This window comes from Sorex araneus, chromosome 1, assembly GCF_027595985.1.
Source record: "Sorex araneus isolate mSorAra2 chromosome 1, mSorAra2.pri, whole genome shotgun sequence".
In the NCBI taxonomy this organism is placed as follows: Eukaryota; Metazoa; Chordata; class Mammalia; order Eulipotyphla; family Soricidae; genus Sorex; species Sorex araneus.
In genome coordinates this window covers 53444849-53733206 of record NC_073302.1, presented here as the reverse complement: position 1 = coordinate 53733206, position 288358 = coordinate 53444849, and the positions used below count along the sequence as shown (strand labels likewise).

The following is a 288358-nucleotide window of genomic DNA, read 5'->3' as shown; positions in this document are numbered from 1 at the left end:
CTATCCCTGGCATCCCATATGGTCCCCCAAGCACCGCCCGGAGTAATTCCTGAGTGCAAAGCCAGGAATTACCTGAGCATCGCTGGGTGTGACCCAAAAAGCAAAATAAATAAATAAATAAATAAAAATAAAACTATGGAAAAAAGTAGGGGAAAAGTTGCATCATGCACAAGTTTTCAAAGCAATTTACAGAGAAACTCCTGTGTTAGAGGAGAAAGTGGGGAAGAATCATTGATATTGCCAAAATTTTGTGCTAAGCCAAGAGAATCTGTATTGTCTGGTGATTCATATCAAACTGATGATTCACCTGCCCAGTCTGAGTCTGACAGCGTCAAGTCAGACACAGAGAATTCAGTTTCAAAAGAGGTTGTAAGCGCCCAAGAATTGAGAAAAGTTAATGAAAAATTAGATAAATTAATTAGACAAATAAAGTACCTTGAGATGCACCACCCTTCTGAAAAGAGGATAATGCCTGCTGTACAGGGTATCACTGATCCTGACCCTTTGGCAGTTCCTTCCCCTCGTCTATATAAGAATAGAGAAGAGGAATTCTGTGTTGCCATTTTAAGCTTACTCCTGAGTTGCATTCTCTGATGCAAAAATATGAAGCTCCTTTATATAAAGCAAAATTGAGTCAACAACCTGATCAGTTTATGGTTTTTCCAGTCGTTTGTAATCCTGATGTACAAAGAAAAAGACAGGCAGGGGAATATGAACCTGTTCCTTTTAAGTTTCTTTCCTCATTTAAGCAAGCTGTGACCACCTATGGTGTAACTTCTAACTATGTGCTACCCATCTAGAAAATTTTGCAGAAGCTAATAATGTAATCCCGCTTGGTCGACAAACTCTTGCAAAGGCAGTGTTAGAAAATTCTCAATATGTACAATTTAAATCTTGGTGGAGAGAAGAGGCTGAGAAATTTGCTAGAATTAAAACACCAAAACAAGTTGATATCACTGTGAACCAGATTTTAGGCACTGGCAAGTGGGCTTTAGCGGAAGAACAAGTCCGTTTAGAGGCAAACATTTTAGAAGCTGTTAATAAGACCTGTCTAAAGGTATGGCGTTATCTTGAGACCTCTGTAAAATGTACTATGTCATTCACAAAAATCTTTCAGGAAGTAAATGAACTTTACACAGATTTTATTGCCAGACTCCAAGACTCTCTTGAAAAGGCTATACCTGATGAAGGCCTTCGTGAAATGCTTATGCTAACTTTAGCGGTGGGAAATGCTACAGCAGACTGCCAAAAGGCAATTCAAACTGCTAAGCTAATGGGAAAAAACTCTCTGGATGATTTTATTAAAGTATGTAGGGAAGTGGGAACACCAACCCATCAGGCGCAAATAATAGCCGCTGCTTTTAAAAGAGTAAACCAGATAAAATGTTATGGCTGTGGAACTTTGGGACATCTCAAACGAAATTGTACAAGTATTAGCTCTAGGATGAGAAAAGAACCAGGCGTCTGTAGAAAATGTAGGAAGGGGAAGCACTGGGCCAATGAATGCCATTACAAAAGAGAAAAAATTAGAAAAGATAATGAGCCATTGGGAAACGGGAGTCAGGGCTCGACCCAGGGTCCCTTCAACAATACGGGAAATCTTCAACAAAGTCTAAAATTAAGTTAAAGAGTTCATCATCCCCTGCCATGATAACAATCAATAAACCAAAAAGCATTAGCAAGAAACTGTCCTATACTGACCTTGTAAGAGCAACGGAGGGAAGTGTAGCCGCTGATATTTCAGTCTTACAGGATTTGTTTCTGACTCCTAATAAAATTTATAAAATTCCAACTAATTTTTATGGCCCCCTTCCAAAAGGAACAGCAGGATTGATCTTAGGGAGAAGTAGTATGACTCTGCGAGGTGTTAATGTAAAAGTGTGACTCATTGACAGTGATTTTGTGAATGAAATCTCAATTATAGTCACTGTTCAAGTGGATATTAGAATATTAAAAGGGGAACGTATTGTTCAACTGCTTTTGCTTCCGTGTATACTAGGAAAAAAATACAGGCATGAAAAGAAAGGGTGATTTTGGAAGCACTAATGCAGAAATATTTTGGGCAAAAAAGATTACTGATGATAAGCCTACTTTAGTTATGACCTTTGAGGATGGAACAAAACTGGAGGGTGTGTTAGATTCAGGTGCTGATGTTACTGCTGTTGCCTCCCATCATTAGCCTATGGTTTGGCAAAAGCGTTGTGTGGACTTTACTTTTTCTGGTATGGGTGTGGTCACTGATGTTCAACAGAGTGTGCAACCTCTTTGTTGTAGTGATCCTGATGGAGACACGGCAGTCATCCAGCCATATATTGCTCTAATAGCTATCACCCTGTGGGGACAAGATTTGTTGCAAAAACCTGGTGTGAAATATATTAAAGAAAAAGAGATGTCTCAGGAATCGCCTTTTCAATTTGAACCGAAACTCGAACAGCACTCTGGGAAAAGGTTCAGCCTGTTTGGGTTGCGCAGTGGCCCTTAACAAAAGAAAAACTTAAGCCTTTAAATGAATTAGTTACAGAACAGTTTGAATTGGGACATACTAATTTCAGCTCTAGTCCCTGGAATTCACCAGTATTTGTTATCAAGAAAAAGACTGGTAAATGGTGACTGTTAAGTGATCTAAGAAAAGTTAATGACTGTATGGAACCAATGGGCCCTTTGCAAATGGGCCTACCTCATTTGGCCATTATTCCAAAACAATTGAATATTATTATAATTGATCTAAAGAATTGTTTCTATACAATCCCTTTGAGAGAAGAGAGTAGAGAAGAATTTGCCCTTACTGTGCCTTCCTGGACCCTCTGCGCATAAAGACTTTGATTCCAGAGACCTAACACATTCGGGCATCCAGCGCAGTTTCTAATAGCAATGCAATGGGACTGCGAGCTGGGCTGCAACTCTGTGCTGCCCGGGGGTGAATTTTTCCTCCCCACCCTGTCTTCCTGCACAGAAAACAGCGGCAGCAGCGGCACCCACATGGCAGGTGCCATCTTCTAAGAATCCTAACTCAGAGGTATTCGATTTTACACTTGGGGCTCCTAGAGACTCATGGGAAGTGGGTGTAACCGGCACGCCCTCGGCCCAGATAAATTCGGAGCTGCTGAGAGTGAAGCGGACCCTCTGTGCCTAAAGACTTTGATTCCAGAGACCTAATACATTCGGGCATCCAGCGCAGCTTCTAATAGCAATGCACTGGGACTACTGTGCCTTCCTTAAATAGTGAGACACCTGCTAAAAGATATCACTGGACTGTTTTGCCTTAAGGGATGATGAATAGTCCCACGATGTGTGAATATTTTGTTAATCAACCATTGGATATAATTAGGGCACAGTACCCTGAAGTCAAAATTATTCACTACATGGATGATATTATCACTGCTCCACCTCATATAAATTTGCAAAAGGTTTATGAAGCTGTAACTTATGAACTAGAGTCATGGGGTTTAAAAATTGCACAGGACAAAATTCAACGTCAGGTTCCTTGGGAATTTTTGGGACAAATAATATGGGAGAGTAGAATTACACCTCAAAAGGTCCAAATTTGGAGAGATAAATTAAGAACTTTAAATGACTTTTCAAAAACTATTAGGAAATATAAATTGGCTACGGCCTTCTTTGGGTATTCCAACCTATGCGCTACAAAATTTGTTTCAAACATTGGAAGGTGATCCCTCTTTAAATAGTCCAAGGCAACTTAGCCCGGCAGCTGAAAAAGAATTAGAAATAATTGAGGAAATTGTTAATAAGGCTCAGCTGGATAGAATTGACTCTTCAGAAAGCTTAAATCTGATAGTGTTGCGTACTTCACATTCTCCTACTGGGATTTTGGTACAAGGAACTAATATCGTGGAATGGAGTTTTTACGTAAGAAGTCTAGCAAAACATTGGTTACTTAGGTAAATAAAATATCTCAAGTAATTTTCAAAGGAAGAAGAAGAACTAGACAATTAATAGGGAGCGATCCTACTGAAATTATTGACTAGTGAGCAAATTCAAGAGCTATGGGAAATTGATGAGATTGGTAAATTGCTTGCACTAATTATCTGGGCAAAATTCGTAACAACTTTCCAAAGCAAAAGATATTTCAATTTCTTTTTTTTGGGGGGGGGGTCACACCCGGCAATGCACAGGGGTTACTCCTGGCTTGTGCATTCAGGAATTACTCCTGGCGGTACTCAGGGGACCATATGGGATGCTGGGAATCGAACCCAGGTTGGCTGCGTGCAAGGCAAACACCCTGCCCGCTGTGCTACTGCTCCAGCCCCAATATTTCAATTTCTTAAATTTACTAATTGGATTTGGCCTAACATTATAAAGGCTGAACCTATTGAGTCCGCTGTTACATTCTTCACAGATGCTAGTACAGAAGGCTGCTTATACTGATATGAAAAATGACAAGGTTTTACAAACTTTATAAATCAGTTCAGAAAAATTAGTTCTAATAGAATTCAAAATGATAAAACTAATCACAGACATAAGCTCCTTTACAGGGACCCAGTCTCTGGGAGTTGGATGCCAGGCCAGGTGGAAAGGTGGGGACGAGGTTTTGCTTTTATTTCAGCAAGCAGAAATCACTTTTGGTGTCCTACAAAAAGACTAAAGCTTCTCAGTGAATAATGGATAGCAAATGAAAAAACTGCAGTATGGATTCCTTTTTCATGGATTGTTGCTGGCTTTGTAAAAACAGAAGCGCTTCTTTTCTTTTTGGATCCAATTCTACAAGCAGGAGACAGGTTAATTGGACTGAGAAACAGGGGATAATCCCAATTGGCTGATAGGGAAATTTTTACCCTGGGACTGCCCTTCCTTTCTTTGTCCATCAGTTTTTCTTCCCTGGTTCTTGGAGGGTTAGATTGATCGATCAGGTATGTATGAATGCACATGCATGTGATTTTGTTGTCTTTCTGTATGTCTGTCTGTGTTAAGTGTTTAAATATTGAAGTCAGAAATGGCAATCAATGATATCAATGAAATCAGAAGTGGCAATCCTACTCCAAAAAAATTTTTTTAAAAGTTTGAGTGTTTTTTGGAGCTTATTAAGAGGTGTAAAATTAGAGCATGAAACCAAGGTGAAAACTATTAAAGACTGATATAAAAGGTTCATGATTTAAAATATCTAAAGTATAAGAACTATTAAATGAGCTGTTAAAAGAGAATTGAAATAATTGTTTATAAAAATTGAAATAATTGTTTATAAAAGTGGGTTCAGGGGGCTGGAGCGATAGCACAGCGGGTAGGGCATTTGCCTTGCATGCAGCTGACCCAAGTTCGATTCCCAGAATCCCATATGGTCCCCTGAGCACTGCCAGGGGTGATTCCTGAGTGCAGAGTCAGGAGCAAACCCTGTGCATTGCCAGGTGTGACCCAAAAAGCAAAAAAAAAAAAAAAAAAAAAAAAAGTAGGTTCAAAAGGTACCGGTTTAGTTCAAAACATGTTTTAAGATATAAGTTTTATTATATAAGATTGGATGATATTCTATGCATATTTTATAGGAACATCTATGAAGTTTGAGAAAGAGGAAGTTTCTAATTTTACTTGTGGATGCTGGTGATTCTTTGTCCATGAGAGAAGAATCTGATATTGGAAAGTGCTTCGGCAGTTACTGATTGTGGAAAAACCTGGACTGTGAAGTTCATCCAGAAATGGAATGAAAGTGTTGTTTTTGTTTAGAGACTAACTGGTCTTCGTTGACAAATGTCTCTGAACCAGGACTGGAACTGAAATATTACTTAATGTGTGTAAACTCTGAATATGTAAACTCTGTGTTATAAAATAAAAAACAATTTCTGTACAATAAGGTTAGAATTTTCTTAAGATTTTCTTGAGGTATTACTGGAAAGATTTGTGAAAATGTTTGTATTGTTTATTACTGGTCATTTTAAACAAAAAAGGGGGAAATGTTGGTGTACAACATCCCATAATCTCAGGCCTAGCTAGGCTTGGCTGTAAACATCGTTTATCTGTTACTGTTACTTTAACTGACTATACTTCTGGGTGTGTAAGTGACTTTGATACTGTTTCTGTTGACTAAGTTAATTTGTATATTCTGCCTATGTGGCTGAATATCATTGGTTAAAACATCAACCTAGTTAATAAAAGGGGCCTGAACAGGCTGCTCTCCCCAGACCACAACACAAAATCCTCCCAAGACAGTTATGTGATCCTCCCAAAAAATATATATTTCTTTCGCCAGTATGTCTTAAATGCCTGGGACTGTCAAGTTAAACCTTACTGCAACATTGTTGCAAAAGGAAGGAAGGAAGGAAGGAAGGAAGGAAGGAAGGAAGGAAGGAAGGAAGGAAGGAAGGAAGGAAGGAAGGAAGGAAGGAAGGAAGGAAGGAAGGGAAGAAGGGAGGGAGGGAGGGAGGGAGGGAGGGAGGGAGGGAGAAGGAAGGGAGGGAGGGAGGGAGGGAGGGAGACTCACAAAGTAAAGACAGAAGGTCCCAAGCATGGGATATCCCAGGAGGAGGGAAGTATACAAATACTGAAATATTATATAAAGAAAGCAAGCCAGAGAGGAAGATAAACTCTATAAGATCCAGTCACATGTAGCATCTAAAAACATGGAACTCGGGCCGGAGTGATAGCACAGCGGGTAGGGCGTTTGCCTTGCACGTGGCCGACCCGGTTTCAATCCCCGGCATCCCATATGGTCCCCCAAGCATGCCAGGAGTAATTCCTGACTGCAAAGCCAGGAGTAACCCCTGAGCATCGCTGGGTGTGACCCAAAAAAAGCAAAAAATAAAAATAAATAAATAAAAATAAAAACATGGAACTCATAAATATTAAGAACAGACCTTTGGCTGCCAGAGGTGGCAGTCAAATGTGTGGGAAACAGGTGAATGTGGGGATGGAAAGATAGCTCAAAGGTGCATACTATGAATATGGATGGCCTGGTCCAATCTTTGGCACCACATTGTCCTCTGAGAACCACTGAAACCCCCAAGCAACCAACACCAATGATATACCCCCAAAACAACCACAACAAAAAGGTGAACCTGGTTAAGAGATACATATTTCCCATTAGAAGCCAAGTAAGTTCTGGGCATGTAATATACAGTATGGTGGCCCTACTATCAACATTATTTTGTATATTTGTAAGCTGGTAAGAAAATAGAATTTGTCATCGCAAGGCAAGGGAGAGGATTCAAAGGGCAAGAGCATATCCAAGCAGGATCCAGGATTCCATCCTGGTACCGTGGTCTCTTTCTCCACAACACCCCACCTCCCCTCTCCACCCTCCAACACACACCTCAGCACATGCTGAACAGTGAAGTAATGAATGTTAATTGTAATCATTTCACGATATTAACATACATAAAATCATGTTTCAAGCTCAAACATCAGTTTTATATTACATGCACAATGTTATATGTGCATCTTAACAAGACCAGGGGAAACCCATCACTAGGGGAAAGGGCAAATGGCTCTAAGGACTGGATGGTGCATAAGCAATGGATTCCTAAGGGGGAGAAAGATCAGTTGTACTGGCGTAGGAAATGTACACTGGAAAGGGGGCAGATGTTGGAACATTGTATGAATGAAACCCAATCATGAACAATTTTGTAACTATGTATCTCACTGTAATTCAATTTAAAAAAAGAGAAAGAGGGGCTGGAGCAATAGCACAGTGGCTAGGGCGTTTGCCTTGCATGCAGCCAACCCAGGTTCGATTCCCAGCATCCCATATAGTCCCCCAAGCACAGCCAGGAGTAATTCCTGAGTGCATGAGCCAGGAGTAACCCCTGTGCATCGCCAGATGTGACCCAAAAACCAAAAAAAAAAAAAAGAAAGAGAAAGAATCTTTATATTAACAGGGAGTGGGGGAGGGGAAGAAAGATAAACTGAAAATGTACTAAAAAAATAATTAAAGAAATAAAATGTACTAGAAATAAGACCAGACAAACAGTACTAAGGTTAAGGCACTAGCCTTCCATAAGCACTGTGTTGGAGACAATGGTTTGAACTCCACCTCTCTCCTGAACACTACTGGCAACTCTTCTCCACCCCCTCCCAAATGCAAGCACTCAATATAAACTCTAAGAGCAGAAAATGTTCAAGTTGAGGCTGTAGGCATTTGTCTTGCACCCCACTGGTCTGAGTTTGATTCCCAGAGACCCATATGGGACCCAAGCTCCACCAGGAGCAATCCCTGAGCACTGCCAGGTGTGGCCCAAAAACAAAAAGTTCAACTTCTCTAAAATATAGCAGAAAACCTGCTATTTATATATGTTAATTAAATCAGCCTGATCAAATTGCAACCCATTAGAAAACCTTTTCAGTGTCTAAAAAAAAACCGACGTGTGTGAAGATCAAAATAGAAGATCAAAACAAAATTCATATTTGAAAAGGAGAAATGGCAATGGCAAGGAGATCATTCAGAGGGTTGGAAGCTGTGGGGTTAAATTCTCCTCACCCCACCCACATACACACGTATGCCTGCAATACTGTCTGTGTAACCAGCCTCTGCAGTGTTCTACTGACAGGTTTGAGTACTGAACAGAAAACAGCTCCACAGGGCTGGGCCAAATACTGCCTGAAATAGTCCTGGAGAAGAAAATTAGTGACTCATATATTGTGGAATATTATTCAGCTTTGAAAAAAAGGAGGACCCCCCAGGGACAGTACAGGGCTTAGGGTAAAAGGATTACATCCCCAACACCTCATATGGTCCCCAAAGCCCTCCAAGAATAAGCTCTGAGCATCGCCAGGTGTAGCTCCAAAACAAAACATAAAATAAAATGTAAGAGAGACCTGGCCATTTGTAATGCATTAATAAATCTGGAAGATATTAGGTCTAGGGAAATAAGTCGGTCAGAGAGGAAACAGTTTTCACCGTCTCAGTTGTGCATGGAATCTAAAAACGTTAGATACATAGAAACAATAGAACAATGACTACCAGGAATGAGAAGGGCAGGTCAGATGGTACAAAGCTGCAGTATGGATAAACCTGGAAATTGAATCCACAGCGTGATGAAAACAGGCACTAACACTGTAATTGAATCCTGGACATTTACAAATAAATTTTAGGTTCACTCTATACACACGGACACGCACACAAAGTTAACTATGATGATAACAAGTTTGACTTTAATAATCAATTTCCTATGTATATTTCAATCGAATTACACTGTACTGCATTTTGCCAGCTAATCGCTACCTGACTTTAAAAAAACACTACTCAATCCCTCTAGGCTTTTATTTAATTACTCTCTGAAAATAAGGGCATTTTAATGAGGGCTGAGCTAACGCCTGGATTCCATCGGATGGTTTTTCTCGAGCTGTGAAGCTCGGCTTAAATGCTCTAAGTTTTGAGAGCGCGGGTCAAGTGGGGGGGTTGTTTCGAGCCTGGGAAACCCAGTAACCGGGAACTGACTACCCCCCTCCCGGGAAGCACGGGCACTCCACTGAACTTCCAGCCTCCTCGCCGGCCTGCAGCGTGTGCACTTGGCCTGCCCTTGTTCTGCTGAGGACGTGGACTTGGAATGAATCGCTCTCACCGCCAGCTAACGGGATGTGCTGCGCGTTTTTTTGCCCGCGAGATGGCAGCCTTCTCCCCGCCCGCCACACTCCCTCCTACGCCTCTCGACCTTCAGCGGCAGCTTAAACCCAAGCAACCGCACAGAGGAGTCCGCGACGTCCACCCTCAGCCACGGCTTGCGCTCCGCTCTCCGGAGCCGGCGCCGGTTGTCCAGGCCGAGGCGGCCCCGGGAAGACGCGCGCTGGGCCTCTCGCGAGATCGCCGCCGGAAGTGGGCGTCTGCGCGGACGCACGCCCGCGACTTATCTTTCTCCGGAAGGCGAGCGCTTCTCCGGAGCGGCGGCGGCGCTCGGATCTGGGGCACCCTCCGCGCGGCGAGGACGGGCTCTCCCCTGGCGGCCTTTTTTTTCTAGCGCCAGCCTCGGGCTCGCCGTCTCGCCGCCTCCCCCGGCGGCGGTCCAGCCCGCGGAGCCTCCACCGGCCCCGGCGCCCCGTCGGCCCCTCCCGGCGCTGCTGTTAGGCCGCGCCCTCGCAGGCCCAGTCCGCGGCGGCTCCGGCCGGTGATGCCCAATACAGCCATGAAGAAAAAGGTGCTGCTGATGGGGAAGAGCGGCTCGGGGAAGACCAGCATGCGGTCGATTATTTTTGCGAATTACATCGCCCGCGACACCCGGCGCCTGGGGGCCACCATTGACGTGGAGCATTCCCACGTTCGGTTCCTGGGCAACCTGGTGCTGAACCTGTGGGACTGTGGCGGCCAGGACACCTTCATGGAGAATTACTTCACCAGCCAGCGGGACAACATCTTCCGCAACGTGGAGGTTCTGATCTACGTGTTCGACGTGGAGAGCCGCGAGCTGGAGAAGGACATGCATTACTACCAGTCGTGTCTGGAGGCCATCCTCCAGAACTCGCCGGACGCCAAGATCTTCTGCCTGGTGCACAAGATGGATCTGGTCCAGGAGGACCAGCGCGACCTGATTTTCAAGGAGCGCGAGGAAGACCTGAGGCGACTCTCCCGGCCCCTGGAGTGCGCCTGTTTCCGAACCTCCATCTGGGACGAGACGCTTTACAAAGCCTGGTCCAGCATCGTCTACCAGCTCATCCCCAACGTGCAGCAGCTGGAGATGAACCTGCGGAACTTCGCGCAGATCATCGAGGCCGACGAAGTGCTGCTGTTCGAGAGGGCCACGTTCTTGGTCATCTCCCACTACCAGTGCAAAGAGCAGCGCGACGTGCACCGGTTTGAGAAGATCAGCAACATCATCAAGCAGTTCAAGCTGAGCTGCAGCAAGTTGGCCGCGTCCTTCCAGAGCATGGAGGTCCGGAATTCCAACTTCGCCGCTTTCATCGACATCTTCACGTCGAACACATACGTGATGGTGGTCATGTCCGATCCCTCCATCCCGTCGGCAGCTACACTGATCAACATTCGCAATGCGAGGAAACACTTTGAGAAGCTGGAGAGAGTGGATGGTCCCAAGCACAGCCTCCTTATGCGCTGAGTGTTGCCAAATGCTTATTGAAAATGCCTTTCCCCTCCCCAGTCCCCCATCCCTTTTTTTTTGTTTTTTTAGAGCGAAGTATTCATTATGTTGTGTGCTTAAATGTGGGCTTTCAAATGTGTGCTATCTTACTACCTTGATCTCTTTTCTTCCCTACTCCCTAGTCTTTAAAGTTGGGCGCTACTCAGCCATCCAGTAGAGCTTCAAGAGGGCCTTTCTGAAAAGTTGGTAGTGTTAACACTAAAGTAGGTGGTGTGTGTATGTGTGCGTGTGTGTTGATGACCTGATGTATATATACTAGATATACGCATCAAAGCCTTTACAATATCTTACTGTATTCCTTACAAGACTGCAAAGATGGAATGTTACTATTTTATCAGCAAGGTATTAAAATGCATTTATAAATTCTCTTTGGCTTCAATCATGAGTAGTCACTGTTAGCGATTATGAGCATGGTCTTCAAAACAACGTGAAGGTGGTGTAATTATGTAGATCTAAAGGTTCTGACTGCCCACAAGTATTGCTTTACCAGGTAAATTTGATTTCAGTCTTAGCCTGCCCTAATACCCACTTCCCTTTTCCTGGTGTTTCAGAGCAACTCTGAGTGAAAAGAAGTATGGGCTGTGAGGCTAGACCACCTGAACTGTTTACATACTAGCTCTGTGAACTAGGCAGGGGACTTCATTTCACTGTGCTTGTTGCCTTTATAGAATAGTAGCAGTCAGTATTTGGTAGGATTGATAGTTAAAATATGGGGAGCATTTAGAATGATGTGCCACATATAAATTGTGTGCCAAATTACTAATCTTTCTTCCCCAACCCCAAATTACTATAAATAAACCTAGCTTAATAGTTGAGTTCTTACTAAATGCCAGGTACTTTTAAGTACTCGATGTGTATATTTTCTGGCGGGATGGGGGATTTGGGTCATACCTGGCAATGCTTAGGGGTTACTCCTGGCTCTGCATTCAGGAATTGCTCCTGGCAGTGCTCAGGGGACCATAAGGAATGCTGGGGATCAAACCTGGGTCAGGCGCATGAACTATTACCCCACCGAACTATCCTTCTGGCCCCTTGATGTACACTATCTTAATCCACATAACCTATGAAGTAGATTACCTCTAATAGAAGGGAAAGCTGGTTTATAGCGAATGTAAGCAATATATTAGATAGGTCTTAGCCCTGTCTCCCAATCATTACAACCTACTACTTTCCCTGTTGACAAATTAATCATAAAAATCTTATTTTTACATATAGGTTATGCCTTCCTATAATTTCAGTTTTACTGACTGAGGAAACTGAAAGTCAGGAAGTCTTCTCTTGAAAGAATAATTTATTCACTTTAGGCAGTCACTTTTCCATCTGCATCTGAAAATGAGAAAATATTTTATCAAATTCTTAACATTGTTTACTTTCGTGGCAGGATTCCAAGATTTCTTACTTGGATTATTACTTATTTATTTGCTTGCTTGCTTGCTTGCTTTTTGGGTCACAACCGGCGATGCAAAGGGGTTACTCCTTGCTCTGCACTCAGGAATCACCCCTGGCAATGCTCTGGGGACCATATGGGATGCTGGGAATCAAACCCGGCTTGGCCACATGCAAGGCAAACGCCCTACCCGCTGTGCTATTGCTTCAGCCCCACCATAACTTCTTTTTTAAATGAAACTAAGTTACTAGCCACATCTTAGATCTGACTCCTCACCTTTAATGAAAATTTGTGAGGCATTAATATGATAGCACTTTAGCATTTCCAAAGCTTGTAGTAAACTCTTTGTTTACTACAAACTTACCTATCACCCTTTTTAGCTGTAGATATTAGAGCCCTATTTTAGAAAGTTGAAAAGCTATTCAGATGTTAAGCTCATTAGGGCCCTTGGTAATATGTTTGAAGATGTCTGATGGAAAAACCAGTAATATTAATGTAGCACTGTAGCATTTGTCCCATTGTTTATCAATTTGCTCAAGCGGGCACCAGTAACGTCTCCATTGTGAGATTTGTTACTGTTTTTGGCATAACGAATACACCACGGGGAGCTTGCCAGGCTCTGCCCTGCGGACGGGATACTCTTGGTAGCTCGCCAGCTCTTGAGAGGGACAGAGGAATCGAACTCAGTTGGCCACATGCAAGGCAAATGCCTTACCCGCTGTGCTATCACTCCAGTCCAATATTAATGTAGTTTTAAAAATATATATTTTAAGGGACCAGAAGAGATAGTTCAGCAGGTAAGGCACTTACCCAGGTTCAAGCCCCGGCACCCTGTCTGAACCCCCTACCTGCACCAGGGGTAAGCAGGTGCTGAACATCACTCACTATGGCCCAAAATTCAAAAAAAAATTTTTTTGTGGGGGGGTCACACCTGGCGATGCACAGGATTTACTCCTGGCTCGGCACTCAGGAATTACTCCTGGCAGTGTTCAGGGGACCATATGTGATGCTGGGATTTCGAACCTGGGTTGGCTGCATGCAAGGCAGACGCCCTACCCACTGTGCTATCGCTCCAGCCCCCCCAAAAAAAATTTGAAATAACGTTTTACAACTAAAATAGCCAAAATCCAACTGATTGAGCCTCTCAAATTTTACTAAGTTACTGGTACCTTTATGTGATCATTTTATGGTTTATGGTTTATAAGGTTATAAGTTGATATAGGAAACTCCAGAGCCAGATAATATAATACTGAATGTTTATGTATAACAGTAATAGTATGTAGAACATAGTCACAAATAGTCCCATAGAGGACTCATGGGTATTTTAAATTTATGTGGTGGTCTTGACATTCAGTGCAAAAGAAGATGGAGAAACTGGCTACAATGAAATGTGAAAGATAATTCTGTAGCACTGATGTTCCCAAACTTACTGGCCTGGCCTATCACCTTTTTCAGAAAAGAAATCATTTAGCTTCCCTGCCACCATTACCGCCTCCCCCACAACCCCAATCCACCTTCTTCAAGCAAAGAACACAGCAATTGAACCCAATCCTACTATCATCCCCCCTCCCTTGCCTGGAAGGTTGGGGTGGGGGGCCAATGGGGTCCACTTTGGGAAACACTGCTTTTGTAATGCTTTAAAGGTTATTAGCATACCTTTGAGTATTTTTGAGTATTTTCTCCTCATGAGGAGAAAATAGTTTCCCTTTATAGAAGTCTCAAGACTTCCTTCTTTTCACTTAGATAAGATTTAAGAGCCTTTGGGCCTGGCTGCGGAGCGAGCATGATGGAAGAGCCCAAAAGAGCGCCCTTGGACTCCAAGCAGCCCACTGAACTAATTCCAGCACGGGATCGGAGACCCCATGGCGGGCTGCGAGAGTGGAAACCGGGCATTCCCCAATTCTTTTAACCTCTCTCTCTCAACCCCTTCCTCCCGAGCACAGCACAGGGTCCGCGGCTTTCTGAGCGCAAAATGGAGACGCCGAGCCTCTCTCTAGGTTTCTCCATCTTATGAGCACCATAAAAGGGTAAAAGTTTGTAGTGATGTTATTTCTGGTTGTACTTTCCCTGGACTTTATACAGAAACCCAAAACCGCGCGGCCGCGGCAGACCTAATGTCATCTTAGCATCAGCAATATGTAATGGTTCCTTTTCAACGGGTCGGACTTTTGTGGGAGATCCTAACAAGAATAGTAAGTCTGTTGCTGAAATATTGAAGGCAATCAAAGGGGTAGCCATCTCTCTAGACTGAACTAAGCTATATCCCCACGCCGGCTCAGAAGAAATATCCTTCTTTCTCGGAAAGGCGGCGTGGCGTCAACCATAGTGTGATGTCCATTAAGCAAACAGACCTGGTGGTGTGGGAATGGGATATAAGGGGAAAAATTATGTACATGGAACAGCGGGACGCTGGTGGAATATCGAGCCAGAGCCGATACCAGCACAATACCTTTGGTTCCAGAAACTGCTTGCAGACACTCTACTAGACTATCAACTAAGCCAGAGCCCCACGCCGGCTGATGACGGGAAATAACCATCCTTTTCGGTTTTTCCCTTTGTCAGGCAGCGTGGCGATTACTAAACAGGCGTGAACTCGGTGGCGCGGGGCAAGGAGGGAAAAAGAAAAGTTATGTAACAAACAGCGGGATTTAATATCTCTATATTCTTAGCAATGGAGAACTATCAAATGCTTCCTTGGCAATAGGACTGTCTTTTTCTTTTGGGGGGGAAACCCCAGCAACGGTAGTGAGTTGTGTGTTGAAACATGGAATGTTATCAAGATAAAGCGTAAACGAAGTGAAACTTATCACTTACAAGGGTGGGGACTGGGGAGGTGGGAGGGGGCGGCAGGTATACTGGGGGGGTTGGTGATGGAATATGGGCACTGGTGAAGGGAAGGGCGTTTGAGTATTGTATAACTGACATAATCCTGAGAACTATGTAACCCTCCACATGGTGATTCAATAAAATTTTTAAAAAAAAAAGGTAAGATTTAAGAGCACAGGTAAGAAATATGGTAAAGCTAGTATTCTCCTTAGAGACTGGGCTACATCTCAACCTATGATGTGTACTCTCCAGAGAGAGACCTATGTTTAGTTTTTTTCTTTTTGGCTCACACCCGTCTATGCTCAAGGGTTACTCCTGGCTCCGCACTCAGGAACTACCCCTGGCGGTGCTCAGGAGACATATGGGATACTGGGAATCGAACCCGGGTCGGTCACGTGCAAGGCAAACGCCCTAGCCCTACCCGCTGTGCTATCACTCCAGCCCCTAATTTGTTTTGGAGCCACACCCAGCAGTGCTCAGGGCATACTCCTGGCTCTATGCTGAGGGCTATCACTCCTGGTGCTAAAGTATGGAGAGGGATTTGCAAGGCTAGGAATTAAACCCACATCTGTTGCATGCAAGTCAAGTGCCTTATACTATCTCTGACTCATATTCTCTAGGCAAATTTCTCAATAGAAAATGACTAAGTTCTCCCAGTGTTAACCTCAAGGATTTATTCCATTTGATATTTTTCATGTTAAGCAGCATATGCTTATGCTCTTTACTGGATGCCAAATTTGTCCTGATTTTGAGGTTTCAAGTTGGCCTAGATATCAGTTTGCACACATTTTCCTACTACCAATTAAAAAAAGATATATTCTGTGTAATTTAATCACATTGGCAAATAAAAATTACAATACTTCAATATTTGCTAAAGATGATCAATATGGGGCCAAAGCTATAGTACAGAGATAGGTATTTGCCCTAGGGCCATGCACATGGCCAACCTGGGTGGGATCGCCATCACCCCACATGTCCCTCTGAGCCTCCCAGGAGTGATCCCTGAGAACCACTGGGTGGAGCCCAAAAGCAAAACCAAAAAAAAGATCAATCAGGAGGTCAGAATGATAGTACAGCAGGTAGGGTGTTTGCCTTGCATGTGGTAGACTCAGGTTCAATTCCTCGCATCCCATATGGTCCCCTAAGCACTGCCAGGAATGATCCCTGAGTGCAGAGTGAGGAGTAAGCCCTGAGAACTGTTGGGTATATTCCAAAACCAAAGACTTCAAGGCGTGAGATTTGGTCTGAGCCCTAAAGGACAACTATAGTTGTGATAAACTTGGAGGTGAACATAATAGCAATCTTAAAATTGTGATTTAAGGTTGCTAACAAGCCATGCTCACCAAAGCAGTTGGGAAATCAGTGTAAGAGAAACAAGTCTAAAGGAACCTTTAGTGCTCAGGCCTTATTCCAGACTCTGTGTTCAGGTCAAACTAGGGTTGGCAAGGCAAGCACCTTGCTGTACTGTCTCTCTGACCCAGTAACAGAACTTTAAATTAGTGACAAATCCTTTAAGCTTCCAGCAGTTTTGAGGAGATAAGGCATAAAGAAAAGGCCAAAGGTTATAAATAATCAGACAGTTAGAAGATGGTGGTAGATTCATTTTTTAAACTACTGGCTACACAGAAAACCATCATAGGTATAACTATCACTGATACGACTCACTTAAAAACTTATTTTGCAAGTCCCTGAGACATTTTGTTCTTGAGTCTCAACAAGGGCCTCCCCCAATTCTTAAATGTGAGCTGAGACTCATCACCAGATAATTCACACCTCAGTAAAGTAGTACATTCGCAATGTAAACAGCATCTTAAAGGACTAAAGGAACTATAAGGCTAAATGTAAATCTACAGCACCAAACAGTAGTTTTTATTCTTTTTTTTTTTTAATGACTTATGGTTTACCAGGGAACTCTACTTAGAATTCCTATTCCTAGGATTGGAGACATAGTATAGGAGATTAAGATGTCCACCTTGCATGCAGGTGACTGTTAAATCCCCAGTACATCTGGTCCCTAGAAACTGCCAAAGCTCACTCCTGAGTACCACTAGATGTGCCTCCTGCCCCACCCAAAATGCTAATTCTTAACTTCTACTTTAGACCTGCAGAATATGCATTTTGAAGATCAATTGGAGTATGGTTCAACTGGTAGAACATATATATATATGCCTTGCATATGCAAGGCCCTGGGTTTAATCCCTGACACATTGTGCCCTGAACACCTGCAGTGGTTCCCACAACAATAAAAAAAGAAAAAGATGTGTTGCTGGAGATAATATAACTAGTAGGGTGCTTGCCTTGTACACTGTCAACCTGAGTTTAGTCTCTGTTCCAAAATGGTCTCCTGCGCACCACCAGGAGTGGTCCTAAGTACAGAACTAGGAGTGCAGCTAAGCACCACTGAGTGTGGCCTAAAAGCAACCCCCCCACAAAGAATGCAAAAACCAGATTTATTCCATGATTGTTTAAGCCACCTAAACCCCTTGTGTCAAAAAATACATAATAATCACTGTCTTCATTATAAGAAATATGTATTAATTCTAGCAATAGCCTTAATATTTATAAAGTGCTAATAGAATATCTCTACTCTGTTCTCACATGCTAACTTTAGAATTAATCTCTACCTGCACACTCATGTGGTAATTATAGATTACTAATCCTTAGTTTTCTTAAGCAAACTAGGGAAATAGCTTCTCAGCAGATCTGCAGAGTCCCCAATAGGAATAAATAAATCAATTCACCTTGGATTTTTTTCATTCTTTTCTACTGCAGATCTGTGCTTTTATTCTCTTACAAAAACACAACTTCAAGCTGGGGTTGAACATAACAGCCCAAAATGAAGAAAGATAAGTCTACCCCTTTTCTTGCCAATCTATCAAGGAGGACAAGACTTCGATGGTTAAGTGTTGTGGCTAGGTCGAGGGATGGGCTTAGTAGTATTGCTCACGTCTTCAGTGAAGTCCTGAACAAAATAACGGAGCCCCAGCAACACTCTCACTCCAAGTTGGGGCTAGACAGGGGCTAACTGTAGGTTCCATCACCCAATATGTGCTCAACTCCTGATGTTTCCATAAAGTGGGTGCTTTGGAATGATAAGCCCTTACCCAGCCAGGAGGCAGAATACAGAATGAGGACACAACGGAAAGAGAACTCACCTCTGCTTTCCACTTGGGACCCACATATCAATAGTCGAGCCACTCCTTCAATCCTATCGTGTATGTTCTGGTCCTTTCGCTTCTAAGAGGTTTTGTGGTGTATTAAGGAAAACGGTCAAATCCCACTAACCTCTGTGACCCTGAACATGTTATTAAACCCTTATGTTCCATTTTTTCAAGTTACTTTGAGGCTACTCTATAGGTAAATTTAGTTTATAGGTAAAAGCTGGTGAATTTATTTGTTTTGGTTTGGGGGCCAAAACTAGTTACTCCTAGCTCTGCACTCACATATCACTCCTGGAAGGAGTTGGGGGACCACATGGGGTGCTGGGGATGGAGCCCAGGTCAGCCATGTGAAAGGCAAGCGTCCTTCCCACTGTACTGTTACTCCAGCACCCAATCCCAAACCCCACTGATGGTTTCTGAAGAAAGTAGCAATAAAAATTGTAAATCCCTTTCCCAAAAATGGCACGCCCTCCAAAACAAAAACTAAAACAATAAACAGACTAATTTTTTTATTTTTCCATTAAAATATAAAATAAGGGTTAAATTCTCAGTCTAAATTAGACAATATAAATTTGTTATACAACCCACTAAATGGATTTAAACTATGACAGTGTTTCTTAAAAATATCTAGCCATCTTTTTTCTCTTCCAAATTCATCAGCTCACTTTTTACATATCATTTACATATCACTCTTTCAAACATCATCTCTCAATTACCTTACTTGAATTAAGCTTGTTTAGAGCTTTCCCAAACTTTGTCATCTTAACTATACATCCTAAAGTACTACTTTTCTCATTTGTTCCTATGAGGATGTTCCATAAAGAAACAATTTGTACATGTCCCTAAAATGAAAGATCAGTATATTTAATGACTAAGTTAACCTCTTAAAAGTACATCAAAAATATTGATGTTAACAAATGATAATGAACTACTATTCACCACTTCCTAATGCTTAAAAGATTGTATTCAAAGACTCAAATGGCTTCAAGTAACTCATTATCTTCTTTCCAAATACTTCTCATTTCAACACCATATACATATGAAGAGAAAATGCAACCTACTTTCCTTACCTAAAAACATTAAGAGGCTAAAAGGCATTATTTTGGATTTTTCAGACCTTGAGACAATTATATTTCCAATATACATTTAAATTATAAATTAGTTTATCCTGTGACATCGCTTCAATTCAAGTGCACCAGTTATATTAATTAGTTTTATTTCTTCTTATCAAGTCCGATGAGAATTGTCTGCATCAAGGCTTTTGTTCCGGATATCTTCTGCAAAATTTTTAGCAAGAAAAAGATAAACATTACAAAGGAAAGAATTAAATAGGATAGATTCTAGGTAATAGCAAATTTCATTTTCTGAAGAATTTAATCCAAATACTTAGCACTGTCGTCCCGTCCCATTGTTCATTTATTTGCTCAAGTGCGCACCAGTAATATCTTACCTCTGATAAATTACTTTTTTTTTTTTTTTTGCTTTTATGGGTCACACTCGGCGATGCACAGGGTTTACTCCTGGTTCTGCACTCAGGAATTACCGATGGTGGTGCTCAGGGGACCATATGGGATGCTGGAAATTGAACCCTGGTTGGCCTCATGCAAGCCAAACGCCCTACCCGCTGTGCTATTGCTCCAGCCCCTAAATTACTTTTTCTTAATGAGAAGCATTTCCTTCAGAAAATATCAAGATTTCCCTCTCAGAACACTTTTCAATATGCAAATCTTTAATTATCATAGACAAATGCGTGATATATAACAGATTTGTGTCACCAGATCTATATTTTCTCTAATATCTATGCTTCAAGAAATCTTTCTTGACAATTCATGATAAAATTTTTCAGAACATGTACAAAACTAAAAAGAATCACAGGGGATAGAAAGAGTGTACACCAGGCCTTACACTCAGGTGGCCCAGGTTCAATTCCAAGAACAATGTGTTATCCCCTGAGCACAGCCAGAGTAATCCCTGAGCACAGAAACAGGAGAAAGCCCTGAGCACAGCTGGGTGTGCCCCTCCCACGCCCCATCCCCCAAATTACAATTAACTATATATCCATCATACAACTTTTTTTATTGTTTGCTTTGTCTTTTGCCTTTGGGTCATGCCTGGTGATGCTGAGGGGTTACTCCTGGCTCTGCACTCAAGAAATTACTCTTGGCGGTGCTTGGAGAACCATATAAAATGGGTGCCCAAGGATCAAACCTGGGCTGGCGGCATGCAAGGGAAGTACCCTACCCACTGTACTCTCTGACCCCATTCATCACACAACTTTAATAATCATTATTAATTACTATCAACTGAGCACTGTTTCCTAAAAATATTGCTTTTAGATTCTAACCATGGTGCCTCAGAATGTGACCTTATTTGGAAACAGAGTCACAGCAGATATAGACATTAGGATAAGGTCATTAGGAAGTAGTCTGACTCTTTATTATACAAGATTTTATAAACAATAGACAGGAGAATGTGAATTCTCTGCCATATAAAAACAATGGCAAAGATTACAAAGTGATGCCACAGGTGTTTACCATTAGGACTGATAAGAATCTTTCTCTTTTGACATTACAGGGACTATAGCCCATGTCACCACTTCCGATTCTGGCCTCCAAAACTGATCTCAGAGATAATTTATTTTGAGCAAGAGTGGTAGTATAGTGGGCAAGGTACTTGCCAAGATCACATCCAACCAGTATTCAATCTCAGGCACCCCATACGGTCCCCTGAGGGGGCTAGGAGTGATCCCTGAGTGCAGAGCTAGGTGTGGCCCCAAAACAAAACAAACCAAAAAAATTGAAATAATCTAAGTCACCTAATCAATTTGTAGTGCTGTTATGTCAACCCTGGAAATTGAATACACTTAATCTATCTTATTTTTGACACTCCCCAAATTTATTTCAAGATAGATCCCATACACTATTAAAAGAATGGTATTTAAAATATTTTTCAGCTTGCTCAAGACTGTGTTCTCCCTGGGTGCTGAAAGTAGAGTATGGACTGAACATGATGACCACTTAGTACCCATATTGCAAACCATAACACCCAAAAGGAGAGAGAGAGTAAAAGAGAATGTGCCTGCCAAAAAGGCAAGGGGGTGGCGGGAGGGGTACTGCGAACATTGGTGATGGAGAATGGGCACTCGTGGAGGAAGGGATACTTGATCATTATGTGACTAGAATGTAACCACAAGTTTGTAAGTCTGTACCTTACAGTGATTCATTGGCACTGTCATCCCATTGTTCCTCCATTTGCTAGAGCCGGCACCAGTAATGTCTCCATTGTGAGACTTGTTACTGTTTTTGGCCTACCTAATATGCCACCGGTAGCTTGCCAGGCTCTGCCATGCGGGTGGGATACTCTCGGTAGCTTGCTGGGCTCTCTGAGAAGGATGGAGGAATGGAACCCAGGTCGGCCGCGTACAAGGCAAACGCCCTACCCGCTGTGCTATTGCTCCGCCCAATACAGTGATTCATTAAAAATAAAAAATTGCAAAAATTAAAAAAAAAAAAGACTTCTCCTACGAACACATACTCCGCTTGCTTGCGCCTTTGCTTGCTTCTTTCTACTCTGGAGAAGCCCGTATTCTTTCTCAAACACTTCCTTTCTTTCCCCTCACATCTTTCTAAATAAATTTCAATACAAACTTTCTTGCCTCACCAAAAATAAGTAAAATGTTTCTCAGTCTTTAGAACCATCTTTCATGATTTTAGCAAAGATTTAGACAAGATTCACTTTCAATATTCTGGGTTGTTTTTGTCTTTGGTTTTTGTTTTGTGTGTGTGGTTTTGGGATCATACCCAATGGCGCTCAGGACTTACTGGCTTTGCACCTAGGGATCACTCCTGGTAGAGTATAGGGAACTATATGGGATGCTGGTGGAGGTGGAACCAGGTTGGCCGCATGCAAGGCAAATACCTTACCCACTGTACTATTGCTCCAGCCCCACATTTTCAGTGTTCTATATTACAAAAAGGGACAGGTTTCAATTTGCAGTTTTGTTTTCTTCCCTGTTCATATCATTATAAACTATATACACATCACAAAACGCTCACTAGTCATCTATCCTTCTCATTCTAGCTGAAGCAATAAGTCTATTTTGTCATCTTAACAACAAAGATCATATAACATTTGTTGCATATTACTTTAGAGAGAAATAAGAGAAAACTACAATAGGTCAATATTCACAAGTCTAGTTCATTCTTACCTTCTAAATTAGACAATTCACCAAGACTACATGGAATTGTAGACCTCCATCTTTGTTCCACTGGAGAAAACTTAATTAGTGGTGAAAGGGACTGTTTTCTTTCACCAAGAGACATACGTAAAGAAGGTTTTGTATAGGCAATATGCAAATCTTTAGAATCCAAAATATTAAGTGTATCTCCTGTTTGTATGTTTGGAGGAGTAGAACTCAATTCTAATTTGTGTCTTTCAGCTGTTTCCCGATTAGAAAGGTCAGTTTCTTCCCTTTTCTTGGACAGAGACTTCTTTAGAGCCTCATATCTACTACATATAGCCCGAAAACGTGAGTCAGATTCCAGAGTAGTTTGTCTTTCACCCACAGCATCTTCTGGGAAAACGTTGCTGGGCATAGGACTATTTGGGTCCAATTTAAAACTGGCCTCTGTAGTACTGGAGCTATTAAGACTTAAGTGACCCATTTCCTCTGGAAGAGTCTCATGTAATATGCCAAAATCAGTATCTCTTAAACTAGAACTAAATCCACTTGATATTTGAAAAGAGTTCCATAACATAGTTTGATGTGTGGAAGGTTCTTGATAAGCTTGCGTGCAGTCCAATATTTTAACATGAGCCTCTTCACTGCTACCCGTCAGATCTATTTCACTGCCTATAGCAGGGGAGAATGGCTGACTTTGGCTAGTTTCTGAAAGTTTGTTCTGTGAAACTGTACATTTCAAATCTTGCTTGCCCATTTTTTTCTTGGTTAGCAAATCTGAAGCATCTGGTATTGCTGACCGACTTATGTCACTGGTCACACTCTTGAGGCAATCTGAAACAACGTTCTCTTCAAGGAAATGAGACTGGCTAGTGTTTGAGACAGAGGTCGTTGAGAGAAAACTCGCCATACTAAATTCTCTTGGGTTATGTAACACTGGTGAGGATTCTGGCAATACTTCTCCATGTTGTTTAGTATCCTCTTGAACTGATTCTGTATTTTCATTATTCCCCATCTCAACAGCCTTTCTCCAGGAGCTCCTAATTTCACTTACTAATTAAGAAAGGAAAAATACAATTACTAATATTCCCAAACAGTGAATGTAATTAAATCTTTTGTTACTAATGCTGGCATTACTTGTTACATATTTATTACATAGGATGTGGTACATAAATCAACTACTTAGATGGCAAGGCTCTACTACACAGCAAAGTCCAACACCAACTGACTCCACCTCCAACTAATCACACATATGAACACAACAAATACAAAAGCTGTTCTTGAAATAAGCATATACTTCCACACAGCACACACAAATCACTATTAAAAGAATTAATTTTTTTGTCGGGGAAAGGGGGGAAAGGAGATGGAGAGAGGAAGGGAAAGAGGGAGAGGAAACGCCTATTGGCCGTTGAAACAGCTCAATGGGCTGAGTGTGTATTTTGCATGCAGGAGCCCCATATTCAATCCCTGGCACCACAAAGTCCCAAGAGCACTAATGGGAGTGACTCCCAAGCAAAAAAACAAACAAAAAGTTTCTTATTCATCTATACCAGGGTCTAGCTGTAAAGGTGCCATGGAGTCATTATTTTAGACTTTGCAGTCCATCCAGTCTGTTGCAACTACTCAATTCTGCCGTTGTAGCATAAAAACAGCCTTTAAAGAATCTGTTGGAAAATGACTGAGCTTGTGTTTATTAAAATTTACTTTATAAGAACACATAGGATATCAGATAGGAGCAGGCGTCCTCTCTTTCCGCCTCCACCAGATGAATCCTGGCAGCCCCAAACCTCCAGAACCCAATCGCCGCCACCCTCACAGCCGATCTTCACAGGCTCGTCCTGGCCGCCCCCCCACCCCACCCCCCCCCGCCATGCAAGAGAATAAATCCGATGAAAAACCCAGGTATGCAGGACCAGTGACTGAAAATGCCAGGCCTCAAGGGGTCAGGACTGGGGTGTCCCTTCCCATCTCCCAGCCCAACCAGGGTCCTGCCAGGGTCCTGCCTATCACACCCACAAACTGCCTCCAGGTGCCATTTAAGCACTTTAACAGCCATGATCCAGAGACTCACAAACAAATCTCGGAACCAAGCAGCTCACAGCAGGGATGCCTCCAGACCCCAGCTATCTTCATATCTAATACTAGTTTTGTTTTTTTCCTTTTTGTTGAATCACTGTGAGACAGATCCTTACAGATATCTTATACTATTCATAACAAGCAGTACAAACAAATGATCTTGCATCCGCCTGTGGGGCAGGCTTAAGTGGTGGTGGGACACTTCGAGATAATGGTGGTGGGAAGGTGTAATGATGGTGGGACTGGTGTTGAAATGTTAAATATAATAAATTATTGTGAACAACTTTATGAAAATAAAATCTAAAAATTAAAAGAAAAAAAGCACATAGGTTGGAACAGCTTTGCTTGCAGATTGCAGGTCACTAATCTTCTCTGGGTAAGATCCAAACTGAATTAAGCCAACAAATAAATATGTCATTTCTAGCAGCAAAATACTAATTACATTTAATCATTCAACCAGAATGATGTGTCTACATAAGGAGGAAAGTATCAGAACTTTAGTAACACATATTACAGGTCGTAAGAAAAAAGTAAAGGGGAGAAGGCTTAGAGTGATAGCACATCGGGTAGGCTATTTGCCTTGCATGCAGCTGACCTGGGTTCAATTCCCAGCATCCCATATGGTCGCCCGAGCACCACCAAGAGTGATTCCTGAATGCAGAGCCAGGAGTGTTCCCTGAGCATAGCCGGGTGTGACCCCCAAAAAAAAGGAAAAAAAAAAAAGTAAAGGGGAGCCTGGGAGCTACCCTATACTTTTGCACTAGTCTGGGAGGGGTATAAGAAGATGCTATATAAACAAAATTTTGACTAAAAATTGGGAGAAAATAGTCTCTATATGCTGCTATAAATATTGGTCATAGGTCTGATGTGAAGAGAGCAAATTTTTCTAAAAAATAATCAGCTCAAAATTTTTTTTTCTTTTGCTTTTTGGGTCATACCCAGCGATGCTCAGGGGTTACTCCTGGCTCTGCACTCAGGAATTACTCCTGGCGGTGCTCAGGGGACCATATGACATGCTGCGAATCGAACCCAGCAAGGCAAACGCCCTATCTGCTGTGCTATTACTCCAGCCCCCCTCAGCTCAAATATCTTCTATGAAAAAAATCCAAACAATAAAAACAAAATTGCAAGGCATCATGGCAAAATAATACTGCCACATAAGTGAGTGTGCAAATTAAAGGCTTCAATGAAAGTCCCTTATACCAGCACAAGTGAAGAGCCACTGAGACCAAGTTGTAAGACACAAAGTTTAGGGTTTTGTTCTGTTGCCACAGAAATATATTTTTATTACGGTAACAATAAAAAGTATAGTTTATATTGTAAACACTTCTATGTTTTAGGTCACCTCACCACACCTAAAACCAAGGTACCTCTTCACCACACTACTATACAACTTTCTGACCTCTCCCCTCTGTGATGTCAGAGCCCAAGGATTTGTTTAGAAAAGAGTTTGAAATGAGTTCCTTGAAGACTTTTCAGACCACGATTCTGACTGCAATCAAACTTAGCAAAGAAAATAAGGCTAGAATGCATTAACTTACTCAAGTTTTCTGGTGTTCGGGGTATTTGTTTCCTTGTTAAGAATGGGTTAGAAACTAGAGAACCAATTAGTTCCTCTAATTTCATTTCTTTTCCTTCAGAGGATTGTGGTGAATCAGATAAAACTGCCCTGGCAACCTAAAAGAGAAAAGTATAAACAAAAAAACAATTTTTTTAGAATTGGACTTGATAAGAACAGTAGATACTTCTGAATCAACAGTCCTTCCCATAGCAGATGACACCAAAATAGGTTCAGTGAGACAGCTCCTAGACATTCTACGTAGACTACCAGGCATTATACTGGTGAAACCAAATATAAAATGGTTTCCTCCCAAATGGATAATTATTATAAAGAAGAGAAAACATGAGGATCTTTATATTTGGTAAGATTTTGAAGGTGGTTTTGACAGCTTACCAACCGAACATACTATCAACCACATCTGTAAACCTGACAACTCTATATTCAATATAGTAACTAGTTGTTTTTTTTTTAATTTAGGCAACATTATTCAGAACATTATGTTAATATTAATATTGATTACATTAATATTACACAATGTTGCAGTGTTGTTATACTATACCAATGTCACTACCTCTCTAAAAAAAAAATGACTTGTTTTAAAGGTTTAACTATTATATAAAAAGCATAGCCAGCAGTGCTTTTGCCTTGTACATGGCCAATTTATATAAATATAAATATAAATGTAAATATAGTTTACATTGTAAATAAATACTTCTATGTTTTAGGTCACCTCACCACACCTACAACCAAGGTACCTCTTCACCACACTACTATACAACTTTCAGATCTCTTCTCTCTGTGGTGTCAGAGCCCAAGGATTTGTTTAGAAAAGAGTTTGAAAATGAGTTCCTTGAAGACTGATTTCAGACTATGGTTCTGACTGTAGTCAGGCTTAACAAAGGTTCAATTCCTGGCACCTCATATGGTCCCCAAAGCTCTTCAGGAGTGATCCCTGAGTGCATATTCAAGGGTTAGCCATGCAACAGCTAGGTGTGGCCCCAAAACCAAAAAAGAAAGGAAAAATAAAATTGGTCCATATTAACACAAGTTTAATAGAAACAAAAAAAAAATGAAAAATTAAATCTCTGCCCCCTAGAAAGTAAACTTTCTACAACTAACTGATGTTAACCATGTCTCAAAACCATCTTGAAACTCACACTAAATATCAGAGAAAACAAAGAGAATTTCACTTTATTTTCAGAGTTTTATGAGATTTTTCTGTTTTGTTTTGTTTTAGATGGAGGGAGGGGGAGAGCCACGTTACTCTTGGCTTTGTGCTCAGTGATCACTCCTGCCAGTGTTCCAGAGGCCATTGGTAGCACCATTCCCATTTGGGCCTGGCAGAACAGCTCCCACAAAAAAAGATGTGCCAAGGATGGAATGACAATGGGTAGGGCATTTACCTTGCATGCAGCTGACCAGGATTCTATCCCCGGTATCCTATATGGTCTCCTGAACACTGCCAGGAGTGACTCCTGAGTGCAGAGCCAGATGTAGCCCCTGAGCATCGCTGGGTATGGTTCAAAAATAAAACAAAACTATAAAAGGGTATGGCATCAACAAGGTAGCAATGAGAGAATATACTATCCACACTCATGGTGCATCAAGAGACTAGATTTCAAGGGGCACCTCAGGCAAAGAGATCTGGTAATTTGCTGCAAAGTAAATGGATACTCTAGATATGTACAGTGACATCAGGTCCAACACACCTGCATGGGCAAAAGGAATAAGGAATATCCTATACTATATCAGCAAACATAAAGAGGATGAGTATTCACCACACACGCTTTATATGTGGTTTATATGTGTGCCTATCACCATTTTCAAAAATGTATAGTCAATGTAGGTGGCAACTAACCACTGTCTTCAAATTAGAATTTCACTGTAGCCGAGGCTTAATTTTTTAAGATTTTTTGGTATATTTCACCTCCAAAATGAATTACACTGTCAAAATTATAAAAAATAACTAATAATTTACTATACTACACTAATAATCTAAACACCAGTAAGGATATGAAATAGATATTTCAGCATAGTTATATAATCTTTTCTAACCTCTTCTACCAGATGATCTTGCTCTTTTTGGAATGGATCACTATTTTTAGCTGGCACAGACCCTCCAAAAGCACTACTCTCTGTAGTCTTTGCAGTATTTGATGATACAGAGTTTTCCTCTTCAAATTCTGGTGTTTTCTTGGAAATGGCTTCATGCTTCTCTCTAGGAATGCTTATTTTCATGTCCTAAAGAAAACAGAAGTGGGATATTATGTATACATATGACTATTAACAAATGTTTTGTTTGGCTATTAACATTAATGCTATATATGGCTACTAATACTAAATGTCCTGGTTATTTAGTATTTAGCTACTAATATTAAAAGTTCTTCAGTTTTCAGAAACCTATAAAAAGGATGTTAACATTATTATAGAAAATGCAATAGTAATAATTCCATAATAATAAAAGCAATAGCAAACCTATAAAAAATGGCATATAAGATACAAGTATTGAGAAATGCAAAAATAGGAATTAGACTATCAACAAAAATAATAACACATACTAGTAAGAGGGAATATACAAAAAATGCTTTAAAACATACCTTTCCAAGTAATGTAATGTTCTTTCTATCTGCCAATGAAGCTGGCTGCAAAAGAGAAGCAGAACTAAAACGAAAAAAGATAAACTCAAATATAAGTAAAAACTAATTCTGTCTGAATAGTCTTTAAAGAACTGTCTGCCCCGTATCTGTCCGTTACGATTTCACTCAATTCGTCCCGGTCATCAAAAGGCAGTTTGTTTTGGGGAGGTATGGTGACAATCAGAGCACTACTTCAGCCCAATTTGTGTATCAGCCTCCCAATTCACATTTTCTTTATACGTTATATATTTTAAGCTGCAATAATTTTTACAAGGACAAGAACTTAGTAAACACTCAAAACCTTGAAATAGAATTGCATATTAAATTGTCCTCAAGCTTCAAATTACAGAAATTCATTGTAGCAGACACTTAATCTTTTTTGTGTATTTCACCTCCAAAATCAATTTCTTTTATGCTGAATCTTGTGCACTACAGCAAAACAAAATATATAATTTCAATTGATAAGAAAGAAATAAAATAAAACATTATAACAAGAGAAAGAAATGAAGGTCCGGAGATTACTCAAAGAGCTGGAGTGCCTAATTTTCATGTGGGAGGCCTAGTTTTGACTTCTGGTACCACATGGTGCTCAGGACACCAAGCTAAGAGTAACCCCTGAAACTTCGAGGTGTGGCCCAGCTCCCCCATCCCTGAATAAAATACAAAAATATGAAATTCAATTTCTACAACTAAGGGTGATCAGCTGCCATCCATGCTAGAATATACTGTCATAACCTTTAAAATGTAAAGAGAAAAACTAAAAGGCAAAGGTCTGGAAAACCACGTCACCACAAGATATGTGGAGCCCTCCCTTCTAGAAATCATTGCAAAGAAAGGTAACCAATCACTGAATTCCACTTTCAAATAAGGTGAAGGGCTGGAGCAATAGGACAGTGGGTAGGGCACTTGCATGCATGTGTCTGACCCGAGTTCGATGCCCAGCACCAAATATTGGCACCCCCACACAGCACTGCCAGGAGAGATCCCTGACCACTGATGGGTATGGCCCAAAAACCAAAACCAAAGACAAATGAAGAGTCCCTAGATTTCTAGGTTATGTCAACAGCTACATATTATGTCAACAGCTACATTCTAGGTTTCAACAGAATTCATGAATCTATCATGGCAAAGCTTCTTGGCTAGTGTTAAATGGTTTTGCCAAAATTTTACAATCCTCATAAATGGGAAGAGAGGAAGGGAGGGAAGGAGGAAGTAAAGGAGGGGGAGAAACAACCTGCTTTCCAACTAAAGCTGTGTGATTTCTTTTAAAAAAAAAACCCTTTTTAATTTAGTGGGTTTCTTTCGCTCATATATCCCTAAATAAAATTATTTCACTTCAAAAAGAAAAAAAAAATTTCAATATGTCAGAAATGTTGACTCTCTTTAAAATGTGGATTTACAAGTAGAAAAACAGTTCAATAGACGAAAACGATGGGGAGGGAAAGAAGAAAATTATGGAATATTCCATAGCAGAAAGACTTAGAAAATGGCTGAAAATGAGATTATAATAAACAAGGCAGAGAGGAATCAATAGAAAAGTCAAATTCAGGGAGATGGGGGCAATAATACAGCAGGTGTTTTCCATACATCCCAGGTATGATCCACTGAGTCGCACCAGGAGTGAATCCTGAGCATAAAGCCAGGAGTAACCCCTGAGAATTATTGAGGGTGGGGGGAAAAAAAAAGGTGGTATTATCTGAGACTGGGCCCTTTATTCTAGGCCCAGGCCACGTGACCCCACTTTCCCTATTTCACAGGCTTGACCATTATGCCATAAAGTTCTCTCTGAACCCTGAGTCAGCCATAAAGAAGAGAGACGGTAAGACACTTGTGTTCATTGTGGATGTCAAGGCGAACAGCACCAGGCTGTAAAGACACTCTAGACATCGATGTGGCCAAGATCAACAAGATCAACACCCTGATTAGACTGATAAAGAGAACACATATCTTTGGCTGGCTCCTGACTTCGATGCCTTGCATATTGCCAACTAAATTTGGATCATCTAAATAATCAGCTGACTAATCCTAAATGTAATTTGTTCACCTTAACAATAACAACAACAGAACCCCAGAAAAGTCAAATATTTTTTACCTGTTGGCTAGATCACATACAGTTCCCAGTATACGACTGGTTATTGTGCAAGCTTTTTCTTGATTTTGTTGCATAGGTGTATCTAAGGGAACAGAAAATTATTCTTCAATTATGTTTGTTCCTTCAACATTAAAAATCTCTTGAAATCCTATAAAAACTTCTAAACAAAAAAACATCAAAAATCAAAAAAAGAATGCTAATAGAAAAAGATAATTATTCAACTGTTGAATGCAAAATGGTGATCTAGAATTTCTAAAATCTTCCTAATCATGATTTCAATTGTACTCGGGACAACCAGTCTGAAAATGTTATGTATGGTAAGGTACTCTGAGAGACAGAGACCCACAATTACATAACTTTTATTACATTATGACAATTGTTCAATTTTATTATTAGTTATTATTGTTCATCTAACTATGCTTAATTTGTACATAAAACTTTATCATAAGTTTACTGCCATATGTAATTTCAGGTATCCACTGGTGGTCTTAGAATATATCCCCTAGAGAAAAGGGATAACTACTATACATGGGTTTGATTTTTTAAAAAGTTGGGGGTGGAGGTGGGTGGACTTAAAGCTCATACTTTAAGTCCAAGTATCAAAAAGAGTGACAATCTATGATTTTCCATCATTGTACATACAGTGCATTATGTTTTAAGCCACAGATCATGTAATTACTCATAATTAACAAGATCAAAAGTTACAGTACTTGTATGTAACAGCTCAGCATCAATAGTATTAGTTAATCAACATTTATGCATGAACAAACCATTGAATGCTTATGTGCCTCTATCATACTTATAATGAAAGAAATAAAAGATGGAGACTCTACCTTCAAGGAGGCAAAAAAGGCACCACGGCCAAGGCCAAGGAAAGTAAGAATGAAGGAAGAGAAGAGGGATAAAGGACTAAGCGAATGAATGGATAAGATAACAAATGAAGGCCTAAGCGAATACACGCAAGTCAGGTAGGGTGAGAGCTGACACCCTATGAAAGCAGTTGAGGAAAGCATGATAGACAAAGTTAATAAAAACCATGGCCAGATTAGATTTCATATCTCATAGGCTCTTTTCTTTGAATATGTTAGCTCTTAATGACTTTTGCAAACTCCAAATTTGTTCAAATGTTACTGTTTAAGCCAATGTGCAAACTATAAGAAGTTTTCCTTGGATCACAATAGAATACCCTAAGCTTCTTGATACTGCTTTAAGACACATACTGATTAAGATACCATTATTAATATTTCTAAAATATTCCAAAGAGGCCAGAGCAGGTACAAGAGGTAGAGTGCTTGACTTGTATAAAGCCAACCCACATTTGATCCCTGGCACCCAGTATGGTTCCTGAGCAGCATCAGGAGTGATCTCTGAGTGCAGAGTCAGAAATAAGCCATTTTGTAAAGAGGGCTTTAGAACTCAAACCCCCACATGACTCCTTCAGGACTGGAAGAAGCCTAACAAAAAAAACAAAAAAATATGAGATCAAGATCAAATATTTTAGTTTTGTGTATATTCTGTTTTCTGGATCACACCTAGCTGTGCTCAGGGTTTACTACTGGCTGACTCAAGAATCACTCCTGGAAGTGCATGTGGTGCTGATGACCAAAGCTAAGTCAGCGTGCAAGGCAAGCGCCCAACCTGCTATACTGCCTCTTCAGCCCTAGGCCAAACCTTAATAAAAAGCAGCAACCACAAAAGTCAGTAAGCAGCAGGGACTTGCTGTGCCTGCCTTGCAAGCGGATGGTGATGAGTTCAACTCCCTGGTATTCCACATATGCCAAGAGCTGTGCTGGCAGTTCTACAGGCTGCAACCCCCAGGATGACAACCAATTCCAACTGCACTGCAGCCCGGCATGTGTAAGCACTGCAAGAAGGGGTGAGCACCAGTGACTACCACATCAGAGAAACATAAGCACCACAATCAGGAAGCGCAATCTCTTATGTGTAAGCGCATAACCTGTGTGCCTCAACTAAAAGTAGAAGCCAGGAGGAAGCACGTCTACAAGCACAATTTAAGGAAACCCTGGCAAGCACTACAACCTGACACAGAACTCCTGGTGAGCATCATAGCCAGGCATCTGTGCAACAGTCATCACAACCACCCCAACAACAAAGGGAAGGGGGAGAGGGAGAGGGAAAAAAATATAAAATCATTAGCAGAAAGGAAGAGTCACAATGAAAGGTAACAAAATGAGAAAGAAGTCAGTGACAAAAAAATGAAGTAGATTAAAAATACACTCATGTGGGGCTGGAGCGATAGCACAGCGGGTAGGGCGTTTGCCTTGCACGCGGCCGACCCGGGTTCGAATCCCAGCATCCCATATGGTCCCCTGAGCACCGCCAGGGGTGATTCCTGAGTGCATGAGCCAGGAGTGACCCCTGTGCATCGCCGGGTGTGACCCAAAAAGCAAAAAAAAAAAATAAATAAAATAAAAAAAAATACACTCATGAAAGTGGAATACTATATAGACAAGTCCAAAAGATAAGAGATAATTAGTGATTCACTGAGAAATAAATGGCAAATACCAAGGATACAGTCCAGATTTACAAAGAGAATATATATATATGCATATATATATGTACACACACATATAATGAATGCAAAAAGTTATGAAGTAGATGAAGAACATAATTAAAGGTCCCAATAATCAACTTACAGAGGATATAATCAGGTAAAAGGAATACTGTCAGTGAATACATTTCCAAAACTGAAGAAAACCTTCACATTACATAATTAAAAGTCTCAAACAGGCTAAATAAAAGCAGACCTAGGAGCCACACATATAGTATGAGGGTAGAGAGCTTACAATACACACAGATTACCAAAATTCTATCCCTAACACCACATGTGTATCCCCAACCACTGTCAGGAAAGATCCCTGAGCATTGCTAGGTGTTGTCCTTCACCCATGCAGCCAAAAGGAAAAAAAAAAAAAAACCAAAAAAGACCTAGCTAGACACATGTCAATAAACTTACACAATACAAAAATAATTCTTCTTTTTTTTGGGGGGGCCACACCTAGGGGTGCTCAGTGATTACTCCTGACTCTATGCTCAGATTACTCCTGGTGGGCTTGGGATATCACATGGGATGCTGCGGATCAAAACCAGGTCGGCTACATGCAAGGCAAACACCCTACCTACTATACTTTCGCTCTGGCCCCAATACAAAAACAAAATCTTAAAATCAAAGAAAGATTAAAAAAAAATTACCTATAGGGGACTCGAGCCTTGTGCAGGGATCTTGCCCCTGAACTCAACTGGCCCAGGTTCAATCCACAGTAACCTATATGGTTCACCAAGCCCTCCAGGAATGATCCCTAAGCACAGAGCCAGGAGTAAACCATGAGCACAGTGGTATAGCCCAAAAATAAAGACAAAACATCTTTCAAAATACTTACAGAACTAGAGAGACTGCTTAAAGGCTGAGTGGAGGAGACCTGGGCTCAATCCCAAGTACCTCATGGTCCTCCAAGCACAACGGGGAGCAATCCCCCAGCACAGCACTGGGAAAAGCCCTCATCAGCACTTGGGTATGGTCCATAAACGAAAACGAAAACTGCCTAAAAATGGAAGGGCACTAGACCAACAGCAAAAAATCTCAAAACAAACATAAGACAAGAACCAGTAAAATCATATCATTAATGTTTTGTGTTCAATCCCTGGCATCACAAAAAACAATAATAATACTACTACTAGCAGAAAAGAAATAAGAAAGCCTGTAAAGAAACAATTATAGTAAAACTGATGAAAGGGAAGTATAAAGGAGAAAAAAATAACAAACCTGGAAGTAAAGCAGGATACTGAGTAAGAATACTCCGTGCATAAACTTCTTCAGAGGCAGGATCAAATGAAAGGGGAGACATAGGTGGTAAAAGATCCACAACCTAAAAACAGAATTATAATTATGAACTATGCACATCTACTCACTAACAGTAATAGAAGTTAATCTATGAGTAGGTGGCTTTAAATTTTTTCCCTAATAAAGATAGAACTCCCAAACATAATTTATCCTATGATTACATACAGACCAACCCTGTATGGGTACATGTATACGTAAAGCCATGCATACAGGCCAGCCCTGGTTCAGTCCTGGGCACTGCGTTATCCACCAAGCCCTGGAGTCCCCAGGTAATCCCCAGCACCACAGGGCCCAAGCAGCACATCCTCAGGCCCTTGCACAAAACTGCACTGTTGGCTGCGAATTACCAGGACAGGCCTCTAGGCTTCCTGAGTACTACTTGGAAGTCCAAAAGAAAATTATTTCTAAACAAAAATAAAATGAAAAGTACTATTATTAGGCACAAGGAAACTACTGTCCTCCATCTATTCCTTAAATAATAGTTACCCCAGGGCAAGAGATACAGTACAGCAGGTGAGGCACTTGCCTTGCACGTGGTCAAGGTGGGTTTAATCCCCAGCACCCCATATGATCCCCAGAGCGCGAGAGTGATTCCTGAGCAGTCAGAAGCCCTGAGCACAGCCAGGAATGGCCCAAGAGCCATTAAATAAAAGCAACCTCATATTAAAACAAATGTTTCATTTTCTTAGTATAATTTTTTGAATCTTAAAAATATGAATAGCAGCATTCTAATTAATATTTTAATATGTAAGAAAATCACAAAACTCTGACATATAGTCTCAGGTGCAAAGATAAAAAATTTACACACACATAGCATTTCTAGGTTATTTTAGCTATGATAAATAAAAATACTACCTTACACTAAATAAGTCTACAAAAAAAAGTTAACTTACTGGAATGAAACCTCTACTTACGGGAGTAGAACCTTTAATTAGACTGAAAGGAGACAGACCAAGAATTTCTTTCCACTTTTTATGCCATTCTCCTTGCTTTTCAACAATCGAATGTCTTATAGTTGTAAGATCTTCCTTCATTTTATGCCTGTGATAGCACAAAGTATAACATCATTCAAAACACAAATATACACAAAGTAGTATGAATAAATTTAAACATTAAAGAAGAAAAGGGGAAAAAATCTAACTCAAAGTTCAATAAATATATTATATGTAAATACAATAAAGTCTCACAATAAATATTCAAAACTAAAAATACCTTCCTTCTTTTATTAACCAGAGAGCAATCACATTTCTCTTTTTCCACTTAACTTTAAAATACAAGGGGCAGAGATTATACAAGTGGTAAGACGCTTGCCTTGCATGCAGCTGAGACCAGGACAACCTCAAGGACTGCATATGGTTTTCCAGCACAGCCAGGAGTGACCCTTCAGCACAGAGATAGGAATAGGCTAAGCACTGCCAGGTTCTGGCTCAAAATACAAAAGGAAACAAACAACAAACCTAACTATTTCCTGGTTCTATACTTGCATCAAGATTCTACTTCTCTGTCCATACCTTAAGGTAACCCAAACTTCCCTGTCACATTGCTCAAATAAAGAACTTTTCTGAAGTCTAGTATTTAAAAGTACACTCCAAAGCCAGAAAAATAGTAAGGCTAGTAATGTGATTGCATTGCTAGTGGCCAAAAGGGTTCAGTTCCTGGCATCACATATGGTCCCGGAGACCATCAGGAGTAATCCCTGAGCTCAGAGTCAGGAATAAGCCTTGAGTACAGCTGGGTGTGGCCAAAAACAAACAAATTAAAAAGTCATGGGGCTGGAGCGATAGCACAGCAGGTAGGGTGTTTGCCTTGCACTCGGCTGACCCGACCCGGGTTCTAATCCCAGCATCCCATATGGTCCCCTGAGCAAGGCCAGGAGTAATTCCTGAGTGAAAAGCCAGGAGTAACCCCTGTGCATCGCCGGGTGTGACCCAAAAACAAAAGCAAAAAAAAGTCACATAAAAAAACAAAAAGTTGACCCCAGAGAAAAAGCTAGAGGAATTTACAAATTATTTCATGAAAAATTAATCACTTAGGACAAAAAAGTTTGGTTTTTTTTTTGCTTTTTGGGTCACACCCAGCAATGCTCAGGGGTTACTCCTGGCTGTGTACTCAGGAATCACTCCTGGTGGTGCTTGGGAGACCATATGGGTTGCCAGGGCTTGAACCCAGGTCAGCCGCGTGCAAGGCAAATGCCCTACCCGCTGTACTATCACTCCAACCCCCAAAAAAGTTTCAAGACAAAGAAAACTACATTTCCACTTTGGATATCCCTCTTGGAGTTGAAGACTTAATCTTTCTTGCTTTTTTTTCCCCCCCCTTGGACACACCAAGTGGTGAACAGGGTTTATTCCAACTCTGTACTCAGGAATCACTCCTTACAGTGCTCAGGAGGACCACCTTAGGATGGCAGGGATCAAACCAGGGTCAGCCGCAAGCAAGGCAAGCACCCTTCAACCTGCTGTACTATCACTGCAGTCCCTGATGACAGAAGGTTTTTAAGTAGCAATAACATTTTCAAACTTGTGGGCCAGAAGGAACCCCTCAGCATCACTGGGTGTGCCTACCCCCCTTCCAGCTCCCCACCCCAAAACATTCTCACACTTGTTTGACAAAGAATTACTAACCATGGAAGAGACTGTTAAGAAACTATCAAAATCACTCTACTAACAGCCCAATAAAATATCAGATTTTTGAGAAGTACCTTGTTCGCTTCAGATCTGATAATCTTTCTCTTTGAAACTTGGTCTCTTTTTCAAGGAAATGAAGGTCTATTTTCAGTCTTGCTTGGTCAGTCTGATAGCATTCATGTTTCATTACTTTCAGGACTTCATTTAACAACTGAATAACTGTCAAGAAGTTCAATTTTCCCGACTCATAGACATTTCCTATGTGCAACTAAAGATTCAGAGGGGAAAAAAGTGAACCACAGATTCCAAAGATAAAAAACCATTACATAAATATTTATTATTACACAAAAACTTTACCTTAGAGATTAGGAAAAAATAACTAATGTCTAGCCCAAAATAAATGTAGATTTTGGAATTACAAGGAAGAATTAACATGCCAAGTTACAATTTTATACTATATAGTATACATACATTAGAATAGGCTTAAATTCTGAGTTTACTCAGAAAAAGTGTAAACAACTGAAGGGGCTTGGGCTGAAGTAGAGAACAGAAATTCCCAGTTGGGAGTTTATTGTATAGAAGGATGAAGACATGTTATTGGCTGAGCTTGTATGGGGCCAGAGAGATAGTATAGTAAAGCATGTTTGCTGTGCACACAGCTGACTTGGGTTTCATCTCTGGCATCCCACAAGGTCCCCCAGCACTGCTAAAAGTTCATTCCTGAGCAAAGAGCCATGGGTAACTTCTGAGTATCACCATGTGTCGCCTCAAACAAAACAAGAAAAATTTTGTAATACAGGGCCTGAGAGATAGTCTAAGAGGTAAAGAAAGTGGTTTGACTGCCAGCATTGTACAGTTCCCCAAGGGTCACCAGGAACAACTCCTTAACAGAGTTAGGAGTAGCCCCTAAGCACACTGGGTATGGCACAATAATAAATAAAATATGATCAGGTTGAAGGGACAGAAACCTTTCAAAGGAACATTTTCAACTATGTTGTTGCTGCTCCCCAAACTAATTTTTAAGTACTAGAGTGTCTTCTAAGAAACTCCTACTCGACACACTGTACTTCACACTTATACATGATACTGAAAACTAGTAAAATTTGATAGCTATAAGCATACCCTCAATTGCTTTTTTTTTTTTTTTTGCTTTTTGGGTCACACCCTGCGATGCACAGGGGTTACTTCTGGCTCTGCACTCAGGAATTACTCCTAGCGGTGCTCAGGGGACCATATAGGATGCTGGGAATCGAACCTGGGTCGGCCACGTGCAAGGCAAACACCCTACCCGCTGTGCTATCGCTCCAGCCCCTCAATTGCTTCTTTATGAAATAATATTTATAAATGTTCAGGTCCAGAGCATGGTACAGCGGATAGTGTGTTTGTCTTGCATGCAGCGGACAGGGTTCAATCCCCAGCATACCTTATGGTTCCCCAAGCACCACCAGGAGTGATTCCTGAGTACAGAGCCAGGAGTAACCCCTGATCATTGCCAGGTGTGACTTCCCCAAACAACATAAAGCAAAGAAAAACAAAACAAAATTATTCTCAGGGACTTGAGAGATAGCTCAATGGGTTAGTGTGTTTTGCCTGCAGGAAGCCTGAATTTGATCCTTGGCACCACATGGTTCCCTGAACACACTCAGGAGGGACCCTGGAACCCCAGGCCAGGAATAACCTCCTGAACACTACTGAATGTTGCACAATACAGATATGTGCACATAGCTATATACTAACAAATACACACACACAAACACACACACACACACATTCCTCCTGATATAAGATTTACTACATATACTTACAAAAATTCTGAGGAATATAGAAAAACAGTAAAAGATAAAATAATTTTTTTAAAATATCAATGCTTACCTGACTCATTTGTTTCTCAATGTTGTCAATTAAGAGGTTTGGAACATTAATAGTAACATTAGATCCATCTAACACATAATGGTTAACAAGACTAAGGACTGAACTAACAATTTCTCTCTCTTTATCCAAAAGCTCAAGTGTTTCAGTCACCGAAGCCCACAAAGATCGAACCTTTGAAAACAGAGAAAAAGGAATATGTTAAAGTCTGTACGTAATCTGAAAGCATATTAAAGAAATACAAATATAAATATATGCTCACTCTAAAGAACATATAAAATATTCCTGGAATGACCACTGAGAAAAAAACGATTATAATAGTCTAAAATTACTGATATTATTTCCAAAAGGCTGTAATACTAATTTCTCAGGTTTGTAGTCCACTACAATTTTCGTTTGTTGGTTTTATTTTTGGCTTTGGACCACACCCAGTGGTACTAAGAGCATACTCTGGCTCTGTGCTGAGGGATGACTCGAGAAGTGCCTGGAGGACTACAGGAATCAAACTGACAGCAGACATGTGCAAGGCAAGTACCTTAACCCCTGGAGTATCTCTCTGGCCCCAGATAGACCACTATAATTTTAAAAACAAACCAAAAAAACTTCATACTACCAAGAAGAAATCAGCATCTTCTATATTCTGCATGTTATAAATCTAATAAAGGTTTTCAGGGGAAAATAATGATTTTCAGAAAGAAATAAAAAAGCACTGTATGACAACTGTGTTTCAATGTTTCAGAAAAATTAAAATGTTAAAAAGCATATATATTTAATTAGTATGGTAGATAGGGTGCCTGCCTTGTACGCGGCTGACCCAAGATTGATCTCTGGCACCCCATATGGTGCTGAGCCCCACCAGAAGTGATCCCTGAGTACAGAGTGAGAAGTAACCCCTGAGCACTGCCAGATATGGATAAATAAATTAACAATAACAAATCAAAGTAAAAACTCTTAGCCTCATACTACACTATGTCCATTAAAGTTCACTAACCTAGTGAAGAGAGAGCTCAATGAAAAAGTAAGAGCAGCACCAGGAATAACTCCTAAGCACAAATTTAAGGAGTAAACCCCAACCACTGCCAGGTGAGGCCCATAAAAAATTAACAACCAAAAATACATATATATAAACACACATACACAAACACACACACACACACACATATACACACACATACAACTGGGGCCAGAGAGCTAACTCAAAGGGCTGAAGAGCATGTCTAGCATGCATAGGGTCCTGGTTTTTGGGTTTTATTTTATTTTGGGAGCAAGCTCCACATCCAGGAATACTCAGGGGTTACTCCTGGCACCCTCAGGGACCACACAGGATGCCAGGGATAGAAGCCGAGTCAGCTGCATGCAAGGCAAGTGTCCTATCTGCTGTACCTATTGTTCCAAGTCCAGGGCCCTGGTATTAACTCCAGTACCATATGGCCTGCTAAGCATCACCAGATAAGAGTCCTCATGCTCCTCCCATATAAATTTTATGTGTAAAAAAGCTGATTTCTATACATGATAATAAAACACTGGAATTAACCTAATCTACCTAAAGAGAGTATACTGTGCTACATTTATAAATACAACAATGAGAATGAACATACTACAACCATACAACAGAATATGTAAAGCAGCTTGAATCAAAAGTCAGACTCAACAGAAAGAGAGAGACAGACATAGAAAGATTGCACTCATCTATGGTATATAGAATAACAGAGTGGGAGACTAACACCCAAGAACTGTAGAAATAAGTACCAGGAGGTTGACTCCATGGCTTCGAGGCTGGCCTCACGTTCCGGGGAAAGGTCAACTCAGAGAAGCGATCACCAACTACATTGTAGTCGAAGGCCATGTGGGGGAAGGGAGTTGCGGGCTGAATGAGGGCTAGAGACTGAGCACAGCGGCCACTCAACACCTTTATTGCAAACCACAACAGCTAATTAGAGAGAGAAAACAGAAGGGAATGCCTTGCCACAGTGGCAGGGTGGGGTGGGGGAGAGATGGGATTGGGGAGGGTGGGAGGGACACTGGGTTTACGGGTGGTGGAGAATGGGCACTGGTGAAGGGATGGGTTCCCAAACTTTGTATGAGGGAAGTATAAGCACAAAAGTGTATAAATCTGTAACTGTACCCTCACGGTGATTCTCTAATTAAAAATAAATAAATTTAAAAAAAAAAAAAAAGTCAGACTCAAAAGAGTATGTTCTATATATATTCCCATTTATATAATTATAGCTCAAGAACACACTAATTAACCTTTAGTGTAAGAACTGAGGACTGAGGCCCAAGTGTTAGCTTAACAAGTAGAATACATTCTCTGTATAAAAGGCTCAGGTTCAATCCCCAGCACACTGTTCCCCCCAGGTACTGCCAGGTGTCAGCCCTTAGTACACAGAAGTAGCCCCTAGCACCACCAGATGTAGCCTCTAAACAAACAAAAACAACAAAAAGAACTGAAGATAATGTTTACTCTGGGAAATGGCTGTGAATGAAAGATTTCTGAAATGCTGATCACTCTATTCCTTAAGGTGAATGGAGGTTACATGGCTATGTTCAAGAAATTCTCTTGGGATTTTTGTACTTTTTTTTTTTTGACGAATGTGCTATTATTCCTCAACAGTATAAAAGAGGGAGAGAGGAGGGAAAATAATTATACTTTGATAGTAAAGTTTGTGTCCTCCTATGGTACAAGATAGGAGGCTTCCAAAAAGGGACTCACTGGATAATAAGAGGGTAAAAATGTCATGAGACCACATTTCCCTGCTGAACAGATACAGGATCTGGTTCTCAAATTTTTTAAGCCTAAAAATTCTACCTGTGGCTCAAAGTTGACTCAGAAAACTGAACATTAACTTAAATTCAGTAATCTAATGTGAAAATTTTATAATGCTCCACACAAAATATTAAATTTAAAATAAACAACATATTCAGTAATAGGAACATTCATATTCCCTAAATTGGAAATTCCATGAAAGAATTTTGCCTGTTCTTCATTACTGAAGCTCTCCTCTAAAATCTAGAATTCCTCCAATAAATATAGGTGATCAAAAAATAACCACTGAATGAATAATTTTTTAAGAGGATACTCACCTTTTCCAGTGACAAGGTACCTGGGAAGTCAAATTGCTATTCAAAGCAGCTGGATGATCACAGAATCAGAACAAAGGGTTTGAGAGAGATTTCATCCCAACACAAAGAAAACCTAAGACAATACTCCTCTCCAGCAAAGCCAACCTCAGACGCTTCAGATCATTTGTCTGCAGACTCCTCTCTACTGCCAAGCCAGCTTCAAACCGGCATTTCATTTTCTTTTGTACTTTCCATCTCCCTTCAGCAATATTACTTAAATAAACAAGATACTACTGCAAGTTAGCAAGAGAAGTCAAGGGGCTGGAGTGATAGCATAGCGGGTAGGGCGTTTGCCTTGCAGGCGGCTGACCCGGGTTCAATCCCAGCATCCCATATGGTCCCCTGAGCACCGCAAGGAGTAATTCCTGAGTGCAGAGCCAGGAGTAACCCCTGTGCATCGCCAGGTGTGACCCAAAAAAAAAAAAAAAAAAAAAAGAAAGAAAGATAAGTCAACAGGTTGAATGCATATTTTGCATGCCAGAGGCCCAGTTCAATCCAAATACCACCAGGAGTGACCCAGAGCAGAGAGTCAGGAGTGGCACCCAATACTATCAGGTGTGACCCAACAAATAAATAAAAAATACTTGATTAAGCTAAATTTTTGCTTGCTGGCATCAAAAACTTTACATTAACACACTTAAAACTGCTTTTGTATTGGGGCTGGAGTGATAGCACAGTGGGTAGGGCGTTTGCCTTCCACGCAGCCAACCCGGGTCCGATTCCCAGCATCCCATATGGTCCCCTGAGCACCGCCAGGAGTAATTCCTGAGTGCAGAGCTAGGAGTAACCTCATCTCTTGGTGTGATCCAAAAAGCAAAAAAAAAAAACAAAAAACAAAAAACCTGCTTTTGTATGTATTTATTCTTCCACTACATTCAGCCATTTTAGAGGTGCCCTGTTAGTACCATGACTATTACCATTTTACATGTATATCTATATGCATATACATATATAATAGTTCACATCACTTAGGAGTAAAACAGAAAAAGTAAAAGGAACAATGTAATAAAAAGAAATGTTAAAAAATGAGTAAACACTGTGTATCACAAATATCAGAAAGATTAAATTTCTCTCTTAATGTTGTCTCACCTTTTCAATTTTCTCTTGCATATTAATTTGTTCATCAAAGGGTTCCAAGCTAATAAAAAATTAAATAATTTCTTTAGTCATTTAAAAATTCACATGGTAATTTACCATTCAAAGAGCTAGTCAATCCACAAATCAAATCATTAATAATAATTCCAATTTATAACTGAAATAAAATTTTAGTCCTAAGCAATAAAAACTGATTCTAGAATTAGTTACAAACTACTCCTATTACCTTCAAACTATTCATATATTATTAAAACTAATGTTTCTGGGACACTCAGTTTTCTTATCTGTAAACTACAGGACTATTAAACTAATCTCAGATAAATTTCAACTCTGTAACTTACTTTTTTATTTGGTTTTGCTGTTCTACACATTCTGCTCTCAAACTTCGAATCTGTTTAACTGAGAGTCTGCAAGAAAACACACAAATGAGTTACTATTCCATTACAATGTACTTTGGATAATCGTCATTGATATTTCACCACTTTTGGGTCTCTCTGCTGGACAATATATATAGTAGAGGGGCGTGCAAGCACCTGGTCTTAGATCTCTGGCACTCTGTATGGTGTCCCTGAACACTGACAGGGAGCTCATGAGCATAGTATGGCCCAAAATTAGAACAATAAGCTCAAGGCCTCTGAGTATCATTCTTCTGATTACACTCAGCAACAAAACAAAGGATTTTAGACTGTGGACCAGAGCAACATGTACAGCAGATACAGAGTGTGTGCCTTGCACACAGCTAACCAGGTTCAATCTCTGACACTCCATATGGTCCCCTGAGCTCACCAGGAGTCATCCCTGAGCACAGAACCAGGAGTAAGCCCTCAGCACCGCTGTGTGTGACCCAAACAACCCCCCAAAAAAACCCAACAAAGGGCATTTTAGACTCCCTTCAAGAATTACAGATATAATCTAACATAGAGGCAGATTGTGTAATAGAATAGAAAGTTCTAGACTCAAACTGACTTTGGGGACAAAAATTGGAGGTCATTACTAGCTCTTATCCTCGTCTCACAAGATGATGCTGAACAGATAAATTGCTATAAAATAGCATGAAATAGCTAAAACCTATTTGGAGGATCTACTAAATGGAAAGATTTGAAACTCAGCAAACTATTAAACTATCAAAGTTAAAAGAATAGAAGCAAAAAAGAATTTACAAAATAAAATACTGAGAAAAAAGACAAAGTACAAGACTAAATATAATAATTACTTTTAAGTACAACTGCATATTTTAAAAAAAAATCACTTTACAGGGGTCAGAGAGATAGTGTAACAGTTAAGGCGCTTGCCTTGCACACAGACAACCCAGGTTCTATCCCAAGCACTGTCAGGAGTAATTCCTGAGTGCAAAGCCAGGAGTAAGCCCTGATAGTTGCCAGGTATAGCCCGAAATATAAAAAAAATTGTAAAAACTACACTTAACATGTTTTTTTCTGTTCTGTTTTGCTTTGTCACCAACACCTGCAGTATGCAGGGTCTACTAAGACTGATAGGCAGGGGATCACCTGATGCCAGAAGAAAGCATTAGGGACTGAACCTGGCAGTGAGGATCTAATCAGGGCCTCCTACGCTTTCTACATGCAAAGCAAGTATCTAACCTGCTGAACTGTCTCTACAAACCCCAAACTAAATTTGTTGTACTAAAGGTGATTTTTTTTCTCTTTTCTAAGCACTGACAATAACGTATCCAGAAGTTACATGGTTCTAAAATGAAAACTTGGCAGGGCCAGAGCAATAGCACAGCAGGTAGGGCATTTGCCTTGCACACTGCTAACCAAGGTTAGCTGATCCCCAGTGCCTAACATGGTCCCCTGAGCACCACAACGAGTAATTCCTGAGTGCAGAGCAAGGAGTAATCCCTGAGCATCACTGGGTATGGCCCAAAAACCAAAAATAAGTAAAATGGAAACTTGGCGCCAGAGTCGTAGTACAGCAGATAAGGCATAGAGAAAAGGAGTGAGTCCTTTGAGCACTGCCAAGTGTGGTCCAAAGCCAAAAGATAAAATAAAATAAAATAAAATAAAATAAAATAAAATGGAAACTTGACCATGGGGGTGGGGGTGTTGACAGTTATGGAGGTAATGAAAGCAACTGATTTGTTCAAACCATTTGTTAAAAGCAAAAAACTTTCATTTTCTACTTACTGTGCATTTTCCTGATATTTTCTGGTAACACAATCTTCTTTTTGTAAAATATGTAAAAATCTGTTACGTGCTACGTGGCATCTGGCAATGCACTTGTGCAAATCTTGAGACTTTACATTAAGGACCTCTATAAAATTTGTGGAAGAATCTATATGGAATACAAGTAATATCAAAGAAAACTTACAAGCTGAAAATACAAATAAAAGTTTTAATTGTAAGAAATTAATAGAGATAACAATTGCTAAAAAGCTGGTATATCACCTTACACCAAAACCACTTACTTCAACAAAAGCAATGACCTACTTTTGAACAGGAACCTAAAATATCCAGGAAAAACAGATACTACAAGGGTTAAGGTGCTTGCCTGGCATGAGGCCAACCCAGGATCTACTCAGGCATTCCCTGGGCCCACCAGCACCTCCAGGTCCCAAGCACAATGTGCTGAGGCTAGCTCCAAGTGATATCAGGTGTGGCCGAAAACCCCCACAAAAATAAGTAATAAAATAAGTTTGAAGTTATTTCACACAATTAAAAACTTACAGACCTCAATCACCCAGAATATATAGCTTGATATATTCATGAACATTATTACACAAGAGCAACTTTTTTGACAGGTGGGTCTCCCAAGCACAGCTAAGGAAACTCTAGGAGCTATTTCCCCAAATATTTTGCCAATTAGAATATTCAAGTGAGAGCCACACAATATGACACAGCTCAAGACCAGTGCTGCTTGGGGTCACCACGGCCAAATCTGGAAGTTCTGGGGGCTTCCAGGGCTATAACCTGTGGCACCAGCAACTGAACTTGGGTTTTAACCGGAGTGAGGCTTGTGCCACTGACCGCTGAGCTATCTGCTTTTTTCTTCTGGCCATACCCAGCAGTACTGGGAAAGGGGGAAGAAAAAGTAGATCATTCCAGGTGGTGTCTGAAGGACCTGGCAGTGGTTGGGATCAAAGCCATGTCACCCACAAAGAAAGCACACGCTCCAGCATGTTCGGGATGTTTTTTTTTCCAGGTTTTTTTTTTTGCGGGGGAGGGGTGGGGTGATTGGGGTCACACTTGACCATGCTCGGGGCTTACTCCTGGCTCTGTGCTTAAGGATCACTCCTGGCAGTGTTAGGGTTAGGATTAAGCTAGGATCAACATGAGGCAAGCATATTAACTGACCCCTTCACCATCCTTCCATTCTGCAAGGAGCAACTTCTTTTTTTTTCTTTTTGGGTCAACCTGGTGTGGCAAAGGGGTTACTCCTGGCTCATGCACTCAGGAATTACTCCTGGCGGTGCTCAGGGGACCATATGAGATGCTGGGAATCAAACTCGGGTGGTCGGCTGCATGCAAAGCAAATGCCCTACCCGCTGTGCTATTGCTCCAGACCCCAAGGAGCAAATTCTTAACAGAATCAATGGTTGTATTCTGGAAACTGGATGATGGTTTATCCCATTGACTTCTTTATTCCTTCCTATATTTTATGAGCACAAACCAACTAGAGCAACATATTAAGTTACCAGTAGCAGTCTTTAAAATCTTAGCTTTAAAAATCCAACATTTCATTTCAATCAACCTAAAAACAATTTTTAACAAAAAATTCTAAATAAATTCAACCTATTGAATATAAAGGGTTAAATAAAGGATTCACTGCAAAACTATAAGCTACAGGTTCATTTTATACCCCTGTTTTTCAAGGCTAGCAAGTTAAGAAAGCTTTTTACACTTTTAAGAGTTATAACTATTTTTTCATAAAAGACAAGGATATGTGACAGAGACCATGTGGTCCTCCAAGCCCCAAAGTTTTCCTATCTGACCTGAAGTAAGTGTTTTCCTGCGCCTATATCAGCGTATAATAAAATAATCTGTAGGACCATTTATGTTCATTATGAGATTTCAGACATTCTAGCAATATATTTAAACAATTTGTTTTGTTTTTTGGGCCACACCTGGTGGTACTCAAGGCTTACTTCTGGCTCTACACTCAAAGATCACTCCTGGTGATGCTCAAAGGACCAAGTGAGGTGCTGGAGATTGTACCCAGGATAGGCCATGAAGGCAAGCATCTTACCCACTTACTATCACTACGCCTGCCAATTTATCTTTTGAGGTACATTGCTCTTAACTATAAAAATTTCTTCACTTGCAAATTGGAACTTACCTTTAGAATTGGATTTGATATATTTCATTGCAACGAATTTTGCAAAATGATACATGAGATGAATAAATTTAGAACCACCAGGAGAAATAAATAGCGAACCAGCAACCGGAGGAAAGCTGCTTCCACATTCAGCCTATGGGTAAATGAAATAAGACAATTTGAAGACTTTAGCAACAATAACATTTTCAACGGATCATCTCTGAAGTGTAACAGGATAAGGACTATTCATTTTTTGATCAGAGCTTAGGTTTCAATTGGGGGATGGCGATGGGAGGAGCAGCTATTCCCCACCCAGAGATGCTCAGGAACTTACTCCTCACTCTGTTCTCCATGATCACTCCCAGCAGTGCTGGGGGACCACATGCAGTGCTAGGGACCTAACTGGAGTAGGTTGCAAGCAAGGTATTAACCTCTGTACCATCTCTCCAAGCCCCATAGCTTAATTTTTAAATCTTTCCTAACTTTTGGTAGACTTCAGTCACAAGAAATTACAACAGAGGGGATGAAATGATAGTACAGCGGGTAGGGTGTTTGCCTTGCATGCGGCTGACATGGGGTCGATTCCCAGTATCCCATATGGTCCCCTGAGCACCACCAGGAGTAACTCCTGAGTGCAAAGCCAGCAGTAAACCCTGTGCATTCCCAGGTATGACCCAAAGCGGAAAAGAAAATTACAACAGAGTCATAATTAAGCATATTCTTTAGGGGGCACAAACTACAATAATATATGCTCAAAAAGTTTTCTAGAAACAAAAACCATGGAAGACTGAAAGTTAGTATAGCAGCTAAGGCACTTGCCTTGAACACAGCTGACCTGGCTAAGATGCATCCCAAATGGTCCCCCTGAGCACTGCTGGGTGTGGCCCCAAAACCAAAACCAAATAAAAAACGTAATGTAAACCCCCAACTCTACAACCTATCTCCAGTGTAGCTAGCAAGCAAGCAAGCCAGTGTCCTGGAAATATATACAAGCCCATCCAGAAATTACTGTTCTAATTAATATTTCATTGCTTATAGTATCAACATAAAAGCAGTAAAAGCATTTCATCAGTTTTAAAAAGTACAAGCATGAATTTCAATAAAGCTGGGGAAAGATAGTTACAGTTTGCATCTTCCAATAAAAATACTTACAGAAATCTTTTTTAACCATTCACAGCAATGTTTCCGGAATTCAGCATCCCTTTTCTGATCAAATGGAGGCCAACAATATCTTTAAAATAAAGGTATCAGAATTACAAACAAGCCAAACTAAATTTTAAAACATTAAACTTATCTCCTTAAACTAGAAGCATGAATTCTAAATGAATCAAGGTTAGCATTCTTTGGTTTGAATAACTTCTCTAAAGAGAAGATGTTACTTCTAGACTAAAGACTAAAGAGAATTAACAACTCTGAGAAAGTGGGGTTTTCTCTTTTTAAACATTTAGTGTTGCAGAAAGAAAGCTTCCATGCCATCAACCCAGGTTCAATTCCCTGGCATCCCATATAGTCCCCTGAGCCAGCTAGGAAAGATTCCTGAGTGCAGAGCCAGGACTAACCCTGGAGCACCCCCGGGTGTGGGCCCACCCCTCACCACCAACAAAAAATTCAACAACACAGAACAATAGACTTATCTTAGTAAAAATGGTTTCCGTATAGTTTATTCAGTATAAACTGTAATGTACTGTATAGTATATTCACTATACTGTATAGTATATTCTTGACAGTTTCATGTATCAGTCACAAAAATAACAAGGACTTACAAATATCTAAAAAGTAAAATTAAGGGGCCAGATAGCACGGCAGGCAAGGTACTTACTTGCCTTGCACACAGTTGACCTGAGTTCAATTCAGGGCACTGCATATAGTACCTCAAGCCCCACCAGGTGTGATCCCTGAGCAGTCAAGAGTAAATCCTGAGGGGCTGGAATGATAGTCCATCGGGTAGAGCATTTGCCTTGCATGCAGCTGACCCAGGTTCAATCCCCAGCATCCCATATGGTCCCCCAAGCACCGCCAGGAGTAACCTCTGTGCATCGCTGGGTGTGACCCAAAAAAAGCAAAAAATAAATAAATAAAATTTAAAAATAAAGGAAAAAAAAGTAAATCCTGAGAAAAGGTGTGGTCCCAGCCCCTACCATCCCCCCGACAAACACGCGCACCAGCACAGCACGCGCGCACACACACACACTAAAATAAAAACTAAAATACAAAAATAACACTACCTGCAAGTAAATAGTAAGACAAATGGCACTTAGCAAAACTAAATAAAAAACAAAACTTAGTGCATAGATAGCTAACAATTTTTTTCCTTCTTTTTTTTGCTTGTCCCATATTGGGGGTTGAACCCATATATCTGAGCATGTACTCTCATACTGAGTGCATTCCTGGCCCCAGTTAGTTATTTTGCCTAATAATTAAGACTATGAAGAATGTTAGAAACTATTTTACCAGAAAAAAATCTATTTTAACCTATGAATCACACAACAGAATGATTTAAGTACTAAAGAAATTACTCTGACTATAAAGATGAAGCACTAAATTTAAGACTCAAACCTAATTTGGGGGACATTCACTCAAAAAAAGTCAAAAGTCAAAGTTGAAATACGACTTCTTTCAAAATATAATCCCTTTTCTAATTTGAGAATGACTAAAAGAAAATGAAGTAACTTTTGCTTACTTGAAAACTTCTTTGGTGAGAGACTGATCCAGTGTTTGAAACAAAAAATAAGAAACAATTTGAAAGGCATCACGGTTCAACTTGTCAAACATGTCCCTAGAGGTATAAAAAAAAAAAAAGAAAATGGGGAGAGAAAAGGCAATAGTTAAAAGTAAATATCACCAATATCTGTGTTAAAGTGACACAAATTAATTTTTAGTTTTTTTGTTTTTTTTTTTTTTTTTTTTTTTTTTTTGCTTTTTTGGGTCACACCTGGCGATGCACAGAGGTTACTCCTGGCTTTGCACTCAGGAATTACCCCTGGCCATGCTCAGGGGACCATATGGGATGCTGGGATTTGAACCTGGGTCGGCCACGTGCAAGGCAAACGCCCTACCCGCTGTGCTATCTCTCCAGCCCCATAATTTTTAGTTTTTTTAAGCAAACAAATTATTTTTTCTCATTTGTGTGTACTTTTATCAACAATTTTTGGCCAGAAAGATAGTAGAGTAGGTAAGGAACTTGTCATGCATGTAGCCAACACTGGCTCAAGTCTGGCATCACATTAAGTTCCAGGAACACTGACAGGAGGAGTGATCCCTGAATGCAGATTCCTCATACCAGATGTGGCCTCAAACCCAAAAACTAACAGAAAAAGGTAGAAACAATTAAAGAAATATATACAAGGTTTTACTTTCTGACTCCTAAAAACATAGACTAAATAGGAGAAAACTGGTAGTCTGCTTTATATCAGTGACAATATTCTTAAAAAGAGAAGTCTAAATTAATTAATTAGATGGAGAGAAAATCATGGTCTGTGGTCTCCTTTTCCAGAAGCATGAAGAAGATACTAACCAATATTGCCTAAGAAACAATAATATCGATTGAACTTACTGTTTGCCAGGTTTTACTTTTGTACAGGCCCTTTGCAGGCCATGAGTCACCTAAATCTCCATTATAAACACATGAAGTGCTGTACTTATTTTAACCTGAATTTAGCAGGGAAGTGTCCACTACTTAGAAACTACTCCTGCTTGGTGCTCAAGAAAGAATGTGGTGCCGGGGACTGAAACCAGTGTTCCTGCATACAGTTCAGCCCCTTGAGCCTGGGGTAGAGGGAACACTACCCCCAACACTGATCCCAACAGTGCTCAGGGAACTATGTGTTGCTGGGGATCAACCAGAGCATTCCAGTCCTTTGAACAATCTCCCCAGACCTACAGAAGTTGTTTGCATCTTGACAAATTAAATAATGTGTCCACAGTCACATAAACAGGACACTTTATAATTTAAATAATGTTCTGAAAAGATATCTCACTTGGGTGATTCCTTGTTTTCAAGACTTCTAAACAAGGACTTGCACCGTGTGCTTGCACACGCACACAGCTGACTGGGGGTTGATCCCCAGCACCACATATGGTCCCAGAGCCCTACTAGTTGTATGTGACCCTTGAGCACACAACCAGGAGTAAGTGCAGCACATGGCTGGGTTTAGCCCCAAAACCAAAAATAAGGCTGCCATTCTTATTCATTTAATTTTTGAACCACACCAGCAGCACTCAGGGATCATTCCTGGCATATTGAGCGGTCACATGTGGTATGACAGATGGATGTGGGTTGGTTTTATACAAGACAAGGTCCCTACCTGCTACACTATCACTCCAGTCCAATTCCCCATTCCTTCTATTTTTTGTTGTTTGGGGTGTTTTGGGGGCGACAGCCACAGTGCTTGGGGCTTTCTCCTGGCTCTATGCTCAGGGATCACTCTTGGCTGTGCTCAAGAGACTATACCATACGGGGTGCCGGGGGGTCTGCCACGTACAACGCAAGCAGTACTACTACTCCGGCCCAACCCCCCATTCTCACTAAAATGTCAAATGATTATTTGGGGAGAGGAAGGGGACCCACACCTGGCAGTGCTCAAGGGTTATTCCTGGCTCTGCACTCAGGAATCATTCTTGGCAGTGCTCAGGGAACTATATGGGATGCTGAAGATCAAATCTCGGACAAATTCGTGCAAGGCAAGTGCCCTATCCACTATGTTATCCTATCGCTCTGCCCACCTTCTTAAATTTATTTATTTTGGCCACACCCACCAGCATTCAAGGGGGAACTCCTGGCTCTGTGATCTTGGCTGGCTTTGGGATTATATGGGATGCCGGAGATCGGTTTGGAGCCATAGCACCGTGGGTAGGGCGTTTGCCTTGCACACAGCCAAACCAGGTTCAATTCCTCTGTCCCTCTCAGAGAGCCCAGCAAGCTACCGAGAGTATCCCACCTGCACAGCAGAGCCTGGCAAGCTACCCGTGGCATATTCCTCCAGCAAATCAATGAACAAGGGGATGACAGTGCTACAGCAACAGTGTCACAGTGACAGTGCCTGCCGACAGTGCTACAGTGCCAGAGATCAGAATCAGGGTAGACTGCATGCAAGGCAAGCACCCTATATGCGATACTATCACTCCGGCCCCTCAAACAACTCTTGTCCTTTTAAAGGTTCTATTACTCAAAGAACTCAAATGAAGTTCCTCTTCGTCATCCCTCAAACCTGTTATTTTTCACATATTTTTTCATTATTCTCTTAAACATTATTATTCTTAGTTTTGAGCAGGATATTTGTTGACAGTTTGAAATTTTGCAAGATCATCACTTAACCCAGGTCTAGTACTGTGCTCAATTAATAGCTGTTGAATGAATAGAGTTCCCACTGACACCTTAGGCTAGAGTCACCTAACTTCAAAGACCTGATTCCCCCATCCAATCAACTTTCTGTAATGCAATCAGCATGACTTTTCCCAAACTGTAACTCTTTCGGGCAAATACTAAGGAATGGTAGAAAATCACAGATCTAAACACCAAAAAGAATGAATAAAATACTGACATAGTGCAATACTGGGGGAATCCAAACATACTTTATGTGGTAAATTTGATGCCACACTCATCCTTAACACATTTTAAAGGGGACATCTCTTTCAAAAGATGGTCAACACCTCCCAGTAATAACAAAAATAACACCCAAGACCTACACTGTGGTAAACCTATGACCATATTGATAAAGAAAAAACTGCCAATAAGGACTGGGCCAGGACATCACAAATTCTAGTTAAATTTCAAAATCTTTAAATATATTGCAAATGAATAAGCCAAAGTGAAGAAGAAAAAAAAAAAAAAACTAAGACTGCTGCATCACCGAAGGAGGGATGCTGTGAGATGAGATCTATTCCCCATGGAAGCTGGATCTTTAACTTTCTGATAGTAGCAGAAAATGAGATTGTGCTCTGGGGCATTGAATCAAGGAAAATCAATGGAATTCTGCTTTTACATAATCATAACATGATATTACCCACTGGCTGCCAAATTTTAAGACTCTGGTAAAGCACGTTTATATGTATGTAACTTCTAAACAGTTACCAAACAAAACTTCAATGTGGCACAAAACCTTTGTGACAGCAAATTAGAATATGGCTGAAATAAATAAAGAAGGAAGAGAGGGGCCGGAGCTATATAGTACAGCAGGTAGAGTGCTTGCCTTGCACACAGCCGACTAGGGTTCAATCCCAAGCATCCCATATGGTCCTCTGAGCACCGCCAGGTGTGATTCCTAAGTGCAGAGCCAGGAGTAACCCCTGAGCATCGCTGGGTGTAGCCAAAACCAAAAGAAGAGAGACGAGAAGGGGGTGGCAAGTGTTGAAGAAGCTAATTATCTAATCAATAATAGCATCTTTCATTGTGAAATCAGGAAGTCATACATTTGGGGGTTAGTGAACCAAGAAATACAGATCTGGGTGCACTTGCCACTAGAAGATGGTGAAAAAGGATGTCAGAAAGACTTGAGAGGAGGAGCTAGCCTGTGTACAACAAACTTCTCTTGGACTTAAACTGATGAGCACTTCCTACAGTGGCAAAGGAGGGAAGGGGCGTTCACTTTCTGCGGAAATGCCCTTCTCTGCGGCCTTTTCCTGTGGCATGCTTCGGTTTCCCAGCTCCCAAAGCAAAATGTCATCAAACTAAAGCGCTGCCACCTTCAAGGGCTCCCTCAAGTCCTAAAGGCGTCTGTGCAGTGTTCCCCCATTCCATCCCCAGTCCTTCCGTTCCAGGGTCGCGACCTCTCGGCCTCCTTCCAATCCACCTTATAGAAAACCCGTCGGGTTCCACCCAGGGACCACCCAGAGCCCCCAGCGCGGCTCCGCAACTGATCATAGGAAGCCGCCCTCCGGGAGCTCGGGGCTGGGCGGCAGCCGGTGACCGCCGCGGGGTGGCCGCCGAGCGGGAGGCGGGTCCAGCCGGGCATCTCCCGCCCGCATCTCCCGCTCCCCCACCCTCAGCTGCCCCCGGGAGGGAGGGAGGGGCGGCCTCCTTACACTCCGAGGTGCGTGTGCGACACGATCTTCCCGCAGGCAGCGGCGGCCGGGCCCGGCTCAAAGCCCAGCGCCTGCAGATACATCCAGAGATGCTCCTTCTCGAAAGCGGGGAGCCAAGCTGAGCTCATCTTCGCGGCCGGCGGCGTCGCCACAAGGGAAGAAAGCGCAGGCCCCAAGCTACAACTTAAGAGTCAAGGACCACTGTGTCCTTCCCGGCGCACTGCCTGGGGTCGCGGCGGCAGCCCTCCATTGCCACTGCCTGCCCCTCTCTAGCCTGGCGCCATCTCGCCTCCAACGGCCGTCGGGGTTTGTCTGCTTTCCAGGAAATAGAGCCTCTAGACTGTAATGCGCTCCAACGCCCTGAAGACGAGACACAAACCGAGATTCCCGCGCTCCCTGAAAAAGTGCTTCCGGAACGACGGGCGACTTCCGGGGCACGCCCAGCTTGGCGCCTTTCTTACCGCCCCCTTCCGTTGACGCCCCGCGGGCGAACTACAAAACCCAGAATGCATTGCGCGGGGCAGGGCCCCTTTATGCGCGTGCGTAACCGCGAGCCCTTGCTTTCTCGGCCTTAGGACTTGAGCTTTTGTGATCCCTCTAACCTTTGCGGTTCCCTACATTATTTGAGGGCTGTTCTCAAACGTGAACGTATAATGAGGAGTAGCGTGGAGGGAAAAAAGCATCTTTCGTTATTTTCACGGGCTGTATGAATAGCCCTGAGGCAGCTAACTTAATGAAGCTTATATATATAAACTTATATATATATATGTATATATATATATATGTCACTGTCACTGTCATCCCGTTGCTCATCAATTTGCTCGAGTGGGTACCAGTAACGTCTCCATCGTGAGACTTGTTTTTACTGTTTTTGGCATATCCGATACACCACGGGTAGCTTGCCAGGCTCTGCCATGGGGGCGAGATATGCATATATATATATTTTTTTTCTTTGTGGGTCACACCCAGCAATGCACAGAGGCTACTCCTGGCTCTGCACTCAGGAATTACTCCTGGCGGTACTCAGGGGACCATATGGGATGCTGGGCATCAAACCCAGGTCAGCCACGTGCAAGGCAAACGCCCTATCCGCTGAACTATCGCTCCAGCCCCACTATTATTAACAAAATCTTGGTAAAGGGGCTCTCAATTGCTGAATAGTCCTTTCTTCTTGCTCCGGTTCTACCGTAGGCATACCTGTTTCCCTTGCAACCTTCTCCCGTATCCCCTTTAGAACAAGGCAGAGAAAGAAACAGGGAGGAGAAGTTGCTTTTTTCTTCATTGCCTCCTCTGGCAATTACAGCCTCACTAAAATCACTAGCTACTTTGAAATTTGTTCTACCTACAACTCTTATGGAGGTCATCTATAAAATCTCCAAACTGCTTAACTTGATTCAGAGACTTGACATTTCTTATTCTCCAAAATGATGATACCAGAATACACATCAGTAGTCTTTCCAAGGACCTGACCTCAGTGCCTTCACTCCCTCACTCACTTTTCTCTCAGTCATCCACTCTCATTGTTCAGAACCTTAATACTGCAACCCCTCCGTAATCTCAATTTCAATCTTGAACCTCCTTGCTCAATCTGTCTTCTTGTCCTAGGTGGGAGTGATAGCTCAATGGGCTGTGCATATACTTTGCCACCAGGAGCGATACCCCACCCCACACCTCATACAGCCAGAAGTAGCCTCTGAACACTGTCAGATATGGCCCAAAAACAAATAAATAAATCTTATTATCCTGTAAGTCCTGAGAAGACCAGAGAAGCTTCTAATCATATCTTGTGATTGCTTCATATCTCCTTCACTGCATATGATCATTAATTTGAAAACATGATCTGCTTCCTAGTCCTTTTCTCTGTCAGTTTTAACTAGAAGACCTTAAATCCTATTAAATATATATCTCTGCATTCTCCACACTTGCATCTTAGCAGCTATAACACAATTATGATGCTTTGTGTTACTAAAAATTCAGAATAACTCAAGTAGGCTCCTAGACTTAACCTCTTGAAAAAAAGGGGGAGGAGGGAGGATTTGTGAGATAAAGAAACTCAAGGAGGGACAACTCCTAGGCTTTTAAAACTGCAAAATGCACCATTTGTCCAAGGCTCTGTGATTAGAAATGCATTTGACCACACAGCAATCTGGAATGAAATGCTTTCTAATCATCATGTCTTCAAACTCATTCACATTTAAGCCTCACTCCTTGGAGATGTGGATCATCTGGCAGTCAGGGAACTTGAACTTAGCCCTGCGTAGAGCCTCAATCAGGCGGGTTGGAGTGATAGCACAGCGGGTAGGGCGTTTGCCTTGCACGCGGCCGACTCGAGTTCAAATCCCAACATCCCATATGGTCCCCTGAGCACTGCCAGGGGTAATTCCTGAGTGCAGAGCCAGGAATAACTCCTGTACATCACCGAGTGTGACCCCCCTTCCCCCCCAAAAAAAAAGCAGAACAAGAGCCTCAATCAGATGCTCCTTGACCTGGAATGTACTCCAGATGGGCACAATGATTCGGCCAAGGTGGACACTAGCCACTATGCCGTGGAGTATCGCAAAGCCACCCCATATACCTGCCTGAAGCTTGAGATTGAGGATAGCATGAGGGCAAACATGAAAGTCCAATGCGAAGAACTCCCACTCCCTCCCCATGTCTGGACCCATTCGAAGAACTGTGTCTGGGATGGAACAGAAAGTGACAAGATAGTGCAGGGTGCTTGCCTTGCCTGCGACCAAACTCGTTTCAATCCCTAATACCATATATAGTCCCCTGAGCACTGCCAGGAGTGATCCTGAGCACAGATCCAAGAGTAAGACCAGAGGACCTCTGAGTGTAACCGAAAAGAAAATAAACCATTTCCAAGATTCCTTAAGGCAACCTTTATAAGCAATAGGTGGCTGACACTCCCATGGAAGTTGCTGCTTGCACTCATTGGACACTGGGCCATGGGGAAAAGGCAGGTTTCCCCTCTCTACCCTGCTACTTCGCCAGATGTTACTCCAGTTGTACACATCTTCCTTTCTCTGGAATGCTCTAATACCTCTTCCCCAAACCTCACTACTCTCAACGATGTTCTTAGATACTCCTTACAAAGAGCTTTCACCAACTATTAACCCGCCTGGGTACTTTGTTTTTCAATTTTGTCCCTAAACCCAGAGGTGCCTAAGTGGGACTCCCAGCAGTGCTCAGGGGAACAAAATTTTGAAAAAAGTGACAAGTTTCAAAATGAAGCTCCCGAAAACAGAGCATTTGCTCCAGTCCTCTGAGCCATCTCCCATTCCCTCCCCATGTCTGGACCCATATAATCTTCCTAATCTCTTAATTTCAATACACCACAGCTACCTAAGACCAGTCCTTTTGCTGACTCAATGAATCATGTTCATTTTCTCTTATGCAAGGAATTTGTACCAGCATTTGTTTTCTGTTCTCACCTATTTCATCAGTTCTTCCTCCTTTGTTTGCAGATATGCTGTAGTATCTTCTGTCATTAGAAAATAAAATCATTTGGCCTCCAAAACTTTCTGTCACTCTACTTGTCATTACAGCAAAGCTTCTCAAAAACATGTATCTGTCCCCATCTTCCACTGACAGTAACTAGCCACTTCGATCAATTAGCATTTCTTTAGTTTCAAGCAGCAAAGCTGACTGTAATGGAATTTTAAATCCCCAGCACTACATATGGTCACCAAGAGTAACCCCTGAGCACAGAATTAGGAGTAATCCTTGAGTACCACTAGGTGTAGCCCAGAACATACAAATAAAACAAACCAAAAAGCCACAGATTCTAATTCAAGATTATACATCAAATTATTTATTGTAGGTACTTCAAAGAAAAAGCTTTATTTTTTTTAAAAGAAATGTATAAAATAATGTATAATATAGAACTAGACTTCTTAATAAAAGTTTAGACCAGTTTCATTATAATTAAAACCAAAAAGGCGCCTCACCCATAAAAAATCCACTAAGGTACAGAAATAGACACATGATCAAACATGAAGTTAATGTGACATAAATTTGAAATTCAAAGAATTATTTTCCTGTTATTCAACATTTTGCCAAGAGTACTCAGGGTCATTAGATTATGAATGATCTGCTTTATCCTCTTCATCCAAAGGTATAATATTTGGAACTTCATCCATCTCAGGTGTCAAGTCTGTGGCTGTCACATCAAGTGCCTGTAAAAGAAGAACCTTGGATATTAAAACAAACACTAATAGGGGCTGGAGCAATAGCACAGCAGGTAGGACGTTTGTCTTGCACGCAGCCAACCCAGGTTCGATTCCCAGCATCCCATATGGTCCCCTGAGCAGTGCCAGGGGTAATTCCTGAGTGCAGAGCCAGGAGTAACCCCTGTGCATCGTAGGGTGTGAACCCAAAAAGCAAAAAAAAAAATAAAATAAAAAGCACTAATAAAGTCAAGTTCAGGTAAACTTATGAAAACAGTAACTATTGCATGTACATGAACCTTACTTTATTCATAGTTGTGTTTTCTTTTTCTTTTTTTGGTTTTTAAGCATTACATGGCAGGTGCTCAGGGTTCACTTCTGGAGGTGCTCAGGGGGCTGTATGTAGTGGTGGAGATGGTTGGTGGCATGCAAGTTGTACAACTTAATTGTGTTTTTGAACAAGATGTTTGTTGTCTCATTCCTAAAACTCCATTCATATTACAAAAGCACTAAGAAACATTTTCATGGGTTCAGGACGATGACTAAGTAGTAAAGCACTTTCCTTGTATGTGTGAGAACCTGGGATCAATTTCCAGCACGACACTGGGTGTGGAAGGAAGCCACACAGAGGCTACTCCAGATCTAAGCACTGGAATTGGAACGTAGGAAAGCACACCACTCCAGGCCCTCGAGCTATCTCTCTGACCCCAAGCAATATTTTATTTACAAAGAAACTAAGGCTGGAGAGATAGCACTGGATTTAAGGCTCTTGCCTTGCACATTGACCTTGGTTCCATCCCCAGCACTTCATATGGTCCTCAAGCACCACCAGGTGTGAAAGCTGAGTAGAGTCAGTAGTAAGCCCTGAGCACACCTGGGTGTGACAAAAATAAAACGATGGATGGGGATATATAGCCAGTGGGCCAGAGCACATGCTCTGTGTACAGAATTCCATATGGTCCCCCAAGTATCACCAGGAGTACTCTCTGAGCTCAGAGCAGTGTGGCCCCAAAACAAAAAAAAGCAAAACAGAAATTGAAAAATAGGCCAAATGATAAATTTGATGCTATGTTCCAAATTTTAAAAAAATGATCATGAAGGTTGGGGAGATGGCTCAAAGGGCTGGAGCACATGTTTTGCATTCAGGAAGCCGAGGTTTGACCCCAGCACCACATGGTCCCTGAGCACCCAAACACTAGGCTGGTGGTAGCCCATAAGTACCCTGGGGACTTTGGTCCCTAAAAGAAAAAGAGTTCTGTTTTGCTTTGGGGTCACATCCAGCTGTGCTCGGGGCTTACTCTTGGCTCTGTTCTCAGGGATCATTGCTGGTAGGCTCAGGGGACCGTATGAGGTACCATGAATCAAACCCAGGTAGGCCACCCACAAGGCAAGCGCCGTACCAATTGTACTATAGATTTAGACTCCCAAATCAGTAAGCGGGTTGGGGTTTTGTTTTTTGGGGTTTTTTGGTTTTTTTTTTTTTTTTTTTTTTTTGCATCATACCTGGCGATGCTCAGGGGTTACTCCTAGCTTTTCATTCAGGTATCATTCCTGGCAGTGCTCAAGGGACCATATGGGATGCTGAGGAGCAAACCCAGGTTGGCCATGTGCAAAGCATATGCCCTACCCACATACTATTTCTCTGGTTTCACCCCCAAAAAAAGTTTTTTAAACAGACAAGAGAAAATTTTGTGTTGTTCACCTGATTCCTTATCTGGCTGTTTGTGCCCTTACTGCCCTGTTTCCTAAGAGCCCGCATGGTCAGAGAGACACACTTGATTTCCACCATTTATTCCTGAGTCTTTCTCTTTGCACAAATAGAACTGCATTTTAGCACACACACCCCCCAGATGTCAACTTTGCAAACATCTTACTCAATCTGACCTCCAGGGAATCCAGCAGTGCCTTGCAGCTTGAAGGGCCTCTTCCCAGCAAAATCAACAGAGGCAATTCTGTTTTCAGATTAGGTGACACACTCTGCTCACCTCTCTTCTGAACTAGTTCTCACTGAACACTTAACATCTGATAGCATGCTATTTGCTATTTATTGTTAATGCAGGCAGTTTTTTTCTGGGCCTGAAACAAGGAAGTGATCTGTGTTTTCTCCTGTGAGAGGTCTGAGTGTTAGAGTAGTCAAAAATTAAGACCTTTGACATCGGTAAAAGATTGAGCTAAATTCCCACCTTGCCACCCATTATTTTTACTCTTAGTTTGCTAATATATGTTTTGGTCTGGTTTCAGGCAATATTTGGCAGTGCTAGGGGTTATATATCTGCTTCAGTACTGAAGGGAAGAGGATTCCCTCCTAGTAATGCTAGGGGACTCGTGATACCACGGATCAAAGATGGGTCCTTCTGGGAATAGGGCTGGACTCTTGCCTTGCATGCTATCTACGAGAGAGCAGTTCAAAGTTCCTGGCACTGCAAATGGTCTCCAGAGCCTCACCACAAATAATTCCTGAATGGAGCCAGGAATAAGCTTTGCGTACTTCTGAATGTAACCCCAAAACCAAACTGAAATACAAAATAAAACAGGGTCTTCAGCAGACGAAGCTACAGTCAGCCCACTGAGCCCTCTCTCCAGCCCTAAATTTCCTTACTCTTAAGAAAATTACCTTGCTCATTAAGCTGCAGGTGAGAAACAAATATATGAGCTTAGCTTACAAATGCTGCTCGTTGAACAGCAGATTTCATTCTCCTTAATTCCATAAATACTAGTTCCAGTTCATAAGCCTGCCCCCCCCCCCCAAGCCACCTATTGGCCAGGTAACTGTTAGTTTGAAGTCAAGTTCTTTTTTTTCTGTTTGTTTGTTTGTTTGTTTGTTTGTCTTTTGCTTTTTGGGTCACACTTGGCAATGCACAGAGATTACTCCTGGTTTTGCACTCAGGAATTACTCCTGGAGGTGCTCAGGGGTATGATATGCTGGAATTAAACCCGGGTTGGTCAGGGGTATGGGATGCTAGAATTAAACCCAGGTTGGTCGTATGCAAGGCAAATGCCCTGCCCGGTGTGCTATCACTCCAGACCCTAAATTAAGTTCTGTGCAGGTCAGAGATCCCTGCATATGGTCCCACATTCAAGACACTTAGAAAAGTTTCTTCCGCCCCACTATTTAAAAATTTCCAAACATAAAACTTCAGTTCCTAAAGTTATTTAGAGTGTTTCAGCTATTTACCTACTATATATCTGGAATTATTCAGAGTGTCTAATTTTCTTATTTGGGGGCTATTACTGAAACCCACACGGGGGCTGGGAAGGAAATAGGGAAGGTCTGGCTGCTGAATGGAGTCAATCTGTCTGCTTTTCATGCAGTTTATTCATTTATTTATTTGGGGTTTAACAGTACTTTTCTTTTTTTTTTTTTTTTTGCTTTTTGGGTCACACCCGGTGATGCACAGGGGTTAGCTCCTGGCTCTTCACTCAGGAATTATGCCTAGCGGTGCTCAGGGGACCATATGGGATGCTGGGAATCAAACCCCGATCAGCCACATGCAAGGCAAAAATGCCTTACCCGCTGTGCTATAACTCCAGCCCCCAACGGTACTTATTTTTAAGTGTACTGACTTCCTGATAATCTTTTTGGTTGTATGATTACATACCATATGTAAGTATGGTTGTGGCCATACTTAGGCTGTGCTCAGGGATCACTATTTGCAGTGCTGGGGAACCATATGCAGTGCCAAGGCTGAATCAGCGTAGGCCATTTGCAAGGCAAGCACCTTAACCTGCTGTACTCTCTCTCTTGCCCTGTGTCTGACATGAGTTTCAGAAATGTGGCACAAGGATCAGAGTGATAGTGCAGTGGGTACAGCATTTGCCTTGAAAGCAGCCAACCCAGGTTCGATCCCTGGCTTTCCATGTGGTCCCCTGGAGTGATTCCTGACTAACCTCTGAGCATTGCTGGATGTGACCCAAAAGAGTGGGGGAAAAAAAGTGGCATGAAAAACTATTTTGCACATTTATAAAATGAATCCCACTTTCATTAACATGATCAAGTACAGGACCTCAGTAGGATCCTTTTTCAAACCATTTCTCATATATCATTATATCATAGGAGATATTTTACATAATACAGACTTCATTGATTCACATATACTATAAAAATTTTACAGAAGATGGCGCTACTGGTACATGCTGAGAATAAGGTATCACTTTCTAATTTATGTAAAGGTAAACTAGGTAAATGGGCTGCTCCCATCTGTGGAAATTTACCTTGCTGGTAGAGGCAAGTGTGCATGTAGTAAACATGATAAACATGATACAGAGTCAGGAAAGTTGATTTATTTTGAAATAGGAAATAATTATTGGGGAATTGAGTGAAAAGAAACACTAAAAAGTTTAAAATTTGCTTATATTGATCTGGACTGATAGTACAGCAGGAAGGGCACTTGCTTTGCATGTGGCTGACCCAGGTTTGATTCCCGGCATCTCATATGGTCCTCTGAGCACAATCAAGAGTAATTCCTGAGTGCAGAGCCAGGAATAATCCCTGAGCATCACTGGGTGTGACCCCCAAAATTAAAACAAAAAATAAAAATAAATTTGCTTATATAAAAGTAATTCTAGAGAGGCCAGAGTGATGGTATAGTGGGTAAGGCGCGTACACAGTTGATTCAGGTTTAATCCTAGGCATCCTATAGCTTGGCCAGGAGTGATCCCGGAGTAGAGCCAGGAGTAAGTCCTGAGCCAGTCGTGGCCCCAAAATCAAAATAATCATAGTAATAAGGATAATTATAATAATAAACAAGTTCTAGATAGGGGAGATGATTCAAAATGCTGAAGGGCATGCTTTGTATGTAGGAGACCTAGGTTCAATCCCTGGCATTTCAAGGACTCTGGATCACCACAGGGAACAACCTCCAGCTCCAGCTGGGAGTAGCCCCAGAATACTGCTGGGGTGGCTTGCATTAGATGCAAAGGGGCTGGAAATCACTGCTGTATGCCTAGCATTCTTCAACCAGGGGTCATATGGTTTTGCGGCTCCCAACCAGCACAAAGTAAAAACAAACAAAAAAAACAAACCTCAACTAATCAGCATTAACCCCTATGTATGTGACTCATTTGTGCAAGTATGACAAGAATAGATCTTCCTTGGTTGAAGAGATATGGTTGCAATATATTTGGTTGTAATGCACCTGAAAAGGCACATCCCTGAATATGGTTCTCTGACAACCGCTAGGGATCACACCTGAGCACAGAGCCAGGAATCTGGCCCCTAAGCACTAGAGAGGAGTGGTGATTCCCAAAGTTCCCTGGAGGGTGGGGGGATGGGGGTCATGGTCTTCCTAACACAAGATATTTGATTTACTAGTTTATTTGGTATATGAACCATATCCTGCGGCCCAATTCAGTTCTTGGGGGTTACTCCTGGCAGGGTTTAAGAGATATGAAGTGCCAGCAATTAAACTTAGGGATCATATCAGGTAGACATCACTACATCACTACAGTGCTATCACTAACCTATGTTTGGGGGAGTTGGTGGTGGGGGGGGACATCCAGAAGTGCTAAGGGCTTACTCTGGGCTCTGCACTCAGGGATCACTCCTGGAAGTGCTTGGTGGACTAAATGGGATGTTGCAGATTGAACTCAGGTCAGCTGCATATATATAGCAAGCACCTGACTCACCTGACTCACATTATCTGTACAATCTCTCTATATTGCTTTAGAGATGAGAAAGGCTGGGGCTGGAGCGACAGCACAGCAGATAGGGCATTTGCCTTGCATGCATCCGACACAGGTTCAATTCCCAGCATCCCATATGGTCCCCTGAGCACTGCCAGGAGTAATTCCTGAGTGCAGAGCCAGTAGTAACCCCTGTGCATTGCCAGGTGTGACCCAAAAAGCAAAAAAAAAAAAAAATGAGAAAGGCTAAGAGTTGCATGGAAAATACACCAGATTCATTTGACTTTTTCACACAGAACTAATCAAAAAGTGATTATGGGGGCTGGAACAATAGCATAATGGGTAGGGCGTTTGCCTTGCACACAGTCGACCCAGGTTCGATTCCCAGCATCCCATATGGTCCCCCGAGCACCACCAGGAGTAACCTCTGCATATCGCCGGTGTGACCCAAAAAGGGGGAAAAAAATAAAGTGATTATGGAGTTTGGTACTGGGAATAGACTCTAGGACCTCATATCTACAAGTAAGTGCTTCAAGTAAGTGCTTCACAACTAAGCTATATCCCCATTCCCAGAAAGTCCTTTTTCTTTTCATTATTTTACACAAAAGAAAAATTCCTTAATCACTCAAGAACAGCTTCAACAGCCAAACATTTAAAAGCTATTATGACAAAATATTGAGCCAGGGTATGAATAAATATTGAGTTAGGCTTTTTCTCTCAAATGGGTTATCTGTACAATCTTGGGGTAAAAAACTATTAAGCTGTCAGTTTGTGCAACAATGAAGCTATAAGATACACTGAGATGTACCAGCAACTGAATGGAATGCAGGTGGGCCCCTACCACACAAAGACCAAAAACAACCAATGTGCATGGCTCATGGCAAAAAGCAAGGGCTGGAAGGGTTTGTATCAATCTAGAAGCCCTTTATCTTCTTGCTAAGAATAGCTTGGAGACCTGACCTTCATAAGCAATACAGCTGGAATTGTAATTCTTATGAAGGGAAATAGATTTAAGTTCATGTTTAAAAAGCAGATACGAAGCTGGAGAAATAGCACAGGTGCTTGCCTTGCATATAGCAAGCCTTAGTTCAATCTCTGGCACTGCATATGGTCCCTTGAGCACTATCAAAAGTAATCCTGAGCATAGTCAGGAGAAAGCTCTGAGTACCACCAGGTATGGCCCAAACTCCCATCATCCCCACACAAAAATAAATAAATTAATAATAGTAATTAAAGCATGTACTTGAGCGATAGCACAGAGGGACTGGAGCAATAGCACAGCAGGTAGGACGTTTGCCTTGCATGTGGCCAACCCGGGTTGATTCCTCCGTCCCTCTCGGAGAGCTCGGCAAGCTACCGAGAGTATCCCGCCCACACAGCAGAGCCTGGCAAGAGACCCATGGCATATTTGTTATGCCAAAAACAGCAACAACAAGTCTCACAATGCAGACATTACTGGTACCTGCTCTAGCAAATCGATGAAAAGGAGGACAGTGCTACAGTGCAATTAAAGCATATGGAGAGCCAGAGAAATACTTCAATGCGTTGAATTCAGGAAGCCTGAGTTAATCCCTTAGCACTGCCAGAAGCAATCCTTGAGAAACACAGGGTATGTCCCCAAAACCAACAGAACAAAAGGAAAAATAAAATAACCCACTTTCAGAATGCCAGTAAATTGGAAGGTAAAGAGAACTAATAGAATTCAGAATTTATACAAGCACACTACATTTTATTTTATTTGGTTTTGGGGCCACACCCGGCAATATTCAGGGCTTACTCCTGGCTCTGCACTCGGGAATCACTCCTGGCTGTGCTCAGGGGGCCATATGGGATGCTGGGGATCAAACCCAGGTTGGCTGTGTGCAAGGCAAGCACCTTACCTGTTGTGCTATCTCTCCAGCCCTCCATTCTAAAAACCTATTAATCACACATTCTACTTTTCACGCTTGTTTTCCAATGTTACTGTCAAATTCTCCAGTGGGTCAACCAGCATGTATGCAATGTACATGAATTTATTGATAACCCTGTCATGGGTTCAAGCAGCCCAATGAAAACACACAAAGCACGTGGAACACACAGCATAAAACAGATCTATTCTGCGGTGAGTTTTATTGAATGCAAAGGGGGCATTCCTTTATGAAAAATAAAAAACTAAAGTCGCACAACCAAGCACAGTGAGAAAAAAGGGCTATGAAGCTCAGCTGGGGCAGGCACCAGCTGGTACCACAGCCCACGTGTGTAGGTCTGTATTCAACACGAACAAGGCAACATTTGCAACAGAACTAGACTATAAAACATGCTGGAGCGCGTGAGTCTTGGCTAGGCTCTGACTAATCTAGCATATTCTTCTTACCACCCAGGTAAGCAACAGAACTCATCTGTTATGCTAAAGCTAAAAGTCGGGGGAGGACTACAACGGGGAATTTTTTTTTCCTAGCTTGCTGCTTCCCCAATTCAGAGTCGCCTGGTAGATCAATTTCATGGTAACAGCCATTTGGCCAGGTGTCAGGCACTGTGACAGCCACAGGCTTAACACGTTTGTTCTCAGGTTGCTAAGTCTCCTAGTCGGTGCTGGCCACCTCCCCTTAGTTCTGAGTATTCTGAGACTCAGTCAGCTGAGGATGAAAGGGACCTACCAGCCAGTTGAGAGGTGTGTTGTTAACAAGATAATCCATCACATCATCTAAAGACTCCTTCATTTTCTGCAGCTGCCCCTTGCTAGAAGTGAGGAGGCTCTCGGACACCTCTTTAAAGGAGCCCGCATTGCGAAACACGGAGTAGATGTCGCCAGCCATCAGCCCCAAGTGAGTGGCCTGGTCCTGGATGTTCTGTGGTAACCCCTGCACGTTGGACAGGAGGGTGTGGCACGTAGTCTGCAGCTGCTGAGTCAGGTTCCGGGCAATAGCAAGAGTACGTGACTCAATGTGCTAAAAATAAAACAAGTTTTAAGAATTAACAGTGGCTCAAGAGTGTTACAAAAGAATTAATTCAATGAAAGTCAGCTGATTGAGTGTGTGTTTTCTTTCACTTTAAAAAAAAATTTTTTTTTTTTTTTTTTGGTTTTTGAGCCATACCAGGCAGCTACTTCTGGCACCGAACTCAGGGTCACTCATGGCAGTCCTCACTCCTGGTAATGTGAAGGAGACATCTCCTTCTATGGTGCCAAGGATTAACTCTGGCCTCTAGCATGAAATGCATGCATTCTGGCCCACTGAGAAATCTTTTCTGGCCCTAGATTTTTTCACTTAAAATAGAATATATATTACCCTCACGGTGATTCTCTAATTAAATATAAATAAATTTTTTAAAAAAATAAATACTAACTGAGCTACAAAAATATAAATTTTTGACTTTAAAAACTGTTAACACTGTAGCACTGTCGTCCCATTGTTCATCAATTTGCTCCAGCGGGCACCAGTAACGTCTCCATTGGGAGACTTATTGTTACTGTTTTTGGCATATCAAATACACCACAGGTAGCTTGCCAGGCTCGGCTGTGCGAAAATAAATACTAAATAATAATAAATTATTATATAGTGCTTTTCAAAAGGTTCCATTCTTTTACTTGACTCAGGTTGATTTGAAGACCAGTACACAGAAATGGAATATCATACCCATCTTCTTGTTATCTTTTAAAAAATATTTTAATTTATTTATTTAAAAAAAAAAAAAAAAAAGGAAAAGTGTGCAAGAATGCCAGCCACTGACTGGAAAGCGGGAAAAAAGTTCCAGGAGAAGACTGGGCACTGGGTATATGATATCTGGGGCCTGCGAGCAGCCATCCTGGAAGTTGAAAATTAAGTTTGCCCAGTAGCTGTTAGCTCCTAAAAAGTTATCTATGAGGAGGGGTATTTATTTTTACTAAAAAATAAATAAATAAACATTTTAAAGAAAAAAAAAGAATATATATCCTTACAACCTTAAGTACAGTAGTATTATTCACTTTTCACTGTAAGGAACATAGCTAAGAGTTTTAAGTAACCCATCCCAGTTAACCACTGGGGAAATCAGAGTGGGGATTTGAACTAGTGCCAAAGACTTTCAAAAACCTGATCCTCTTGAGGCTGGTGATAAAATGTAGATAAAATGCCAGTCAGCCTAGCATTCAGCTGATCTGGGTTCAATCCCCAGCATCTCATATGGTTCCCTGAGTACTGCCAGGTGTAAACCCTGAGCACAGCTGGGTGTGGCCCAGAAAACAAACAAACAAAAACACTAATTCATCCAAGGAAATAGCTCAATGGGCTCTGCTCATGCTTCATATACAGGAAACCCAGGTTTGATTCTCGGCACTGCATGGTCACTTGAGCATCAAGCTGGGAGTAACCCTGAGCACTGATGGTGCTGGTTCAGGCCCCAAAACATAAAAACATTTGAAAAAAAACTCATCATCTTGGGCTAAAAATATACAGGCAGATATGCTCCATGCTGGTAGGGTGATTTAACAAATTCTCTGCTCAAATAAGATGACAGGAAGTGAGTAGTACACATTGATATTAAAAGCAAATGTATGCTGGTAGTTGGAACCCAACGACCCACTTTCTAGAACTCTATGGTGCTAGGACCTCTGTCTGTAGACCCGAGTGCCCTTCAAAAGTCCTGAGACCTTCTTAATCCCAGATGATTTACCCATCTCAATGGAAGGCTAAAATTAGATACCTTTCCTCAGTTTCCCAAAGAGGGAGATAAGGCCACCCGTCCCCATCCCTGGGGATCTGAGCCCCAGAATCAAGGCACAGGTGGAGAGGGCAGTAGCCTCAAGTGCAACTGGGGGGTGCTTTCTGTTGTTCCCTTAAAGAAAGCAGATTTCTGGAGGAGGGGCCGCTGAGCCTTTTCTAAGAGGAGGTAATAGGCCACATATGTTTAGGAGCCTCTGTTCTAGATTATTTGAGTACCTGCTTTTATGCTTTAAGAAAACTACACCAGTAGGACTGGAGAGATAGAGGGTAGGTAGGGAGCTGGCCTTGCACAAAAGTCTACCCAGGTTGCATCCTCAGCACAGCAATGCATCTGGTCCCCCACCACCACTGGGAGTGATCCCCGAGCACCGCCAGGTATGGCCCAAAAGCAAAAATTTTAAAATTTTAAAAATGGCACCAGTAAAAATACTAATATGTCCTATTAGTCCAAACCCATTATGAGGGCTAGGCCAGTCCAGTGTTTCACATTTAGTTGTACCTCACTAGTGGCTGTGTGCCTACCTTTCAGGGGTTAGATGTAGTTACTGACATTTTGGTCTTCCATAACATAAAAAGCAACATAAAATTACAAAGGACTATTCAAACTTTATTGTTACTATCATTTTGTTTCTTAGGCTACACCTGCTGGTGCTTAGGGGCTACTCCTAGCTCTGTGCTTGGGGTCATGCGCAGCAGTGCTCAGGGGTCCATGTGATGCTGGGGATAGAATCCAGACCTCCCTCATGCTAAGCATTTGCTCTCTGGCCCTCATTGGAACAGTTAATAAAAAACTGCTTAAGAAGAAAAAGGGGACATGGAAGAGACCTCATGAGAAACTACACTGATGGCTGTCTTACCTCAGCACAATGGGACTCGTCTGTATCATCATAGCCAATGCTCCTCTTCCACTCTACCCATGAGAGATAGAGCTTATCCTGAGCACCTTGGAGTGTCTGGTTGGCACTGTGCACATTCTTCCTGGCAAATTCAATCTGGAATACATTGGAATAAGACAAAGGAATAAAAGAATCAGACATTCCTGTAAGCCTGTTCTTGGATCTCTGATGTAAAGCAAACCTTAAAACCAAGAATTTTCCTTAGGAGTTTAAAGAGAGTCGGAGGCCGGATCAATAGCATAGCAAGAAGGGGTTTGCCTTGTGTGAGGTCAACCAGGGTTCAAACTCTGGCATATAGCCCCGATCTCTGGCATATAGTCCCCAGAGCACAGCCAGGAGTAATTCCTGAGTGCAGAGCCAGGAGGAATCTCTGAGCATTGCCAGGTGTGACCAAAAAAGAAGGAAAACAGAGTTTAAAAAGCAATAACCCTACCATCATTGTTATTTACTACCAATATATGTAAGTAAAATAAGTAGTCACAATTTTTTTACTGCCTGTATTTAACTCTTACACCACTGTCACCCAATTTCTCTCCACTTTAAGATAGATACAAGCAACTGAAACTTGATATGTATATGTGCAATTTTTTTTTTCTTTTTGGGTAACACCCAGCGGTGCTCAGGGGACCATATAGGATGCTGGGACTCGAACCCAGGTCGGCCGGTCAGCCACATGCAAGGCAAACAACTACCTGCTGTGCTATCACTCCATCCCCAATATATGTGCAAAATTTAAGTTAAAGTGCTAAAGAGATTAAAGATATAAACTTTCTCCTTCCTGCTGCCAGCAACCTACTTCCTCTCTGGAAGAAACCATTTATTTTTTGTTTGTTTGGGTTTGGGGGTGACACCAGGCAGTTCTCAGGCTCTATGCTCAGGGATCACTTGGCAGGCTTGAGGAACGCTATGGAGTGCTGGGGATCAAACCCAGATCAGCAGCGTGCAAAGCAAATATCATGCACAGCTGTACTATTGCTCTGGCCCCAAGAAACCCATTTCTTACTTATGAGAGTCCAATGCATACTGTTCTGTAACTTGGCAATCTATAAGGACTACACAGTAATCCTTTGTGATGTATCAACTTAATTTGTTCCCTCTCAACTGACCTACATTGCTTACAGTCTTCTGCAACTCTGAGCAAATATACAAGCCTTCAGGATAAATTTTGAAATAAATAAACTTGCTGGAGTCATAGGTGTGTTTGTAAGTTTCTTAGTGGAGTCTCTTGAATTCTCCAGAAGCCCAGAACACACCTCTACCTCTATGTGGGGCAGGCGTCAACAGTGCCAAGCTCTGCAGAGTAACAGAGCAGGAGAGTTAACTGTAAGTTGACTCCTCAGAGTAAGAGTTACATGATCTCATCTGTTCAGGCTATTTATACCTCTTATTCCTGGGTTGTCTAGATAGTCTTTGCCCATTTTTCCACTGGGTTGCTCATAGAGTAAAATTAAAATCATGGGCTTTCATGTTTTGTTTTGGTTTTTATTTTTGTGCCATACCTGGAAAAGTTCAGGGTTTATTTCTGGCTTTTTCTTCAGGAATGACTCCTGGCAGGCTCGGACCACCAAATGAGATAAGCCACAGGGAAGGCAAACACTATACCCATTGCATTGTTGCTCAGGCCCTCTGGACTCTCATGTTTACATTTTGTCTCATCCCTCAAGACAAATGAACTGACTTTGTTATTTGAAGTTTTACTCACCATGTTAACAGTGGAGTGGAGCTGAGATATGGTCTCCTGGCTTTTCTGCTTTGCCTCCTTAACCCTGCCAAGGGCCTGATGGTAGGCACGTGAGCGGAGTTTGGTCGACAGGGATCCCAGTCTAACATAGTAGCTGGGCTTCTGAACCATTTCAAATCCTTCCACTTTTTTGGCTTCTCTTTCTGAAGTAAGAAGAGGGGTAGGGGAAGAACCTTTTAAGGCCTAGACTCAAACATGGATCTCCATTCCTTCTATCTACCCACTTCACAAGTACGCATCAATGTCTCATGGCTATGTCGGCTATTGGGCTTTTGGGTTGGTTTTTGTTTTGTTTAGCTTTTTTTGGTTGGGGGGCCAGACCCAGCAGTGCTCAGGAATTACTCCTGGTGGGCTCAGGAGACCATTTAGGATGCTGGTGATCGAACCCAAGCCAGCCGCATATAAGGCAATTGACCTATCTGCTGTACTATCACTCTGGCCTGTCGGGCTTAACTCCTCAGAACTTACCACTGTGTCTGACATTTTCATCTCCACATCTCTCTCACCTAGAGAGAGGTACGGGGCCACCCGGTACTTGGCACTAAGTATTTAATGGGTCTATAATGCATTCCATTAAAGACAAATCAGTCACAGAAAATCCTACTCAAAGGCTAACTGCTACTTCATAGCAAGTACAAAAACTTATTTGCAGTTCACTGTTAGTTACAATTGCCTTAAAAAGCAAAATCTACAAAGACAAAGAGATAGTGGTGGCCAGAGGAAGAATTAGAAATTGACTACAAATACACATAAAGGTTTTTTTAGGGAGATTTAACAAAACAAAACAATAAAACAAAGCAAGAAACCTCTAAAACTGAATTAAGGTAACGGTTGAGCAATTCTATACACTTAGAATTAATTTTCTTTGTGAATGCTTAGTGAAAAAAGGTTGTTTATTTTAGGTACTTTTTGCTTGTTTATTTTTGTGTTTGGCTGGGCTTGTTTTTTTTTTTTTCACTTGTTTGTTCTGTTTGGGGTCACACAGGCAGTGATGCTCAGGGCTTACTCCTGGCTCTGCATTCAGGTATCACTCCTACTTGTGCTATCTCTTCAGTCCCATTTTTAGTATTGTTTTTTATTTGGGGCCTCATCCAGAAATACTCAGTGATCAGGAATCACTCCCACAGGTGCTCGGGGGACCATGAAGTAGGAGGGATTGAACCCAGGCTTCCTGCATACAAAGTATGCCCTTAACCCACTGAACTATCTCTCAGGCCCTGTTTCTGATCTTTAAAAAATATGAAAATGAAGTTGCTTCTAAAAAGCGTGCAATACGGGCCAGAGAGATAATTCAGGAGTTAAGGACTTGCCTTCCACGTGACTGCTTTTGGCCATAACCCTGTTTTAACCTCTGGTACCACATATAGTTCCCTGAGAACCTCCAGGAGTGATCATGAGCATGGGGAAACAAACAAAGTCAAATATGAGGCCAGAAAGAGGGCAAGAACGAAAGCACTTGCCTTATATGTGTCTGGCCCTGGTTCGGGACCATATCTGGTCCCAAGCATGGCCGGGAGTCACTTCCGATCACAGAACCAGCAACAGCACCATAGAACAGTTCCCCACCCCCAAATTAACGAAAATAAAAGGATATTATTTCAAGACATTCAATTACCTAATTCTTCCTCGGTGAGAGGGAGGTACTGGTCTACCAGCAGCTCTGACTGGGTGAGGGCGCTTTCTACTCCGCTGCTCACCATCTGCATCATCCGACTTCCCAAGACTGTATTGATGCTGTCATTGACCACAGACTTGGTTTTATTTACACTGTCAGTCATGGCTCCTTTGGTCTTATCCATCACCTCCGTAATTGTGCTGGTCACAGACTCCTTGGCGCCGGTCACAGTAGTTGTCATAGCATCTTTTGCCCCAGCCACAGCACCTTTGGCATTGGCAACAACCTACAGGTACAAGAGCAGATAGCTTGGCTGGTGAAAAACACGAGCACATATAATACATATCTATCTATTTTTAAAAGGTCTTAGGTTGAACAAGTGAAGAATTAAAGAAGAAAGTCAGTCTGTTCACTCTCTAACGTTAGGTCTTGGGCAAGTCACTCAAAGTTAATGAATTTTAATTTCCTCATCAGGTCTCTCTGCCTATCTGCCACCTGCATGTCTTGTTAGAGGAGGAAATAAAGCACACATATTTCTAAAATCCTCCACTTATCAAACTTTGTTTTTTGTGCCATATCCAGTACTCAGGTCTTATTCCTGGCTCTGCGTTCAGGGATCACTCTGGTGGGGCTTAGGGGGACCATATGGGGTGCTGGGGATCAAATCCAGGTGAGTCGCATGCAAGGCAAGAGTCCTACCCACTCCAGCCCCTCATTAAAAAATAATAATTTTTTATTAATTTTTAATTAAAAATAAATAAATAAAATAACAAGGGGATGGAGCAATAGCACAGCGGGTAGGGCGTTTGCCTTGCACGTGGCCGACCTGGGTTCGATTCCCAGCATCCCATATGGTCCCCTGAGCACCGCCAGGGGTGATTCCTGAGTGCAGAGTCAGGAGTAACCCCTGTTCATTGCCAGGTGTGACCCAGAAAGAATAAATAAGTAAACAAGTAAACAAACAAACAAACAAACCCTAGCTGAACCTGTAATAAGTTAAAGGGGTTCTGGAGAATTTTCTACCGCAATATGCTTTATAATCAAAGCGGCTCAGGCAAGAACGCAGCTCAGAGAGAGCACAGATTTAGCTACTGCCATTTATAATGGTGCAGAGTCCCAAGACTAACACAGAAGCCAGTTCACCATTCTGCCAGATGATTAGCCAGCAAGCTCTCCCTCAGAGATCTCCAAATCACCAGCCTGAGGCTGGAGAGATAGGACAGCAAATATGGCACTTGCTTTGCACTTGTCTGACCCAGGTTTGATTCCCCAGGACTGTATATGGTCACCAACCCCCTCCAGGAGTGATCCCAAAGCACAGAGCCAGGAGTAAGCCTGAGCACTGCCAGATATGGTACTGTGCCCCCACAAAAAAAGAGAGGATTGAACATTCTATAGACTAAATACAAAACTTGTCTATTTAGAAATGAAAGGCATGATTCTGTTTTCCTCTAACATACCATTTTGTACCATGCTGTTTTTAATTTACAATAAAGGTCTAGGACATAGCTGTACCAAAACTTCACCAAGATGGGTGAGGAGTCTATTATTTTAGTCAACATTGGCTAGGTATCTAATGCTAGATGATAATATCAGCACTACAAAAAGCAAATGAGAAAAGGTTCTACATACCACTTACCAAAATAATAGGGAATCAGTTATTTGGGAAATTTCATCTGCAGAGACAATGCCATAAATTGATAACACTCGGGGCCAGCAAGCTAATATGTAGAGCATAAGCTGCTTGCCTTACATGCAGCCAAGACTGGTTTGATCCCCAGGACCAGTATAGTCCCCTGAGCGCAGACATTGGCCACTCCTAAACACTGAGCATGGGACAGCCTCTGAACATCACCAGGTGTGGTCCAGAAACCCAATATAAATAAAAATGAATGCATTTTAGTCCAAAGTTACTCGTTTATCTCTGTAGATATAACATGGCATCTAACATGTAGATATTAAAAGGGAGTGGCCAGAATGCTTTTAAAAATGCATCTAGGTTAAGGAAGCAAGAAAGTATTTCCTATTCATGGTATATACAGCCTGTGCTACAGAGAATATTAAAAATACTTGAGGTTACAATATTGGTACTACTATAAAAAATTATATACAATGACAATTTGTATATAATGACATGAATTTTTATATAATGATATAAAAAATGACAATATAAAAAAAAATGTGAGGTACCTAGCCTCAGCACTATTAGTTCATGTTTACCTGATCTGTTGGTTGATTCAGAATAGGGAGTTTTTCCTCAATCCTGTCCAGCCCCTTACAGGCATAAGTATTGGCAACTGCAACTGGAAGAATCACAAATAGGGAAAGTGTTAAAAGTAAAGAAGAAACACATATTAGCCTGATTCTAAGAAACAGAAATGTTGCTCTTCATTGCCTCATTCCTCTTACTCGAACAATAAGGCTAACTGGTTGGACAAGTTGCTGGTAATCTTCTTATGACAGGGAAATAAAGGAGTTTTGGGAATAGCAGGTGGAGGCAGTGACGGGCCAGATAGGAAGCTGGCTAGAAAACAACTTCCTCAAGAGGGGAAAAAAAAAAACACAAACACAACTTCCTCATCAATTGGCACATAAAGTTCATGATGAAAGATGTTTGTCTTCACCTGAACCTTCTTTCAGGGAATAAGCAACCTGAAAATTCTCAGAATTCCTCTTTCTATGCCTGTTCAAATCTCTATGCATTTAATTCAGTAAGGGATGGTACATTTGGATTATCACTGGGAAGCAGTATACTAACAGAATCCTAACTCTCCCTAAGAAGGTCCAGATGTTATTCTTACTTTTTTATGATGTTTTAATAGATGCTCTAGTATATTTGGGTTGTTTCCATTTTCAATTTTATATAATTGGGGATGGGGCTGGAGCCACACCCAACTGGGAAAGCTACTCCCAATTCTGCGCTTGGGGTACCACGTGGCACCAGGCACTGAATAAAATATAATCTTTTGGGATTATAAGAATTCTTTAGAGCCTTATTTTGCTATTTCTCAAATGAATTTATTATTAATAGTTGCCTCAGTTATCTTTTGTTGAGGGGAGGAGGGAAAAGAAACTAACTAAAATCTCAACCTTGCCAGAGGATGTGACTAAACACACAACGTGCGTACATGAGTTATTATATGACCCAGCAACTTTACTCTGAGGCATATGCCAATATTGAGTAATCTCTGAGGGGGCTGTTTGGTCCTTTAGTTTCTAGACCATAGCCAGTGGTGCCCAGTAGCTACTCCCAGCTCAGGACTAGAAATACCCAGGGGATCATGTAGTGCTTAGGGATTGAATCTGGATCTCTCACAGTCAAAAGCATGCACTGTGTCCCTTGAGTGATCTGTCCTGTGGATGGATCTCCGGAGGGATTATAAGTTTTTAAGTATCAGAAATACCTGCAACGGTTCCAAACATGATCCTTATTTATTTATTTCAGTGGAGGGTCACACCTAGTGATGCTCAGGGATTACTCCTGGCTCTACACTCAAAAATCACTTTTGATGGTGCTTGAGGGAACCATAGGGGATGCCAAGGATCGAATCCTGGTTAGCCACACGTTAAGACAAAAGCCCAAACCGCTGTACTATTGCTCCAGCCCCAAAATCCTCATTTTAGTACAACGAAGTTTCCAGGTAAAGGCAGCATGTTTCTTGGGAAGGCTGAGGACTCCCTGACTTGACTTTACTGTGTGCTCAGGATATTGGCTGGCATTTGCCACACGCAAGCCAGCCCTGTGCTGACTTCCTACACGTCCCTTGACCACAATCTCGAGGGGTGACTCAGAACTTACTCTGTGGCTCTAGCTTCTGGATGATGGGCAGAGTGCTTGTCACAGCCACAGAGGTGATGGTCTTCACGCCCTTCTCTGCCATCTCACACACAGATTTCAGGTAGGGGTGCTGATCCTTGGTAGTGATGTAAGCCGAGGAGACTAGGTCATACGTGGAGCTGACCAAGGGGAGGTTGGCCACCCTGGTCACCACACTCTGCAACCAAGAGGGGGGAGTTAGTGTCTCAAAGCACAGGGCAGGAAAAGAAATCAACAAATAGTTATTAGAGATTCATACCGGCTGTGGCTCTACTGCGATGGATGCCATTTTCCTTTCTGGCAAAGGAGAAAATCTGTGGAAGAGAAACTTACATCAGGACACTTAAAGACATTCTCAGGTTATTTTCCAGCTCAAGCAAATACCAATTTCAAGTGGGAAAAAAATCCTGACTCGGTAAATGTACTTTTTTTGGTTTGGTTTCGTGGCCACCACCCGGTAGTGATCAGGAATCACTCCTGATAAGCTCAGGGGACCTTATGGAGAGCTGGGGATCGGACCCAGATGGCAGGGAGCAAAGCAAGCACCCTACCCGATGTCCTATCTCTCCTGCTCCTGTAGCCTTGGATAAGTTTTCCCATTTTGCTGCTATAAGCCCTGCCAACACCTTGGAAAAGAGAGTTTCAAACTTCCCAGAGAAAAAGGCTATGGAGGGAAAAGCAACAGTTGTTAATGTATTTGTCCTGTTTCTCCACCAAATGCCATTTGTCAAGGACTACCTCTGCTCACCGTGATGATAATCAGTTCAAATCCAAGCTAAAAGGAAAGAGATTTCATAGAGAAAACATTTTGACACTAAAAACTGTCTTGACACACACTTGGTGAATCATTTATTCCTTCCTTATGAACAGACTTAAATTCCTTTAGAGAGACTGACCACAGATGAAGGTGTAGAAGGAAGGAATTAGATTTCTGAAAGTTTTTAATGGTAAATTCAGTGTCCCCACTCAAGAGAGAACAGGCACTATCTGACTGCTCCCACTCCCCAGCACTGCGGGTGTGGCCCCTCCTTACTTCTGTTTTGTTTTAGTTTGTGTGCCACTCCCCACTCTTGGTTTATTTCTGGCTCTGTGCTCAGGGATGACTCCGGATGGGGCTCCAGGGACTCCATATATGGTGCCTCGTATCAAACCTGGGTGCGTGGTATGCAAAGTATGTGCCCTACCCACTGTGCTATCTCTCCCCAGCTCCTGTGGATCCTTCTAGTTTAAAAAGGAATAAAAATGGAGAGGGGAAGGGGGACCTGGAGCAATAGTACAGCGGCTAGGGCACTTGCTTTGCACTCAGCCGACCTTGGTTCGACCCCCAGGACACCAGATGGTTCCCCAAGCCCTACCAGGAGTGATCCCTGAGTACAGAACCAGGGGTGAGCCCTGGGCACCACCGGGTGTGCCCACCCCGCAAAATAAAAATAAATAAATAAATAAAATCACTGGTCCATTGCTCAGAGAGCAGGAGTGAGGGAGACCCGGGTTCAATCCCCGAAACCGCACTGTGTGCGGAGCACGGCTGTGGACAACGCGGGGCCACCTCGAGGTGTGGCGCAGAAACCGAAGCAAACTAAAATTGCCAAAGCACCTGTGGAGCCGCCGGGCTCCGCTCCCGGAGCTGTCGGCCACCAAGGGTCCCCGCAGCCCCTCTGGGAAGGCGTTTAAGACACGCGCAGCCCGGAAGGCGGAAGTCACGCGCCAGGACCGCAGCAACCGGCCCCAAGCGCCTCACTGCGCCCCACCACGATGATTTTTATGCATTTCCTTCCAAAGGCGACCTCCGGGAGCCCGTCACCCCGCCAACCCCGCCTAGATGCCCCAACAGCACTAGAGGGGCTGGCACAACAGACGCCGCAGCCAGCAAGACTAGGGTCGCCAGCAGCGGCTAGGGGACACCCGTTACCAACCTGGCCCGGATCCCTTGCAACCCAGAGGCCAGCGCCCAGCCTGGCCCGGACTCCTCTGGCAACCCAGAGAGACGCCAGCGCCCAGCCTTGAGCCCCGAGACGGCCAGAGCTATCGCGCCCACCCGCCGCGATCTCCCGAAGCCCCCCAACTCGGCCCTGCGGGGTACCGGCCGGGACACTGACCAGCAGCAGCTGTAGCCTGGAGAGGGTCCCGCGAGTACAGAGCGGCTTAGTTCTCCCGATCCCGGGCGTTCGGAGTACGGGGGACCCGCCACCCAATTATATACGGCGCGCGCCCCGCCCCCCCCGCACGTGACCGGCGCCCGGGGACACGGAACAGCCGCAGGCCCCGCGCGAGGCCCCCCCCCGCCCCACAGCCCGCTTGCAGGGTGGGGTTCCTCGGGCTTAGGGTTCGAGGCTCGCCGCCAAGAAACTGTCCAGAAGTGCCCCGGCGGATTTGAGGGTTTTGCAAAAGGCGGTTGCCGAGCCTGGCTTCTAGACGGTTATTTTTAGCAAATAATTTTTTTGTTTGTGTGTGAAAGTTTAACCCCTGGAGGTTTCCACTGCCCTTCTGACTTCGAAACCAATCTTTAAATACGTTTCTGGGTTAAAATTGAGTCGGAATTTTTAGAAAAGACCTCAGAATAGAATATCGTGGGTTGGCTTCCCCTCCCCCCACCCCGCCCCTCCTTTTTAGCTTAACAAAACTTAATCCCAAACGCTCCTGGATGATGCCCGCTAATGCTTATCAGATAGGTGGGCCAATACTTTTTTAAGTCGTAGATCATGTTTTTGGGGGGAAGGAGAAGCGGGCGAAAGTTTAGAACTTGGGGCTGAAACGATAAAACAGCGTGGAGGGCGTTTGACCTAGGTTTGCTCTCGGGATCCCTATATGGTCCCCCGAGCGCCCTAACCAGGAGTGAACCCCGCAGAGCCAGGAATAAACCCCGAACACAGTCGGGTGTGACTCAATAGCCCCCCTCACTACCCTCCCTGCCCCCCCAAACTTATAAGCTTACTCTGTAATTCTTTTTAGTTTTGTACGTGTTTTGAAGGACTGGCGCAATAATAGCACAGCGGGTAGGGCGTTTGCCGTGCAGGTGGCCAACCCGGGTTGAATTCCTACATCGCTCTCAGAGAGACCCACAAGCTACTGAGGGATGCTCAGCAGAGCCTAGCAAGCTACCCGTGGCGTATTAGATATGCCAAAAAAACAGTAACAAGTCTCACAATGGGGACGTTCCTGGTGCCCGATGGAGCAAAATCGATGAGCAACTGGAGGACAATGCTACAGTGCTACTCTGAGATGAAATGCAGGGATTTAGAGTTTATGCAAGGACTGTAGAGGCTCACTGGAACCTCTCCTGGGTGCGTGAGAGAGGGGTTCTCCAGGTGAACTTGCCTCAAACCTCGGCCCCACCCCCCACATACACCTGAGGCACCTACAGAAGTATCAGATAAAGTAGACTGGCCAATTGGGAGGTCCTTAGCAGGCTGGCGCCCGCTCACACCAAATCCTTGCTTGGTAATGTGGAGAGGTTGGTGCTGGAGCAGGAGCCAGACAACTGGCTTTGTTTGTCAAGCTATGGATTTTGATTCGTGAAAATCCTCCCAACTATTAATTATTAAGTACTGTTCTTTGGACACGGGCAGTTCTGTTTAAAACTCCAACTAGCCCAGTGAAAATGGAGTCCTTATTCACCTCTAATCAATAATCTAGGGACCCACACTAAGAAAACAATTCACAGTATTGCCTACCTCCCCTCCATCTATCCACTGACAAGATGGGCAGGTAATGGAAAATAAAATCAGCACGAGGACCAGAGTGGTGGTACAGCAGATAAGGTGTTTGCCTTGGGTCCAGTGGGCTCAGGTTCAATCCCCACACCAATATGATCCCCTGAACCCTGCCAGGAGTGATCCCTGAGCTGCCTGTGGCCTAAAAAACAAAAAGAAAAAGCAACAAATTAAGTAGAGCACTAAAGCACCAAGTAAATGTTGGGAAGTTAAAACTAAAAAGTCAGGTTAACTTTTGTTTTTTCCCCATGAGATGTCTTCAGTGCTTAAGCAATCAAGTAATTCCTTTTTTTCCCCCCTTTTTCTTTTTGGCACTCCAGCAAGATTGGTAAGAGATATTTGGTCTGTCTTCTTAAGCGCCCCCTGCCCTGATGTAACACAGCAGCAATGTACTGGATTTTGAGTAAGGGTTGTGTGTTTTTCATTACGCACTGATCTGACTTTCTATTTTGCAAGAGATTCTTGCCCTTTCACCTACAAAGGCCCTTTATTTTCTTTTTCTGCTGTAAACTCCTGAGTCATAGGTTTGAGAAAGAGCAAGCTTCCTTTTGCTTTTCTGTGCTTTTGAAGGAGAGCGATTGCAGGCACTAAGCTTAAAGTCAGATTCCTCAAGCCCACTGAGGATGAAATCCACTTATTTCTGCACCTTCCACTCTTTCAGCTTCCTGAGAAGGTGGGGTGAAGGACAACATCCAAGGGCTCTGAATCAGCCTTTCTCAACTGAGGAGAGGGCTGTATATGTCATTTCCTGGGCCCCCAGGATATTCCAAAGGGGACACAAAAGAGAATGTAGTAAGTAGGGAGCCATAGCATGAGACTTGGTGGCCAAACACTAAGACAGTGGCCTCAGGCAGAAAGCAAGAACAGAAGGTGGGGGCACAGACTGGAAAAGGGTGAGAAACACCCATCTCAGTGATTCTTGTGCTCTCTCCAGTTTAAGAAGCTTTTTTTTTCTACACAAGCGTTATCGCAGAGAACAACAAAAAAAAATGGTCAGGGTACTATGGTCAAGGAACTAAAGTATCCAAATCTGTAGGGGGGCTTGCTAAGTACCCTGCTTCCTAGCCTAGACCTCCCCAACCAGGATGGGGCCTGAAGCCCAGAAACTGCGTCTGAAACTGCTGTGTTTTGAGCGTCATCACTTTCCTCTTAACACTTTCACTTATTCTTTATATTTGAGCTACACAACAGCTTGGAAACTCAATGGAAAAGGGGAATTTCACACTGATTGGTTTGTTTTGTTTAAGGATCACATCTGGCTGTGGTCAAGATTTACTTCCATCGCAAACTATAGTTTCTAAAAGGAAAAGAGGAACACAAAAGAGAGAGAAATGTCAGCCATAGAGGCAGGCTTCAGGGTCAAGGGAGAAACAGGGGACATTGATGGCGGGGATATGTACACTGGTGAAGGAATTAAATCATAACTTTGTAACTGTATCTCATGGTGATTTAATTTCACTCACTGTCATCCTGTTGCTCATTGATTTGCTCCACAATTTGCTCAAGTGGGCACCAGTAACGTTTCCATTGTGAGACTTGTTGTTACTGTTTTTGGCATATCAAATACGCCACGGGTAGCTTGCCAGGCTCAGCTGTGCAGAAAAAATACTCTCGGTAGCTTGCCAGGCTCTCCGAGAGGGGTGGAGGAATCGAACCCAGGTCGGCAGCATGCAAGGCAAATGCCCTACCACTGTGCTATCGCTCCAGCCCATGGTGATTCAATAATAATAATAATAATACAAAAGGATGTAATCCTGTCTCTGTGCTTAGTGTGCTTAGATCACTCATGGTTGGGCTTGGGGACCATATGTGATACCAGGGATCAAACCCAGGTCAGCTTTTGCAAATAAAGGCCCGACTGCTGTACTGAACTATCTTTCCAGTCCTATACTCATCTGAATAATGAACAAATAACTTCATAGAATTTGTGTGATTTGCCCAGTCTTATGACTAAGCAATAAATGAGGCAATACTTGATCACAAGGTTATGACTGGTCTAGTATTATATAGTGCTCAGGGGCTACTCCTAGCTTTAACTTGAGGGCTGTTCCTGGTGGTACTAGAGGACCACAAGCTGTGCCAGGGATTAAACCCAAGCCTACTCTGTAGGAAGCATGATCTTGTCTTTGAACTATCCCCCAATCCCAGTTACCTAATTTCTCTTTGACAGTAATAGTCCTAGGTAAAGGGTGCATATTAGATTTTATTGTTCTGTGGGATTAAATTGCTCCTGAATGAGATGCTAAGGGTATTATGTAGCAATGAGAGAATGCTAACAGACCTACGTAATGTAGACTAAAGAACCTGCAGACTACAGAGCAGGTTATCTTAAAACTTTCTCTACTTTTCTCTAAGAACATCAGCATTTTGCTTTGTTTTGGGGTCACATTAGGTACTGCTGAAGGATATTTCAGGGAGGGGGGAGGGAGGAAGGGGACACACATGGTACCAAGAATTGAACTGATCCCAGGACTTCATGCTCTATCACCTGGCTCTCACCCTAGAAAAAATAATTTTCTTTTTTTGGCACACCTGGCTGTGGTCAGGGCATTATTCCTGGCTCTGCACTCAAGGATCATTCCTGGCAGGGTTCAGGGGACCACATGTGGTGTGGGGATCAAACCTGGGTTTGCCATGTGTAAGGCAAGCACCCTACCTGCTGTACTATCTAGCTTTCACCCAAGGAATTTTTACACAACCCTGTATATATAAATATACAAACTAAGTACACAAATCAAACATGTACTGACGATAAATCTTAAAGAAGTTTAAAGCAAAATTTTAGATTTTAGGCAGCATTGTGATCCTGCTGCCCATGTGATCGTAACCCACAGTTTAAAATACTAGGTTGTACAGAAAAACCAAACTAAGCTTCACTATTCTTTTTTTTTTTCTTTTTGGGTTACACCTGGTGATACTCAGGGGTTACTCCTGGCTCTGCACTCAGGAATTACTCCTGGCAGTGCTGGATATGGGATGGTGGGATTCAAACTCAGGTCGGCCGAGTGGAAAGCAAATGCCCTACCCACTGTACTATCAGTCCAGCCCCAGCTCCACTATTCAAAGTCAGGGTGGTAGTTGCTTTGCAGGGAGAGAACATTAGGAGCTGGATGGCCACAGAGTCCAGGCCGATGCTGATCTTTCTGCTTCATGGTTTAAGTGCTGGTTATATGAATATGCTTATGTGTGTAAAAACTCATTACTCTTCACTTATACCTATTAAAAAACTGAAAAAAGAAAAATTGGGTGGTGCTTAGTTTATGGACTGGAGCGATAGCACAATGGGTAAGGCATTTGCCTTGCACGAGGCCAACACATGTTCGATTCCTTTGTCTCTCTTGGAGAGCCCAGCAAGCTACCAAGAGTATCCCGTCACATGGCAGAACCTGGCAAGCTACCTGTGGCATATTTGATATGCCAAAAAACAGTAACAAGTCTCACAATGGAGACATTACCAGTGCCCACTCAAGCAAATAGATGAACAACGAGATGACAGTGCTATAGACAGTGCTACAGTGCTTAGTTTATAAACTTTTGGTGAGGGCTGAATGAATTAAAGACTTTTAACAGTTAATAGGCTGTAACGATAATACAGCAGGTAGGGCACTTGCCTTGTGTATGTGTGACTGGCGTTTGATCCGCAGGGTCCCATATAGTCCCATGAGTCTATATGATTGATCCCTGAGTGTAGAGTCAGGGGTAAGTCCTGAGCACCACCAGATGCGGCCCAAAAAATAAAAACAAGCCAAAACCCTCTAAATGGGATGATAGCATATACTGAGACATGGTAGTTATTAATTATGATGTTTCCTTTTTGCCCTCTAAGAGCCTGAGTGCTTGACTGAAGCACTCGTTTGACAAAGACACATTGCCTAGGGGCTGGAGTGATAGCACAGTGGGTAGGGCGTTTGCCTTGCATGCAGCCGACCGGGTTCGATTTCCAGTATCCCATATGGTCCCCCGAGCATGGCCAGGAGTAATTCCTGAGTGTATGAGCCAAGAGTAACTCCTGTGCATCGCTAAGTGTGACCTAAAAATCAAAAAAAAAAAAAAAAGCGTGGGACGGGGTAAATCTAGAAGCTGTGCTGGAAGGATAACAGAGCCAGTTGATCACTTGCCTTGCAAGTGATGGGGGGCAAAGTTTGATCCCAGCGTAGCATATGGTACCCGGGGTGCATGGAGCCAGGAATAGGTCAGGTGTGTTTTCTGCCCCTATCAAAAAAGAAAAAAATCTGAAAATAAAGTTTTCTCCTCTAGAGGTTGGGCAGCCATCTTCTCCCTGCATTTCTCTTCCCTCCCCCACCAGCGCTAGATGCTCCACCTACCTCAGCCAGCATCCTCTCCCCCTGAGGCAACCTGTCTCCTCCATCACTCCCTGTGAACTACCTTCCTTCCCTCTGAGAAGAATGCCTACCCATCTGGCAAACTCAGCTCATTCTCTCTCCACCACTCAGCCTGTCACGTCTCTGAGACAATCCTTAGCCCAGACATCACAAACCAATGAGTGGGCAGATATGGGCCTCATCTGGGCTTGTCTGATTATAAAATTAATGCTGATTACCAGGACTACTTTGTGTTCTCAGAAAGGCTCTTAATCCTCATAAGCCTCAGTGCCTACAAATAAAGAAATTAGGGCTAGAGAGGGCGTCCAAAGGCTGAGTGCATACTTTGTATGCAGGGGGGCCAGATCTTATTCCTGGTACCACATGGTCCTCTAAGCACTGACCCCCAAGTACAGAGTCAGAAGTTGCTCCTGAGCACAACCAGATATGGCTCTAAATATCCCCTTGCCCTAAAATAACAGTGAAGGATTTCTTCCAGCTATTTTACATAATCTTAAAAATACCACAATACCTTAAGTTGTACATAGCTTTCCAATGTCTTGTCTAAAAGCATTATCTCAAGCCAGATGGCTTGTTTTCCCTGTGTTCCCTGTCACAGGAGAACTCTGAACAAAGAAACTATCACTATCTTTACTTCTTTTCACTGGAGCTTGAAATGAGATAAAACTCTCCCATGACCAGAGACAAAGGTAACAGATCACAAGTAATGAGTCACGAGGCCAGTTAACTTGTGTTTTGATGGGTTCAGATTCTATGCACACCTATCAGTGGCAGAAAATATGCCTTCCTAATCACACCCAGACTCCATCCTCTGCCATTCTTGTATTCCCCACCCGGGAGATGAAATGGTATTGCCTTTTCCAAGTGAACTTCTTTTGGGAGAGACAGGTGAGGCAGTTGTTTGGGCCATACCCGGAGGTACTCTGGGACTAGTCCTGGCTTTATGCTCAGGACTGACCCCAGGTGGTATTCTGGGGGTTCCTAGGTAGTGGTACAGATCAAATCATGGTTGGCAACCATGCAAGGCAAGTACTTCTGTACTATTTGTCCAGACTTGGACTTCATCTGGATTTAGTTTCCAAATAAACCACTTCTAGCCAACAGATTCATAGTTCTTTTGTTAGGAGGGTGTTGGGGAGGAGTCTGGTGAATAACCCTGTGGTGCTCTGGTGCTAGCTCCAGCTCAGTGTCTGGGGGGTCACTGCAGGCAGTACTCAGGGAACCATGGTGCCATGGATAGAACCTAGCCTCCTGCATGCAAAGCATGAGGTCAGCCTGTTGAACTCACTTCATCCCTGAAGTTCATGACTTTTAGCCTACTAGTCCCCTCTGTCTTTTTCTATTCAAAGCAATAGCTCAAACATCACGTTTCAAATGTATTTCTCATTTAATCTGTCTTCCCTTCCATCTTGTAGCTCATTGGATGAGTAACATCAGCTCATGGGCTGTGTAAGGTCTATGAATCATGTGGTCTGACATTGGTGCATGATAGAACAGACATGTATGCATCTTTGGCTGTCTGCAGCCCACAGGCCTATACTGTTTGTTCTATGAACAATGTTAGAAATACCCAAATGACCCTGGGCAGAGAAAAGTTTCCTCACCCCTGTTAAATATTGCTACTTAATTGTAGGTTTGAGATGTCATAAACTGAGCTTATTCTGGATTCTCACAGTATTCTCACAACTTCATGAATTTTTATTAAGTGAATGCAACTATTGAATAAATTCATTTTATGGAGCCAGAGAGACAGTATAGTGGGTAGAGTGTCTGCCTCGCAGTGGCCTACTGTGGTTTGATCCCTGGCATTCCATATGGTCCCCTGAGCAATGCCAGGAGTTATCACTAAGCACAGAGCCAGGAGTAAGCCCTGAGCACAGCGAGGTGGGGCTCATAAACCTAAAAATAAAATAGAATAAAATCAATTAATTGTCTTCATTTGTGGTGCTAGGGATGGAGTTCAGAGACACACATTTCTAAGCCATGCATTCTACCACTTAAATGTATGCCTATCCTGGTCTAATAGTATCTTATTATTTGATGTTGATTTTGAAATCAGAATACCAGCTTAATTGTTTCCAGTTTCATTAAACTATAATAGACATATGACAGTGTAGAAGTTTTAAGGTCAACATTGTAGTCATTTTGTATATGTACACTCTAGAAAATGGTTGCTAGCAAGCTTATAGAGATAGTTCAGGGGCCAGAGTGCAGATACATCGTATACTATAGCTGTCTTCAGTCCTGGTCACTGTATGTCTCCCACCAGTACTTCCAGGTGTGGTTCTGGTGAACCGCAGCACCACTAAACCATCAGTTCCTCAGGGCCAGATTGAGGATCTCAGAAAGTAGCCCCAGCGCTGCTTGGACACTGTCCTTGGGAGGCCCTCCCAAACGTGACTACCACAATAAATTTAACATAGTCATCATTTCATATAGTTATAATTTCTGTGTATGTAATCAGAACTTTAAATTTTGTTCTTGTCATAGTACAGCAGGTAAGGTGTTTATCTTACCTTGATCCGGGTTCAATCCCCAGCACCGCATATAATCCCCAGAGCCATGGCAATCATGATCCCTAAATGCAGAGCCAGGAGTAAGCCCTGAGTACTGCCAGGTGTGGCCCTTCTCTAGTCCTTAGAGAGTCCTGCATTCTCTAAGCTCATTCATATTTGTCTACCTAGAGTGCCCCTACTGCCTTCTCCCCCTAAGGACCCCATCCTAAAAGGACTGTGCGTGCAACTTAAGTACACTTATCGGTGAATCCAAACCAAGATGCTGAAGACTCCATTTAAAAATTTTTATTTAGGCGCTGAAGCCATAGCCCAGCGGGTAGGGCATTTGCCTTGCACGCAGTTGATCTGGATTCAAGTCCCAGCATTCCATATGGTCCCCCAAGCACTGCCAGGAGTAACTACTGAGTGCATGAGCCAGGAGTAACCCCTATGCATTGCCGGGTGTGACGATACACTCTACCCATTATACTATCTCTCTGGCTCCATAAAATGAATTTATTCAATAGTTGCATTCACTTAATAGAAATTCATGAAAGCAAAAATAAATAAATAAATAAATAAATAAAAGTAAGTCTCTAAAAATGTTTTTATTTAATTTATTTTGGGGGTGAAGCCACATCAGTGGTGATTGGGAACTACTCCCTGCTTCCTATTGGCGCTCCACATAATGATGATCGGGGGATCATGCAATATGGAAGACTGACTCTAAGCCTTCTGCATCTCTGCATCCCCAGGACTGTTTTTTTTTGTTTGTTTGTTTTTTGTTTGTTTTTTTGCTTTTTGGGTCAGACCTAGCAATGCACAGGGGTTACTCCTGGCTCTGCATTCAGGAACCACTCCTGGCGGTGCTCAGGGGACCATATGGGATGCTGGGAATCGAACCTGGGTCAGCCACATGCAGGGCAAACACCCTACCCGCTGTGCTATCCCTCCAGCCCCAAGGACTCATTTTTTTAAAGTACCCTCTTCTTAGATACATCTATAGATTAATAAAAATTATTTAAAAGAATTTACACCAAAAAAAGAAAAGAAAAAAAAAGAATTTACACAGCAAGTTCTCATGCAAAGTAGGAAAGGTAGACTATTTCAATTCTATGCTCAGATTCATTTACAGGTCCAAGGTTACCAGGTTTATAAGTGACAGAGTTAGGGCAAAGGTCAGTTCTTTCAATTGTAACCTGCTATCTTTGAAAGATACACATCTAAAGGTTCCAGAAAAATGTTTGTTCAATTATGTAAATAAAGAGCAAATGGGGGAGGTAATAACTTCTAAAAGAGAGAGAGAAATGAAACCACAGTTAGTGAGGGGAATTTTCTTAGGTCAGGAAAGACTTGTTCAGGTGGATGGGAGGATGATGTGAAGTTCAGAAAGCTCAGCCCCCTACTATCCCACCCCACACCACCCATACACACTACTGTCTCCAATACACCACCTATGTATTAGCCTCCAAGTTTGATTGTTCCCCAAATACATCAGGCTTAGGAATAATATATTTTTTTCATTTTTGTTCTTTTTTAGGAATTAAGAATTATGGTCGGGGCTGGAGCGATAGCACAGCGGGTAGGGTGTTTGCCTTGCACTCGGCCAACTGGGGTTCGATTCCCAGCATCCCATATGGTCCCCTGAGCACGCCAGGGGTAATTCCTGAATGCAGAACCAGGAGTGACCCCTGTGCATTGCCTGGTGTGACCCAAAAAGCAAAAGAAAAAAAAAAGAATTATGGTCAAGAGTTGGGAGGGAGGGCAGTGGAGAGATAGTATAGTGGCTTTCCTGGCACCATATATAGTTTGAATGGCACCATGTATGTATGGTCCTCTGAGTACCAGCAGGAGTGACAAAAAACAAAACAAAACAAAAACTATATTCAGGAACTGGAGATGTACCTCAGTGATAGAGCAGTTGCCTTGCATTTGTAAGACTCTGGATTTGATCCTTGCACTGGCAAAAAAAAAGAAAGAGAGAGAGAGAAAGAAAGAAAGAAAGAAAGAAAGAAAGAAAGAAAGAAAGAAAGAAAGAAAGAAAGAAAGAAAGAAAGAAAGAAAGAAAGAGAGAATAATGAACAAGTTGCATGCAAAAACTAATCTTTATTAAAACTTTATTGGACTGTTTTACACTTTCTATAGTACAGAAAGTAAAATAACCTGTTATAGAATTAGTCATAAATACAGCCTGCAAGTGTTTTGCCCATACATGAGTTGTGTCTAAACCATGTCTTCTTTGTATCTGTAGCAACTGCACCCTGTCTCCACTGTGCTCGGCTGAGCTCATAAATCTAGTTAACCCATGGCTTCCCTGTCACTTCTCTGGCTCTCCTCTCCTGCAAAGCATTATTTCCTGGCATTATTTCCTTTTTAGCTACTGGTACTACTGGAACCAAAATTGTTACCTCAGTTTCATGTTTTGGCAACGTACTGGCCTCTCTCACCTTAGGGGCCTGAACATCAACCTCCAACTTTCCTTCTTTTATGGATCCTTGGAGATGGATTGTTTCAGTTGCCAAAATCACTGTTAACTTCAACCACCTCCAAAACTGCTTCCACGGCAGCTGTTTCTTCCATTGCCATCGATGTCATAGTTGCCCACCCCGTAAGAGCTAACACTTTGGTTTCCATAACCCTGTAACCCTGTCTGCCACTTCTATAGGCTCTGCTTCCACCAGACTACCCAAGGCTGTCTCCTCCTTAGCCACAACCACCATTGTCAAACCCGGAGAGCCATCCACACTGCCACCTTATCCACCACCATTTCTGCTGTCACCAATCATCTTACTTGCCAAAGTTTTCCCTCCATGACCAAAGTGTTATTTCCACCCAAACCACTTCCACAGCCACCATCATTTCCAGAGCCACTTTGAGTCCTGTGGCTGGCTGAAGTACTTGCTATCTCTTGCTTAGATAGGGCTTTCTTCTTGCTCTGAGTTGACCACAGGTCACTTGACTGTCTGCAGTGACTGTCTGCAGGCAAGTGAGCAAGATAGTCCCTGCTGTCCTATCTCTCTAGCCCATCCACATGACTTCTTCTTCTTTTTTTTTTTTTTTTGCTTTTTGGGTCACACCCAGCGATGCTCAGGAGTTGCTCCTGGTTTTGCACTCAGAACTACCCCTGGCGGTGCTCAGGTGACCATATGGGATGCTGGGAATCGAACCCCGGTTGGCAGCGTAGACAAATGCCCTACCAGCAGTGCTATCATTCCAGCTCCCCACATGACTTCTTTTTTTTTTTTTTTTTTTTTTTGCTTTTTGGGTCACACCCGGCAATGCACAGGGGTCATTCCTGGCTCTGCACTCAGGAATTATCCCTGGCGGTGCTCAGGGGACCATATGGGATGCTGGGATTCGAACTCGGGTCGACCGAGTGCAAGGCAAACGCCCTACCCGCAGTGCTATCACTCCAGCCCCCCCACATGACTTCTTAAGTGAGGATTCTTATGGATGGAATTTCAGAGAACTGTGGAGAAGATTTAGATCCTTACCTATCCTCTGAGCAGGAAATTGGGCAGATATAAATCTCAGGGATAGAAAAGTCATCTTGGGGGCATTGGAGTGACAGCACAGTGGGTAGGGCGTTTGCCTTGCATGCGGCTGACCCGGGTTCGATTCCCAGCATCCCATATGGTCCTCCAAGCACCCGCCAGGAGTAATTTCTGAGTGCTGAGCCAGGAGTAACCCCTTGTGCATTGCCGGGTGTGACCCAAAAAGGAAAAAAAAAAAAGAAAAGAAAAGCCCTCCTGGGCTTCCTTTTGATTGCTTTTCTTGGGTCTGTAGGCAGAGTCTTCACTTGTTAGAATGAACATTTTCCTTCAGCTCTTTGCTCACACTCCACACTAATTGCCTCACTCCCCCACTCTTCATTTAAGATTCATTCACCTGGACCGATGAGATTATGGTTAGTGGTCATAGGAGTTTAATCTAACATTGACTATTGGCTGTGAATTGGAACTGTATTGTTTGGAACAGTCTTCAAAATAAATCAAGGAAGAATGTTGGGGGTGAGATGAGAAAGTTCTGTGCTTTGGGTATGCAAACCATTTACAATAGTATGTATTGTTGGGGAACCAAGAGCCCATCTTTCATGATGCCAAAAGAATCAATTCTGGACTGGGAGATGAATCAAACACTGCATTGTCCCCTAAGAACTGCTGGGAACCCCAAGAAGGGTGTGACCTTCCCAAATAAAACAGAGCCAGAGAAATAGTACAGTGAATAAGGTGTTTGCTTTGCCCACAGCTGACTCGAGTTTGATCCCCAGCACCATATATGGTCCCCAAAGCCCCACCAGGAATGTTCCCTGAGCACAAAGCCAAGAGTACTGCCAGGTGTGGCCGGAGAACAAAACACAAAACAAACAAAAAGGCAAAACAAAACAGTAAAAATTATATATTCGCGGAAACTTTATCATGCATGTAGCCCTGTACTAGGAGCCAATGGGCTGCATCAGAGAGAAAATTTATCAAGCCTACTTCTTTTTTTTTTTTTTTTTTCTAAAAATATGGAACGCTTCACGAATTTGCGTGTCATCCTTGCGCAGGGGCCATGCTAATCTTCTCTGTATCGTTCCAATTTTAGTATATGTGCTGCCGAAGCGAGCACAAGCCTACTTCTTTTTTTTTTTTTTTTGTTCCTCCTGTGTATGTAGGGATATATGAGCAGAATTAAGCTTTATTTTGATTTTCCTTCTTCTCGGGACACACCCAGCAGTGTTTGGGGCCTAATCCTGGTTCTGCTTGGAGTCACTCCCTGTAGTGCCCAGGAAATCACATGGTGCCAGGATTCAAACTCAGCCCTCCTATGTGCAAAGCATCTGCACACCCAGTTGCGCCGTCTCTGACCCAGAAGGGAAGCTTAATAATGCTCTGGTCAGTGTTATAAAGTCTGCTCCCACATAAATTGGCTTATTGAGTTTGCTTCAAAGTCCTCTCCACCATTTTTATTCTGTAGTCCTTCTTTCATGCCTCACATTGGTTTAACCATTCCCAGAATATTGGCCCCTGAGGTGTTCCTGCTTTCTTTTGCAATCAAACACACTATCAGAAAAAAGTGATAAATCCTCTGTGAAAGCATTCTGTTTGTTCAGAATGAATTCCTGATGAAGTCCTAGGAACTCCTGCAAACAGCTAACCAGGTTGCTGCCAGTCACTTCTAGGAAGAATCTAGAAGAGTCTATTCACTAGTTCCTCTGCTTCCTCCTCACTTGCTTCCCACTTACAATGGCCTAGTTCTCCAGGCACACCATTTCAACATTCTTTCAAACAGCTTCCTCCTTAAACTAGCATCTGTGTGTGCTGAGATTCATTAGCAGACCATAAAGGCGACCTGCAAATGGCATAAATTCTGAGAATCTCTAGGTTGACCAGTGTAATTACAAACCCAGGATATTAAGAGGAATACTAAAAAGTGGAAAGGAAAAATGGTAGAGGGTAAATTATGCAGCAAAGAATAACAAAAGAAACCTTGACTTTTGGATTGAACAGACTGGGCCAATGAGACAGTACAGGGTTAAAGTGGTGGCCTTGGGCTGGAGCAATAGCACAGTGGGTAGGGCGTTTGCCTTGCATGCAGCTGACCTGGGTTCGATTCCCAGATTCCCATATGGTCCCCTGAGCACCGCCAGGGATAATTCCTGAGTGCAGAGCCAGGAGTAACCCCTGTGCATGCTGGGTGTGACCCCCAAAAAAGAAAAAAAATTAAAGTGGTGGCCTTGCATGTGGCCACTTTGGCTGTGACCCATTCCAGCCCTAACATCACAGATGGTCCCTTGACCCCACAGGAGCCATCTCTGAACATGAAGACAAGAGTAAGCTCTGAGCATTGCTGGGTGTGGCTCGACCACCAAAATATAAATAAAACACAATAAATAGAAGGCTTTCTAAACAGAATCTTGTAACTGGCAACAATCTCCACCAAGTCTCCAATTTCCCCTTTGTTCTGAACCACCAATTCGCTGGCCTCTGCCACCCTCCCCCAAGGCCTGAAGAGCAGGAATGCAAATTCCAGTCCTTAGTCTTGGAAGTCCTCAGATAAACTGGGCCAGCAGGCTGACCATGAAGGTGGATGTTGAGTTATGTGTTACCTAAGGGCCTTGCCTTGAGAATCCTGCTGACATAGGGACACATGGACAGGAGGAAAATAGGCAGGAGAAGATTAGAAAGAATGGTCCCCAAGACAAAGTTCTGAGAATAGGCCCAGGATTTACAGAAGAGAATCTTCTCAAACAGCTTTCTCCTTTCCAGCCCCTTTGTCTTACTTTTATGTTTTAAACCCGAAACGAGTGCTCACCCACTCCCCCCTAGTGAAGAGAATATAAAAACGGAAGATTTGTCACCTTCCCTGGGCTTCCCACTTAAGGAGACCCCAGATCCTAGATTCCCCACCCTTCCTTTCCTTTCCTTAGATAAAGTTTCTATAATTTGGCCATCTAGTGGGTGCCCTGGAGCCAGAGAACACTGCAACTCTGGAATTTAACACTGATTGTATTACCTGGGGAAAAAAGATTCTTATTCTGTGCTTGAATTGTATTTTTTGGTATTTATTTATTTGTGTATCAATAAGTAGGTAACACATGCTTGGGACCTGATATCTCAGGTAATTAGAGGAGAGAATTCCACACACTGGCAAGCTCAGGAACTACTCCCAGCACTGGGTCGGGGTGTTACTCCCAGAAATATTCAGGGGACTATATGATATTGAGAATTGAACCCTGGTCTTTCACATGAAAAGTATTTACTTAGCACATTGAGCCATCTCTGACCTTTTTTCCAACACACTTTATTAGGAAGATTTTCAAGCATACAGAGAAATTAAGAATTGTTTGTTGAGGGGCTGGAGTGTTAAGGTTGATCTTATACAAGGTTGATCTAGGTTCTATCCCCAATACCCCATTTAGTCCTGTGAGTCCATCAGGAATGATCCCTGACCCCAGAACCAGGAGTAAGCCCTGAGCACTGCTCATGCAAACAAAAACTAAGAACTGTTTATTATATATCCATTTGCCTACCACCTACACCCCACACTTAATAATTTACTACATTTTCTTTTTTTTTTTTAAACGACATTTTCTTTGTTTTGTTTCTGGGTTACACTCAGGAGAGCTCAGAACTCCCACCTGGATTTGCACTCAGGGATCACTCCTGAAAGGGCTCAAGAGACCACATGGAGTGCCAGAATTGGACCTGGTTGGCTATGCATGCAAAAAGCTAGTGCCCTATCCTCTATATTATCTCTCTGGTTCCTACTATGTTTTCTTTAAGTATCATTATTATTATCCCCACTTTTATATGGGGAAATTGTCAGGTGATTTAGGAGGTTGAACTGAAATCATATAATTCACACATGTGTTGGTACTTTGGCCAAGTCAGAGACTACTTCTAGGAGATAAAGTTGCTCGTGATCTGTATAAAGCCCCATTTAGTGTTCTTTATTACCCCTCATTTAAGCCTTTTCTATTCCAAGCAATAAAGGGCCCTAAAGATTAAAGTTCTCTGAGAAGAATTTAAATTGAGTCTGAATATAGGTCAAAGATAAGTCTCAGTGAACACAAGTTTCTTTGTTCACTTGTGAAGGCTTTACCTTTGGTGCATATCATCCCTCTAGGTGATAAGGTAATGCTCCTTTCCTGGACAGACTTTAGCCTACCCAACTTGACTGAGAAATGTGAGTAAAACCGACAAAAGACCTTAACATATTCCTCCATCTGTATCTCCACAACCAACATGGATACCACTGAGTATCCGCAGTGTGGCTCATGGACCACCATCATGAAGACCAGCCTCAGAGATACTGGCAGGATGCATAAATGTCCAGTCTCAGGCCCACCTACATCCACTTATGAGAGTCTACATAATTATAAGGAACCAGGTGATTCCTCTGTAAGTGCTGGGCCCCTACATTCTCACATGGTTGTGGCTAATATGACTTGCTGGACAAATTTTAGGTGGGAGAAAAGGAAATAGGGGTTGAATAACTCAAAACATAATGCTTCACATTATGAAGAGGCCCAGGTTTAATCTTGAGTGCCACATGGCTTCTAAAGTTTTGTTGGAAGTTACATACCCCCTAAGAACTACTAGGTGTAACTCCAAACCTCCTCAATCCCCACACACAAGTTCTTAAGGAAAACATTATTAATACTGTTTTGGTTTTGTTTGTGTGGAGTTACACCCAGTTCTCAGAGGCTCTGTGATTAGAGGGTCATTTCTGATTAAGCTCAGGGGACCATGCAGTGTTGGGGAATTGAAGTTGGGCTTCCCCTATGCAGAGCATACACTCAACCTGAAGAGCTATTTCAAGCCCCCACAAATTTATTTTAAAACAAATTCCATGATCCTTACTCTCAGTTAAGACCCCATGTGAAGTTGCGGTCCTCAAACTGTCACAGTTTAAGAACATGAAATTTGCTTATAAATGAATGGACGTGGAAAGTATCATGCTGAATGAAATGAGTCAGAAACAGAGGGATAGATATAGAATAACTGCGCTCATTTGTGGGATATAAAAAATAATATGAGACTAATATCCAAGGCCAGGGAAAACAGGAGCCAGGAGGACCGGTCAGTGGTTGGAAGCATGCCACAAGTGTGTGTGTGGGGGGGGGGGCAGAGGATGGTTAGGATGGAGAAGGGACCGGTATGACAATAGTAGTTGAAAATGATCACTTTGGACAAGAAATGTTGAAGATAGGCAAAGGGATGTATATGATAACCTTTTGGTATGTGTATTGCAAACAAGAATGCCCTAAAGGAGGGGCGGGAGGGAGGACATTAGGTGGTGGGTAATATACAAAAAATAAAACAAACATCGTCACTCACTCTCATCCCGTTGTTCATCGATTTGCTCGAGCGGGCACCAGTAACATCTCCATTTTGAGACCTGTTGTGACTGTTTTTGGCATATCAAATACACCACAGGTAGCTTGCCAGGCTTTGCCATGCGGGAGAGATAGTCTCGGTAGCTTGCTGGGCTCTCCAAGAGGGGCAAACAAAAAACCCAGAGGGTAGATTACAAGAGAGGTGACTTTGGAGCAGGGTCCTGAGGAAAACAGTGAGGGCCAGAATAACAGTACAGAGGGTAGAGTGCTTGCCGTGGATGCAACTGACACGGGTTCAGTCCCTGACACCACTTCTGGTCCTCTGAGTCAGCCAGAACTGATCCCTGAGAGCAGAGCTAAGAGTAAACCTTGAGTACCACAGGGTGTGATCCCACCTCCCCTACGACAACAACAAAAATGAATGAATGGGCAGAAAAACCATATCAGCAAAGTGCATAAGAGTCTAGGAGAAGTTGAGAGCAGTGAGGTTAGGACAACGGTGTATTAGAAGAGGGAGAAGATGATGAAAAGCTGGGAAGTGACTGAGCTAAAACATAAGTGAGCCACTGAGACTGTGAAAGTCTCCAATATGTATAATGAATACAGAAAGGCAGAGGATATATCATCAAGGCTGCTGCAATGAGCTCAGAAGTTATTCTGAAATTGATGTTAGGGTATCCTTGGGAGCATTTACTCTGGGATTATGTGGTATTTGGTAGCAGTGTGGAGAACGGATTGGAGAAAGATGAAGGATTCAAAAGATATTCAGAGACCAGAAAAATGGATCAAAAGAATTGGGGCCTATAAGCAAAAATAAATAAATTAATTCAAAAGGGGCTGGAGTGACAGCACAGTGGGTAGGGCATTTGCCTTGCATGTGGCTGACCCAGGTTCAATTCCCAGCATCCCATATAGTCCCCCAAGCACCGCCAGGAGTGGTTCCTGAGTGCAGAGCCAGGAGTACCCCTGTGTAATCCCGGGTGTGACCCAAAAAGCATAAATAAATAAATATTTTTTTAAAAAAAAGAATTGGGGCCTAGATTTGATCTCCCTGAACACCACCAGGATCAATCCCTGAGTAGTAACGTGGAAGTGGCCCCTGAGCACCATTCGATGGAGCCCAACAGACACGATATTCTGAAAGGATAACTATTATAAAAAGATGAGATCTAATTGTGTCTGACTCCTACAGATATCCTCAAGACATTTGAACTATCTAGGAACCAGGAATGGGAAAATAAGAGTTCTTTAGTCTGAAGCTCCTCACACTAAGCATCTTGGGTAGACCACAAACCCATCCCAAGACAAGGATTGCCAGCATTTGGGCCTCATCCCAAGGGCTATGGTACTCATGAAAATGTTCAGGGCTACTCCCTGTCTGTATTTGAGGTTCACTTCTGGCAGTGCTCAGGTACCATACGATACCAGTCATGAAACCCAGTTCTCCCCACTGTAAGGCCAATGCCTGTGCTATCTTTCTGACTCAACATTCTCAACTTTTAGAGAGAGACATTAATAATACTACCATTTTCCCAGACAGAGAATTGTGATATTCTGGTGGACATTAAAATGACTTACTGTGACAATAACTGGTCTCCAATTTGGAATGACAGTGTTTGACTAAGAAGGTAAAGAGTAAAGGTGGTAATAAAGAGGACACAAGCAAAAGAGGCAGGTAGGAAATGGAAATAGTAATAAGACTTTGTGTCTAACACATTCGGAGCACAGTGGTTAACAGTAAGTGCTCCAAAGAACTGCAGGGCGTTCAAATTTCTATTTCATATTACTTTAACAAATTTTTTTTTTTTGGTTTTTGGGTCACACCTGGCGATGCACAGGGGTTACTCCTGGCTCTTCACTCAGGAATTACTCTGGCGGTGCTCAGGGGACCATATGGGATGCTGGGATTAGAACCCGGGTCGGCCTAGTGCAAGGCAAACGCCCTACCCGCTGTGCTATCACTCCAGCCCCTACTTTAACAAATTAATTTAACTTTCTGTACGTCAGTTCCCTCTATTAGAAAATGAGGATAAGAAGAGGCTATAGAGATTGCACAGTAAGCAGGATGCTGGCCTTGTACAGGGCTAGACCTTTTTGATCTTTGGTACCCCACATGGTCCGCCAAACACCACCAGGAGTAATCTCTGAGCTCAGAGTTAGCCCTGAGCACTGCTAAGTGTGACCTCCAAACCAAAAACTTAAAAATTAAAAATGGAAATAATAATATATATTAGGGCTGGAAACATAGTACAGGGGTTAATGTGCTGACTTTGTACTTGGCCAACTCAGGTTCAATCACCAGCACTACTTTGAGTACCTCCAGGAGAGATCTCCGGGTACAGAGTCAGGAGTAAGTCCTATGTCTGATTGTGAACCCAAACCAATTAAAAAAAACAAAAGAAATAAAAATAATAATAGAACCCACAACATTTATTACTTAAAAGGTATGCTATATCACCAGAGAGCTAGTACAGGGATTAAGGCACTTGCCTTGCACGCAGCTACCTCCTGTTCAATCCTGAATGCACATATGATCTCCAGAGTCCCACCAGGAGTGATCCTTGAGCACAGAGACCTAAGTGAATCTGGGTATGGACCCCAAGCAAGAACAAAACAAAAAAGTATACAATGACCTCTGCATGATGCATAAGGGCTCAATAATTATTCATTATTACTATTTATATAGAAAGAAAAAGATGGGCAAGTGCTGGATTTTATGGCAGAGAAGGAAGAGTATAAAAGTTTTTATATTTTGTGTGTATATATATACACACTAACAATGTTTATGAAATATTTATATATGTCAGATATCAGGAGAATTTAAAGGATTATTAGGACTGTTGCAATATTATTAATCATTTCAGTGTCAGACATCTAAGTGAGAGTTGAGAGGCTGATAGGTGATTGCAATTCAAACTAAAGTTCAGCATTGGACAGAGTTACTAGGTTACTCACTAATCAGACCAAGTAAATCTTTTCTTTTTTTTTATTTTTTGTCTTATCTTATGGCACCTCACACCAGCAAGGCATGTGCTCTTCCTCCAGGCTAACTCCCTGACCACACAGCTTCTTAGGTTCAAAGGAGGCATCTGTTTCAACAGGAAATGACTCAAATCTAGAGCAAAGTCCCAGGCACGCAGAAGGGTTGTGCAAGACAAAAGCCATCAGTGTGAAGTGTCACATGTGGTGAGGTGAGGTGTTATTGCTCAAGGCGCAGCCATGGGTTAGTCTTCTGCAGTAGTTGGAACAGTGTCTCATGGCAGAAAATGTTTTTCCTTTCCCCTAGATTCTTTTACTTTTGCAATTTCTGCCCCTTCCCCTCCCCCCATATGGTGACCTTAAACATGTGATCTAAGAAAATCTTTGTCAAGTACTCTGAGTTACTGTTCCCCTTTTCTAGACATCAGTGTCACAGAGAGTGAACAAGGCTCCCCAAGGCCCCCATCTGAGAAGATCTGAGGATATTTTTGTTGTTACTGCTCCTGTGACAAAAATTAGCATCATTTAGGGATTATCACATGAAGTAAAGAGTGAGCCATCCAAGGAGAGGGTTTTTTTTTTTTTTTTCAAGGAGAGGTTTTCAGTGGTGGCGGTGTGTGGAGGGTTGGGGGGGGCGGGGTGCTGTTACTCTAGGCTTTCTGCTCAGAGCTCACTCCTGGCAGTCCTCAGGGGACCATAAGTCATGTTGGGGGCTTGGAATGGGGTTAGCTGTGCACAAGGCAAGTGTCCTACCTTATGTCTCAGGAATGGAGGAGAGTTTGGGGGGAAAAAGAGTTTTTAAAATATTTTTGTTTTGGTGCTTTCTCGTTAGTGCTTGGGGACTCTGGGACCACTCTCAGTGACGCTCAGTTGGAAAGGCAGTGTGGGCAGTGCTGGGAATTGAACTTGGGGGCCTTCTTTCTGTCATTATTTTTAATTTGTTTTGGGGCTAGCCTGTCTGGGCTGGGAACAAGAGTAGTCCAGCCCTGTATTCAGGGGTTGCTCCCAGCAGTGCTCAAGGAACTAAGTGGTGCTGGGGACAAATTCCAGGGCTCTTGCATGCAAGGCATGCACTCCATTCCTTTCTGTTGCTGTTTTGGTTTGGGGGCCACACTCAGTTATACCTAGGGATTATACCTGGTGAGGCTCAGGGGACCCGATATAGTGCCGGAGATTAAATAGGAGTGTGCAGCATGCAAGGCATGTGCATTACCCCTTGTACTATCTCTCCTGCCAATTGTTCCTTGTTTTTTAAGTCAGGGATGTGGCTCAGGGACAGCGTCTTTCCCTCACAAATATGGACCTCTAGTTTGCAAGGTAACAAAGAAAAGGGATGGGGCAGGGGGGGGAAAGAATCCTGACTTTCCTTTTGACTTATACAACTTTGCAGTAGATACACTTTTTTCTTTATTTTTGCAATACCAATGATGGAAGCCAGGGCTTCACACTCTTGGCCAAACCACATCACCAACTCCTAGACTTCATTTCTATAAGTTCAATGTCCCTATGTATAAATGACATTAGCTATTATTCCTTTAATTTAGGCTTATGTAAAGATCCACTGTATCACTGTATCACTGTCATCCTGTTGCTCATTGATTTGCTCGAGTGGGCACCAGTAACGTCTCCACTGTGAGACTTGTTACTTTCTTTGGCATATCGAATACGCCATGGGTAGCTTGCCAGCTCTGCCGTATGTAAAGATTAAATGTCAATATTCATTAAAGGATTGAATTTAGGGAATTGGAAAAAATAAATGTGTGGATTGTGGAAACAGAGAGACAAATACAACAGATAAGGTGCTTGCTTTGCACAAAGCTGACCCAGGTTGATCCCCAGCACCACATATGGTTCCTCGAGCTTTGCCATAAATGACCCTGAAGAGAGAGCCAGGAATAAACCCAAACATCGTCAGATGTGACCCCCCCAAAAAGTAAAATTTTACATTTTCCCCTCTGGAGAACTTTCTCTCCCCTCTCTTTCTCTCTTCACGTATCTCCAAGTAAATTTCTTTAAATAGAACAATTTTACTTCACTTTTCTTTTCTTTTCTTTCTTTTTTTTGGGGGGGGGGGTCATAGTCAGTGATGCACAGGAGTTATTCCTGGCTCTGCACCCAGGAATTACTCCTGGCAGTGTTCGGGATCGAGTCCCGGTTGGTCCAGTTCAAGACAAACACCCTACCTACTGTACTATCGCTCAGGCCCTTTACTTCACTTTCAAAAAAAAAAGAGAGAAATCAGTGATAAAAAGATAATTTTGAATGCTAATCAACCGTATTTACATGGCTTTTGATGTTTATAAAAGGACCCAAGGCAATTCAGTTACAATTTAATTTTAGTATACATCATGCTGTCGTAACTGAATGAATATTCATATGGAAAATGTTAATTTTACTCACCAATTCACAAAATATATTTTGAGATGGATCACAAACAGAAATGTAAAATTTAAAACCATAAAGCTTTTAGAAGAAGCTTTAAGAAGAAATATCTTCATTACTTGAGATTAGGCGAAAGATTCTCAGGCAGGCTATAGAAAAACAGAGGGCACGGTCTGAAGCCTATGGAATTAGCACCTTCAACCTCCGGCCAGCAGGGGTCAGTGGCAGAGAACAAGACAAACACAAAAACAAGGACACAAATACACAAAGAGACAAACAGGCACAGACTGCCCAACCTTTAGTTTCCCCAGGCAGCACTCAATGGTCTCACAGGTGGACCATTCATTCAGTACAATAACATCCTCCTATGCCCACCTGGCTCCCAGCAGGTGAGACATCGCTTACGTTGACTTGAGACATTAAAGGCAATTACTAAAGCTGGAGCAATAGCACAGCAGGTAGGGCAGGGCATTTGCCTTGCAGCAGCCGACCCGGGTTCCATTCCTCCATCCCTCTAGGAAAGCCCGGCAAGTTACTGAGAGTATCCCGCCCACACGGCAGAGCCTGGCAAGCTACCCATGGCATATCTGATCTGCCAAAAACAGTAACAAAAAGTGTCACAATGGAGGCGTTACTGGTGCCCACAATGGAGACGTTATTGGTGCCTGCTTGAGCAAATCAATGAGCAACGAACGGGATGACAGTGATACGGTAATACATCAATACCCAATAGGTAAAGAGCATAGCCTGGGTGTTTTTCATATAGCCTATCAGAAGACACCCTTAAATATAGTCTTAACAGTTCCCTATCTACTTTTGCCCATGCTTTCCCTACATTTAAAAGACCCTAAGTGGGGCTTGGAGAGATAGTGCAGTGGGTAGGGCAGTTGACTTGCACAACTGACCCAGAATCAATCCCTGACATCCTATATAGTCTCCCGAGCACTGCAAGGAATAATTCCTGAGTGTTGCAGGGTGTGATCCAAAAACAACTTAAAAAGACCTTGAACGGTCTTTTCCTATGCTTGCCTGGTGACCTTTGCAGTTGGCAGATATTTCTCTTCTGTTATTCTATTTTTTCCTAGGTATACATTTGCAAACTTTTTGCATTATAATATCAGTGTCACTGTCATCTCTTTGCTCATCAATTTACTCCAGCTGGCACCAGTTAGTGTCTCTATTCACCCCAGCCCTGAAAGTTTAGCAGGCTCTCCTTATTGTCTTTCCCAAAGATTGGAGGCTCTTTCAGGGTCAGGGCAATGAGACCTGTTATTGTTATTATTTTTGGCATATCAAATACGCCACGGGGAGCTAGCCAGGCTCTGCCGTTTGCATTATAATACCTAAACTATTTTACCTAGGGGCATATCCCATCCTTGGGGTTTGGTTGTTGTTGTTGTTGTTAAGGGGATCAATTCCTATCAACACACAGAAAATACTTGGAAAAGTAGATTTCATCAAAGTTTAAAGCATGGGGCCAGAGAGATAGTATAGAGATTAAGGTACTTGCATTGCATAAAACCCTGGTTCCATCTGTGACACTGCATATTACCCCAAGCACTGCCAGGAGAAGCACCTCTGCATCTCTCCTCCCTGCCTCCCCCCCTTCACCCACCCCTACACCCACCCCACCAACATAGAACCAGGAGTAGCCTCTAAACACCTGCAGGTATGGACCCAAAACAAAAACAAGAATAACCATATTTTTTTTAAGAAATTATTTTATAAGGTAGCACTGTAGTACTGTCGTCCCATTGTTCATTGATTTGCTTGAACAGGTACTAGTAACGTCTCCATTGTGAGACTTGTTGTTACTGTTTTTGGCATATCGAATACGACACGGGGAGCTTGCCAGGCTCTGCCCTGTGGGCGGGACACTCTCGGTAGCTTGCTGGGCTCTCCGAGAGGGACAGAAGAATAGAACCCGGCTGCAAGGCTCTACCCGCTTATGTTTAATAATCAAACACCAATCCCACCACCATTACACCTTCCCACCACCATATTTGGGATGTTTCCATCCCAAGTCCCAATCTCTGTCCCAAAACAGAACCGAAATACTATATTTTTTATTGTTTGTTATGATAAGCTGCTGAGAATGCTACAAAAAATATATCCATAGAGGAAATAGTGTGAAGATTGCTCTGTTTTGGCAGGGGCCATTAAGACATTCTTTAGGATATCACTAACATGTTGTTAAAGGTTGAGCTTTCCTATATATATCTGAAAAAATACATATATATATAAACAAATATATTTTTTCCCTCTGTGATTGGGTGCCTATTTAAACCCTATCAAATGCTGTGGTACTCTTGAAGAATGGGTAGGGAGTGTCTTATGCGGCCGTGTGGTCCAGGAATAGGTTCACTGAAGCCTGAGACTCAGCCAGAGCATGTGGGGAGCGGCCTTACTCCTGAATTTTTCAGCTGCCGGGGCTGGGTCCCTGGGGCAAGGAGGGCTTTCACCTGGCCCCTTCTAAAACAGCGTGGCATGGGGTCCCATGGCCTGCCTATGGCAGGCGTCATATTGCTCTCTTCCAGGAGAAGAAACAACCATATTTTTAAACTTCTAGTTATCAAAAGTCACCCTTAAGAAAATAAAAAGGTAAATCACAATTGGGGAAATAATATAACAAAGATTAAAAGCCTTTTATGTAAGACATCTTACTTAATAGTAAGATGACAAATAACTTTTTTTTTTTTTTTGCTTTTTGGGTTACACCCTGAGATGCACAGGGGTTACTCCTGGCTCTGCACTCAGGAATTACTCCTTGCAGTGCTCAGAGGACCATATGGGATGTTAGGATTCGAACCCGGATCGGCTGCGTGCAAGGCAAACGCCCTACCCACTGTGCTATCACTCCAGCCCCACAACTCACTTTTTAAATGAGACTTGGTGATGGGGCTGGAGTGATGGTATAGCGGATAGTACATTTGCCTTTCATAGCTAATCCAGGTTTAGTCCCTGGCATCCCAAATGGTCCCCCAAGCACCGTCCAGAGTAATTGCTGAATGCAGAGCCAGAAGTAACCTCAGAGCATTGCCCAAAACCAAAATTAAATTAAATCTAAATTTGGGTGTGGCCCCAAAACAAAATTAAATTAAATTTTAAAAATGAAATAAAATGAGAGTTGATGGGCCGGAGAAATAATACAAAACAGGCAGGGTGTTCGCCTTGTACGCGACTGACCTAGAGTTCCATCCCTGGTGTTCTATATGGTCCCCTGAGCCTGCCAGGAATGATCCTTCAGTGCAGAACCAGGAGAAATCCAGAGCACAGCTAGGTGTGGCACAGACAGCAACACAACAATAAAAGAAACTTGAATAGCTGCTTCACCAAAGAAGATAAGCAAATGGCCAGTAGCAGAGGTAATAGGTGCTCATTGGTTAACATCGAAGTGAAACTCATGTCAGGTATATACAAGGCCCTGGGTTTGATCCCTGGCACCACAGGCCGCTCCCCACCCCCACCCCATCATCTGATTGGACCCCAGTCAGGTGTGACCCTAGTGGCCCCCAGCTCTACCAAATCTGAGCAGTACTGCCTCACTGCCAAGCCCCGAACAAACCAGGCCATATAGGTGGCCTAGTGTATCCTGAAAAACTCACCCACTCCCGCACCTGGCACCCTTCACTACTTTAGGAAATTCCCCCTAAAATAACAATTTGGTTATAGAGATTTTATGCTAAATTAGTATGACATTTCCCCCGCAATTCTATTTTTATTTTAATCCAGTAATTTTTTAGGTCTATTACCAAGGCACACGAAAAATTTGGTATATAATTGTATTTCTCATTTTCTGGCAACAACTATGTCAGATATAAACAAGGGTCTTTTGCTAGGAAGATTTTTTAAAATCTGTTTTATTTTCTCATGACTGTAACTCAGGGCCTCTGAGCCACTTCCCTCCCTAAAGGGCTCTTTGAGCCTGTGAAATGGCAACAAATATGAAGTAATCTATTTGTAGGTAAATAAAGACTGAAGCACTATTATTCAGTTTCTGTCTAAACAAAACAAAGTTTATCAGAGAACCACGATAACACTCACAATTCTGTTCTGGAGTGCAGGTTTAGACACATTGTGGGTTTTCTACTTACTTTGTAGAAAAATGTTCAACTGTGCCCCAGTTTCCCTGTGTCTGTGGTAAAATGCAGTTGCCATAAAAAATATTTTCAGTCACTCCTCAGATATAAAGAGCAGCATACTACTGAAGTGCGTTGGTAAATACCCAGACATTTTTTTCCTAAAGGGAAGAAAAATAGATGTATGTAGACACCAATTTGATGACAGAAAATAAACCTGCAGTTGGGTCGTAGGGACAACCTGCACATTCTCTTTGCATGCTGGGGCTGGAGAGATGCGGATTGAGATGCTACTCAGTGGATCTGCATTTCATCCCTAGCACTGCATATGGTCCCCTAAGCACTGCCAGGAGGAATCCCTGAGCACAGAGCCAGAAGTAAGCTTATGCCCTATTGGATGTGACCGAAAAACTAAAATGAAAAGGTATACCTCTGATCACCCCCCCCCAACCACCCCGCCAGCTGTCATACTTAGCACTGGCCTTTCTCACACCAGCATCATCTTCCTCTACTCGAGCCAGCACAAAATGTGTCCATGCCACTGTTGATCTTCCTCATTACAATCTTATCAGTTTATTAGCTTAAGACCTGATCACGACCTGACATGAAAGTTGCTTCTCCTGGTTTTCATGGGATGTGACCTATTTCACTCAGAATAAATCGTTCATTGGAATTTTCCAGAAAACCAGTCTTAAGCTGTTCTGTGTCAGTAATACAGAGAATAAATTTGTCATTGATGAACTGGAAATCATTTGTTTATATGTATTTTATGTGGAAATAGCTGGCTTTTCTTTACTTTTGTTTTGGGAGCCAGAAGGGTGTTGAATCACTTGGCAGTGCTCAGAGGCTGTTCCAGGCTCTTTACTCAGGAGTGAGCCCTAGCAGTGATCAAGGGACCATCTTTGGTGCAGTTATTTGAACCAGGGTCTTGACCAACATAGCCACATGCAAGACAAGTGCCTTAGTTCTGTACTATCTCCTGAACTCTATGTTGTTTTTCCTTTTGGGGATTTCAGGGCCATACCTCTTGGCATTCAGGGCTTATTCCTGGCTCTGGACTTAGGGATCACCCATGTCAGATCTCAGGGGACTATATGTACTGCTGGGCTCAAACCTGAGTCTCTGAGCACAAGCAACTGCATTCTTTAGCCCTGACTTTCCATAAATTATAGAGCATTAAGCATTAAACTTTTTTCAATGATGAGATCATGAGGATGCTTTTATAAGGAAGTCATATGATGAAGGAGAAATGAAGATACTCAAATGCAAAACTAAAATAGATTTGAATAACTTCATTGGAAAGGATTTTAACAGGGTACAGCTGTAACTAACAAATCTAATTGTGTTAAGGGCATGCTAGACCGGAAAGATTTTTATATTATCATAATAGAATAAAATGAACTCACTTAAAGTTTATATCAGGTCACGGGTAACTTGTCAGTAAAAATATTTTAATCAAGGAGCTTGGGAAAATCCTTTATATAAAATTGTATTTTGTTTTTGTTAAATTAACCAGTCTAATATGTTCATTTGTAGAGAGATCATTTTAGTCCAATAAAAGAAATGTGCCAAGCAGGAACTATATCTCCACAAATCTGTGTCATAAGACACAATGTTCCCTGTGAGATTCTTTTAAAAGTAACACTTGTCCCTCTTGCTTCAGTCCTTGGGAATCGAGCTTCTACATGACCCAGCAATTCTATTTGACATTTTCTCCAAAGTATTTTTGAAATACCCCGAAACAGTATTTCAGAAAGGGCATTTGCACTGCTCTGTTCATTATAGCTCTAGTCACAATAACCAAGAATTGGAAACACCCAAGTAACCAAAAATGGATGAAACTAAGGCATGGTTGTGTATATTTATATAATAAGGGAATAACAGATGGTCAATGGCTACAGAACTGAGTTTATACAGCTGGGTGGAAGGGAACCTTTGGACATTGGTGACATGATTTGACACGCTAGTGGTAGGTGTTGTGTTAGAACATTGTATGAATGAAACTCTGTAATTAACAGTATTGAAAATTATGGTGCTTGAAAAGAAACTCAAAAAAAGTAAAGTGGGACCAGAGATAGTACAGGGGTAAAGCACTTGACTAGCATGCAGCCAACCCTGGTTTGATTTCTTGGTACCACATATAGTTCCCTGATCCCTGAGAGGAGTAATCCCTGAGCACAGAGCCAGGAATAGACCCTGAGCACTGCTGGGTGTGGGACCTTCCCTCCAAAAAAGTAAAATAAAGGTTGTAGAGAAAGTGATTTCTTAACAGGGGAGCTTTTTCCATTAGCTCAAATTGTCCTACCATATGCAGTCACTATCACTTGGATATTACAAATCTGACTGCATATGCTGCATATATATATGTATATATATACATATATGTGCATCTATGTGTATTATGGCATTTAAAAATTAAGGGTGTGGGGCCTGGAGACATAGTACAACAGGTATGCTACTTGTCTTGCACATAGAAGACCTGGGTTCAATCATTGGCACCACCCAGAGATCCGGCAGGAGTGGTCCCTGAGCACAGAGCCAGGAGTAAGCTCTGCATACCACCAGGCGTGGACACAAGATCAAAAAAACAAAATTATAAATATGGCACCTACATATCTCTTGCCAACTACACTAAATGTTAATTAATGATTAAGAGCAAGTATCTGAAATCAGGACTATCCAGATTTCAAAATCAGTTCTTAGGCCAGAGAGACCAAACAGCAATTAAGGCTGTATTAGCTCTTTTTATTTATTTATTTATCTATTTATTTGCTTTTTGGGTCACACCCAGCGATGCACAGGGGTCACTCCTGGCTCTGCACTCAGAAACTATCCCTGGCAGTGCTCCGGGGACCATATGGAATGCTGGGAATTGAACCCGGGTCGGCTGCGTGCAAGGCAAATGCCCTACCTGCTGTACTATTGCTCCAGTCCCTGTATTAGCTCTTAAAGCGTTTATTCTTCCCAGAATAATAAATACAGCAGATAGTCCTTCCCAGTCTCCACATGTCCCTAAGTACTACCAGGGGCACTCCCTGAGCACAGGAGCCAGGACTAAGCCCCTGTGTGTCAGGTGTGGCCAATAAGCCAAGAAAAAAAAGGAAAACAAGAATGAGAACATGTGTTACATTAAACCAACTACCTTATTTTATTTTTGGTGTTTCTTCGTTGAGTTTTAATTTTATTTAATTTTTAAACATTTTTATTAAAGAGCCATGATTTACAAAGTTACTGATAGCTGAATTTTAGGCATACAATAATTGTACACCATTCCCTCCACCATGGCAATTTCCCTTCACCAGTTAAACCAAATATTTTATCAAAAGTATGGATATTTGCCAGTAGCTACTTTGTTTGGATGTGTATTTGCATTATTTTGAAAACAGATTTGTTAATAATCATAATATTAAATTATTGCAACCATTTTCTACAGTGCTCTGGGCTGGGAAGGAAGATGGGTAAAACCACAGAAGTGGCGTTTGAAATAGGTCTTTGCTTGTGAGTGGGATATACAAAGTCGAGTCAGAGTGCCTTACTCTATATGTAGTAAACCACTGCATGCCAACGTGATGGCAAAACCGAGAACACCTGGAGAACATGCTGCTTGGTGGCTGAAGGGATTTCAGGCTACCCGCAGCAAGTGTTTTTTGCACAGGTATCAGTACACAACTAAGCCAGCCCCCAGTTCAGGCAAAGGCAAGGAGAGACCCTAGAGAACAAACAGGAGCTTTATCTTGCTCAGCTGCTTTCTTATACTTCTTATATGTCGAGCGCCATCTAATGGCCAAAGAAGTCTATGTTCAGGACACTATACTTACAAGAAGTTCCTGGTTGTAACAAAAGTACATTGTTTTTTTCTTTTCTTCTTTTAATCTCCATTAGTGAATCACTGAGAGGTACAATAACAGAGTTACAAACTTTCGTGCTTGTGTTTCAGTCATACAAGGATTGAGTACCATCGCTCCACCAAGTGCCCATTTTCCATCAGCATTGGTCCCAGAATCCCCCCACCCACCCCATCCTTCTCCCCCCACCATCCCCTCTTTTGTTCTCTCTCTCCTTTTGGGTGTTGTGGTTTGCAATAGAGGCATTGAGTCATTGAGTGGCCATTGTTTTCGATCTATAGTCTATGTTCAGCATGCATCTCCCAACCTCCAAACAACCTCTACTTGGTGTTCCCTTCTCTATCTGAGCTGTCTTCTCCCCCCCCCTCCCCCCCCCCCCCCCCCCCCGCATGTGAGGCCGGCTTCCAGGCCATGGGGCAGACCTGCTGGTCCTTATCTCTACTATTCTTGGGTGTTAGTCTCCTATTTTGTTACTTTATATTCCACAAGTGAGTGCAATCTTTCTATGTCTCACCCTCTCTTTCTGATTCATTTCACTTAACATGATACATTCCATGTTGATCCCCTTATATGCAAATTTCATGACTTCATCTTTTCTACCAGCTGCATAGTATTCCATTGTGTAGATGTACCAAAGTTTCTTTAACCAGTCATCTGTTCTTGGGCACTTGGGTTTTTTCCAGATCTTGGCTATTGTAAACAGTGCAGCAATGAACATAAAAGTAGGTGTCATTTCTACTATACTTTTTTGCTTCTCCTGGAAATATTCCCAGAAGTGGTATTGCTGGGTCAAATGGGAGCTCAATTTCTAATTTTTGAGAATTGCCCATACTGTTTTTCAAAAGGGCTGAGCCAGTCGGCATTTCCACCAGCAGTGAAGGAGAGTCCCTTTCTCCCCACATCTGTGCCAACACAGGTTGCTTTTATTCTTCTGGATGTGGGCCAGTCTCTGTGGCCCACATATCTCATTGTTTTGATCTGCATCTCTCTGATGATTAGTGATGTGGGCCAGTCTCTGTGGCCTAAATTTGTCATTGTTTTGATCTGCATCTCCCTGATGATTAGTGATGAGGAGCATTTTTTTCATGTACCTTTTGGCCATTCGAATCTCTTCTTTGAGAATGCTTCTGTTCATTTTGTTGCTCCATTTTCTGATGGGGTTGGATGTTTTCTTCTTGTAGAGTTCAACGAGTGCCTTATATATCCACAAAAGCACATTTTAAGAAAATGTTTTCCTCCAGATTCATGGAAAGATTGAGTCTTACTGTTTCCCCCCCAAGGACAAAGGGAAAAACTGAACAAAAATGAATTTGTTTGGCCTGATGCATTGAATAATACAGGGGAGAAATGTTAAAAGTCCTAGACTGTAGTCTAGAAAAAGGCCTAGACTACAGTCCAAGCTCCTCATTTTATCAATGAGGAAATTTACATCCAGAAAGAGATGACTTAGCCAAAGCTACAGACCTCGTGAGTTATTGGTGATCAATTATACAAGTTTCCAGTGAAGTGTGATCACCTGGAGTGACCTCCGTCCCACCACTCCAACCCACAACACCAAACTGGGAGTCACCCCAGAGTTCTGCCAGGCATGTCCTCAAAACAAAAACAAAACCAAATTATTTACATGTAAATTAATGGTAATAGCATTCCCAGTTCCTACCAAATGGTACTAAAGAGGAACCTCTAATTTCAGAGAGCAAAGGAACTTATAGTTATGGTTGTAGTACAAGCAAGAGCATGATGAGTATTTACTCTTAATTTGTAAAACACAGGAGGAAAAAGAAATACTTTAGACTAAACTAACATTTGTTAGTTCACAATATGACTCGTGAATGGAGTGAAATGCTATCTTTAAACTTGTAATAGAGTAATCAGTCACTGGCATTTAGGTTCTTGGCCTGGAGGTTTGATTTTTCAGATTGGTAGCAAAGAAAAACAGGTAAGTTCCTACCTAACAAGACTATGTTTAGGTGTGTGTGGGAGGGGGAGGTGGGTAGAAGTGTGGAGGGGGCAAATTCAAGCAGAATCTTGACCTCTGTATCCCATGAATTACTACTATAAGTTTTCTCTTTACCTTGTCACATAGGTAACATTGAGATAGGAGATAAGAATCAATCCACCACATTCATTCAGTCATCTTTGAATCCCTGATTCTTGCTGACCCTTTGTGTATGTGCATTGTCATGGGGTCTGTGATGGATTACATACAATTACATACAAAGCAGAAAACAGGTCACAATAAACTTCCTTTTCTGGTGAGCTGAGTTCAATCAAAAGCTCCATAGCTTAGGGCTGGAGTGATAGCATAGCGGGTGGGGCTTTTGCCTTGCATGCAGCCTGACCCAGGTTCGATCCCCAGCATTCCATACGGTCCCCTGAGCACCGCCAGGAGTAATTCCTGAGTACAGAGCCAGGAGTAACCCCTGTGCATTACCGGGTGACCCAGAAAGAAAAAAAAAAAAGCTCCATAGCTTAGAGATGGAAAGGAAGTTACAAGAGCAACCTCAAACCAGACAGTTATATCTAGTAATTCACAGAATAAGTATTTTTTGAGTATCTACAAGGTACTAGTGTTAGGAATACTGCAGAAATCCAGACCCAGACTCTCACTGAGCCAAGAATCTGGTTATTAAATGCTACAGTTATAGCAGGTGCTCTAAAGAGAAAGTACAGATACCATCATTATAAAACATAGCTAATATTTAATGAGTACTAAGTACATATCATACACTGTTTGTCACACTAAATACTTAAGTCCTTTAATGCTCACAGAAATCCTGTAATAAAGGTTACTTATCTCCAGTTTAGAGATGAGAACATTGAGAAATTGATTTTTTTTTACCTTGTCCAGTGTTACACAGATGGTTAAATGTATTCTCAGGAAATGAAGGAAATATTAGGAAGATTTAGCTAGTCAAGAGAATGAACCTATGTAAAGAAAAGCATAATTGCACCCTCCGTGGGAGGTTGATTGCCTGCCTGAGTCTACAGCCCCATAAATCCCCATACAAACTACATCTGGTGACCAACAAGTACTCCAACATCAGCGCACACAAAATCAAATTATTGCCTTCCTTTAGGTGCTTCTTTCTATTTTCTAGCTCAGTAAGTGCACCCCTATCCACTAAGTGACTCAGGTCATCCATTCTACCCAACATTGATTCTAAATGAGAGGAAATGCCAACACATGAAGGAAAAGCAGAGAGAATTTGATATTCAGAATGGCAATTTCCAAAGAGTTGTCTATGAGTCATGAGACATCTGAGCATTTTCCATGAAGGAGAGAGTCTGCAAGATCAAAATATTTTTATGGGGTGCAGGGAAGAGGCTCTGTGGAAGAGCACCTGTTTGGCATAAGTAAGGCAACCCATTCAATCCCCTAATGTTCTATTACATCATGTTTGCTGTAGATTATTGCGAGTATATCCTCCCATCTATCCAGGCTCCAGTACATTAAATAAGGAATATTCTGGCTAAGAGATAAAATCCAGAAAGACAAAAACAAATGCTGGATATTCTCACTCATATGTGAGGTATAAAGAAACCAAGTAAAGGATCAAACAAAGTCAACCTCTGGATCCAGAACATACAGTTGAAGGTGCCAGAGGAAGGGGGTTAAAGAAATACCCAGTTGGAGGGGATCAGTATGTGGAGGTGGGCTTGGTAGGGCAAGCTCATATTATCAAGCTAACAATGGTTTGCAGGAGGGTTAAGCTTTAAGCTCAATAGCAGCACAGCAGCCCCACTCTAAAGTACTAATAACCTCTCCCCTCCCCACTACTGTAAAATTCCCTATAGGGCTCTTCCTGTTTGTCCTGCCCAACCCACCTGGTCGCCTGCGTTCTGTTATCAGAATCTAAGAACTTCCTTTAATCATTCAGTGATTTGTTTTTTAACTATACCACCACCTAGGTTCTGGTCTTTTTTCTTATTTTTAAAGTGTTTGTCCCATACCCAGTGTTGCTCAGGGCTTATTTCTGCTCTTCACTCAGGGATCACTCCTAGGCTTGGCGAAAATAGTGGGTGCCAGGGATCAAGCCCAAGTCAGCTGCATGCAAGGCAAATGCCTGACCCATTATACTCTTTCTCTGGTACCTGGTTTGGGTTTGTTTTTAATGTTGTTGCCACACCTGATTGTGCTTCAAGGCTAGTCCTGGCTCAGTGATCAAGGTTTGATTTTTTGTCATATATAGGGGGCCATGTCATATATATGGAGATGGAATCTGGGGAGCCTACATAGACTCGGCTCTCTATCCCCCTGGCCCCAGATAACAGAGATTAACTGGGTACTTCTCTAGGAATACTGAGTCCTGAAAACGTGACCATTCTGATATAGGCGACTCTCAGACCAAATTTTGGAAAACAATGACTTACGTTTCAGGAAAAGCACCAATAAGAAACAGTGAAACTGTGATGATGTAAGGTTTCTTTTGAAATCAAGAGTTTGACACTGAATAGTGAGTGAGAACTTCATTTTCTGAGAAAGAAAAAAAAAAGAAAAAGTGGGGAAGAGAGAGAAAAAAGAGAGGGAAAGAAAGAAAGAAAGAAAGAAAGAAAGAAAGAAAGAAAGAAGAAAGAAAGAAAGAAAGAAAGAAAGAAAGAAAGAAAGAAGGAAGGAAGGAAGGAAGGAAGGAAGGAAGGAAGGAAGGAAGGAAGGAAGGAAGGAAGGAAGGAAGGAAAGAAGGAAGGAAGGAAAGAAAGAAAGAAAGAAAGAAAGAAAGAAAGAAAGAAAGAAAGAAAGAAAGAAAGAAAGAAAGAAAGAAAGAAAGAAAGAAAGAAAGAAAAAAAGAAAGAAAGAAGAAAGAAAGAAAGAAGAATGAGAGGAAGAAAGAAAGAAAGAAAGAACGAGAGAAAGAAAGAGAAGAAAGATGCTTTACTGGAAAGAACTGATTCATTTTGCAGAGTGTGTGTTTGGGGAATTTCTGAAGCTCAGACACATTTTTCCATTCTTGGTGTGCAACCAAAACAGATTGTTGGCCTTTTCAGTGAGGCAAGCCCAGACAAAAATCTCAGCAGGTCCTTTCAGACAGCATTTTGTTTTTTTCACAAATGAAACTGGGTCAAAGAGAAATTTTATAAAAGTTTGACAGGAGGGAGGGAGGGGCCCCTGCAAAATAAGAAAAAATGTTTTGCTTGTTTGTTTGTTTGTTTGTTTGTTTTGCTTTGGGGCCACACCTGGCAGTGCTCAGGGCTTACTCCTGGCTTTGTGCTCAGAGGTCACTCCTGGCAATGTTTAGAGGACCATACATAATGCTGGAGCTCAAACTGGAATAAATTAATCCCTGTACTGGTGCCCCCCCCCGAAAACTTTTTTTTTCTTTTTTGTTTTTGGGTTATACCTGATGATGCTCAGGGCTTACTCCCGCTCTGCACTGAGGAATTCCTCCTGGCAGTGCTTGGGGGACCGTGTGGGATGCCGGAAATAGAATCTGGTTGGCCACATGCAAGGCAAGCGCCCAGCCTGCTGTACTATCAAAAGAAAAACATTTCAAAAGAAATACAAAAAAGAATAAAATCCCTGAAATGCAACATAAGTGGGGTTGGTGGTGGGCGAGATAACCCATCTGTTTTGTTTGCCCTGGTAAGGCCAATGGCTTGTCACATGCACTTCTGGCCTTCCGGTCCTCTGCAGCTGCCTTCTGAGTCACTGTGGTCAATAGGGGAAGGACCTCTATCAGGGCCCATAACAACGGACTGATCAACTGACCACATGACTTCCGAGAGGCCACTGTACCAGGTCCACTTAAAAATTAAAGAGCAGTTATATGGTCAGTGATTCTCATTAACTTTGAGGTGTTCTTTTACCTTAATTTTGTCTATGATAGCAAGCTAGCTGAAGACACCCAAAACCAAGCTGCTCAGTGAAATTCACATCTGTAAGAGAGCGCTGGTGCCAGCCTGTCCTATTAGTCACTAAGATCGTCTAAGGGTGGAGTCCACTCATGGGATAAACATTAAACCCAAAGCAACACTTCCTTCAAACTGCTGGGGTTTCCTAAGCCTTGATGTCTACACAGACAACACTGCAGAGGAGGTAGTCTTCGGTTTTCTCTCTGTGCTGTCTTCAGTTGCTGCAGAATGTGGCTGAACACCATCACACAACTGTGCATTAACAAATCTCTACTAAGCATGTTTAGGTTCTAACAAAGCCTCCCCGCTTGCCACCACGGGGGAGAGGGAGGGCAGTCTGCACACAAGAAGGGATCAATCACTATGACAATGATGGTTGGAAATGGACAAGAACTTGTCTCTCTGGACAAGAACCGAAAGCTGAGAGGAGGTAATGGGTGCCTATGTAAGAATAAATAGTTTTGGGGCTGGAGCAATAGCACAGCGGGTAGGGCGTTTGCCTTGCACTCGGCCAACCCGGGTTCGATTCCCAGCATTCCATATGGTCCCCCGAGCACCGCCAGGAGTCATCCCTGAGTGTGTGAGCCAGGAGTAACCTCTGTGCATTGCCGGGTGTGACCCAAAAAGCAAAAAAATGAAAAGAATAATAGTATGGACTTTAGGCTTTCATAAAACATTCTGAAAATGCAGAAACATGTCATTGCATTTATATTTACATCTGTTGTATTGACTGCACAGGGTCTGAGCTAGGAGTGTTCTTCTCAGAATAAAATGACAAGGTAGACGCTGAAACAGTGGTCGGGGTTGCTGACACTGGTGGAGGGTGTGGTGCTGGAATGTTTTGTGCTTAAAAGCCTACCATTATCAGTACTGTAAATCATGGTGCCTGGAATAAAATTGTTTAAAAAGGCACAGTAGAAAGTTGCATGCCTTTTAAGGTCACATTTCTTATCTAAGAAAGTTTAATGACCATAAAGCTATTACATATAATGGAAACATTAGTTCAGAGAAGCTTGAAAAGGCAGGCTAGAAAGTAGTATGGGATTCCTATATTGGAATTTGGTATAGTACTTATAAATCTAAATGTGTTTTATTTTGGGAAAGTGTGTGAAATGCAGCAGAAACAAACTACTGGGGGCGAGGGGAGCAGAGAGAGATACTACAGTGGTAGGGCTCTTACTGTGCATGTGGCCAACCTGGGTTCTATCCCTCATATGATTCCCCTGAACCCCAACACCCCAACAGGAGTGATCCTGAGCATAGAGCTAGGAGTAACTCTGAGTATCCTAGATTTGGTCCAGAAACAAAAATGAAAGAAAGAAAGAAAGAGAGAAAGAAAGAAAGAAAGAAAGAAAGAAAGAAAGAAAGAAAGAAAGAAAGAAAGAAAGAAAGAAAGAAAGAAAGAAAGAAAGAAAGAAAGAAAGAAAGAAAGAAAGAAAGAAAGAAAGAAAGAAAGAAAGAAAGAAAGAAAGAAAGAAAGAAAGAAAGAGAGACATGGAAAGAGAGAAGGGGAGAGGGAGGGAGGGAGGGAGGGAGAGAGAGAGAGAGAGAGAGAGAGAGAGAGAGAAAGAGAGAGAGAGAAGGAGAGAGAGAAGGTGAGAGAGAGAAGAGAAACTCTGGGATGTTTTAGCAGCAGATAGACCTGCCTTGGGAGCATGAGGTCATAAGTTCGATCCCTGAGGCCATCCACATGATCTGAGCAAGGTCTGGCAACTTTTTTTTTTTACTTCTGGTGCCACAACAAAGTGTGAAATTCCTCGCATATTGGAGTAATGTATGTGCTTCAACTGCAGCTAAAAATGTATGATCCATAGATAGCACAGTAAGAAATGTATAAGCATCACGGCATAGCCAGTAGTGGTGGCACTGCGACTAAAGACAGTGCGACTCCAGCAAGTACCACAAACAAAGTCTGCTACCTCCAACTCATCACAGCAGCAGCAAAAGGGGGGGTTAAAACAGCAAAAGGTGAACATATTCAGTTTGTTTTTTATTTACTGTTTGGGGCCACACCTTGAAGTGCTCAGGGCTTACACCAGGCTCTGCACTCAGGATTCACTCTTGGCAGGGATCAGGAGACTCTGTGGGACGCCAGGGATAGAACCTGGGTTGGCTACCTGCAAGGCAAGTGCAGATGCAAGGCAATTGCTCTGTCTGCTGTACTATCACTCCAGTGCCAAAATTATTTACATAACTCTATTTGATTAGCTTGATCATTTCTTATTTTTAAAAAGGCTCTAATGACTCAAGCCAACAGGAAATGTGCCCTAGGTTTATTGTGTACCAATACATTTTATTCATGCAGTACTCGCTTTTTGTTTTGTTTTGGTGATGGGGTTGGAGAGCCATCCCCAGTGGCGTTCCAGGGAGCTATTCCTGGCACTGTGCTAGGCAGTGACCCTGTCAGTGCTGGGGAATCTTGTGCAGAGCCAGCACTTGAACTTGGGAAAATGCAAAGCAAGTGCCTTAACCCCTGTAGTATCTTTCTGGTCCATTTGATATATATTGATATATATTAATTTAATTTAATTTAATTTATTTACTTATTTATTGCTTTTTGGGTCACACCCAGTGATGCACAGGAGTCACTCCTGGCTCTGCATTCAGGAATTACCCCTGGCGGTGCTCAGGGGACCATATGGGATGCTGGGAATCGAACCCGGGTCGGCCACATGCAGGGCAAATGCCCTACCTGCTGTGCTATCACTTCAGCCCCTCATTTGATATTTTAACTATATTAAATACAATCCTTTTTTTTTTAATTAGTATTTTGGAATTGCATTGAGTTCACTGAGAATTAGAGCCATGTCAGAGAATTGCATCTGAAGTGAACTAATCCTCACTTGGATGTTTTTAGCAAAAACTTCTCTATAAACTTAAAACAATTAAACACAAGTAGAAATGATGGTAAAAACACTCCTTAAGTTCCTCTTTCTCAATTGACTATAATTCAGTAAACTTGAATCCTCAGTATTCAGAAAAGGATTGGGTAAGAAGTACAATAAACATAGACTTGATAGAGTCATCAGTACCCCTTGAGTAATTCAAGAAGAAACTATGAGGCAAAAATGTAGAATGTTTTTCCACAAGCAAGACACAAGAATGTCCATAACCATTATTAGGCATTAATCATCTAAGGATCTCCTTCTATTAGCCTTAAGAGATTATTGTATCTCTTCCTTGTCAGCAGACCTAGAGTTCTGGACAGTCTTCATGCCTATGCTTGCAGTCATAAGTTGATCTTATCCTTAACATCTTAAGGATAAGATGTTATTTATTTTAAAGCCAGAGAAATAGAAGGACACCATATGATATTTTTTGCAAAGTGGTAGAATTGTGCTGAAAGAAGCATAAAAATGATGGCCTTATTTATTTATAATGTTTATTATTACTCATATATTTAGAAGAACTCTTACATTTAAACAAAAAATCAGGAGACAAAAGCAGAACCGTTTTGTCTGAAGGAGGATGGATGTTCACTGCCTGCTTTCTCCCCCCTGCAGAGTTCCAGAGAAGCCATAAGGGAGTGAGTCACAGTACAACTACGACCAAGGACTTTCCCCAACCTTCGGCCATCAAATATCAAAGCTGAGATATTTAGGTACTTTCAGAGTTCAGTGCATTTAATAGCAGATTCAGGCCCTCTTTTCCTTGTTCACTATTATAGCCAGAGCCTTAACAAATGCCTGTGAAATGGTCTATTTGAGCTAAGAACTTACATTATCTCATTTTCCCTCACAGTCACTCTCTGAGATATAGGCATTGCTAAGATCAGTCGCATAGACAAGGAAAGTGAGGCTGGAGAATGCATGCCTTGGATGTATGAAACTTGAGTTCTATTGGACGGTTCCTGGATCCTCAAGCTTAAGGAGGCACCAAGAAGAAAAGTGTGGCAAAGATACATAAATAAATTCCTTTAGGTCACACAAAGATCCTATCTCCCTAGGCTTCAGTTGCTTCATCCTTAAAAAAAACTGGATAAGAACCAGAGAAACAGCACTGGAGGGAAGATTGCCTTATGGGCTGGTCTCTGGCATCCCATATGGTCCTCCAAGTAATGTTTGGAGTGGCCCCCTAAGCACAGAGCCAAGAGTAGCTCTGAGCAGAGATGAATGTGCCCATCCCCCCAAAAATCAAACTGGATAGGATCATTTCTAAAATGCATGCTCATGTGTACCTCTAAAATTCTGTTATCTTAGGAATTTCAAGTAGTGAGACTAGTTCTTCCACCATGAACCATTCCTCTAGAACCAAGCACATGTCTCCAGTTCTCTTCATTTGGAGAAGACTGTAAGACATAAAATGCAACTGTTTTACTTCACCAATCAAGGGAATCTGATAATCTCTCATTGGCAAGTAATGATGCCAATGACCCAGTATTTATTGATGCAACAAATGGTATGATGATGTACTTTGATTTTTGTGGTCAAAGAACAGTGTGGTGGTGGAAAGAAGTGAGGCAAAAACTTCCATTGCGATTATTACTTAAAGTGGAGTTGCAAAAAGATGCAGAGAGTAAGGCCATAGCTGTAGCTCAGTGGCAGTCTGCATATCTTACAGGTGTTAGGCCCTGGGTTTGACCCCTAGTATGGTGGTGGGGGTAGGGAGAAGGGGATTCAGAAAGTGGTCAGCAAACATAGAACTAAAAGCAGAATTTAAGAAGCGCAGAATTGGGGGCAGGAGCAATAGCACAGTGGATAGGGCATTTGCCTTGCATGCAGCCGACCTAGGTTCGATTCCCAGCATCCCATATGGTCCCCCGAGCACTTCCAGGAGTAATTCCTAAGTTCAGAGCCAGGAGTAACCCCTGTGCATTGCTAGGTGTGACCCAAAAAGCCAAAAAACAAAAAACAAAACAAAACAAAAACAAGAAGAGCAGGATTGAAGCAATAGTACAGTGGTCAGGGCATTTGCTTTGTACACCGTTGACCTGGGTTTGGTTCCCTGAGCCTGTTTCCTGATCCATGAGCACAGAACCTAGACTAAGTCCTGAGCACTGTCTGGTGTGGTCCAAACCCCCAGCCCCCCAAAAATATCAGGCTCGTGGCAGCAATAGCAGGTCCATGTGTTATGTTATTATCAAGTCCATGTGTTATGGTGATTGAGAGACACTTCTATTGTGCAAATAAACAAAGTCCATTTACAAATTGTAACATTTTGTTTTATACATTTTGGCTAAAAATGTAACTTTTTGCATGGGACACAAAATTTGTCATACAAATTATCCTGGAGTCAGTAATGGTGCTGCAAAGAGAAGAGTAGAATTCTCATAAAGACAACCAGTTCTTAAAAAAAAAAAAAAGACAACCAGTTCTTGAACTTTGACTGATGTATTTACACATAGAGTTTATTTCATCTGACATCAAAGTAGCATGGCTCATTAGCCTCCCTTATTTTATTGTTTCAGTAACGTTTAAATTCAAGGAGAGTTCACTGTTTCCCTTGCTTTGAATTTCCCACACACAGGCTAGGGTTTTTTTTTTTTTTTGGTCACACCTGGCGATGCACAGGGGTTACTCCTGGCTCTGCACTCAGGAATTACTCCTGGCGGTGCTCGGGGGACCATATGCTGGGGATGGAACCCTGGTCAGCTGCGTGCAAGGCAAACGCCCTACCTGCGGTACTATAACTCCAGCTGTATTTTTTTCTCTCTGTAAATGCATGCCAATCCAAAGAGAATAATTGTGTCTTGAAGAGTGGAATCACTGGGATTTTTAAAATAGGTATTATAGAACAGGGAAATAGCGTAAAGGACTGGAGCACATGGCTGGCATTTAGGAAGCCACGAGTTTGATCTCCAGTACCCAGATGTGGCCCTGGTGGCCCCCAGCATCTCTGAGCCTGAGCAGCACAGCATCATTAGCCCAAGCACTGACCTGCCCTGCTTCACAGTCAAGCTTAGTATCATCGAGACTGGCCTGCAGAGCCTCTGAGCAATGCTTGGGAGGTCAAATAAAATAAGAATTATAATTTCATTTGCCTATGATCTCTTCCTCCCTTCCAGTTTCCTCCAATTAGATCCCCAACACATGAGACTCAGTTTCATCTCTGCACTTTAATTAATCCTGTTCCCTCTCACCGAAAGAACTTTCTCTTTCAAGTCCCTGCCTGATAAGACAGATGGATTCTTACTCACACTCGAAGGTTCATTTCAACTCTCCTTCCCTCATGGAAACCTTTACTATGGTAAAACTGCAACGAACAGGGCTAGAGAAATAATTCCGTGGACAAGGCATTGGCCTTGAACAAAGCTGGCCCAGGTTTGATCTGGCAGTCCATATGGTCCCTTCAGCAAGGCCAGGAGTGATTTCTGAGTGCAGAGCCAGGAGTCGGCCCTGAACACCACTGGGTATGGAGCCCCACTCCAAAAAAAAAAAAAAAAGTGTCCCTCTGTCTGAGAGCTGTGAACGTAGCTCAACAGCAAAGTATATTTGATCCCAGACACCCAGACACTACAAAGGAAAATAAGGGAGAAAAAATCATCAAATATCATAATGGTTTATAGTAAAACAAGAAGAAATTGGGACAATATCTATTTTATAGATGAAAGCACTAGGCTGGAATGGTTAAATCACAAAGGGAAATCAAAAACAGCTGATGAAAAGCAGTCAGAATGTCAACCCAGGCAGTTTTGCTACAGAATCTGCTTTTTTTCTTTTTCTATTCCTTTTTTATTTAAGCCACACCCACCAGCGCTCAGGGCTTACTCCTGACTCTGTGCTCAGGGAGCACTCCTGGTGGTGCTCAAGGGAACATACCTGATGCCAGGGATTGAACTGGGTTAATCCGTGTGCAAGGTAAGTGCCTTATCTGCTGCACTATCTCTCTGGTCCAAAGTGCTCCTGACCACTGCAATGTACTGCTTTTGCATTAAAAAAGGATAAACATGCATCAATAGACTTAAAAGGGAAGGAAAAAATTAAAATTTTCCACTGTGTATCAGAAAACACAGTAGGAACACTGCCAACTCGGCTACAGATACAGAGAAACACTTATGTGGGTGTGGAGCCAGTCAGGGCAACACTGAAGAGGAAGACAGCCACACTCAGCAGTGGACTCAGCAGGGAAGCTGCGTGTAGAGTTGGGGAGTGAAAGTCACTGCACCAAAGAAATCTGCATCTCAACAAATTTGCACTGGGACGGATGAAAGATTTTAACCAAAGATTAAAGATAAGGTGAGATAGATGCCAACAAGTTTTGTTTTGTTTTGGGGCCACACTTGGTGGTGCTCAGGGTTTACTCCTGGCTCTGTGCCCAGGGATTACTCCTGGCAGTAATCAGGGGACCATATGGAGTGTAGGGGATCAAACACAGGTTGGCTACATGCAAGACATCCTACCCACTTGTCTGTCACTCCCACCCCAAGGTGAGATAGATTTCAGATAATTCTGAAGGCAACATTTAAAAAAAAAACCAAAAAAGCAAATGCTGTGGACCAGGTGCAAGGAAATTCATACACAAGGAATTGGTGGGGGGGGGGGGGAATCCAAGTCAAAAATTTCTCAGTGATTGAAAAATTGAGCAGCCAATGAGATGACGGAGATATGGGAGAGGCCGCCTCTCAAGTGGTCTTTTTTTTCTTAATTTTTTGTTTTGTTTTGTGGGGACCACACCTGGCAGTGCTCAAGGCTTATTCCTGGTCCTGTGCTCATGGATCACTCCTGGTGGGGTTTAGGGGACCCTGCGCAGTGCCTTCCAAAAGGTATTCAATGTTTTTTAACTGCCTGACAGGCTGATGTTTCAACTACAAATGTCCATATTGTCTTCCCCAAAAGCTGGACCATTCGACATTCCCACCAGCAGAGAATGAAGGTTCTTTTCTCCCATACCCTTGCCAACACTGGCTATTGTTCTTTTTTGATAAGTGCCAGTCTCTGTGGTATGAGGCGAGAGCTCATTTTTTTGATTTGCCTTTTTCTGATGAGTACTTACATAGAACATTTTTTCAAGTGCTTTTTGGCCATTCGTATTTATTTATTTATTTATTTATTCATTTATTTATTTATTTATTTATTTGGGGGGAAGAAATTCCTGTTCATCTCTTCTCCCCATTTCTTGATCAAGTTGGACTTTTTTGGGGGGGTCATACCCAGCAATGCTCAGGGGTCACTCCTGATTCTGCACTCAGGAATTATTCTTGGCAATGCTTGGGGGACCCTATGAGACGCCAGGGATTGAACCTGGGTCAGCCGCGTTCAATACAAACACCCTATCCGCTGTACTATCACTCCAGCCCCAGAATTTCTTTTTTTCTTGTAGAATTCTACTAGTGCTTTATATAGCTTAGATATTAACTCTTTGTCAGATGACTGGTGGGGCAAATAATTTCTTCCAGTCTGTGGGCTGCCTTTGTATTTTGGTCATCATTTCCTTTGAGGTGCAAAAGCTTCTTAGTTAAATGTAGTCCCACTTGTTGATCTTTGCTTCTACTTGCTTGGTCAGAGGCTTATCACTGTATCACTGTATCACTGTCAACCCGTTGTTCATCAATTTGCTCGAGTGTGCACCAATAACATCTCCATTTGTCCAGCCCTGAGATTTTATTTATTTTTTAATTAATATTTTTATTGAATCACCATGTGGAAAATTACAAAGCTTTCAGGCTTAAATCTCAGTTTTACAATGCTCAAACAACCATCCCTTCACCAGTGCACATATTCCACCACCCAAAAAAAAACCTAGTATACCTCCCACTCTCCTACCTCCCCCAGCCCCCCACCCCCACCTGTGTAGCTGATAAATTTCACTTCACTTTCTCTTTACTTTGGTTACATTCAATATTTCAACAAAAAACTCACTATTATTATTTGGAGTTTCCCCCATAGAATCAGACCTGAAGAGATATGAGGTCGTGACCGCGCAGTTTTGGATTTCTGTATTTTAGTAACTAAGTCCAGGGAAATTTCTGGCAGAAATTGGATCATTACAAGCTTGTACCTCCATGGGGCCATAGCTTAGTTCATAGTCTAGAGACATTCCTTTTTTTTTTTTTTTTTTTTGCTTTTTGGATCACACCCAGCGATGCTCAGGGGTCACTCCTGGCTCTGCACTCAGGAATTACCCCTGGCCGTGCTCAGGGGACCATATGGGATGCTGGGAATCGAACCCGGGTCGGCCACGTGCAAGGCAAACGCCCTACCCGCTGTGCTATCACTCCAGCCCCAGTCTAGAGACATTTCTGCAAGAAGCTGAGGGTACCAAAAGTAGTTTAGCTGGCCTCTGGAATCATGCTAGTGCAGCTGCGGGAAGGCTGCACACGTGCGGCACCGGGGTTACATCTCGGCAGAGAGCCAGCCCTGAGGTTTTAGCAGCCTCTCTTTACTTGTCTTTCCCAATGACTGGAGGCTCTTTCAAGGTCAAGGGAATGAGACTCGTTATTGTTACTGTATTTGGCATATCGGATATGCCCAGGGGAGCTTGCCAGGACGCAGAATCTCCTGCCTCTGCACCAGGCTTTCTTCACTGGGGCCCCTTGGAGGAGGGGTGGGTTGAGTTTCCCTCCTCACCCCAGCAGAGCCCCAGCAGCCAAGAGCCTCCGGAACCCAGCCACAGCCATGCTCAATGTCACTCTCTACATGCTCAGACGAGCTTCAGGCATAAAGGAACCAGCAGAGGAACCCAGGCATGCAGGTCAGAGGCATATCATCCTTAAAGATGTCTCTAGTTTCAATGTAAAGGAGAATTCTGCCTATATTTTCCTTTATATAACATGGATTCAGATGTGATATGTAGATCTTTAATTCATTTTGATTTGACTTTTGTTCATGGCATTAGAAAGATGCCTGAGTTCTTTTTTTTTTGTACATGGATGACCAGTTTTCCAACATGATTTGTTGAAGAGATTTTCCTTGCTCCATCTCATTTTATTGTACCTTTATCAAAGATTAACTGACCATAAATAGTTAATTCATAATGGATCATAATGCTAAGCTATATGACTAAAGCTCTAAAATCCTCAGAAGAAAAGAAAATAGGTTTGGGATCCAGAGCCAATGTATAGCAGGCAGGGTACCTTACACATGGCTGAATCAGGTTCAATCCCCAACATCCCATATGATCCTTCAAGCCATACCATGAGTGATCCCTGAGCTCAGAGTCAGAGTAAGTCCTGAGCACCACCGGTTGTGACTCAAAAAAGCAGAAGAAAAAGAAGGAAGAAGAAGGAAGAAGAAGAAGGAAGGAAGAAGAAAGAAAAAAGAAGGAAGAAGAAGAAGAAGAAAGATGAAGGAAAAAGAAAGAAGGAAGGAAGAAGAAAGAAAAAGAAAGAAGAAAAGAAGAAGAAGAAAGAAGGAAGAAGAAAGAAAAAAGAAAGAAAGAAAGAAGAAGAAGAAGAAGAAGAAGAAGAAGAAGAAGAAGAAGAAGAAGAAGAAGAAGAAGAAGAAGAAGAAGAAGAAGAAGAAGAAGAAGAAGAAGAAGAAGAAGAAGAAATCAGACTTAAGTTTACAGAATGTTGAATTAGTCTATAGATATGACACCAAAAGCACAAGCAAGAAAACATGATATAGTGGACATCACCAAACTAAAGTTTTTGCTTCCAAGAGAACAGAATTACTTTATAAAGGTTGAAATGATAATTTAAGTGGGTGGTGGGCCTGTTTTGTATGTTTAATAATCCAAGTTTGATTCTTTTTGTGGGGCGGGAGCACACATCTGATGGTGCTCAGCAACTACTCCTGGCTCTGTGCTCAGGATCACTATCAATAGTGTTGAAGGAAGTGAACAGTACCAGGGCTCTTCTCATGTTTGGCCATATGTGAAGCACATATGGCCAAACACAGCTCTGGAGCCAAACAGAAAAGGAGAGAGAAAGGTGAGGAGGGAGGAAGGAAGGTAGGGAGAGAGAGAACTCCTGTATTCTTTCTTCCTCTTTCTCTATCTGTCCCTTCAATTTCAATCCTAGTTACCACATGCTCCCATTTCCTACCCTGCTGGGAGTAGGCCTGGAACAGCACACCACCACCAAGCGTAAACAGTACCGTGTTGCTGAGTGAGAATACCTAAGTGATAAACACACATGGTAGGAGTGACCCTTGAACACTACAGAGGAGAGTCCTGCCACATTAGTAAGTCAAGCCACAGAATGGAAAAAAAAATATGCACAAATCATGTGTCCAATAAGTAACTTTTTTTGTTGGTTTTTTTTTCTTAGGGGGAAAAGGACTATACCTAGCAGTGCTCGGGAATTACTCTTGGTTCATGCTCAAGGTCACTTAGGGCAGTATTTGGGAGACCATGCTGTGGATCAAACTGGAGTGAGAAGCATGCAAGGCAAGTGCCTCACCACCTGTATTCTAACACCTCTTCTTTTTATTGATATTCTTTTTTTTTTTCTTTTTGGGTCACACCCGGTGATGCACAGGGGTTACTTCTGGCTCTGCACTCAGGAATTACTCCTGGAAGTGCTCAGGGGACCATATGAGATGCTAGGGATCAAACCCGGCTTGGCCGCCTGCAAGGCAAAGGCCCTACCCTCTGTACTATAGCTTCAGCCCCTTGTTTTCTATATTGATAAGTTATATGAATTTAGAACCAGATGAAATGAGGTTAACCAATAGATAACCCAATTTCATTTTATGCTCATTATAATATAGTTCCATTTTGGCCTTGAGAAGTAGTATAGGAGTTAAGGTGTTTTTATTCCTGCCAACCTGGGTTTGAGTGTCGGAGCAATAGTACAGCGGGGAAGGCATCTACCTTGCATGCGGCAAACCGTGACTATTTATGGCTGCCTTAACAATCCCAGAAAAGCAAACAAATAAATTTAGAATGTGGGTGGTGCTTTCACTCTGGAAAACCACCACATTCTCTGTCTCTCCTCACATATTTCATGCATATTATCACCCCTTATGAATTTACCCTGGTTCTACACCTACATAACCTAGAAATTTATATAGAAGCAACATTAACTTGTGGGAACCCGAGAGATGGTACATCAGGTAGAATGCTTGACTTGTAACCTGGGTTCAATTCCCAACATTCCACATGGTTCTCCTAGCACCACCCTGAGCACAGAGCAAAGAGTAAGCCCTGAGTGCCACTAGGTATGATCACAAAAAAATAATTTGTTTAAAATATCACTTTTTCCAGAGTATGCCATACACAGTACTCAGGGTACACTCCTGGTGCTGGTCACCATCACACCTGACCTCCCTCACACAAAGCGGGCTTGAGTGTCTACTTATACTTCTGATAAATGGCTACTCCTCGATTATGCCTGCATTCTGATTCTTTTTAGTTTCTTTTGTTTGTTTGTTCGGTTGTGTGTGTGTGTGTGTGTGTGTGTGTGTGTGTGTGTGTGTGTTTGGGTCCCAGTGGCAATGCTCAAGGCTTACTCCTGGCTCTGCACTCAGGAATTACTCCTGGTGGTGCTCAGGGGCCATATGGGATGCCAGGGATCAAACCCAGTTTGGCTTCCTGCAAGGTAATCGCCCTACCAGCTGTACTAACGTTTTGCCCCCACCCAGCCAGGTGCAGATTTTAAATAACTATCCGGAATTTCCAGGTTAGCAGGAGTGGAGACAGTCTGCTTGTTAACCATAGCCTTCCCCGCATGGGGGTGGGGGGGGGGGGAGGAAGGGCATTTAGGATAGAAAAGGGGGGACCACTATGACAGTGATAGTTGGAAATGGTCACTCTGGAGAAGAACTGAGTGCTGAAAGTAGATAGAGGAACAAACATGATTTACCTCTCAGTATCTGCAGTGCAAGCCATAATGCCAAAAGGGGAGAGGGAGAGAGGGAGAGGGAAAGGGGTAGGAAAAGGAAGAGGAAGAGGGAGAAGAAAAACGCCTGCCATAGAGGCAGGCTGGGGAGAGGAGTAAGGGGGTGAGAGGACGGTGGCATTAGGGAAACTGAGGACATTGGTGCTGGAAATCACACCTGACCTCCCTCACACAAAGGGAGGAACCCGATATTGGCCCATTGTATAACTGAAACTCAATCATGAACAACTTTGTAACTGTGCAAAAAACAGATTTATTTTCAGTTCCTTCCATGATTTTCAATTTATACAATTTTTCAATTATATGTACACAAAAATATAACTTATAAACAAAGAAACAAAACATCATTGCCTTCCCCTAAAGGAATATGATTTTTGCTTCAAGCAATCCTTCTTTTCTTCCTTTTGTATTTGTTTTTGGGCCACACCCAGCAATGCTCAGGGGTTACTCCCTAGCTCTGGGCTCAGGAATACTCCTGGTGGAGCTGGAGTATGGGATTCAGTAGCAAGCAAGGCAAGTGCCATACCCACTGGACTATGGTTCCTATCAGTAATCCTTTTCTTTTGCTATAACCTCTGTTTTATTCTAACCCCCCCTTTTTTTATTTACCAATGTCTTTCTTATTCAAAACCTTAAGAGTAAAACTTTTGTTGCAGTGCCTTTCTACTTGTTAGATGAGATGCTGCCCAATTGTGAATTGCTTAATAAAACCAGCTGGATCTTTTTTTGTTAATTTGTTAGAATTTTGTTACTTAACAGATTGTGAAGATATCATGAAAATAGACCAGCTATGGGATTTAATGTTCTATGAAGGACTAGAGCAATATCACAGCAGGTAAGGCATTTGCCTTGCACACTGCCGATCGGGTTCTATTCCTCCGTCCCTCTTGGAGAGCCCGGCAAGCTACCGAGAGTATATTGCCCACACGGTGGAGTCTGGTAAGCTACCGGTGGCACATTTGATATGCCAAAAACAGTAACAACAAGTCTCACAATGGAGATGTTACTGGTGCCCGCTCAAGCAAATTGATGTACAACAGGACGACAGTGCTACAGTGACAGATGAAGGTTTAAAATTTATACCTTCAAAGCATGAGTTGGTGACTCCTATGAGATGTTATTATTAAGGAGCAGTTAAATATTATACTTAAGTGTTCTTTATCAGACTTCCTCTGCTCAGCTTTTCTGCAGAGGTACAATTTTAGCTTTGGCTCAAACTCGACAGCTAAAAGGGAATAGTAATAAATGATGTGGGGCCAGGGAGATAGCTCACAGGGCTGAAGAATATAATATGCCTTTCACCTGGGAGGTTTGTTCTATCCTAGCACCTCAGGCTCTCAACCTCTTGTCCAGCACTGAGCCAAAGTTAGTCACCACTCACCCCAGTACTGCCAGGTGTGGCCCCCAAACAAAACAAAAAACCTCCCAAACTAATAAGCATAAATAAACCGGTTTTGAAATTTCTTTGGATGTGAAACTCCTTCTTCTTCATATATATATATGTGTATACACACACACACATATATACACATATATATCGGTTGGAAGTTTAGCATGTGAAGAAGATGAAAATATTACTAATGGAACTCTTTAACCTTCACTCTCCTGACAAGGAACTCCAACAGTCTCACGAAGTGGAGTCCAGTTTCAACAATGTGTGGATCCAGTGTTCCAGTCAGCCTCTATTGTTTTTGGCAAGACATAGAAACTCCGAGGTCCGTTGTTTCCTAGGAAGATGAAGGGATTGAATTAAAACTCCTTGAAAGCCTTCTCCTCGTCTCAAAGTCTGTCATTACAGGACCTTAAAATAGCAAACACAAAGACTAGTAGCTGCTGGCTTCTAAAACTGTTTGCCAGTTGCGCCAGAGCTCAAGAATTCCAAGATCAAAACCAGCCTTGAGCTAGGAGTACCTTTCTTAAATTTATAAGATTAACAGTAAACTTTAAAAAGAGAGAGTCAGGGGAAAGGCTTCTATCAATGTCAAAGAAGTAAGTGGGAACAAAGGGCAGCTGGCTTTCAGAGATCTTTCTTATCTCTTAGATTAAAGTAGTTAATGGGCCATAAATACAAACAGAGGATCTGGTTACCGCCATCCCAGGAAGAGGGAGGGGCCCGCGGCACCTCAAGGAGAAATAGAACAAAAGGCTTTCTACTGAGAGGGAAAATTGGCAACCTATCACACCAGTAGGCCAACAATCCATTTCTCAGAAAAAGAAACCGAAGAACGGGGCTTCCATGAAGCAGAGATTGTAGCCGGTGCTGGCCAAGTGAGGAGTGGTTCTATTGAATGAGGGACACTCTAGACCCCCACAGAGTAACACCTGCTGGAGAGCTCTGCCCTTCTGTGGTCTGCAGGTGTCCCAAGGTTAAAAATCACTGGTCCACCCGCTCTGTAATTACTGTCAGTCTGTAGGCTGTATGCAGGCCACATGCTGGTCCACAGGTTTGTAAAAGCCTCTAAGAACACTTGTCTGAGTCCTTGGCAGAGTGAGGTCTGTGGATCAGCAGCACAAGCATCACACTGAGTTAGTTTATTTATTTTTATGATGGGGCCACACCAGGTGGTGCTCAGGGCTCCTGGCAGGCCCAAGGACCATATGTGAAGTTGGAACTGAACCTGGGTCAGCTTCGTGCAAAGCAAGTCCGGACCCATTGTACTATTGCTTCTGCACCCATACTGAGTTTATTAGAAATGCAGAATATCAGGGTCAAGCGATAGACCAAGGGATTAAGGCCCTTGCTTTGAATGTGGCCAAGCCAGGTTTTTGACCCTCAGCACCTCATTCTAAGCCTCATCATAAGTGATCCCTGAGGACAGAGCTGGGCGTAAGCCCTGAGCATTACTGGGTATGGCCTGAAACCCCAAAATAAAATAAAAATAAAAGAAAGAAATGCAGAGTATCAATTCCAATCTATATTGACTGGAGCATGATCTGTGTTTTAATGTCACCCTGGTGATTGAGGAAAGCTTGGTTTATAAAGATATAAACAATGGTGAAAGAGAAACAATTTTAATGCTGAAAGCTAGGTTTTCCCTCCCTAGTGTGAGGGAAAACTGAACACTCGAGGATTTTGAGATCTTGAGATCTATCAATTCTGACAAAGAAAAGACTGTATTAAAGACATTTATGGGTAGGGGAAGAGAGGTAATACAGGGATTAGGCAGTTGCCTTAAGTTTTGTTACAGCCAACCCCAGTATGAATCCCAGACACCACAAAAAGTCCCCTAAGCACTTCCAGGAAAAATCCCTGAGCACAAATCCAGGAATAAGCCCTAAAGACCTCCTGATGTCCTCCCGACCTCCCACCCTCACCAAACAAAACAAAACACTCATGATTCTGGAGAGATAGCTCAATAGATTGAAACATGTTCTTTGCATGCAGGAAGCGTGGGTTGGAACTTCAGTACTACATGGTCTCTCGAACACCCTCAGGAATGACCCCTGAGTATCAGTCCAGAGATAGGTACTGAACATCACTGAGTGTGGTCCCCAAATTTTAAAACAAAAAACACTTATGGGAAAAAATACTTAAGGATAGGAAAAATAACTTAAGATGCTAGAGTTCATGATTTGCATGTGGGAGCCCAGAGTTCAAGCTTCAGCACTGTAAGGTCCCTGAGGACCTCCAGAAACAGTCCTTGAGTCAGGAGTAGCCCAGAAGTAGTCCAGATGTAGCATTGGGTATGTCCCCCAAACCAATCATCATCATCATCATCATCATCATCCCGTTGATCGTTGAATTTCTTGAGCAGTCTCAGTAATGTCTCCATTCATCCTAGCCCTGAGATTTTAGAAGCTTCTCTTTACTCATCCTTCCAACAATGCTGCATTGGAGGCTCTTTCAGGGTCAGTGGAATGGGACCCAGCATTGTTACTGGTTTTGGCATATAAATACACCATGGGGAGTTAGCGAGGCTCTCTCATGTGGGCAGGAAACTCTCGGTAGCTTGCCAGGCTCTCCCAGAGAGAGAAGTACGCTATAAGATGTCTTCCTGGAGCTTGGTTTTAAGTCTGGATGTTGGACGTTGGTGGGATTACAGGGCACCGGGGGAAATTCCCTGGGTGTGACCGCCTAGCTACTGCAAAATGGGAAATCTGGGCGGAACAGGCCCAGTTCCAATCCAAGCAGGCTTGGAGTCTCAGCCCCAGGTCCCACACACCTGGGTTCCTCTGCTGGTTCTTTCATGCATGAGGCTTGTCTGAACATGTGGAGAGGGACCTTGAGCATGGCTGTGGCTAAGCTCTGGAGGTCTTCAGTCACAGGAGCTCTGCTCGGGGCAGGGAGGGAAGCTTGAGCCCACCCCCAAACCAAAATAAAACAAAATAATCCTGGAGCTTAGCAGACATTTCACCAAGGAAGACATACAGATGGTTGGCAGACACATAAAAAATTACTCATTATTCCTCATTCTGAGGTTAATGCACATTGAGACTACAAAGAAATACACTTCACCCCTGAGAATGGCCTCTATCAAAAAGGTCAGGGCCCAGGTAAATGGCTTCAAAAGCTAGAGCTCATGTTTTGCATGTAGGAGCCCTGGGTTCAACCTCTAGCACTACATGGTCCTCCTGAGCCATAGGGAGTGACCCTGAAGCACTGAGCTGTCTCAACTCTCAGGACCTCCAGGTGTGGCCCAAAAACAAAAAAGAAAAAAGGTCAGAAACAAGTGCTGGCAGGACTAAGGAGAAATTGGAACCCCCCTCCCCCGCAGCACACCCACAATTCACACAGCTAGTGTGAATATAAGGGTGTAAATTGTTCAGTGTCCAAGGAAACGTGTAAAGATTTCTCAAAAAAATTTTAACATACAATAACAGTTTAGTTAATTTCACCTAAGCGTGGAATCTAGCAATCTCACTGTTAGGAATCTACCCAAAGAAGCCAAAGATACATAAGTATCTTGGCCTTGCATTCATGAGGTTTGGGTTCTATTCCTTGAATTCCCCAAATAAAACCAACACTCCCTCAAGAAGGTATATGCACCTCTCAGCTCATTGCAGTGCTATCACAGTAGTCAGGATCTGTAGCAACCCACGAGCCCAAGGGCAGGCAGATGAGTGGGTAAAGATGTGGTATACGGAACGCATGCTTTGCATCCAGGAGGACTGGGTTCAATTTCCAAAACATCTGTGTGTGGACCTCCACCCCCCAAAAAGATGTGATATAGGATTAGGAATGTGGCTCAGTGAAAAAGCCCATCCTTGCCTTCATGATCTCTGGTTTCCATCCCCAATTACACACACAACATACACACACACACACACACACGTGCACACACACACTTATTACTCAATGGAATATTCAGCAATAAAACTTAAATATTCTAATGTTAGAATATTAGAAATAGATATTATACAATAGAATAGCACTCAGGTATAAGAAAAGATGAAATCTTGCCATTTGTGACAACATGTATGAAACTTGAGGGAATCATGCTAAATGAAATTAGTCAGGAGGAAAAGACCTAGATGACCTCATTCTTATGTGGTCTATAAAGACACAAAGCAAGGGAATAGATAATGTCCAACATAAACAAACCCTTAGACTCTGACCACAGAATGGAGGTTTCCAAGAGAAGTGGGGGTGGGGTGGGCTGAAAGAGCTGTGGACTGTGGTGTATACTCTGGTTTGATAACACTGTCCTCCTTTAAATAAACACACATGCATACCCCCCCCCACACACACACATTTGTACTCCTGTAAGTCAGTGTGATCTCAATAAAAATGAAAGTGAAGAACAGGGGTGTGGTCAGTGATTCACCAGTGTAAGGTCATGGTCTGATTGCTGGCAGAGTAAAAGTTATATGAATTCAATAAAATAATTATATAATTCTGGGAAGAATTAGCAGAAGCATAGATGGATTCAGATTAAGCATGGTATGTGAAAGGTAATATGGAAAATTTTTTGTTAGTCTGACTTCTTCCTCAAAGAAGCCCTGAAAACTCTGAAATAAACTTTTGGGGGATTTGTTTTTGAGCCCTGTGTTTAGGGCTTACTCCTGGTTTTGTGCTTTGGGACTAGTCCTATTAGTGCTTGGAAAATCATATGGGATACTAGAGATTAAACTGAGATGAACTGTGTGCAAGGGAAGTACTTTAGCCCCTGTACTATCTCTAGCCCCCAAGATTATTATTGTGACTTATTTGATTGTTTGCTTGGGAGGCCACACCTGGCGGTGCTCAGGGGGTCACTCCTGGCTCTCTGTTCAGGGATCACTTGTGGCGGTACCCAGGGAACCATGTGGGGTATTGGGGGTCAAACTCAAGTCAGCTGCATGGCAAATCAAACACCCTACCTGCTGTACTATCTTTTCAGTCCCCGATAGTATTTCTTAAGTTAAAACAAAAATGACATAAGATTAACCAGTGAAAATAAGGAAGCTGAATTCTAACATTTGTAGCACTAAATCTGTAAGGCCCATGCATATTGGACATATATCTTTTCCTTGTCTAATGCAATGCCTTACATATATTCAATACTAAGTAGATAGTTGCATGAATAAAAACACAATTGGTAATTTGCAGAGTAAATTTTATAGTATGTTAATTATATCTCATAAAAGTAGGGATTGCTCAGGGTAGAGAATCTGACTTCAGACATAAGACTAAGAATTCCAGGGCCCAAGTGATAGTATAGCCAGTAAGGCTTTTGGGTCAATTCCCAGAATTCCATATAGTCCCCTGAGTATAGCCAGGAGTGATGCCTGAGCACAGAGCCAGGAATCTGGTTCCTCCCCGTCCCCGCCATCCCAATTCCCTAACAAAACAGAACATAAAAGACTAAGTACCCATATGCTGAGTGGAATCCCTCTGTGGGTGATGTCAAACATCACAACAAAGCTGCAATCTCCAGCACAATGCTACAACCAAGTATGTGGGAGTGCCTCAGAGAGCTTGTGAGCATTCTCACACAGTAAATGTGTGCCATCGCTGCTCATCCTTCGAAAGGAAGGAGGTAATTGTAAGAGTGACAGTTTGGTAAACGCCAGAGTGTCAACTCTACCAGGACAGAACTGTTTCTGGTTTGTCACCACAATACCCTAGCACAGTGTCAGTGCATTGCTGAGGCAATATCTGGATGAGCAAACAAAAGATTGATGAATTCTCCAAGATCAGACCTGAAAACAAGGTAGCAGTGATGTGCTCTCTGAGGAATGTACTCATCTTTAATCCATGGATTCCCAGGAAATCAAGGACAAATTCTGTTGTATTTTGGCTATGCCTAGAGGAGCACAGGGCCTACTCCTGTTCAGGGGTCGCTTTTGGCAGTGCTTGGGGAAACATATGATGCTGAGAATCAAACTGAAGTTGGCTACATACTATCTTTTTAGCTTCTGTACTATCTCTCCAGTCCTCTGAAGTAAATAAAAAATGTTATTTATTTGGCAGACCTAGGAAATATTGGGAAAATAAGAACTTTGTCTCTGAATTTTTCAGTATTTTTTTTCTTTCCTTTAAAAATATTTTGAGGGGCTGGAGCGATAGCACAGCAGGTAGGGCGTTTGCCTTGCACGCGGCCAACCCGGGTTTGATTCCCAACATCCCATATGGTCCCCCAGCACTGCCAGGAATAATTCCTAACTAAAGAGCCAGGAGTAACACCTGTGCATCATTGGGTGCGACCCAAAAAGCAAAAAATAAATAAATAAATATTTTGAGGGAGAGAGAGTTCAACAGGATAAGCATATGCTTTGCATGCAGAAGACCTGGCTTCGATCCTCAGCCCTACATGGCCCCAGAGGACAGAGCCAGAAGGAGCCCCTGAGTACCTCCAGGTTTTGTAGTCAAAAAACAAAACACAAGCCTTTGGTTTTTTTTTCTTTGTTTGTTTTGGAGCCACACCTGGAAGTGCTCAGAGCTTACTCCTGGTTCTGTGCTCAGGGTCACTCCTGGTGGTGCTCAGGGATGTGGTCCCCCACATATGACAAAAGAACTAAGGACCCAACCAAGTGGCTACATGTATTCGAAGCAAGTGCCTTACATCCTGTACACTCTCCAACCCAAAGAACAATTTTAAGGGCAGAGGTTGTAGTTTAACATTACTTGTATCTTATCTTGATGATCCCCAGTACCACAAACACACACACACACACACACACACACACACACACAATTTCAGTTTTTGGTTTAGTGTTCAGGGGCTTTTCCCTTCTGTCTGGTTGGGGGTCACTCCCAGTAGTATTCAGGATACAATGTGGTGCCAGGAATTGAACCCGGGCCTTCTGCTTGCAAACTGTATGTTCAGTATGAGCTATCTTTGTTCGACACAAAAAATTTGCTTTGTTTCTTTTAGGCTACACCTCCTGGATCTGCACTCAGTAATTTTTCCTGGAAGCTTAGGAACCAGTTGGGATGCTGGGAATTGAACCTTGTTTGTCTGTGTGCAAGGCAAGACCCATACCTGCTATACTATCTTCTGGATCCTGCGCGCGCGTGCACACACACACATGTAAAATTTGAGTTATACAAAAGATTATATGAGATGAGTCATATATACATTCTGCAATAAAATTACCAACGGAGGAGGGAATAAAGGTTTGGATGGGTGAAGGGGTCTTATGCCAGGCTTATGAGAACCTTTTTATTCACTTTGTAACAAAGCATTTTAATTTCTCAAAACATAGTATTATAAACAATGTGCTCAGATATTCACTTATCAAGCAACCCAAATACCACCAGGACCACTTTATGGGCATTTATGTCTAGTAAATAGACATAATTCAAACAAATTGGCAAAAAAAACTATATTCACAGTAACATTTTGCAAGAGCATTCAGCCAAATTGCAATTCAAGTCAGCATTTGCCTGATGTTGCAAGGTTCATGGATATAAATTGACATGGACTGATGGAGGTGACTCAGATCAGTTATTTTGGGTTTTGTTAAGTTTCGTTTTGTTTGCAGTATCATGAATCAAACTCAGGCCCCCCACATGTGCTCTACCTCTGCCACGTCTCCGGCCAAGTAAGGAGGGCTTCAACAGCGAAATGGGAACAGAACTAAGGCATAGGGACATTTTAGTCTCTCCTGATAAATTATCTGTGAACCAGACAAAAACTGTGCAATCAAGTAGGCCTGTATCTGGGGAGCATATGAAGTGATGAGCATTTAATGAAAGACAGAGAGGTTTCAAATGTGCATATCACGTGACTATGACTGTGTTTTCTAAATGAGCAGTGGCAACTGGCCTAGCAGGTTCTATCCTTTCCCCTTGGAGAACAAGCCTGTGCAGACAGACAGCTCTTGCACAACGCTTTTTGGATGAACAAATTTAGGTTTTTATATGTGGACCCTCCTACCCTCTGCCAGAGAAGAGATCATATCTGGAGATAATATCTGGAGGCTAAAATGATACATCTCTGACAAGTGAGTATTTCCCTGCTTTTAGTCTCAAAGATTTAGGAAATAATTTCTCAATTTCAAGGGTGTCTGAAAAAAAAAAGGGGGAGGTAAACTGGAGCTATAGCACAGCGGGTAGGGTGTTTGCCTTGTATGCGGCCAACCAGGGTTTGATTCCCAGTATCCCATATGGTCCCCTGAGCACCGCCAGGAGTAATTCCTGAGTGCAGAGCCAGAAGTAACCCCTGAATATCACCGGGTGTGACCCCAAAAAGCAAAATAACAAAACAAAACAAAACAAAAACATAAAAGGTGTCTGGGCAGAAGCTGGGGTGGAGGAGGGTGCTAAGTTTAGGAATTTGAATTGTGATTCAAGTCTAGAAGGAAATAAAATAGAGACCAAAAAAAAAAAAAGCCACCATACAAAAAAGGCTGGGGCCTGTATCGGCAAAAAGCAACAGGCTTGTGTGAGGTTGTGAGTTTGATCCCCAGTGCCACTCACTTCCGCTGAGTACAGCCTCTGCAGGCTTGCTGTCTGGGATTCCCAGTGCCTTACAGAGGGAGCGTTATCTGCCCAGCAAAGCTAGGTTTATTGAGGACTGTGACTAAAAGGGCGAGAGCCCCTGGCAAACACTACGAAGTTGTCTGAGCCCAAACAAACATCCAGAGTGTTAGTACAGGAGGTAAGACAACTACTTTGCACGTACCCCACCTGAGTTAGACTTCCTGACATTCATAAGCTCCCTGAGTTCCAGCAGGGATCATTCCTGACTACTGAGCCAAGAATAGCCCTGACCACTGTCAGGTGTGAGCTCCTCAATAAAATAAAAGTAACCAGAGACATTTAATAAGGCACCTGCCTTGCATGTGCTGACTTATTTCATTCTCTGACACAATATATGATTTCCCAGCATCTCCTGGGGTCACTCCTAAATCCTGAGCCAGGAATAAATAGACCCCGAATATAGTTGGGTGTGATCTAAAAACCAAAACAATGATGTAAGAGCACTGGAGACAAGAGCACAACCCTTGGAGCATTGAGTGAGCACTACGGCAATCTCTGGTGAGCACTTCAATGAGATGTATTTAAGCACCAACAACTAAGAGAGGGCAACGCCCAGCGAACTTGTGTACAAACATTTCAAACAAAAATATGTGACACTGTATGAGCACCCCAAGCAAATACGCAAGCACCACAACCACATACATATGTGACCTTTAGTCATCATAGTAAAAAACAACAAAAGCAAAAAGGAAAGGAAAGATGGAGATGAGGGGAGGATAAACTAAATGGAGCCTGGCATCCATTCCAGAGAAACTGCTTTGTTCATTTTGTTCCTGATACTTGGTGATCTAAAAAAAAGCTGGGCCTAGAATAGCACAGGAGCAGAGTGTTGCCTTGCAAGCATGTGGTCACGAGTTCAAATCCCCAGAGTCCCACGTGTGCTGGTGTGCTGCGTGCAATCAGGGCAGCTCTGATGTTTAAGCCTGGCAGTTCTGCTATCTGCTATCCCCAGAAGCAAGGCAATGTTCAGCTGTACCACAGCCAGGTGTGTGTAAGGGGCACAAAAGGGATGCAATTTCCTGTGAGCACAGCAGCAGAAAGATGTGCAAATTCTGTGTCTGGGAAGGCTCACCTCTGGCGAGTGTGTACGCAGCACAGCAAGAAGAGCAAACTTTGTGGGCACCGGGGCTGAATGTACCAGCACTGCACAAGTCCTCCAACCTGATGTGGCACTCCCAGCCTGGACCACAGCCCAAGCCTGTGCCAGCACCATGTCAGTGAGTGTGCAGCCCCATCATCACAACAGCAAGAACAGCGCCAATAACAAAGACAATGGGAAAGGTCGGGGGAAGGCAATTAAAATAAATAAAAATTATTAATTAAGGTAAATAAAAATTATTTTTTTAGAAAAGGAAAGGAAAAAGCTAAATGAGAGGCAAGTAAGTGTTTATTTGGGATTCAGAAAACGAGTGCAATTGGGGGAGCCACAGTTAAAAAGATAAAATATGATAACCATGGAGCTCAGTGGATTGAGCATATCACTTGAATCAAAAGGTCCAGGTTTTATCTCTTGAATTGGAAGGCACCCTAGGCATTGCCAGGAGTGTCCCCCAAACCTCCAAACACCACTCGGTATGGAATAAGAGCAAACCAACAAAATATATATGAAATAGTTTGAGTCAAAACTAAAGCTTATATGTCACCATGCCAAAGCAGTTAAGATTTAGAATACTAGGGGCTGGAGAGATAGCAGAGCAGGTAGGGCGTTTGCCTTGCACGCGGCCGACCCGGGTTCAAATCCCAGCATCCCATATGGTCCCCTGAGCATGGCCAGGGGTAATTCCTGAGTGCAAAGCCAGGAATAACCCCTGTGCATCGCCAGGTGTGACCCAAAAAGCAAAAAAAAAAAAAAAAAAAAGATTTAGAATACTAAACAAATAAACAAAAAAGTAAGAAGACTGTCAAGGATTCAGCTTCTGTATACTTTTCTAAAACAGCTAAAAATATAAGCAGACACATACCCGAGATCCAGCTAATGGACAGTGAACTTGCTTCATCCTCTCAGTAGGCCAAAGGGTCACATCTGGTGGCCAAACTCATACATAATGACTTAGAACAAACCTAAAAACACGAAGCCAAAGAGAGAAGCGAGCAATTGTTTCTTTGGAATGGAAGGAATGTAAACTGGATTGCACAGTTTTAGACAGAAACCTAAAAAATATTCCAAGAAGGAGTAATATTTGAAGATTTTAATAGGAGGTAGAGCGAGACAGTAAAGTGGTTAAAAAAAATAGTTATTTAGGGGCTGGAGCAATAGCACAGTAGGGTAGGGCGTTTGCCTTGCACACGGCTAACCCGGGTTCGAATCCCAGCATCCCATATGGTCTCCTGAGCACCGCCAGGGGTAATTCCTGAGTGCAGAGCCAGGAATAACCCCTGTGCATCGTTGGGTGTGACCCAAAAAGCAAAAAAAAAAAAAAAATAGTTATTTAATGACAACAAACTTAAATTATTCATGGCTGTGCCTATTTGGTTAATGATTCTATTCTTGGGGAGAAATCTATAATCATGTCTTCGTGATCAGGATGTCCGTTATCCTGCTGGGTTCTCAAACAATAGATTATTAAAATAATTGTCATTTGGCCTATTCCAAAGATCTTTTGACCCAGTTCACAGAGACAACAAGAAGTTTTTGTACTATGTTAACTTCAATCCTAATTTCTAAAAAAAAAAAGAGGGTGTGAGGTGTTATTTCTGGGACACTCCTGGCTCTGTGCTTATGGGTCACTGACTGCAGCGTTCAGGGGCTCAGGTGGTGCCTGGATCAAGCCTGAGTCTTCTGTTTGCAAAGCATGCACTCTAGACTTTGAGTCATCTTCCCAGTCCTCCAACCCTATTTTAAATTTATTCCCCTTATATCTTTGTTTCACAATAGTATGACATAGGTTAAAATCAGTCCGTAGAGGAACTTAGCAACCGTAAGCAAATGCATGTGTTTATCTTACACCTGTTGGAATTGTTGTAGAGTTGGTTCTGAGAATTAATTTTCACTTGAGATATCTGCTGGTAGAAAACTCCTTTGAAAATGTCATGACTTTTAGATACTTCAACAAACTAATGCAAAAAATCTGAAACGAATAACCAGTGATATAGTATAGCAGGTAAGGTGCTTGTCTTAAATGTGACCTACCTGGGTTCAATACCTGGCACCCTAGGTGGTCCTCTGAACATCACCAGGAGTGATCCTTGAATGCAAAGCTGGGAGTAAGTTCTGAGTACTATGGGATATGGCCCAAACGCAGACCCCTCCAAAGAAAAAAAAAAAAGCCAAACTTAAAAAATCTGAAAATAATAGCCTTTCTTTATAAAAGCTATTATCCACAGATTGAAAACAAAATTCATTTCAATTTTGAGATCTAATTGGCTTTACTAAGTAATTCATGAATTAGCCAGCAGCTCATCTAGAAGATAAAAAGGTGTTACAAGGACTTGTACAAAATGGAGGATTTATCATGTCAGAGGACCTACCCACCCATGTTGGAATGTTTTTCTTTCTTGCTGGCTACATTTAGTTTAGGAAGAAAGGCCTTTAATATTATCTACTCTGAAGGCCTAAGATAGCTCAATGGGCTGAGCACATTCTGCATACAGGAGACCAAGGTTCTGTGTTCTGCACACATGGTCCCCGAGCACCAATGGGAGTGCTCTGCTAGAAGCAAATCCCAAAATACAGAGTTAGGTGTAGCCCCTGTGTCTGATAGCTGTGATCCAAAATCAATAACAACAAAAAATAAAGGTCTTTCTAGCAGGAACATTCCATGAAATGGTCATTGCAATTCTAGATTTTGTTCAGTCAGCGCTTTCAACTTTTTGGAATCTGCAGCTTCCATAATTATAGTTCTTGTTTTCAACTTAAATTTTTTTAAGAATTTATTTTTATGTTTGTAGGAAAACTCAGCGATCCTAAACACAAAGCATGTGCTCTAGCCCTTAGGGTCATCTCTTTGGCCTCCCACTTTTACTTTTTGTTTATTTTCTAATTTTTGGTCTTGTTTGGGGACCATGCCTGGTGGTACTTAGGGGCAATTCCTGGCCCTGTGTTCAGGGGTCACTGTAGTGTTGCTCAAGGGACCATATATAGTAACAGAGAACAGACCTGGTGGGCCACATGAAAAGTAAACACCTTAACCCTGGTGGTATGTCTCCAGCCCCCTTTATTTTTTTAAACTAGGGACCACCCAGTGGAGCTGGTGGTGTGTATATGTGTGTGTGTGGCGGGGGGTGGGGGGTGGGGAGGGAAGGTTAAAGGGTGTAGGGATTGAAGGGAGGTTCGGCAAGCCACTTCAGAGCATCAAAGCTAAAAGGGTACTGAAAAACACAATCAAATGTCTGAAGCAACGACAACAAAGGCAGCAGTGAAAGGGGGAAAATTCATGTGACATTGAGATCTAATTGGCTTTATTAAATAATTTGTGAGTCAGGTAGTCTCCCATCTAGAAAGCAGAAAGACACTACGATGTGTTGTATAAAATGGAAGGTTGTAATAGTTAGAAAGAGGGCAGGACAAGTGCCTCTTGATTGCAGACTATCACAACCTGCAGTTTCAATGCTTGCTTCTCTACATTTTCTCAACTTTCTCTGCATCTGCTCCCATCTGAGATTTCATGATGTCATCTGTTGGCCTGACTTAGCTTCCTCCTTCATGCACATGTGCTATGAGGAAGCAGCCTCAGGCCTCCTCTAAAAGAATAGCTGTTTCTTCTCTTTTCTTTTCTTTTTAAGTTTTTGAGCCACACCCAGCAATGCTCAGGGGTTACTCCTGGCTCTGTGCTTAGGAGTCACTCCTGGTGGTTCTTAGGGGATACCAGGAATCAAATCTGGCTTGATTGCATTCAAGGTAAGCACTTTACTCACTGTACTATCTCTCCAGCCAGCCCCTGAGTAGCTATTTCTGAGTAATCCCTTCCCATACAACTTCTGAATGACTCATTGTGGAACCTCTCTGCAACATATCATTTTAATACCATATTTTGGAGACTGGGCTAATAGTGCAACAAACAAGGTACTCGCCATATATACAGCTGACCCAGGTTTGATCCCCTGGTACCATATATGGTCATCCCTGCTAGGAATGATCCCTGAGCCCAGAGCCAGGAGTAAGCCCTGAGCATCACCGAGTTTGGCCCCAATACCAAATAATGATAATAATAAAGCCAAATTTCACTTTGGGGGAGGGTTTTTGGGTCAAATGCAATGGGACTAGGGGTTACTCCCACTCCCACATGGTGCTCAGGGTACAATGTGGTACTGGGAATTGAACCTGGGTCTCCCACATGCAAAGCAAGCATTCCAGTCCTTTGAGCTTCTCCCTAAGCCCAAGCCAGGTTCATTCCTTCATTTTCAGACAGTTATCTGATGACTGGATATCTACATTTTCATTTTCCACCTGGTACTCATCCTCTTGCCTAAATCAGCAATTAATTCAAATCTTCTTCATTTACCTCTGCACATTTAGCCCTGCAGATTCTTGCTCAGGTAGCCTGTCTTGTCATATTGAGGTGAAAGTAGAAGACAAGAAAAATCACTGTCCAGTACCCTAGACAGTGAAGGGTGAAAGTGTATCCCTTTCTGTTCATTCTTGTGCCCTTGTCTGGAATGTGGCACGGAGTTCACATGCACATAAAAATAAATATTTGCTAGATTTTTGAATGTATGAGGCCCCAAGATATTTTTCTAAACACCTGTCAAGTGGTCACTGTCACTGTCATCCCGTTGCTCATCGATTTGTTCGAGCGGCACCAGTAATGTCTCTCATTGTGAAACTTATTGTTACTGTTTTTGGCATATCCAATATGCCACAGGTAGCTTGCCCAGCTCTGCCGTGTGGGCTTGATACTCTCGGTAGATTGCCGGGCTCTTATTTTGTTTTTTTAAAAAATTTATTTATTTTTATTAAATCACCACAAAACACACAATTATAAAGTTGTTAATCCTCTCATTAATAAACAAATTGATAATACTTTTGCTGAATGAGTACATGAAAAAACAAATTTGGGGCAAAGTCATCTTCCTTTAGGCAAGGCAGTGAGGGGTGGGGATTCTTATCATGTAGATTTCTTCCTAGTACTGATTAGGAAACTCCAAACTGATTTAAAATTCAGGTCTGGAGAAAGTCTGAAATTGCACTAGGGAGTGGTTCAGTCTTGGTGGCTGAATGACTTTGTTTGGAACTAGTTTTGTTTTTTGTTTCTTAACACTATTATCATGTGTTTAATTGTTTTCCTGAATTTAACAGTTTCCCAGTAGACAGTAGGAGCACAACAAATTAGATGGGAAAGTAACAGAGAAGCCAACTAAGCTCAATACACAAAAACACTAACACTGAAGGCTCTACTAGCAACAACAGCTTAATAAACCCTCAGACAAGGACTTAACACTCCAATGTGAGATATAATAATTTTTACACATTTTCTTTTACAATGATGGGTGGGTCTCATTCCCCTGACCCTGAAAGAGCCTCCAATGTGGCCCATTGGAAAGGATGAGTAAAGAGAGGCTTCTAAAATCTTAAAGAGAGGCTTCTAAAATCTCAGGGCTAGGACAAATGGAGATGTAACTGAGACCGCTTGAGAAACTCAACAATCAACGGGATGATGATGATGATGATGATGATTTCTTTTACTGAAATATTTTTAATAATTCCAGTAGCCATCTAGTTGTCACTAGCAATATAAATAAATTATTCAGCTCCTGCTAAGAGGACAGGCTTGTGGGGGTGGATGAAAATTGGGGACAATGGTGGAGGAAAAGTAACATTGGTGGAGGCATTGGTGTTGGAACATTGAATGTCCCTAATTGTTTCATGAACAACTTTGTAAGCCACAGTGTTTAACTAAAGAAAAAGAAATAAAAAAAGGTTCCGGGTAGGAATGGTTAACAAAGAGGATAAGATACTGATATAATTATCCTCTTCTTTCTAGTTTGAAAAAAAAAAAAAGTCTATGGAATTATCACTAAACTGCTTAGATAATTCAGCTAAAATCAGGTCAGACTTTGGGGTCGGAGTGATAGCACAGCGGGTAGGGCGTTTGCCTTGCACACGGCCGACCTGGGTTCGATCCCCGGCATCCCATATGGTCCCCCAAGCACCGCCAGGAGTAATTCCTGAGTGAAAAGCCAGGAGTAACCCCTGTGTATTGCTGGGTGTGACCCAAAAAGAAAAAAAAAAAAATCAGGTCAGACTTCATTGATTGGTAACATACACAGAAACTAGGAATAATATTTTTCACCACATTTCCAAAGCCAGAAGGAAGGGTTCTTTATATTTTGTTTTGTTTTGTTTGTTTTGTTTTGTTTTGCTTTTTGGGTCACACCTGGCAATGCACAGGGGTTACTCCTGGCTTTGCACTCAGGAATCACCCCTGGCGGTGCTCAGGGGATCATATGGGATGCTGGGAATCGAACCCAGGTTGGCTGTGTGCAAGGCAAACACCCTACCCACTGTGCAATCACTCCAGCCCCTATGAAGGGTTCTTTCTAATTGGCCTTGAACATAAGTCTCAGATAAGACCCAGAGAATCTCTGCTCTTTGAGGGGGGTCTAGTTTTGAACTTCCCTTTTATAGCATGAATGCTGGGAGGTTTCCTCCAATCCAATACAACACAGACTCTTCTCTTTCTACACCAAATTATTTCAAGAATTCATTTTGGTTTAGTTTTTGTGTTCCCCACTCCTACCTCCCAGATCTGTTCAAAGTCCTTATTTGTTCTTTTGACTGCTTTCTTTTCATTCCACTTGGCCAAAGAATAAAGAGACGCTAGTAACAGAGACATAGCCTCAAGTTGATAGAGGAAACACCAAATCCATAGGGAGTTATTAATTTGTTATTCCCTGAAAGAGCGCGAACCTCTTCTGTGTTTGCTTTTGTTTCTTTTACCCTCACCTTCTGATGCTTTTTTAAAAGTGTTTTTATTTTATTTTATTATTATTTTATTTTATTTATTAATGTGTCACACCTATTTGCAACGGTCGCCTGTCCTTCGCCAACTATAAGACCAAGATGACTGCTCTCTGACGTCTTGATGGATCTATGACATCTTCCAGATGGGCAATGGAGAGGATTATTCATGACTGCTACTCAGATATCTCCGATAGCCATGTCCACCTGCTCCCATACCAAATTCCGCAGAATGGATATGTTGTTCCCAACGTCCTCCCTTCCAAAATCCAACATGCCATTTTGTCAGTAAAGACATGTATAGCACCCGGTCCAGACAAGGTAAGATCCGAACACCTGAAGAATCTGCTGCCAGTACTCGTCAATACACTGGCTTGGCTCTTCACACACTACCTGTCTGTATGCAAGGTTCCATCCCAGTGGAAAACCAGCAGAACCGTTCTGTTGTACAAGAAGAAAGACATCCATGACATCGGCAACTATTGCCTATTGTCCGTCATCTACAAGTTGTTCACTCAAGTCATCCTGAATAGAATAGGCAGAACACTAGACGAAGGACAACCATGTGAGCAATCCGGGTTCCGAAAAGGATTCAGCATGATGGACCATATCCACAATGTGACCAAGCTCATTGAGGTTTCGAGAGAGTTCCATTTTACAAGGAAGTGATCATTAACGTAAAGAGAGGGGTTCAGCAGGGTGATACCGAAACTCTTCAGTGCCACTCTTGAGAATGGAATGGGAAGGAATGGGAGTGAAGATAGACGGTCAGCAACTACACTACCTCCACTTCGCTGATGACATTGTTCTAATAACACCAAACATTAGCCAAGTGGCACAAATGCTGGCCGACTTCGACTGGGAGTGTGGAAAGGTTGGACTGCAGCTGAATCTCAGCGAAACAATGTTCATGAAAAATGAACTAGTTAGTGCCTGGCATTCCATTTGCTCTCAACGGAATGAACATCTCTGAATGCAGCAGCTATGTGTACCAGGGCCGAGAACTCAACATGAGGAATAGCTTGGCACCAAAACTGCACAGGAAGAAGAGCAGCGTGGAACACCTTCAAGAGCGTCAAAGAAGGGTTTAAGAGGACAAAGAAACTCTGGCTCCAGGCACATCTTTTCGACTCCACCATTCTTCCTGCACTAAAGTATGCCTCAGAGACCTGGACCCTACGAAAACAGGTTGAGAATGCTATTCGGGTGTCCCAAAGAGGAACCAAAAGCTATGCTTGGAGTATCATGTTTCACTCAAGTGAGAGAAGGAATTCGGAGTCCCGACCTCTGTCGACGATCAATAATCAGGGATGCTGTCTCATTTGCCAAGGTGTCAAAAATCAGATGGGCCCAACACATAATGAGATTTAGAGACAACCACTGGACTAGAGCTGTTACTTACTAGATTCCACGGGACATCAAAAGACCTTGTGGTCACCCACTGCGAGATGGTCAGACTTCGTCAAAACCCTGAAGGAATGGTTTGAGGATCTTCGTGTTCATGGAGCGAGTAGATACCATTGGGCTACACTAGCACTCAACAGGGACGTATGGAGACGTTACTGGTGCCCAGTCGAGCATATTGAAGATCAACAGGATAAGTGACAAGTGTCACACAACTATCCCACCTAGCAATGCTCAGGGGAGTTACTCCCGGCTCTGCACTCAGGAATTACTCCTGACAGTGCTCTGGGGACCATATGGGATACTGAGGAATGAACCTGTGCTGGCTGCATGCAAAAAGTGTGATGCATTTTTGTATGCTATTGTTGTGGTGCTTCAACTAATTTGTTCTTAATTTTCTTTCAGGGGGGTGGTAGAGGTAGGGGGAAAACTTGGGTCACACCTGAAGTGTTTAGGGGCTTACTCCTGGTTCTGTGCTCAGGTATCACTCCTGGCTGGATTTGGGGGACCATGTGTATCTGGGAATTGAACCTGGGTCAGCGACATACAAGGGCATCCAATGTTATCTCTTCTCTTCTAATTTTTTGTTGCTATTGTTGAGGGACCACAAAGGCCACACATGTGGGGTGTAGAGCATGTAGACATGCTGAGATGGAATAGAACCCAGGCCCTCCAACACGCAAGGCGTGTGCACTGCTAATCGAGTCACACCGCATGTCTTTTATTTTTAGAATTTACTTTATGTATTTACTACTTATTTGTTTATTTTGGTTTGGGGGGCCAGAGCCAGCAGTACTTAAGAACTACTCTCAGCTTGGTACTTAGGGGTCACTCCCAGCCATTCTCTAGAGAGCACGTAGTGCCAAAGACTTCATCCACAGCACATGCTCCAGCCTATGAGCCATCTCCCTGACCTTTCTTACTTATTTAACTTTAAAAAATTTTTTTATTAGAGAATCACTGTGATGTATAGTTACAAACTTATGAACTTTTCTGTTTGCATTTCACTCATACAGTGATCATTTACCCATCCCTCCACCAGTGCCCATTCACCTCCACCACTTATTTAATTTTTGACTTTTGATTTCTGCATCACGCCAACCAGGGTTTGAGAGGGTATTTTTTTTTGAGAGTGATTCTCATTGTATATTACATTTTTTTCCTTTTTGTTTTTTTGGGCCACACCTGGCAATTCTCAGTGGTTATGCTTGGCTCTGCACTCAGAAATTCTTCCTGGCAGTGCTTGGGGAAATCATATGTGATGTCGGGATTGAACCCCAGTTGGCCACATGCAAGACAAACACCCTATCTGCTGTACTATCGCTCTGTTCCTGTGAATTAACTTTAAAAAATTTTTTTAAAATGAATCACCATGAGATACAGTTACAAGCTTATAAACTTTCGTGATTATGTTTCAGTCATACAATGATCGAGTACCCATCCCTCCACCAAGTCCATTCTCTACCAGCAATATTCCCAGTATCCTGTCCTGTGTATTAATTTTTTTTTTAATTACATAGTTTTTATTTGGAGGTTTTGATGGGCAGAAGGGAGAGAAAATGGGAGAGAGAGTGAAGAGTAATATACTCAAGAGAGAACCCGGGCTTCTCAAGGGCAGAGAGAGCCCCTACACACATTTCAGCATCAAACATGAAAGCAAGAAAGTACACATCTCAAGAGGGGAGATGTGGGCAACAAATGTGCTCAGCCACCGAGTGTGCTTGGCCACATAAGCAGAACAGCACATGTGTCTGGGCAGCATATGCTCTGTGTATTAACTTTTAAACTGTACCTTCCCATGTAAATTTCCATCTAAATAAATGGTGTTGTTGTAACTACTGTGAATGTTGTGCAATGAGCAGGGATCTCACACCTGTGATGGAGATGCTCACATTTGGCAGAGGGGCCTGCTGAGCAGGGTCCTCCTTCAGTTATGGGGTTCACCGTCTTTAGTTGTGCTTCCTGTGCACAGTCTGAGTGTACGCTCACCGGGGTGACTGGGGTACTCACACATGTGCTAGACAGGGTCACACTGCTCCACCACAGTACTTGCACATGTCTCCATGGTGCTGGACAGATTTTACTCAGGCCTTCTTGCCTGGCTAGGATGGAGCTGGGAATGGCTTGTGACACTGGGGATCAATGACAGCAGAGCTCAAGGCAAACTCCCCATCTTACTTTTGCAAGATCGGTGTTCTAAACCCCTGAGCTACGTCCTGGGGTTCCTCAAATGATCTTTTTTTTTTTTTGCAGGGAGAGGGAATCTCTCAAGCACTGATCAGGAAGGTCACTCCTAGTATTCCGTGGCCTAGCTGAGTGGTTCGGTGCCCAGGCCTGGTTTAGAGTATTGGTTTAAACTCACAGTGCTAGGGCCTGCCAGGACTACACACAGCCTTGCTCAGAGGGCTCTGGGGTGCTGGGGATCAAAGCCAGGCCTGGAGATGACAGGCATATGCTCCCACCTTTGGGGCGATCTCTCTGGCCCTTCTTAGGGCTTTTTATTTGCTTATTTGTTTCTTCATCTAGCAGATGATTCACTCCTTTAGTAAAGCTTCACTTGTTTGGTTTCGGGGCCCTTCCTGGCTGTTCTCAGGGCCTTCTCCCGGCTTTGCACTAAGGGATCACTCCTGGTGGGGCTCCAGGAACTATATGGGGTGCCAGGGGTCAAACCCGGGTAGGACACATGCAAGGCAAGCACCCTGCCCACTGTACTCTCTCTCCAGCCTTACATTTATTTATTTATTTATTTAATTTATTTTGGGGTCACAGATAGTAGCACTTCAGGGCCTCATCCTGGCTCTCTGCTCAGGGACACTTTTGGCAGGCTCAGGGGACCACATGGGGTGCCAGGCATTGAACCTAGATTGGGCTGTGCAAGGCATGTGCCTTACTTGTTGTACTATGTCTCCAACCCTCTTGTTATTATTATTATTATTATTATTATTATTATTATTATTATTATTTTGGTTTTTGGGTCACACCTGGCAATGCACAGGGGTTATTCCTGGCTCTGCACTCAGGAATTACTCTTGGCGGTGCTCAGGGGACCATATGGGATGCTGGGATTTGAACCCGGGTCAGCCACGTGCAAGGCAAATGCCCTACCCGCTATGTTATCACTCCAGCCCCTGTTATTATTTTTTAATTAAAAAAATTGGGGCCTTGGGGCTGGAGCGATAGGACAGTGGGTAGGGCGTTTGCTTTGCATGCGGCCAACCCAGGTTCAATTCTCAGCATCCCATATGGTCCCCTGAGCACCGCCAGGAGTAATTCCTGAGTGTACAGCCAGGAGTAACCCCTGTGCATCTCCAGGTGTGACCCAAAAAAGCAGAAAGAAAAAGATTTAAAAAATTGGGGCCTTGGGGCCGGAGCGATAGCACAGCGGGTAGGGCGTTTGCCTTGCATGCGGCCGACCCGGGTTCGATCCCCGGCATCCCATATGGTCCCCCAAGCACCGCCAGGAGTAATTCCTGAGTGCAGAGCCAGGAGTAACCCCTGAGCATCGCTGGGTGTGACCCAAAAAGCAAAAAATAAAAAAATAAAAAAAATAAAAAATTGGGGCCTCACCTAGAGGTACTCAGAGGCTACTCCTGACATTGTGCTCTGGGGACCATGTGGTGCTAGGGGTTGAACCTTGGCTGTCAGTGTGCAATGCATGTACTCAGCCCTATGACCCAGCTCCACAACCCCAGAACTGATTTTTAATGGGCAGATTTTAGGGTTGGAGAGATAGTATAGTGCTTGTCCTGTACGTGGCCAACAGAAAAGTTTCTGATTATGATTTTGCCTACTTGTTGTCTTCTTTATCAGACAGTTGGGAAAGGACAAGATAAGAAAAATTAAATATTTTCTACATTCTCGGCAGCCCATGCTCAGAGGATTTGAACATTTTCATTTTGAGTCCAGCTTTTAATTCCTGCTGGGCTAACTTCAGTTTCCATTTCTAAAACTCATAAAACTTCCCCCCCTCCCTCTCTCCCCCTTCTTCCCCCTTTCCTCTCTTTTTTGGAGGGGAAACAACACCAGACTTGATAATAAATGCTGTTAAATACTTAACACTAAAACCCTGATGTTGTAAGCTCTATTTACTTCTGGCATATGACATTTACAGATAAGGCATTAATTTTATCACGAGAATCTCTTCTGCTCTCTTTGATCATCAGAGGTCACATTCCATTTCTTAACTTAGCATATAAATCCCTATTTTGTCCCCTTTCTTTAGGATTTATACTTATGTAAATTTTCTATTCACATGTAATTAAATTTGGTTTTTCTCATTTAGAAAGGGCACTAATTTCTTCAGTGTTTTTTTTTTTTTAACTATTTTTTGGGGGGTGGGTCACAACCAGCGATGCACAGAGGTTACTCCTGGCTCTGCACTTAGGAATTACTCCTGGCAGTGCTCATTGCACCGCACCATATGGGAGGCTGGGAATCGAACCCTGGTCGTCCAGGTACAAGACAAACTCCCTACCCACTGTGCTATTGCTCCAGCCCTCTTTAGTGTCTTCTAAAGACATTTTTTTTTTTTTTTTTGCTCTTTGGGTCACACCCGGCAATGCACAGGAGTTACTCCTGGCTCATACACTCAGGAATCACCCCTGGCGGTGCTCGGGGGACCATATGGGATGCTGGGAATCGAACCCGGGTTAGCCGCGTGCAAGGCAAACGCCCTACCAGCTGTGCTATCACTCCAGCCCCTTCTAAAGACACTTTTTAAAATTTCTTTTTAAAGTTCTTTAAAAAGAACTTACTTTTCATGAGAAAACATGCTTTATTAGAACCCTAGTATGTACCCATTAAAGTGGGTACAGGAATCGTTTTGAAATAGAGAATCCAGATTATTCTATCATGGTTATCATGCCTATGATCTCTTTTTGTTTTGTATTTGTTTTTTAGAACACACCCAGCTGTGCTTAGGTTTTACTCCTGGCTCTGAACTCAAGGATCACTTCTGGAGAGACTCAGGGGACCACATGTGGTATGGGTGATTGAATCTAGTTCAGGAGCATGCAAGGCAAGCATATGACCTGCTGTACTCTCTTACTCTCTCGGGCCCTATTATATCTATTATCTATAATCACTATTCAAAAAAAAGGAAACACCTCTTCCCCATGTTTTTGATCCTGCTCAAAGTTTTTCTTCTCCAGGGTAGCAAACAACAACAATGACAAACCATACACATCTGGGTTCGTAAATGATCTAGGCTGGCAAATGATTAAACAGGCACCAACTAAATAAGAAAAAAGCGAAAATGAATTTTATGGTTTGTTTGTTTGGGAGGTTGAAGACTATTCCCAGTGGTGCGCAAGGGCTACTTCTGGCTGTTCTCAGAATTGACCCTTGGCGGTGCTCAGGGTACCATATGTGGTACCGGGGATTTGAACTAGCAAAGAAGTTTAATAATAATATGTTCCAGCTCCTGCACACAGGAGAGTCAGTAAGACTGTGCAGCTCATTCGTATAGTTTGATTTTTTGTTATTACTTGAGGGAATTTGGCCATATCCAGTGGTGCTTGGGGGCCATCCCAGCTCTGTGTTCTGGAGTTGTTCTGAGTCATGTTTGGGGGTTGAGTCAGTATTGGCAGCAGGCAAGGGCCTTACCCCCTGTACCATCTCTCCTCCATGGAGTTTGAGATACCCATTTGAAATAAGGTTTCTTCAGGTGGCCAGGTTTGACCTCCAGCATTGCATGGTCCTTGAGCACCATCGGGAGTGACACCCCCAAGCACAGAGCCAGGAGTAACCCCTGAGCACTGCTGAGTTTAGCCCCCCAAATATACAAATCAGGGGCTGGAGTGATAGCACAGCCAGTAGGGTGTTTGCCTTGCATGTGGCCGATTATGGGTTTGATTCCCAGCATCCCATATGGTCCCCTGAGCACTGCCAGGGGTAATTCCTGAGTGCAGAGCCAGGAGTGACCCCTGTGCATCGCCAGGTATGACCAAAAAAGAAAAAAAAATCATACAAATCAAACACTCACTGGTAATAATTCATGAAAAAATTTATTTTAAAACAATTCTTTGGCATACATACTTTTATGACTTATTAAAGACAGACAAATTTGCATGCAAATGAGATAGATGTGCTTATTTTTACATGAAGAATTAAATTCAGGTTAAATATTTGATGCTATAAGACATAAAATATTTTTTAATTTTTAAAAAACTGATCAATGTTTTGCTTTTATAATCATCATTGTTGAGAATGTGGCTTTGCTTAAGAGTGCAGAATGAAATGGCACAAGTGGGCCAGAGTGGTATCTTCATGGACTGAGCGCATGCTTTGCATGCATGAGGTCTGGGTCAATCCTGGGCATTGCATGGTCCTCCAAGCACCACCAGAAGCACAGAGTCAGGAGAAGCACACAGCATTGCTGGGTGGGATCCAAAGACAAAACAAAATTAAATTAATAAATACAATCAAATGGAGGGGCATGTTTAGGACCTTTTCAGAAATTGTTCAGACATCCTTTCCTAATTCCGAACTAAAATTCACACACTGATTTTGTTGTTATTATTTGTTTTTAGGCTGTGCCAGGCAGTGCTTACTCCTGACTCTAAACTCAGTGATCACACCAGAGGGTGCTTGGAGGATCACATGGGGTGCGGGGGATCGAACCCTGGTCAGCCAGATGCAAGGCAGGGGCACTGCCTGCTATACTATCTTTCTCATCTCACCACTTAGTCTTTTTAGAATCAAAATTTGAAGTAAAGTATTTCTGAAACTGTCTGTAGGCATTTCACATGATCAATTATAACTCTTACAATTAAATCTTTGGGAAGATTATTTTTAATTATAATATCATCTGTAACTGTAAACATTTCCACCCAATTCTTCCACATATTGGGGGGATTGCTAAAAATAATAATTTTATCTTTTAACACTAAGATTATAATTTTTTCCTTGAAGACACACGTCTAAATACTTGAAATTTTCCCTGAAACTAAATACATAATGACTTATGAAAGCCATAGTTGTTATGGAAAAGTGAACAAAATCAGATTTTTAAGACTGGAGTGATAGCACAGTGGGTAGGGCGTTCACCGTGCACGCGGCTGACCTGGGTTCGATTCCTCCGTCCCTCTCTGAGAGCCCGACAAGCTACCGAGAGTATCCTGCCTGCATGGCAGAGCCTGGCAAGCTACCCGTGGTGTATTTGATATGCCAAAACCAGTAACAACAAGTCTCACAATGGAGACATTACTGGTGCCCACTCCAGCAAATCGATGAACAACAGGACTACAGTGCTACAGTGCTACAATGCAAAATAAAACAACTTCAGAACCAGAGGGATAGTTCAATCCATTGGAGCATACACCATTTGACCAGCTTTTATTAAGAATAGAAATAAAGGGACTGGAGTGATAGCACAGCATGTAGGGCATTTGCCTTGCACACGGTCGACCCGGGTTTGATTCCCAGCATACCATATGGTCCATTGAGCACCACCAGGGGTTAATTCCTTAGTGCAGAGCCAGGAATGACCCCTGTGCATCAATGGGTGTGACCCAAAAAGCAAAAAAAAAAAGAATAGAAATAAAGTAAAATGAATGCTAAGCCCCAGAAACGATGGAGTTTCTGCAGAAGAGAGCTTTCTCCTTTTAGTTTCTAGAGTAATAATCTTCATTAGGAGCTATTAGCACATCAAAACAGTATTAAAATAGCTCTTAGCTTTGGTAACTAAGATAAACACAAATAAAATTCTCCCTGCATAAGCAAAAATAAAAATGCTCTAATGATTCTTAATGAAGGCAGCAGTCATCAGTAAATAAACATGATTCAAGTCAGTTCAGACAGAATATGCTGTTGGCATTCTCTTTTAGGTGATAGCTAATAGTTGTTGCTGAGAGAAGTGTTAAGAATCATAGTTAATGCCCTGAACTTTTTGGCTTTTGGGTACACCTGGTGATGCTCAGGGGTCACTACTCGCTCTGTACTCAGGGATCACTTCTGATGGTGCTCGGGGATCATACAGGGTACCAGGGATTGAACCAGGGTTGGTGGCATGCAAGGCAAGTGCACAATCCACTGTAAGGTAGCTCCAGCCACAAATATCCTTAACTTAACTCAAAGAACTTTCTTGTGTCAGTTACACAGGGAAACTTTGGGAAATATGGATAAAAGAGTTCCAGAGGTCTCACATGTGCTCAGGCCTATTTTCAGAATTATGGAGGGGGTCTGCCTGTACTAGGACTGCAGAGACAGATCAATGACCAGGAACATGAAGGCTGAAAGTTGATGGAGAGAAAAACATTCCTAAAATTGCACTAATTATTTGACTAAATCATCAAAAAATACTTATAGGACAGAATTGGTCATGTAACTCAGGAGTAGAATGTTTGCCTTGCAAGTATGAAGCTTTGGGTTTGATCCTTGGTGCAGCACTAAACACTGTAGCACTGTCGTCCTGTTGTTCATTGATTTGCTTGAGTGGGCACCAGTAACGTCACCCTTGTGTAGAGTTGTGCTTGCTTCGGCAGTGCATATACTAAAATTGGAACAATACAAAGATTAGCATGGCCCCTGTGCAAGGATGACATGCAAATTCATGAAGCGTTCCATATTTTTTTCTCACTGTCATCCCGTTGCTCATCGATTTGTTCAAGCAGGCACCAGTAATGTCTCTCATTGAGAGACTTATTGTTACTGTTTTTGGCATATCCAATATGCACGGGTAGCTTGCCAGGCTTTGCCGCTCGGGCTTCATACTCTCAGTAGCTTTCGGAGCTCACTGAGAGGGGCAGAGGAATCGAACTCGGGTCGGCCGTGTGAAGGGCGAACGCCCAACTGCTGTGCTATCGCTCCAGCCCATTTTTTTCTCACAGTGATTTATTAAGAAATAAAAAATAAAAATAAATTTAAAAAATAAATAAATATTTACAGAGTTTTCCTACTATTCTACGTACCAGGGATACTGAGGGAAATTTAATTCCTCTGACGTGATGGAGCTTGTATGATAATGGGAAAGCGTAAAGACAAGCTAAATAACCAGTAAATGCAAGTGAACAAAATATAGGGAAATTTTATTTCTTTTTTTTGCTGGGGAGGAACTACATCCAGTGACTCCTGGCTCTGCAATCAGAAATTACTCCTGGCAGTGCTCAGAGGACTATATAGGGTGTTGGGGTTGGCTGAGTGCAAGGCAAGTGTCTTACCTGCTGTACTATCTCTCTGGCTCAGAAATTTTATTTTTTAAAAGATAATTTGAAAAATTTTTTTCCTTTCCTTTTTTTGCTGCTGTTGTGATGACCACAGTCTGTGTGCATTTAGCTGAGGTGTTTGTACCTATACTCAGATGGGGGTCACACCGTTGGTCCTGGCATTGAGGCTTCTATTTAATCCTTTCAACAATAATAATCATGAATAGCTATTATTACTTTTCCATTAACTGAGGTGCAGTCTAAAGCTTAGACTGTATAGCAAGTGATGGAATTGAATTCAAATTCAAACACTTTCACTCTTAGTCCGCTACAATGAGTGTTGTGAGTTGCTATCTTGTCCTATTGTTGCAGTCCTGTTTGTATTCCAAAGTTAGCATTGTTTTAGGAAGTACAGACTAAATCTGATTTGTTCCACTAATCTTATATTTATTGTCATCCATCTAAAGAACCCATTTATCAGTGTCCTCTTTGATTCTGCTTTGAAAGTCATGATACATCTGTATGACAACCATTTTGGTGGGGGGTGGGGGAATTTAGGCCACACCCAGACATACTCAGGGGTTGCTCCTGGCTCTGCGCTCAGGAATTACTCCTGGTGGTGCTTGGGGACCATATGGGATGCTAGGGATCAAACCCGGATCAGCTGTGTGCAAGGCAAATGCCCTACCCACTGTATTGTTGCTCCAGCCCCCTCCCCCCATAACCATTTTTGTCAAATCTTTGTAACAACCATTTAGTTGATATGTTCATTGTAACAACCATTTAGTTGATATGTTTGGAGCTGTGTGTGTGCGTGCGTGTGTGTGTGTGTGTGTGTGTGTATATGTGTGTGTGTGTGTGTGTGTGTATGTGTGGTGTTGGGGATCAAATCTGGGACTTCACCAAGCAGTCGATTAACCCAGGCAAAACCCCTACCTGCTGCACTATCGCTCTGGCCCTCACACCATTAGGCCACATTCGCAGTCCCATGTATTTTTTCCATATATTAGCCATAGTGTGTTCTATTCCCTTCACTGCAGGATCTTACCTGGAGGTTGGTCTGTAGAGAGGGAACATTTCTCAGATGTTGGAGCAAGTTGTTTTGTGAGTAAGAACACCTAATGCAAATGGAAGCTACGTGGGTGGAAAAGATGGAAGTGTTAGGCTCACAAGGAAGGCCAATGAAGGGGTTGTAAAACTGTTCAGTAAATACTTCCCTGTTCCAGCCACAATATTTGGTTTTCATTTACTCTATTAATAACACCACAAGCTAGATATTATTACCTGAGAAGTTAGGTAAACTTTCTAGAGTCCACAGTCATTAAATTGCACACAAACTCTCAGTTATCTAGCAATGACGTATTACCATTGTCAATAAATGTTACCTTGCAAGGCAGGAAAACTCCTTCCTTCCTTCCTTCCTTCCTTCCTTCCTTCCTTCCTTCCTTCCTTCCTTCCTTCCTTCCTTCCTTCCTTCCTTCCTTCCTTCCTTCCTTTTTCTTTCTTTTCTGCTGGCCACACATACTTCGGCTTACTCTTGGCAGAGTTCAGGGTCTATATGTGAATTACTATCTCAGATACAGAACTATCATTCACAGCTATTCGGGTGGGAATTTAGAAATACATTTGCAAGGATATGGACATAAGCCAGATAAGGATATTGATCCTTTAAAAAAATTATGCGTATGGTGTTCAATTTAGCGCATTGATCTGCAGTAGCGGGGGAAGACAGGGTTGAGGACTATACTTTCCTTTTAAAACACTGTGAAAAGATGATAAAAGTTAGCCATAGTACTAGGTCTTGTATACTATCTATGTAGGCTAAGCTTCCTGCTCAAGCGCTCCACCCATCTTTTCTTTCTCTGTTTTCTTATATTAAATCCCTAATCTTCTTGATTCATAAGGACTTTATTCTCACAGAATCTCTTACTCATCTCGATTCAAGATTAAGAGTTTTATGTCAGTCCTTTGGAGTTCAAATTCAGCCACATTTGATTTGTGGACCAATAAAAGAAAGTTGAATAACAAGTGTGCTGACTGGACAGATGTGGCTCAGTGGCAGAGTGCATGTTACTCACCTACGTGAGGCTCGAGTTTGATTGCTTGTACCAGGAATGTGCCCTGCAACTCCAAAGGACTCTAGCTGGGCCTGTTCAGATAATGTTAAGACAGAGTTCCCAGCCAGATAAGATACTAGAATGAAACACAAAGAATGAGGATACCCTGGCGAGGGACACTCTAGGACATTTAGATATCAAATGAATAAAGCAGATCTAGTATTTGTGGATGTTATTCTTGCTTAAAACTCATAAAGAATGGCACCAGATCTCAGTATTTGTGTTGCAAACCATAATGCCCAAAAGTAGATAGAGATTATGGGGGAAATTGTCTGCCATAGAGGCTGGGGAAGGGGTGGGATGGCAGGGAGGATACTGGGGATATTGGTGGTGGAAAATGTGCACTGGTGGAGGGATGAGTGTTCGATGGTATGACTGAAACTCAAACATGAAAGCTTTGTAACTGTATCTCACAGTGATTCAATTCTGTCTGTCATCTGTCATCCCGTTGGTCATCGATTTGTTCGAGTGGGCACCAGTAACTGTCTCTCATTGAGAGACTTATTGTTACTATTTTTGGTTTCAGTGATTCAATTTAAAAAAAAAAAAAAGAATGGGGCCCAGGAGATAGAACAGGGGTTAAGGGTCTAAATCAGGTTCAGTCCCTGGTACCAGATATGGTTCTCAGAGCCCCACCTGAACTGATCCCTGAGCACTGAGTTAGGAGTAAGTCTAGCACCTGCAGGTAAGAAATATTGTGCCTTTAAGGGCCAGAGAGACAGTACAGTGGGCAGGATGCTTGTCTTGCATGCTGCCAACCTGGGTTCAATTGTTGACACTCCATATGGTCCCCTGAGCATTGCCAGGAGAGATTCCTGAGTGTAGAGACAGGAGTAAGCCCTGAGCATTGCTGGGCCTGGCCTTAAAACAAAACCAAAAAAGGGGCTGAAGAGAGCACAGTGGGTAGGGCATTTGCCTTGCACGCAGCAGATACGGGTCCAATTCCCAGCATCCCATATGGTACCCTGAGCACCGCCAGGAGTAATTCCTGAGTGCATGAGCCAGGATTAACCCCTGTGCATGGCCGTGTGTGACCCAAAAAGGAAAAATACTACTTATGAAAACTGGTGAGTGAGGGACTGGAAACAAATCATTTGTAAGCCAAAACTGAGCCTGGAAGAAATGTTGCTAAATCAGTTAATTTTGATTAACTTTATTTTCCTCACTGATCAAATGAGTTAATTCAAATAGGTGATTTCTAAAGATTCCACTTAGCTCCAATTATGATTATGTGATATGATTCTGTGATACAACAACTCTTTGGAGACCAAGGAGATAGTTCAAAAAGCTAGAGTAATTGTGTTGCATGTGGAAGGCCAGGGCTTAATCCCAGCTACTCCATGGTCCTCTGAGCTGGGATTAGCCCCTAACCACTGCTGAATAGAGCCAAATCTAAAACCTTCAAAAAGTCAACAACAATTTTTTTTTGTACTACAAGACTCCAAGGATACCTTGGGGTACCCTCCTGGTGGCAGCTACCTCAATGAGTGTTTCGAGGAGTGTCCTAATAACCCCAGCCCTGCTGGATATGGCTCTTATTAAACAAAGAAGCACCCTGGGCTTTTTTTATTATGGAAAATTTCAAAAGACATAAAAAGTAGGAAATAATATAAAGGACTCTCAGGTAGCAATTATTCCATTTCAACATACATTTAATTTTGTTTTATATACCCCTACTCTACACCTTTCTGTCCCTGCTGCAGCAAATTTTAGATATTACATGAATTCTCTTTGAGCAAAGATACTATCTGTTTATAAAAATAGATCAGGTTTGGGCCAGAGAGATAGTACAGCAGGTGGGGTGCTATTCCCCAGCACCCCATATGTCTTCTGAGCTCGACTAGGAGTGATTCCTGAATGTAGAGCCAAGAGCCTGAGCACTGCCAAGTATAGCCCATATCATACCCTCCCCTCAAATATAATAGTATTTAGTCATTCCACTTTTCACAGGTAACTTCTTCCCCCTTCTCTCACCACCATATGTGTGTGTATACACACACACACACACACACACACACACACACACACATATATATATATATACCACTTGTATCACCTGTCATCCCGTTGATCTTCGATTTGCTTGAGCAGGTACCAGTAACATCTCCATCAATCCCTGTCGTGTGCTAGTGTAGCCCAATGGTATCTGCTCGCTCCAGGAACATGAAGAGCCTCAAACTGTGGTTCAGGGTTTTGACGAAGAAGTCTGACCATCTCATAGGTGGGCAGCCATGTGGTCTTTTGACGTCCTGTGGAATCCAGTCAGTAACAGCTCTAGTCCAGCGGTCGTCTCTAAACCGCATTGTGTCCAGCCCATCTGATTTTCAATGCCTTGGCAAACGAGACAGCATCCCTGATTCTTGATCATCGATGGAGGTCAGAACTCCAGATTGCTTCTCTCACTTGAGTGAAATGTGATATTCCAAGCAGAGCTCTTTTGATTCCTCTTTGGGATACCAGAATAGCGGTCTCATCCTGTTTTCGTAGGGCCCAGGTCTCTGAGGCGTATGTTTGTGCAGGAAGAATGGTGGAGTCGAAAAGATGAGCCTGGAGCCAGAGGTTCTTCATCCTTTCTCTCTCTCTCTCTCTCTCTCTCTCTATATATATATATATATATATATATATATATATATGTGTGTGTGTGTGTGTGTGTGTATGTGTGTGTGTGTGTGTGTGTGTGTATATGTACCTATACACATTTAAATATGTGTTTGTGTGTATTTTGTGACCTTAACAGTGGTGCTTGGACTATTCGAAGCAGGGACTGAATCTGGGGCTCCAACATGTAAAGCATGAGCTCAAACACTTGAGCCATCTCCCCAACACCTGGATACCTTCTCTATTGTACAATTGTAAACACAAACTCAGTTTGGATCATCATTATAGAATGGTAAATAAACATCATATGCTGAACTCAGTTATGCTTAGTAAAAAGTGGTTACTATTTTTTTTTGGCTTTTTTGGGTCACACCCGGCCATGCACAGGGGTTACTCCTGGCTCATGCACTCAGGAATCACTCCTTGAGGCACTCAGGGGACCATATGGGATGCTGGGAATCAAACCCGGGTCAGCCGCGTGCAAGGCAAACACCCTACCTGCTGTGCTATTGCTCCAGCCCCCAAAAGTGGTTACTCTAAACAAGCATTTGCTATATTCTAAGTATGACTAAGCAGTACTAGTTCTATGCTTTTGTGGGCAGGGAAGTTGCAGTTTGGGTCACACCAGGAGTGGGGCTACTCCTGCTGGTGCCAAATTGGGGGTCAGCCACAAGCAAGGCAACTGCTTTAATGGCTGAACTATCTCTCCAGCCAAAGAACTGTACTAGTTATCTACAGCTATGTAACAAATCATCCCTCAAACTTGCAGTTGGAAACAAGAAACACTCATTGTTTCTCTGGATAAAGAATTGGGAGCTGTTTAGTTGGGTAATCCAGGTCAGGGGCAGGCAGGAGTCTAAAACAAAAGTGTTGTATGTAGTTGCATCATCTCCAGGTTCAGGTTGGGGACCATCTGCTTTGAATTTTGGAGGGGCTGTACCCACAGTGCTCCAAGATTATTCCCAGCATGACTGCTCCCAGACATCTCACGTGCAAAGCCTGGGCTTCTGTCCTCTGCACTATCTCTCTGCTTCAGGATCTATTTCTGAATTTACTCATAGGGCTCCCTGTAGATGAGGTAGCTGACTTCCCCCCACAGCAAACAGTCTAAGAGAGCAAGAGAATCCAAGAGAATCCAGAGCTGGTATTATTGTTTTTTTAATGACCTCATCTTTCTAGAGCCATCTCACCACTGTTTATGTATTTATTCCCTGTGCTCCAGGAGCCAATTGGTAAGCTCAAGGAAGGAAGTAAACATGGGCATAAAAGCAGGAAGTAGTGATAGTTGTTGCAGCTACAATAAGAAGCTCTTTATCAGATGGGGTAGATGTTGGTTATCATATAATTTATAACTTATTGTAAATGGATAAATATTACCTCATGTGACTATCATTCCACCCATTTTAAGAAGACAAAAGGCTAAGTACTTGTCTAAGAGAAAATGTAAGGGAAAATGAGGTACTGATAGGATGATTATTCTTTCAGTTATGTAGCAAAAATATATATTTAAAATTTTTTTTTATTGAATCACTGAGACAGACCCTTACAAAACTATTCAGGTTTCAGTGAACAGCTGAATGATTCTTCCACCAGTGTATACTCCCCAGTGACTGAGAGCGTGGTCTCAACCAGTGTCCCTCCCTCTCCCGCCTTCCATCATCGCCTACGAGACCCTACTACCCGATCCCCCCAGCCTGCCTCTATGGCAGGTGCTTTTCTTCCCTCTCTCTCTCTCTCTCTTTCTCCTTTTGAGCATTGTGCTTTATAGCTAAAATTTTTGAGAGCCTATAATATATTGGTTACTCTGCTAGGTACTAGGGATCTGAACAAGAATATAACGAATATACATATGTAAATACATGAGCCCTTCTCTCACAGAGTTTACAGTGTATATGGAATTTGTTTAAAAAACTACAAAAATCAGATTTTTTTTCTTTTTGGGCCAAACTCAGCGATGCTCAGGGGTTACTCCTGGCTCTGCACTTAGGAATTACTCCTGGCTGTGTTTGGAGGACCATATGGGATGTCAGGGATTGAACCCAGGTCGGCCCTGTGCAAGGCAAATGCCCTACATGCTATACTATCGCACTGGCCCCATGGCATTCTTATATCTATATAGTTCAACTGAAATGGATACTATAAAGATAATAACAATTATACTGTTATTGGCTTTCCTCCCACATTTCCAACTTCCCTCCCACATTTTATTAAAATGTAAATGACAGCCAAATATTTATTAAAATGTAAATAAATTCATTTCAGCCCTATTAAGAATTCTAAGCTTGCTGAATCAAGGACTTCCAGACTTAAGTACATTAAAAACTATTTAGGCCCCATACAAATTCATTGAATGATATTTTGGGTAGAAAAGACAATAAAGATCTATGCTGTCTATATAGGGCAATTCATATAGTAAAGAAAATTAAATCATTAAATTAAAGCATTTTTGCTATTGGCGATTAAGCCCAGAGCCTGACATATGCAAGAATGTGTAAAGAAATCCTTCAGTCCTATATTGCAAATTGAGGAAAATCCATCTATAAGTGGAAAGAATATACTAGCTTTTGGAAAAAACTGTAGGTACAAAAAAAAGTAGAAAAAGAGGATAAAGTTCTCAGTCTGTAATGTTAATGAAGTATACCCAGTAAAAATATCTTGTCTAAATAGATTAAAACTATTAATTTGTGCTTGAGGAAGGGTAAGGAGTACACAAACTACGCTTTTAGGTATGAGTTCAGAAGCTTCTAAAATTTCTGTCCCAGCTGTCCTGATCAAAGATTGATTGGTTCCATTGGGCTCAAGTAAGACTTCAAGCTGCTGTTAAATAAGCTTTATTATTATCATTATTATTGTTATTGGACTGGAGTGATAGCACAGTGGATAGGGCGTTTGCCTTGCACACAGCCGGCCAGGGTTCGATTCCCTGACCCTCTAGGAGAGCCTGGCAAGCTACTGAGAATATCCCGCCCACATAGCAGAGCCTGGCAAGCTACCCGAGGAGTATTTGATATGCCAAAATCAGTAACAATTCTCACAATGGAGACATTACTGGTGCCCGCTGGAGCAAATCAATGAACAGGGGGACAGTGCTACAGTGCTATTAATATTGCTGCGCATGTCTACTGAATCATTCTTACTGCTAATGTGGTTAGAAAATTAGTTTCTGCTGTTGACTACAAAATGCAAAAAATCCATCCGTATATGCAAAAACCAAGTAAACCCAATAGGGCACTTCTGAGTAACCTCACTTTTAGGAAAAGAAATAGATTAAACAAGGAGAAAGTCATCCTTGGGAAAATTATGGTAATTTATGTATACTCATCTGATATGCATAATAACCCTTTTAACAGTTCTAATTTTTGTGTTTTATTCCCTCCTCTCATTCCCTTCCCTTCTTTGTTGATCCTGTAGGTGCTGTGACCAGGTGCTGTGACTCACTCGCTGTTAGTTCTCAGTGTTGCACATCAAGGCTGCGGTGTTCCCACTCTTGGCCCCGGTGCTCACTGAGGTTTGCACTACTTTAGTTGTGGTGCTTGCATCGTGCTCCTGGAGCTCTCTTAAGCCAACGAGCACAAGTTATGGTTCTAGTGCTTGCCGCGGGTTGCCGGTGTTCAAGCATGTGCTCACCAGAGGAAGCACTTCCTAGCAGTGGTGCACTAAAATCTTTTAAGTAGCTGTCCTCCCCAGGGGTCTCATCCCTTTTCCTGGACTGCGGCGCTGCCAGAATCACTTGCTGTACCAGGGATGTTAGACAGCAGGGCTGCCAGGCTCTAACACAAGAGTTACCAGGATCGTGCTCCAACATGCAGACCATTAGGAACGTGAATGCTTCCAAGGCGGGTCCTGCACAATTCCTCTCGGTCCAGCAGTTCTAGTTCTTTTACGGCCCACAGAACCCGAGAAATCACTGGCCACTGGGTGAGGGCTGGGGGGCGGGGAGAAGTCAAGGAGTTAAGTTTTGTTTCCAACTATTTGCTTCGTCCATAGTAACCAGTTCTTATTCGATTTTACTCTAACAACTTCAAAAACATCTCCCGAAGTATGATTCAAGGCGTGCCTGTGGAGGGGTGGGGGGAAACCCCTGACTTGTAAGGGAGAGGCGCCAAATTTGCACTTACGACTCATGGTCCCCCAAAGCACTCCCAGGTGTGTGTGTGTGGGGGGAGGGGTGTGGGCCAATACTACGCAGAGTATCGCCGGGGAGGTCTCTAAGTGATCAAAATTTCCCTTAAGAAAAAGTATGCATTAAGGCGAATCGATTCTGCAGCCTTTGTGTAGACTAAGGCGGCTACACTTGGGAAGCAGAGAGCACTGGTGATTGTAAACCAGCGATTTCTACTTGCGGAGTTTCTATTCCCAAATCTCAGCGCCGTCGGCGGCGGCGGCGACTGGGAGCGCGGACTCCAGGGGCGCTGCAGCCAAAAGAAACTTGGGCAGGGCCGGCTGTCGGCCGGTCTCTCCCCGGGTACGGCGCCCTCCCCCCAGCCCCCCGCCCCACGAACCTCGCCTGGGGAATCCCAACTTCCCACCCGGGGAAGGCCAACTTCTTGCCCAGTCTCCTGGTTCGCAGTGCCGGGAGTCACTCGGAGCCACTTTTCCCAGTCTCGGAAAAAAAACGAGCGGAGCAGCCGCCACCTGCCCGAGGACAGAGTTAAGAAGAACCTGCACTGCCGCGAGCCCGAGCCCGGCAGGAAGGGGGTGCAAAGCTGCGGGACGTCCCCGTCCTGGGGCCTGGGGCTCTGCTTAGGGCTGGGGTCCCGGCCCCGAGGCGCTGCAGCAGGGAAGCGCGGCCGGAGTCCGTGTGTGTGTGGTGTGTGTGTGTGCGCGCGTGAGGGACGCGCGGCCGTGTGTGTGTGAGGGAAGCACGGCCGGGATGTGTGTGTGTGTCTCTGTGTGTGTGTGTAGTGTGTGTGTGTGTGTGGGGGGGGGCGGGTGGCGGCGGCGGTGACGGCGGCGGCGGCGCTGGGGGAGGAGCTCGGGCGCGGCCCCGCCCCCGCCCGTCCCGCCCCTCCCCCACGCCCTTTCCACCCGCCCCCGCAGTAGGAAAGGGAGAGAGGGAGGGGGGGAGGAAAGTGCTGTTCTGTGGAAAGGGGCGGAAGAAGGGGGGGGAGAAAAAAAAAGGGAAAAAAAGAAAAGAAAAAGGGAACAGAAATATGGCCGTCAGCTGGCAGAGCGGCCGCGCCGAGGCCAGCTCCTAGGCGAAGCCCTTGCCGCGCCGCCGGGCCTCGCCCGCGCCCACTGCAGCCCGGGGCCGTTACCCCTCGGTGCGAGCGGCGCCCCTCGAAGGCCAGCCCGGGAGGCCGCGCAGGCGCAGATCGGCGGTGGAGGCGGCGGCCGCCGCGGCGAGTCCACCCCCCCTCCGACACCCCCCCCACCCACTCTCCCCGCGCCCGGCGCCGCCGAAGGCGCCCAGGCCGCGAAGCCGGCGCTTTCATGCCCCGGGAAGGGGCCGAGTGGGGGCGGCGCTGACGGCGGAGCGGGCGGCCGGCAGGTGAGCGCGTGCGGCGGGAGGGCCTCTCGCCCGGGAAGCCGGTGTGGCCCCGCGGACGGGGAGGGCGCCGGGCAGGTAGCCGCGCTTCCGAGGTCCCGAGCCGCCTGCCGTGGGCGGCCGGCGGGGGTCGCGGCGGGGGCGGAGGGGGGCGCTGGCCGGCTCTCCGGGCCTAATTTCCGGGGGGCGGGGAGTCCCCGGAATTCTGCAGGGTGTGATGGTGGCTGCGGGGTGTGTGTGTGTGTGTGTATGTGTGTGTGTGCGTGTGTGTGTTGGCGGGGAGAGGCCGTGCCGGGAAGGGCCTCCCGAGCTCCGCCACCCGTGCGCCTCTCAGCGACTTTTGCTTGTACGCTGGAGGGGTCCGGACCGGGGTGGGGGGGCTGATGGGGGGGGCGCGGGCGGGACGCCGGGCCCTGGGGTGGGGCGAGGAGGGGAGGGGGCTGGAATCAGAGCTTCCGACTGAGCCGAGTCGGTGAACCGGGGTCGTGGGGAGTCTCGAAGGGGTCGCGGGGTAGAGTGACTGTGTGTGTGTGTGTGTGTGTGTGTGTGTGTGAGTGCGCGTGTGTGACGGGGTCCTGGGGGACCTGGGTCACGACAGGTGAATTGTGGGCATTTCGTCCCCTGCCGTACGGTGGTGGCTCGGCGGGACTCCTTTGTTGGGCTGACTTTTAGGAAGGAAGGTTTCCCTTCACCTCTGAGTGACGGAATGAGCCTCTAAAGCTGACGCCCCGGCGAAGCGCAGTTAACTTTTCTGCTTCGAAAATATGCCGTCTTGTCTGTTTTTTTTTTTTTTTGCTTCGTAGATCTCTTGACTCCCTAAGACTGTGCCTCATCAGAACAAATAAAGGAATGACCCAGATTTTAAATAGCCCCCCTACTCCCGCCCCCCATGTGTCTGTTTCACACGGGAAAGTGAGGCGCAGTTGCCACAGTTACTTGGTGCGAATGTGAGGGGAAGTGTCATCTCCTGTGACGAGTCCGCGGCCCTCTTGTGTGTTTCGCGGCGGAGAAATTGTCAAGCATTGTAATCCGGGAAATTGATTCCCCGAGCCTGCTTAATGAGGTGCGAACCCGAGGGCTCCCTAGACGCCCATTTAGCGCAGGGGGAGGTCGTCTCTTCCGGTCGGGCTCGGGGTTTTAGAAGGTGAAGTGTCTCGTAAATAGGTAAGAATGTTCGTGCCGAGGCGCCGGGTTCTCAAATACAGGATTTGCAAGGATCGTGGTTACTTCAGCTCGCTTGAAGCAAGAGCGTTCTGTGGCTTTCTGTATCCGCACGATAAGAGCAAGGATTGGTTTGCAAAAGGAAATCTCATGCCGGAGCATTGAAGGATCTCCGCTTATTGATCCCTAGAACCCTGAACACCGCCCCTCTACTTTGTTTTTTGTCTTGTTCTTTGTATTGTTGTGAAGAACGCAGTCAGCTGTCTTCTTGGTTTGAAACCGAGAATTCAGAAGTGAACTTAGGTGTGTGTTCCTGAAGATGAGCTGCCTGCCTTTTTGTTTGTTGGTTGGGGTCACACCTGGCCATTGCACAGGGCTAACTTCAGGCTTTGCTCTCCTAGGGGTGCTCAGGGGACTTATATGGAGTGCCGGGGATTGAGCCCAGGTAGGCCACGTGCAAGGCAAGTGCTTTCCTTGTAGTTACTGCCTCTAACTGCCTACCTCTTTATAGGCCAGTCTTTGATTCCCTTTTCTAGTAATGGCAAACAGTTCATTTTTACATCTCCACTGTTTCATTTTCATTCTGTTTTTGCAAAAAAACGGTCGCTGGAATTAGGGGTTTGACTTTTTTTTATTACTGATATTAGTGAACTGATCATATGTCAGTTGGCTTTGGTAATAGTATGTTGCTAAGTGTAGTACTGTTAAGACGTGTTCATTTGGATAACAGAAGAGTTACGGCGTTAAAAATGTTGAACTTAAATATCCTCGTAAATTTAATCTTGTATAAATTTTTTAAATGGTGCATTCTGTTGTTGAAAGTAAACATAGTATTGTGTAGTATAAACTTGAGAAAATTGGCAGTAGAGCTAGTGTATGAAGATTGATCGTATTAAAAGGCAAGTGTTTTAAATTATATGAAACTGTACTGGTGTGTAGGCTGTAACAATTACTGTGCCAGACTTGGAAGGTTATTTGATTGAGATGCTGTCTATAAAGAAACAAGTATCTGCAGTAAAAGTTAGCTTGTAGCTATGCATAAGGATTTTACATAATAAATAATAACTCAGCAAGGTACCTTTGCTCTTTATATATCTGCCAGTTAAGATCAAAACATCTTATTTTCACTGGAGTTTCCTGCCAAGACAAATATTGATTTTGCATTGGCTTTGCTGCTCAGTTTCTAAGTTAGATTTCAGTCCTATCCCTTCAACATACAGGTTGTAAAGTAAAAAAAAAAAAAAAAAGCTGCTGAGTCAGAGGAGGTTGTCTTATTTGGTCTTTCTGAGTTGCAATATGGGATTTCTTTTGTATATGTTTGTTGAAACATAGTAAAGACAAATAAGTTTTCCTAATACACAAATTAAAATTGTGCTGGTACCATGTGTTCTATCCTTTCAGATTGTTAGTTTGATATGATGGACTTGTAATGCCTCCTTGGAATTGGGGATTTCCTTCTAAGAGTTAAAACTTAGGGAAAATAGGTCATTGTACAGTGGGAAGGTGCTTGCCTTGCATTCAGCCAACCCGGGTTTGATCCCTGGCACCCCTTATGGTCCCTTGAGCCTGACAGGAGTGAACCATGAGTGCAGAACCAGGAGTAAGTGCTGAGCACAGCTGGGTGTGGCCCCTTTCAAACAAAACTAAAAACAAAAAAACTTGGGGAAAAAGCTTCACATAGTCCAGTTGTGAGATGAAGTCTTTAAGCATAGCATTTCATATTGTAGTAGATTCCAAAATCAGATAATTTTATGCTTTGAATTTTTAAAGCTTATTATTTTCTAGAAAGTCATTTTGTGAATTTTATGAACTTAATTTTTTCTTACTACATTGTATATGTATACACACATATCAAGGTAGATGTAATAGAGTTAATGTGTACTTGATAACTTGTAATTGAAAAAGAATGCAGTATTGAAAGAAATTCAAGATTTGGAACTTTTTTATTTTCACCTATCTTATATTTACATTTTGCTCTTGTTCTTTTTATCTTTGTATATTAGAATAATTTTCCAGTCCTAGTTTTACTTCTATATAATTCTTAGGTGAACTTCATTTAATTGTCTTTCATTATTTATTCGTTGATTCATTTATGTTGTCAGGCGTTGAACTCCAGCCTCAAACATGTCAGGCATATGCTGTACGACCAAGCCATATAACCAGCTACTTGGTTTTTTAAACAACAGAGTTTATGATTTTGTTCTAGTGCTGTTTTACCACTAGTTTATTTAGTCACAATTTTTCTAATTCATTTTTACTTTCCCCCCGATTCCTGTTGTTATTGTTACTCTTAAAACATTGCTATCAAGAGTCTGGGAATATAGAACAGGAGTTGGTTTGCAAAGTGATCCTTTGCATGTCCTGGATCATGGCACCTTGTGGCCCCACCAAGCATCACTGTGTGTAGCCATGCGGTGCCGTGGTATCCTTGGTATCACAGGGCTGAGAAGCACAGCGTCATCTGGCCTAGGCATTGGACTGTTAGCTTGGGTAGAGCCAGGCAGGGCTCTTGGATCCAGAGGCACACCCGTTCCCCATGCTTTAATCCTGCTATTTTGCTAATAAGATGTCCAATTAAACTTTGAAGAGGGTAAACTTTTTTTTTTCCAGTTACTTTCTCTAAAATGAATCATTAGGCCTTCTTACAATATACTATTTAATTGAGAGCAGAATTAAAACAAATGAAAGGGGCTGGAGCGATAGAACAGCGGGGAGGGCGTTTGCCTTGCACGTGGTCGACCCGGGTTCGATTCCCAGCATCCCATATGGTCCCCTGAGCACCACCAGGGGTGATTCCTGAGTGCAGAGCCAGGAATAACCTCTGTGCATTGCCAGGTGTGACCCAAAAAGCAAAAAGCAAAAAAAAAAAAAAAGAAAATTTTTTTCGAGTCTGGGAGGTAACTTACAGGGCTGGAGCACACGCTTTGTACATAGAAACCCTGGTTACAGTGTGCCCTCCCCCTTAAACAAAATGTATTTAACTATGTATATGTGACTTTAATTGACTAGTAATAAGAGTATGATCTCCTTACATTCTGTGAGTTCTAATGACATATAAGTAATATTAATCTTTTTTCCTTTTTTTCATTTATTTCAATGTCAGAGATTAAACCCAGGTCTCATGCATGTTAGGCATGCACTCTGTTGGTGAGCCACATCCCTGCCCTATATAAGTCATATTTTGGTTTTGGGTCCAGGATGTAGTGCAGTGGTAAAGGGCATGCTCTGCGTACATGAGACCCAGGGTTTGATTCCCAGTGCTAAACTGCATCATACCAAACAAATGAAGAACCACAAATTTTTGTTTTTTATAGTAAGGCCATGGATCATCCTATTTTAAGTACACTCTTTTAAGCAAAGCTAATATTTCATGTCCAGATTTATAACTATGGATTTACTTACAGAAATCATTTTCATAGCATTCAAAACAAATCTTTGTTTTTCTTTAATTAGAATTTGGAGGAGTCTTTATTATTTTTTTTTCTCTTTGGTCACACCCAGCGATGCATAGGGGTTACTCCTGGCTCATGCACTCAGGAATTACTCCTGACAGTGCTCGGGGGACATATGGGATGCTGGGAATCGAACCCGGGTCAGCTGTGTGCAAGGCAAATGCCCTACCCACTGTGCTATCACTCCAGCCCCCTCAAAACAAATCTTTGAAATATTTTAAGTGGCTCCTTGAATTTACTATTTCAACTGTGTATTTGCAATTCATTTGCAGTGTCTGTGTGAGGGGGTTATTCCTGGCAGTGCTCCTGGGACCTATGGTGCCAAGACCTCCTACCTGGAAAGCCTGTACAGTCTATTGAGTTGTTTCTCCTGCTCCTGTGCAGCTCAGTTTTTTGGATGGTAGGGGGTGGGGGTGAGGGTTATAGCCATGGGTTTACTCCTGGTTCAGTGCTTGGGGTTCTGGCTGTGCTCAGGGGACCATGTGTGTATTAGAGATCACATGTGTACTGTATTGGTCACATACAAGTCAAATAAGTGCCTTAACCTCTCTTCTTTCCTTCTTGCCTTGCAGTTCATTTTTATCTCAATTTAAGAATGCTTCAGTCTAAAATGCATTACTGATATGTCCATGTTTTTTAATTATGGAAAATATTAATTATTAAGGTCCTGTGCTCTTGCCAGGGAATGAAAAGATGAGTAATACACAGTTAAATATTAAAGTTTTTTAGGCTAAACAGTTTTTTTTTTTTATTAGTTTATTTTTAATTAGAGAGTCATCGTGAGGGTACAGTTACAGATCCATACATCTTTGTGCTCATGCTTCCCCCATACAAAGTTCAATAACGCATCCCTTCACCAGTGCCCATTCTCCACCACCCGTAAACCTAACATCCCTCCCCCCCTCCCCAGACCCGTCTCCCCCCACCCCACCCTGCCACTATGGCAGGGAATTCCCTTTTGTTCTCTCTCTCTGATTAGGTGTTGTGGTTTGCAATAGAGGTGTTGAGTGGCCATTGTGTTCAGTCTCTAGTCTGTATTCCACCCGCCTCACCCTTCCCCCACATGACCTCCAACCACATTTTACTTGGTGGTCCCTTCCCTGAGTTACCCAGAATGAGAGACCAAGGCTAAACAGTTTTATAAATAAGCGCTATCACTACAGTATGACATCTGGAATAGAGCAAATGATTCTGAAGGAGCTGGGGGAAGTATCTAACTGGAGTAGATTAGAGATAGTCTATATCAGAGTTTCTCAACTTGGCCATATGGCCCTATGGACCTCCAGGATATTATGAGGGGATCACAGGTGAAATCACATCAAATAAATGGCACAAGAACAGGGGGCTAACTGGGAGGCGTCAGGAAGGAAATAGAAGGGGGCCAGGGTCGGAAAAAGGTCGAGAAACACTGATCTACATCAAAGGAGATATTTGATTTAAAGCTCAAGGGTTACAAAAGACAAAACAAAGAATTTGGTGGATTTATAAAACTACAAGTAACTTAATGAAGGTAGATTTGGAGGGAAGTAGGGAGTTATCTGGAGTGGCAAGTAGAGGCTATGTCATATTTTGGGGGGGTTGGGATGGGCAGCCGCACCTGGTGGTGCTCAGGACTTACGTTTTTCTTTTCTTTTCTTTTCTTTTCTTTTCTTTTCTTTTCTTTTCTTTCCTTTCCTTTTCTTTCCTCTTTCTCTTTTTCTTTCTCTCTTTCTCTCTCCCTTTCTCTTTCTCTTTTTCTTTCTCTTTCTTTCTCTCTCTTTCTCTCTCTCCTTCCTTTCTTTCTTTCTTTCTTTCTTTCTTTCTTTCTTTCTTTCTTTCTTTCTTTCTTTCTTTCTTTCTTTCTTTCTTTCTTTCTTTCTTTCTATACCTGGTGGTACTCAGGACTTACATTTGGCATTTCCTTCCCTTCCTCCCTCTTTCCCTCCCTCTCTCTCTTTGGGTCACACCCTGTGATGCTCAGGGGTTACTCCTGGCTCTGCACTCAGGAATTAACTCCTGGTGGTGGTGCTTGGGGGACCATATGGGATGCTGGGGATTGAACCCAGGTCAGCCACAAGGCAAACGCCCTATCCTCTGTACTGTCACTCCGGCCCCACGTTTAGCATTTCACTGAGGGAATCATTTCTGGCGGTGATCAGGGGATCATATAGGATGCCACCGATTGAACTTGAGTCTCTCACACGCAAAGCAAGAAGTCTACCTACCCACTGTACTCTCTCTTAGGTCTTGAGGCTGTGTCAGAAAGGGTCATGATAGTCCAATAAGAGGACCAGAGAGATAGTATAGACGTTAAACTTTAAATCTAGAGTTGTAACTGTATATTTGCTTACAGAAAATTGCCTTGCATCAGCTGACTCAGGTTCATCCCTGGTACCACATGTGATCCCCCTAGCACTCCCAGGAAAGACTTTGAGCACAGAACCAGGAGTAGCTCTTAAGCACTCACTGCTGGACATACACTCCAAGCCGCGCCCCCCCCCCCCCGAATAAATAAATAAAAGGCCAAAGAGATAGTACTGGGTTAAGGTGCTTGCCTTGCATACAGCTGACCCCATTTTATACATGATACTGCATGGTCCCCTGAGCAGCTCTAGGCAGACCCCCACCCTATCCCAAGCACTGTTAGGTGTGGGCCATGTCTTCCCACCATAACAAAGTGAAATAAGAAATTAGGATTGTACTTTGTGAGAAATAGCCATTTAATAACTCTAAGCTGATAAATGTCTTTGGCTCAATTAATGTTAGAATATCAAAAATTAATTGATAGAACATCCTGGGATGCAGATTCATCATCAGTCTTTTTTTTTTTTTAGGAAGCAAAATAGTTTTATTTTGGGAATACGAGGATGGAGGGAGGAAGAGAAAGAGGAAGGAAGAAAGGAAAGAGGGATGGAAGGAAGGAAAAAAGAAAAATGTATTCAAGAGAGAACATTGGCTTCTGCAGAGTGGAGAGAACAGAGGGCACCCATAGTCTTGAGTAAGAAATTTCATACACCAGATTGAGTTGTTACTGGCCCCAAAATAGGAATATGTCACATTTCCTGTCTCAAAAGCATTGATTTGAAAGTTGTGAACAGCAGTGGTAAGGAAGGACAAAAATGGATAGAATTGATAACTATTTTATAATAGAGACATTTTCCTTTTCTTGAAAGCCAAATCATGTAGTCATTTTATCTGTATACCTGCTATACCAGCTAATTTCAGGAAGTTTCTCTTAGAGCTCTAGCATATACTTTTCTATTAGCATGTCACTTTTTTTGAGAGGGCTTTCCTGATCAAGATGTCTAGTTTGGGAGCTGTAACTATAGCTGTAACTGTGACTATTATAGATAGTACCTTGCTGGGTTTTAAAAAAATTTTTATTTTTCTGTAAAATGTCTTTACCTCGCCTACATCCTTCCCTTTTCTTTTCTGAGCCATTGATCTATTTGTTTATCTTAATACCAATGTTTTATTTTCTTTATAGTAAGTTGTATAATCAGGTAATTCTAGTTTTCAGTATTATTATTCTAAATTGTTTTGCTTATTTACATTTTTAGTTGCTTTTCTTTTGTTTGGTTGGTTTTGGTGTACACCTGGTGATGCTAGAGGCCAACTCCTGTTTGTGCTCAGGGACATTCCCTGAGCAGCCTGGTACCGAGTGGTAGCAGGGATCACACCAGAATTTGCCACTTACAAGGCTAGTGCCTTAACCTCTGTGCTATGTCTCTGGTCCTACATTTTTAGTATTTTCATGTACTTTATAGAATAAGTGTATCCATTTGTACTAAAAACCTGATAGGGAGAATTGACATCTTAAAATTTTGAATGTTTCAATAACTGTGGGTTTTTTTTTGTTTGTTTGTTTGTTTTTAGGTCTCTAAGTTTGTGGGATTTTTATGCGGGGAGGGAGGGAATTGGTGCTGGGACGTGGCGCTACGCCTACCTAGCTGCTTGAGCCTGGACACTCCGAGCGCTGCTTGGGGGACGGTGCAGTAGTGCCTATTATCATATCCAGAGCTCCCATATGCAGGAGTTTTCAGCTGTTTCTTGGCCCTCTTTGGGTTCTTTTGTTAGCATTTTGGTTATGGTTTTCCAATCAAATCTCTTATGTCTTTTATGCTTTCTTTTATGGTTTCTGTTGACAGTGATACTATGTTTTTCATTTTGTTTTTCCAAACTTGTCTGTTTAAAATATATAAAAAATGCAGCTGATTCTTTTGTATTTTGACCTTGCTGTATTCTATTCTCTCAGTAAATTTACTTCTTAGTTCTAAGAACTTAAAAAATTTTATTTAAATACTTTTGGTTTCCTCAGTTTTTCTTGAGCCTGGTGATGAGGTTCTGCTTGGGCCTAGCAGTTTATTAGTACTTCTTAGTCAGGTCTTCGTACAAAATTGTTGGTTTTGGGGTCATACTCAGAAATGCTTGGGGCTTACTTCTGGCTCTGCACTCAGGGGTCTGTTCTGGTGTGGCTGAGAGACTATGCGATGTCGGGGATTGAACCTTGGTTGGCCACAAGCAAGGCAAGTGCCCTACCTGCTGTACTATATCTCCAGCTCTTCTGTGGACATGTTTTCATTTCATTAGCTTTAGTAAAATTATTGATGTGATCTTCACTATTACATTGCTATTTTTAATTTGTCCTGCCTAGAATTGAAATTACTAAAGGGGGTTAAGAATATGGAAGGAAGAGTCCAAAGGCCTATGATGGTGATATACTGGCACATCAGTGGCAGGCATGGTGTACTGCTAAAACTTAAAATATTCATAGTTGGGGAATATTGTCTGCCATGGAGGCAGTGGGAGGGTGGGAAAAGTGGGGGTATACTGGAGATATTGGTGGTGGGGAAGGTGCACTGGTGGAGGGATGGGTGTTTGATCATTGTGTAAACGTAATTCAAACAGGAAAGCTTGTAACTATATTTCACGGTGAATCAATAACATTTAAAAAAAATTAACGATAGCATACTGACTAACATCAGACACACACACACACACATACACACACACACAAAAGCATTCACAGTCTTAGACATAGTTTTTGGTTTCATTTGTCCTTTCTGTCAGTTGGGACTTGGTATATTTTAGTACTCTATTTAATCTCTTTGTTGGCTTATCAGGCATAGGATATTTTTCTTTTTAAGTAGTTGTCTTGGGGTATATAATATGCATCTTGGCGGGAGGGATTGGGACATGCTTGGCGGTGCTTAAGAGCTATTCCTGGCTCTGCTCAGGAATAACTTCGAGTAGTGCTTGGAGACCACATGGGGTGGGGGTTCAGGGGATTCAATCAAAGTCTGGTGCATATAAGCTGAACATATTATCTCCTATACTATCTCTCTGGCCCTAAATATGCATCTTTACCTTACAGTCTAACTTTAATTTAGCCTACTTTTATTATTTATGTCTTTGATTTTATTGTTTTATTGTGCTGGAAATAGAATTCAAGGTCCTCACACATGTCCGCCACTAAGCCATATCCCTAGTCCTTAGTCTGTCTTTAAACAAAGTGCTAGCTTATGTACAATTTGGGATTTTCAGTTCTTGGACTGAGCAATAGTGTAGTGGGTGGGATGGTTCCCTTCCACATGGTGGACTTGGGTTTGATCCTGAGCACCCCATATGGCCCTTCTGAGTTCTGCAAGGGGTGGTCTCCTCATGCAGAGCCAGGAGTAAGCCCTGAGCATTGATGGATGGAACCCCCTCCCCCAGAAAAAGATTCTCAATTCAATATGCTATTGAATTGAGAATTCATTCTCTTTTATTCTTTATTATCTGTAAGATGACAATACTATTCTTCCTTGTTGGGTGTTAGGAGTATGAAGTTAGCTTATATGTGTAAAATTCTTCGAACATACCTCATGGGTGTTTTGTTTTGTTTTGTTTTGTTTTTTTGCTTTTTGGGTCACACCTGGTGATGCACAGGAATTACTCCTGGCTTTTTGCACTTAGGAATTACTTCTGGCGGTGCTCAGGGGACCATATAAGATGCTGGGAATCGAACCGGGTCGGCTGCATGCAAGGCAAACACCCTAACCGCTGTGCTATCGATCCAGCCCCAAACATACCTCATGTTTTATTTGTATTGTGATTAGTGGAAGAAAATTTGATCAGAAGTTCTTGAACCTGCAGATTATAAATTTCTTTTCCAGCCTGTGTCCACTACTCACTTTTATGATTGCACAGGAGACTCACTGAGTCTTCATTCTAATTGTATGTTATTCCTGGCTGACAAAGATATTGATTGTAGGGTCGGTGGTGTGACTCAGTGGTAGAGCACTTGCATGTGTCTGGCCTTATGTTGGATATCAGGTTCCAGAAAAAAAATATGTAAGTGCTGTCCTCAGAAATATTTATTGGTGTGATTTTTTTTTTAAAGTAGTTCTACTGACTTTGGTGTGTAGTGAGGGCATAGAAATATTACCCTAGCCTTTCTCACATGACCTAGAACTTAGAATATTTTAAGCATTTAACTCTCATGTCTACTTCCTCTTTTGCCAGCTCACATACCTTGGCACCTTATTCTGACATTTCTTGGATTTCATTAGACCTTTCAGTCATTGGCCACACCACTTACTTATCATCCTTCGTCTCCCTATAAAGGGAGATTTCTTTATTTTATTCTTATTTTTAATAATTTCTTATTTTATTTTTGTTTTGGTTTTGGGTCACACCTGGTTGTGCTCCAGATTTTACTTCTGACCCTGTGCTCAAGGATAACTCCTGGCAGGGGGTTTGGAAGACCTTATGTTGTACCTTTTCTTACCCAATTGCCTTGATTGATTCACTATTTTTTGGTTTTGGGTCACACCTGATGGTGCTCGGAGCTTATTCCTGGTGGTGCCTGAAGGGGTATTCCTGGTGCCAGGGGTTGAATCTGGTCAGCTGCATTCAAGTTAAGTTCCTTACCTGCTGTACAATCTCTCTGGCCCCAAATAAAACTTTTATGCCTACTAGTGCTCTGTACTGTTATGTGATGTCAAGTTAGCAACACTCTTCTCTGTTACTTTACTGTAATTAGGGCAAAACTTCAGCCATGATTAAATTTATTTCTTTGCGGACTCTGTATTCTTAAATCTGAGTAGCCTGAGTATGGATGGGGGAAAATCAGCAGTCTAGGGGCTGGAATGCTCAATATAGAGTTTTTGCCTTGCATATATAAGGTCTTGGGTTTGATCTCCATCATTGCAAAAACAAAAGAATAGTGTTTACATAAGTCTTATTTAAATTTATGACTGCCTGGAGTGTGGGACTTGTCACTGTTGTATAATGCAAGCCGTGCATGTGTAAGGTCCTGGGTTCAGTCCCCAGCAGCATAATACAAGGAAACATATGAACTAGCAAAATTCATCACCACAAATATCACATGGCTATTAATTAATCTGTCAATTTTGCTTTTTTCATTTTAATTTCTGTGGCTTTCCCACCACTCCACCCCCCTTTTTCCCACCTGTGCCTATTTTTACTGGATTTATCTTTTCCTTACATCATCTTTTTTACCCTACTGAATCATTTCGTAAGAATATATACAAATTTACTATATAACATCTTCATTCTCTCTCATACACATACACTTTCTTTCTCACACCATTTTCATGTATAGCACTGTTTATCAAAGTTAATTACCAGTATCTGATCTCTGCTTTCTCTCTGAATTTTCTTTCCAACTCTCTGTAGGCTCATTCTTTTCTGTGCTCAGGGATCACTTCTGGTGGTGGGGACCATATGGGATATTGGGGATGAACATGGGTCAGCTGCATGCAAGCTGTTGTACGATCTCTCTGCCCCCGCTGCTTGTATATTTAAAGTAAAAGAAAGGGTTTGGTTCCCTTGCCTGCCTCCCTTTGTTGATGGAGTGTCTGGGATGCGGTTGATATTGTTGCAGTACTGCACGTTTATCTCTCTATGGTGCTTGCTGGGGTTGGACATCAGGCCATAGTGCCTGCGCACTTGGCTATGATGCTCACTGAAATGTGTGCTCCTGTAGTTGTGGTGCTTGCACATGTGCTCATGGCAGGATTGGGAGGCTTGCACTCATGGTTGAGGCAGACAAGTTATGTTTGTGCTCCCCTGGGTTGCTGTGGCATTTGCATGTGTGTGCAACAGAGACCTTTCTTCCTGGCCATGGTGTGGCTCATTTTTGAAGTTGTGTTTGGGGCTGCTGGGGGTGGTTTTTTCCCCTTTTTTTCTGTGCTGACACATACCTGGCTGTGGGTGAATGTGGTGTCAGAGGCTGCAGCTGAGGGTGCTTGTGGTGTCAGGGACTGCAGTTACCAGGTTCAAAGAGCAGAGCTTTCAGGATTGTGCTGATCTCCTGAATGACACTTGGGATTTGAACTTTCGATCATGTGCTTGTAAGGCAAGTGCTCTATGTCCCTGATTGTTCCTCCAAGTCCCTTTATCATATTGTTTGCTTTTGTTTTGTTTTGGGGCTAAACCTTGCAGTGCTCAGGAGTTATTCTTGGCTCTACACTCGGGGATCACTCCTGCCAGTCTCAAGAGAGTGGAACCTTGTCTGGCCTCGTAGAAGGCAGATGCCCTCCCAACTGAACTACTTCTCTGGTCCTTTAATTCTCTTGTATTGTACCACACAGTCTTAGTTCTTTTCTTCCATCCCATATTTATATATTCTTTATAGCATGAACTCTGCCTTTCAACAGTTCTTTAATTATGAAGTATAAAGTATACAGAGTAACTTCAGAATTGCTACAATAACCCTATGTAAACAAGACTTCTAAGTGAAACTCAAGATGTGTTTTTTTTTTTTTTTTAGTTCTTGTTAAGTTGTTCAAATGTTTTTTGTTTTTGTTTTTGGACCACATCTGGCAATGCTCAGGGCTTATTCCTGGCTCTACACTCAGGGATCACTCCTTGTAGACTAAGGGGACATGTATGGGATGCCAAAAATCAAGCTTTCAGGGCAAGCACCCTATCCATTGTACTGTTTCCAGACCCTGTATAAACGCTGTTTGGATGAATTCTTTTTCTTTTATGTGGTAGTATTTTCTGTTTATTTGTTTTGGGACACACTTGTCGATGCTTAGGGTTGCTCCTGGTGGTGCTCGGGGAACCGTATATGGTGCCACAGATTGAATTAGCATCATTCCCAAAGCAATGCAAAGTGTGCATGCAAGTGCCTTGTCGTCTGCAGTGTCAGTTTCATGTATAGCTAGCATCATTGGTTCACCTGTTTTTAATGGTGAGATTAAGTATTTAACAAGGTTAGTTTTTGTGGGCATGTAGGGTTTCAGGGATCAAACCCAGAGTCTCCTACATTTGAGACACAGGCTTTACCACTGAGCTGTATATTTGGCCTCAGGTTCATATATTTTTTTAATGCGATTATACATTAAAATTATATTTTTTAATGTGCTTATATTTTTAAAAGACTTCTGCTGGGGAGATAGCAGAAAGGCTTGGTCCATGTGCTCTGTATGCAGAAGGCTCAGGTTGATGCTTGTTTTGAACATCTTGAGCACTAGCAGGTGTGACCCAAAAACAAAACCAAAAAATGTTGGATAGACTTTTGCCGTTTTTAAAGATTATATTCTCTCTTTGCCTGTGTGTGGTTTTATTTATTTTGAAGTAATGTTGGTTTCCAAGACTGTAAATGTTTTGGCGCTTTATGGCTACAGTGTCAACACACTTAACCATCGATGTGCCAGTATCTCTACACTAGGTATTATAGTGTAGCCTACTTTGTCCCTGTAACCTCAATTCTGTGATCAGTGTCATATATTTTTTCAATTTACTAATATTTAAAAATATTGGGTTAGTCAAAAATTCTTTAAAAAACTTGAAAGTTCACCCCCAAGTCCTGATTTCTGACTTTTACAAAGGTAAAAAGACAGTTCTGATTTTACCCAGTCCATTTGGCAATAATCAGCCAGATCTGACTTCAGGTGACTGCACACATTCTGTAGTTCCCACGACTCTTCCTTGGTGCCTGACCTCTTTGGGCATTTGCATTTTCAATCCTTACTTACTGCCCTCCTTTTTTAGAAAACTTTCAATGACAGGTGTAACCGAGAATCACACTGCTTTGTGTTCTGAAAAAGGAACGGATTTTATCTGAAATGACTTAACTTTTTCAATTTTGTTGTTCATGACCCAGCCAGAGTAACTGATACTGATAATTTCTAAATGCAGTCACCAAGACCTTATTTTAGATTGTTTAAATGTAGCAAATAACTTAGATTAAACTGTAGTTTCTTTGTGGTTAAAACAATTTATTCATTCTTAGAACACCAAGGAACACACAGATAATTTTGAAGCTTAAACAGTCTTTTTTGGGGGCCGAGTGATAGTACAGCGGATAGGGCTTTTGCCAAGCACGTGGCCGACTTGGGTTCGATCCCCGGCGTTCCATATGCTCCCCTGAGCACCACCAGGAGTAGTTCCTGAGTGCAGAGCCAGGAGTAACCCCTGAGCATCGCTGGGTGTGACTCAAAAAGCAAAAAACAAAAAACAAAAAAAACTTCTTTGTTGCAGTGAAAGGAATTGCATAGTCTTATACGTAGAAACAATAATATTTCATTTTAAACAGTAAGGTGGAACATCCTTACCAACTCTGTATTATCAAATATTTTCATTTTTACTGATATGAATAGAAAAAAATGTTTAGTGCTTTAGTTTGAATTTCTTTAAATCACAAGTTAGGTTTAACTTTTCCTCATATTATTATTGTGTACTTTTCCCCAAAATTGCACCAGCTTAAGGAATTTATCATTGTTCATCAATCAGTTTCATTTTCGTTATTGATCTATGATATAGGTACTATTATTATGCACATTTTATAAAAGTACTTATGCATAATATGTATCATGTGTGACCAGCCCAAGGTATAGTTTGACTGAGGTTTCCATAGAAGCTATTACCAAGTTTATTATCCTAATCACAGGGGCTTGTTAGGTCCATTTGCCACCTGTAGAGAGAAGGTGGGTGCTTTTGTGGTTTTATTGATACTGCACTATTTCAATAGTTCTGACACTTTATACACAGTATACCACCTGTGTGGTGCCTGGTGTTTCAGTAAACAATAAACAGTGATGTGTAATCAATAAACAAGTGTAAAAATGTAAAAAAAAAAAAACCCAAAAAACAGTAAGGTGAAATAAAATTGTTCCGAAAGATATTAGCTGTAGTTGGCAAATAAAATTTAATTATTAAATTATGTATCTAAGATTTTACAGAACTTTAAATGTCTCAAAAGAAATAGATGAATTTTGCCAGAGAAAAAAGCCCCTCCCCATTAAAAACATTGGGGGCTCATACTCAGTAGAGCTCACAGGCTGTTGTTAGCTCTCTGTTTGGGAGTTGCTACTGGCAGTGCTTGGAGGGTATGTGGTACTTTGGATCAAACCTGGACTTTGTAGATGTGCCTTAGCCCATTAAGGTGTTTCCCTGCCCTCTTTTTTTTTAAAAATTTTATTTTTTGAGAAGTGTCCATACTGTTTTCCAAAAGTGAGAGGGGTACATTTTATTTTATTTTATTTATTTATTTTTTTTTGCTTTTTGGGTCACACCTGGCAATGCACAGGGGTCACTCCTGGCTCTGCACTCAGGAATCACCCCTGGCGGTGCTCAGGGGACCATATGGGATGCTGGGATTAGAACCCGGGTCGGCCGCGTGCAAGGCAAACGCCCTACCCGCTGTGCTATCGCTCCAGCCCCAGGGGTACATTTTATTGACTATTTGAACTTAAGGAAATTTTGAAGTTTAATTATCAGTGAAAAATGATCTCTAGAGAGCCATTTAAAATTATGAGGAGGTTGTCTCATAATCAGATTCTCTGAAGTACTCTCTGCTGATCTTTACAACATGCCAGTTGACTAAAAGCTTACATTCAGTAGACTGGGAACACCTGTAAAGGCGATTTGAGGCTGCCCCCAAAGCCTCTCTCTCTCTCTCAGAGCCCGGCAAGCCACCAAGAGTATCCCACCCGCATGGCAGAGCCTGGCAAGCTACCTGTGGCGTACTTGATATGCCAAAAACAGTAACAACAACAGTCTTCATTCCCCTGACCCTGAAAGAGCCCCCAACACGCCATCGGGCTACAGTAGCACGTGACAGGGACAAATGGAGATGTTACTGATGTTCCTGGTGCCTGCTTGAGCAAATCTATGAACAGTGGGATGACAGTGATACAGTGTTTGAATCACCGTGAGGTACAGTTATAGACTTACAAACTTTTGTGTTTGCATTTCAGCCATACAATGATCAAGTACCCATCCCTTCACCAGTGCCCATTCTCCACCACCGATGATCCCAGTATCCCACCCCCCACCCCACTCAGCCTCTGTGGCAGAGTGCTCTTTTGCACCCTCTTTGCTCTCTCTCCTTTTGGCTGTTGTGGTTTGCAGTAGAGGTATTGATTGCCCTCACCTTTTTTTAAAAAACGTTCTGCAGTGCTGGGGATTGAACCCATGGCCTTGTACAAGCAAAGCGAATGCTCCACTACTTAGCTACATCCCTGGAGGAGAGGTGCTACTCAGGGACTGTGTAGCGCTGAAATCCAACTTTTGTCTGCCATATGCAAAGCAAATACCTGTACCCTATCTCCAACCCAGGGTTGTTTGTTGTTGTTGTTGGGGCCTACAAGTGTACTCCGAAGAATACTCGTCCCCTCCTCGCTGTTCTTGGCCATCCTCAGTGGTAGTTCAATGCAAGGGCCTGAGAATGCAGGACTGCTTGGTCTCTGTGCTTTTAGGCATTACTTGAACCGTCTGGCAATGCTCAGGGGCCTCTGGGGCCACCCCTGTGGTGTTCTAGGGCTATTGGGGTTGTACCCGATGGCCCTAGGATGTGTGCTCAGGAGACCATGTGGTGCTTGGAATCAAACCAGATGTGGCCACATGCAAGACATATGCCTTACTCCTTATTCTGTCTGCCAAACCCTGGAGGCTATATATATCTCTCTCTCCTTCTCTCCCTCCCCCTTCCTTTCATCCATCCCTCCCTCCCTCCTTCCTTCCTTCCTTCTTTCTGCTTTTCTTTTCTCTTTAAAAAAATGTTTTTATTCAGTGATATTTACTAATGCACTGGTGGGTGGGAGGTTGGACCACCCCCAGCAGTGCTCAGTGGCTATTTCTGACTCTGTATTCAGAAATAATGCCTGTTGCTCAGGGGAGCTTATGTGGTATGGGAGATTTGAACCAGGCCAGCAGGATGCAAGGCAGCTATGGTGCTATCTCACTGGACTCAAAGGTCATTTCTTTTTTTTTTTTTTTTTGCTTTCAACAGTTGCTTTCATTCTCTATGTCACAAATTTCTGACTATAAATCTGACCTTTAGTATCTCCCTTAGTCTTTTGTTTTACTTTTTTAAAATATTTTTTTATTTTTAATTAGTGAATCACCGTGAGGGTACAGTTACAGATTTATACATTTTTGTGCTCATGTTTTCCCCATACAAAGTTCGAGAACCCATCCCTTCACCAGTGCCCATTCTCCACCACCAGTAAACCCAGCATCCCTCGCAAAGGTCATTTCTTAATAGAGGTGTCAGTCAAGGACATAACGATTCTCGATGTTTATACTTTTGGAACAGAGAGGTAGTTCGAGGAGTGCATGATTTTTTTATGCAGAAGACCTGGATGTGATCCTTGGTGCTGCATGGTCCCCTGAGCACTGCTGAGCACTACTTAGACAGCTAAGTACTTCACCAGAGTAGCTCCTGGGCACCGCTGGGTGTGGTCCAAAAGCTTCCCCCCCAAAAAAAAGTTTATGCTTTTAATAAGAATTATGTAAAATGGCCCTGGAATAGCACAGTAACAATAGTGCTTGCATTACATGCACAGGATCTTGAATTCAGTCTCTGATAGTGTTCACATGTGCTGGGCACTGTCCAGGCAACTCTCTTGTTTGGGATCCTCGGTGTTGCAGTAAAGTGTGTGGTCTCTCGGGCACTACCACCTGATGTGTGGAGCTCTGTACCTAAAGTGTGCACCCCTGGTGAGTACCATAGCCAGATGTGTATGCGACCCCATCATCAAAATAATAGCAACAGCAAAAGGTATAGTGGGGATGGGAAGTCAATAAATAAATACATCAAGAATTGATAAAAACATAAAGAGAAATAGGCTAATCTGAAGTTATAGTCAGATTCAGTACCACTCTCTTAATTGCAAGAATAGATCAACAGAAAGTTAGCAAGGATGTAATGGACTTGAACAGCTCTTAAGTATTTGACAAGCTTGTAGACACCTTTGTCCAAAAACAGAGCATACATTTAAAAAAAATTTTTTTATTGAATCACCATGTGAAAAGTTACAAAGATTTCAGGCTTAAGTCTCAGTCATACAATGCTCAAACATCCATCCCTTCACCAGTGCCCATGTTCTACCACCAAGAACCCCAGTATACCTCCCACCCCACCCCCATCCCCTGCCTGTGTAGCTGATAATTTTCACTTTACTTTCTTTTTACTTTGATTACATTCAATATTTCAACATAAAACTCACTATTATTATTTGGAATTTCCTCCCCACACACACCAAATTGAACCTGCTGAAAAGGCAGCATTTGATAATTTGTTTTCCCTTGCTGAGAATGAAGAGAAATGAGGTTTTAGATTTCTATATTTTAGTAACTAAGTCCAGGGAAATTTCTGCCAAAAATTGCATCATTGCAAGCTCGTACCTCTATTTAGTGGGCCTTATAAGATGGTGGTCACCACGCACCCCCTCCCCCAAAGGAAAAGCTAAGAGAGGAAAACCTTTCCCCTCCTGGGGCAGCATGGGGCCATGGCTTAGTTCACAGTCTGGAGGTATTTCTGCAAGAAGCTGCTGGTGTTGAAGGTAGTTAGATGGCCTCTGGGATCATGGGCGTTCAGCAACAGAGGGGCTGCACACGTGTGGCCGCTCAGATCACATCTGGGCCAGCATACATTTTTTTAAAAGGATATATGTATTTATCAAGATAGACTATATTCTGTAGCACAAAACTATTCTTTTTTTTTTTTTTTTAGCAATATCAATTATCTTTATTTTTTGTTTTAAATAACACTCTGTGCCTTTTACTCAGATTAAGAGGCAGTGTTTATCAACATCTTGGAAAAGCTATACTTCCCATTCCGACACATTCCTTACTTAGCCATCTACACAAAACTATTCTTAATAAATAATTCAAATCATACAGTTCTTAATTTTCTGTAATAACAGTCTACATCTTAATTACATCTGTAATAATGATGTAATTAAGTTAGCAATCAATAATCAGGGCTGGAGAGATGGATTCATGAACTGAGCATTGGCTTTGCATGTTGAAGGTATATTTCTGAACCCTAACATTGCTTGATCCCCTGAATACCTCCAAGTGACTCCTGAGCACAAATCAAGGTGTTGCCCCCAAACAATTCAGTAAACAAATGATACCCAGAAAATTCCTAAGTACAAAGTTTGGAAACAAAAAATACACTTTCAAATAGCCCATTGGTCAAAGAAAAATACTTTTTTAAAAGTTTCTTTGGGGGGGCTGGAGCAGCAGTACAGCAGTAGATTGCTTGCCTTGCATGTGGCTGACCCATGTTCTATCTGTGGCATCCAAATGTTCCCCTAGGTCCATGAGAAGTGATCCCAAAGAGCCGAGCCAGGATTAGTTCTGAACATAGCTGAGTGTGCCCCCAAAACAAATCAAAAATTGCACAAACATAGTAAAGAGCATTTAAGGACCACTTCATGCCTATAAAATTGACAATTTAGATTAAAAATAGGAGCTGGAGAGGTAATACAGAGGATATGCTGCCTTGTGTACAGCGGATCCAGGTTCTAGTCCCAGCAGCCCATATGGTCCTCTGAGCACTGCCCGGAGTAATTCCTGAGTGCAGAGCCAGGAGTGAACCCTGATATCTACTAGAAGTGAACTAAAGATTACACTGTAGCACTGTCATCCTGTTGTTCGTCTGTAGCACTATTGTCCTGTTCATTGATTTGCCCCCAGTGGGCACCAGTAACGTCTCCATTGGGGACTTGTTGTTACTGTTTTTGGCATGTCAAATATGCCACAGGTAGCGTGCCAGGATCTGCCGTGTGGGTGGGATACTCTCAGTAGCTTGCCGGGCTCTCAGAGAGGGATGGAGGAATCGAATCCGGGTCTGCTGCCTGCAAGGCAAAAGCCCTACCGGCTGTGCTATCACTCCAACCAAATCAAAGATTAAAAATAAATAAAGCTCTGTTTAAAGTAATTTATTAAAAACAGTAGTATTTGAAGGACACTACTGTAGATGGAATGGTTTTGTGGATATTCTCCCTTGTTGTTTAAGATTTAATTAAAGTTAATAGTTTAAGGATTACTTTAATTTCCCTTCCCTCGTCCTCGTGGTTGGTTCTATCATTGTGATGCTTGGGGGTTACACACATATCTGGCTGTGGTACTTGCCCATTTTTAGCTCTTGTGCTGTCCAGAGACCACACCTCAGGAGGCAATGTGTGCATACTGGGAAGTAGTGTTCATTGACTTCAGCACACTAATTTTAAATGCAAAGCTTTCACAGTTTGTTCCAAGACATTTAGACTGTAGTGAGGCACACGGTTTTGGTGTGCTACTTGCTGGGTTTGTGGTGGCCATAAGCTGCAGTCCTTGCCAGTAGCCTTGCCTCTTTGTGGTTCTAACACATTTGTCTGTGGTGTGACTGAAATTCTCTGTCCTGGCAATCATAGGCTGCCAGCAGAGTTCCCAGGCTGGTTCTCTGTGCATATGGTACATTGGGGTTTGAACTTGTGACCATATGCTTGCTATGCAGGTACTCTAAGCCTCTGGACTGTTCCTTTAAGCCTTAAATTTAATTTTTTCTTAAAATTGTAATAGGACCATTCCCTTGACGTATACCAGGGGTACTCCCTGGAGAGCTATGTGGTGCCAAGGATCAAATCCAGGCCTTGCAAATGCAAGGCTTGTGTGGTCTGCTACTTGAGTCATGTTCCTGGCTCTTCCTTCTCCTATTCTTCGGTTGAAACCTAACTAATGTGGTGGACTAGCTCTTACCAGTGTGAATCTGCCAATGCCTTTGTCTTGAACTTTGCAGTCTCTGTGAAAAAAGAATTTCTGTTGTTGATAAGCCAGCCAGTCTAGTCTATTACAGCAGCGTGAATGGACTGCAACATAATCTACAAATGTTTACTTAAGAAGAAATTGGTAACCTGAATAGGCCTACATGTTTATACTTAAAAACTTACCCGTCATTCATGATCAACTTTGTAACTTGCATCGCACTTTGATTAAAATAAAATAAAAATAAAATAATGAGCCAGTGATGTAGCTAAGCAGTAGAGCACTGCTGTGTGAGGCCTTTAGGTTCAATACCAACCAATGTAAAAAATTTTTTTTTAATAAATAAAAACATCATCCCGTTGCTCATCAATTTGCTCGAGCGGGCACCGGTAACATCTCCACTGAGACTTGTTACTGTTTTTTGGCATATTGAATACATCACGTTTAGCTTGCGAGATTCTGCCGTGCGGGCAAGATACTCTCGGTAGCTTGCCAGGCTCTCCGAGAGGGGTGGAGGAATCAAACCCAGGTCGGCTGTGTGCAAGGCAAACGCCCTACTGCTGTGCTATCGCTCCAGCCAGACTCAAAAACATCATAGAGTTGGGAATTTAAAAACAACTTACTCATCAGAATTAGGGAGATGGCACAGGGCACAGGGTGCAGCGTTGCAGTCCTGATCAGATTCTGAGCACCACATGCTGCCCCCCAAGGTATTGCCAGTGTAGCCCTGGGTGCACTGCTGTATGTAGCCCTGCTCGTTCCCAGCACCTCCAGGGTCTGAAAGACATTCCACCCCGCCCCCGAAGCAACCCCCCTATTAAAGAATACCATGCCCGGGGGCTGGAGAGATAGCACAGCGGGTAGGGCGTTTGCCTTGCATGCGGCCGACCCGGGTTCAAATCCCAGCATCCCATATGGTCCCCTGAGCATGGCCAGGGGTAATTCCTGAGTGCAGAGCCAGGAGTAACCCCTGTGCATCGCCAGGCGTGACCCAAAAAGCAAAAAAAAAAAAAAAAAAAAAAAAAAAAAAAGAATACCATGCCCGGTGAATTATATTATACATTTCAGGAAATAATTCCATTTCAAGATATAATACCAATTACAAACTTTCAGAGCATTGGGAAAAAAATTGTTTCCAATTGTGTGAGTCTTAACATTATCTTGATGGCTAAACAAGATAAACTATACTGTAAGAGAACTGTAGCATAATATTCTTCATTAACATAGATTCAAAGCAATATTAGGAAGTAGAATTTAAAAACATAAGGGGAATAAAAGAGCTCATGTCTTTTTTTCTTTTTTTTTTTTTTTTTGCTTTTTGGGTCACACCTGGCGATGCACAGGGGTTACTCCTGGCTCTGCACTCAGGAATCATTCCTGGTGGTGCTCAGGGGACCATATGGGATGCTGGGAATCAAACCTGGGTCAACTGCGTGCAAGGCAAACGCCTTCCCCGCTGTGCTATCGCTCCAGCCCCCTCATGTCATTTTTATGTCAGGAAGTCAGGGTTGGTTAATCACTTAGGTGTTGATGGATATTTTCATTATATTAGTATAGTAATGGTTTCACCAGCATATACATTTGTGAAGACTAACCAAATGTGTACATTTTATTGTATGTAAACTATACCTCAATAAAGTTGGATGTTAAAAGCACATAAACTTAGACTTGGGTTTATGGTGGTATGGGGAAATCTGGGCATGTGTAAATTTGATTTTTGGTACTGTGAAACAAAACAAACATTAAGTTCATGGTAATGTTTAAACATCAGAAGATTAATTTTATTTTATTGAATTTAAAGATACTAGAAGCCTTGGGGCTGGAGAGATAGCTTAATAGGCCTAGTGCATGCTTTACATGCAGAAATCCTAGATTTGATCTCTGCCACTCTATGGTCCTTTGAGCACTGATGGGATACATCAGTATCCCATCACAAGACCTGAGTTCAATACAGGTTTGAATAACTCAGGTCTTGCTAGGTTATACATGATGGGTACATCCTTTGTACCCCTGAGTACAAATCCAGAAGTAGCCCTTGAACAGTACTAGGTGTGGTACCCTCCCCCCTCCCCCACATGCGATAAAAAATTATAGAAATAATAAAGTCTTGACTCAAGTTTCTCTCTCTCTCTCTGTCTCTGTCACTGTCTCTGTCTCTGTTTCTCTGTCTCTCTCTCTCTTATTACTCAGCACCTAAGTCTTTTCTGTTTGTTTGTTTGTTTTTGGGGGCCACTCCCTGCTGTGCTCAGAGGTTCCTGATTCTGTACTCAGGAATCACTCCTGGCATTGTTTAGGAAACCATATGGAATCAAACCCAGATCGTCCATGTGCAAGGCAAACATTATCTGCTATACTATCATTCCGGCCCCAGAACCTAAGTTTCTCACTGAGTATTTTATATAACTGTTTTCTTTGGTTATAGTTTTTAATGTTTCACTTGGCATTTATATATGAAATTTTTATTTAATGAAGTAAGATAGTTTTATTGAAATAAATGAGACAGATGTGAGAGGAGAGGAAGGGAAATACGTGCTCAAGATGTTCAAGAGAGAACTTGGACTTCTCCAGTGTAGAAAAAGCCATATATGAAATATTTAATGATTCCCCAATTTATATATTTTACAAGGTATTTACATAAGGTCAGGTCTCTTAAGATTTGGCCTGCTAAATTCATTGTTAAAGACATTGATTTTGTTTGCCATTTCCTCTATTTATTTACTTTGTAGTGCTAGGTATTGAACTCAGGTCTTGTGAGACATACATATAACTGTGGAGCCACATCCATGACCCTCCTTTATTATTTTGTGTAAGAACTTGACTAAATCAGTACTTGCTTTATTAGTTCAAATCTGAAACTTGGGGGCTAGAGTGATAGTACAGTGGGGAGGGCGTTTGCCTTGCATGCGACCGAGCCAGGTTCATTCCCTGGCAACTCGAGCAGTGCCAGGAGTAATTCCTGAATGCAGAGCCAGGAGTAACCCCTGAGCATTGCTGGGTGTTACCAAACAGCAAAAAAAGAAGATAAATCTGAAACTTGGTTCTAGGAATTTTGTAACTTAGAATGATTTTTTTCAGTGGTTTTAAGTATTGTTCACTAGGTGCATTTTGCAGAAAAAGAACCATCAAAGCCTACCTCTTACAGTCTGATTGTTAGTGCCAGTCTTAGACACGCGAACAGATCTATTTATCTTATGAATGAATTGGTGCTATAAACTTGTACTTTGTGTGGGAGTTTGGATCACACCTAGTAATGCTCAGAGATTGCTCCTGCCGCTCTGTGCTCAGGGGTTTACTTCTGGCAGTGCTCAGATGATCATATGTGGGTCTGAACTTAAAACTGGGGTCTGTACTGTCTGGAGCCCTGAATTTCTATTTTTTTAGGGGGTAAAAGTTGACAAGATGAGGGCTAGAAATATAGTACAGCAGGTAGAGCATTTGCTTTGCATGTGGCTGACCTAAGTTCAATCTCTGGCATCCCATGTGGTCTCCCGAACACTGCCAGGAATAATTCCTGAACATCATTTGGTGTGGCCTGCAGAAAAAAAAAAACATTGTCAAGATGATAGCGAAGCAGGCTTTTTCTACAGAATGACAGTTTGATTGTAAGTTCACTGACTGGAAAATATGTTGTTTTGGTACTACTAATGCCAGGTTTATTTTAATACTAGTAAATGGTAAATCAGGGTAAATTGATGTCCCCAAAATTGATGTCCTGCTTAACTTATGTCTTTTCTCCTTCCTTTTAGGAACTACTATAGCAGCCATGATAGAAGACAAAGGGCCAAGAGTGACCGACTACTTTGTTGTGGCAGGTCTCACTGATACATCTACTCTTTTGGATCAAGAGATAAATCGTTTAGATACTAAGTCAACTATACCTAAAGCTCCAATTACAGATATTGCAGTTATTATCAAATCAGCTGGGGAAACAGTCCCTGAAGGTTATACCTGTGTTGAAGCCACTCCGTCAGCTCTTCAAGCAAACTTGAACTATGGAAGTCTCAAAAGCCCAGAACTTTTCCTCTGTTATAAAAGAGGGAGAGATAAACCACCCCTTACTGACATCGGGTATGTGATTTACTTTCTTTTGCTGTACTGATGAAAATAACATTTATTTAAGGTGCATAGGTAATTTTCAGTAGAAAACTGAAGTCCTTGGTAGTTTTACCTGTTGCTTTAGGATGTTATGTGTATCTTTGTTTACCCTTACTAAATTCTCTGCATTGTACTCGGATCATTAGGTTTTCTTTTTCTTTAGGAATTCCCTGTCTTCATGTTCTATATACCACATTTAAATGAGATTATCCTGTTTATTTTTCTTCTTCTGGCTTACTTCATTTAACTTGATATTTCAGTTTTGTCCTTGTTTCTTCATGACTTCTTTAAATCTAATACCACGTTGACCCTAATTTCTACCCACCTCTCTAAATACCTTTTACTATTAACCTGACCCTCATATGATGTAGATTTATATGAAAATAGAGAAGCCGCCCTGTGCACTGTAGTATCACTCATGTCCATCAACTCCGTCTTTTTTTTTTAAAAAAAAGAAAATCAATGTCATAACAGATTTTTCCAGATGTATCAGGAAATTAATGTACCTTAATCCAATTATTTATTTATTTATTTTGCTTTTTTGGGTTGCATGGGGGTTATTCCTGGCTCTGCACTCAGGAATTACTCCTGGCGGTGCTCAGGGGACCATATGGGATGCTGGGATTTGAACCTGGGTTGGCCACATGCAAGGCAAACGTCCTATCCATTGTGCTATCGCTTCAGCCCCTCTAATGCCATTTTAAAAGTGAAAAAATAGATTCTTACAAGACCAAAATAACCAACAGGCCTTGAAGTTGGTATGCTCCACTTTGGCTCAGATAAGGGCGGGTTGGAGAGGAATACGTAAGGGGTTAGGCTCATGCCTTATAGGCAGCTAACCCTGGTTCCAGCAACGTGGCATCCTCCAGTTCTTATACTGAACTGCCAGCCCAGTTGACTGAGAATTATTAAGACCCCTGAACCTCCTAAACAAAACAAAACAAAACCAAATAAAGCAAATGTCGTGAATTGTAGTTTGTAATGTACAAAATCTGTAGTTTGTAATGTACCACATTTAGAATCCAGGAGGCATGAATTAAATTAACTAAACATGTGACAAGCTGGGCTTATAACATCAAAATTGTTTTTAAGCTTTTCTTGATAATCTCAGGTCCCACGTTTCTAGTCTCTGTGTTGTGTTTTGTATGAGTGCCACCCCAGAACAGGCACTTTCTGAGCATTCAGCAATGACAGCACAGGTTCCTTTTCCATTTTCTTCATATCAAATGACAATATTTGAGGTCATCTCTCTGCATAGATTAGATGATCTGAAGGATATCACAAATTGGTTATTATGACTGTTCTTATAGAATCTTCTGTAAGGTAAAAAAGATAATCCACCTTTTGTAAGTTAAAAAACTGATTGTAGCTGTCCAGCAGCTGTGATCCATTCTGCTTCATGGGCTGCAAGTCAGACTCTTGGCACCTTCACCAGGGCTTGTATACACTGAGCCTCAGCCCAGTTTTATGATTTATTTACTTTTTTTTTTTTTATTTATTTTATTGAATCACCAAGTGGAAAGTTACAAAGTTCTCAGGCTTATATCTCAGTTACATAATGCTCAAACACCCATCCCTTCACCAGTGCCCATATTCCACCACCAATAAAAACAAAAACAAAAGCAAAAACAAAACAAACAAACAAACAAAAAAAACAGTATACATCCCACCCCTCACCCCCCAACCCACCCCGTACGTGAGTGATAATTTCACTTCCTTTTCTCTTTACCTTGATTACATTCCAGATTTCAACACATAACTCACTATTGTTGTTAGAGTTTCAAAACAGACTCACTATTTTTTTTTTGCTTTTTTTTTTTTTGCTTTTTGGGTCACACCCAGCGATGCTCAGGGGTTACTCCTGGCTTTGCACTCAGGAACTACTCCTGGCGGTGCTTGGGGGACCATATGGGATGCCGGGGATCGAACCCGGGTCGGCCGCGTGCAAGGCAAACGCCCTACCCGCTGTGCTATCGCTCCGGTCCCCAGACTCACTATTTTTGTTGGAATTTATCCCCTAAGAATACAGCTCTATTAACAGGGAAATATTTGATAATAAAAGTATTTAAAAAGTTTTTTGGGAGGCTGGAGCAATAGCACAGTGGGTAGGCCTTGTATGCGGCCGACTCGGGTTCGAATCCCAGCATCCCATATGGTCCCTTGAGCACTGCAAGGAGTAATTCTTGAGCGAAGAGCCAGGAGTAAAACCCCTGTGCATGGCCGGGTGTGGCCAAAAAAGCAAAAAAAAAAAAAAAAAAAAGTTTTTTGGTTTGGGGCATACCTGACTGCTCAGGTCTTGCACATTTTAGTTGTGATGCTCATGCATGCTTGGTTACAGTGTGCAGGAGATTGCACTTTTGTTGTGGGGCTGGGGATCATAGCAGCAGTGCTGGTGAGCTCCCTGGGCTTCTGAGGCAATGCTTGGCAAGGCAGGTTCTCTGCTACTGAGCCCCTTACCCAAAGTATTGATAGGTGTTTGGTGTTTTTGTTTTGTTGTGTTCATTTTTTGGGTCACACCTGGCAGTAACCCCTGCCAACTATGCCCGGGGCACCAAGGCAGTGCTAGGGACTAAAAGCAGGCCTCCTGTATGCAAAATGTGCTGTGACCTTTGGAACTATCTCCCTCATTCATAGTTATTTAGATATTAATAAAAGGAGTCATTGCTATATTTGGACATTGCCTGATTTACCTATCTATTCTACTGTTCCACTCTTGTGAAACTGGCCTACAGGTGCTTATTATGTTTGTTTCCAAAGCCCTGCCTGACCTGACCTTTATCTTGCACCTGTTTAGCATTTTCTGCCCTGTTTAGCTTTTTGTTTGATTGATTAAGGGGTTTTGGGCCGCAGTGGGGATGCTCAGGGGTTACTCTTGGTTCTGCACTCAAGAATTACTCACGGTAGTGCTTGGAACCATATGGGGTCAAACCCAGGCTGCATTCAGGGCACTGGCTGTATTCTCTCTCTGTCCCCTGTTATTTTTTAGACCATAGAGGTGGTCTATGTGGGGGGGGGGGGTGGACAGCGGGAGGAGAGGGCTTACTCTCCACAGATAGATCTTGGTATTGCTTTAGGAATTGTTTGTTGCTGAGACTCAGTCCTGAGCCTCCTGCACACAGGACTCAAAGTGTGCGCTTCATCCATTGGGCAATTTCCTGTCCTCCTCCTCCCCTGCACTCTTAATTAGGACTATAATTTTACACCCTGATAGTTATTTGGTACCGTGTCAGGTTAGAAGTTTTAATAATTGATTAGGAGTTGGAGTAATAGAGGCTTCTTTTTAAAAGTTTGATTTTAATGGAGTAATTTAATTAATAGTTTAATAGTTTAATGAAAAAGATTAATGGATAGCTGTGGGACTTGGCTGTTCAAAGTGTAATTCATGGACCAACTTTGCTCATAGGGTCTAAAAGGATATTAGAAAATCAGAATCTGGAGCTGGAGCGATAGTACAGCAGGTAGAGTTCTTGGCTTGCACATGGCGACACAGGTTTTTCATTCCTGACACCTCATACAGTCCCCTGAGCCTGCCAGGAGTAATCTCTGAGCGCAGAGCCTGGAGTAAGCTCTGAGCACTGCTGGGTATGACCCCAAAACAAAACAAAACAAAATGAGGAATTTAGAATCTAAGACATTGTACAGATTTACTGAATTCCAATCTATATTTAACAGAATCCTTAGAGGATATGAACGATGCCTGGGTTGTGATACGGTGGAAGAGAAAGAGATACAATGATGGGGATGGTTTTTTGTATTTTGCTTTCTTTTTTTAGATCTTCTTTCAGGTGATAATTGAACATTATTATATTGAAGGAGAGAAAGATTGAAAATGATAGGAATATAAGGATTCCTATTTGATAGAATAAAATAATGAAATGGAGTACTAATAACAGTACATGTATATTTTAATCATAAGTTTATATCACTTACTTAAGGTCAGACTTAATATTAAAGACATTTTTAAGAATTCATTTTGAATTGTGTCTTTTTTTCTTACCCAGAAAATCTTGATTGCAAAATCACAAATAATGTGCCTTATTTATCTATGTATAAATACTTTCAAAGATATGAAGATATTAATACTAAGCCTGTTTACAAGTACTATGTTAAAATAATGACATAAAATAATTTTTCCATGGGGTATACTTTACCACTTTGCTATGTAGGTTAGATTTATTTGATACATATTTCAGTTGTTTAAATTTTTTCCTTTAATATGGAAATATTGTTAGAGATCCAAACACATAAAGTGATATTTTTAGAGTAGTGAGCAGTGTTGCATCAGCCTTTATATGCTGTACTCCTTTCTCCACATTTTATGTCCTCTCCTCCCCTGTAATTTATTTAGTTTCTGATTTATCCTTTTACTTTGTATGTGTGTGTATTTCTTCTTAAATAATGTAGGTACTTTATTATTTTTGATTTTTTTTCTTAATATTGGAAATTATCCCATATGCAGTCATGAAGATCTTGTTTCATTTTCTTTTTAAATTTTGGTTTTATTTTTGAGATTTGAGGCTGTACTTAGCCCTGTTCTTGAGGCCACCCTGTGGTGCATGGTGTGAGCATGTAGTGCTGGAGATCAAACCCTGGGCTCTTGCATGTAAAGCATGCACTCAGCAATTGGATGGGGAACTTGCTTACTTTTTTTTTTTAATAGCTATGTAGTACTTATTTTTATGTGCTACACATTTTTACTCAACTGTTTTCAACTCTGTTGATATGCAATTACACATTTGAGTTCTTTTCAGTCTTTCTCTGTTAACCAGAATATTTGGGAATAACTTTGTACATATATTGTTACATATTTGTTCTTTTTGGAGAATGGCATTGAGCTATACCCAGCAGTGTTTAGGGCTTACTACTGGCTCTGCTTAATATACACTCATTCTGTTGAGCTATCTTTGTGTTTCCTCAGATTAGTTTTTAAATGGTTAAGTGTGCATGTTAATATTTTTATTTCCATCTCCCTACTCCCTTTTTCTCTTCATGGTTGATCATGTGGTGGTGGCTGAGTGTGGTACTCACACATTTAACTGTGGTGTTTATGGGAGGTTGCATATTAGGCTCTGGTGCTCATCACAGTGTGTGCTTCTGGAGTTGTGGTACTTGCACATCTAATTGGTGTGAGTCATAGATATACAAGCAGTGCCCAAATTTGATGCCTGAGCATTCTGGTTGTGGTGCTCTCCAGAGCTTGCTGGTGCTCATGCATTTGCACCCCCCACCCGCCAGTTGTATTTCCTGCCCTTGATGCTCTCCAGGGGCTATACCCTTTTGTGTAGCTTAAACACACCTGGTTGTGGTGCAGCTTGAAAGCACTTGCAGCACTGGGGAGAGTTGGCAGCAGACTGCTCGACTCTAGCAGCAGAGCCCTCAGGATTGAATTTGGCTCATGTATTGACATTAGTGAACTGAACTCATGACCAGGGCTTGCAAGGCAGGCACTGTAAGCCACTGTATTGTTTCTCTGGGTTCTATAATTTGTTTTTTAACCAGTCTTAGGAATTTTGTGTCATATAAAGAGTTTATCTTATGGCACTTTCTCACACTCTTTTATTGTTTCTAGATTTGGAGCATACTTAAGCTTTTCCATCTCCATTTGTCCCTGTCGCATGCTAGAGTAGCCTAATGATATTTGCTCGCTCCAGGAACAGGAAGAGCCTCAAACCATTCATTTAGGGTTTTGACGAAGAAGTCTGATCATTCCGTTGGTGGGCAGCCACGTGGTATTTTGACATCCCGTGGAATCCAGTCGGTAACAGCTCTAGTCCAGCGGTCATCTCTGAATTGCATTACATGTCCAGTTGATCTGATTTTTGATGTCTTGGTAAACGAGACAGCGTCCCTGATTCTTGACCGTTGACGGAGGTCGGAACTCCGGATTCCTTTTCTCACTTGAGTGAGACGTGATACTCCTAGCATAGCTCTTTCGATTCCTCTTTGGGATACTTGAATAGCATTCTCATCCTGTTTGCATAGGGCCCAGGCCTCTGAGGCGTACGTTAGCGCAGAAAGAACGGTGGAATGGAAAAAATGTGCCCAGAGTCGGAGGTCCTTTGTCCTCTTAACCACTTCTTTGATGCTCTTGAAGGCGTTCCACGCTGCTCTCTTCCTCCTGTGCAGTTCTGGTGCCAAGTTGTTCCTCATGTTGAGTTCTCGACCCAGGTACACATAGCTGCTACATTTGAAGATGTTTGTTCCATTGAGAGCAGATGGAGCGTCAGGGACTAGTTCGTTTTTCATGAGCATCGTCTTGTGGAGGTTCAGCTGCAGTCTGACCTTTCCACACTTGCAGTCGAAGTCAGCCAGCATGTCGCTTGGCTAATGTTTGGCATTATGAGAACAATGTCATCAGCGAAGCGGAGGTCGTGCAATTGCCAACCGTCTATCCTCACTCCCATTCCTTCCCATTCCAGTCAATGCATGACGTTCTCGAGGGTGGCACTGAAGAGTTTTGGTGAAATGGTATCGCCTTGCTGAATCCCTCTCTTTACATCAATGATCACTTCCTTGTAGAATGGTAAGATCCTGGTGCTGAATCCGCAATACAGCTTGCGGAGGATCTTGATGTACTGAGTTTGAACGCCCTGTTTGGCCAGGGCTTTGATAACTGCTTTAGTCTCAACAGAATCAAAGGCCTTCTTTAAATCAATGAACGTCAGACAGAGCGGCATCTTGAACTCTTGCAAAACTTCAGTGAGCTTGGTCACTGTGTGGATATAGTCAATTGTGCTGAATCCTTTTCGGAACCCGGCTTGCTCGCATGGTTGTCCTTCCTCTAGTGTTCTGTCTATTCTATTCAGGATGACACGAGTGAACAACTTGTAGACAACAGACAGCAGGCAGATTGGGCGATAGTTGCTGATGTTGTGGATGTCTTTCTTCTTGTACAACAGAACGGTCCTGCTGAGTTTTCCACTGGGACAGAACCTTGCATACAGACAGGTAGCATGTGAAGAGCCGAGCCAGTGTATTGATGAGTACTGGCAGCAGATTCTTCAGGTGTTCGGGTCTGACCTTGTCTGGACCGGGTTCTGTACGCCTCTTTGCTGACGAAATGGCGTGTCAGATTTTGGAAGGGAGGACTTTGGGAACGACATATCCATCCTGCAGAATTTGGTGTGTGGGCAGGTGGACATGGCTGTCAAAGAGATCTTAGTAGAATTTGTGAATAGTCCTCTCCATTGCCTTTCTGGAAGATGTGATAGATCCATCAGGACGTTGGAGGGCAGTCATCTTGGTCTTGTAGTTGGAGAAGGACAGGGGAGTGTTGCAGAATACATTTCCTGACTTCTGCTGCATCTGCCAACATTGTTGCTCTTCTTTCTTTGAAGTCTTCCTTTATTGCTTCTCTGCACAGCTTTGCCAGCTCAGACGTTAGCTTGTGGTTGCCTGAGGCTTGGGCCAAACCTTGTTCACTAGTGAGCTCAAGAGTTTCGTGTTAGTATGATTTTATTATTTGTACTTACATTTGTGGTTCCTAGGAGTCTATTACATCTGGGTTCACACACGTGCTTGGTTATGAGGCCTGGCATATTGGTTATGATGGTTGCTGGGGGTATGCTCTGGTTGGATGCTTTGGGGGCTGTATTCATTTAGTTGTGGTGCTTGAGCATATTCTAGTTGTAGTGCTTCTATGGCTGCTCAAAGGTTGCTTCTGGTGGTGCTCAGTGGACTATGGGGTGCCCAAAGTTGAATCTTGCTGTCTTTGTGCAAAACATGTGCTCCTGCCTGAGATGTGTGCACAGTTTTAATCGTAGTGCTTGTCCAAAGGTTGCACACTTTTTTTTTTTTTGGCTTTTTGGGTCACACCTGGCAATGCACGGGGGTTACTCCTGACTCATGCACTCAGGAATTGCTCCTGGTGGTACTCAGGGGACCAAATGGGATGCTGGGAATCGAACCCGGGTCGGCCGCATACAAGGCAAACGCCCTACCTGCTATGCTGTCGCTCCAGCTCCATGGGGTTGCACACTTTTAGTTGTATTGCTTATCACTCCTGGCTGCATGCTGCAGACTCCTTTGTCGAGTCAGAATCCCCAGATAAACAGAGGTGCCATGATTGTACTTGGGATGGCACTGGAAATTGAAGTTGAGGCCTCAAACTTGCAAGGCAGACACTTGTTACTGAACTGTCTCTGTATTCCCCTTACCTACCCCCCCGCCCGCCATCCCTTCTAATTGTTTTGATTGTGGTGCTTGCATTTGATTGTAGTGCTCATCAGAGTTTGCATACTTGGATTGCTGTGCCAGACACACATTTGGTTACATATGCCTGAGGTTGCACACTTTTGTTGGGCACCACGGATAACAAACAGCAGTCACTCCTGAGGAGAGAGCCCAAAGTAGCATTACCACAGGGGTGACATTCAGCAGTGGTGATTGAATTTGCAGTCTCATCTCTGCAAGGCAGCTGTATCTGAAAGCCTTTCGTTTTCATTGTTTGTTTATTTTTTTAAGTAAATAGATTTTATTCAGAGGTTTCTGAGGGCGGGAGGAAGGGATAAGTGGGAGAGAGAAATAGTAAGAATAATGTGCTCAAGGGAGAACGCGGGCTTCTCCAAGGGTGGAGGAAACCCCTACACATAACCGAGCTTTAGACACAAAGGTATGAAAGCATGAAAGTACACATCTCAAGAAGGGAGATGCGTGCGACACATGTGCTCGGGCGACACATGTGCTCGGCCACGTGGGCACAAGCAGCACATGGGCTCAGGCAGCATATGCACCTCATTTTCATTGTTGAATGAGACTGTTCTATAATGATCATTCCACACTTTACATATCCATTTATTAGTTGATGACATTTGATTATTTTCACATTTTTGGCTCTTTATAACTGTTTAATTTGGCTGTTTAATATCATTAAGAGTATTAGCTTCATGGTGTTTATGTCTGTGTTCATTTCTCTTGGTTATATATCTACGAGTAGAGTTTCTGGGTTACATAGAATCTTTATTTAACCTTTTGAGGAAGTATCAAACTTACAAAGAAAAACAATTGATTTTTACAGCAGGAAAGATAGTATATAGGGGTTAAGATGCTTTTCTTGCATCCCACCAACACTGGTTCAAATACCCAACACCACATATGGTCCTCTGAGTAATTCCAGAGGTTCAGTTCTGAGCAAAAAAGCCATGAGTAGCCTTTGAACACTGCATACTTGTCACCCAATACCCCCCTTTAAAAAATTGTTTCTTTTAGAAATGCATAAGGATTTTAATTTCTTTATATCACTACCACTTAATACTTTTTTTTTTTAAGAAATTCATCACAGTGGATGTGTAAGTGTTATTTTTTTTAATTGTTTTGGGCCTCACCCATCAGTGCTCAAAGACTAATCCTGGTAGTGTGTGGGAGACCATGTGGTGCCCAATATCAAGACTATGTTATCTGCATACAAAATATTTTCTTCAGCCTGTTGTTACTCTGACCCTTCTCATTATTTTAATTTGCAGTTCCCTAATGATGGAATGTTGACCGTGCGCTTTTGGATTCATTTGTGTATCGTTCCTTCCCTCCCTCCTTTTCTTCTTTCCTTCTTTCCTTCCTTCCTTCCTTCCTTCCTTCCTTCCTTCCTTCCTTCCTTCCTTCCTTCCTTCCTTCCTTCCTTCCTTCCTGTTTTAGCTATTACATTTAATTTATTTAATTCATTGTCAGGTTTCTTTGTGTGTGGTTTAAAGGAGTCTTAACTTTATTCTGCATTTGTATATTCAGTTTTCCAGCACCACTTATAGAAAGGCTGTTCTTTTCCCATTGAATTGTCCCAACATGCTTGTGGAAATGAGTTGATTGTGAATGTAAGGAGTTAATTCTAGTCTCTGCATTTCATTCCACTAGCCTGCATGTTTGTCCCTCTATCAGTGTCATACTATACTGGTGACTGTAGATTTCTGGTAACTATTGAGTTGGGAGGGTATGTATGTGTCCTTCAATTTTATCTTTTTTCTAGATTATTTTGGGTTTAGTGAGTCCCTTGCATTTCCATATAAATTTTAGATCTGACTGTTGACAATTAAAAAAACAAAAAGGCAGCTAGGATTTAGATAGGCATTGCATTGACATGCGGGAATGTACCACAGTGGTAGAGGCAAAGAACTTGACTTGCACACTTGAGGCCATTGATTTAATCCTTGGCACTGAGATGAAGGAGGAGGAAGAGGAGATTGGCTCTATAGATATCTTTCAGTGAATATTGATATTTGTCAAAACTACATATTCTTAAGCATAATCACAAGATATCATTTTATTAGCTCATTTCTAATTTCCTTAATGTGTTTCATTGGTTCAATGAATATTTTTAAAATTTATTTTGTGAAAACATCAAAATATTTGATAAAACCAGAAATTGACTCAAGGATGTTTATGTTGTTGCCTCCACTTATTTTTAACGTTCCTTATTTTTTAAAAAATCAAATGTTAGTATCCTGTTTTGTTTTTGAGCCACATATGACAGTGCTCAAGCTTACTCCTGGCTCTATTTTCAGTGATCACTCCTGGCAGTGCTCAAGGGACCATATAGGGTGCCAGGGATTAAACCTGTGTCTTCAACATATAAGACAAGTGCCCTACCTGCTGTTCCTCAAAGTAATTTTAATGCTTTGTAATTAAGACTTTTTGTTTGTTTGTTTGTTTGTTTGATCACATCTGGCAGTGCACAGGGGTTATTCCTGGCTCTGCACTCAGGAATTACTCCTGGTGGTGCTTTCGGGACCATATGGGATGCTGGGAATCTAACCCGGGTCAGCCGTGTGCAAGGCAAAACGCCCTACCTGCTGTGCTATTGCTCCAGCCCCTGTAATTAAGATTTAGGAAATAGTAGGAAAACTAAAATGTGTTTTTTTCCTCCTTAAACATTAACCTGAAGTACTTTTATTTATCTATTCATGTATTTATTCTCTTCTTCCCATATAGAGTATTATATGAAGGAAAAGAAAGACTTATTCCAGGATGTGAAGTGATCCAAGCTACACCTTATGGTCGCTGTGCCAATGTCAACAATAGTTCAACCACTTCGCAAAGAATCTTTATCACTTATCGAAGGGCTGCTCCAGTTCGACCCCAGAATTCCTTGGCTGTAACTGATATCTGTGTTATTGTAACCAGTAAAGGAGAAACCCCTCCCCATACTTTCTGCAAAGTTGACAAAAACTTAAATTGTGGAATGGTAAGATTAAAGTTGTTTAGTTTTCTAAGTTTTAGTTGAAAACCAAGGGGAATAATATCTCAATTATTGGGCATGTAATATATGCTCAATTTATATTTTCATGGTTCTTTTTATTATTTTAGCTCTGATTTTTGTGATACATAATAATTTAAAAAATCTTTAAAAATCTGGTGATTTAGGATAATTCCACCTGGAAAATTGAAAGTTAAAAGCCTCTTTTGAGGGAAAGGAGGTATAATATTATCTAAGATACATTAATATGCCAGTAATATTAGCTTTTTAATTTTAATAGTATCTTCAAGAATTACTGCAGGAATTATTGATATACTTATTTAAAATATTATAGTTTTGCTTATTTTTAAAAAGTGCTCTAATGAAGAAAGTTGAACAGATGCATTTAATTTAGTTTTAAGAGACTAAAGTTCGTTGGGTCAAATTCATTTTGAAAAGTATCTCTAGATCAGCTAATGTTAGCTGAAATGTGGTCTAGGCAGAAATGACTGATATGCCCCTGACTTTGTTTAAGACAGGTTTGCTTCTGCAGGTAAGGACTTTATATCATGATAGTGACCCATTATTTCGTAAGTTTGATTCCTATGTCCACTCTACCTTGTGCTGTGTCTCAAATAGAGGTTGTCTTTGGGTGATTACAGAATTTTAAGCTTAAAAATTGTCTTCATATCAGTTTATTTTTTTTTAAGTTTTAGGCATATAATATTTCAATACCAGACTGACTAACAGTGTCACCTTCCCTCTACCAGTGTTCCCATAATTCTCCCCACCCCAGCCCCTTACCCAGTCCTTGCCTGTGAACTTGACAGGAACATTACAGAATTTCAGTGGTTGTAGCTTAGATCTCATGTTTTCAGTTTTGTTGAGTCTCTGTTTTGGTTATATGGCTGTACTGTTTACCCATATCACCAGTATAACGGAGGCTCTGATGTCTATTCACCCATTACTTCCTGTTCTCTTCTTCTCCTCTTGGTTTCTTTCCTTTCCTGTCCTCCTCTTTAAACATTGGATTAAAGAGTAACCTAGGTACTCCTCCCTTCACTACAATATATTTCCTCATCAGGTATTCTGTATACCACAGATAAGTGAGATCATCCTGTGTTTGTTTTCTCCTGGTTTACTTCACTCATTGTGGTTATCTTCCAGTTCCAATGTGTTGCAAGGGTTTGGGAGGGAAACTGGGGACATTGGTGGTGGGAAATATACTCTATTGAACAGATGAGTATTGAAACATTGTCTGACTGAAACCCAATCAAGACAACTTAGTAACTGTGTATCTCACAGTGATACAGTTAAAAAAAAATATATATATATATATGTTTAAGGTACATATGAGTTCAAGGTACATTGTCATCTTTTTTTTGGTAGTTTTTTTTTAAACACTTTATATTATTTTGGTATGTGATGTCATATTAATGGTTTGCTTTTTTTTTAAATACAGTGTAATCTATTAGATTAACATGTTTTAAATAGAGAGGAGAGATGTTTTAGAAGACATTCAACAAAATCAATTTCTTTTTGTCTTTTTTTTAACCTAATTTGTGTTTTACAGTGGGGTTCCAGTGTGTTTCTGTGTTATAAGAAGTCTGTGCCTGCTTCTAATGCAATAGCATATAAAGCTGGTAAGTAAGTTAAAGAAACTTCTCTCTTTCAGTTAGCAGTACTGGTATGCACCAGTCTTTGGTTAGAAGAGTCCATATATACTTTCTTACTTGTAAGATTGGTCTATTTATAAATGGAATTATCTGTACCTTCAGCATGTAAAGATATGTTTTTTTAAGTAAATTATAAGCTATAAGATGTATTGTTATTGCCCAACACACAAGAATATGTTAATTAAATATGTTTTCATCTGAAGCAAGCATATATAGAGTAAACATTCAAGCCTTTAATCCACACTAATCAATTTAACAGTTCAGTGGAAAACTGTTTACTTTCTCACCTTTTATATTTTGGCAATCAGAAAGGTGTCAAACTGCATCTTTACTTCTTATATTTCCTTCTCTTATCTCTGTGTGTCTGATTTGAAACCACATGTTACATGTCATGAAAGGTGGACTTGCTTCCTTTCTTCCTTGTTGCAAAGAATCAGCTATATGGAGGAGAGGAGGGCCTGAGAAACTTTTCTGCCATGAAGTGTTTGAGAAATCTATCGCCACATTCTTACTGCACAGTAAAGTGTCAAGGGCTGTAAAGATTTAAGTGTGACCTCTTCATCCCACTGGTATGGTGGGATAAAAACTGAAAATACAGGTATGCTCCAGTTGTAAATTAGAAGAGATACTGGAATACTTCTTTGTGAGAAGAAACACTGTCAGTTAATTTTTGATCATGCAAAGTTTTTGGAGTAAAGGTTTACTTCAGGGAAGTCAGGCAAATCGTATCTGAAAAATCTTGTTCTTCATAAAGACATTCACAGTAATCAAATAATTTAATATCAAAGTAGAGGTAGTAGCTAACAAATATTTTAGGATATTGAGATGTGATACTTTCATTATTGCTGAATACAGTACTAATATTGTAATGTATTTTATAGTTTTAATGGGTAAAAAATTTCACTTTAAAATATGGGAAGAAGCTTTGTGAAAGTATCCAGGTAATTGGTATGAGACACGTTACCTAGAATACAGAATTTTGGTGACTGAATTTCCACTCAAAATTCTGATGCTTGTTTTCAAACATTTAATGTAGAGGTGGTATTGCATATTAGAGCGAACCAGAGACTAATGAATTGCTGCCATTTAGCTACTTTATTCTCGTGGGGCTCGGTTATGCTTCTTGAGTGGCCCTGGCTTGCTCTTACACTGTCTCTTCTAGTAGCAGGGGCTTCTGCCTTGTATACTTTCTATGCTGCATGCCTTTTGCACTGCTTCTCTTTTAAGATGAGTTTAGGGGCGGTAGCAGTTTCTGTTGCCTTAGTAATATTTCATAACATTTATCCTTTCCCTGAATTTTTTGCTGAGGATTAACTGAAATGGTTGGTAAATATTTCTGTATGTTCCTTTCCATTATCTGAGAGTTTGGCAGTGTGTAGACAATAATACATTGATTGTTGATCATGTTAAATAGTTTTATTTTGTGTATTTAATGCATTGTAATGTTATAATGAACTATAAGTCTTTGATAAAAAAATAAAGGTTAATTTTACTTTCAAATATGACAAGAGAAAAATTATTTTTTAACTTTATATATAAATAGTCCCATAAAATGTGCCTTCAGAATGCCCTGTATCATATGTAGCTTATGAAAATGTAACTTAAAAAATATTTATTGTTGTTTTCCTTTCTCCGAAGGTTTAATTTTTAGATATCCAGAAGATGATTATGAGTCATTTCCACTTTCAGAATCTGTACCCCTCTTCTGCCTTCCTATGGGCGCTACTATTGAATGTTGGGATCCTCAAACCAAATACCCACTCCCAGTTTTTTCAACTTTTGTCCTGACTGGTTCTTCAGCCGAAAAGGTATATTTTGCATCATGTAAAATTTGATGGTTGGTTCAGAGTTTTCCAGGATTTATAGGAAATTGAATTTTTAGATTAAGAATACATTATATGGGCCTGAGGAATAGGGTTCCTGCCTTGCATGGAGCTAACCCAGGGTTAATCCCTGGCACCAGAAAGTCTCCTGACACCAGCACTGAGCCAAGAGTAGCCCCTCCGAGTACTATCCAGTGTGGCTCCAACCTCCCTAACCCCAGGGGGCAAAAAAAAAAAAAAATGAGAGAATACTTTCTGCTTAAAAGGTCAGGCCGTATTCAGGACTCCAGGTTTGGTGCCTGGTACTGCATGTTTCTCTAAACACCACTGGGTATTGCCCTCCAAGGAAAATAGTTATATACTGGAAGAAGATCATTATTATTACTGAGTAGCATACAACTAAATGCTTTAACATAATCATCATTTGTGCTTTCTGAATTGAAAGCATTAAATATAAATGGGAATTTAGCATCTTTAAATACATAATAGTTGTTAAATTCACTTTAACCTGTAAAGAACACCAAAGCCATATTAATGTTTTTACCATGTTGCTTGTTAAAATCTTTTGAATTAATTTAAAAATAATTGTATCTGTGATTGTTGGATCTGGGAAGATAAGGATTATGATATTGATAAATGGACAACTATGATAGATCTCTATGTGGTGACTAGTTACAAGATTTACAAAAGTTCCCAGTATGCATATCCATAACTTTCAACATTCTGAATAGAAGCTTCCCCCACACCTACCCACAGTTCTTGATAACCTCTGTTTTACTTACTGTCTCTTGAGAAATACTTGCTTTTTCATAAGTGGAATCATATATTTGTCCTTTTGTGTCTTGTTTATTTCACTTTTCAAGGTTTATTCTGTTTCAGTATTTATCTGAATCTTACTGCTTTTTAAGGATGAATTTACATTTTGTATTACTTGTGTGCCACTCTTTTTTTTTTCTTTTTTGCTTTTTGGGCCACACCTGGTGATGCACAGGAATTCTTGGCTCTGCACTCAGGAATTATTCCTGGTGTTGCTTGGGGGACCCTGGGAATTGAATCCGAGTCTGCCACATGCAAGGCAAATGCCCTACTCGCTGTGCTATCGCATCAGCCCCATATTTTGTTTTTCTTTCTGGCTTTTTGTTTGGTTGGTTTTTTTGGTGGAGGATGGGGATCACACCTGGAGGTGTTCCGAGGTTTCTCCTGGTTCTGCACTCAGTACTTACTCCTGGTGGACTTGGGGGACCATATGAATTACCGGGGATCAAACCCAGGTTGGCCACATGCAAGGCAAGCACCCTACTCACTGTACTGTTACTCCAGCCCCGGACATTTTGTTTTTCTATTTATCTGAAAAGAAAATGTTCATGGACATTTGGGCTTCCACCTTCTGGGCATTATCAATAACACCACTATGAATATTGATCTAGAAGTATCTGAGTTCTAATTTGGGGGGGTATGTATCTAGGAATAAAATTTATACGTTATAAATAGATAACTTTAAATTTTGGAGAAGTTGCCCAACTGTTTACCATGGCCAGCTCTACCATTCTTTCACTTAGCTGTCCATGTACTCTGAACAAATGTTTCTTGGTAAATTAAAAGGAAAGAAGATTAATTGACCTTTTAATAAAGCAGTAAAATTTTAATAAATTAAGAAAAATTTAATAAAATTGTCTAACAAAATATTTGTATTATGTAGGTATATGGAGCTGCTATCCAGTTTTATGAACCCTACTCTCGAGAACTTCTCACAGAGAAACAGCTGATGCAGCTGGGCCTTTTGACACCTGTGGAGAGAAAAGTGGTCTCCAAATCTATCAATTCAAACAAATGTATTTGTTTACTTTCACACTGGCCTTTTTTTGAAGCTTTTAGAAAGTTTCTTATGTTTATCTACAAACTTTCTGTGTCTGGACCACATCCTCTTCCTATTGAAAAGTATGTATAATGATTTAGAAAGCTGCCTGATGGAAAAATGGGGTGTGATATGTTCATTTCATTGTGTATCCCACCTTTTTGAAAAATTAATCGAGATTCTGTGATTTCCAATACTGTTAATGATGGTCTCTTAAACACGTGATTCCAATATTCCACCTGTCACTAGTGTACCCACCTCCCTCCTGCAAGTACCCCAGTGTCCCTCCCTTTCATCTCTTTCCCCCATAAACTCAGTTGTATGGATCACTTTTCCTGTTGCATTGCCTTTGGCCCTTGTTGCTTCCTTGCTGTATATCTTTAAGTTCCACACAGAGAGAGATCATTTTGTATTTGTCTCTTTCCTTGTGACTTGTTCAGCAGATATCCATACTTTCTAACACTACAGTTGAAAGGAAAAGCATCACAGTAATCCTCTTATTTCCCTTGCTCCATTCTTCATTTGAATCATTGTGAATTTTATATTATAGAGTGGCAATAATGTTAGCCAAAACAAATATTTTTTAAGAATTCAGCATAAGGAACTCCACATATATTGTATTTGTATTCTTTCTATTCATTCTATATTAGCTTAGAGAAAATATAGCTGTTATTACATATACATATTCCAGTCATAAAAATGGCTTTTTCTTATTCTAACTATGGAACTTACTAAATGAATGAGTGAATTAATTGATGTTAAAAGTGAAGTTTTGATTTAAATATTGACAGAATTGTACTTGTTTCCCTTTTTGATTTGTAGTTCCTATTGCCATGGAAATCAAGAAAAATGTATGTGAAGCCACTCCTTTTTTAAAAAAAACAAAGCTCATCTTTCTGACCTCTTATGATTTGAAATTTTTCTTATTAGAAATATTTTGTTTCTTACTAAGAGCTGTCAAGAGTTTTGTGAAACGGTATTATAGAATAAATGAACTGATTTTTTTTTAATTTCAAAAATTTCACAGCAGAAATGATATTAGTGAAACATACTACTTTAGTGGATAAGATGGAGTAGTTATCAGTTAGTATTAAAGTAATGTGTTTAGATATCACTGTATCACTGTCATCCCATTGTTCGTCAATTTACTTGAGCGGGCACCAGTAACATCTCTATTTCTCCCAGCCCTGAGATTTTAGCAGCCTCTCCTTATTCATCTTTCCCAATGATTGGAGGCTCTTTCAGGGACAAGGGAATGAGACCTATCGTTACTGTTTTTGGCATAAATATTTTCCTTGCCTCTATGAGACCCCAAGTATGATCCCCAGCACCCCTCCCCCAGTAAAAAGCAGTACTCTGGGGACTAGGGGGATTAGTTCAGTGGTACAGTATTTGTGCTTAACAAGTATGAGGCACAGACTTGATCCTCAGTAACTCCCTGTCCCCATAAAATAAAAATAATAGATGAATGTCTGCATAAGCACTGCTATTTGATAGAAAAATAGCCTTGACAATTTTTTTGTACCTGGAATGATCATCTAACACTTCATATTCTAATTTTAACTTTCAACTGTCAAATTAACTTTCTTTGAAGTGAAATTTAATGTTCATGATAAACTAGTGACCCTTCAGAAAATTAAGGTTGGTTATGTGATTAATGTTTTTTGTGTATATAGGGTAATATTTTGTGTTTTAGTAACTTTTGGGGATATTATTTATAGGTAGAGAAGTAGAGTTAGTGGTTTGCCCAAGATTATAATAGAAGAACCATATTAATATTTAATATCAAGTTCATAAGTAGGATTAAATTCTACATTCATTATATCACATTTGTTCTCTTTCTGGCATTGGTAATTGGTGACTTTAAGATTCGATAAAATCTGTGAAATATTTTATAAAAGCAATTTTAATCTTTATTTCAAATTTTTTTCTAGGCATATTTCACATTTTATGCAAAACATCCCTTTTCCTTCGCCACAAAGACCAAGAATCCTTGTACAGGTAACCAAAAAAGAGTATAATTGAGGGAATCTATGCATATGTTCATTCAAATCATTCAAGAGTAGATTCTATGGCCCTCTTGGTTTGAGGTGGAGCAGTATGCATTCAGCAGGCTCTTCAGTTTCCTGTATTTTATGTCTTAAGTATAAGCACATTTATGCTTGGTTGGATTTATTTAAAACTAAAAATTTTGGTTGCTTATAATTGGAATAATTATAATTCTTGGATTGATGCTTTATCATCATTAGACCATATAGATTTTATGTACTTAATTTTAATAAAATAAAACCAAATTAAATTATTAGTATATTTTAAATATCAGAGTAAGTAACGAATATTAAGTAGGGAATGAGCTATGATTGGAAGGGGAAGTCATCTTACTTAGGGTTCTTCAGTCTGTGCAAAAGGACCAGTTTCTTTTTTTTGCATATATGTCTTTATACGTTCTAACATGCTCAAATTACCATGTCAGATCAATAGACAAGCAGAGAAATAGCTTGTTCAAGACATGAATCCATGATTGTGTGGGAATAGTGTCATATATAAGTTACTAAATGCTTTGTTTTCCATTTATATACTCTCATCCTGAACCATTAATAGTGTTAGAACTCAGGTCCGTAGGAGCAAGCAACTTAAATTTTTTCTAAGATATTATCAACATTGTATGTGATGTTGCAGCATTATATCAAATAATGTTAATATTGAATGTGTGTCAGTACAACTATTATATATTAAGTAGCTGCCAGGTACTACTGGTGTGGAAATTTGATGCTTTTATAAAATGAATTTATTATATTTAAATAGCAATTTTAAATAGCAATTTTACTTGAATAATAATTCAGTTGAATTATCTATTTCCTTGAAAAGGGAGCAACAGGGACTGGAGAGATAAAACTGGTTTTTGTGGGGCTGGAATGATAGCATCATGGGTAGGGCGTTTACCTTGCACGGGGCCGACCGGGGTTTGATTCCCAGCATCCCATATAGTCCCCTGAGCACTGCCAGGAGTAATTCCTGAGTGCAAAGCCAGGAGTAACCCCTGTGCATCGCCAGGTGTGACCCAAAAAGTAAAATAAATAAATAAATAAATAAATAAAATAAAAAACCACAACAAACGGGTTTTTGTGTAGGAGACCTGGGTTGGATCCCTGGCACCACTTGTCCTCTGTTGTAACCAGGAATAACCCCCAAGCACCTCCATGTCCCATGAGTACCACTTGGGAGTCCCTCATGTTTTTCCTCCAAACTGGGAACTAAGCGTATGACTTGTAAAGCACATGTATGAGCCCTAGGTCCAGTCCCTGTAACTGGAAAATAAGGCTAGTATAGTAACTCTGAACAAATAAAGCTATTTATTATATCTTTGTCTTTCCAAAATATTATCAGTTTACATCTTAAGCTATTTTGTGGTTTTGATACTTTAGTTCTGTATTAAAATTGACTGGGTTATTATTTTTTTTTTTCTTAAAGCTGTCAGTCCATGATGCCTTAATATTATCACAGCCAGTTTCTACACCTTTACCACTAAGGTAACTAACTGTATCTAAAATGATGTATTTATTCACATGGAACAGATACTTGAAAACATTATTTAAGGATTTGGATTAAGAAGTTATGTGTTAATTTAACAAACGATATAAGGTTTCCATACTGTTTCTAACTTTGATAGCTGGAAAGATAGTGAAGTCAATTTTAAAAATGCAGTACCTTGTGGCTGGGAGTTGGATCAGATAACTGGAGTGTATGCTTTGGATTTGATATCCTGGAGTGCATCCTAGATTTGATACCCAATACCATATGGTACTGTAGTTCTGCTACCGAAACACCAGTGGGTATGGCCCAACACAAAGCAATAAAGGGAAATACCTTAAGAACAAGACATTGGGCCTGTCTCGATAGCACAGCGGGTAGGGTGTTTGCCTTGCACTCGGCCAACCCGGGTTCGATTCCCAGCATCCCATATGGTCCCCTGAGCACTACCAGTAGTAATTCCTGAGTGCAGAGCCAGAAGTAACCTTTGTGCATCGCTGGGTGTGACCCAAAAAGCAAAAAACGAACAAGACATTCTTTTTTACTGAAGAATGAATTTGAGTCTCTTCTTTTATTAGAGTAGCTACTTTTCCCTTATAACTAAAAGCTTGAAATAAACACTAGAATCTCAGTGTATTAATATGTAGGGAATCATTTGACAAGAAAAATAAAATCTTAGTATTTTCATTGTTTTTATGAAATGGTTCATAATAATCTCTTTTCTTTCTTTTTCTAGTGGAGCCAACTTTAGCACCTTGTTAATGAATTTGGGTCCTGAGAATTGTGCAACACTGTTGCTCTTTGTTTTACTTGAGAGTAAGATTCTGTTGCATTCTCTTAGGCCAGCTGTGTTGACTGGAGTTGCTGAAGCTGTTGTAGCTGTAAGTATATAATTTTTCTTTACTATGGGATACTGAGAATTTTTTACTCTAAAGGGAAATATCTTTTAATGGAAGCAGCTTGGAAATTATCAGTAAAAGCTGAACATCACTATAATAAAATAGTATAAAGAAATAGTACTTATGAAAAAAATGGTGAATAGAGAGGGGAATGAAGAAAATGATGGTTGGAGGAATCAGTCAGGATGGGAGATGTGTGCTGAAAGTAGATAAAGGACCAAACATGAAAACCTCTCAGTATCTGCATTGCGAACCACAATGCCCAAAAGTAGAGAGAGAGTATGGGGAATATTGTTTGCTGTGGAGGCAGGGGGAGGGTGGGAAAGGGGGAGTATATTGGGGGTATTGGTGGTGGGGAACGTGCACTGGTGGAGGGATGGGTGTTTGATTATTGTGTGATTGTAACTCAGACGTGAAAGCTTTCAACTATATCTCACGGCAAATCAATGAAATTTAAAAAAAATGGTGAAATTTGAAAGTTTCAATTTTTTATAATTTATCAGAAAATCTACATGACTACATAATAGTAAAAAAAAATTTTGATTGATTAAAAAAAAGTAAAAATTATTCTGTGAGAAGTTCTGGCCAGCTTCAATTGTCCTAAAGTCATACAAATGAATTTTAAAGTTAACTTTCTCAGTTTTAACCTTCAGTGATTGTGAGCCAGTGGCACAGTCAATTCTAAGTCATTATAAAATTGGATAACTTATAAAGATTCAGCTTTTTGTAGAATAGCCATAAAAATTAATTCAGGGCCCAGAGAGAGAGTGCAGGGCTAAGGCACCTGTCTCGAATGACCAACTCAGGTTCATTTCTTTGCACCGCAAATGGTACCCTGAGCATTGCCAGGAATGATCTGAACACAGAGCCAGGAGTAATCCCTGACCATTGCAGGTATGGCCCAGTGGACCGCCTTCACCTCCCACCCCCAGTAAACAAAGTAAATTCATTTTCAAAAATATTTAAATACTTTTGATTCTCATTGAAATTTGAGATCTAAATTTGGAGGGCTTGATTGGTCATGGTATAAAAGTTCCACTTCTCTGTTATTCCATGATGTTCCCTATACATTTTGTTTGTTTAATTTTGAATAGTTGACTTACCTCTCTTTCCTTTGGCATATTAAGAATGTAACTCTCGAGGAAGTAAGAACATTGTCTTTTAAATTTTTTAAAGCTCTGTTCTTAGCATATGACAGTATAATAGCACAAAGGAAGTACTTAGTAAATAAATAGTTTACTCAGCAAAAGAATATGTCTTAATGATCTTTATTTCTGGTGAAGCAAACATTGCTAGAACAAAACCAGCAATAACCACTTATGGTGGCTTGTAGGAATAATTGTCTTCATTATATATCAGTTTTCTGTTTTATTACATGTAAAATCAAAAGTAACATGAAAATATTTTAATTAACAGCAGTTTTAGAAAGTTTCCATTTGAATGTTTTTTCCTATAAAATGCTGGTGTTTAATTCTTTCCTTTTGAAGCTGTGAGGCTTCTTGATTTTTAGCAACACAATCAAGAACAGAAAAATCACATCTCATGAAATACAGCATTGCATAAAGTTTAGTACTCAATGGTAGAGAACTGTCTGAATAGCATACAAAATAACTAATAAGGGAAGTTTGGTAGTTTGGTGATTTAGTGTTTAAAGAGAACATTAAAAAGAATAATGAGTGGGGCCAGGAACTTAGTGAGTTGTCTTGGATGTGGCTGACCTGGATTCAATCCATAGCACTACATTTGGTCCCCCAAGCACTGCTAAGAATATTCCCTGAACACAGAGCCAGGAATAAGTCCTGAGGACTGTTGGGTGTAGCCCTAAACCAAAAGAGTGAATTAAGAATATTTATATATTACATATAGTTTTGTTTTTTTCAAAAAATGATTTTCTTGGGGCTGGAGCAATAGCACAGCAGGTAGGGTGTTTGCCTTGCACACGGCTGACCCGGGGTCGATTCCCAGCATCCCATATGGTCCCCTGAGCACACCAGGGGTGATTCCTGAGTGCAGAGCCAGGAGTAACCTCTGTGCATTGCCGGGTGTGACCCAAAAAGCAAAAAAAGAAAAAAAAAAGAATGATTTTCTTATAAAAAATTATCAAAGACCCAATAGCAAAAGTAGATAAAACAAATATTTTTTGAAAGTGACTAATTGCACAAAAACAAGGCTGTCATATTTGGATTTTATTTTTATTTATTTATTTGTTCATTGCTTTTTGGGTCACACCCAGTGATGCACAAGGGTTACTCCTGGCTCATGTACTCAGGAATTACTCCTGGTGGTGCTCAGGAGACCATATGGGATGCTGGGAATCAAACCCAGGTCGGCCATGTGTAAGGCAAACGCCTTACCTGCTGTGCTATCGCTCCAGCCCCATTATTTGGATTTTAGATGGTTTTATTCTGAATTTGTTTTTATATAGTTACAGGTGTTAACCTTTTGTTGAGTGGAAGATAGTTTTTCACTGGAGGAGGTTTGAAGTCCTTACAGAGTTCTGTTTATCTACTCTCTGTTCTCATTTTCTGCTGTTCCTTATTGCTTATTGTACAGCCATGTTGGCTTTGTTATCCTTGGAGCATTATCAGGCAGCCCCTATACCTTAAGACCTTCATTTCAGTTCTTTATCTGAAGCACTCTTCTCCTAGGTATCCCCATGATTAAATTTCTTACATTCTTCAGATTAGGGATCAGCTGTCATTTTCTAATGAGATCTACCCTGTTTGGCTTTTTTTATAGCTAGCCTTCCTCAGTACTGGACTCTAAACTTCTTCAGCTTATCATTTTCCCCTCCCTTTCCCCGCCTGCTCCTCCCTTGCCCTCTCCCACTTTCTTTTTTTGTGGTGCCAGAGATTGAACCCATGACTGCTGCTGCTGCTTTTTTTTTCCCCAAATTGTTTTGTCCTAGAATGCCTGCACTCATAGGTCCCCCAGCCTGCACTGTCTGCTCCCTGCCTGCACTCTTTCTGCCTTCCTCCCTGCCCCCACCTGCCCTTGCCTACACTTCTGCCTGCACTCTCTCTGTCCTCCTGCCTGCCCCTGCCTGCACCCACCTATACCCCTGCCTGCGTGGCACCTGAACCCACGGCCATGGCTTCTTCACACATGAAGTATTCTACAGATGAGCCACGTGCCCAGCTCTAGTTTTTCTTTTTTCATAGCATTTCTTGATGTGGGAGATATTTTATTTATTGTATCTTTCTTTTCCTGATAGACTAGGTGTTGATTGGCTAAGATTTGTGAGTCAAATCCTGCTAGTCATCATTAAATAGAGTTACTGGTATATTGGACATTTATGTACATATTTCCTATGATCATTTTATTTTATTTTATTATTTTGTTTTTGCTTTTTTGGGTCATACCCAGCAATGCTCAGGGGTAACTTCTGGCTCTGTGCTCAGAAATTACTCCTGACGGTGCTTAGGGGACCATATGGGATGCCCGGGATCGAACCCAGGTCAGCGATGTGCAAGGCAAATGCCTTACCCACTATATTATCACTTCTGTCCCCTCCTATGATCATTTTAATGCATGATGATAGCTCAAAGGCTGGTGTACGTGCTTGGTATGTGGGAGCCCTTGGTTCTGCCCCACCACTGCATCATGACCCCTTGAGCACCAAGTTAGGAGTAGCTCTCAAGCACTGCCAGATGTGACCCAAAACCAAACAAAAAACATTATGACCAAGATATATGACTCTTTTTTTTTTTTTTTTTGCTTTTTGGGTCACACCCTGCGATGCTCAGGGGTTACTCCTGGCTTTGCACTCAGGAATTACTCCTGACAGTGCTTGGGGGACCATATGGGATGCCGGGGATCGAACCCGGGTCGGCCGCGTGCAAGGCAAACGCCCTACCCGCTGTGCTATCGCTCAGGCCCCCAAGATATATGACTCTTAAACCAGAAAACTTTGTTCTTATTCTGGACTATAAATGTTAATGTGGGCAGGGATCTTATTTATTCTTATGACCCCATCATAAAAAACAGTGCTCAGCACATATTGTTAATTACTTGATATGTGAATGATTAAAAATAAGTCATTCTCGTAACCATATAGAATAACTGTCAGAGATGTGAAGTGCTCTAGGTATTTTTTTGGGGTATGAGTAATGAATAAGGTTAAGAATTGACATAGGTGGGGCTGGAGCAATAACACAGCGGGTAGGGCATTTTCCTTGCACGTGGCTGACCCGGGTTCAATTCCCAGCATCCCATATGGTCCCCTGAGCACCAACAAGGATGATTCCTGAGTGCAGAGCAAGGAGTAACCCCTGTACATTGCCAGGTGTGACCCAAAAAACAAACAAAAAAAAGAATTCACATAGGCTTTCAAAAAGATGGCAGAATTTTCATAGTTCAGTAAAAATTTATCAATGAATAAAATGTTAATATAATTTTAATCACCTTTCATTATTAAAATTTGTCATATATTTATGTTAGAGCAAAAAATCCTGGTAAAAGATTCTTGAGTTATGTTAGTGATTAGTGATTAGTATTTTAAGAAGTCAGGATTTATTGAAGTTAGATCATTTTATGTTTATTTAGATAGTGAGAACATTCTTCTTTTTTTTCTTTAAATTTTATTGAATCACTGTGAGATAGTTACAAGCTTTCATGTTTGGGTTACGATCACACAATGATCAAACACTCGTCCCTCCACCAGTGCACATTCCCCACCACCAATATCCTCGGTATATTCCCCCCTTTCCCACCTTTCCCCTACCTCCATGGCAGACAATATTCCCTGTATTCTCTCTCTACTTTTGGGCATTATGGCTTGCAACACAGTCACTGAGAGGTCATTATGTTTGGTCTATTATCTACTTTTGGCACATATCTCCCATCCTGACTGATTTCTCCAGCCATCATTTTCTTAGTGATCCCTTCTCTGTTCCATCTGCTTAGTGAGAACATTCTTATTGAGAATTTCTTTTGTTGACTAGTGTATTATTACCAAGAGGATCATTAATTTAGAGGGTTTTTTAAAAAATTTTAATCATTGGTGCTCTTAAAGTTGGATATTAGTCATGGGTATTTTGAGAATTAATTGAAAGCTAAACTCACAAGAGGTAAAATTCATGAGCTTTTTTCATATTTGGGGGGCATTTTCTCTCATCTTTGATTTTTCCCATATAATAGGAATATGAATTTTCTATAGGCATTAAAAGAACTAGTGCCTATAGCTGTTACTATGAGCTGTTAGCATTTATATTGTGCCTATAATCTTTATGCTTGAAGAAAGATTTTACAGTTTCATAAGATTTCTTATAGTCATTTAATTTTTAGAACAAAGTTTAAGATAAAAGAAATTGTTTCTAAATGAGACTTTTAAGTAATTTGTTATTAACAAAATCTTTGTTGCAAATTTAAAATTTGGTTAATTTTTAAAAAACTTTTTCGCAGATGATCTTTCCATTTCAGTGGCAATGCCCGTATATTCCCCTTTGTCCTCTTTCCCTGGCGGCAGTGCTCAGTGCACCTTTACCATTTATAGTTGGAGTTGACTCAAGATATTTTGATCTTCATGACCCACCACAAGATGTTGTTTGCATTGACTTGGATACAAACATGCTATATATGTAAGTTGACTCTTTTTTAAAAAGAATAAAATATCTGTGATAGCTCATTGAAGGCATTTAAAAATGTGTTAATTTTTTAAAAAATTATAGTTAAGGTAACATGGTTACAATAGTGTTCATATTTATGGTGTTGATATATAAAGCTACTGCATGCACTTCTCCATCACCAAAGCACCCAAGATCCTCCACCACTGTGTATGGTACTCTTTCCACCCGCCGCCAGCATGGGCACCCCCTCCCCCTCCTGCCTTGGTAATCTCATTTTTGTAATCTAGGACCAAGGGTTTGTCATTTCTATTTGGTTTCTCTGTATACCACAGATGAGTGAGATCATCTAATATTTGTCCTTTTCCTGACTTATTTCACTTAACATAATATACGCTAGTTCTATCTAAGTTGCAGCAAACTGCAAGATTTTATCTTTGCTTTATATATATATATATATATATATACATACATATGTATATGTATGTATATATATACACGGACTGGAGTGATAGCACAGCCGGTAGGGCGTTTGCCTTGCACGCGTCCGACCCGGGTTCGATTCCTCTGTCCTCTCCAAGAACCCAGCAAACTACCGAGAGTATCATGCCCGCACGGCAGAGCCTGGCAAGCTACTCGTGGAATAGTCAATATGCCAAAAACAGTAACAAGAAGTCTCATAGTGGAGATATTACTGGCCCGCTCGAGCAAATCGATGAGCATCAGTACGACAGTGCTATATACACACACACACACAACACACACACACACAATGCAGGTTCTCTTCTCATCTGTCATTAGACATTTAAGTTATTTCCATTTCCTGGCAGGTGAACTTAGTACAGCAATGAAGGTAGATATGCATATTTCATTTTGAGTTTTTGTGTTTTTTGGGCTAGATGCCAAGAACTAGAATTGCTGAGTCATAATGGAAACTTTGTTACTTTCTTGAGGAGATATCTTCATTTTTTTTTTTTTTTTTTTGCTTTTTGTGTGGCGATGCCCAGGGGTTACTCCTGGCTCTGCACTCAGGAATTACTCCTGGTGGTGCTCAGGGAACCATATGGGATGCTGGGAATCGAACCCTGGTTGGCCTCGTGCAAGGCGAACGCCCTACCTGCTGTGCTATCGCTACAGCCCCAAAATGTCTTAATATTATTTTCTATAGATGCTAAACAAGATAGCATTAATTCCAGCAGTGTTGAGGGTTCCTTTTATACCAAATCCCTACTAATACTGTAAAGCTGTGTGGTTTGACAAAGAAGTTAAGTATTATAGTTAGTTTATATATATATATATATATACATATATATACATATAACTTAATGATAGGAGATATTTCTGTTTATCAAAATGGATATGAATTTGAAAATAGAGGTTAAATACTGCTTTTAAAGATCAAAAAATAATATATGTGTTCTAGATTTAATTCAGAGTCATATGTAAATTTTTAAAAATAAATGTATCCGTTTGAGTTAGTAACAATTTAGTATAGACTGACACTTATACTAAAACAACAAAAAAGATGATAGTCCAGCAGGCAGGGAGTTTGCCTTGTATACAGGTGACCCAAGTTCTATCCCCAGCATCCCTGAGCTCTGCCAGGAATGATCCTTGAGTGCAGAGCCAGTAGTAAGCAAGCCCTAAGTACAGATAGGTGTGGCCCAAAACCAACAGCAACAACAACAAAATCTGAAATAAAACATTGTAATAATATACAACTGTTTTAAGAAAGAGACTGTCTTTAAGAATATACTTGAACACAACCTCTTTAGAGGATATTTAATAATGAATGTCAACACTACAAATTTACATAACTTTGATTCAGTGATTCTGCTTCTTAAAGATAAAAGTTGTTTCTAGGATTTATTTTGGGGGGGCAGGATTTTGGGGAGCACACCCAGCATTGCTTGCTCCTAGCTCTTGCTCAGGGATCACTCCTGGTAGGGTTTGCAGTACCGTATGTGGTACTGGGGATCCAACCTGGATTGACAGTGAACAAAGACCAGTGTGGCCTGTACTCTCTGGTGCAACTTTAAGGAGTTTTGAATTAAGAATCCAAGATAATTCACCACTAATTTCCAGACTCTACATTTTTTTGAGAAATAGGATTGGGGGTGGCTCCCAAATGGTGTTCTGGGGGCCATTTTTGTCAATTTTTGATCATCAGGGCTGGAAATTTAGTTCTGGGGCTGAGGATGTGGTAGTGTTAGAACCCTTTTGTGTCTGGTACCACCAGGGTTACCCTGGTAGTGTTTGGGGGCCAGCAGGGCTATCTCTGTCCAGTGGTACTCTGAGACCTGTAGGACTGTACTGGCTAGGCTGGGCATGGAGTGAAAGGCAAGGGTTCAGTGTGCTGTTGCTGATCCAACTGGGTTTGGGCACCTATGTGCCCTAAACCCTATACTATATCTAAGGTCCAGTTTACCATATTTTAAAATGATAAAAGGTAACAAAAATTTAGTTTGATCATTGTTTGGTACCAATGTCTAAATTTCCCCATATAGGTGTTCTTAAAGATACAATTTTTCATTTATCCCAATTCTGTAAACTTGCATATAGCCTCAGAGTAGAACTTGATGAATTTTATAGAAAAAAATTTTTTTTGTTTTCATGATTTTTGTAAATGAGGATCTAATTGACTTTAGAGCATCATGATTGGATAGTAGGTTTACACATGAGGTGTATGATTCTGTTTCTGTTATTAGGAGTTGAGGAGACACCCAGGATCTCATGTGATGCTGGGGATTGAACTTGTAGCTGCCACATTGGGCTCCAGACCTTGGAACCATCTTTTCTTCCTCATAGGATTTTTTTTGTTTAGGTCAGTTTTAGAACTGAGTTAACAAAATATTCTTCCCCTGCTCTTTTTGGGCTCTTCCTGGCACAGTGCTCAGGGCCAATCTCCTGATACTAAGGGGTCCTTGTAGTGCCATATAAGCTCTAACTCTTGAGTTTTTTTCTTCAACCCAAATCCGTATTTCAACTCCAATCCCCTTTGTTAGGGAACACAGTGTCTTAGAAACCTTCTAATAGGTAGTATAAAGCATGAGGAATGGTTTAAAGAATGGTTTAAATGGTTTAAAGATCCTTTAAAATGATTTAAAGAATGGATTAAACTACCTTCTAATAATAATCAAACCATTCGGTTTGATACTTAAAATACTCCAATTCTGAAATGTAGCTTTTGAAGCAAGACTTCACTTATATTTGGAACGCCTATATCGAAAGCCCATGTTGAAGGTTATAGTGAGATAACATTTGAGGTTGATTGAAATTAGAAGAGAATGTATTTACTATTTCATATTCATTGTAACTCGTAAAAACAGATAATACATTTCATTATGCATTTATTTAATAGATCAGATGAAAAGAAGAGCATGAACTGGAAACAGCTTCCCAAAAAGCCATGTAAAAATCTGCTCAGCACCTTGAAGAAATTGTATCCCCAGCTGTCTGCAGGTAATTATGAAGACAGGTGTCAAATCCAGAATCTTATACATGTGAAGTGCACACTTGACTGCTGAGCTATATCTTATATCCTGCCAAAGGATTTTTGTTTTGTTTGGGATTTTTTTGTGTGGGGGTGGGCAGCACACTCATTAGTGCTCACATTTTACTCCTGGGTCTGAGCTCAGGAGCATTCCTGGTAGGGGTCAGGGAACCAGTGGAGTGGTAGAGATCGAACCTGGGTCTGCCGCGTGCAAGACAAGTGCCCTGCCCAAGGTTAGCACTGTAGCACTGTTGCACTGTCGTCCCATTGTTCATCGATTTGCTGGAGCGGGCAACAGTAATGTCTCCATTGTGAGACTTGTTGTTACTGATTTTGGCACATTGAATATGCCACGGGTAGCTTGCTAAGCTCTGCCGTGCGGGCGGGATACTTTCAGTAGCTTGCCGGGCTCTCGGAGAGGGACAGAGGAATCAAACCCGGGTCAGCCCCATGCAAGGGAAACGCCTTAGCCAATGTGCTATCACTCCATCCCAAGGGTAAGGCACAAAAATCTCTCCAGCTAACCAAGAATTTTTTTTTTTTTCGCTTTTTGGGTCACACCCAGCGATGCACAGGGGTTACTCCTGGCTCTGCACTCAGGAATTAACCCCTGGCAGTGCTCAGGGGATGATATGGGATGCTGGGAATCGACCCCGGGTTGGCTGCATGCAAGGCAAACGCCCTACCCGCTGTACTATTACTCCAGCCCCATGACCAAGAATTGTTTTGAACGAAATGGTGCATATGAGAAAATTATTTCATTTTTTTCAGTTATAGGGACCTCTCCTAGGGGCTACTTGGCGGGGAAATGGGTAGGGGCTCCTTTCAGTAGCACTTGGTCTAGTAAGTGCTGTTGATAGTGCAGGCCTGAAGGTTTTGTGCTGGGGTCTGGGGGCCACCAGTTCCATATCCAGCTAGTGTTGAGAGGGATCAGACAGTTCTGGGGATTGATTCCCTCGACTCAAAAATGCCAGGCATGTCTTCTACCATTTTTACGTATCTCCCTCTCCCAAGAATAATCATCTTGTCTGCTTAATAAGGAGTCTCATATAACAAAAGTCTCATAGTAAATTAATTTTTGAGATTCGTGATTTTTTTTTTGAGCCTATTTTCTGTGTTCTGTTTTCCTATTTTTAACTCCTGCCAATGATTTTTTTACTTCTTGCAGGGGAGGAGGGTAAATGAGCTTTGACACACACCTGACTGTGCTCAAGACTTATTTGTGGTGGGGCCATAACAGTGGTAGAGCTGGTAGGGCATTTTTCTTGCAGCTCTTTCATGTTCAATCCTGGCACTCTGTATAGTCCTCTGAGCACCTTCTAGTGTGATCCCTGAGCACAGAGCCAGACATAAGCCCAAAAACGGGAAAAAAAAAAGGGAATTTCCAGTCTGTGTATTCAGAGATCACTCCTGGTGGTGCTCAGGGAATCATATGCAGTGCCTGGGATCATAATTGGGTTTGTCCAGGTTGTCCATCCAGTAGTATAGGCAAAGCAAGCACCATATCCCCTATACCATTTCTCCAGCTCACCTTTACTTTTTAAATTATGTTTGTGTATGTCACTACATAATACTACATTACTGCTGTGCTCAGGGAACCCACTAGTGCCTGACATTGAGCGTGGAACTCCCAAAGCAGAGCAGGAGCTCTAGCCCTTTGGGCTATTTCCCCAAGTCTGATTCATTTGTACTTATTTTCATTTAAGAGTGAATGAGGAGTTCCAGGAACTGCTGGACTTTATTTGACTATTCAATTGTTGAGTCCGGTACATAAAATATTATAATTAATGCCAGTTTTTTTGTCTACATTTATTAGTTCATCGAAAAACCCAGGAGGGTTCAGCAGTTGAGATGACTCCAATCGAAGCAGATTTTTCTTGGCAAAAGAAGATGACACAACTTGAGATGGAAATCCAAGAGGCATTTTTGCGCTTTATGGCATCCATATTAAAAGGATACAGAGCATACCTCAAACCAATTACAGAGGCTCCTTCAAATAAAGCCACGGCTGCTGATTCATTGTTTGACCGACAGGGTAAGGACATTGAAATGCAGGCTTATTGAAATGAAAAATATTTTGCATTTGATGTTACTTTCTTCCAAAATCACTCAGTAGATTCATTAAAAATTTACTTTAAAATGTAATGAACTTTGAGATCAGAGAATTAGTGCAGAAACTGAGGTGCTTGCTTTGCATTACATCCTAGGCACCCTAATAAGGTCCCCTGAGCACCACTAGGAATGACTCCTGAGCAGCAATAGGCTTGACCTAATCCCCCTCCCCCTCCAGCTGCCCAAAATAAATATGCAGGCAGGCATACATACGTACATACATACATACAATGTAATGAACTTTACTCAGAACCTGTTCCCAGCTTTGTACTGAAAGGGGTTGTGGATTGCGGCAGGGTCCATGATCAGGATTGCTCCTGACAGGATTCAGTGATGCTTGAAATTGTATCCAGGCTTCATGTATGCTCAGCCTGTTCAGCTTTCTCATCCCCGTAAATATAATTTCTTTTATTGTTTCACTTTAGTTCATATTTTTGAGGTTTTGGGCCACACTGGACAGTGCTCAAGGCTTACTTCTGATTCTATGCTCAAGGATCGCTCCTAGCAGGTTCAGGGGACCATGTGGAATGCTGGGGATCAAACTTGGGTTGACCTTGTACAAAGCAAGGCCTTATCTGCTGTTCTCCCTCTCTGGCCCTCTTTTAATTTGGACTCCCCATTTTTTTCCCCTAAGAAAACTGAAAATGGAGGTTTTTAGTTATGACATATTAAAGATGTTTGCTTGTATTTACAGCCCCATACTGTCAGTTACTTAATTGGACTATAAGCTGGTGATGGGGTTTTTAGATGTTTCCTCAATTTTACATAGTTCTTTGATACAGTAGGGATTTGAAATATTCCTCAACAATTTATTGATTTTAAAAAACATAGTAGAGTTTGCTATCAGGGATGGATGTGTAAGTGGTCTGATCCAGCTTGTAGAACATAAAAGTGGATTTCAGTGAGCCTACTTCCACCTTCCCTGCCAAATCAAAAACATCTTGGTTGGGGGCTGGAGTGAGAGTACAGCTAGTAGGGCATTTGCCTTACATGTGACTGATTCAGATTTAATCCCTGGCATCTCTCATATGTTGCCCTGAGTACTGCCAGGAGTGATCCCTGAGCACAGAGTCAGGAGTAAATCAGAAATAAATCCTGAGCATCATTGGTCACTTTCAGGTTCATTTTGATTCAACTGAAAATACCAAATGGGGGGCTGGAGCAATAGCACAGTGGGTAGGGCGTTTGCCTTGCACGCCACCGATCCGGGTTCGATTCCCAGCATCCCATATGGTCCCCTGAGCACTGCCAAGAGTAATTTCTGAGTGCGAAGCCAGGAGTAACCCCTGTGCATCACCGGGTGTGACCCAAAAAGCAAAAAAAAAAGAAAATACCAGATGGCCCCAAAACAAAAACATCTTGGTTGGATGTGATTAAGCAAATCAAATATAGGTAAAGGTCAGAGAATTAGAAATATGAAAAGCAGAGCTGTTTTGAATGCAAGCATGAAAAAGCCATGGGGTCTGTGACTGTGGATTTTGGTGATATAGATCGTAGATCATTGAACGTGTTTGCTGTGAGTGTTTGTGCTATAGGAACGTGTTTGTGCCTTGGGTATTGAACAATAATGTTGGTAGAACTTGGAGAGGTAAGAGTATTTTGAATTAGATGTTCTCGTCTTCTGTGAATGGAGAGAGGAGCCTTGAAGTCAGTAAAAGATAAAGATTAGTAGGTGGGAATTGTCATACTCTTGAATCTTCATGAAGATAAGTGATTTACATAAGAAATTATAGGAATACTTGGTAGCTTTGCAGAGGAAGGACATTGATTTTTCTCCTGTGACAGTTACGAGAGAGAATATCAGCAAAATTTCTGCTTGAAAGGTGTAGGGCTAGAGTTTCCTTTTAGGACATTTACATTTCAGTGAAAATGTTAAAGGTATAAATTATTTTTTGTGGTTTAATCACAGAGAAACAACCATGGATACAAGAATGTTGATACTGGAGACTTTTGTAAATGGATATATAAAATTTTAAATAATGCTTAATACCCAGTTCCACTGACAGTTTGAATTTAATTTTAATTTTGTTTGCCTCAGGATTTTTAAAAAGCCGAGATCGTGCCTATACGAAATTCTACACTCTGTTAACCAAAACACAGATTTTTATTCGTTTTATTGAAGAATGTAGTTTTGTAAGTGATAAAGATACTGGATTGGCATTTTTTGATGACTGCATAGAAAAGGTAAAAGTGTGTCCTAAATCATTAAGGAAAAACTTTGATAATCATAGTTACTATTATTTTTCCTGCCTTCTCTCTTCACTTCTCTTGTGGTGGTGGTGGTGGTGATCAGAGGTCTTATCCATTCAGTTCTGGTGCTCTATAGAGGCTGCACATTAGGTTGTACTCCCACACTTACTAGTTTCGGTGCTCCCTGGGAGTTAGACACTGGTTGTGGTGTGCCAAGGATCACTCACTGTTGTGCAGAACATCCCCCAGATTGTACTCAGTATATCGCCAGTTCCAGGGATTAAATTCCTAACCTTGTGGCAGCAAGGTTGATAACCTACCATTGAGTCACATCTTAAAGGCCTGAATTATCATTATTAATCCAGATTATCTGAGGGAGACAACATAGGGGAATGTGTATGTGTTTGTAGTGTTCGTATGAATCTCAGATTAATAGAAGAATCTTTTTCTTTTGTGGTGTCTAGTATCTACCATGCAAAACTCATTTTTCTTTTTTAATCAGCTTTCACTATTAAAAACTAAGAATAATACCATTAGATCTTTTTATTTTTCATTCAAATGAACAAAATAAAATTTAATGGTTCACTTTATATTTTTTGTGTAATTGAAATCTATTTTAAAAAATATATTCCTAAGTACTTTTGATAATATATTTCTTTTGTCCATTTAATAGAGGATATTTGGAAATAGCTTAAACTGTAAAGTTCTACTTTCCCATCTTAAAAAAATTTAAGTTGTTTCTCAACAGTAACTATTCATTGTTTTCATTTTTTATAGAGTTCTTATTTTTTCTAAGTAGACCTTGGAACTGATTGTGGAAGCGAATCATATATAACACTTGAGATTGTGTTCAAAAATTATAGAATACTATGGCATTGTAATTTTTAGGGATTATCATGATTTTTATGCACTGGAACATCATTCTTCCACCACTGGTCTGCAAAGTGGCACTGGTCTACCACCTTGATTGTAATTGCTGGCTCATGGACTGGTTTACAAACAGGTGCCAGTCCACAGGTGTGAAAAAGTTAAAAAAATTCAGTCTTAGATTAGAAGGCTTCTGTTCAATACCAGAGATGTGATTTTAACTCACTATTTTGTTTTCTTAAAAAATTGATGGTCTGACATCTTTGAATTAGGGAAGTTTAGAAAGTGATTACTGATGCAGAATAAATTATATATTGAATTTAATAATAATTAAAAACCTTATTTGAGAAGTCAGATTCTCCTGGTATCAGTGTATCAGTTATCTTTTCTTTTTGGGGAGGAATTTACAAAAATTAAAATTAATTTTTTCTGTCTCAGTAGCCATTGGAGAATAATTATACTTAATCCTAATAATATTGGACCATCAAAATGTACTATAAAGTGTTTTGTGCCTGCTTGGCATTAAAAATTAATTTTTAAGTCGAAATTTGAGATAAAAATCTCTTAAATCTGTATATGGGTTTTCACTAAGAAATTTTTTCTTTTCTAGTTGTTTCCTGATAAAGGCACAGAGAAAGCAGATAAGGTATCATTTTTTTTTAATTTAAGAGTAATTTTAGAATAATTTTGCTTAAACATAAAGTAATTAGAAGAAATAATTACTTTCAGGTTGATTTTGATTCAACAGAAGATACCAAATTAATAGAGCTCGATGATTCACAGAAAAGTGAGCATACTGTGTTCATAATGCCACCAGAGCCACCACCTGATGATGAGAAGGACCTGTCCCCAAAGTTCAGGTAGCGGCAGTTTTGTAAACAACTGTTTGCATGTAATGTATTTTATTCATTTGTGGAGGTCATCTTCTAAATTTTTTCAGTGAACTAATAGCTATTACTATTTTATGGAGATGTCACTAAGTATTATGATTTTAGAATTGGACAGCCGTGTGAGGAGGGGAAGGCGGGTGTTTATTACTGTGTGTTAAGTATTTAGCCATAATTTAGGCTTTTAAAAACTTCATTTCTGAAAAAGAAAATTTTCATGTATGGGCTGGAGAGATACTACAGGATTTAGGTCACTTGGACATGCAGACGTGGGTTCAATATTTAATAACAATAATAGGCTAACTTATAATAATTATTTATCTCTAAAATTGAAAAAATACTTCCTTTAAGATATCAAAGCAAGATTATTTTATGAAGCAGTCCTTTAAAAATGTATCAGAGTGTGGACGTGTGTGTGTGTGTGTGTGTGTGTGTGTGTGTGTGTGTGTGTGTGTGTGTGTGTGTACATGGCTGGAGTGATAGCACAGCAGATAGGGCATTTGCCTTGCACGCAGTCAACCCGGGTTCAATTCCTTGGTCCCTCTCAGAGAGCCTGGCAAGCTACTGAGAGTATCCCGCCCACACGGCAGAGCCTGGCAAGCTCCCTGTGGCATATTTGATATGCCAAAAATAGTAACAACAAGTCTCACAATGGAGACTTTACTGGTGCCCGCTAGAGCAAATCGATGAGCAATGGGATGACAGTGATAATATATTCATATCTATCTATATATATGTATTTCTTTGCAGGGTGGAGGGTTGGGCTGAGGATGCAGGAAACTCCTAGCATTGGGATTAGAATGAGGCCTCATTTATTCAATGCGTGAACTGCTCCCAATGAATATTTTAAAATATAAAACAAATCAAAATATAAAAAAATCGACATTTTCATGTAGGAAGTATTTGTATCTTATAAGTATACCATCATACATTTTTGTTTTTGTTTTTGTTTTTGCTTTTGCTTTTTGGACCACACCTGGTGATACTTGGGTTTCTCCTGGCTCTGCACTCAGGAATTACTCTTGGTGGTGCTCAGGGTACCATTTCGCGTACCAGGGATCAAATCCGGGTTAGCTGCAAGTGCCCTACCTGCTATGCTGTATCTCTGGCCCCTCATCATGAATGTTTTGGTAGAAATTCTGTGTAAGGATTTTAGGAAATAATATTACTACTTGAGGCATAAAAATATTAACAAATACCAGGATACGAATAGTTATAGTAATATATTTTGAAGCCTCTATTCTGTGTTTGATGTTTGCTTGTTTATAGTTACAAGTACTTTCCAAGGCTGGACCTTAAGCTTTTTGACAGACCACAGGAGTTAAAACTTCGTTTTAGTCGACACCCTGCTGGGAATAGCATTACAAACAGTCCAGCTCTCATGGCTAAGAGAACGAAACAGGTCAGATATTCTTTATCTAATAATGTTAAAAATGTATGTGTGATGTATAGCTCATGGCTAAGAACGATCACCTACAGCTGAAGTGAGGAACCTTTTTTCTGCCAACGGTCATTTGGATATTTACAACATAATTTGCAAGCCGCGCAGTACAGAAAGACAGGACCTGGGCAGCCATGAGAAGTATTCATGACTGACTGTTATGTACCAGGGACAGACCGTAGTTTCACCTACTGGACAAATGTTCCTAACACCTGCTACACCAACTATTTGAAGACACTATAATATTAATTAATTTGATGTCTTGGGACCCTTTTTAAAATAATGAAACTGCAGTTTGGGGATGCTTATGTTTATGCCTTAAGAGATTCCTTGGGGGGGCTGGAGTAATAGCATAGCGGGTAGGGCGTTTGCCTTGCACGCGGCCGACCAGGGTTCAAATCCCAGCATCCCATATGGTCCCCTGAGCACCGCCGGGGGTTATTCCTGAGTGCAGAGCCAGGAGTAACCCCTGTGCATCGCCAGGTGTGACCCAAAAACAAAAACAAAAACAAAAAAATTAAAAAAAAAAAAAGATTCCTTGGGAACAAAGAGATTTATATCTGTATTGAGGCACACAGGTCCTGATGGTACTGCTTGCATGGGTTCTCTGTGAGCTCACAGACACATTAATCAGAAGTTGCACTTCCTGGCTATGATGCTTGCACATTTTTTAAGGTACAGTGTTCTTCAGGGATCATTCCCTTTTTGTAGTGCTTGCGTACACCTGACTGCAATGTAATTGAAAATTACTGCAGCTCCAAGGGTCAAAGACTACAAGACTGTCGGCCTCAAATAGCAGAGGTGCCAGATTTGAACTTGGCACAGATGATACCTAGGGATTTAAACTCAGGACCACATGCTTACAAGGTTGCAAGGCAGGTGCGCTATTCCTTTGGGCCCTTACAGTTGTTTTTAGTGGGAAAACTTTGTTACCTCTTAAGTCTCATTAGCTTCAGATTTCTTTTCTAGCTGTGCTGGAAGAATAAGAAGGTACTTATTTTCAGATTTGTCTTCAAGATTCATGGAAGTGGAGCCAGTAAAAAAATAGTATAGAATGATCTTTCAGTTTATAACACTTTCCAGCAGAGGATTGCCACCTGAAGGACAACCATAGCAGTGTGATATTCTGGTAGTCCCTTTAGTTTCCTGGAGTTAATACAGAGTTTGATAGAATCCAGGTGATTTTGGTCCGAGAGAGAAAATCACAAGTAGAAAGCATTTTTAGAAAGTTGTGAAGTACTCGGTCTTTTTCAGATTATGAGACCTGCAAAGAAAGGGATCTTTTTAGGAATCTCTTGGTGAAGGACTCTCGTGAGGGAGGGCAGAATAGAAATCATAGCAGGAAATAGCTTTCAGCGTCTTAAACTTTTTAACTGCGAAACTGACATTGAAGAATTAAACTATAAATGGTTAAATCTCTTTCAACCACCAAACTTTTGTGAAGGGCTCTTGATTAGTGATTATATTAGAAAAAGATGAATGGTCTCTACTTTTAAGAAATTTGTCATCTATTAGGAGTCTCATTTTTGCTAATAGTTGTAGTATAGTATAAGATGTTCTTTCTGTAAGATGATTGTTGAGGAACTCTGACACTGAGTTGGAAGTCACCCACAACAGTAAGACTATGAATTATTCTGTTTTAGGGTAAAATATTACAGTAATATTTCCTCTTCACTTCCCCTCTCATATCCTTCCCCTGTTTTAATGAGTTTTAGTGAATCCATAATATTTTATTTATTCTCTTTTTAGGAGATAAAAACAGCTCATAAGTTGGCAAAGAGATGTTATATGAATCCACCACAATGGGCCAAGTGTCTCTTCAGTCATTGTTACAGTTTATGGTTTATTTGTCTCCCAGCCTATGTTAAAGTTTCTCATCCTAAGGTCAGAGCACTTCAGCAGGCATATGATGTACTTACTAAGATGAGGAAAACAGATGTGGATCCACTAGATGAGGCAAGTACAACAAATTCAGTTACTGTTATTAAGGTGAACTTGACTTTGTTTTTAAAGAAAATTTATATCTCAGTTGCACTAGTGTCCCAGGTATTTTCATTAAACAGGAAAGGTAAAACTGTTTCTGTCTTATAGAGTTAGTGCTTTTTAAAATATATATATATATACATATATTTGGGCTGGAGTGATAGTACAGTAGATAGGGCATTTGCCTAGCATGCGGCCAACCCAGGTTCAATTTCCAACATCCCATATGGTCCCCTGAACACAGCCAGGAGTAATTTCTGAGTGCAGAGCCAGGAGTAACTCCTATGCATCGCCGGGTGGCACCCAAAAGCCAAAAATAAATAATTTATTTGAAAAATTACTGCTTCGGGCCAGTGATAATTGCTCAGAGGTAGAGTACCCCCTTTGCATGTATGGGGCCCAGGGTTTGGTCCCTGGTCAACACCAACTTTCCCACAAAATATGCTCCTTTGGAATAGAGCAGAGATTTCTTCTTTTTTTTCTTTTTAAACAAGCTCTTACTTTCTTTTGATTTATCTTTTTGGGGGGGTGCCTATACCTGGCAATTCCAGGGGTTACCCTGCTGTGCATTCAGGAATCACATCTGGCAGTGCTATCTCTCTGGCCCCAGGAGCAGAGACTTCCTTACTTAGAACAGATAGTTTGCCCTGATACATAGAAAATAACCTTAATAGTATTTACTTCATAAATTCTTTGTACATGTGTGCGACGAATTGAACTCACAAATATATGAAAGGCATACTCTACCTCTTGCTGATTTAATTTTGTTCTTAATTAACTTATGAAGCATATAGAGAGTAATAAGTGTTATTCCACTTAGAGTCAGTGTCCTAGGGTGAGTTTTAATCTGTCTGTTTTGTATTACAGATTTGAAAACACAGGTCTGAGTTTCTCAACTCACTGTTGATCATTTGCCCCATATCATTATTTGGTATCAGGGCCTATCCCATACATTGTAGGGTGTTTAGCAGCCTCTCTCGCCTTTACCCACTAGATGACAGGATCAGCTAACAACCAAAAATCCTCCCATAATAACTAAAATTGCTTAATGTCTGCATATATTTATTAATGTCCCTTGGAGAATAAAATTATCCTACTGATGTAAATAATAATGGTATCTTCCTCTAAGGCTAACTCAAAGGTTAAATTAATTAATCTCTATAAAGTACCTAGAATATTACCTGATACGTAGTAAGCACTCAGTGAATGATAAACAGTTTGGGTGCATTCTCTCTTAATCTTAGAATCTTCCAAAGAAACATTATCTAGTCAGTGTCTAAGAAACAGTCACTTATTTAGCCTTTCTTCTTTCTGTGGCACCCCACATGGTCCGCTCTGCACTGCCAGGGGTAATTCCTGAGTGTAGAGCCAGGACTATGCCCTGAGCACAGCTGGGTGTGACCCAAAAACAAATTTCTAAACATTATACCTTGATTATGTTTGAATTTATTCTAATTTTTTGTGTATGTTCTGTGTTGAACACACTCACTGTTCTATGGCTTTTTTGGAATTGTTTAAACATTTACTCTTTATTTTGAATAACTTGAGGTATTTGAATTATCTTGAGCTCAAGGGATATAATTCCTTTAGTTAATCCTTTTTCTTTGCTTTGCTTTTCTGCTTTGTTTCTGACTACACCTCACTGTGTTCTAGAATCACATCTGGCAGTGCTCAGAGACCGTAGTGGTGCCCAGGATTCAAGTGCCTCTCCCACTATACGTCTCACTGGCCCGGCCCTCTTTACATTTTTTTTAAATTTTGTTGTTGTTTTTGTTTTGGGGCCACACTTGGTAGTGTTCAGGGCTTACTTCTGGCTCTGCACTCAGGAATTTCTCCAGGAACTTTGGGATGCTGGTGATTGAACCCAGGTTGGCCATGTGCAAGGCAGGCGCCCTAGCTACTGTACCAACTCAAGCACCCTTTTTAGCTATTTCTAATTCATAGTTTACTGATACTTCTTTCACCCAGTCATTTATCAAGTTGCTTCTACAGTTTCTGATCTCCTTTTACTCCTAAATTACACTCTCCATTCTTCCAATAATCACCTTTATGATCTTCTGCTTCTTCAGATCCCTTTTAATATGTCATTTTTTCTGTTCTCGTCATCCTTTGTCAAATATTCTTACTTTCTCCTTGAGTAGATACAGGATCTTGGCTTTATAATCACAGTTATCCCTGTTTCCCACCTGGTCCTTTATTTATTTATTTATTTTTAAAAAATTGTTCATTAGTGAATCACCGTGAGGTACAGTTACAGACTTCCAAACTTTCGTGCTTGCATTGCAGTCATACAATGGTCGAGTATCCATCCTTCCACCAGTGCCCATTCTCCTCCACCAATGTTCCCAGTATCCCTCCCACCATCCCCACCGCCTGGCCCTTTAGCAGGCCCAAAATAATTTACTTTATATTGCTTGTTATAACAAAATAGAGTTATCAAAACTTTACGTGTGTTTTTTTTTAGTAAAACTAATTCTTTCCAAACAGTGACCAGCAATAGTCATTTTCTTATGTAGGTTTAATCACTAAAACAAATGGAATATGTGAAGTAGTTAATAATAATGTCGATACTTGAATGTGTAATAGGTTTGTTTCTTAGTGAGGACCAGACTCAGCTATCACTGGGAAGTGTATCATCAAGCGTAAAGGATCAAACTCAGGAACTTGCAAATGTTGAGCATAAACTCTACCACTTGAGCTGTCTCCCAACCTAATGAATAGTAGATGACCTCCAAGCCTTGTCAGGAGTGATCACTGAGTACTGCTGGGTATTGCCCCAAAACAAAGCAAAACAAAAGAAAAAAAATCAAGTCATAAATCTCTGAATGTCACTAATAGAGTATTATGCTAATGACTAATGCCTTACGTTATTTCCTCTTAGGTGTGCTATCGAGTCGTGATGCAGCTCTGCGGACTGTGGAGTCATCCTGTGTTAGCAGTGAGAGTCTTATTCGAAATGAAGACTGCAAAGATAAAACCAAATGCTATTACTTATGGCTATTATAATAAGGTAAGTATGATTGTCATTAGCAATATATACTGATTATTATGTTTGATACTTTGTATGGGAGCCATACCTCTTTATGCTCAGGGCTTACTCATCGCTCTGCATTCAGTAATCACGCTTCGTGGGGCTTGGGTGACAAGATGAGGTGCTGGGGATTGAAACCTGGGTCAGTAGCATCCAAGGCAAGTCCCCTGTTCACTGTATTATCTCTCCGACCCCAGGTTTGATTTTTTTATTTTGAAGAGGGGGGGGGTCACACCCCGTGATGCTCAGAGGTTATTCTGCACTCAGAAATTACTCCTGACCTTACTTGGGGAACTGTATGGGATGCCAGGTGCTCGGGGGACCATATGGGATACCGGAGATTGAACCCAGGTTGGCCGTGTGCAAGGCAACGTCCTACCCTCTGTACTATCACTCTGACCAAAATTATCAAAGTTTGGTAATTTTGATACCTTTCATTTATTACACATGATACTTAGAGGTTTAGGGATATAATTATATGTAATATATTCATGTATGTATTTTTTGAAAATTAAATATTTTGATAAGCACTGTTTTTGATCTTAATTCTACTTAGGTAGTTTTGGAGAGCCCTTGGCCTAGCAGTACCCGCAGTGGTATCTTCTTATGGACGAAGGTACGGAATGTCATCCGTGGCTTGGCACAATTTAGGCAGCCACTTAAAAAGACTATGCAAAAGTCACAAGTCTCGTCATCATCAGGTAATACATATGACCGAAAAGATACTATCTTGGTGAACCATAGCTTTATAGGCATATAATTTTTTAAATTATATGATGCAGAGAACTTAAGTGAAATTCTGACTGATATTTTTCTATGTAACTAAAGACAGGAATTATTGTAGTACAGATTATTTTTTTTCCCCAAGTTTTAGAACGTATTCTGAAACTGTAAATGATCTGAGTGTGGTCTGTGTTTTGTTTCAGAGGTTATTAGTACATAAATTACTGAACTGTTGTTGTCCTTATTCTTAGTGCCACAGAATGCCACAGGCGGAAGTGATGGGGACACGATGAGCCATGGTAGCATGGATAGTGCTGCTGATGCTAACAATGGGGAGCACACAGTCTTCGTCAGAGATTTAGTCAGTGTTGATTCCACCGATAATCACTCTAGTACAGGTATAAAACTTGGATTTTGCTGATCTTTCACTTATTCTTATGTTATCTTTCTTTTCTTTCTTTTTTTTTTAAAGGTTTTGCTCTCTCTTCTTGAGTTTGTGCAATATGAGTATTTAAAAACTACACTGTGTAAACGAAGAAATTATACCTGATTGTAGATCACATTGTATTTTCTGTAGTTAAAATAAACTTTGGGGAGCGGATCAAGTACAGCATGTAGGGCATTGGCCTTGCACGAGGCTGACCCAGGCATCCCACATGGTCCCCCACGCATCCCAGTATGGTCCCCCAAGCACCACCAGGAGTAAGTCCTGAGTGCAGAGCCAGAGTAACCTCTGAGTATCACCGGATGTGACCCTAAAAGCCAAATACACGTCAATTAAATAAAATGAAATTTGGAGTGCTTGCAAACAAGTCTCCAGCATGGCACTTTTTTGTTCATCATTCGTTTGTTAAAAAAAAAAGTATGTAATTGTTAGAAATTGTGAGCTGAGGAATTTAATATCACTGGGACAGCTTGCAAATAGTTTTCATTGAGTGAAAATACTTATTAAATATATGTGACTATCTGTGTACATATATTAATGAAGGAAAATAACACACGCAATGTGGAGGTTAATAAGAGAGCCCAAAGAGGTAGAATTTATGCTTTGCATCTTGGAGACCTGGATTCTGTCCCTTGGTCTCCTGAGTATCTACCAAGCATCAAGTAGTCCCATGATTTAAAGCTTTCTTTGCACTTATTATTTTAAGTGATATTTTGAGAAATCTGACAGGCCAGGGATATGACTGAGCAGAGACTGAGTTTGATCCCTGGCATCCCAGGTACTACTGGGAGTGGTTTTGGTGCCACCTGATGCCCCTCCCCCACCCCCTGCCACTGTAGCCTCCACAGCTGACATTTAAAATGAAATCTGAGAAGTCTTCTAAAGTTGGAAGTAAGCATCATTAAAGTGGCACATGATTGTGTGGGGGGTGGGGTTGCTTAGGAAGTGGTGTGAAGGGCTGGAGCACATCCTTTGCATGGGTAATCCTAGTTTCCATCCAGTATGGTCCTTGAGCACCACCTGGAGCAGCTTGAGTACTGCCAGGTATGGTTCCAAAAGGCAAGGGGGGAAATTACAGCTAAAGTGACACATTGAAATGATGCGTATGTATTGCACATTCTTCTTCTTCTGTTGTTTTTTCCTTTTTGTTATTGTTGTTACTGTTAATATTTCAAGCTTTTCTTTAAAGAAAATTCTGAGTCTAATTCCTGTGCTGCATCTGATGAACTTGTCTCAATGACTGAAGTTTCCTTTTCTCTGCTCTTTGTTGTTCTGCTTTTTGCTCTGTGCTGTTCTTGGTGCTGCATTTGTCCTTGGCTGTCATGGTGTGGGTTGCAGACAGACTTATATGACGTGAAGCTATGGATACACGTGTGCATTAATTCTACTCTTGAATGTTAACTACCTCAGGTAATTTCCCATTTATTAGGTTAAAGTCGCTAACATACCAAGGGTTGTGGGGAGGAGATTGTTTTAGTGTCATTATAGGTGGAAAACAATTTTAGTTTTCTTGGCTTTTCTTCTTTAGATAAAGGTAATTATATATGGTTTCTGAAAATATCTAGGTGAACATTCTTTAGCTGATTTGCAAAGTATATTTACCTTAATTGAAACTATACTATGTTTTTAAAAATATATAATGTCAAATCTTACTTTAATGCTGGTTTATAGCATCATTATGGTCAGATAGTTTTATGGACACTAAAAATTCAGTGTTCTAAGTTTTTGTTTTTAATTTACTTTTCACTTTGACACCGTGTTTTACTTACTTACTTATAATAGGTTCTTGGTCATATAATATTCCCACCTCCAAATCCCCATTCCTCCACTCCTTATCCCAGAATCCCTCTCACCGCACAACCAGACTCTTTGACAGATATGTTTTTTAATTTAGTTATGTAGCCTGTGTCTACCAATGCTTTAGGTAGTATTAGATCTAGTAGCTTAGGTATATACAGATAATTTGCCTCTGAACTGTAGAGGGGCCTAGGCTTCTCATTGCCCCAATGTTACTTCCAGCTCCCCTGTTCTTTCGTCTCACTTCCATTTCTCTCCTTGACATTTTTGTTTCTGTAGTCTAGAGCCAATGTTTTGCCCACCTTTGCTCCCAACCATTCACTGGATACATTATTCTGTGTATAAAATGTTGTGTGATTTTAATTTTTATATGATTATTATTTCCTAAATGCAGTATATTTCTGTGATTTTTGCTTAAGATTGGTCTGTTGAGTTCTTTCTGTTAAAATTGATCCTGGTATTTATAGGAACAATAAAGTGTGTACATGAATTTTTTTAGCCAAACTCAGTGATGTTAAGGGGTAACTCATGGCTCTGTACCCAGGAATTATTCCTGGAATTGCTCAGGGGGATGATCATCTAGGATGCTGAGGGCTGAATCTGGCTTTGCTGCATGCAAACAAGCACCTATCCACTCTACTATTTCTCGGACCTTGAATATGAATTATTGAAAGTCACCAATAGAGGACTATAAATTGCCTGTTTGTAAATTAACGTATTTCAACCAAGAATTTTGGTGAGACTCTTATTTTAAAACCATGTTATTTTTATGTCTTCTTGCTTTCCTTATTAGGAAAGTATTCTTGAAGAAGTGGATTTCATTTATGAAAAAACAAAGAAAAGGGGCTGGAGCAATAGCACAGCGGGTAGGGCGTTTGCCTTGCACTCGGCCAACCCGGGTTCGAATTCCAGCATCGCATATGGTCCCCGAACATTGCCAGGAGTAATTCCTGAGTGCATGAGCCAGGAGTAACCCCTGTGCATCGCTGGGTGTGATCCAAAAACCAAAAAAAAAAAAAAAAAAAACCAAAGAAAATAAAACACTGAAATAATTTCACAGTGAATAACAACAAAAAAAACCACTCTTATTTCTCTGTACTTTTAAAGTTATCTCATTACATAAGCAATTTATTCCTTCAAAGTAAAAAATGATCTTGTATTTAGCATAAAGATTCCAATTGTTAGAGAATCTTTACATCTTTTTTTTTTACATCTTTTTTCACATATGTGCTGCTTTTCAGTAGCATTTCACATGGCTGAAGTAAACCCTGAATTACAGTGGTAATATGTCTTTATAAAGTTTTTTGTAGTGCCATTTGATACTTTTGGAGACTTAGAGCCTATTTTCATTAAGAATTATCTGTAGAATCTCTTGGTACCTGATACTGAGCCACTTAGCTTATTGAGTGGTATATCTGGGCTTAATCAGTATACACTGTTTCTCCCAGTCAAGTGTCCATTTCATGGCATCATAATGTTTTACCAGACTTTCTGAGGAGGCCAATAAAAAGCATCTGATACAGTATTGAAAGTTGTTTACTTCTTTTTTCTTATATAGCACATTTAAAATTTGGTGTTATAGTAAGTGATTAAAAACTAGAAGGCACTATACGTATACTTCTAATGTCTTTTTTCTTAATGTCCTTTATAATGATTCCTAGTAATTAGCTTTAATTTAGATTTTTAAAGCCAAATAGACTTTTAAAAAAACTTAATCTCAGATGCTTGGCATCCCACATTGTCCCCCAAGAACTGCCAGGAGTAATTCCTAAGCACAGAGCCAGAAACAGCGGAGCATCACCAGGTGTGGCCCCCAGTGTGGAGGGAGTGGGGCAGAAGGGGGGAGGGGTTGCTGTAGGCTCAGACTTCAAAAAATTTACAAGAATTGTACAGCAAACATTTGAGCTTTTATCTAGATTCATTCATTTTCAGTTTGCCACATTTGCTTTGTTTACTTTCTGTACATGTACTGTTTGTTCTTATAAATCATGTGAAAACAGGTTTTTATTCAACTATCTCAGTATTTCAGGGATATTTTCTATGAAGTAGCCAATATAGTTACCAAATCCAGAAGAATATTAATTTACTACTTTATTGATGTATTCTGATTTTGACACTTTCCTTTTCAAATTTGTTGATTTGAAAAAATGTTCTCTGTGGTACTCATTGCTCTTATTTTAGTCCCCTTTTAATCTGACATAGTTTGTCAGATTTTCTTTGTCTCTTTTTAAATTTTTTTGTTTTGGGGTCACATATGGCAATGCTCAGGGGTTCCTTCTGGCTCTGCACTCAGGAATTGCTCCTCATAGGGCTTGCAGGACCATAAGGGTTCCCGGGTACTGAACCAGGCTCTGCTGCATGTAAGGCACCCTATATTAGAACTCTAGCCTCTCTTTGTTTCTTTTGACAGCCTTTCTGAAGAACTCAGTTCAGTTATTTTTTTAAGTAATATGTATTTTTTAAAAATTTTAAAAATAGCATCATCCTATGACAATCCCCAAAATAACCTTTATGTATGTAAAATTCCAGAAAAAGCCATTTGGAAGGATTCTATGCAAGTTCCTCCTGAAAACCATTCAGGGCTTGCTCTTCAAGCCTGTATTTAGCCTTGAACATGTATCTTGCTTGAACATGTATTTTGTTTGTGTACTTTTCTACTCCAGGGAAGCCAGTTCCCACTCTTCGTTTTCCCTCACATACACGTTTACATAAATATACTAAGTTCACAAGTAAAAGTCCAGTTCCATTCTTCAGCATACAATTAACCCCCTTTACCTACCTGGTTTATTCATTCTTCTATTTTCTTTTCTGGTAACCACGAATTTGCTTTACTCCGTTAGAAGCTTCATTTCATTCATTTAGTTTCTCTAAATACTACATAGGAATGAAATAATACGGTGTTTATCTTTCTCTGATTTATTTCGCTATTCTTAATATCTTCAGTCTGTTCACATTGTTACAAATGGCAGGATTTAATCTTATAGCTGAGTAGTATTCTTTTGTGTATCTGTAAATATATATATATACATATACACACACACACACACACACACACACTACATCTTTGTTCAATCATCTCTCAACTTAGTGCTTGGCTGTTGTATATAATGCTGCAGTGAATGTGGGGTGCATATACACTGTATCTTAAAATTTTCCATCTTTGGGAAAATACCAACAAGTAATAGTTGGATTCCGTAGAATTTCTATTTTTTTAATTTTTGAGGATTCTCAGTACTGCTTTGCAGAATGACTCAGTACTGCTTTGCAGAAATACATCCCACCACCAGTGGTCAAGGATTCCCTTACTTTCCATATCTTCTATGTGTGTCTTGTCTTTGAGTAATAGCCGGTATCATAGTTGTGAGATGATACCTTTTTGTTTTAATTTGCACTTCCTTAATAATAATGAGATTGAACATCTCTTCATATGCCTTTTGGCCACCTGTATGTATTCTTTGGAAAAATACCTGTTTAGATGTGTTGTTAATTTTTTTAATTGTATGGTCTATTTTTTATTGAGTTTTATGAGTTTTTTAAATATGTTTTGGGTACTGATCCCTTGATATTAGTTTCTTTCACCATGCAGAAACTTTCTAATTTGATGTAGCCCCATTTGTTTGTTTTGGCTTTTGTTTCTTTCCCTTTGCAATCAGTATTCCACAGAGACATCCTTAAGTCCTGTGTCAAGGAACAAGGAACATCTTACCTGTGTTTTCATTTATGTGTTTCATGATATTTAAAAGTCTTTAATTCATTTTGCGTTGACTTTTTCAGAATGGTATCTATTACTGATCCCGTTTTACTCCTTTTTTACTTGTGCCTGTTAAGTTTCCCAATACCATTTAATAATAATTTCTTTCTCATTGACCTTTTCCATTGACAGTATATATCTTGGAACCAACCTCTACTGTGATAGCCATGAAATGATGATTTTTAGCACTGGGTGTGACCCCCCCCAAATAAAAAAATTTTAATGATTTTACCAGCTCTGTCCTTCCACATTTGTATATTATATTTTAGTGTGGCCCATTACACATATACCAGTAGTACTTTTGAGAACTTTATTATACAACAAAATGTTCCTGACTCTGATTTCTTTCACTGGTAAATACATTTTAGTAGTTAGTAACTGAAATAAAGATTTGTTTTCTGCTTCTAGGCTTTTTATGAAGAGCTAGGAAAAAAATACATATTGTGTAAATATCTTAAATTCCAGATCAGCTCTATAGATTTTACTTTTTTTCCCTTTTATATCTTTACAGACAATATCCTTTGGTGGTCAGAGAGCTAGTTCAGAGGTTAATGTGCTTCCCTTTATGTGGTTCACCTAGGTTGGAGTTCCCTCCCCCCCCTCCCCCCCCCCCCCCCCCGGCAAACAAAATCTCCTTTTTGAAAGAAGAAAACCATTCTCTTTTCTTTCAAAGTGAGGGTGAGGAACATGGGTCCCATCATCAACACATTTAATCATTTGCTCAGTCCTATACTACAAATAAAATGCTTACACAATTGTTATAACCCTTTCCCTGTTAGAGGAAAAACCTAAGGAGTTTAAGATTTGGCTAGGGGCCAGAGCGATAGCACAGCGGGTAGGGCATTTGCCTTGCACGCGGCCGACCTGGGTTTGATCCTCGGCATCCCATATGGTCACCCAAGCACTGCCAGGAGTAATTCCTGAGTGCAAAGCCAGGAGTAACCCCTGAGCATCGCTGGGTGTGACCCAAAAAGCAAAAAAAAAAAAAAAAAGATCTGGCTATTACCCATCTTGCTTTGAATATAGATTCAAAGTAATTGTTTAAAAGTTACTTGGATTAGTCCTCCTCTAATCCTTTTAGTATAGTTATATTATTTATATAAAACAGAGTATGTTTCAGGTTCAGAACAGTAGTACAGTGGGTGAGGAGACCAGCCAGGTTCAATCCCCAGCTCCATATATAGTTCCCTGAGCCATGCCAGGAATTATCACTGAGCACAGAGCCTGGAGTGATCCCTGAGCATTGTTGGGTATGACCCCCCCCAAAACAAAACAAAGAAAAAGAAAGTAAGTTCTCTTTGATTTCAGCTTTGCACCTTTTGATTTTGTTTTTAGTTACTATACATCTTCCCCCTTGGTTTTATTGATTTAATTTTTTAGTTATGTAGATGTAATATTTCCAAATACAAAAATAAATGTAAGAAGGTATATGAGGAAAAGTGCCCTTTCTTCTTTCTACCCTACACACTCCTTATCAATAATTAGTTTTCTCTTTTTTCCCCCCGTGATTATTTGCACATATAATGTCTATATGTTTGTTTTATTACTTTGATCATTTTGTAGACCTCCAAAACAAAATTTTTAGACATATTATTTAAATCCATTGATTCAGTTTCTCCTTCTAGATGTGCAGTGGTTTGCAGGTGTGTTGTCTCTTTCAACTCTTCTTTGCTTATCTTTGCTTTAAAATGTTCTGTGTGTTTCATGAGCCTCCTTTTATTCCTTTTTCTAAACTTTATTATATAGAACATTGAGATTTTCTCTTGACATATTACACAGTTAAGTAATAAATATGTGTAAACAAAATTCTGCATTCTTTTTAACAGGTGGTCAGTCTGACCAAGGCTATGGGTCTAAAGATGAACTTATAAAGGATGATACAGAAATTCATGTGCCTGAAGACCAAGTAGCACAAGAACTGATAACGAAACCAAAAGACCAAACAGAAGGTTAAGTATTGATATTTATTTACTGATATTAAGTCTTGTTTGTAATTTTGATTATAATTCCTAAACTGTAAGATCTGAGATAATGAGATAAGCAGAGATGATGTCTGAATTTTAGAATGTTAAAAGATCTTTAGAACCTCTGTAGGTAAGTTTTCAATTTCTTAGGAAAGAGTAACCCTTTTCAGTATTAAATCAGTTAGATAGCTATTTTGTAACAGAAGAAGACTAAATTTTCAGCAGTCACACTTGTTTTGTAGTGTCACCTTTATTTTTGTAGTGCAGGGTTGGGCAGGGGGCGTGGAAGAATGGGGATTGCTGAAAGCAAGTACAAGGTCATGTGCTTTACCACTGTGCCACATTCTGTACCCTTTTTAATTTAATTTGATTTAATTTAGTTTAATTTCATTTTTTGGCTTTTTGGGTCATAACTGTAGATACTCAGATGCTACTCCTGACTCTGCACTCAAGAATTACTGCATTGGGGTGCCATATGGGATGCCAGGGATTGAACCCTGATTGGCCATGTGCAAGGCAAATACACTACCTGTTGTATCACTCTGGTCCTCCACTCCTTTTATTTTAAATTGCTCTTTTAGGACCATGAATATGGCTCAGTGGTCAAGCACATTTCTCATGTATGTAAAAATAAAACTAAAATGCTTTTTTATTAGACGTTCTTTAAATATTTAAGTAGATATATTTGATCATAGATTAAATTGTGTGACTTTGGGGCTGGAGCAATAGCACAGTGGGTAAGGTGTTTGCCTTGCATGCGGCCGACCCGGCTTCAATTCACAGCGTCCCAAACGGTCCCCAAAGCACCACCAGGAGTAATTCCTGAGTACAGAGCCAGGAGTAACCCCTGTGCATCGCCGGGTGTGACCCAAAAAGCAAAAAATAAATTAATTGTGTGACTTTTCCTGTGTATATGTATATGTGTGTATGCGTTTTAATGGGACTACTGAGGTGTAAATGAGATTTATAGTACTCACTTTATGAGTAATAATATTTTGACTACATAGTAACAAGATGGTCTTCCATACTAGCAACATTCAAGATAGAATAAATCAGACAGTCAGAAACCAGTAATAAAACATGTATTTACACATCATGTATTTATTCTTATTTGGAGAAAAATAAGCAAAAATATAAATCAATGTATAGTTTCTCTTTCACATTGGCAAGAGTGGAATGATCATGAATCTTTTGTTCAGAACCGTGTGACATCCCTGCTACTGTGGTGAAGCATTCACAGTCTCGGGAGGAGCTACACAGCCCTGCTGAAGCCCCTGGCTGGGGCAGCAGCATTGTGAAAGTCCCATCTGGTATCTTTGATATCAGCAGTAGGAAAAGTAGCATTGGTGAGTTTTTCCATGTTGGTTATAAAGCATTTAAAGTATATTTTGTTCAGTTATACATGTGTCTCTGAACACAACATTGTTGTTTTAATTGTGATGTATGTGTTAAAGAGCTGGAAGTAAGTTGGAATCCTAAAGAAGAAATTTAAATAGTTTTTGAAAGATACTTAATTTTTAAAGGGAGCGGTACTTAGTGTGTTTACTTGTTATATGCAAGACACTTCTTGTTCTGTTGTCGAATCTATTTGCAGTTTGTCTGAGAAAAAACCGTAGTACTTCTGACCTTATAAGAAATATAATGGCAGTGATGTAACTGAATTCCACTGGGCTGGCTTGGGGCAGCCTGCCTAATTTCCTACCACTGAAGAAAAATGGATTAAAAGGTTCATATTACTTAGGCTCTACACAAACACATTAATGGGTTTTTAATTTTGGTTCCCCTCCTTCTTTTTTTTTTGGTGAAGGGCGCCCATACCTGGTGGTGTTCAGGTCTTACTCTTTATGTGGCCTGCCAATCGCTTCTCGGCCTTTTGGCTAAGATCAAGTGTAGTATGTGGCCTGCCAAGCAAAGAAATAAACACATTTGAACAGCAGCTCATTCACTGACTAAGGTTTTAATAAATTTCTTCATTCTGGGCTTTATTTTCTCAGAGAACTAGAGTAGTAAGTAATATGTGTTAAAACACTTCTAAACTATAAAACTAAATAAATATTAGTGATGCCATAGTTTAAAAAAATCAAATGAATCTTCATGGAAAAGAATAATTTTTTAAAAAAATTTTTTTGCTTTTTGGGTCACACCCGGTGATGCTCAGGGAGGGGACCATATGGGATGCTGGCAATTGAACCCGGGTCGGCTGCGTGCAAGGCAAACACCCTACCTGCTGTGCTATAGCTCCAGCCCCCAAAAAGAATAATTAAAAAAAAATCTTAACAATATAACTTCTATGGGGTCATACTTCTAGCTTAATGCTTAGAGAACTATAGGTGCCCAGGATCAACCAGGCCTTCTGCACAGAATCATGTGTACTAGCCTTTTGCCCTGTCTCTCCTGACTTGGCTTATCTGCCTTTTTTTTTTTCCTTGAAGTACTGTGACTTCAGTATGGTTGATGCATATTTTTGTTCCTCCTGGTTTTGTGCGTACAACATTCCAACACCATACTCTCCACCAGAGCGTCCATTTATCACCACCACTGTCCAAGGATCCCCTACCAACTACCCCGACTCCTACTCCTATACCCTCACCCATAGTAAGCACGGTTCTATAGACTAGGTCTCTGTTCAGTTTCTTAAATCATTACAGAAATATACCTTATTTCTAGTCTTATGTCTTATATTTACAATAATAAATTTTATTATGTATTTTGCATTATACTCTAAGTGGAACTGAGGGTTTTTTTAAAAATAAATTTATCTATATTGGGCTTTTTGAGTCACACCTGGCAATGCGTGGGGATTATTCTTGGCCCTATACACAGGAATTATTCCTGGTGGTACTCAGGGGCCATATGGGATGCTGGGGATCAAATCTGTGTTCAGCTCCATGCAAGGCAGATGGTTTCCCCACTGTACTATCACTCTGGTCCCTAAAGTTTTTTAAATTTTTTTAATTTTTATTATTTATTTTTAAAGCTTAGGTAATATTTTAATTTTGAAATGTGAAAGGGACTTTTCTAAACTGAACATAAACACAAAAATTGTAAGCAATTTTGTAAGCATTATTTGTAAGCAATAATTTTGTAAGCAATCATGGTAAGGCAGTTATTAAATACAATTAAAATTATTAAATACAATTAAAAATACTCTCTCTAGAATAATATATTTGCCATGATCCAAGGAAAATTGTGAAAAATACACAAAATTGCATATATATGCAAGAAAATTAACAAAACAATATGAGGTGGGTTTTTGTTTTTTCTTTTTGGGTCACATCTGGCAATGCACAGGGGTTACTCCTGGCTCTGCACTCAGGAACTACTCCTGGCGGTGCTCAGGGGACCATATGGGATGCTGGGAATCGAACCCGGGTCGGCCGCGTGCCAGGCAAATGCCCTACTCTCTGTGCTATTGGTCCAGCCCCCCAATATAGGGTTTTTTAATGATAGATTCTGTGATTTCCACTAATCGTATGGTTCTTTTAATTTTCTTATTTTCTTATTTTACCCAATTTTATAAAATAATTTTGTATTTTTTTCAAAGGTGGCCTCTCCAATTCCTGTGAGGTTTAGATCCACAAAACCTTCCATGCCTCTAATAGATAGACATTTATATTTCTAAAAGTCAAATCCTAAAGGTTTTTTTAAAAAGGTATCGGGGCCGGAGCGATAGCATAGCGGGTAGGGCGTTTGCCTTGCACGCGGCTGACCCGGGTTCGATCCCCGACATCCCATATCCCAAGCACCGCCAGGAGTAATTCCTGAGTGCAAAGCCAGGAATAACCCCTGAGCATCACTGGGTGTGACCCAAAAAGCAAGCAATAAATAAATAAATAAATAAAAATAAATAAAAATAAATAAAAAGGTATTTTATATATGTTCTGTATCTCATTCGCCCAATGTTGGTAGCAGACTTTAAAAAACGAAGGAAAAAAAAATGAAGGCAGAATCTTCTTTATCGCAGGGTTTTTGTTTTTTTTTTTAATAACATGAACTAAAGACTGGTATAATACATTTTACTCATCTCCCATCTTGAGCTTGGAAAATTTATTCAATTAATGTAAAAGGGCATAGTAATGGGGCTTATGCTTCTATTTCCAATAGAGTTATTTAAAAGTTTAACAAAACATACCACTAAATTTCTGGATGGGACCAGAAGAATAATAAGACAGTTTGAGCACTTGCCCAGATCCCAGCATCCCATCCGAAACCCATCGGGAGTGATCTCTAATCACAGAGCTAGGAGTGAACCCTGAGCACCACTGGGTGTGGCCCCCCAACAAACAGAAAAAAACAAGTGGACAAACAAAAATGTATGGAAACCTTATGAGGACTAGTAAATTTGCAAAGATCTGTTTCCTATGTACTGGTAAAAGCATTCCAAAGCAGATAAAAATTTCAAAATTGTATTGTAGTGTACTCTTAATTTCTCTGATTAAATGCTAAATGCCGCTGTTAACTGGTATGATTATGATTGTTAGTTGGTACTATAATTTGGAAGACTGAAATAGGACCTTGAAATCCATTTGGAAGTTTGGGGGTTTTTTTTAGGTACTTACCAAACTTGCATTACCACAAGGAGTAAACAGCTGTTGCTCCCCCTAAAGCTGGGGGAGGTTTCTATAGCAATTGGCATAATTTTATTTCATTTGTTCAAAGAAACCTAACCTATCAGAGGACAGGTATCATGTCTGTGTTATTCAACATTATATTCCTAGCATCTTGCATGGTGGGTGCTAGTAGACATTTAGATGTAAGGAATAACTGTATCTGAAAATTTTTTAGCTACTGAGATTTTTGTCAGCCATGTTTAGAATTTACCAAGTCTAAGCACACTGCTTAGTGAATTATTTTACATTGGGACAAAAGTTTCTGGCTATTGCAGATATGTAATTCTTTCATTCTTGGTGCCGAGTACATTCCTGGGCAAATACTTACTGAGTTAGAGATATGGAAGGCTTGATAGGAAAAAACATTTCTGTTTAAGTATACTCCCAGGTTCAGTCCCTGGCATCCCATATGGTCCCTTGAGCACTGCCAGGAATAATGCCTGGGTGCAAAGCCAGGAGTAACCCCTGAGCATTGCCGGGTGTAAACTAAAAAAGCCATATATATATTCATTTATTTTTCTGTTGATAGGGGATCAAAAAACCAGGATTTCTTTGTTTTTTTGTCTTAATATGTGTGTTTATACATAGGGGATAAAAGGAAAGATTTTACATTAAAAATATTATCTTTGGGGCTGGAGCGATAGCACAGCAGGGAGGGTGTTTGCCTTGCACGCGGCAACCCGGGTTCGATTCCCAGCATCCCATATGGTCCCCCAAGCACCACCAGGAGTAATTCCTGAGTGCAGAGCCAGGAGTAACCCCTGTGCATTGCCGGGTGTGACCCAAAAAGAAAAAAAAAAAAAAGTTACCCTTGTGGCTGGAGGGATAGTATAGCTGTTGGGGCCGCTTGCCAGTTCCATTTTGATCCACAGTAACCCATATGGTCTCCTGAGTCCCATCAGGAGTATTGCCTGAGTGCAGAACCAGGTATAAACCCTGAGCATATCCGAGTGTTATCCATCTTTTTTTTTTAATTATCTTTGGAAGGAAAAGTTAAATATGTTGTTTTTAGGAATATTTTTTAAAACTTTTTCTATATACCTTCATAATACTTTTTCAGATTTTCTGAATCTTCTACTCATTATTTTCAAAAGGAAGATTGTTATAAAAGATAACATGGGGAAAATAGGGATCCATTTTTTTTTTCTTTTTGGTGTTTTTTGTTTTTTGAGCCACACCCAAAACTCCTGGCTCTGTATTTCGGAATCACTCCTGACTATAAGAGTTTGAGGGGACATGTGGGATTCTGGGGATCAAACTTGGGTTGACTACATGCAAGACAAGTACCCTACTGCTGTACTATCACTCCAGCCCCTAAAAATCTGTTTGTAATATTATACTTTCCCTTTTAGGTAGTACGTCGAATGTTCTGTTTTCTACTCAAGGTCCAGTTGAAGATGTAGTAACTGGTGAAGTCACTAATCTCAAGAAGAATGGTGATAAAGGAGAAAAAAGACAAAAACATTTCGCGGAGAGGAGTTGTAGTTTTAGTTCTGAAAGTCGAGCAGGAATGTTGCTGAAGAAGAGTAGTTTGGATTTGAACTCCAGTGAAATGGCTATCATGATGGGAGCAGATGCCAAGATCCTCACAGCAGCTTTGACATGTCCCAAGACTTCTCCACTTCATATGGCAAGAACCCATAGCTTTGAGGGTGTTAGCTCTCACCTAGCTGATACCAGGACTCGTGTGTCGGAAAGCTTATGGGAGTCTGAGCACAGATCTGCCATGTTAGAGATGCTTGAGGAAAGCCAGGAGCCTCTCGAGGCTGCTGTTGATGACAGTGAAGTGAAAGCATCGGTGACAAAGGATATATATGACAGTCTGCAAAGTAATAGTAGCAGTAATCAGTCTATAGACTTAAAGACCGAATCCAAAGATCAGTTGAATAAGAGAGGTAGTTTATATGGTGTTGCTAAAGCTGTTGAGAGAGAAGATGTTGAGACTGGACTAGATCCTTTGTCTCTTTTAGCTACTGAATGTGTAGGAGAAAAAGCTTCTGACCCTGAAGATAAATTTTCTCCAGTTATTGCACGTAATCTGGCTGATGAAATTGAAAGCTATATGAAGCTAAAAAGTCCTCTAGGCAATAAATCGCCTAGTATGGAATTAAACAGAGAGGAGAACAGAGATTCTAGTACTACTGCTGCATTTGTTCAATCTGTAGACAGGAGATCAAGTCTACCTTTAGATCCTGGCCCACCAGCACTGGAGAGTCCTGAAAGTGAAAAGCCTTCCCCTTCGGTGTCCAGGTCTAAAACGTTCACGGGGCGTTTCAAGCAGCACACTCCCTCGCGCGCTCACAAGGATCGTTCAGGTTCTCTGTCAGCACTCATGCGTTCTTCGCCACATGGCTCATTGGGCTCTGTGGTAAACTCTTTTACCACGGGTTTAAAGCTGGATAATATACTCTCGGGCCCCAAGATGGATGTGCTGAAATCTGGTATGAAACAAGCAGCAACAGTTGCCAGTAAGATGTGGGTTGCTGTAGCATCTGCCTACAGCTATTCAGATGACGAGGTAAGAAGGCTTTATTGCATATCCTAACTGATTTCTGAGTGTTTGTAGTATTTCTTTAGGTATGCTTTGTTTAGATATTTCTTCCAACTGTGGTTTTTATTTCAGTTTTGATATTTGAGCCATAGCCTACAGTGCTCAGGGGACCACATGGTGCCTGGGATCAAACCCAGGCCTCCTGCATGCAAAACCTGTGCTCAGCTTGTTGAGCAGTCCCTTTGACTCTGGCTTTTATATTATAAAACAATACTCTGTTTCTATAAATAACTAGAACATACGTAAGTAGATTATTAATGAAGAAATAACAGTGCCATTCTACGATCCCATAGATTAGTTTAAATTGAGTGTCTTTATTTTATTATTCTTATTATTATTTTGTTTTTTGGGTCACACCTAGCGATGCACAGGGATTACGGCTGGTTCATGCACTTAGGAATTACTCCTGTCAGTGCTCAGGGGACCATATGGGATGCTGGAAATCGAACCCCAGGTCCGCTGCATGTAAGGCTAACACCTTACCCACTGTGCTATCACTCCAGCCCCATAAACCGAGTGTCTTTAAAACACTAATGATTAATGTTTAATAATGCCATGCTAGATTTGCATAACTTTATTTTTTAGTAATTTTTCTCATCTCAGTTATGCAGTATAATATATATAGAAGTCATGCTGCAGTTTAATCCATAGCTTTTATACTGTGTGTCAAAATTATTTCTTTAAAAGTTATTATAAAGGTAAGTTAGATATTATATCTTTTTATTGAAATATAATGGTTTATGAACGTATTAATATTACTTTAGGTTTATAAAACTACTGTACCGTGCCCACCACCAGAGTGCCAGTATCTCTACCATTGAACCTAGGTCCCTTTCACCATCCTATGCCCAGCCCTATGCCCAGCCCCCATTCCCCAGTTGGCAGCCTCAGTTCTCTTGCTAGGGCAGTAGCACTGTTGCACTGCCATCCCATTGTTCATTGATTTGCTCGAGCAGGCACCAGTAACATCTCCATTGTGAGACTTCTTGTTACTGTTTTTGGCATATTGAATATGCCACGGGTAGCTTTCCAGGCTCTGCCGTGCGGGCGGGATACTCTCGGTAGTCTTCAATAGAGGAGCAAAAATTATTAAGTGGAGCAAGGAATGTCTGTTTAGCAAATGATGCTGGGAACCTGGCCAGCTGTATGTAGTTCAGGCTTTTCATTAGAACTTTCAATAAAAATAGTAGCACATGGAGAAATTTTGCTCATATGTTTTGTAAAACATTTGAAATTTCTCCTGTGTGTTCAAAGAATATTATTTGTGTGGTACTTGAGTAGTGAAGACAGCTATGAATGTTTGCTGTTTTTATTATAGTACTATGTTATTGTGAGTTAGCATCTGCTATGATTTGTAAATGCTTATGTACACATTCTTTTTGCTTGGTTTGTTTGTTTGTTTTCTTTTTGGGTCACACCCAGCAATGCACAGGGGTTACTCCTGGCTCTTCACTCAGGAATTACTCCTGGCAGTGCTCGGGGGACCATATAGGATGCTGGGATTTGAACCCGGGTCAGCCGCGTGAAAGGCAAATGCCCTACCCACTGTGCTATTGCTCCAGCCCCTATATACACATTTTTAACTTGCGTAGCAGCCCTAAGGATTGTCTTTATATTTATCCCCGTTTTATAGATGAGGTAGTTGAGATTTCAGTGAGGATAACTAATTACCTTAGGAGGTTATTAATTATTATCAATTTATGAGTGACAGTTAAAACTCGAAGTCAGTCTGCGAGATTGACTCTAGTGTCCAGTGCCTTTCACCGTTGTTGTAGCAAAGAAGGGAGACATATCTTAGAGGAGATTCTAGCAGAAGCTTTTCAGAAAGAGCAACAGAAAGTAGTACCTACATGGATTTTTAAAAAAATTTTTATTATTAAATCACCATGAGGTATAGTTGCAGGCTTACAAACTTTCATGCTTGTGTTCTAAGTGGATTTTGATATTTAAATTTGAAAATTTAAGGTTCTTTGAAATGACAAAGTGGCAGAATGCTTATATGGAAGGAAAATATGCATGGAAAGTTAGAACATGTATCATTCAAGATAATATCTTTTCATAATGCTAAAACTCTGAGTCAGATGTAAAGACACTGTAGCCCTGTTGTCCCGTTGTTCAGGTGGGCACCAGTAACATCTCTATTGTGAGACTTGTTACTGTTTTTGGCATATCAAATACGCCACGGGTAGCTTGCTAGGCTCTGCCGTGTGAGCGGGATACTCTAGGTAGCTTGCCGGGCTCTTGGAGAGGAATGGAGAAATCGAACCTGGGTCGCGTGCAAGGCAAATGCCCTACCTGCTGTGCTCCAATCCATGTAAAGACAAGGGAAAAAATAGGATAAGTTAAGACTTGTGTGTCATTGAAGGGAAAATTTAATTCTACAGGTAAACAATTAAAGGTTGTGTATTATAAGATGAATTGCATTTTGTTTTAAAGAATTTACAGAGTTGGACCAGAGCAATAGTTAAGGCACTTTGCCTTGCATACTGCAAACTCTGTTTCAATCCCTGCCATCACATAGTTCCATCTTGACTTAGAAATTCCTCCTGGAGCAACCCTTGTGCACCACAGGATTGCTCTTACATATTGTTCTGAATATCTGTATTTAATTTTATGTCACTTAGCATGGTTTTACAACCATTAATACATAGTATTTAAAGCAGAAAATTAAAAGGAAATTGCTTGTTGAAGTGTTTTCTGTCTAAAGTATGAACAGTCATTTTAGTTGATTATAATCTGAAGTGTTTGAAACTTTTAGTCATGTCTTATTCCTCAGTGGTGATGATGGCTTTTCTGAAAAAATCATGTTACTAATGAGCCAGAGAGATAGTACAATGGGTAAGGCGCTTGCTTAGCATGCAATGACCTGAATTGATGTGCTCAACACATAATGCTCCCTGGAGCCCAATTGGAAGTGATCCCTGAGCACAGAGCCAGGTGTAAGCCCTGAGCACTGAGGGGTGTAGCCCAGAAACAAAACAAAATCATGTTGCTAACTGAAATTCTTAGAACCTTAACCTTATTTTGATGAATTAATAATGTCCTTGTTTTTAATTGATACGATTAGAAGTTAGAGAAGTTAAATAATCTCTGCAGTGTCAAATGCCATTGTATTTAACTAATGGAGAGCTGAGATTAGTTTGTCTATCAATTTTTTTTTCAGTTATTTGTTTTTCGGCCACACCAGATATTTCTCAGGACTTATTCTGGCTCTGTGCTCGGAGACCAGTGCTGGTGGTGCTCAGGGGACCTTATCTAGCTATGATTACCCACTTATACAGCAAGGATCTTAACCTCTATGCCACCTTTCTGGCCGTGTCTGGCTGATTCCTATCAATTTTGCTGCTATCCCTAATTCCATTGGCGAAAATGAACTCTTGGAGTTCCTTCATTGGATGATAATAAATATTGAGAGATACCCCTCACCCTAGTAAATACCAGAGGCACACATAATCTTAAGCATTGGGTCATTGCTTGTATATGAAGGGAAAAATCTAAGTAACAGAGGAAAGAGTATACGATTTTGAAAAATATGAGGATGATTTAAGGAGAAAGAGAAATTTAATTGTGTAAAGGGTAGAGTGAATATACTGTTGAGAAGGTACTACTTACGTTTGTTGTATTTTTATTATTTTCAACTATAAAGGAGGAAACTAATAGAGATTACAGCTTCCCTGCTGGCCTTGAAGACCATATTTTGGGGGAGAATATGTCACCTAACACAAGTCTCTCAGGACTGGTCCCCAGTGAACTTACCCAGAGCAATACCAGCCTTGGCAGTAGCAGCAGCAGTGGAGATGTAGGAAAACTGCATTACTTGACAGGTAAGGGGAAGACTTGCCTTTTTAAAATTTGTGTGCAGAGACTTTTTCATTCCTCTAACTATAGACAGAGTAAGTCCTTTATCCTTAGATAAATGGGTATTTGACATAGACTTACCAATACCCTCACTTTTATAAGATCTACAATTTTGTAATAATCTGTCAAGTTTATTTTTGTATACATATGGTGATTATATCATTAGTTCTCTGACTATAATGTGCATTAAAATTATGTGTGGATTTTGTTTTTAAATAAATACAAATATCCAAACCCCAGAGATAAACCTTAGGACTGTGTTTTGTTTTGTTTTTTAACACGATCAATCGGTGAATCAGATTTGTACTAGTTGTTGAGATCCCTACACTGTATCATCAAAATAGTTTAGCACTGTATTTTTTATTTTTAAGGTCATTAGCTCACATAGCATGATTAAAAAAAAATGTGATCCTGGGGCTGGAGTGGATAGCACAGCGGTAGGGCATTTGCCTTGCACGCAGCCAATTCGGGTTCAATTCCCAGCATCCCATATGTTCCCCTGAGCACCAACAGGAGTAATTCCTGAGTACAGAGCCAGGAGTAACCCCTGTGCATCACCAGGTGTGACCCAGAAAGCAAAAAGAAAAAAAAAATTGTGACCCCATTCATTTTTTTCAACTTCTATTATGAAAAAAATTGCAGAAACTTAAAATGCTTTAAAAAATTTGAAAGGATCATGTAGTGAACAGTCACCATAGTAAATACTGGTTTTGGAGGGGTTACTCCCAGTAGTGCTGGGGGCCTTTCCTAGCACAGTTCTTGGGAGCATTCACCACTCACAGTGATTTTCAAGGGGCCATGCAGAGCATGTGCTCCAGTTCTTTGAACCATCTTCTCTCCTCATCTTAACTATTGTTATCTTTAGCTGTATATTTCTACTACATACTTATATTTTTATGATTGACCTATTTGAAAATCAACTGTAGATTTGGGGGCATTTCTCCCCTACGTTCTTCAGTATGTGTTTCCAAAAAACTTGATGTTTTATTTCTCTCTAGGCGAAGTTCCATTTCCAAGAGGCATAAGAGGACAGGACTTTGAAAAATCAGACCATGGTTCTTCTCAAAACACCAGCATGTCTAGCATCTATCAGAATTGCGCCATGGAGGTAAGTTCTATATTCCATCCATGATAAAAGTGGCTGCAATTATCTTTTTATTTCAAAATGGCATAGAGCAATCCTATAATACCCAAGTGGAAAGAACATTAACATAAGTCATTTGGTTGAATTGGCTAAATGGTTTATGTAAGCAAGACAATAAACTGCTAGTACTTACTATAAAGTATCTGAACTATTAATTCCAACTTTAATCAACAGAATCTGTTAAATATGTCATCTACTGGGATTTAATTTTCATTGTGGAAGGTCTCAGTGTCTGTACTTTCCTGCCTTTTTAGGTTTTGATGTCAAGTTGTTCACAGTGCAGAGCTTGTGAAGCTTTAGTTTATGATGAAGAAATTATGGCTGGCTGGATGGCAGATGATTCAAATCTGAATACAACTTGTCCATTCTGTAAAAGCAACTTCTTGCCTCTTCTCAATGTAGAATTTAAAGACCTCAGAGGCTCTGCAAGGTTAGTATTGTAAAGCTCCTTTAAGAAGTTAGTGCCCACAAAAAATAAGACGCCTAGGGGATCAGTGAAGATTGTATTTCAGGCTTCTTTGTTCTGTCTGTCCTTCACTTTCAGTTTATAAATAAAAAATAGGCCTCAAAGAACTTGCATCATGTCTCAGTGCATGCATTGCTCATAGGAGGCCTGAGTTTGATCCTTAGCACTGCTTGTTCCCCAAGCAGTGGGGAACAAGCAGTGCTAAGGATCAAACTCAGTCAGAAATTAACTCTGAGCACTGAACTGGGAGTAGCCCCTGATCACCTTCAGGTATGACCCCCCCCAAATAAAAATACACACATATGTATGTGTGTGTGTGTGTGTGTGTGTGTGTGTATACACACATACTTTGCTGCGGTGAGAAGTTATGGTGCAAAATGAATATCTCTGTATGGGGGTGTTAGGTAATTTTTTCAGAAAAATAGTCTTCTTTTTTTGCTTTTTGGGTCACATCCAGCAATGCACAGAGGTATCCTGGCTCTGCACTCAGGAATTACCCCTGGCCGTGCTCAGGGGACCATATGGGATGCTGGGAATCAAACCTGGGTTGGCCGCGTGCAAGGCAAATGCCCTACTCGCTATGCTATTGCTCCAGCCCCCAGAAAAATAGTCTTACTGAAAATAGTCTTCATAAGCTCATAGAGTCACTTTCAGACATGACTTCAGTAATCTCTGAAAAATTGCCTTCCAGGTTTACATTCCCACAAGTAGCTATATTGCCAGTATTAGTGCCCACAAATTCTAATTTCATTGTATTTTCACTTTCTAAAAAGTCTTTCCACTCTATTAAATGGTATTAAAGTACTTTTTCTGAATTAGAGTGAATAGTCTTTTTTGTTAGTAAGTATAGCCTGTGTTATACAAAGCCTATGCTCCAGCCCACTGAGCTATCTCCCTGGCTGAAAAGAAAATGTTATTGGTTGTATGATTTCTTTATATATCTTGATTATTAATATTTTGGGGGACATATTATAGGCATTTACCTTCTAGTCATTTGGCTTCTCTTTACATGTTGTGGTTTCCTTCTCTTTTTAATTGATGTAGTCTATTTTTGCCTTTGTTTCCCTTCCTTTTAAGCCAGATCCAAAAGATATCATTGTGACTGGCTTAAAGGACTGAGCTGTTACTGATTACTTTGGCTTCATAGTAAGTTGAAATGAAGGAAAGTGAGTTCTGCTTTTGTAATTCTCTGTCAAATTTTTTTTGTTGTTATTTGATATCTTTGATGGTTCCATACAAATTTTAGGATTGTTTGTAACCCTTAGGGATTTTGATAGGGATCTCATTGAATCTGTAGTAATACATAGTAATACAGACATTTCAACAGTATTTACCTTTTTAAACCCCTGACCACAGAATATCTTTCAGTTTTTTGTATCATCTTCATTTCTTTCATTTCTGTATTACAGTTTTTACTGTACAGTTTGTTTACCTGTCATTAAATTTATTCTTAGGTATTTTACTCATTTTTGATAGAATTTTAAATGGAATTTTATTCTTAATGTTTATCCTATTGTTGTTGTATAAAACTGCAGCACACTGGGGCTGCAGCAATAGCACAGAGGGTAGGGCGATTGCCTTGCACGCGGCCGATCTGGGTTCGATTCGCAGCATCCCATATGGTCCCCTGAGCACCGCCAGGAGTAACCCCTGTGCATCGCCAGGTGTGACCCAAAAAGCAAAAAAAACCCCAAAACTGCAGCACTTTTTTTTTTTTTTTTTTTTTTGCTTTTTGCTTTTTGGGGGTCACACCTGGCGATGCACAGAGGTTACTCCTGGCTCATGCACTCAGGAATCACTCCTGGCGGTACGCAGGGGACCATATGGGATGCTGCGAATCGAACCCAGATCTGCCACGTGCAAGGCAAATGCCCTACCCTCTGTGCTATCGTTGCAGCCCTGCAGCATTTTTGCACATTGATTTTGGACCCTGCAAGTTTACTGAATATGTTTCTTAGTGTTTTTTTTTGGGGGGGGGCAGTGTTAAGATTTATATATATAAATATGTATAAAATCCTATTATCCACATATAGGTGACAGTTGGCAAACATTCTTGCTGTTAATTCCTTAATGAGAGATTATTAATTGTTTGTGTTGTTTTGGGGCCACACCCAGTAGTATTCAAGACTTACTCCTAGCTCTGTGCTTAGAGAATACTCCTGGTGGTACTTGGAGGTCTAAATAGGGTGCCAAGGCTTAAACCTGAATCAGCTGCATGCAACGCAAGCACCCTACCCACCCTACTATTGTTCTAGTCCCTGCTCTTAATTTTTTTTTTTAAACACTTTTTTTTTTTGATTTTTGGGTCACACCTGGCGATGCACAGGGGTCACTCCTGGCTCTGCACTCAGGAGTTACTCCTGGCGGTGCTCAGGGACCATATGGGATGCTGGGAATCGAACCTGGGTCGGCCGCGTGCAAGGTAAATGCCCTACCCGCTGTGCTATCACTCCAGCCCCCGCTGCTCTTAATTTTTTTAACTTAGAAAATTCAGTTTGCATTTTATCAATGGCTTTTTAAAAATCTTTCTCATAAGCAGAAAAGGTCTTAATTTGAACTATAATAACCTCCGCAAGACATTTTCGTTTGAAAAATCTGGGAATGAAAGAGGGTAGAAAGAATGAGAACAGGAGTATATGTGTGTTTGAAGTAGGCAGTATTTTACTTATGAATTGTATGATTCATTATGACTGCTTTACTATAAGATGATTCTAAACTTGTTGAAATTTATAGGACTGTATAATTTTTTAAAGCCTTTTTTCCCTACTGCTCCTATCTAGCTTTTTCCTGAAACCAAGTACCTCTGGTGATAGTTTACAAAGTGGAAGCATCCCATTGGCAAGTGAACCTTTGGAGCCTAAACCTGTGTCCAGTTCAGCAGAACCTGATTTGATCAACTTTATGGATTTCCCAAAATTTAACCAGACCATAACTGAAGAAACAAGCTCTGCAGTTGAATCAAGGTACCCTAGGTTATAGAGAACTTTTTGTATTATTCTGGATAACCTTGTAAAATGTCCTATCTTTTAAACAACTGACTCATGGAGGAATAAGTTCTGCCACTTAAAATTTTTATCTTGGGCTAGAAAGATAGCTCACCTGACAAAGTGTGTTTTGCATGGAGGAGGCTCAGGTTTGATCTGCCTGGTGCCCCAAGCTCGGTGAAAAGCAACTCCCAAATCAGGGCTAGTAGTAGGCCCTGAGCACTGCTTGATGTGTGCACAACCTCGCCTCCCCCCACCCCAATTTTTACCACCAAATATTGTTTAAATTATTGATGAAGAGGAGACAGAGCAATAGTACAGTGGATAGGATGCTTACCTTGCATGCCACCAATCCAGGTCCAATCCCCAGTACTCCGTATCATCCCTTGAGACCACCAAGAGTGGGAGTGATCCATGAGCACAGCCAGGAGTAAGCCCCGAGTTGCTTGGTATGGCCCCAAAATCAAACAAACAACAGCTGCTTGATATGACCAAAAGAAACCAAAAAAAATTGATGATGAATCATGTTTTGTTATAATCTTTTGCAAAAAACCAATTTCTTCGTAGTATAATTTTCCCCTAATGTAGTCATTGCAAGTTTCCAGAGACATCTTTATTGTGAACATTTATTGAGAGCCTGTATCAGCTAAACATGCTTAAAGCACTAAAAGTATAAAGTAAATGAGATCTGGAGACCGAAGTATAGTTCAATGCTAGAACACATGCTTTGCATGTATGAGGCTCTGGGGTTTATCCCTTGACACCAGACATTCATTAAGTACATTATGATCTTGTAGAGATTAAATGCTTGTGATAAATATACAGTAACTATTTGCATGCAATATTCTACTCGGTAATTTTCTTTAATAAAAAAATAATATTTGAATAAAGCACTTGAGTAAACACTTAACTTTCAAATATAATAACTGTAATCTGCCAGATTCTCCTCCCATCAGACATTCACTCTGTCTTCTACTGACTAGTTTTATAAAAGATGTATGAAGAAAATTTATTCTTACAACAAAATACTTGGCTCTCAAATATATTAAGTAAAATTCACTTCATTTTAGAAAATATTCCAGCTCTGTAGATTTTGGTTGTTTTTCAGTATGAGCATAGTATTTCTTCTTTATGTTTTTAAGTGATGAAATAAAGAAAATTAGTGGAGATGTTCAAACTATGAAAATTTCATCTGTGCCTAATAATTTGTCAAAGCGGAATGTATCTCTTACTCGAAGTCACAGTGTTGGAGGGCCCTTGCAGAATATTGACTTTGCCCAGCGACCATTTCATGGCATTTCAACAGTTAGTCTTCCCAACAGTCTTCAAGAAGTTGTGGTATGTAATCATTATATTAGTACTGTATATTCATGTAAATATTTATTAGAATAGTACATATTCCTTAGGTAGGCTTGCTCACATAAATACTGAATTTCTTTTTCATTAACAGCTTTTCAAAATTCCAGATATGTACAAGAATAAGCAGAATGAGTACAATGAATTCCTTTGACCTATCATCTGGCTTCAGTGATTTTCAATTTATGACCATGCTCTTTGTGTACCTTCATTTACTTTTCTTCTAGAATTTTTTTTCATTCTTGCTTTCATTTTTAAATTTTTATTTTCCCCTTCTTTTCCTTTTTTATTCTATTAATTGTCCCTTTTTTTGAAGTTCAGGGATTGAATCCAGAGCCCTCAGACTTTTATGGCATGAACTCTACTTTTGAATTTGATTCCTTTTTTCACTCTTTTCCTTTATTTTCCTATACTATTTTCAAACAGATTTTTAACTCTGTATTTTTTGTATGTAAATATTTTAGATTAAATCTCTAAAAAATAAAGGATTATAAGCCAGGGAGAAGTCCAATGGGCAGGATGCTTGCCTTACAAGCTGCCAGCCCAGGTTCGATCCCAAGCAATCCCATATGGTTCCCTGAGCCCTCCAGGAGTGACTCCTGAGCGCAGAGCCACGAGTAACCCCTGAGCATTGCCAAGTGTACTTCCCACACAAATAATAAAAAATAAAGGAGTCTGAAAAATACAGTGTCATTTTCAAACCAAAAAGAAAAAATAACAGTATTTATTCAGTCTGTTCAGATTCCCAGTTAACCAACTGCAATCAATTTTTCCCAATCCAAAAATTGATTGCAGTTGGTTAATCTGGTATTTTTGTTTTTAATAGCTTATAGTTTGTAGACTGTCCTTTTTATCCTTGAAAGTTAATTGTTGGTTGTAACTATAAAGTGGTTATTATATCTAAGAGAAGCTTGTTCAATTTTTTTATATTTTATGTTATGCTCTTCCTTCTTTGCTTTTTGTTTGTTTTGAAGTCACACCTGACAGTGCTCAGGGTTTATTCCTGACTCTACACTCAGTAATTACTCCTGGCAGGGTTGGGGAACATATGGGATATCAGAAATCGAACCTGGGTCTGCTGCGTGCAATGCAAGCTCCCTACCCACTGTATATTGCTCTTGTCCCTCTTTGCTTATTTTTAGAAGACTGCTTTATCAGGGTGGATTTTTGTTTCTCTAATGGAGACATGATCGGTGTTTGTGATAGTAGCTATTGATGTATCAGTGCTTAAAAATCAAATTCATTTGAAACTTTCAAATGATTAATTCTATCATTTCTTACTTTATGGAATATATCTATTCAGAATATATCTATATATTTTTTAAATTTTATTGAATCACTGTGAGATAGTTACAAGCTTTCATGTTTGGGTTACAATCACGCAATGATCAAACACCCATCCCTCCACCAGTGCACATTCCCCAACACCAATATCCCCGGTATACACCCCATTTCCCACCCTCCCCCTGCCTCCATGGCAGACAGTATTCCCCATACTCTCTCTCTACTTTTGGGCATTATGGCTTGCAGCACAGACACTGAGAGGTCATCATGTTTGGTCCATTATCTACTTTCTGCACACATCTCCCATCCTTACTGATTCCTCCAGCCATCATTTTCTTAGTGATCCCTTCTCTATTCCATCTGCCTTCTCCCCTCTGCTCATGAATCAGTCTTCCAGCTATGGGGCAATCCTCCTGGCCCGTGTATCTACTGTCCTTGGGTATCAGCCTCATGTGATGTTATTTTATACTCCACAAATGAGTGCAGTCCTTCTATGTCTGTCCCTCTAAGAGTATATATAATATATCTTTCCTCATGTTTTTTAGTTTTTAACAATTCAGTTTACACTAAAATGGTAGGATAAATATTTGCTTTTCCCTTTGATTTACCACTTCTTAAAATAACGTAGTGGATTTGGGGCATTCTCCAAGGTGATCAGGTAATTTGAGGGGAGATAGAGCTCATTGATTTCAACATCAGTGTTTAAGCATTTATTAATATTGTTACCCTCACATGATTCTTATTTATGTCATCTTTGCTCAGGTAGAAACTTCTGCAACTTGGCATGCCTATATTTGGGGCCTTTTGCTTTTTTGGACCACATCTGGAGTTGCTCAGAGATTACTCTCAGCAGTGCTTGGAGGACCATTGCAGCTTGGGGCTCAAGCCTGGAACTCCGGCATGCAAAGCAGGAGCTCCAGCCCTTTGAGCTGTCTTCCCAGCCCCAGTGCCTATCTATGTCAGAGGTTCCCAATCATGTATCAGAGGTGGTCTCTCTTTATCAGAGATTCCCAAACATACTTGGCCCACCACACCATTTTTAGAACAAAAAAAAAAAAAAACAGTGGCTCCCCAGTTGCACGCAGGCTATTCCGCCCACTCCCCTATTCTAGCACCCCTCTACGGAGCAGTATCAGTGGTTCATAGGGATCATTAATTTTCTTGTAACTATTTAGCTTAAGTATCTTAAATTTGTTTTTTATTTTGTTTCGGGGCCTCAGCAGTGCTCAGGCCTTATTCCTGGCTCGGTAGCTGAGGGGACCATATCAGGTATCCTGAGACTGCAAGGGCCCACAAGCGGGGTTGGTTGCATGCAAGGCAGGCACCCTACCCACTGCAGTATTGCTCTGGCTCCAACTTCAGTGTGTTTAAAGTGTGTTTTTCCCCCACCCTAGTTTTTAATTTCATTTTATTTTGTTAATTTATTTTTTAATTGAATCACCATGAGATGCACAGTTACTAAGTTGTTCATGATTGAGGTTCAGTCATACACTGTTTCTGCACCTGTCCCTTCCCCAGTGTACATTTACCACCACCAATGTCCCCAGTTTTACTCCCCAACCCCCAGTCTGCCTCTATGGCAGGCATGTGTTTTCCCTCTCTCTTTCCTTTTGGGCATTATGGATTGCAATACAGATGCTGAAAGGCTATCATGTGTATCCCTTTACCTACTTCCAGCACTCAGTTCTTGTCCAAAGTGGTCATTTCCAGCTAATATTGTATAGTGGTCCCTTCTCTATCCTAACTGCTCTCTGCCTTCCACATACTTGTGGCAGGCTTCCTCTGGCCCGTTTTTTCTGTCCTTGGATATTTGTCTCATACTGCTTTATCATATTCCACAAGAGTGCAGTCATTCCGTGTCTATCCCCTTCCTCTGACTCATTTCACTCAGTATGATACTCTCCATTTCCATACATTTATAAGCAAATTTCTCAACTTTATTTTACCTTGTGGCTGAATACACTTGGTTTTGTATTCCACTGTGTAGATGTATCATAGTTTATTTAACTAGTCGTCTGTTCTTGGGCACTTGGGTTGTTTCCAGATCCTGGCTATTGTAAATTGTGCTGCAATGAACATAGAAGTGCAAATGGTATCTTTGTTGTTTGTTTCTGGTTCCTCAGAGTATATTCCCAGAAGTAGTATTGTGGGGTCATATGGAAGCCCAATTTCTAGTATTTTTGAGGAATGTCCTTTCTTAAAAGGTGTGACCAGTCAGCATTCCCACCAGCAATGAATGAGAATCCCTTTCTCCCCACATTTGTGCCAGCAGTGGTTATTCTTGTTTTTCTTGATATGTGCCAGTCTCTGTGGTGTGAGATAATATTTCATTATTTTGATTTGCGTCGCTTTGATGTTTAGTAATGTCGAGCATTTTTTCATGTGCCTTTTGTCCATTTGAATTTCTTCTTTGAGGAAGTTTCTGTTAATTTCCTCTCCCCATTTTTGATAGGGTTGTATGTAATTTTCTTGTAAAGTGCTAGTACTTTATTTTTTTTAGGGTGTTGGGGATTGAGTCCAGTACCTCATAAGTGTAAAGCATGTGTTTTACCTCTGAAACACATTTGTAGCCTCAAGTGTTTTTTTTTTTAGGTTTTAATTACATTGCATTACCTAAATCTATCAAAAACCCTAGAATAAATGATTTGGAAAGGATAGAGCATATAATCTCAATGAAAAGTACTCATACAAATACATAATTAAGTAGATGATACTCACTTACCTTTTTTCTTCTTCTTAAAGGATCCTTTAGGAAAAAGACCAAATCCTCCCCCTGTTTCTGTGCCTTACTTGAGTCCACTAGTGCTTCGTAAAGAACTTGAGTCTTTGCTAGAAAATGAAGGTGACCAGGTGATTCATACATCCTCTTTCATCAATCAGCACCCAATCATTTTCTGGAACCTTGTTTGGTATTTCAGACGTTTGGATCTTCCAAGTAACTTGCCAGGACTTATCCTTACATCTGAACATTGTAATGGAGGTGTGCAGGTAGGATATCTTCTATACTTTAATATATTGGTGTTAGGATGAAACATTATTTCAAATAACAAAAAGTTACAGTCATGACTTAACTAAAAAGTAGAATGGTTTTCTCTCACTTGAACTGTTTAGATCCAGAGATGGTACACTGTTCGGCATCTGAGATCCTTCTGATTGTTTGGTTTGTTTTGCTCATTTGCACATGACCTCCATTCCCCATTACTGTACCTGATCCATGATAGCTGGTACTGCCTACAAGTTCTCTCTCATTCTAGTAAGCAAGGGGAGAAAAATGGGTGAAAAAGTGAATTTAAATGGTAATACAAGGAAGTAGAGGCTGTCGCACTTTAATTTATCTTAAAATTTGGTATGATGATGGGGCTGGAGCTATATAGTACAGCGGGTAGGGCGTTTGCCTTGCACACGACTGACTGGTTCAAACGCCAGCATCCCATATGGTCCCCCAAGCACTGCCAGGAGTGATTCCTGAGTGCAGAGCCAGGAGTAACCCCTGTGCATCACCGGGTGTGACCCAGAAAGCAAAAATAAATTTTGATATGATGGTTGCTAATCTTTCATGTGAGCATTGTACCAATTGCCTGGTAACCATTCCAGCACTTCAGTTCAGAGTGAGAAACCTTTTCAGGAGTCAGGAAGATAGTACGGTGGGTGACACCTACTTATCTGGCTTCCATCCTCAGAACTACATATGGTCCCCCCAAACCCTACCTGGAGTGATCCCTGAGCTCAGAGCCAGTCATAAGCCCTGAACACAGCTGGGAGTGACCCAGAACAAAAAAGATGAAAACCACTTTTTCTTAAATTAAAAAACCATTCTCAGTAAATAAAAATTATGATATTTTGTTTGTTTTTGGATCACACCCAGCTATGCTCAGGGCTTACTCCTGGCTCTGCACTCAAGAATTACTTCTGGTGTGCTCAGGGGAACAAATGGGAGGCTGGAGACTGGACCTAGGTTGAGTGCGTTCCAGGAAGAAGACTTACTGGAAGTAAGTCACTGTGCCATATATCTCTAGCTTCCCAGCAAATAAAAATTAAGATTTTTGGCTAATTTTTTATTTTCAGAATTTTTCCAGAACTGAAGTGCGGGGGGGTCACCAGGACTACTCCCAGTGGTGCTAAAGAATTCATATGGTTCCAGGGATCAAACCTAGAGCCACATGCCTGCTAGGGATTTGCTCCAGCTCTTTGAACTCTCTTCTCAACCCTAAGAAATTTGAAGAAACCCATCTTTTCATATATTCAGACTTTACTAAATCCATTGGTAGTTGTTATGCTGGTGATACTAATAATCTCCCTTAATCTCTTTCAGCTTCCTCTATCATCGCTATCCCAGGATAGCAAACTTGTATATATTCAGTTGTTATGGGATAATGTCAACCTTCATCAGGAACCAGGAGAACCTCTCTATATCTCCTGGAGGAATTTCAGTAAGTAAAATTGAATTAAAGGCATGAAGGAATCAAACTAAAAATAACCCGTACTTTCATTGTGTATAGTAGAATACTATTCAGCCACAAGGAAGAGGAGACCACTGAGGGAAAAAATGAATTAAAGAGAGAAAGTATTCTGCTTTGTTTGATTTCTCGTTTTTTTTTTTTTTTAATTTCTTATTACCTCTTTAGATTCCTTTTCAGTTCAGATAGTTTTGCTATGTACTGACCTGTTTAACTGAGTTAGGTCTCTGAATTGAAGAGGGTTTGGTTTTGTGCATGTGATTTTTCTGTCAAATAGCAATTTGGTTGAGTATTTTTAGAATGGATTCTTTTTTTTATAATTTAATTTAATTTTATTATTATTTTTTAAATTTTTTATTAATGAATCACCGCGAGGGTACAGATACAGGTTTACATATTTTCGTGTTTCGGTCATATACAGCTTGAGTATCTATCCCTCCACCAGTACCCGTTCTCCACTGTTGACCCCATCATCCCTCCCACCCCCTCCTACCCCATTCCCCTCCCCACCCCACCTTATTGGCAGAGCTTTCCCCTCTGTTCCCTCTCTCCCTTTGGGCATTGTGGTTAGTAATGGAGGTCTTGGGTGGCCAATGTGTTCGGTCTATAGTCTGCTCCGTGCACGCCTCTCCCATCCCGAACGGGTCCTTCCACCACATTTTTGCTTGGTATTCCCTTCTCTATCTGAGCTGCCCTTTCCCCCAGCATGTGAAGCTGGTCTCCAAGCCATGGAGCAAATCTGGTACTTATTTTTGTTATTCTTGGGTGTTAGGCCTCCATTCTGTTGTTTTATATTCTGCAGATGAGTGCAATTCTTCTATGTCTGTCTCTCTCTTTATGACTCATTTCACTTAGCATGATACTTTCCATGTTGATCCACTTGTATGCAAAGTTCATGACTTCATCTTTTCTGACAGCTGCATAGTATTCCATTTTGTAAATGTAGCAAAGTTTCTTTAGCCAGTCATCTGTTGTTGGGCATTCGGGTTTTTTCCAGATTTTGGCCATCATAAATAGTGCTGCGATGAACATACATGTGCAGATGTCATTTTGGCTATATCTTTTTGCCTCTCCGGAGTATATTCCCAGAAGTGGTATTGCTGGGTCAAATGGGAGCTTGATTTCTAATTTTTTGAGGAGCAACCATATTGTTTTCCAGAAGGGTTGAACCAGTCGGCATTCCCACCAGCAGTGTAGGAGGGTCCCTTTCTCCCCACATCCTCTCCAACAGCGGTTGCTTTTGTTCTTTTGGATGTGTGCCAGTCTCTGTGGTGTTAGGTGGTATCTCATAGTTGTTTTGATCTGCATCTCCCTGATGATTAGTGATGATGAGCATTTTTTCATATGCCTTTTGGCCATTCGTATTTCTTCCTTGAGAAAGTTTCTGTTCATTTCTTCAGCCCATTTTCTGATGGGCTGGATGTTTTCTTCTTGTAGAGTTCAACCAGTGCCTTATATACCCTTGATATCAACCCCTTATCAGATGGGTATTGGGTAAATATCCTTTACCATTCTGTAGATTGCCTTTGTATTCGGGTCACTGTGTCTTTTGCGGTGCAGAAGCTTCTTAGTTTAATATAATCCCATTTGTTTATTTCTGTTTTTACTTGATTGCTTAGTTCCGTGTCATCTTGAGAGTGGATTCTTAATGCTTAATAAAATAGAAGAGTGATTTGTATATGTGGATATATGATCATGGTTTGAATTATATGATTATTGATCTCAAAGAATCTGACTTTGTTTTGATACTATATATGGTATACTGATCTCAAAGTGTGTATATACATATTAACATATACATATAAGTATATATAAAATATCAGTATATATCAGTATATAGGGTTTTTTTGGGGTTTGGTTTGGTGTTTTGGGTTTTGGGCCCCATCTGGCTGTGCTCATGGGTTACTCCTGCACTCGGGAATCATTCCTGGTGGCTTGGGGGACCATATGGGGTGCCAGGGCTGGCTCCCTCAGTCTTTCTTATATTTAAAACATATTTCTACAAGGGATCTAAACAGTGAGTAGACCTAGTAGTACAATGCTGCTGGATCTTGAGTCTACTCCAGTGATGCTAGGGGCTACACCAGGCAGTGCGCAGGGGGCCATATGATTCTGAGAATTCAACTTGGGGCTTTGAGCTTGCAGGGCATGTGTTCCGTCCTTTTAAGCTGTTTCCATGGCTCCTGAATATTTATTTTTAGCATTGGTGATTCAACTCCAGGATGCCATTGCAAACTCTTTTGTCATCTATGAAATCTATATAAATGACTGGTCTTAAAAATTCTAGTTTTGGGGCTGCATTGATAGTGCAGCGGGTAGACGTTTGCCTTGCTCGTGGCCGACCCGGGTTCGATTCCCAGCATCCCATATGATCCCCAGAGCACCGCCAAGAGTGATTCCTGTATACAAAGCCAGGAGTAACCCCTGTGCATCACCGGGTGTGACCCAAAAAGCAAAAAAAAAAAAAAAAATCTAGTTTAGGATAATAATCCTTATCAGTTAGGATTTTTTTCCTCCTATATATTATATATATGTAAATTTATTTATTGAATCACTGTGAGAGCTTCTGGGTTTAAGTCTCGGTCATACAATGATGAAACACCTATCCCTTCACCAGTACACAAGTTTTCCACCATCAAAAACCCCAGTATATCCTCCATCCCACACCCTCCCCCTGTGTAGCAGATGATTTCCCCATTAATCTCTCTCTACTTTTATTATATTCAATATTTCGACACTAGACCAACCATTATTATTTGAGATTTTATCCCCAACACTCATCTGCCGAAAAAGCAACATTAGACCGTTTGTTTTCTATTGTTGATTATGAATAGCATGTGATGTTGTACGGCACAATTTTGGAGTTCTGAAATTTTAATAATTAAATCTGGAGGGATTTCTGCCAGAAGCCGCTGGGTTCAAAGATTTGTATCTGAGTCTCTGGGATCATGGCCATTAAGCAACTTGATCAGGAGCCAGAGAGGCCATTTGTGGGCAGTGACTCGGGGTCTCATTTGGGCGGGGGAGGAAAGGGCTGGCTCTACCCCCATCCCAGGAGGCCCCGAGTGTTACTGCAGGCCCATACCTGTCTGTCCATTGTCCTCTGGAAGATGGCAGCCACCGAGCTGCCTGGGTGAAAAGGCAGTGGGACGGCACCTTTGCATGCCTGGGAAGGCCCGGGCCGGTAACATAATGCGGAGTCTGGATGCATTTCTGCCAAAAGCCGCTCGGTTCCAAGATTTGTTTCTGAGTCTCTGGGATCATGGCCATTAAGCGACTTGATCAGGAGCCAGAGAGACCATTGGTGGGCGGTGACTCGGAGGTCTCATTTCCCTCCTATATTTAAACAAAATAACAGAAGCCTAAACAAGTAAAGAGATGGAGAACTTACGGAGCAGACATTCCAGGACTGGCAAGTGGCATCTCTGTCATCAGGGATCCGGCTCCTTCTGTTTTATAATCACTAAAGATTGCTTCTTGGTTCCAGAATAACTGCTGGGATGCAAGCAGTCAGACCCTAGGTTCAAGCAGAAAGCTGTAAATTAGGGGACGGGCAGTGGGATTGGCCTCTCCTATTAGAAGACAGCAAAAATGATCATTTTTATCAGGCCACATTGCCTGTTATATGTTGAATAGAAAGCTTAAAAAATGCTACAATGCTGGGAGGCAAATGTCTTTTATAATTAGGGTGGTTAAGCATCGTCTTAATTACTATGTTCTTTTTAGATTCTGAAAAGAAATTGACTCTTCTGTCAGAGGAACAACAAGCAACAAGCACTTTAGTAGAAACCATCAGGCAAAGTATTCAACATAATGATGTTCTTAAACCTATCAATCTGCTTTCACAGAAAATGAAGCCAGACATGAAAAGGCAAAGGTAATAACCCATTTTTTTTGCTTGTTGCCACTCAAAATTTTTGCTTCTAAAATATTGTTTTTAAAGAATACCTCTAGTTTTAAAAGAAACACCTCATTATAGAAACATTTTTGGAAAAGACTTCTCATATATATTTATGTATATATTCATACTTGAGAAAAACAAATATAAAAGTCTGTGTTGGGAATATATTAAATTCCAGGAAGTAATTCATTGATGCTAAAATATACTGTCTTTGGGAAACATTTCTGCCATTCATCAAAAGTTTATAAAATTAACAATGATGTTTTATATATGTACTACTTATTCAGATTTGGTTGCACTAATATGTCTTTTCTTATGTCACTTAAAAATATATTTGGGTTGTGTAGAAACAACTTGTGGCCAGGGATGTGGTAGTGGTAGAGTGCATGCCATGCATGTTTGCAATCTTTGATTAAATTCCCAGCACTCCACACAAAAAGATGTAAAAAAATAATATAGATACATGATGGAAGCAGTGAATTCTAAGGATAGGGAGCTTTCTGACCCTTCTTACATGCTTACATAAATGTTCACTCCATTTCAGCGTAAGTAATTTTTCATTGAACCTTTAAAAGCAGGGACCATGGACCATTCACAGTTTTTCCAAGGTCCTTAAGTTCCTCTGCTCACGACATCTCTAAAGATAATTTTAAGAATTGTAGCAGGAATTGATAATGAAAATGGATGGATCCTCCTATAATCTTAACTGTTGAAGAAATGATGACTCACAGTCTAAGGAATACCTATTGTTTAAGGGCAGGAAAAGATTATTGGACAATGAGTGACACTTCTTCTGAAACCGTAAAGGAAGGTGGATGAAATATCAGCATTAGCATTAATCTTTATTTGTTTGGGGGCCACACCCGGTGGTACTCAGGTTTACTTTTAGCTCTGCACGCAGGGATCACTAGTGGTGGGCTTAGAGGACTAGATGGGGTGTTGGGGGGTAGAACCTGAATCCACTGCAAGGCCAAACCCCTACCCACTGTACTGTTGCTCCGCCCCGATTCTCACCCTAATTTTAAACTGAGTCATGCAGGTCATTTTTAAGATTTCATTTGTGACTTTATTTTTTTTTGATAGTATTCACAAGCCAATTTCATATGCTTATAGCCAGTGATTTTAGACCCCTAATTTACCTAGAAATTTACCTCATATTTTGTCAATTGTCATATTTTCTGGACCTTTTGGGGCCAGGAAGGTACAACAGCTAAAACACTTGCCTTGAATGCGGCGGGCCCTGCTTCAATTCCCAGCACTCCATGTAGTCCCTTGAACATTACCAGGCATGATCCCTGAGAACAGCCAGTGTGACACTCCCCTCACTCCCCCAGAAAAAGGCTTGGTTTTCATAGTTTTTAATTAGAAATTGAAGTTAAGGCAATTCTGTGTTGCTTGTATGATTTATAAGTTCAAAAGTTATAAGCTCAAAACTTTTTTAAGTTCAAAGAAGCCATTTTGATCATTTTTAGTGTGAAGCTTTATGCCTTTTAAGTTTAATTTAAAATAGGAACGTGCAGGAAGTTGCTGTAATAAACACTTTGTTGTAGGGGCTGGAGAGATAAATTATATAAATTAGAAAAGCAGATAGGCCTTTTTCTTTGCATGTGACAGACCCAGGTTGGATCCCCGGCACCCCATATGGTCCCCCCAAGCCTGTCAGGAGTGATCCCTGAGCAAAGAGCCAGGAGTAAGCTATGACCCCAAAACAAACAAGTTTGTTGTACCCTTCATCCAGCTTTCTCAAAAAGTGACCTAACTTGTAACTGCAGCATGAAACACCAGTAATATACATGGATACATAAACACTACAACACTTAGTATTTGTGCACCATTTTAAAGAGCTTTTATATGGATATTTATGTCTTTATTCATTTAAGTTTTAAAATATTTGTTTTATAGGAGTTTATACAGGGAGATCCTCTTCTTGTCGTTAGTGTCTCTTGGAAGAGAGAATATTGATATTGGTAAGTTGATTTATAAAGATTTTTTTTAGTAATTGATAGTACTTAATGAAAAATATTGTGCTGGTTACACATGCCTTGCATACATCTTCTTTAATATTCATGAAACTATGGGTACAGTACCCATACTCAGATTGAGGGAATTGGATCACACAATTCAAGGTATAATTCCTCCCCTCAAAAAGAATATAGTTGATTGGGGCTGGAACAATAGCACAGTGGGTAGGGTGTTTGCCTTGCACGCAGCCGACCCGGGTTCGATTCCCAGCATCCCATATGGTCCCCTGAGCACCGCCAGGGATAATTCCTGAGTGCAGAGCCAGGAGTAACCCCTGTGCATCACCAGGTATGATCCAAAAAAAAAAAAAGAATATAGTTGATTAAATTTTTTTTCTTTTTTTATTGAATCACCGTGTGGAAAATTACAATGCTTTCAGGCTTAAGTCTCAGTTATACAATGCTGAAAAAACCATCCCTTTACCAAAACAACAACAACAACAACAACCCAGTATACCTCCCAATACCTCCCATCCCTCCCATCCCTCACCCCCCCCAAACTGGTAAATTTCACTTTACTTTCTCTTTACTTTGGTTACATTCAACATTTCAACAAAAAAACTCACTATTATTGTTAGGAGTTCCCCATTAGAGTCAGACCTGCTGTGAAGAGATATGAGGTTGCATGGCCGCTTTAGCAACTAAGTCCAGGGAAATTTCTTCCAGAAATTGGATCATTGCAAACTTGTATCTCTCATTAGTGGTCCTCATAGTATGGCGGTCACCACGCCCTGCCCCCCCCCCCTTGCAGGTAAAAGGAGAGAGAGAGAGGAGAGGAGGAGGAGAGGAAGAGGAAGAGAGAGAGAGAGGGAGGGAGGGAGGGGAGGGGAGGGGAGGGGAGGAGAAAACCTTTCCCCTCCTGGGGAGTTCTCAGTCTGGAGACATTCTGCAAGGAGCTGCCGGTATCAAAAGTAGTTTAGCTGGCCTCTGGAATCATGCTCGTGCAGCTGCGGTGAGGCCGCACACGTGCGGACCCCGGGATCACATCTCGGCAGCGAGCGGGGCTGGTGCCACCCAGTTGATTAAATTTTTTTTTTAATTTTTTATTAGTGAATCACTGTGAACTTTTGTGCTTGCATTTCAGTCATACAGTGATCAAGTACCCATCCCTCCACTAGTGCCCATTTTCTACTACCAATGGTCCCAGCATCCCTCTCAGCACCCCCATCCTGTCCCCTCTGTCCCACCCTGCCTCTCTGGCAGGGCATTCCCTTTTGTGCTCTCTCTTATAAAGGAGATTATTGAGTTTATTTTCTAGTTAAAAAATTAACAGGCAAGGGTAAATATTTGCCTTTAAAGGACTTCAATTAGCAGTAAAACATGAAATATGAATCTACTATTTAAAAATAAATGGCTTTGTTTTATTAGCAAATTACAACTGCATTTTTATTTTTCAGAGGCTTTTGACAATGAATATGGAGTTGCATACAACAATCTGTCATCAGAGATTCTTGAAAGGTTGCAGAAAATTGATGCCCCACCAACTGCCAGTGTGGAATGGTGCAGGAAGTGTTTTGGAGCACCTCTCATTTGAATAAGAAAGTCACTAGAAATTTGACACTAAGCTGAAGGAATTAGATTCATTTTGGATACATCCATCTCTGGTTTTTTCCTAACTCCTAAGATTTGAGGAAAGTTAGGCAATTCTTTGGACAATATATAATAAAATATAATTCACACTGAATCATCTCATAATGTACAAATGTCATTAAAATGCCCCAGTTTATTGATACTAAAAACTTTTTAATTTATGAACTGTAAAACTGCCTTTGCTAAAAACTCTTGATTTCTCAGTGTTTGTTGGTAGTTTGATGAGAAGCCATGTTCATTCTTGGCATTTTGTTTATATTAAAAACTGATTTGGGAAAAGGCAAAATTGATGTAAATTTGCCTGATTCCAAACCAAATGAAATTTATCAATTATGAGCAGTTATGTCTTGTGCATGTGTGTATATGTATATATATATGTATGTGTGTGTGGCTGTTTAGATATGTGTATATTACAGCCATGACAGAATATATTTATTAAATTTCTTAGGTTGCATGTTGCAATACAATTTTCTAAAAGGGGTCTATTAAATGACTGCTACTGAACCTTGTTTGTAGTCATTAATTTCAAAATTATTTTAAAGTCTGATGACAATTGCCTTGCCTCTGACTTTAAACTTAATATATATTTTCACCCTACACCTTGCATAATAGATTATATCTTGAATATCTAGTTGCGCTTCCTCTTCCCAAAACTATGCTAATTTGTAATAGCTTTAAAATTGGAATGAGCCAATCAGATGTTGTAAGTAAACCAGCTTCATAATTTATGAAATTGGAACCTACTTGTTTAGGTACATATATTGTTTTTGGTCACTTTTAAAAACCTGTGGGATAAACTTGCACTGTACACAAAAGTTTTATTCTTGTATAATAGATGTGTATGCTTATAAGTATAAATGTGCATTTGTAAATAGTTTTTTAGATTTAATCAATTGTCTTAAAACTTTAAAGCTTTGAACTTTGTTGCCAGTAGTTTGAAGAAAATCATGACCTCACATGCCTCACTGACATTTATCATGCCTTTTTTTCAAAGTATCCTTTAGGAACAGTTAAGTTTGCCTTAACTTTTTTGCATGGTTTAAAATCCATTTGTGTGACCTTTTGGTTATTATGTAGGTAAATGAATCAGTTAAGGAAAAAAAATATTCCTAGTGGTACAGTTAACAGCACAAATTTCTCTTGGTCTTTTTTAAAAATTAAATATCAACATTTCAGGGTTAAGCTGACCTATGCAAATTCTGTGTTCAATTTGTGAAAGTACTAAATGAAAAGGAACTTGTCAAAAATTATGTACAATCCTCAATACCTTCAAAATGGATCTTTTGCACTGTCTCAGAGTATATATTTTTGCAATTTAAGACTTGGTACTAGTTTTACTATTTAACATTCATTCCTGAAAAGTTTAGAATTATCTTGCATATAAAAACTGAAGTTGAATTAAAAAAATTGTCCTTGTGTTATTTTTTAAACTCCCGAAATAGATTACCATTTTCTTACTGGTGAGTTGGCACTGGAATGATCCCTGGTAGTGCTCTAGAAATAATGAATCGTGGGGGCTGGAGTGATAGCACAGCGGGTAGGGCGTTTGCCTTGCATGCTACCAACCCATATGGTCCCCTGAACACCGCCAGGAGTAATTCCTGAGTGCAGAGCCAGAAGTAACCCCTTTGCATCACTGGGTGTGGCCCCAAAATGAAAAAAAATAATAATAATGAATCGAGTAGTCCTGAGGATCAATCCTGGATCAGCCCGGTGCAAGTAAAGTGCTCCACCTGCCGTTACTATCACATAGGCCTGAAAAAACTGACAGATGTAAACTATTCCCATTTTCTAACTACATTAAACTTGTATCACAACTAAAAGCAGTCTACTCCAGATTGCTTAGCATTCCTTTAGATTGGCTCTGGAGGTCTGAATTTTATAATAGGCTCCATGATTTTCCCCCCGTATAATTCCCATTTTTCATCCCAAAATCAAAGTGTTTGAGAGCAGATCAGTGCAGTACAGTAGGCGAACCCAGATCCCATCCTTCATCACATATGGTACATCCCAACCTCACCCCCTGCAAAACAATTGATCCTGAGCACTGCCAAGTATACCCTAGAACACATCCCTACCCAAAATAAAACCTTTTAAAAAATTATTTTCAGGGGCTGGAGCAGTAGCACAGCGGGTAGGGCGTTTGTCTTGCACACGGCCAAGCCAGGATTCCCAGCATCCCATATAGTCCCCTGAGAACCACCAGGAGTAATTCCTGAGTGCAGAACCAAGAGTAACCCCTGTGCATCACTGGGTGTGAAAAGGGAATAAAATTTTTTTTTCTAGTTACATTTACTTCATTTTTGTACGTACTGTCAGGCTTGTATGTAAATAGTGGAACAACAAATCCCATCCCTGGTCCGCCTCTTGTGACAACTGCAGTACAGGACCAAGGAGTTGTTTGGATTTTTAGAACACAATCAGAAGTGCGAGGGCTACTGCTCAATGTAAGCTCTGATCAAGAGAAGGGTAGTCAGTCTGTTGCCAAGGATTTGGCTCCAATGACATTGTACTTCCTTTGGCCCTGCTCCCTCCTGAGCACTGTCATAACCCTAGTGAGGCAGGTAACATTTATACTAGGATGGTTTGCCTCCATCTTTACATGCTCACTTTGAATTAAAATATCAACTTGTACTAATTACTCACTAATTAAAAAAATGGCCTGTCAGGCCCAGCCTACAGCTCAGCAGCAGAGTGCTGAGCTCTTGTATTCAGGGTTAGAACAGTGGTACAGCAGTTAAGGCCCTTGCCGACCCAGGTTAGATCCTGGCATCCTATATGGTCCTGTGAAGACCACCAGGATGATTCCTAAGTACAGAGAGCCAGATGTGGCCCCAAAATGAGTCGCCTGTATTCTATACCTTAACCCCCCCCCCCAAGTGTCTACTTTTTAAAAAGCTTCTTGTTTTAGTGCCACAGCTAGCTGTGCTCAGTCATCACTCCTAGACCAACTAAGGATCTTCTGCAGTACCCAAGATTTGGCCTGGTTGGCAGCATACAAGGCAAGCAACTACACTGTATTCTTCAGCTCCATTTGTTCAATTTCATTACTTCACAGCATGGGTTGTGCTCAGACCTCTTAGACAACTTTATATTTTGGGTCACACCCAGCGATGCACAAGGGTTACTCCTGGCTTTGCACTCAGGAATTACCCCTGGCAGTGCTCAGGAGACCATATGGGATGCTGGAAATCGAACCCGGGTCAGCCGCGTGCAAGGCAAAAGCCCTACTCGCTGTGCTATAGCTCCAGCCCCGACAACTTTCTTATAGTGTTGGGGCTGGTGCAAGTACAACAAAAAATAGGGTGCCTACCTTGCACCTGCTGGGTCCCTAGCGTTCCAAATGACCCCCCTAAGCTTCAAGAGTATTGGCCTCAAACCAAAACCAAAGCCCTGCGCCCCATGTGTGAGCGCACTGCTCACCTCTCCCTCTTTCCTTTCAGAAAAACCTTCAAATAAAACTGGTTTTCACTTTAAAAGTAAGCCTCTCCCCAAAGCCAAATGGGGGAAGGTACATTATCAGGTGACCCCAAAATAGAGTTGGGTATGGGTTCAAGGCCACCCCAAGGAGTACATTAAAAATAGTAGTCCAGGAGCTGGAGCAGTAGCACAGCGGGTAGGATGTTTGCCTTGCACACGGCCGACCCAGGTTTGATTCCCAGCATCCTATATGGTCCCGCGAGCACCACCAGGAGTGATTCCTGAGATGCAGAGCCAGGAGTAACCCCTGAGCATCGCTGAGTGTGACCCCAAAAGAAAAAATTGCCCTTTACCTGGTTGCCATTTCAGGATCCTTTCCCGAGCCACCGATAAAGCCACCCTCAAAGAAACACCATCATGGCCATCTGCTCCATGTCACAGCACATACCTATCTAAATCAAAAGGTTTATCTCAGACTTGACTCATCATTAGATTGGGGGTTTATAATAAACAGAAGTCTCTCAATGAATTTTGTCTGGCTTTATTTATTCTATGCTCAGAAACTCATTTTTGACTGGATTCAGACTTGGAGGTAGAAGCTCTCAAAGAAGACAGCCTCCGTCTCTTGGCAATCTGCTCCTGGCGTTTCTCTTTTGCCTCCTAAATAAATCAAACAAAAAATATTCAAGCTTGTCTCTGTTAAGAAAATGGAAATCCAAAGTCTGACCCTCCCAACCTAACTATATGAGTTACCTTCATTCTCTTGGCCAGCAGCTTAGCATACTCTGCAGCCTCTTCCTTGTTTTTCTTGGTGCGCTGTTTCTTCAGTGCAATGCGCCGGCGTTTGTGTTGCAGAACACGTGGAGTAACAAGACGCTGAATCTTGGGTGCTTTGGTCCTAGGTTTCTTACCTAAGGATTCACATGACATCAGTTATCTAGATCAGTAGGCACTATTTCTCCATTTCTCAAACAATAGAAACAGATGAAAACTTCAAGTTAACAGTGCCAACGAAAGCTACCTTGTACATCAGGTTTTTCAAATCAAACCTGAAGTAGTCTACAACTTAAGCTGCCAGCAGTTTAAGCATCATCAAAATATAAGGAAAAATAATAGCTATCTCTCATATGCCGGTTTTTACCTTGTAATTATGCTTTATGCCTGTAGAAGAGATCATTAAACCATACCAATAATTCAGTTATTAACCTAACTACATTTAGATTCCTTAGAATTAATGTCAAGTCATACCCCAAATTTTTCTGCTCATTTTTTCCCTTCCACAAATAGATGTCCTGGTATACACATCAGGAAGGAAGATAGCACAGTGGATGAAGTGCACAGCCAGCCTAAGCTTGATGCCCTACACCCCAATGGAGAAGGGGGGTGATCCTTCAGAGATGGGTGTGCTGCCCCACTCCCCATACATTATCAACTACCAGATGATTATCCTTGGCTGATCAAACTTGCCAATCTCTTAAGCAGTTTCATGAGGCCATACACTATACTCAACACTTCAAAATGGTACCTTTGAGCCAGAGTATACAAGAGGAGACCCTGAGCATTATCAGATGTGGTCAAAAAAAGGAGGCAGGGGCACCTCGGCCTTTTCCCCACCCAGAGAAGCCTGTGTTCTCTCGTAACACCTCTCCTCACACATCTAAATTTCTTCCCATTAGAAGTATTTTGTGGGGAGGTGGGGGGCACGGGAGGGGATCTGGGGACACTGGTGGTGGGAAATGTACTATATAACTGAAACCCAATCACAGCCTTGCATCTCACCATAATTCAATGAAATTAAAAAAAAATTCTTAAGCATGGAATACACGACTTAATACTATACATCTGAGCCCTCGTCTCAGTCCTCAACACTTTCCTTCAAACAGCCACACAATCTAATATTCCAAGTACATGGGCAGCGAGATATTACTGAAAATCACACATGTATTATAAACCGCAAACGCACAATCTCCCACCTTCTTTATTTAGAGGCTTCTTCACGACATACTGGCGGACATCATCTTCTTTAGAAAGATTGAAAAGTTTGCGGATTCTGCTAGCTCTTTTGGGCCCCAGACGCCGAGGCACAGTGGTATCAGTGAGTCCAGGAATATCCTTCTCCCCTTAAAAAAAAAAAAAGAAAAAGAAAAAAAATCAAGCACTCTAAATTAACCCTTGCATCATTAAGGAAAAGTTGTTTTGTCAAACCATGCACAATATAAGTGGGGAGAGACCCCTCTTGGTCTATCAGCTAATTTTAGTCAACAAAATCAACAAGCACCCCAGTGGAAGTCTCACCTTTCTTTACAATGACCAAGTTGAGAACGCTTAAATTGGCATCCACAATGCAACCACGCACAGATTTGCGCTTTCTTTCTCCGGTCCTCCGTGGTCTATAACAGGAATGCCCCTTACTCAGCAGCAGCCGGACCCGGCCGTGGGTCAAGACCCCCTGCTTCATGGGGAAACCTTGCTTATCGTTTCCGCCGCTGATCCGGACCACGTAGCCCTGCAGGGAAAACCACCACACAAGAACCATGAAGGCAGCCCTTCCCATGAGAGGCCCCTCAATTCAACGAGTTAAGAGCAATTTGAAACTTCCCGGTTTGGAGCCCCATGCCCGGTGATGCTCAGTGTATACTCCTGGCAGGCATCAGGGGGGCAACAGACGGGGCCAGGACCGAACCCAGGTGGGGCAGCATGCAAAGGAAAACCCGACCCGCTTACAAACTCAGGTCACCAGATTGTAGTCCCAGTTTTCCCGAGTTCAATGAGCCAAGCCCTGCTCCGTTATCAATTTTAAACTTGTGCGACTAGAGGAGCAAGAGACGCGGCTCTGAAACTCTGGGCAGCCAGCAACACGCCGCCCGCCGCACGATCTCGAGTTACCCTTTGGAGACTGGCACAAAAGGACCAAGAAGCCGTGACAGCCCAAGCCTTCGCCCTTCCGGGAAGACTCAGCTCAAGGTCAGCCGTGGGGGCCCCACGACAACTAAACTCCCAAGAGCGTTTGTCTTTTTTCTTTTGCTTTCTGTTTGCCATCCCTCTAGATGAGCCGCCAATTAATTCAATTCGGGAAGGCCGATGTTACCTTCCATTCCTCTCCCAGAGCGTCAGCAGCAACTTCGGTTGCCATCCGCTTTTCATAAAAGGTACGAAGTTTACGTTCATCGTCCACTTCAATGAGTTTCTGGCAGCCAGTGGCTGGGTAAGAGATGTTCAGCTAAGGATTGAAATGGGGAGACAAAGGGGGCGGGGGAGTCTTATGAGAATACAGGAAATGAAGACGACCAAAATAATAATAATAATAATAAATGACGATCGAAAGCAATACTAATTCCATTGCACCCATGACTAGGGAGGCCGAGCTCGATCTTACTCCCCCAAACACGTGTGTATGCGCGCAGACGAAACGCGCAAAAAGCGGCGCGCCACATCCAGGGTTCGTCTTTGACTCAAAGCTCCGAGAAATCCCTCCCCCCGTGTCCGGAGCACTCTGCAGCCGGTCACCCTGTCCGGGCGAGCCCAAACGAGGCGCTGCCCAGGGACAGCGACGGCCTTCCAAGTCCCCGCCCGGCACTGGGACGCCACGATGGCGCTCCCGGCTCGGCCAGACTTGAGCCGCAATCGCCCGCCATCCGCTCCAACCAAGCAGCTCCAGCCCCAGAAGAACGAGCGCCCTGCTGCCTCAGACCCTTCTCCACCTAGATCAGAACTCGGAAGAGCGAAGCGGCGAGGTGTAAGATTGGAAGAAGGCTAGTCAGATGCTCGACACCATTCCTACCTTCATGTTGAGACAGCCCAACACCTCTTAGCCGCCACGAAAAAGAGGCCCCACTTCCGCTTAGCTAAGGACTCATAGACTCTCCCAGGTCTCGCGAGAGAAGCGGACGTCTCAGAGAGAGGAAGTGAGTGAGGTTGTCTGGGCGGGATTTCCGGTACTGAGACCAATAAGCGCCGACGAGGTAGATTTCGACTGGGCTTAGTTGCGGGCTTCTCCGGCGAGGATTCTGTGGCAAGCTCCTCTGGTTGGTTTACTTGTAAGAATTGGCCCCTTCACAGCTTGGTTTTTCTCCCCCTTTCCTTGTCTGGGCGGAATCCCGTTCGGTCCAGAACTCTGTATATCACGATACCAAAGAAGGGCCGCCTGCGTCAGCTTTGCTCAGTGTTGAGGCTTCCCGAGACACCCGCTTTGGGGCACGGTCCTGTTCTGGTCTTGGCCATCGCGGTAAGACGGTCTGGAAGCCTGACTCTGCCCTAAATGCCGACGCTCCTCCGACCCTTCTGCAATCCTCGTTGTTCTGCCACAGTACTACACCACACCTTAAGATGTCCTGCCGCGCGGCCCCCAAAACCAAACCATTAGGGCCGGAGAGACTATAGCAAGGTCAACTCTGCATTTGGGGCCGAAGCGATATAATACGCTGGATAAGGCATTTGCCTTGCCAGCGGTCGACGTCCCACGAGCACCGCCAGGAGTAACCCCTGAGCATTTCCGGGTGTGACCCCCCCAAAAAAAAAAATCCCTAAAAACAAAAAGCCTCGCCTTTGGTTGATCTGGATCGATCCTTGGTACCGCACGTCGTACACAACACTGCCCAGAATAATCTCAGCATTTCCATTTGTAATGCAACAAACCGAAACAAAAATCATCCCACCCGGCCTCGGTGTCTTATAAAATAATTTTCCAGTTTACTATCTCATCTCTGAAGTCTCTTTTTTTTTAACCCGCAAGTCTTTTTAAAAAGCAAAATTACATCACCACTTCCCTGGAAATGCACCATTTAAAAACTCTTCAATCTCTTTTCTTAGGCTTCACAAACTCTTCAATTCAATATTCACCCATCACCTTCCGTAACCCCACAAATCTTTCAAGAGATGGGACTTGGAGAAAAGCCTTTCCTCACTACGTTGTCCAAAAGCATGTCCTGACTTTTTAGTATAGCACATGTTCTTTATGATAGTAATCATGATACAAAATTTGTTTGTGGCTTGTCTCCTTTATTAAATGATAAATTATGCCAGGACTTATGTCTTAACTTCACTATGATATATTCAGGATGAAGCCAAGTGCATGGAATTTAAGTGCTTAGTGTTTAGGGATTATATGGTTGCTTATAACCAAGCCTCTGCATGACTTGGTGTGCTGGAGTGTGGTAGTGTAGCTCCAATTAGCAGACGCACTAATAAGTGAATTTATTTTGATAAATCTTGAATCAACTATGATGCAACACTTAATAGGGTAGGAAAAAGATAGATTGTGTTTTAATAGTTTCTTGGGAAACCCAGGCAACCTAACTCTAAGAACAAGAATCAGTCACTTCCTTCGAGGCAGGAATGATTTTTGTCAGCGACATAGTTTCTGCTGTTTGTTTCCTAAAAAAACTAGGGACTGGAGAGGATATAGCAGGTAAGCCCCTTGCCTTGCACTTACCTGGTCCATAATGCCCCCAAATGAGGGCATTTAGTCTCCTGAGAACCTTTTCAGGAGTAATCCCTGAAATTTCTGAGCACTCATGGGTATATACCAAAACAAAACAAAACAAAACAAAAAAAGACGAAGAAAAGAAAAAATTAAAAATCTATCTAAAGTAAGCAAAAATTAATTTTGCTTTTCAGGATTTTTACATTATTTCTTTTATTTTAAGAGCTCGGAGGCAGAGCTCAGAAACTTCACCACATGGGTGCTTAATGGGGTTGCTATGGACAGTGCTTCTTTACCATGCAGGCTGGGTATTGAATCAGGGTCCCCCGCATCTAAAGCCTGGGCTCCCAGTTCACTGAGCTATCTGGCCACTCTTTCATTTTAATATCAGTCTTTTGAATTTAGGTTTGTTTCCCATTTAAAGTTAAAATATAAATCTTTTTATGATCAGCTGACATTAATGCAGCATTGCTAAAATTGGTGTATTTGCTCTGGACGTACTGATATGAAGAGATTTGAGCAAGTGTTTCTCTAGGACATCTGTATGTCTGCTTTGAAAGCCTATTGCCATTATTCATTTGGGTTGTTTGTTTTTTAATTATGTGAGTTCTTTATATATTTTGGATATTAACCCCTTGCTGGACATATGCTGTACAAATGTCTTTTTCAAATGTACAGGTTGCTTTTTTTTTATTTATGTCCCTTTTCACTGTGCAAAAGATTTTTAATTTAATATAGAGTTACTCTATTTTAATTTTATTATTTTGCTTTTGGAGCCACACCCAAATCAGGGCTCATTCCTGACTTGTGCTCAGGGGACCACGTATGTTGCCAGTTACTTAAATTTTTTTTTCTTTTTGAATGTAGGAGTACTGCTATTTATTCAGTCATTGATTAAGCTGATTGAATTTGGCATGAACTCCACATTACTTTTTTTATTCATAATGTTAATTTAATTTATTTATTTTTAATTTTTTAAAATTGAATCACTGTGAAATACAGTTACAAAGATTCCCTGTTTGAGTTTCAATCATACAGTGATTGGACACCCAACACTCCACCAGTGCACATCTTCCACCACCAATGTCCCCAGTACCCCCACCCTCGAACCCCTCCCCCTGCCTCTATGGCAGAAAATCTCCCATATACTCTCTTTTGTATTGCTTGTTATGAATAGCATAGGATGTTGAGTGTCTGCGGCTGCGAGAGCAGCGGTGTGTTCCAGGAATTCTAAAATTCTAGATAACTAGGGTGTGGAGAAATCTTTGTAGCGAGCTGCTTGATTCAGAGATTTTTTTGTGAGAGTAAAAGGGAATCTGTCTGCCACAGAGGCCGAGGGTGGGGAATGGGATTGGGGGCAGGAGGGATACTGGGAACTTTTGTGGTGGAGAATGGGCACTGGTGGAGGGATGGGTACTTGATCATTGTATGACTGAAACATAAGCACGAAAGTTTGTATGTCTTTGACTATATTTCACCGTGATTCATTTAAAAATTAAAAAATTTAAAATTTTAAAAAAACATTTTTTTGTGTATCTCTGGATCATGGCCATTAAGGAGCTTAAGTAGCAGCTGGGTCTCATTCCCCTGACCCTGAAAGAGCTCCCAATGTGGCATCGTTGGGAAGGACGAGTAGAGAGAGGCTTCTAAAATCTCAGGGCTTGGATGAATGGAGACGTTACTGAGACCGCTCGAGAAATTCCACGATCAGTGGGATGATGATGATGATGATGATGATGATGATGATGAAGTAGCAGCTGGAGGTAGTTTGTGGGTGTGATCACCAGGGTCCCATGGAGATTTAGGGGGATGAGAGAGACCGATCTATCCCCTATCCCTTGAGGCCTGGAATTTGTTGTCTCTGACCCATGTACCTGCACTTCCCATTGGGTTCTAAAAATAGGTGACCACGGGGAGACTTGGGGGAGCAGGTGAAGAGATGGCACCTGCCCCCATCAGAGGCACCCCAGCGAAGTTAGCCTGACTTACAGTCCAGAGGCATCTCTGCAGTAAGCTGCTTGGTTCAGAGATTCTATTGAGTATATGTCTCTGGATTGTGGCCCTTGTTTCCATCTTTTCCAGAGAAATAAACTATTGGCATATGCCCTGCAGGGCATGCCACTCCTCTGGCTCTAACTGCAGCTTTTGATCTCCTTCAAGATTTATGGGTCTCTGAAATATGGCCAGTAGATGAGTTTGTATAGCTGAGTAGGAGGTGGTTTGTGGATGTGGCTCCCACATACTGAACTTTTGGCTGTTTAATTTCTTGGTAAACTTAGCCCCAAGTTGTTGGGGTCTGGCCAAAGGCACAGTGGCAATTTTGGGGTATCAGGAAGCCTGAAGGCACCATCAGGCTACTGATGCACTCACCACTCAGGTAAAAGTTGATCTGCTGGCAGCACCATACCCCCTAATCTTTTTGTTTAGAGTAAAGGAAATAGTAAAATAGACATGTTTATTTCAGAATATGCCCAGGAATATATTTGAAGATAACTGATAAAATTTAAATAAGGAATGTATATAATAATATTTTATCAAAATAATGTTTTGATGTAATAATATTGAAGTTACATGGCAGAATATTATTTTTAGGAGATGCATGTTGAAATATTAAGAGGTCAAATACATGTGTTTGCAATTGATTTTCAAATGGCTATATACAGAAAGTAGCATATATAAAGGAAACGCAATATAAAAATTATTAGCAAATTATGAAATTAGTGAAGGGTGTAAAGGTGTTAATTATATTAATCCTTTAAATGTTTGAGGCGGTCCACAATTTTCCAAAGCAAACACTAAAAAATAGAAATTTGGGGTCTGGAGTGATAATTCAGTGGGTAGGGCATTTGCTCTTCATGAGGTTAATCCAGGTTTGATCCCTGGCATCTCACACGATCACCTGAGTCTGCCAAAAGGGAGTACAGAGCCAGAAGTAAGACCTGAGAACTACTGGGTGTAGCCCAAATCAATACAAAACAAACAAAATATTCGTTTGGGGCCTGTAGTGATAGTACTGTCAGTAGGGTTTTGCTTTGCATGCAACAAATCTGGGTTTAATTCCCAGCATCTCATATGGTCCCTCCAAGAACTGCCAGGAGTAATTCCTGAGTGCAGAACCTGGAGTAACTCCTGAGCATCACTGGGTGTGACTCAAAAACCAAAAGAAAAAAGAAAGAGAAAAAGAAAAGAAGAAAGAAGACATCTTCAGGCTCTCACGGAGTCGGGAATGGGCGACCTCTGCCCATCTCCCTGTTCTTCCAGGAGACTGGCAGTCATGACTCTGGCACCATATAACCTCTTTAACAGCCGTGATCCAGAGACTCACAAATAAGTCTCAGAAGAGAGCCACAAGCTGCAGAGATACCTCCTGATCCCAAAGTCACCATCCAGTTAAACATTTAACTGAATCAACTCTATGACCCTATTTAAAATTTTAGAATTCATGGAGTACATGGCTGCATTTGCCACTGTGTGACATCTCATGTTCTACACCACTGATGTACCAAGAGTAGCAAACCACATTTGATGGAGTGTAAAGTAGAAAGTAGTCAATCTCATCCGATCAAATATATGTATATGTATATATATGTGTATGTATGTATCACTTGTCATCCCGTTGATCTTTGATTTGCTCGAGCGGGCCCAGTAATGTCTCCATTTGTCCCTGTCACGTGCTAGTGAAGCCCAATGATATCTGCTTGCTCCAGGCACAGGAAGAGTCTCAAATAGTTCATTCAGGGATTTGATGAAGAAATCTGACCATCTAGTTGGTGGGTGGCCATGAGGTCTTCTGACATCCCGTGGAATCCAGCTCTAGTCCAGCAGTCATCTCTGAATCGCATCACATGACTGGCCCATCTGATTTTTGATGCCTTGGCAAACGAGACAGCATCCCTGATTCTTGACCGTCGATGGAGGTCAGAACTCCAGATTCCTTCTCTCACTTGAGTCAGACGTGATACTCCTAGCATAGCTCTTTCGATTCCTCTTTGGGATACCCTAATAGCGTTCTCATCCTGTTTGCGTAGGACCCAGGTCTCTGAGGCATATGTTAATGCAGGAAGTACAGTGGAATCGAAAAGATGTGCCTGGAGTTGGAGATTCTTCATTCTCTAGCCACTTCTTTGATGCTCTTGAAGGCATTCCACGCTGCTCTCTTCCTCCTGCGCAGTTCTGGCACCAAGTCATTCTTCATGTTGATTTCTCGACCCAGGTATACATAGCTGCTGCATTCAGAGATGTTCATTCCATTGAGAGCAAATGGAGCTTCAGAGACCAGTTTGTTTTTCATGAACATCACCTTGTTGAGATTCAGCTACAATCTGACCTTTCCACACTCGTGGTTGAAGTCGACCAGCATTTGTGCCACTTGGCCAATGTTTGCTGTTATGAGAAAGATGTCATCAGCGAAGTGGAGGTGGTGTAATTGCCAACCGTCTATCTTCACTCCCATTCCTTCCCATTCCAGTCATTGCATGATGTTCTCAAGGGTGACACTGAAGAGTTTTGGTGAAATGGTATCACCCTGCCGCACCCCTCTCTTTACATCAATGATCACTTCCTTGTAGAATGGTGAGATCCTAGTGGTGAATCCACAATGCAGCTCGCAGAGGATTTTGATATACTGAGTTTGGACGCCCTGTTTGGCCAGGGCTTTGATGACCACCTCAGTCTCAACAGAATCAAAGGCCTTCTTTAAGTCGATGAACGTTAGACAGAGCGGCATCTTGAACTCTCGCAAAACTTCAATGAGCTTGGTTACTGTGTGGATATGGTCTATCATGCTGAATCCCCCTTTTTTTTTTTTTAAATTTAATTTTATTTTATTAAATCACCGTGTGGAAGATTACAATGCTTTCGGGCTTAGGTCTCAGTTATACAATGCTGAAACAACCATCCCTTCACCAGTGCCCATATACCACCACAAAAAAAAAAAAAAACCCACACAGTACACCTCCCATCCCGCCCCCCCACCCCCTACATTGTAACTGATAAGTTTCATTTTACATTCTGTTTACTTTGGTTACATTCAATATTTCAACACAAACCTCACTATTGTTGTTAGGAGTACCCCACTAGATTCAGACCTACTGTGAAGACAAATAAGATTGTCTTTTGAATTTTGAATTTTGAATTTCTGTACTTTAACACTAAGTCCAGGGAGATTTCTTCCAGATATTAGATAATTGCAGGCTTGAAAATCCAATCTGTGGTCGTCTTAATATGGCGGCCACCGCGCCCTTCATCCCCGGAGAGAAAGAGGCGAGAGAGGGAA

At 41.4% G+C, this 288358-nt stretch overlaps 5 protein-coding genes, 4 non-coding genes and 1 pseudogene across 10 annotated transcripts; 4 read left to right on the top strand and 6 right to left on the bottom strand.

Moving 5' to 3' along the window:
• Window positions 1-9804: 9804 nt before the first annotated feature.
• RRAGA (Ras related GTP binding A) lies at window positions 9805-11396 on the top strand. The gene has a single exon (XM_004600172.2). It carries the CDS (start codon window positions 10047-10049, stop codon window positions 10986-10988), a length of 942 nt encoding a protein of 313 aa, XP_004600229.1. The 5' UTR covers window positions 9805-10046; the 3' UTR covers window positions 10989-11396.
• Window positions 11397-18205: 6809 nt separating this feature from the next.
• On the bottom strand, window positions 18206-55218 carry HAUS6 (HAUS augmin like complex subunit 6). Its single transcript, XM_004600349.2, has 17 exons — window positions 54824-55218; window positions 50484-50579; window positions 48956-49034; window positions 47825-47957; window positions 45676-45823; window positions 43870-43935; window positions 43523-43571; window positions 39314-39484; window positions 37516-37709; window positions 35729-35855; window positions 34737-34839; window positions 30953-31034; window positions 28822-28885; window positions 28280-28465; window positions 26205-26340; window positions 22612-23637; window positions 18206-19681 (listed from the first exon to the last, which is right to left on the bottom strand). The coding sequence occupies exons 1-17, from the start codon at window positions 54949-54951 to the stop codon at window positions 19632-19634; spliced, it is 2838 nt and encodes a 945-aa protein (XP_004600406.2). The 5' UTR covers window positions 54952-55218; the 3' UTR covers window positions 18206-19631.
• Window positions 28951-29081, bottom strand: LOC129400921 (small Cajal body-specific RNA 8). Its single transcript, XR_008627971.1, has one exon. It is a non-coding gene; the product is annotated as a small Cajal body-specific RNA 8 (non-coding RNA).
• A 2458-nt stretch (window positions 55219-57676) lies between the features above and the next one.
• On the bottom strand, window positions 57677-57801 carry LOC129400902 (small nucleolar RNA SNORA70; annotated as a pseudogene).
• Window positions 57802-58622: 821 nt separating this feature from the next.
• PLIN2 (perilipin 2) lies at window positions 58623-79573 on the bottom strand. 2 transcript variants are annotated; one of them, XM_012931594.2, is made up of 9 exons: window positions 79462-79573; window positions 77622-77676; window positions 77345-77540; window positions 75766-75848; window positions 73546-73831; window positions 71892-72073; window positions 70151-70285; window positions 67251-67541; window positions 58623-59001 (listed from the first exon to the last, which is right to left on the bottom strand). In XM_012931594.2, the coding sequence occupies exons 2-9, from the start codon at window positions 77649-77651 to the stop codon at window positions 58906-58908; spliced, it is 1299 nt and encodes a 432-aa protein (XP_012787048.2). In that variant the 5' UTR covers window positions 77652-77676; window positions 79462-79573; the 3' UTR covers window positions 58623-58905. The 2 variants fall into 2 exon arrangements, with proteins under 2 accessions (XP_012787048.2, XP_054995897.1); XM_055139922.1 differs by lacking the exon at window positions 58623-59001 and having other exon boundaries at window positions 66707-67541.
• Window positions 79574-92417: 12844 nt separating this feature from the next.
• On the bottom strand, window positions 92418-92524 carry LOC129401226 (U6 spliceosomal RNA). The gene has a single exon (XR_008628158.1). It is a non-coding gene; the product is annotated as a U6 spliceosomal RNA (small nuclear RNA).
• A 63746-nt stretch (window positions 92525-156270) lies between these two features.
• On the top strand, window positions 156271-156372 carry LOC129401334 (U6 spliceosomal RNA). The gene has a single exon (XR_008628264.1). It is a non-coding gene; the product is annotated as a U6 spliceosomal RNA (small nuclear RNA).
• Window positions 156373-166697: 10325 nt separating this feature from the next.
• Window positions 166698-276603, top strand: DENND4C (DENN domain containing 4C). Its single transcript, XM_055141855.1, has 33 exons — window positions 166698-167150; window positions 192478-192799; window positions 203744-203996; window positions 205561-205630; window positions 207302-207471; window positions 209186-209424; window positions 211276-211342; window positions 212813-212871; window positions 213609-213753; window positions 219175-219350; window positions 222697-222797; window positions 224645-224863; window positions 226979-227124; window positions 228608-228643; window positions 228727-228857; window positions 230154-230286; window positions 232075-232281; window positions 235190-235318; window positions 235896-236040; window positions 236314-236460; window positions 243882-244004; window positions 245219-245365; window positions 249982-251147; window positions 254827-255004; window positions 256037-256146; window positions 256437-256612; window positions 259429-259611; window positions 260775-260970; window positions 265015-265260; window positions 266585-266702; window positions 270456-270606; window positions 272533-272597; window positions 274049-276603. The coding sequence occupies exons 2-33, from the start codon at window positions 192495-192497 to the stop codon at window positions 274183-274185; spliced, it is 5874 nt and encodes a 1957-aa protein (XP_054997830.1). The 5' UTR covers window positions 166698-167150; window positions 192478-192494; the 3' UTR covers window positions 274186-276603.
• On the top strand, window positions 245877-246072 carry LOC129401148 (U2 spliceosomal RNA). Its single transcript, XR_008628120.1, has one exon. It is a non-coding gene; the product is annotated as a U2 spliceosomal RNA (small nuclear RNA).
• A 1577-nt stretch (window positions 276604-278180) lies between the features above and the next one.
• RPS6 (ribosomal protein S6) lies at window positions 278181-281568 on the bottom strand. Its single transcript, XM_004600174.2, has 6 exons — window positions 281443-281568; window positions 280750-280881; window positions 279957-280167; window positions 279635-279781; window positions 278415-278572; window positions 278181-278321 (listed from the first exon to the last, which is right to left on the bottom strand). The coding sequence occupies exons 1-6, from the start codon at window positions 281446-281448 to the stop codon at window positions 278226-278228; spliced, it is 750 nt and encodes a 249-aa protein (XP_004600231.1). The 5' UTR covers window positions 281449-281568; the 3' UTR covers window positions 278181-278225.
• Between the last annotated feature and the right edge of the window lie 6790 nt (window positions 281569-288358).

Bases quoted from the DNA above. Each gene is read 5' to 3' on its own strand.
- RRAGA (XM_004600172.2), top strand. From the start codon at position 10,047: ATGCCCAATACAGCCATGAAGAAAAAGGTGCTGCTGATGGGGAAGAGC.
- HAUS6 (XM_004600349.2), bottom strand. From the start codon at position 54,951: ATGAGCTCAGCTTGGCTCCCCGCTTTCGAGAAGGAGCATCTCTGGATG. The intron at 35,856-37,515 runs GTACTTCTCAAA...GTGCTATCACAG, and splicing joins TCAGATCTGAAGCGAACAAG to GCATAAAATGAAGGAAGATC. The intron at 28,886-30,952 runs GTAAAAAATATT...TTTTCGTTTTAG, and splicing joins GTATGTGATCTAGCCAACAG to TTCTGCTTCTCTTTTGCAGC.
- PLIN2 (XM_012931594.2), bottom strand. From the start codon at position 77,651: ATGGCATCCATCGCAGTAGAGCCACAGCCG. The intron at 77,541-77,621 runs GTATGAATCTCT...TCTTGGTTGCAG, and splicing joins TCGCAGTAGAGCCACAGCCG to AGTGTGGTGACCAGGGTGGC. The intron at 75,849-77,344 runs GTAAGTTCTGAG...TGATTCTTCCAG, and splicing joins CCAGAAGCTAGAGCCACAGA to TTGCAGTTGCCAATACTTAT.
- DENND4C (XM_055141855.1), top strand. From the start codon at position 192,495: ATGATAGAAGACAAAGGGCCAAGAGTGACCGACTACTTTGTTGTGGCA. The intron at 211,343-212,812 runs GTAACCAAAAAA...TTTTTCTTAAAG, and splicing joins GACCAAGAATCCTTGTACAG to CTGTCAGTCCATGATGCCTT. The intron at 256,613-259,428 runs GTTAGTATTGTA...GCTCCTATCTAG, and splicing joins GACCTCAGAGGCTCTGCAAG to CTTTTTCCTGAAACCAAGTA.
- RPS6 (XM_004600174.2), bottom strand. The intron at 279,782-279,956 runs GTGAGACTTCCA...TTTTTTTTTAAG, and splicing joins CTTGGTCATTGTAAAGAAAG to GGGAGAAGGATATTCCTGGA. The intron at 278,322-278,414 runs GTAACTCATATA...TGATTTATTTAG, and splicing joins TGCTGGCCAAGAGAATGAAG to GAGGCAAAAGAGAAACGCCA.